Raw genomic sequence first — 237,015 nt, 5'->3', positions numbered from 1 at the left:
ACTTTATATGAGTGGAATCATAATTGTATTCTTTTGTGCCTACCTTCTTTCACTCAACTTTGTGTCTGGCAATTCATCCGTGTTGTTGCATATAACAGTGGCTAGCTCCTTTTCACAGTTTTGTAATATTCTACTGTGAAGGACATTTGGGTTTATTTAAGTCTTAGGTTATTATGAATAAAGCTACTGTGAACATTCTTGTATATCTTTGAGGTGGACATATTTCTCTTGGCAATATACCTAGACGTAGAATTGCTGACATATAGAGGCAGCTATGTTTATCTTTAGCTAATTGAAAAAAAGTGTTGCTAAGGGAGAGAAAAATGACCCTTTACTGGTATCTGTTTGTGTTACTTGACATTCTTAGAGAGAATTCTGTAGTTGCAATTGGTTGAATGAAACAGATGTGCTTTTACGTAAAAACTCAAGGAGTCAGTGTGTAAAGTCAGAGGGCACTTGAACTACTTCACTAATAGATTGTATATGGGCCAAATGAGAATTATTTATGTGATTTACTTGAGCCTTTCAGGAAATGACAAAGTTTCAAATATTCTAGTCATTAAAAATTCTTGGAAAGTTGAGAGTGCTGTAATTAGACTCAACTATAAGAGCACTGGTGCGATACGAAACTACCTCTGGACCCCAAGTAATCACTGAGGAATACTTTCCCGCAGGGAAGTGAATAATGCTCTCATCGCTTATCTTTTCCATTGGATACTGTGGGACTTGGAATTTCCACTTGGAAGTCATCTGTGAGAATAAAAACACTCCCATTTATTATTTCATCCACAGCACCCACCTTCAAATAAAACGTCTCCTCTTCTCTCTTAGGGTTTTTCCTAGGTCTGAGTTAATTGTTTGTGTGGGGAATAAATCTGGTGCCAAGTACAAGTTCATAATTATACTATGCTTATCCTCTGGGGAAGCTGAAACCTGATTGACTTCCTCCACATTGTAGAACAGTTTCTTCTTCCCCTTGAATGTTTCCTTGCCCTCCCCTCAACAATCCCTCCAACTACCACATACAAATGATTTGTGTTTACTTTTTCTGTGCTAGCCTCCTTTCCCAAGTCACTTTATTCTCTGTAAAACCCCTTTAATAATGCAGATCTCTGACTGTCTTCTCACATCCCATTGGCATTAGATCAATTGTACAAAGGTTATCTTGAGGTTTTGATTAGACTTAAAAAAAATTTTTTTTTAACATTCTGGGAATAGTTCCAGGCTTTTTGATTAACTGGGCAGTTCTGGAAATGGTCTGCTTTTGCCATTCCTCACTTGAATTACGGTACTCACCACTGGCCCTCTATGTCAGGGTGTGCTGCTGAGAGTTTCTGCTAATACAGGAAGTAACAGCTTGGATTCTTATGAAAGTGTTCATTTTGAAGTCATTTCACCTTCCTATATAAATCTTTACTTGGATTTCTTAATAAACGAGAGAGTCAATGTTAGACCTTTTCTAAAAAATTCTACCAAGTCCCTATCATGGACATAAGTGTGACCCTCAAATCTTTTCCTTCTGATAGCCTCAACCTCTTTTGGCTTAAATTTAACTTTGTTTCAGAGGAACTTGGATCAGAGCAGACTATTTTATGTACTATGTAGGCAACCACTCTTCATGATTATCAATTTGTTCCTGCATTGGAATCTACAAGTACCATTCAGAAAACTGTGGTAATACCAACAAATGGAGAATAGCCAACACATTGATTACAAAACCAGATCAGCTCTACCTTTATGAGACGGGGCCAAGAGTTGCTTCTTGCTAAGTGGTCTTTTGCATATCTTGCCACTAAAAGAAAGGCAGGGAAGGAACTAACATTCATTGAGTGCCACATGCCAAACACTCTGCAAACATTTCACACAGGTGAACTGGAAGTTTATGATCACAGGAGGGTGTGAACTCTTCATAACAACAAGAACGGGGAATTCCTTAACCTACGGGTGCTATGGACTTTACAGAGTCTTGTCCAGTCAGAGGGAAATTTCTTTAGGGATGACTGGAAGGGGTTGAGCAGCTAAGTTTAAAAGACTTTCCTGTCTTGAATAATTATTGGTCTAACTCACAAGTGTATCTTCTCAATTGCTGCTTCCTGCACTCTTAGCTTTGCCCTATCTCTGTCTTATTAAGTGTTTAAAACAGCTTGTTAATAATTCATTTGTCTGTCTCTGTAGTGCTGTTTAGCTGCTCCCTGGGGGTGAGATGTCTCCTGGGCTGCAGCTCAGTTCTTACGCTGGCCGTTGTCCTGCTTGGGCTGCCCGCCCTTCTCACTATTTCAAAGACCCCTGGCGATAGTCCTGGTTGGCTCCTGGTTTCATACCTGCCAACTCTTGCTGATTCCTCCCACACGTTTCAAATCCCGGCCAGTCCTGGACCTCCAACTAGTACCATCTTGTTTGGTTTCCCATTCTTGCCTAACCCCTCCCTAGATCCGATACCCAGGAATGTGATTGACAAAGGCACATATGGTGGTCCGTATCTATGGTTCTCTGTACAGTTAAACTGAATGGATCACATTGACCAAAAGTTATGACCAGGATGATTCCGGAAATTATTCTTTCCACTGGCCTGTAGATCTAGGCCTAAAAATGAAATCAAAGAGTATTCAGATGGTTGATCCTGAAAACCAACAAAGAGTTGCAGGAGAATCCAAATCTGCTTGGTCTATTTTCTTGAGGAATAGCGTCTAATGATTTGATAACAAAATAAGGAATTATGTGTCAAAATCATTTTTTGATGTTGGATAAGTTGTAATGTAGATAAAGTAAAATAATAAATAAAGTGATGTTATATAAGATACAAAATAATCAGAAATCTCTGATTTTCTGATGACAGAATGGACTTAATACAGTGCTAGTTACCGGCTATTTAGTTTCTTTTCTATTTCAATAAATTAATATTTTAAAAAACGGTTTTGTTTCTAAAAGGGTTGACAATTCCTGCATGAGAGGAAAATGATTACAAGCTGATTAAATGCTGATTAAATGTAGTTTATCTCCCAAATGGCTGTCATCAGTTCTTTCCCTCCTTCTATGTGTATGTCACACCTCCACATCTAAAGATAGAGCCTGTCCCTTCACCATCCGGAATCTGGGCTCTCCCCTGAGGGCTTCAACCAACAGAATGTGGTAGAAATGGCATTGTGTCAGTTTTGGGTTTGGACTTTGTGCAGACTTGAAGTTTCCATGTCCTGCCTCTTGGAGCCCTGAGCTGCCGTGACGGAAGTTCAAGCTACTTTGTTAGACAGAAAGACCACTTGGAGGAGCACAGAAATGCCAGACACGTGACAAAGAAGCCATCTTGGTCACCCAGCCCAGCTGCACCGTCACAGGTCCAACTCAGCAGCACTACGGCTGCAAATACACAAGGGACCCCAAGTGAAGTCTGCCCAGATGCACTCAGTCAACCGACAAGACTAGGAAAGATAATAATAAATTGCTGTCTTAAGCCACTAACTATGGACGTTTTTGATTGTATAGCTGTAGATAACTAAGACAAATGAGTCCCAGGGTGCAGGTTAAGGCGAGAATCCAAACCAAGTACTTCCCATTAAAAAAATGTATCTCTGAATTTCCCTCTCCACTTTCAACTCAGTTGGCCTTTCTCCAGTTGTTTCATCCATAAATTTAGTAATGAATGTGAATTATTGCTGTTAAACCTAAGTGTTATGTATGCATATATGTATATGTAAATCTTAAAATTTGTTTGTAAATTTACTGTATAAATACACACAATTCACAGAAGCTATTGGCACATCACAAAGTCGGGATGGTAGAATGAATGGTGGGGAATCCCAATGGAGATCACCAAATTTCACATATTTGGTGATTTATTGGGCAACAAGCATGCACCATCTGATCTATGCTCTTATTCTTTTTCCATAAAAGGATACTCATGGAAGGCATTCTATGGCCCACTAAAAATACCCAATATGATCATTTGCTCTCTGGCTTCCTACAGAAAATGTCCTGCCTGATAATTTGTTATCTGACTTCCAAAAGAAATTAATCCTCTGTCATATTTAAGAGACCTTTCCAGCCCCTGAAAAATAGAAATAAAAAGCTTCCTAGATCCACAGTTTGACTTCTGAACACCATATCAGTCTTTCTGTTGAAACTCTCTGGCTCTGTATCCCAATTTCAGTAACTGGACCTCAGATTTGCTTTTTTTGTCCAAAAATAGAGAGGAAGCGTTATGTGCAGGAAAAAAATAGCCAATATATCTTACATTTAAGCATACTGGGCATTTTTCTATGTGCTTCTAGGTCATCTCCAAGCCAAGGATAGAAGTACTTTTCTTCTCCTCAGTTCTCTGCATCTCAGCAGATGTTGCCCGTGTCCATCCAGTTGCTTATCCCTTAACCCAAGTGAAATTTCTGATGCCTCTCTTCCCTCTATACTTGGAATCGCCTCCATTATGGAGACCTGTCATACTGATCTGTAAAACCACTGAATTTTATACTTTAAATGTGCACAATTCAACAAAAGGCTATGGCATATGAATTATACCTCAATAAAACTATTACTTAAACATGAAAACTCCATCTAGACTCTTTCCACCTCTTCTTACCACCACTGCTGTCATCCTTATCCAAGCCTGCATCTTCTCTTGCCTGGATAGCTGTAGCAGCTTCCAGATCGGTCTCCCTGCTTCAAGTCTTGCCCTTTTATGGTCTGTTTTCATGTAGCAGGCAGAGCCATCCTCTAAAAACATAATCCCTGATATGTTGCTTTCTTGGTCCAAACCCATCCAACAGTTTCCCATCACACTGAAAAGAACAGCCTTCAAGGCCCCATGTGATATGGCCTCTCTTTCCAACTTCACATCCACTGCTCTCCACCTGCTCCTTTTACTCCTGCCCAGAACGTGCCCTTCCTAAAACATGTCAAGATCATTCTCGTCTCAAGAATGAATAGTCTTGGCATTGGCTGTTCACTCTGCATAGGATTTGCTTCCTCCAGATCTTTCAGGTGTTTGTTTTGGTGTTTTCTCATCAGAGACCTTCCAAGGCAGCTCTCTGTAAAATAGCAGTCCCCCCCAACACCCCCTCCTCCACCATTTATTCTTTGTCTCTTCAACCTGTTTCATTTTTCCTTTATAACACTCATCATTACATGACATTACACAAATATCGTTACTGGTTCACAGCGACATAGTCTCCGTGAGTGGAGACGCCAGCACTTAGAATAGGACCTGCCACAAGGCAGGTGCTCATTAACACTGTGGAATGTTGCATGAGTGTAGAAGATGAATGAAAGAACGAAGAAATAAATATTACAAATGTCCCTCTTTGCTAAGTTCACCAGTTCTTCCTGCCTGAGGACAGTCTTCTCACATCACAGACAGCAGCCCAGTGTAACGTGATTATGCTCTGGTTGGGTGTTATTCCCCCCAGAGCTTTGTGGGTTGCAAAAGTCCTAGTCGCCTTGGAGAAATACCGGCAATCTCAAACTGGTAGGAAGAAAAGGCTTCTAGCATGCCCTCATGAAAGGCCTCCAGTGCTCTTCACCCACTGAAAGGACACTTGGACCATTAGTGAGCTCCAGGCAACAAACACGTTTTCCCAAAATCATCCATCCTGCAGCCCAATAATATAGTCCCCACACCATTTATTGCATGTGAATATATGGCCCTTGGTGGACACTGAATATGTGAAAATAAATACAATATAGTCACATAGAAGATCTCTTCTCCTTCTCTTGGCTAGTTTTATATGCATGGTTTTAAAAACCCTGATTTTTCAATAGCACATAATTATTTTTAAATTTCAAAGAATGAACATTTCTTATCCTCTTCTCTGGCAAGAGCTACCTTGAACTCTCGCCTTCCCATTGACTGCATCCCCTCTTAGTACATAGTCTCCTCCTGCCCTCCACGCATGGAGAGTGTCCGTCTTCATTTCGGAGGCTCGCCCACTCACTGTACTCTTGATTCCACCCCTCTGACTACCTCTCCATCATTCAATATCTATGATTTTCATTAACAAATATCTCAAAAGGACATCCCTATTATTGACTGAAGTTGTTTCCTTACCCATCACCACTGATCTCTTCCACTAAGCCCGTGTCCCTTTCTACTTCCTCTTCCTCCTGGAGCTCTCTGAGATATTTGATCCTGTTGACCCCTCTCTCCTCCTCAGACCCTCATCTGCGTCAGCTTAGTGCTCTGATGCTACCCTGTCCTCTGCTCCTCCTGCAAGTGCTCCTCAGTCTTCCTCCCAGACTTATCTTCATCTTCACACACCCTGCAGGTGGGGGATCCCCCAAGGCTCTGCCTCTCAGCCATATTCCCCTTTGATAGTCTCACCTGCATCCATGGTTTCAACTCTCCCCTCTTTAGAGGGTCCCACATGTCTACATCTTCGATCACAACCACAGTCCTAAACTCTATTTCCACAGAGCCGTCTGCCTGCTAAACATTTCTATCTGAAATCCCTCAAACTCAGCGTAGCTAAAATAAAACTTATTATTTTCCCATTCCACAAGTCAGCTCTTTCTTATTTTTCTAATTCCATTAATGACACCACCACTATTTGATCATCTTCAACTCCTCTCTCTCTCTCTCTCTCTCCCCTCACACTTTGCTCCTCAAACTGGTCAGTTTTCAAGCTTTGTTGATTGTCTTTGCAAGTTGCCTATATATATTCTGTCCTGTTCATTATACTTGTCACTGCCCTGGTTCTCCTTTTAGTATCTCCTGCCTAAACACTTCAAGTTGTCTTATAACTGTCTTCAGCTTCTCTCCAACCCCTTCTTCTTCATTTAGCTTCCAAAACTGGCTGACCATTGCCTGCTGAATGGGCTCTAAATTCTTTAGTCTAGAGTTTAACACACTATTTCCCTTTATGTGGCATCTTACTCTCCACCGAAAGTGTGCTGTTCACTTTTTTCCTGAGTCCACCTTTTGTTTGAGCACCTTCATATGTTTCCTGATACTCTATTCACTGAGTCCAACTTTCCCCCATTTCCTTCTCAAAAAATCCTACTTTCAATGCCCAGTCTAAAGGGTACATCCTCTATTAAGCCTCCTACAACTAATCTCAGTCAACAGAAGTCTCTCCTTCCTCTTACATCTATAACATGTTGCTTACACTTCATTTTTTAAGTTGTAGTTGTGTCTAGCTTACTTCCTCAACTATATTTTAAGCTTCTTGAAAATAAGGATGACTTCTGTGTTAGGTTATATTATTATTCTCAAATATTCACTGTCTTCTTTGTGGGAGAATCATACTTGTCTGCCCTTCATGGGAGGTTTAGCTACATGACTGGCTTTGGCCAATTAAATTTGAGCAGAAGTGATACATGCCACTTCTGGTCCATCGTGTGCTTCTGCTGTCTCTTTTGTCCCCCTGCCACAAGATAGGCTGGTCCCAATTAGTAGCTGCTCCTCCTACCCAGATGGCAGAATGAGAAAGATAGGAAGTAGAGTTGTACCTAACTAACAATGGACGTTAACATAGATGTGAAATAAACCTTTGTGTTGTGAGCTACTGAATTCTAAGGGATGTTTGTTAAGGCAGCATAACTTAGCTTACACTAAATCAACTTCTTATTCAATTCAACAAATATTCAGTCATTCACTCCACAATCCCGAGAACATACCTTAGGCCAAGACAACTTTAAGTACCATGAAAATTACAGACATTAGTAAAGCATTATGTCTGCCTTCAATTTTCTTTGTTCTGAATAGTAGGATAAGACATGTTCTCAGTTTGCTATGATACAACGCAAATGTCATAAATCTATTTGGAGACACGCCAACAATAGCCACTAGGTTGCAGGAAAGGGAAATATAAACTTACACAGGAGGAATCAGAAAAAATTTCATGAAGGAAGTATTATTTGTGTCTTGCACCCTGCCTAGCTGACAGTAGGTTTTAAAGATGTGTCGAATAAAGCAATAAATGAATTAATAATAAAGCAGAAATGCATGGACCGCTAGTTGTAGTCAATAAAGGCTGACATTTCTGTGTTAATTAAATCACTTAATTTGCCACTTCAGGAAGAGTGAAATGTTTCAGGGTAAATGCTAACGGCACTTAAGAACCTGTGAGTGGGTGAATTTGCTTTAACTGGACCCTTTGATGGAAGAAATCTTACTCATCGACACTGGCATCTTTCGAGCTCCAATTATTTCTGGTTAGTCATGTGGCTTTTCACATGATCCGCTGCTTTTGCCAGGCTGCTTAGGCAAGTTTATCTCACAGTCAGCAACCAAAGGGTTCCTATTTTCAGTTTTATCCTTGATGGGAAGTACCCAGACCTTCGTGGCTGGTACTTCCGAGTTCATTAGGGCTGGGAGAACTCAGTCCAGGGGTCAGCAAGGCAAGTACCAGTTCCCACAGTGGGCAAGCAGGGTCGCCCTAAATAGCCCAGAACAGAGTTTCTAGAAGAACTCTTTCCCTCCCTAACTCTGACACATTCAAATGATAAATGCCGTTTTCCTGGGTTAATAAATTACAACTCCAGGCATCAGTTAAATGGCTTAATCACACACCCAGTGCCACAGACAGGAAAATGCTGAGTTCAGGAAAACACGAGGGCCATCAATGAACGCTTGCCCTAGCTTTCCTCTAACCTAGACTGGGCCATAGAGCCAAGTTCCATCTCTAAGATCTCTTCAGCTCTGAAATCCTGTGCCTCTATGAAATTATGCATATTCGAAAAGATTTGCCTCTGGGAAGTGGACTGCCTACTCTCACCGCCCAGTTTTCCAAATGACAGTGGGATTTAGGGTCCTTCCCCCACCCCCATCGTCTTCCCAACTAAGCAAGGTCGGCAGGTTTCATGAAATGCTAGCCCCAGCGGTGACCATGGGGTGACAATAGAACACTCACATGCCGCTGCCTGAATCCATGTGCCCCGCACTGGGATGACAGCTTTCGGTAGTGCTAACACTGTGACAGACGTTTGGAAGAGGGCTCCCCTTTCTAGGAGAGACCATTCTCTAACGACGAAGACAGTGTGCCAAGGGTGCTGAGGCCACGACAGTTTCTGAGAGAACAGTGTCACACGCTCCACAGTTGAAACCTGAGCTCAACAGCACAGTCATTCCTGACTTCAGACAAGTTGCTGACTCTCTGTACTTCACTTTTCACATCTGTATGTCAACCACCTTGCATGGCGATAACGAGGTTATTTTGTGGATGTGAGAGTTCCCGGGGCCCCGCAGGCATGCATGTGAACTTAATGCATGTTAGCTGTGTTCCTCTCCAGAGGCCCCCTCAGCTCATTTCAGTTCCTATCTTGAATATTATTTCATTAACTTTCTTTTTCTTTATCCTTTAGTTGAACATTGCTTTCACCTATGTTTAATATGCTTCACAATAAGCTGAGATACCACACACACACAGAAAATTGTCTAACCCAGGGTGAAAATCAGTGCCAAGTCATCTGGCGTAGAACCAACTTCTACTTTTAGGCTTATGGACAAAATTTGAGATCTCTCTTCATCCCACAAAAACTCCTTCGGCCCATTACAACCTAGTTTTAAAATTCCCTAAATACTAACCAGAGCTGTCTCCTGACTCGTTTCTGATACTTACCCTAGAAGCTCCCATTCTGGAAGCTGACAGTCTTATCTTGCCCCAGCTCCTTCCCGACTACCCAACACTCACTCAAATTCCTGGATCCACCCAGTGCTCACCTTGGCTTCCACCAACAAATTATTCTTTCCCCGGCCCACTCTGATAACTCTGAAGAATAGCAATCACCCCCTTGTCACAGATGAAATGAATGGAAGAGGATTTCATACCCTTCCTTTTTTCACTTTGTCTCTATCTTTCAGTATTTTCAGGCATCAGATTGGCTGTGTGTTTTGCAACTAAGCAACGTTCAGTTTACAGAGGCGGAAACTGAAGGACAGGGAGATGAATGATTTACTCAGTGCCAAGGAGTTACCAGCAAAGGTCAGTGTTAGAACTGAGCTCCCTGCCTTTTCTTGATAGCAGGGCACTCGGTGCAGGGAAGGCTGTTCATCATCATTTCTTCAATAAGTGTTTACATGAATGAAAGCTCCATTTCCTCCGCTGTGGACTGAGCGTGACACTAACTGTTCTCTGAAATAGGTGCAATCTATTGTCTTCAGGATCAAGTGCTGAGATATTATTAGGAGACCAGATGTCTGTGGTTAGCTCTGCTGCTTCAGTTTGAGACTTAGTAATGCTCACAAAATACACACACGCAAAGAAACAACTTTCAGATATTTCATGAGCTAAGACAGAAAACAAAAAAACGAAAGTGGTTATTAGAGTCTCATCTCATCCTATGATGAGACAGAGGAAGCAAAATGATCACGTCATAGATCAGAGCGCTAGTGTTATAATTTATTGCGTGCTTTCATAAGCCTTAGCTCATTTGAATCTTATATCAACTGCATGGCAGTGGTAACACAGACATTATCACCTCTGTTCAGCCTTCGGAAAGTTGAAAACTCAAAGAATATAAGTGAATTTTCCCAGGTTACAATCTTAATAAGTAGTGGGACCAAAACTTAATAAGTGGTGGAGCCAAAACCAATAAGGCCCAAGTCTTCTTCTTTTTCTAGATGAAAATGAGTCATTCTCGTGCTGTCAATCATCAGTCATAAAGCATTTAGCCCTTGATGCTGAGTATGGCTTTTTTTAAATAGGTATATTCTACCTTTCCGCGTAAGACCCCTGAGGGCAGGGCCGTGTCATATTCATATTTGATCCCTTATGTCTATGACGAGTTTCTTTCACAAAGTAAACCCCCAGTGACACTTGGTAACAATAATATTATTTTAATGGATAAAAATAACATTTTTAAGAAACAGCAGCTATATTTAGCAAGTTGGCTCTTCCAAGATATGAACTAGTTGGTCCCCAGGTCACACTACCCAAGCAAAATGGAAAAGTTTATTTCTTAGTGCTTGTCCCATCAACTTTGAGCAAACTTTCACATGAGGGAAGTCTGTTCCTTTTAAGAGAAGTTGTTTTAACTCTCTGACTGTGCCTTGTTCTGGTGTCCCCAAAAGACCCCTGATTTGCCAAATGATGAAAAAAGCATTCTCTCCTGAGCTCTAAGATTAGAAATATTATCTCCTCCCCTCAGATTTTTTCCTTATAACCTGTTGGAAAAGGTTTCCCTGTTACCATTTGGGAGCTGGTTTCAGCCAAAAAGCTGCTTTGTGTTTTCAGAATACAGGGTATGTTTGCATAACAATCTTCATCAGTAATGCAGGATAGTATTTATGGAATGCTCAGTGTGTGCCATAATTTTTATGCATTACTTCATTTAACTCAAATGTTTTAACTCAGTTAAGGTCTCATTTTTTCATAGGAAACCTTTGGCATAGAGAATATTACTATTCTACTGAGAATAACAATTTAATTAAGGAGACGGTCTTAACGATCACATAGCTAGTAAACAGCGAAAGTGAGACTCGATCTTAGGTCTCTCTGAATTTGGAATTTCACAACTATGCTGTAAGTTTCTGTTGCTATTGACGGTGGCAGATGGGCCTCACAACAGTGGGAGATAGCCTCAGTTTCCTTTTGAATATCTGATGGATCAGTTTATCAACTGAGATAGCAAAAAGCGTAATTCATACACACACCTAATCCTTTACGTAAAGGTTTTTTTACTTCAACGATCTCTGTAATAGTATACGAAACTGCAATAAGATACCACCTCACACTCATTAGGATAGCTATTATTTAAAAAAAAAAAAGAAAATAACAAATGTTGGTGAGTATGTAGAGTAATTGGAACCCTCATGCAGTGTTGATGGGAATGTTAATGGTAGACAATGTAGAAAACAGTATGATGGTTCCTCAAAAAGTAAAAATAGGAACTACCATAGATCCAGCAATTTCACTTCTGGGTATTATACCGAAAAGCACTGACAGCATCATCTCAAAGTGGCATTTGTACACCCCTGTTCACATCAGCATTATTCACAGCAGCTAAAATACAGAAGCAACCCAAGTGTCCATTGACAGATAAATGGTACATACGTGCAATGGAATATTATTCAACCATAAAAAGGAGGGAAATTCTGACACATGCTATAATGTGGATGAACACTGAAGACATTATGTTAAATAAGTCAGTCACGAAAAGAACAATACTGTGTGATTCCGCTTATGTGAGATACTTAGAGTAGACAAAATCATAGAGACAGAAAGTAGGATGGAGATTGCCAGAGGTTAGATGGTGGGGAAGAATGTGGAGTTATTGCTCACCGGGTAACTGAGCTTTAGTTGTACAAAATAAAAGAGTTCTGGAGAAGGATGGTAGTGATGGTTGCACATTAGGAACATATTTAATACCACTGAACTGTGCACTTAAAAATGGTTAAGATGGTCAATTTTATGTTATGCATATTTTACCACAATAAAAAAACTGAGAAAAAATTGAGGCTGATTGTCAATATATGGTCATTGTGAACAACCAATCCAAAGGTGTTAAGTTAAAAAATAGCATTATTTTCACACAATAAAAATTAAACAAGAAACAAGAGAGTTATATTCAGAAAGGGGCAGCTTGCTTTTCGTATACCTGCAACCGAGAACGTGGCCCGTGATTAAAAGGTAATCCAGATGCACAGGACCTCTGAGGAAGCAACTGCTGTGTGGGGAGGGAGGTCTGCAGTCCGGATGGCTCGGTCATCATGGTACGGAAGGCAGTCTCTCAAGAACATGTAAACGAGATGAAGAGCTCTCTCAGAAGGTTACAGCAAACACGCACCAGCCCTCTGTGTTCTCTGTCTAGGGTCATTTCACTTGTCATGATTCATCTTAATCTTTAAAATTCTGGGAAGCACACACTACATCAGGCCGGAAGTACCAGGTTTCTAAGCTTCCAGACTTTAATATAAGAAAGAAATCCTTTCTAGATGACCACATCTCAAGTCAGAAAACAGCAGGACAGAGTGCCGAGTTATGCATGGATTGTTTATTCAAAAAATCCCTAATAACTAACAGAGCGAAGACTGGATTTAGGAAGCTACATTGAAAACTTATTTTGATGATCTTCAGAAAGGACACTTCTGAGCAAAAATTTATCCTAAGTTTTACCATATTTGCTTTTTGAAACAAAATGCATTCACTTAACAGGTCTGGTTGTTTGGCCTTCACTTCTGCTAGTATCTCTGGGAGATATTCCCTGTCATTTCCACAGATTCTGGTCTTATTTCCAACAGAAAAGGAATTTGGTGGGTCATGTATCTCTAGAATTCTTTCTGTAGTTTGTTCCATGTTACTCGTGTCCGCTCTCCTTACTCTGTCACTCTGACCCACTTGCCCACCGTAATGAATGGAAATGCCTCGTCCTGATGCAGCTCAGTTTAAGCCATGAAGCTCCAGACCACAGCCAACTGGACCATTCAGGGGCCAAGCCTGTGACTCCCCTATTAGTAGCATCATATCCTTCTTCTTATAACGCGCGCTAAGTCCTACAGGTAATGGAGGTCTTTAAGAAACACGGCGTCACTGCAACAACTGTGTGCCAGCGACAAGCCCACAGAAGTGGGGATCCGCAAACACCTAGGAAGTTACTGCACAAACTAACTGAACAACAGATGAAAATTTTGCTCTACTGTTGGTTCTACCTTTCATTCATTCATTCATGTATGCATTCAGCAAATAACTGTTGAATGGCTGCTATGTGCTGGCCACTAGACGTATCAGAGTGAACAAGACAAATGTGTTTCCCGCAGTCACAGAATTTACAATCTAGTGAAAGGAAGGTACAGAGAAGTTGAGCGGAACCTCACAGTACCTCGTACTAATGCTATTAAAAGAGGAGACTTACAGAGCACTGTTGAGATCACAAAGGAGGGGCAACTAATGCAGTTGGGGTGTGTGGGTGTGTGTGTGTGTGTGTGTGTGTGTGGAGGCCAGTCCCCAAGGGCTCCCAGAATTAACTCATAGTTAATATTTAACATACGAGTTTTATGAGAGAGCGGTGTGGGGGTGGGAAGAGGAGGGACCAGCATGAACAAAGGCACAGAGGCTGGAAAGAACATACCATTAATTCCATCGTGTTTTGACAATCTTTGCATGTTTTCTTTTCTTCTCTGTGACAGAAGGCAGTGTCATGGCCAAATAATTGGGCAAGACCGTATCTGGACTTGCTGAAAGCTGCCAGCCCATAAAAGTTGTTTTCTCTGTTTATAATGGTTAACGGTTTGAATATGTCATTTACTGCATTCCCACTTAAAAATGTGACCAACTGGCAGACAGGGTCTGTAGATCATCGTATTTCCGAGAACCCAGGGCAGCATTCTGTACACATTGGAAGCTTAAGAAATCCTTGTGCTAAACAAATACATAAACAGCAAAGAAAGGTCAGCACCCAAGCTGGAACTCCCAGAATTTTCAAGGGAGTGGCAATGTTTATCCAACAAGGCTTTTTAGCCAGCATACTTGCTTCAGTTTCAACTTTAGGAGCTGAGTCACAAAGATCCTCGTTAAATTGTATCTCGGCAATCCGAATAGTCGCTGGCCCTTTGACTTGAGTTAGTTGACTCAGTTGGTCAAGGAGGCCAAAATCAGGAGCTTCATGTCCCGTGAACGGTTCGGAAGCCTCAGAGAGAGAAAGACCATGCTTTGGTCTCACGCATCAGCCACACCACATGGCATCTGGCCAGGCCGAGGGAAAGAGCATTGCGTTCGGCGTGGGCGGGGCCCATGTGATGGGCAGGCGCTGTACCAGGTGCTGCTGACATGAACATAAATAAGAAGTAGTTCTATAGCCAAATGCAAGTTCATGAGCCTGATGCACTGTGAGGCCCAGCAAACCGAAATGCAGAGTTTGGAGCAGAGAAAGGTTCACTGCAGGGCCGAGGACAGGGCGGCTCATGCCCAGGAAACCCCTGAACTCCCCAAAGGGTTTCAGCAAAGCATATTTAAAGGTCGGGTGAGGGAGGAGGGTCACAAGGTATGTGATCAGCTCGTGCACAATTCTCTGAGTGGTTGATGTTAAAGTAACAGGGTGATCAACACTGTCGACTGTTAGGAGCCATTAGGCCTGGGGGCTACGTGCTCTCAGTCATCAAGTAGTTAATTTCTTCCCTTTGGTGGTGGTTTTTAGCATCTTAAAAACTCAGGAAATGTGCATTAGATGATGCCATTTGGGTACTTCAGAGAGGAGCTACAGCAGAGGGTCTGAGGGAAGAGTCTGTCCCCTGGGAAGGCCCTGCGGGGTCCTGCTCTGCTGCTGCTCCTGCTCCTAAGGTGGACCTGGCACACAGTAATCTTTGTTTAGAAACTGAGTGAACACAATCCCACCTATTTAGATCAACTTTATTATAAAATATGTTGCAGTTTTGTGTTTTTTATGGGACTCTCACTTAGGCAGTGGAAACTTCTGTATCCTTTGAACTCTTCGTAATCTCTGCAAAAGGCAAATTCCTTCTCTGAGGTCGTAAAAGAACCCCTACCATTTTGCAGACAGTAAGAGCTGCAGCTGCGGAAGGGGACTGGGTCCCCCTCCCACGGAGACCTGCAGTGTCAGCCACGGTTCATCACTGGGCACGGTTGGACGGAAAGGGTTGCTCTGACAGTCACAGCGGGCAGCCGTCCGCGAACTGCTGGCATCCCGGGGGAGTGCTCCTCTACAGAGAACCCTCATTTGTCAGTAGCAGGACTCCACTCCAGCCCTGGGGCTGCCCGACCCCAGTGCTCACGGCCCCCAGGAAGGGAGTCCTGACGGGAGGGATCAGCAGGCATTATTTCCTGATGCAGAGGATGACACGGTCCCTTCCTCTGAAACCCGGAAAATCACGTTCATTATTGTCACAGTGATTCATAAGCATACTTAGAAGGTCTCTCTCTCTCCTCTGGTAAACATAGTCTCAGATTTCAAGGAGTCAAGTCCTGTTTATCAGCCTCAGTGACACTGATCAGAAGCTCTGACTGATCAGAAGCAGGTTCCTGAGTAGTGAGCAAGCCATTCTGCTTTCAGGGCATTTTCCTTGGGCCTCTTTGGCATGAATTGAGGCCAGGTCTTAGCTATTTCCTGGGTGAAGAAATCTGCTTGGTTTCTTCTATTTGTGGATGAATGTGGATGACTGGGTGTGTGAGAGAGATGAAGGGTGTTTCAACCCCTCTGTGAGTGTTAACCCCTGTAGCAATGGGGCAGCAGGATGGGCAGAGAAGGTTAACCAAATTGTACTGGGCAAGAACAAACCTGACTCCACATCAGGTCTGTGCCTTTGGCTCTAACCCTGGGCTCTGTTTCCTGGGCTTAGTCCTGCTGGTTCTGCGCCTGTTGTAACAGAACGCTGCCCAGAGCCCGAAATACACAGGAGAGCCCATCTGACCCACATGGGCAGCTGCAAGAACAAAAGATTCCGACACCAAGAAGTTTGCAACAACCAATCACACCCCCTGCCCTTTTCAGTATAAAAGGAGCCTGAATTCTGACTTGGATAAGATGGTTCTCCAGGACATTATTTCGCCGATCTTCTCAGTCTGTTGTCTTTCCAAATCAAGTCATTATTCCTTGCCCCAACACCTCGTCTCCCAATTTATCGGCCTGCCATGTGGCAAGCAGAACAAGTTTGGACTCAGTAACAGAACTGAATCTTGCAGGACATACAGAAGTTTTGGGGCAAGTAAGTGCAGGAAGAAGATCAGGTAGTCAAGACAGAACCCCAGGGAGAGGAAAAAACGTTAGCAGCAGCCAACACTTACTGATGTGTCAGGCACTGATGTGTTTACAGCGTGCTAAGCACCATTCTACATTCTTTACCTGCCTTGATCTTTTCAATCCTCCCAAAAACCATATGAGATAGTCTCTAGTATTATTTCTATTCCAGCAGTTGATACACAGAGAGATCGAGTAAGTCGGCCAAACCACACAGCTAGACAGTGACAAAGTCACAATGAGAAGCAGAGCCCGTTACATTACAGGACACCGTCAGAAAGATATATGCAAGGTTCAGAGATGAGAGAACAGAACAGGGCTTTCTGGGGGGACATCTTCAGATCTGAAGGGGACAGAGTCATCATGAGGGAACATCAGACGCAAATGAAAGCGAAGAGATAGGCAAGATGCTAAAGAGTCTGTGTACCCTGCTGACGTTTTCACTGAATCCTGAGAGCAATTTAAACCTCAGTCTTTATCCCAAGCTCAGATCTACATTTCATGAAAATGACTGACAGCAGAGGGGAGAGTGGATTGCAGAGGGGCCAGTGAGCAGGAGACCGGTAAAGACAGCAGTCTAACCGTACAGGCGATAAGTGATGGGGGACCCGACTAAGGGAATAGGAACAGAGAGGGAGGAAGGGAGAACCACAGGAGCTGCTCAAATGGTAGAATTTATAGAGCAAGGAGGGAAGCTGGCTGGATGTGGAGGTTGACCCAGAAGAAAAGGAAAGAAGGCTGACTTCTAGGTTGAGGAAAAGGTAGAAGCTATGACATTAACCAGAACATGGAATGTAAGAGGAGTGCCTGGTTTAGGAAGAAAACAGTTTGTTCAGTTTGGGAATATTACATTTGAGATGCCTGTTCCTGCCATCGATTGCCACATAACAAACCATCCTAAAACTCAGTAGTTTAGAGTAATAATTTGTGATTGTTGCTCATGATTCTATGAGTCAGCTGGGTTCAGCTGGGCAATTCTTGCTAGTGGGCTCTCAGACAGTTACTGTCAGATGTTGGCTGGACTGCAATCTTCTGAAGGCTCAGTTGGGCTGGTTGTCCAAGGTGGCTCACTCACATGGGTGGCAATCATGGCTGCCTCTTAGGTAGGAGTTCAGCTGGGCTTTTCCACCTACACTGTGCCTTCTCCACGTGGCTTCTTGCAGCAGGAGAGCTGGGTGACAAGAGATAGAATCCAAAGAGTAAGCATTTTAAGAGGCCTAGGCAGAAGCTGCAAGGTTTCTAATGGTGTAGCCTTGGAAATCCTATCATGGTCAAGAGTGAGTCACAGGGTCATCCCAGATTTGAGGAGTGGGGACTCCCCAGGGCCTGAAGATGGAGAAGCATATTTCATTGGAGCCCATCTTCGGAGTCTAACACAGTTCCTCTGAGACACTCAATGAAAGAAGTTTAATAGGTATTCGAGTTATGGTTCTCTAGTTCATGGAGAGACCTGGGCTGGGGATTTAGCTGAGAAGACAACCAATATGCAGGTGGTGATTGAAGCCATGGATGTAGACAAGATCTCCCAGGGAGAAGGTGCAGGGTGCAACAAAAATGAGGCCAGGGAAGACCTTGAAACACCAGCATCTGAAGAGTAAGCAATGGAACAGTGAGCCCCTAAAAGAGACCAAGAATGCGGGGCTACAGAAGCAGAGAAAACCATGAGAGGATATGCTCATACAAGTCAAACACAGCACGTAAAGGAGAGGAAATAGCCAACAGCGCCAGTGCTGCAGGGGCACGGTCCTGTGGGGCCTGCAGACTATTTTCACCAGATTTGACAACTAGGTGGTCTTGGTAGGAGTGGTTTCAGGGAATAGGAAAAGCAAAGAAAAAAATAAAACAGACCGAAGTGAACTAGACAGTAAATGGTAGCTGAGAGCGAAAAGGCAAGAAGCTATCACAAAACATGTAATTGAAGGAGGGTTTGTGTTTTAAGATGCTTAGGGCAAGGTTTCTGGGGTCAGATTGCCTGCCTTTGCATCGGTGTGCATTTTAGCTCCCCCCCCCCCCCGCTGTGTAATTTAACCTCTCTAATGCTCAGTTTTCTCTGAAAAGGTAACATTTAAGCTGACACTGGAAGGATGAGCAGGAATCAAGCAGGCAATGGGTTGGGAGAGTAAAGTTCTTGGTTGTGAGTCGGGAACGCACTTGGCTTGTGTGAGGAACAGACTGGAGCGACTGGAGAGAGACACCCTGGCCTGGGAGGTGGTGGTGGGGATGCGGTCAGGGGAGCAGCATGAGATTGAGCTGAGGAAGAAAGGAGTCTGATCTTTCTGGGCTTTTTATTTGGGGGGAATTTCATTCTAAAAGCACCAGAAGTCATTGGAAAACTGTAAACAGAGGAGTGACATTATTTGATGCATTTTTCAAAGATCCCTCTGTTTTAAAAATAAACATACACCCACCCAGCAATTCACCAAAATATTCACCCAAAACAAATGAAAATGTGTGTTTACCGAAAGGCTCATGCTACAAATATTCATAGAAGTTATATTCATAATAGCCAAAAACTGCAAATAGTCCACATATCTATGAATTTAAAAAAGTTTAAAAACATTGTAATATAGTTTTAAATGGTTTATTACTCAGCAATAAAAGGAAATGAATTACTGATCCTGCAACAGCATATTATATGGTTCCATTTATTGATATTCTAGAACAGGCAAAGCTAATCTACAGTGGGAAAAAAACTTAGAGCAGCATGGATTGCCTGGGAAGGGTATAAGGGAGCTTTCTGAAGGGATGGTTAGTTATGCTTGATAAGGGTTAGGGTTACACAGCTGTCAAACCTCAGCAAATGTAAATTTAGGAATAAAATTTTATATTAAGACAAACAAGACAAAAAAACTATACAAATATTGAAGTCCACTTAATGATATGTCAGCTGAAGTATTTAGAGGGAAGAATACTGGTATCTGCAGTTTCTTTGAAATGCACCCAAATTAAGATGGATTAATGGATGAACAGACAGATAGATGGATAGACGTGTAGTTAAGTATATGTGCTATGGGCTGAATTGTGCCACCTCAAAATTCTTGTGTTAAAGTCCTTACCTCTAGGACCTCAGAATGTGACCTTATTTGGAGACGGGACTTTTAAAGAGGCAATTAAGGCACTGTAAGGTCATTTAGGTGCGCCCTAATCCAATGTGAGTGGCATCCTTATAAAAAAAAGAGATTAGGAAACAGGCAACACTGACTGAGGGACAACCTTGTGAGGACAGACAGAAGGTGGCCATCTGCAAGCCAAGGGAGAGATCTCAAAACAAACCAAACCCACTCACATCTTGATTTTGGACTTCTGGCCTCCAAAACTGTGAGAAAATACATTTTTGTTGCCTAAGCCACCCAACTAAATAATTCGTTTGCTAGCCAGCCCTAGCAAACTAATACATGTAAGTTAAATGTTAATGGTAGAATCTAGGTGGTAGATGTGACAGTTCACTATGAAATTATTTCAATTTTGCTGCTTATTTCAAATTTTTCACAGTAAAATGTAGGGGGGAAAAGTCACTCTGATCTCTGTGCCTAGTGGATTTAGGGAACAGCTGTGAAAGTTATGAGGAGGCTATTCCAGTGGCCAAAGTCAAGAGTGATGGCAGCTTGTACTGAAATAGTGAGAGTGGGTTTGGAGAGAAACAGGCAGATTCTGTATTTATGTTGGAGATAGAAAGAGCAGGACTGTCTGAGAGACTGGAAAGAATATGAATGAAAATGATGAAATCAAAGGTGACTGCTATGTATTTCTACAACTGGTGGCCAGCAGTATTTATGAAGATGGAAGATATCAGTTACAGGAGTAATCATAAGTTTTGTTTTGTTCCTGTTGAGTTTGAAATGCCTAGGGGTTATCCAAGTGGCATTGTCAAGTAGTAAGTTAAATATAAAATTTGGAGCTCAGAGGACAAAAAATATGCCACCAGTCCCGACACATGGTAAGCATGATAAATGTCCAGTGTTATTTCCAATTATTTTAATTATTAGAGGACAGAGGTAGACCTATCAACATTGTATGTTAGTAGACTGGTGTGTTCTGCCTTAGAATGGAAATGAGATTAAAAATATGCAGTTAAATCTGAGCTGCTGCGTGAAATGGTTAATATAAAGCATATGAACGAGGCCCTGCTCGGTCAAATAGGGTCGGGCTGAGAGAGAGCGCGGTGTGTTGTTACCTCGTCCATCCCGCCGGCAACGTCATTTCCTCAGACCACCTCGGAGAAATAAGAGTTTACTCTCCATTGAGTAGCTCGTTCTAATGTTTAATAACTGCTGCAGTCACTTGGTTTTCTTCTTTCACTTTGAATTTGTCTAAATAGACAAATGAGAGCTCAAACTATTGGCCCCAGAATGCAGCTCTTTAAAATCCTAACCTATAGGATGACTGTATGTTTATGTTTACCTGACATGCCAGCGTCCCTGGATGAATTCGCAACACGGCATTCTTGAACGCAAAAAAATGTAATTCATTTTAGACATCTTTGTTAGAATTTCGTATTCTTCATCAGATACAGCACCCAGAGAGGGGCCCCTAGATTAACCATGTAGGCTGGAAAATTGGGGGGAAATGAAAACCTGTCATCCATGTCGTTATTTCAGCAGTGAGCCTTGGGGGAGTAGAAGACGCGTCACTCAGAGCATCTCTGTCGTTGCCTGAGCTGCGTCAGTATCACCAGCTGCCTGACACCACCGTTTGGCGCTTGCTGAAACTCTCGTGTTTTCTCCCCGATCTTTGCATCCCCTCCTCCTTAGTGGAGACAAGTGTTTGTTCAAACTCAGTGGATAATAGTAGCAGGCACAATCCTGATTTGGTTGTTCTTTTCACAGGAACAGCTAGTAAGTCACTTGAGGAAGTGACAAAGTGGACGGCGCCACGCTGTGTCATTTCATTCAGCCTTCGTGGCAACAGTCCCATGAGCTGGTATCTGCTGTTGTCTGCATTTTACAGATGAGGTGTCTGAGGTTCCAAGAGGCTAAGTCGTCTGCCCAACTTGTAAGTAAGGGAATTGGAATTCAAAATGAAGGCAGATGGTTGACAGAGAAAAATCTCCTAACTGCTGTGTCTTCAGCACCACTGATGGGAATGACTCAGGAGCCCAGAGGGTAGAGAGGGTTGACTGATCCTCCTGGATCCTCAGCTACAGCCCCGAAGCTACACAGCTTGTTCTGCCTGTGAGGGCGCCGCTGAGTGAGCAGCTCCTGCTCTGTACGAATTCCGAAGCTTCCCTGCCAAGTCCTCCAACACAGGCTCCTAAGCCTGCCCAACTCCCAGCTCCTGTCTGCAGTGCTTTTACCAGGGCACAAACCTTCAGATCTCCCCACGTAGCCCTGAAAAAGGAAAGGTGTCTTCCATTCACGCTAAGCTGGAGGTGACATGTGTTGATAGATTTAGCTATTGGAAATTGCAGAGAAAAGGAGAACGAACAGTGAACTACAGAGGGGCACGGAGGGACCAGGAAAATGTTCAGAAATAAGCATGTGGGCTCTGAATTCAAACTTCACCTACCAAGTTGCCGATTGCCAATCAACCCATTCCAAGAAAGAATTAAAGGTGATGTAACTGGCCCGCAACTTAACTCGTTCTACTCCGGAGCCCCACACATCCTGTGTCCAGGACTCCACACAGCTCCCACCTTGCCTCTTGTCCCCTCTTGCTACCTGTATGCAATTTACATAGAAAAGCTGGTTACTCGGAGGAATGAGTCCCTTTCCTGGCAAAATCAGCAGCTGATATAAATCATCGGTCCTCCAGGGCTTTGTTCCCAGCTGTGCCCGGAGGGGACAGCCTTCTCCACTAGACGAGGACGTGGGGCCTGGTGATCACGGTGGGCGGTTCCCTCCCCCTGGCCTCATTCAGACTTTGTCTAAGTCCCACGCGGCCATGAACTGTTTATTCCTTAAGGCACTTCAAGAAAGGGCTGAGATAAGTCACACAGAGAAAGACAGGTATCACACGATATCACATAACAGGTGGAATCTAAAAACGTGAGGCAAATGAACTTATTTATAAAACAGACATAGAATCACAGACACAGAAAAAAGACTTCTGATTACCAAAGGGGAAAGGGATTGGCAGATACAAACTACTATACATAAAATAGATAAACAACAAGATCCTCCTGTATAGCACAAAGAACTATATTCAGTGTCTTGACACAACCGATAATGAAGAAGAATATGTGCGTATACATATATACACACACACACATATATACACATATATATATATGACTGAATCACTATGCTGTACACCAGAAACTAACACAACATTGTAAATCAACTATACTTCAATTTTTTAAAATTTTAAAAGAACTTTCAAAAAGGGGGTTACTGGTAAAGAAATCTGCATGGGAGTGGTGGGGTGACCCTATAATGTAAGTCACAAAATCAAGTTAACTCCCATGAAGTGTTTACAAAGGTTTATTTATGTCCATGTTCCACATGAGACCGGAGCTGGATTGAGGGGCAACCCCAGCCTAAAACGGGAGCCGGAAAACGCCCTCTGCTGCCAATTCGCCAAGATGCAGTAGCGCGGAAGAAGGTGCGTTGACCTGACCACTCTTAGAATACTGATTATGAATGGAAGGAACAGTAAGTATCTCCCAGAAAGGAGTGAAAGAATCAGAGGGACAAGTTAAACCGCCTCATAAGGAGGTAGGAGAGGTTAGCCCCAGGGCTTTTGCTTTGCGGGATGAGATGTGCAAATTTGGGTCCAGAGCTGAATTGCCCCAGACCAGGGAGAAAAGGCAGAGCATGCCTACCGAATAGCACTTCGGTTCCTCTTTCTCAGTTTGAAGCCATCAGACTTGGTGTGGTCCTGGAGGGAGAGCCGTATGTGGACATGGGCTGTCCCTGTTTTGTTCAGGACTGTTCCCTCAGCATCCAGCTCAGTGGGTCGCCAGAGAACTCACCCTAGAGGCATGCCATTGCTTTGCTCCAGGGAGCGCTATACACAGAGTGCACAGCCATTGTATTCAGCCCCACAGATGGTGCACTGCCTTTAGGGCTGTACAGTGGCCTCTGAGAGTTGTTGGTTGAGCTACTGAATGAAAAAATGTAGAAGAAAGAGGGATTAACTTTTCTCCAACACTCCTTTCTCCCCACATCCACTTCATTGCCTTAATTTAGTCTTATGCTTTCTTAATGTGACTTGAGGAGGGCCAGCATGCTCTTTCTGCCTCTAGGCTCCCCGTGCTAATTCATTCTCCTCACTTAGTAGGAGTTGGCTCTCTATAGCAAGATCAGATCATGCCTTTCTTCCAGATCACTTCCTTTCTTAGAAGCCTCTGATATCTCTCCATTGCCAGTGGAAAGGACAGAATTCTTAGCATGGAAAACAAGACCCTTGTAAGTGGTCCCAAGTTGAGGAGTCCAGCATCATCCCTTACTCTCCTTTTTGGCTCCGTCTTCCAAGCATCGCCTGTGGTCACGTTCGCTACATGCCTTCTCACCTGGGGCCGCTGCACGTTCTAACCCTCTGCCATGGGTAACATTTTTCCCTTTTTCAATATTGGTATGGATTTTCCACGGTGAGTACATCTTCAAAAATAAATATTTTTGTCAAATTAGATTTTTTTCATAAATCTTTAATTTTTGAACAGTTTTAGATTTACAGAAAAGTTGCCAAGATAGTATAGACAGTCCCCATACACTGCACATTCTGTTTCCCCCATTGTTAACATCTTATGTGAGCATGATACATTTGTCACAACGAATTAACCAATATTGATACCTTATTATTAACTAAAGCCCATACTTTATTCTAATTTAGTTCTTACTCATGTCCTCTTCTGAGCCAAGATTCTATCCAGGATATCACATTACAATTAATTATGGTTAATTACCATGTCTCCTGTGACTCTTCTTGGTTATGACAGTTTCATAAACTTTCCTTGTTTTTGATGGCCTTGACTGTTTTGAGGACCACTGGTCAGGGATTTTGTGCGATGTCCCTCTACTAGAATTTGTCTGGTATTTGTGTGTGTGTGGTTACACTGGGGTCATGGGTTTTAGGGAAGAGCTCAGAGTGTCACTCTCACTATATGGATCAGGGATCAATGCTATCAATGTGTCAAACTGCTGTTAACCTGCACCGTGATCTCCTCGGCTTGGGTAGCGTTGACCAGGATTCTCTGTGTAAAGTTACCCTGCACCTTTTCCACACTGTGTTCTTCGGACAGAAACCACTCACTACATGCAGCTCAGACTCAAGGACCTGGGACATCATGCTCCGCCCCCTTGAGGAGGGAGCATCTACCTAAATTGTCAATTTAGATTTTAAAAACACTTTGTTCTCTTGAACACCTATTCTTACTCACAGGTTTCTAATAAGCAGTTTGGCTTATTCTCAGTGAATTGTTTTGACTTTGAGCAGTCACGGAATTAGGATAAAAGGGAGCTATATGGTTCAGTTTTCTAATTTCCTTTCTAAGACCTAGCCTCTAAACTAGAATTACTTGCTACATTTTAAATATATAATTTATAGTCTTTATTAAATCTTTACAGATAATAAGGAATACCATCTATTCTTTAGAAAGAGAAGAAACAAAAGACTTGATAATGATTCGGTTAACAGAAGTGAAAATTATTGATAAACCAAACGACAATTAGTTTACATATATCTGCCCAGGGAGAGGTGGTAGAGCAATTCTGAGCAGTTAAGAAATACCGTTTATTCTTAAAGTTGCACACACACTTTCTGGCCATCCAAGGACAATTCAGTGCACTTTCAAGAATTTTTTTTCCCCAAATGCCATTCCAGCTCTTGTTGTCACTTGTGTATCATGACCTAGAGCAGAAAAAAAGGCGACTTTCCTTCACGAGCGCCTGTACTGTATGTTCTTCAATGAACATACTTTACCAAAATAAAGTGTCTGCCACTGTCTGGTATCAGATTCAGACAGATTATTCTGTTCTTGAATTGGTATGTCTTTGGAGTGAACATCTCTTGGCAAAACATTCGTGTTTACAAAATCTTTGTGTCTGAAAAAACAAACAAACAAATCTACCACCGAAAAAGAATTTTCTCTTAGCCTCCCATAAAAATCAGCTTGGAAAAATGCAGCCAAGTGCATCTAGGTAGCATCTAGTTCATCGCTAGCTGTTTCACTGAATTCCACTATTTTTTTCCCAAAGCTAATTTAAGTACAGACAAGGCCTAAATCTAGATCCTTTTAGATTTACAGTAAAGTTTCTATCCCTAAATGTTTCCAATAACTAAACAGTTAAGTCATGGTCCAAATGGCCTGAGTTTGATCCCTGGAATCCCCCTAAAAGTGCTTTCCCAGGGGCAGAGTTTCCCAGAGGGAAATAAAGAACAAAAGAAATGAAGTCAAACTTTATTTTGGAATTTCTGCATTGGTAAAGAAAGGGAGCTATTAATCACAGAAACTGTGTTTTAAAGTTGCATTTTCAAAAGCAGAACTGCATGGTACTTATAAATTTAAAATACAGAGAGCGAGAGCAAGAAAACCATTGGCAGCAGAATGAATGATTTGGGAGCTTCACATTAGTCATTTTGATTTTGAAGTGGCCAACTCTAAGAGGCATATTATGTCCACCAATTATTTCCTCATATTCTGAACAGGTGACACTGGATATGCCTCAAGCGTGGAGCCAACTATATGATCCCACCTGAACTATGTGAATGACGCCTGACAGTTCTTCCCAGCAACAAGAGTCACCCTGGAAAGCTCTGTACATCTGTATGTGTTGACATAAAGGGAGAACCACAACTTCTACATTTACAAAACAGCATACAAAATAAGATCTAACTTTTGGTAACATATAGAGCTGTAGTATAAATGTCTATATATGCCCCAAAAAAGTCTAGAAAGATCTATACACTACAATGGTAACAGAACTGAATAGTAAGAGTGTGAATGACTTTGATTTTCCTCTGATACTTTATTACAGTTTCTGAATTTTTCTAATGGTACTTTTTAAAACTTTTTTTTAAAAAAGATGTACATATAAACATACTTTTTCTCTTTCCTACTGGAATTTCTTTTCTTTTTCACGGTCTTATTTCTCTTAACACAAGTGCAGTACTCACCACCATACCCTTCACTATTTGCAGCTAAGTGGAAGGAAGTTAAACTCTTTGAAAAAAAAAGCTATTGATGATATGGTATCTGATGGTAACTGGGATCGATTGTAGGCCACATTAAAAAAAAATTGTAATTCCATTTTTTTCCCTAAAAGAATTTTTAAAGGCCCTTTAAGGTTTATATAACAATTTGGCTATACATGAAATTGTATTTACAGTATCTGGTATCATTGGCGGTCATAAACATAACTTGATTTTTTTTTTCCAACAGAAAGAAAAGTATGCAGTGTTCTCTGGTAAATTCACATAACTAAACGTCTTGAAATCTCCTGGAGCTGATAAAGTTTATCAGAGTCCCTCTAGCAGGAATGAGGGGAAGTTTACGCTTTTAACAGGCATCAGTTCTCGTATTCAGAAGACTTTCCAGTGGTTTGGACATTTTTTTAAATTGTAAAATAGAGCGGTTTCTGGCAACAAAACTTTAATATGCATTGACTTTGATACTGCATGAGCCACGGGAAGAATACTGGTGGTCACAAGGGAAAAATGCTCTCTTCATGTGCCCTTAGCTGCTGCTTCTCTAGGCACAGGGCCTTCCCTGGGTCAGGCACACAGCTCAGGAAGGATGGGCATACACAAAGCAGTGGGGGCGAAGTGGTGCTGGGGGGGCAACCAGTCACATAACCAACCTCAGTCAACTGGGCAATGTTCCAGACCCTCTGAGAAATTCATCAGATGCAGAAAACCACAAATGTAGAAGTTGAGAACACAGGTTCCAGGACAGTGATTCAACATTTACTGCACATAGAAATCACCAAAGAGCTAGAGTGTGCCCAAGAAATTGTATCTTTAACAAGTCCTCAGGTATCGTTGGTGCTGCTGCTCTGTGGGTCACACTTGGAGGATAAACAGGGCGAGGGGCCCTGCTCTCAAGTACCGTCTCCACCGCATACTGACTGCAGCGCGGTACACAAGTGAGCAAGCTAGCCCCTACCTGGCTCAGTCAGCTCTGTGGATGGGTAACAGCAGTCCAGTGCCCCACAGTGCTGTTAGAAGGATTAAAGGAGAGATGTCCTCTGAGGCTCTTGGCAAAGCACTTGGCAAACATCGGCTATTATTCTAAATATTAATCGTGTTTTGACATTTTATCTAACCTCCTTGATTTAAAGTAGAGCAAACTGAGGCCCCAAGAGACTGAGTGACTGTCACGAGGTCCCAGAGCCAATGATCAGTGAAGCTGGGATGCAGACCCCAGGCTTCTGGGCTCTCTCATGACACCCAACCGAGTGTGCCCTGGGACCTCCTGCAGAAGCTGAACATTTTCAGTTGGTCTCGAACCCACGATCTTCATGCTGGAAATAAATACAAAAACCAGCCTCCAAAGGACATGAGCATCTAATAAAGCTGACAACAGCCTTGCACTGCTCCTGCCAAACTGAAAGAGAACATACTGTCCTGGGTTATCAAAACGGGAAACCAAGGTCGTCCTGAATGAGGAAACTGTTACAGCCCTAATAATACTGACAGGCTGGCATTGCCCCTAGTTCTGGAGAAGACGAAGAGTCTGGCTGGCATTAAACTCATCCCTTGACTCCTGGGAACATGTAAGGGGGACAATTCACAGTCACAACCTAAGCCTCCAACGGGACAACGGGACACTTGGGATAACAGAAAGTTATTGCTGGAGAACTGCCTGCCTTTGGGCTGCTGAGAAAGAAAGAATCCCTTAACTTTGGCTTTAATAAGTACACCATTATGCATTTTTTAGAAGAACAGAACAAACCTTCTTTTCCTAGCCGATAGAATGTGATGTGCTTTTCAATATAGCTGGCGAGAAGAGCAGTAAACCCTAGCTGGGCTGTAATACTATGTCTCATCTCTTCTCAAGCCTCCTATCAGCTCCCTGCTTTGGGAAATTGGGACATTAGGGAGAAACAGAGATCCTTAGAACATTTTCTTCAAGGCAGATCTGAAAGGAATACTTTAGATTAAGAATAACTTTGGAACATTCAGAAGATTCCAAGAATCTTTACGTAATATCGGAAAATTGCTTTGAATTTCACTGAATTGACAATTTACTTCATAGAATTATGATGATGATTAATTTGATTAATATATAAAGAGCTTAATACAGATCCTGGAACATAGAAAATGTTCTATGGGTGTCCACTATTTTAATCAGGAATCATTATGATGATTTGTTATTATTGTAAAGCCACATGGTTTACAGACTGGTTCAGATCCCTGTGATTTTCATGACTAAATATGGTAAAGAAATTTGCTCCCCCAGTGGGATAAAGTAGAGAAAGAAAGAGAATGATTGAGGGGAAAAGAAATATTTTGACAATAAAAGTTTTATTAAACATGGAAACAAACCTTTTTTACAAAGAACTGAATTTGACTTTTGTTTTGGGGGGGTTGTTTTATCTCGTTTTAATTGGTTAACATATTCTGTGGAGAAACCTTCAGGACTTTTCAAAACCACAGCTGACTGATTTTAGCCTGACATAATCAGAATATGCACACAAACACACAGTAGGAAGCATTCTATGTCTTTTTTTCCCTGACTTTCTAGTTCATTAAAATCAGATTCTTAAAAACCTGGTTATCTCACAGGATATTTGTCTACCACATTTATTTCACTAACTGTAGTTTTTTAATGTGTCCTGACATCTTACTGAGTTCTGAATGACCATTTGTATCATTTTTGAACCAAACAATTCCACCTATTCATAATACTAGGGCCCAAATGCATGCATTTTAAGATAATGTTGGAAATATAAAACTATGCAGCTAGTCATGAGTGTAAGCAGTGCAAACAGTAGTGTAGTATAAATATGATTCAGGGCAAGTCAAAAAGTATGCTGATGGAGTTTATATTCCACCTCAGCTGGCTCCTACTGACCCCAAAACCAACGCTCACCCATGGCCTGTACAGCCTGCTGACTTCCTACCAGGGGTGACTCTCAAACTGAAGCATTAGGTAGGATTGTGGTTCAATGGTTTGTTCAATCTGAATTTAGGTAACATAATTTCGTACAGTAAGAAGTAGAAGTCAAGAGAATACGGCTGAGAGAGGGCGAAGTTTTAATGCAAGCTACAAAGCCCCTGCAGAAGAGGTCCATGTCGCATAAACTTGCTCTGTGTTCCCCACCAGAATTCTTCCACAGCAAACGTGTGCCTTAGACCAACATGTGCTATTAGTGGGGGATGTCTAGACACCCTTCCCGTTTCACTCTGCTGTGGAGGTAAGCACCTTATGTTTTGAAGGTGCTGACTGGCTACATCAGGTACAAGGTGTTATTAAGTTAATCTAGCTCTTAATGCTACGTCCCCAGGAAGAAAAACTTTGAGGAAATCAAAGCAGCAGCAGGTTATCTAGGCAAATACTTATTTAGCTGTCATGAGCTCTCGGTCGGCGTCCTAATTCTACCGCTAAGGGCAAAAGAAGGCAGCTTGATTCCTCAACTTCATCTTTTGAATTCTTACTAAGGAACAAAAAGGACTTTTTTTGGTCTTTATTAAAGTTTAGAAGGAGATAGTGACACATCTTTGATTACTACAATGCTTTACTTCCAGAATACAATAAAGAATTTCTCAGTGGAATACAATGCGATCTTCATCTAAAAGCAGAATTGTGTCCTTCATAGCAGAATTCAGGCAGATCAGCTAGCTAATTCTGGGCCAAATTACAAGGATTCATTACATAAAAATTCACTAAGGGAACAAATTATCTTCCTCTAAAAGGCTTCCAGGCCATCTGTCTCAAAGCTCCACTAACAGCTTTGTATTCATCAAAACCTACTTAAAACCAAGGATGCCCTAGGCTCTGAAAGACCAGTGCTGGGCAGTAATGTAGTGCCACCTAGCTTCCCTCATGAGGGATGTCTGTCCCTCAGTGGATGTCCTTAAATGCCTGAAGAAACTAGACTGGGTTCAACAATGTGCTCAAGCTTTATGAAGCAGAAATAGAGAAAGGGGGAAATTTCCCCTTTCATCTTCATGCAAAAACAACTGAACATCAGAAGCGGACCCTGGACCTCGACAAGATCCTCTGCAATCTAGTCCCACCACCCTGTCTAGCCTTTTCCCTTCCCATCACCCCTCCACTCTGCAGGAGGAGAATATGTATTGCATATACCCGGTGTTTATGGTGATGACTTCCCACAGTGTGTATTCCTCAGCCGTCTCAACATATGCCGTCAACAGTCCCAACTCTGTTGTAAACGCCCTTCGCAGTCTGAAAGCTCCTCCCCATTTATTCTCCCTTTCAGATCCTTCAAGTCCCACTTCTTTCGTGCAGCCTTCCCTAACTACACCAATCTCTGGTAATCATTTCATCTCTGAACTGCATTGTGTTTTCAGTTCTTCACTGTATCTTCCGTTACTCTGCATGCAGCTACTTGCCCACTCCAGTTGTGTACAGGAGTCTCCTACTCATCCTGCAAGACGGCTCAGCCGTCTACTGGCTGTTCTCCGCCACACACTCCCTCCTGCAGACAAACTGAGACGCTGCCTCCTTGATGTACTTACCTCTATATCAGGGAATGCATTTTCTTCCTCACCCTATTAGACTTGAAGCAGGGACTGTGTTTTCTGCTTTAAAATAATCATTGATAAATTGTGTTGCATTAATAAATGACTGAAAAAATGAAATAAAGCCTTTTAATTATTTCTTGTGTTACTCATTGTTTCTCCAACCAGTCTACATTCCTTGGGGGCAAGGCTATAGCTTTCAGTCTTTCCATTGCCATAAGCCTGAACACAGTGATTGATCCCGGCCTAAACCCTTTGACTTTATCAAGAACAAAACCAAAAACCCCACATTTCCCCCGTGAGTTGACTCTCCCACTCTCTAAAACAAGCAGCTTCCTCTTACCTCTCTTTGATACTCCCATTCTCACTCCCAGCTAAAGACTTTGCTTCTTATTCACTGAAAAATAGAAGCAATTAGAGTTTCTGGCAGAGTAGTTGACCAGAAACTGTGAAACCTCCCTTCTACATAATAACTAAAAATGCTCAATAAAGAATTAAAAAAAAAACCAACTCTTTGCAAATAATTGGGTGAAATGGCAGGAAAATTAGGGAAATGAGCTGAGGCAACGAGTGAGGCATGGAAACACACAAGACATGCTGCAGATGGACCTTCGGCTTCATTGCTCAGGAGGGGCTGGAGATAGAGCCTAGGGTGAGCCCACGGCATGGGAGCCAGGTGGGAGTCTGTCCACACAAAGCCAGGATGCAGGCTATTCTCAATCTCAACACATTAGCCAGAGTGATCTTTGTTTTTTTCAAGTGTAGTCAGTTACAGTGTGTCAATTTCTGGTGTACAGCACAATGTCCCAGTCATGCACATACATACATATATTCGTTTTCATATTCTTTATCATTATAGGTTACTGCAAAACATTGAATATAGTTCCCTGAGTTATATACAGAAGAAATTTGGGTTTTTTTAATCTATGTTATATAGATTAGTTAGTATTCGCAGATCTTTTAAGTGTCACTCAACTGCTCACCATCTTCCAATGACTCCCTATTTCCTTGAGAGTAGAACTCCAAGCCCTTGAAGGCTCTCCGTGACCTGAGGCTCCTCCTCCCTCCTGAACCCCGCCCCTTGCTCCGCCCCTCTCACTCCTCTCCTGCGCCCTGCTCTTCCTCCTCTCCGTGACGTTAATGGCCATACTCTTTTCCACATCAGGTCCTTCACTCTTTCTACTTCCCTTTCCAGTTCCCCCGACTTCGTGTGACTCATCCCTCACTTCATTCAGCTCAGCCTCCGAAAGGCCTTTCCTGTTTGCTTTACAGAAATAGACCCCTTGTCCTTTATTCTCCATCCCTTGACCTAGCTTTCTCTCAATTTGCAGCACGATCATGGCCTAAAATTACCCTTCCAGTTTTTATTAAAGATTGATTACCTGTCTTCACCACCCGAATTTGAACTTTATGGGGGAAGAGACGTACTCATTTAGATCAACAAGCCAATCCTAGACTGGGCTTGAAGAGAGGTACTTTATATTCACACGTAACTTTGCCAGAGCGGCAGGGACTTTGGAAGAAAGGAGTCATTAAGGGAGATGTATTAGTCATTGTGAAATAACTCCTACAATAAATGACCCCCAAAATTCAGGGACTTAACACAGGGAAGGTTTATTCCTTGCTCAGACTAGTCCTCACGGCTGTCCCCAGTCACCACGGGTGAGCCAGCACCCTCTGTCTAGGGGCTCCGTATCACCCAGGACTTTGGAGTCCTCCACTGTATTCTTTGCATCTGACCGGACGCTGAGAAACTAACAAGAGCATAGAGGATTATCCAGGAGGTTTTAGGGGTCAAGTCTGGAAGTCACATTCACCCACATTCCTTTCATCAGAGTCCAGTCACAAGGTCCTGTCTAACTTTGAGGGAGTCTGGGAAAGCAGTCTCACTGATGCCAGAGGGACAAGAAAGTGGGATCTGATGAACACACAGCATCGTAGGGTCTGTCATGACATGTAACCAGCAGGCAATGCACAGCTGAAATGCAAAGGATGAGAAACTTACCCTGGAATGGTGTTCTAGGGGAAGGGAACAGCAGATGCAAAGGCAAAGAGGTGTGAAAAAATAATAGCACATTTTAGAAACTTTAGATCGTAGATATGGTTGTATCCATTGTGAATGTACAGTGTGAAATGGAAAGGCAAAGGGTTGGGGAAATAGGCAGAATTTAGACGATGAAGGACCCTGTGCACCAAGACAAAGGATTCAGACCTATCCTGAGGGTACCAGGAGCCACTGAAGGATTTTAAAGGCGAGAGTTGGAAAATAATATGATCAAATGTGTGTTATTGAAAGATCACTCTGATGGCTGTATGGAGGATGAATCTGAGAAAGAAAGAATGGAGACAAAATAATTAGATGGAAGCTGTTGCAGAAATATAACCAGAAGTGTTGAGGGATGGGAATCAAAACTAAGATAGGAGTTACATCATGCTTGATAAATTACATTTTCTTTCTGGAAAGTCTCATGAGCATGTTTATTGTCTTTGATGAGCTGAAGACTCTGATACTAGTCCTGGAGCTTAGAAAGCCATCTAATAGAGGTTAGCAAAGTCACATTTTAATTAAATCTCTAATTGGATTTTTCATGCCTATCATTAAAAAATAGAGGTCAGTCTAAATGGATGAAGTGATTTCCAATCGATGCTATGAGATTACCTGGGGGCTGGGGACAGTAAAAGGTGTGCGTGAACGAACGTTCACTTACCTTGACAGTTTGTGTAAGAATGGGGAATACTGATGCCCCCAATACTCATTGTGACAATACAAGTCTAATCCAAGAACAGATGGGCAGGATGGACTGTTCATCATAAACTGTATTCAATACCACCAGATAAATTAATATCACATCTCAGTGAAATTGAGCTTAAGCTGTTTCTACAACCACAACAACCAACATTTTTGTATTTTTCTCCTTATAATTAATTACACATTTTTCCATTTCCTTGAATAATTACTTATCCATAATACTAATTCTTTTTTCTTTGGGGGGAGGGGAATGGGAGGAAAATAATATTTTTTAATTTTTAAAATTCGTTTCAGTTTTATTGAAGTACAATTGACAAAAGTTGTATATATTTAAGGTACACAATGTGATAGTTTGATATATGTATTCATTGTGACATGATTACTAAAATCAAGTTAACTAACACATTTATCACCTCACATAGCTACCATTTCTATTTATTTGTTTACTGTGGTAGGGTGAGAATACTTAAGATCTATTCTATTAGCAACTGTCAAGTCAAAAATACAGTATTATTAACTAGTCACTATGCTGTACATTGGATCCTAAGAATTTATTCCTCTTAAAACTGAAAGTTTGTACCTTGTAACCAATATCTCCTCATTTTCCCCACCTTCCAGTCTCTGGTAATCAGCATTCTACTCTCTGGTTTTATGAGTTTGAGTTTTTTAGATTCTACATAAGTGAGATTATTCAGTATTTACCTTTCTTTGTCTTATTTTATTTAGTATAACGCCCTCCAGGTTTATCCATGTTGTCACAAATGGCAGGATTTCCTTCCTTTTTACTGCTGAATAATATCCTAGTATGTACAAATCCCACATTTTCCCATTAGGTTGTGGGTTGTTTCTGTATTATAGCTATTATGAATAATGATGTAGTGAGCACGGGAGCCCAATACCCTTTTGAGATCCCGATTTCAATTCTTTCAGCTATATGCCCAATAGTGGGATTGCTAGAGCATATGCTAGCTCTATTTTTTATTTTTTACAAACCTCCATGCCGCCTACCATAGTGACTTAACCAATTTATATCCTCATCAACAACGTACAAAGATTCTTTTTCTTTCCACACCTTCACCTACATGTATCTCCTGTCTTTTTCATAATAACCATCTTAATAGGTGAGAGGTTGTGGTTTTGATTTGCACTTCTCTGATACTTAGTGCTGCTGAGTACCTTTCCACATATCTGTTCAGGAAATCTTTGGGAAAATGTCTATTCATATCTTTTGCCTATTTTTTAATCAGTTTATTTGGTTTTTGTTATTGAAAAAGGCTTTTTCACTGAAAACTGTAAGACACTGATGAAAAAATTTGAAGAAGACACAAAGAAATGAAAAGACATTCCATATCCATGGATTGGAAGAATTCATACTATTAAAATGTCCATACTATCCCAAGTGATACAGAGAGTTAAGTGACCCTTATCAAAATTCCAATGGTACTTTCCACAAAAATAGAAGAAAAAAAAATTCTAAAACTCACATGGAACACAAAAGACAACAAATAACCAAAGTGATCTTGAGAAAGAAGAGGCATTACACTTCCTGAGCTCAAACTTATACTACAAAGCTATAGTAACCAAAACAGCATGGTACTGGAATAAAGACAGACTCATAGATCAGTGGAACAGAATAGAGAGCCCAGAAATAAACCTCCCCATATTCAGTCAACTAATCTATGACAAAGCACTAAGAATAAACAATGGGGAAAGCATAATCTCCTCAATAAACTGTGTTGGGAAAACTGGATATCCACATGCAAAAGAATAAAATCACATCTTTGTCTTACCCCATACACAAAAATCAATTAAAAATAGATTCAAGATTTGAACATAAGACCTGAAACCGTTAAAACTCCTAGAAGAAAACATAGGGGAAAATCTCCTGACATTGATCCTGGCAATTATTTTTGGACTTGACATCAAAAGCTCAAGAAACAAAAAGAAAAATAAGCAAGTAAGAGTACGTCAATCTACAAAGCTTCTGCATGGCAAAGAAAACAATCAACAAAATGAAAAGGCAACCCATGCAATGGAAAAAAAATTTTTGCAAACCGTATGTCTAAAAGGATTAATATTCAAAATAATTTTTATCTAGAATGAGTAGATGTGCAACCTAAATATTTTAATGCCACTGGAAGAAAAAGAGGAGGAAAACTAGTGGGGATTTTTTTCTACTCTGAAAGAAAAAATAGAAGCATTCTACAAAGGAGAAGGCAAATTAAAGCCTCAGCAACACATCTTAAAAGAAACTTTACAAATCTAAAATCACTTTGTATGATAATACCTATTATATTGAAATGATAGAATTATGGGTGAGTGACTTATTTTTCTGTACCAAACTCTCTGTGTAGGTACATTACTTGTATAATAAAAATCGAGTAAAGATAGACTCACTTTGACAAGTTAATTTGCTCGTAAAATTATCAGAGATTCCTGAGTTCAAATCTTTACCATTTATGTGACATTGAGCAAGTTAATATCATTCTTACCATTATTATTATTAACATTACCATTACCATTAGTATTATTAAACAGAATTCAACATGCATTATGTGCCAGTCATTCTGTTAAGCATTTTATATACATTACCTCATGTTAGTGCATCTTTCTTTGTTTTGTGTGTGTGTGTGTGTGTGTGTGTGTTTTGTAAGGGGTAGTAATTAGGTTTATTTACTTTTAGGGGAGGTACTGGGGGTTGAACCCAGGTCCTTGTGCATGATTAGCATGCACTCTGCTACTTGAGCTATACCTTCCCCCCGTGCATCTTTCAAAATACGCTTTCTCATCTATTCAAAAAACTGATAATAACACCTACTTTGTAGGACAAGTATGAAAGACTAGATGATATTATATATGAAAAGCACATTGTAAACTGTGTAACATTATGTGTGTGTTGGTTTTAATCTTCGTATATTCTGATTATAAAGAACGTTCCAATTATAAATACCAATTTACCAAAGCTTTGCTTTTCAAAAAACAGTGGTAGGAGCGTCCCACCATGGCATTTTAAGGCATTGCTCTCTTTTAACTATAACTAATTTCCGAGAAGCAGGTATAATATTAACAACTGAAGCAAAAACTGTTATTTGGGTTTTAGATTTTTCCGCAGTTCAAAAGATGCTAAAAGCACTTATTGCCAGAAAAGTGCTGGGGGGGAGGGGGAACGTTCCCAAAATCCTTGAACACAGAACAATGGGACTGTGTGCTGAGCTCTTCCTCACCAGTCACTGCAGTTTCTGGTGCTTTGCTTTCATGCTCTTCACAGACTTCCTAAAACGACTGTGTATTCACAGTGAGACAAGCTTCTTTTCTTTGCTAGTTTAATTTCCTTTATAAGACATGCAAATTTTTTTCAGACTGCAATAAGTGAAGGTAAGAATAAAAGTTGCCTGTGTCCAGAAAAGGCCTTACCACATGCTGCTGAAAAGACTGACTTAGCAGAATGCCGGACTGTATTTCTGGTTCGAATTTGGGGCCTATGTTCTCTGTTGCATCCCCTGAAAAACAGCACTTTTTTGTCATCAAATTCCTTAAGCCAAAAACTAAGAACTATACTTCAGCCGCCCTCTTCCTGATCTTTCACATCTGTCGATAGACCCCCGTGTTTCTATCCCAAAGGCATTTCCCATTTCTAACTCTGCCTCTTTTCTTTCGTCCCTGAGAGATTATATGTCTCTCACGTAGTGCTTAATTTTTCTCTCCCATTTTCATTCAGTTTTGGGATAATTCCTTCAATTCAATCTCTTAGATCTATGTTGTCCAATATGGTAACTGCTAGCCACAGGTGGCTACTGAGCACTGGAAACATGTTGTCTGGAAGGAGATGTGCTGTAAGTACAAAATACACACCAGGTATTCAAATACTTAGAAGGAGAGAAAAAAAAAGAATGCAACAATCTCATTAATAAATGTTTATATTGATTACATTCAAATTGATAATATTAGGGGTCAAATAAAATATATGTTATAGCTCATTTCACCTGTTTGTTAACTTCTGAAATGTGGCTACTAGAAAAATTTAAATTATATATATGGCTTGTTTGGTATTTCTGTTGGGTAGACCTGTTGTCCATTTCTAATTCCATTGTCAGCCGCTCCACTCAACTTTTAGCAGAGGAGCGTGCAGTATTTTGGAAACCAAGTTTTAAATTCCCTAAAGCTCTTTAGTGTGTTCAAGTTGCTTCTTTTTATAGCAACTATTCTTATTTTGTGAGTTTAAAAGCTTCTCAAATCTTCCTGGAGATAAATGGAATTTTATTAAATTCCTATATCCTGTACTGTTTCCTCAGGATTTAGTTTCTCCATTTTTCCCTCCCATTTTGAAGTCTCTTTCATGCGGCTGGTTTCTCCTCCATATCTAAATCAGTTATTGGTGGCTGCATGCTGTTTTCTCAGCCCAAGCGAGATGGCATTTCCCTTTGCAATGAACAAAGATACTGATCAATGCAATCCTACATATGAGGGGTGAGCAGGGACATGGGGCCTGGCTGGCTCTCTTAGGGCACATGAAGAACTTGCCTTTTTGGTTCAGAGAGTCCTTTTGATAACACCTGGGGCACTGCCCTAATTATCTTTCTGGACCCCAACATTTACCTTGAAGCTCCTCAAGGTATGTCATCTATTCCCTCTAAAGTTTTCAGGTTATTACAAGGAATCATTTTAACTTAAAAACTGGATTTCTAAAACTTGCTACAGACCATAGTCAACAGAAGAAAAAAAGAGAAGAAGAAAATATGAGATATTAACAAGGAAGAGATTTCGGACTTTCCCAGGCAGTTAGAGCTATGCCTTCTTCCCATCAGCCCAAACCTCGCAAGTAGGCAAGATAAGATACAGATGAGGGACATCAACTGTCCTGATCTCTGGTGACAGATGTCTAATCCCCAGACGTGTCCAAAAACGATTTGAGCTGTCTTGGCGTTCTCCTCAGTGGATAAGTTTGCACTGGGTAAATAGGAGAAGAAGTCAAAGTGTTAGCATGGTTAAAACTGATGATTTCTAAGGTCCAGTCTAGGGGCTGAATCAAGAACATCCTGGGGTTTTAAACACTGAACTGGGAACCTTGACATAAAGTCCCAGACTGCCTGGGTCCAGCAGACTTCCTTTTGGCTCAGTTGCCTCGTCTATAACAGGACTCAGTAAAAATTTTCTATAAAGGGCCAGATGGTAAATGCTTTAAGTTCTGCAGAGCCCAATAATTTCTTTGGCATTTTATTCACCTCTCTCTCTCTCTTTCTCTTTTTCATACAATGTTCTAAAAATGTAAAAACCATTCTTAGCTCTTGGGCCCTATGAAAACAGGCCACAGGCCATAGGTTGCCTGTTCCTGATCTGCAGAGATTGTAAGAGCGCTACCGAATAGCGTGTTGTGGCTGTTGAGAGAGTCAAACACGTAAAGCACTGGAACACTGTATGGGAGGCGCTCAATGACTGGCCCATGGAATGCCCACTGCCGTAATTGTTATCACATCCTCAGCATCCAGCTTAGCACTGGGAACACATCATGGCCTCAATAAATGGTTCTTAAAAAAATAAATGCATAAAGGAAGGGGTTTGGACTTAATAGTATCTACATTCTCTGCAACCTGCGCACTTCTAAAGCCTTCTTGTCTCATGATGCACATTGCCGCCAGGCACGCTGTGTCTTGGCCCAGTGCTTGAGGGAAAGTCTGGTGAGAGTCAGAGGTGAGGCTGAGAAAGGCTGGCAAAAACACTGACTCGCCCGAAAAAATGTTTCTATCTATGAGACTGAAATAAAAACTTGAGCAGCAACATGGAGAGACCTAGAGATTATCCCACTAAGTGAAGCAAGTGGAACAGAGAAAAACAATATCATGTGGATGTCACTCATATGTGGAATCTAAAAAAAATTACACAAATGAACTTATTTACAAAACAAAAACAGACTCACAGACATAGAAAACAAACTGATGGTTAACAAAGGGGAAAGGGGGAGAGAGATAAATTAGCAGTTTGGGATTAGCAGATACAAACTACTGTATATAAAATAGATAAACAAGGTCCTACTGTATAGCACAAGGAACTATATTCAATTTCTTGTAATCAGCCATAATAGAAAAAAATATGAAAAAGAACATATATGTATATATATAATATATGTATATATACATATTAGTGAATCACTATGCTGTACACCAGAAACCAACACAATATTGTAAATCAATTACACTTCAATTTTAAAAAAGACAAATAAAAAGTTGAAAGGCCAAAAGTCCTAGAAAAGTACTTTAAAAATCAGAGTATGATCTTGTTACATGTATACACGCAAAGTACATGTTGCCAATTGATATTAAAAAGCCTGTTTTTTCTAGTGAAGTGAACTACGCCATGGAGACTTTTGACATTATCTCATGAAAAATTTTATGAATTTACAGTAACCTAATTTGTATCCATAAGTGGCAGAAATTAATTAAACACTGAAGTTAGTGGGGAGAGGGGGAGTTAGATAAAAGTGGTCAAAAGATACAAATTTCCAGGTATAAGGTACATAAGTACCAGGAATACAATGTGCAACATGATGAATATAGTTAACACTGCTGTATGATACATGTGGAAATTGTTGAGTAGATCCTAAGAGTTCTCATCACAAGAAAAAAAATTTGTATCTATATAAGAAGATGACTGTTTACTGACTTTATTGTTATAATTTTTTCACAATATATGTAGGTCAAATCATTATGCCGTACACCCCAAACTTACTCACTGCTGGGTGTCAGTTATATCTCAATAAAACTGGGAGGGAAAAATGAAGGTGCACTTTCCCTTCCTCCATCAAAGGCTGTACCAACAATTTAAGATGACATAGCTCAATTATCAAACTATTAAATGTCAGTTAACATCTTTAGAAACTGAATGTAAAATGAACTAACATTGCCTTGTTATAACCCCATTGTGTAGAAAATTAAGTTTCAATGCTTAATGAATTTATGAAAACACAATTACCAAGTTACTACTCTTGGAGAGGTGATTAATAATCATATTACTGACTTTTTTTTTAAGAAAAGAAAAAAAAAAAAAAGACTGTCTTCTTTCTAAGCCAGTGATTCTCAAAGTGCAGACCTTGAAGGAGCAGCAACAGTAGCACCTAGAAATGTGTTAGAAACACAGGTTCTCCTCCCTTCTCCAGAGCAATCAAATCAGAAATTCCAGGAGTGGGGCCAGCAATGTGTGTGTTAACAAGCCGTCCAAGCAGGACCGAGTTTGGAATCACCATTTTAAGCCATCCCTTCCTCAATCATCTTTTCATTCTCATCATCTTAGTCCATTCAGGCTGCTGTGAAAAAACAAAACAAAACAAAACATAGACTGGGCGGCTTAAACAGCAGACATCTGGTTCCCGCAGCTCTGGAGGCTGGGAAGCCGAAGGTCAAGGTGCCAGCAGACTCGGTGTCTGGTGAGGGCTCACTTCCTGGTTCGTAGACGGCCGTCTTCTCCCTGTGTCCCCACATGGCTGAAGGGAGCAGGGAGAGCTGGGGTCTCTTTTACAAGGGCGCTGATCCCGTTCATGAAGGCTCCACTCTCATGACCTCATCACCTCCCAAAGGACCCACGTCCAAATACCTCCACGTTGGGGATTCGGTCTCAATGTATGAGCTTGGTGTGTGTGTTGGGGGTTAGTGGTGGACACAAATGGTTAGTCTTTAATATCACCAGATTCAGGATTTGGTGTCTCCTCTTCAATTAGCATAACCTCTGTAGAACCAGAACCAGCTGACTCCCTCACTTCCAACAGGTCTCCGATTAAAGACTCTTTCCCTGAGTCCATTCTACTCAAAATCGTAACCATTCTCCTGCGACTCTGGACCTCTGTGTACCCTTTTCTTCTCTTATTTTCTCCATGACACTTATCACCATCCAACATGAAGTTTATATACATTTTTGTACCCCCTCACTAGATTATAACCTCCATGAGGGCAAACTGTTGTCTACACACAGTGTATATTTGCCGATTAGATGAGCAAACGAATTAATGAAGTGTTACGGGAGTTCAGAGAAAGGGCAGCGTACTTCCTTACAAAGGAATCAAGAAAGGTTTAGGGTGGAGGCAACATGTGAGTTGGCCCTCCAAAAATGGGTGGAATTTAAACAATAAGAGATGGTGCATGGAGATTTATCTTTTTTTTAAATAAATAAGCTCTTATGATCTAATTATCCTCAGTATGGAGACTACATTGACAATCTTATATACTTGAAATTTATTGAGAATAAATCCTCAGCAGATCTACTTAAGCCCACATGGATACTTACATGTGGAGGCTTATCTTTTTACCAAACCTAGGAGAGCTCATTATCCCCAAATGTAGCTAAAACTCTGTACTATTACAGTATAAAATATATATAAGTTATATCCCTTCAATATTGATAATTGAATTAGATTAATGTTAATTATGAGTCAAGTCAAAAATGGTTTTAAATTGTTGTTGTGAAAAAGGGACTGAGTGCACAGGGGAGGAAGCAGTGAATGGAGACTTGGCTCTGGCCAGGACCTGGGTGGATGCCAAGGCGTTAGAGGTGAACGGGACTGGAGTTGTGAAGGCTCTGTCTTGTCTTTCTTGGAGGAGGTGTAGCCAATGATCCTTATGTGATGGGATTAAGGGTATTTGTTCTTCATAAATTGATAGAAGAGAGATTTTGCTAGGTGACAAGAGCAAAAAGCTTAATGTTAATGGTGTGTGTGTACCTAGGTGGGTGAGAGAGAGGGAGAGAGAGAGGGAGCTATGGAAACAAGGAAAAGGGAGAGGAGCTGCTTCCAGACAAACCACAGTAAGCTCTACTCCAGGGGATACATAATAATGAATAAATAATTGTCCAATGGATGAATTCCCACCAATTTAAAAATACCCCAAAGAGAATCTATCCAAGCACCCACTGATAATTCTTTGATTCTCCTAAAACTCAGCATGGGAGGTTGCTAAGAAGACGTGTCAATTTAGCTGAGTCTGAAGTAGTGGGAAAAGCCAGGCATTGGAAGAGACTCTAGGCAGAAGCAACAGCAAATACAAATCCTCTGAGGCAGCAAAAAGGGCAGCATGCCTGAGCATCTGAGAGAAGAGCTGGTGTCTGGATCACAGGGAGGGAGGGAGAGAGGGCGCTGAGATGAGGTCGGAGTGGAAGGCCGGGCCAGGCCACACCGGACGTGCAGGCCCTGGTCTGGAGCTTGACTTTTACACTAAGTACATGGGAAGCCACTGAAGGATTTTTAAGTAAGTGGCGACATGATTTTATTTACATATTAATAAGAGTTCTACTTCAAAAGTGAACATCTCAATCCTCTTAACTCTATAAGGTCGGTTCTATTATGCCCATCATTTTACAGCTGAAGCAACTGCAGCACAGAAAACAAATAAATGGCCTAAGTTCACGTAGCTAGTGAAGTGGCAGAGCCAGGAGTCAAATATCATTCCTGAGTATTCACTCTAACCACTACCAAAGCACTACTTTTGCTTTTATGTTGAGTAAGAATTCAGAGAGGTGGGGAAGGGGTCAAGAGTGGAAGCAGAGCTATCAGTTAGGGAGCTACCGTGGGGTCTAGGGGAGAGAGAGTGGTGCATAAGTCAGGATGTTGGCAGCGGAGACGGGTAGAAGCTAGTGGATTTCACATATATTTTGTTAATGAAACTGATAGGATTTGATGATGCAGTAGGCTTGGAAAAGAGAGGAATCAAAGATGGCTCTTAAATTTCCAGCAGAAGTAATGAATCAGGCTTTCAGTGGTCCCATTTATTTATGTAAGGAAGACTGATAAAGAGGTGGAACAGGTTTTAGAGGTCAAGAGGCCAGGGGTTTGAGTTAGCTGTCTTGAGTTGGACGTGCCGAGTAAATGTTTGGATGAGTCTAGAGCTCAGCGGGCTGGGTCTAAAAATGTATAAGCCACCTGCACGAAGGTGGCTTTTAAAAGCCATGAGAATGGAGAAGGCAACCAAGAGGCAGAGCGTGGAGAGAGAAAGCAGAGGCTCTGAGACTGGCTCTGAGGAGAGGCTGATTAGAGATGGACCCATCAAAGGACTCTGGGATGCTTTGGACAGTGAAATGGGGGAAGAAAAGCCAGGACAGGAGAGGGTTTTATTAAAAAGGGAGTCGTTAATACACCAGGTGTTGCTGAGAAGTCAAATAACAGGGTGAGCTGGGTCACCTAAGCCACTTCATTCCAGGAACTCCAGGAAGCCCCCATCAGTTAAGGCCCCCCCGCCCAGGTCCTACATGTATGAAAATCTGCATGTACGTCTTCAGTCCTTTTTTTTTTTATCACATTCAAAGTCCCATCAGTGAAATATCAAATCGAACTATGTCTACCCCTGAGAGGGAATATGTTTAGGATCATTTGAGGATACAGGAGATTTGATAAAGAAGAGGAGAAGAGAGAGGCGTGCATGAGGGGAGGAGAGGGGACTGTCGGAGTCGGGGAGAGGAAAGCAGAAATGATAGGAGACATCGAACAGCACACATTTGTCTGGGGCCTGCTCACTGCTCTGAGTCACTTCTGTTTCAAAATGGCATTCTGGCTGACATTTGATTTGATAAATGATCATAAAAGTCTCCCTTACATTTCCTCAAGGTGTAAGCAAAATGTTCTATTTATGTATGACACACCATTGATAATGGGGTTCTTAACATACTCTCTTTGCAGTCTTTACATCACCACCCCCCCCCACCCCGAGGATGTACTAGGGACGTAACTGAGAACGAAACTCTTATTAACATGTAAACACCACTTGAACACCATTTGACTAATGGAGCTGAGGGGGATGAGAAAGACACACCCAATGACTTGCATCTTCAAACCAACCCACAGCCCTCAGGAGTGTGCATTGCCTGAGCGAGGGCTGCCTTCCTAGTGGGCGCTGGACAGACTTGGCATCTCGCCGGCACTCGGCACACGTGAACATGACCCCGGTGGCTGTTCACTGCTCTACACCCTTAAATCTTCTTCTTTGATCGTTCACAGATCCTGAGGGGAGAGTGAAGCTGGAAAACTGGCTCACCTTCCATGCCAAACGTTTCCACAGTTAAATGTGTTCCAACCACTTGATAGGGAGTGAAAATGCCATTAGTCCAAGCGCTTAATTCTTTTGAAACTCTCCTTTCACAAGTCTCTAGAGGAACAAAACAAAGGAAGTCAGCTTCCTCTCCAGACTTGTGGTTAGAAAACAAAGATGTCATATAACAAATGTTTTTTTTAAACAGTAGAAAATTCTACTCAGATGAATGAATAAGTTATGAATGAACTAACAAATTAATGAATAAAAGAAAAAGGCACACTATAAACTGATTCCCTATAGAAAATTCCAGATACTGCTCCAGAGACTGATTCCTTCCGGACTCCAGATGGGGCATGAGATGGGGACGGATGGGATAGGACTGCAGGAAAAAGCTCCAGGGGGTATAAACAAGGAGACCTTGGCCCCTGGGTAATGGGGGTGACTGCCTTCTTGATGTTTGTCCTTGTGGAGTCTTTTAGGAAATCACAGCCAACTCCTCTCAAATCCGCTATCTGAGGATGAAATTTCCCTGACTGCACAAAAATGAGGCAGCTGATGGCCTCCCTAAGGAGGCATTTTTGAAAAGCAAGCATTTCCTCTGTTCAGAGCAACCCCCTTCGCAGAAGGTTAGCGTTCCTGGAGAGGCTCCAGACTGCCCAGAGAGGCTCTCTGTCCCTGGAGTCTAAACAGAGCAACAATATCAAGGAGAAAATTCAGTGTGACACCTTAAAAACAAAACGCACAAACAACAACCAAAGAAATCCTTCGCTTGGAGCCTGAAGGATCACAAAGAGGGAGTGGCCAAGACACAGGAGGACAATCATGGGAAGCCTCAGAGCCGCAGAAAGTCAATGGCAGAGCCAGAATTGCGATTTGGCTCTAGGGTGACCGTGCAGGGTAGAAGTGCCCTCATTTTTCTTTTCTGTTTTTAATTAATCAGTGGCATTTCCTATGCAAGCCGTAGATTGCTCCTAGATTGTGTCAGTGGTGTTATACATCCAGCTGTTTGGTGGGTCTCCCTCATGGAAATGGTGCCTTGATAAGATTCCACGACCAGAAGAGAGAATACATTGTCCTGTCCACTGACTTCCTCCACATTCTTCTTTCTCACCTGCCGGAGAGAGAACCCTCTACCACCTCTATCAACTCCACTGTGACAAATGGACACATTGTCTGGAGTGATCATCTGTCCCTAGTACGTTGAAGCAGTGTGGAGTGGAGAAAAGAGAGAACATATCAAGTAAAACTGGCTTCGTGTCTCAGCTCCACCGTGCACTCACTGCGTGCCCTCAGATCTTTCTTAACTTCTCAGAGCCTCAGTTTCCTAACCCATAAAGTAGATCTGTGAAGATGGACTGCACAGGCTTGTGAAGATGTCATCGATAACAGATACAAGCTCATATCATATCTCTGGTTCCGTTCTGTTCCAACACTGTGCTGGCTCCAACCAGAAACGACCCTGCTTTTCCTACACGCTCCAAGAGTGTTTACTATTTGCCCATTGACAGAATGCCCATCATGTCCTGCTTTATGGCCTCGACTGCACCAGAAGCTCCTTGAGGACCTCGAGTGTGCAGTGCGTGGTTTCATCATATTTCCCAACTGCAGAGTGTGCACTTTCACACAAAAAGCGCTCCGTGAACCTTAGTTAAATAAATGAATCTTTCTCTTTTACCAGAACAGATCAGTAGGTAAACTTTCCTCATGTCATCCTTATTTACAAGTCTTTACGAAGAGAAAGGATTCAAGAAGTTCGCTAAAACATATGAGATGGAGAGAAGAAGGCACTAACATTTAGTGGGTGCCTCCCACGTGCTGTAGGGTTTTCACTGTAAGATCTTGTTAATTTTTCACTTCAAAATTCCTTTGGCCCCAACTTACAAAAGGGAGCCGGACTCAGAAATGTAGTTTGCCCAGGATTTCACCAATTATAATAGGATTTCAATTATCCTAATTGAAATGTTTCTATGCAAAATTAAGTGATTGAGACAGACGGGGAGGGTATAGCTCAGTGGCAGAGCACATGCTTAGCTTGCACGAGATCCTAGGTTCAATCTCCAGTACCTCCATTAAATAAATAAACCTAATTACCTCTCCCCTTCACACCCCCCCTTAAAAAAAAAGAAATGATAAAAATGATTGAGAAAGAGACTATGGGTTGGGTCCAGATTCCCTGGCGATCATTAGATTTAATAGGCAATCTGTTTTGCCAGACACTATCCACAAGAGACAACAATAAAGAATCTGTTAACATCTTGGTCAATTTATAAAAACTGTCCATAGTTTTCTTTAAAAAAACTGAAAAAGCAACCTCTTGGAACCCACAAGCCCTCTCGGTTTACTAAAGTTCAAAATCTTATGGTTACCTTTTGCCTCATTCTAATACACAAGGCCCTTCACCCAGTTGAGAGATCCTTGTCCAGAGAGATGTTATTTTAAAGGCTGAACTCTGCACGCTCAGCAGGCTTGCCCTAGAGTCAGGAACAGTCCGTCCGACAGAAGTCCCTGGAGCTTCACCCTCCAAACAAACACCAGGCTCAAGATCACCTCCCTGACCTCAGGAAAGAGTGTCCAGAGAACCACAGAATTAAAGCAGGCCTACTGTCTTACTTCAGCACAGAATTTTCTCTCCAAAGTGCCTGCATTTCCAATCTCTGATTTACGTTAGGAGAAAAAGTCTTATTTAGGTTCTACTAGTCTTCAGCATTTTTTCCCTCCTCCTAAACTGCCACGAACACAGGTTCAACATGACCTGAGGCAGCGGAGATAGCCGGGCAGGGAAGGGGCGGGGTGAGAATGCAGGGGTGGTGCAGGAGGAGGAGCACGGCACCCAGGAGGAAGCACCAGGGATGATTTTGAAACACAAATCTAGAATCCAGCAACCTGGGAACTGAAGTTTCCTCAGGTTACACAGTCATGATGCCAAGATGCTTTACACGGAGTTCAAGCCCATGGTTGGTGTGGGAGCCATCCAGCTTTTAGAGCACTTGCCTTCCACTCTCTCCCACTCTGTCCTGTGACCTGGACGTGTGGTCTGGTCCCCTGAGCTCCAGGGCCCGGCAGTCTTGGCCTGCCTTCTTGGGACCACCAGACGTCTCTCTCCCCCTTTCCTCCCTTTTCCCTTTTGGTGACTTTATTCAAACCATCCTTATGTTTCTATTCCATGCCTGGCAGGGGGTCGAGGCAAGGGTGAGAAGAGGGCCCAGGGGCTGGTTCCTGCTTAACTTCACTATTTGACTCTACCTGTCAGCCACATAAAAGTTCCCTGCATTCTTATATTTTCATGGTTCTATATGCATATTTGAATTTCAAACAAACATACGATTTTACAAACACAATATTTCACACACTAGTTCCCAGTCCAGAGTAATACTGCCCATCATATCAATTATGTTTCTAGGGAGATAGGTCCTATTTCTACAGATCACCTTTGGGTTTAACCCTGGGACCAAAAGAAAGGTTTTAGGGATCAGAAATTCTCCCACAAGAAAATCCAAAATAGAAAGATGGTCCTAGTTTGGTACACTTGTGGAGGTAAACCAAGCTGATCAAAGTCCAGCAAAGGCCACCACATTCCCATCTGCATTGTTGAGATGTTTTATACTTGCACAATGGAAGCCACACAGTAATTAGGTTCATAAAGAGTGAACGTTAACTAATGGGTAATAAATCCATAAGAGGATGTTAAGAGAGACTCGGGAACATCCAGATTCATTCAGCTCAATGACCAAGGGCAATTTCTGTGAACTCACACAAAACATCCCTTGATGTTACTAGAAAAGACCTCTTTTTATAAAAGAATAGGAGGCTAAAAGGATAAGTGTGGTATTTTTCACATGAGATGAGAGGGTCTAAGGAAGAGAGACAAATCCACCTGTTTTCTCAGGAGTGACCAGAGTCATGAGGAAATGTTAGGGCTTCTTTTGAGAACCAGGGAAGAGGACACATTTTAAAGTACTTTTCTGTTTCTCATTGTAGAAGGTGAATGATATTTTTGACTGATGATTGGTTCCAGCAATTGGAGAGTTGGAGAGTTGCTCTTGGGAACAACCACAGCTAGAGTTATCTCGACATTCTGACCCAGTCCTCGGGAAGCATGTCCTGGGATTTTAAAAAAGGGGGAGACAGAGTCCAGCTTCAAAGGAACCCAATAGCTTTGTGATACCTGTGGGGGAAGAACCCTCTCGGACTTCCTGAGAGCACCTTCATCAACCCCTAGGGTGAGGTGGTTAATTATGATGGCCATGGGTGGCAGCCAGGCCAGCTCGCTGGGCACAAACAGTTGCCATATCAGTCAGTTAAGATCATGAGGAAAGAGGCACCACCATCAGCTAACTTGATCACTTCCACAAATACTCTATCTTCCTTCAGTAAGAATCATCTAGGCATACTTTCTCCAGATGGACAAAGTTCCCATCTGCAGTGAGGTTTTGAAAACCATACCCAAATCCGGTGTGTTTTGGTTTCTAAGAAAGTTCCAGAGCTAGTTAGCCACGAGGAGAAGCAAGCTGGGTTCATCTCCAAGTCATCTGCTTTTGCCCTCCCTACCTCTGATTCAATATTTTTTAATTAATACATTTTATTTTTTAGAGAAGTTTTAGGTTTGGAGAAAAATTGATCAAAATGTACAATTTCCCCTATTATTAGCCTCTTACATTAGTGTAGTAAATTTGTTATAATTGGTGAGCCAATATTGATACATTATTATTAACTAGAGCCCATAGTTTACATCAAGGTTCGTTTGGGGGTTGCACAGTTCAATGGGTTTTGACAAGTGTATAATGACACGTTTCCATCATTATGGTATCATATGGAATAATTGCACTGTTTGAGCTTTTTATTGTGCCCGTCTTTTTGCCTTTTCCAGAACATCGTGTGGTTGGACTCAACCTATTCAGACTTCCTTCTTTCATTTAGCAATATGCACTTACGTTTCCTCGATGTCTTTTCATGGCTTGACACCTTATTTCTGTTTACTGCTGGATAATATTCCATTGTATGGTTATAGCACAGTTTATCCATCCACCTACTCAGAGACATCTTAGTTGTTTCCAATTTTTGGCAGTTATGAATAAAGCTGCCATAAAAGCATTCATATGCAGACATCATTTTCCAACTCATCTGAGTAAAATACCAAAGAACATGATTGCTGGATCATATGGTAAGAGTATGCTTAGTTTCGTAAAAAAACAAAAAACAAACAAACAAACAAACAAAAAGCACCAAACTGTCTTCCAAAGTGGCTAGGCCATCTGGTTTTTCCTACCTGCAATGAATCAGAATTCCTATTGCCCCACATCCTTGTCAGTGTTTGGTGTTGTCAAGCGATTTGGATTCGGACCATTTTAATATGCGTGTTGTGGTATCTCGTTGTTTTAATGTGTAATTTCCTAATGGCATATGATGTTGAGTACCTTTTCATATGCTTACTTGTCATCTGTATATCTTCTTCGATGAGGTTTCTGTTAGGGTCATTGGCCTAGTTTTTAATTAAACTTTTTAGTTTCTTATTGTTGAGTTTTAAGAGTTGAGTTTAAGAGTTCTTTGTATATTTTGGATAATAGTCCTTTAACAGATATATAATTTGCAAATATTTTCTCTCATTTGTGACATGTCTTTTCATTCTCCTAACAGTGTCTTTCAGAGAGCAGAAGTTTTTAATTTTAATGAAGTCCAGGTTATTACTTTTTTCATGGATTGTTTTTTTTGGTGTTTCGTCTAAATACTCATCACTATACCCAAGGGGTATAGTTTTATGTTTTGCACTTAGGTCTATTATCCATTTTGAGTTAATTTTTGTGAAAGGCATAAGGCTTGTGTCTATATTAATTTTTTGCATGTGGATCTTATTATTTCAGCACCATTTGTTGAAAAGACCATCCTTTGTCCATTGAAGAGTTTTTGCTCCCTTGTCAAAGATCGACTGTATTTCCAGAGGTCTATTCCGAGACGCTCTATTCTGTTCTATTGATCTATTTGTCTATCCCTTTACCAATGCCAATTCTGTCTTGATTACTGTAGCCTTATAGGAAGTCTTGAAGTTACGTAGTACAGTCCTCTTTGTTCTTCTGCTTCAATATTGGGTCGGCTCTTCTGGGTCTTTTGCATTTCCATGTAAACTTGACAATCAGTTTGTCAGTATTCACAAAATAACTTGTGGGATTTTAATTGGGATTGTATTGAATCTATAGATCAAGTTGGGAAGAACTTACATGCTGACAATATTGAGTTTTCATACCCATGAGCATGGAATATCTTTCCACTTACTTAGATCTTTTTATTTCTTTCATCAGAGTTTTGCAGTTTTCCTCATATAGTTCTTGCACTTATTTTGTTAGACTTATATGTGAGAATTTCTCTTTTTTTGATACTAATATAAATGGTATTCTGTTTTTAATTTCAAGTTCCAATTGTTCATTTTTCCTACATAAAAAGGTTTTGTATATTAACCTTGTGTCCTGCAACCTTGCTTTTTTTTTTTTTTTTTTTTTTTTTTTTAGTTTCAGGAGGCTTTTATTTGGGGGGGAGGGATTGTCAATTCTACGAGATTTTCTACATAAACAATCATGTCACCTGCAAACAAAGACAGTTTTATTTCTTCTTTCCCAGTTTGTATATCTTTTATTTCCTTTTTCTTATATTATTACATGTCATGTTCATGTCATGCTTACTTCTTTCTGAGTATCTTTAATAACCATGTCTTCATTGTTGATTATTAGTTACTGTCTATGAACAATTTAATTTAATTCAATTTGATTTGATTTAATGTGTTTCACTGTGCTCAATATGTTTAGAAAGTTACTTTTATGCTTTAGTTACTCAGTTCCAATAACTATGGTAAACTAGCATCTCTGAGGCTGAGTGATGTGTCAGGGAAATTACAAGCTGAAATCCTCACATTCCTGCCAGATCTGATTGGTCCAAACAGTAGCTGGGGAGGCACATTTACAAGACAGATCCAATTCTGTGAGAAACACTTTACGCTTTATCTAGGTAAATAATTTCTTGTTTATTTATTCTAAATAGATATCTGATGATCATTTTAATGGATTCTGCATGTGAAAATCCCAAAACACAATGTCTCCTCTTTAAAAACAATTGAAAAATTTTGCTTTTACTTGTATGATAAAATTCAACAGAATTGTATTCATGTGAATGAAGTATCACGTGTCTACAGGCAACAATCAAAGGTCAACATTTCCATATTAGAGGAAATGAAAGTTCTTAAGGTCCAGCGAGATCTGATACAGGCAATTGCTTAATCTACTTTAACCTGGGACTGCCTGTGTGTGTGTGTGTGTGTGTTGTAGCCATCTTATAACCTTCACTATGAGGCTCTTCCTCTACACAGGGAACCTGACTAACCACCTGCATCCTCCAAAGCTACAAGCTAATGCCTATTTTTACACAGCAGTAAAATGCACAAATTTTCTCTTCCTAAAGTGTCAAGGTTAATAGAGGCACGTTACTGCTCAGGCAGTATATAAGACAGGACTTCTGATCAACAGCACAGTTGGAAAAAAAAAATCCATGTGATTGTTAAGGAGACTACAGCTACTCTTGAAATCAGAAAAAGGGAAGTGTTTCTTCCGCAGAGGGACAGATCTGGAGGACCTGCTACTATCTCAAAGAGTCCACTTGCAAATTGCAAAACAAAAGACACAAGGAAATTACAGGCTGTCACTTTTATTTACAACTTCCCTCCAACCAGAGCCTGTGCTTACACTGCTCCATCTGAAACCAATCTGTGTGGGGCGGTTTCAGAGGGATGGCCAGCCAGCCGGTCCCCTGCTGCCGGATCGGCCGATCCGCCGCCACCAACAGATATGCCGCCACCAACAGATACGTGACCCTGGTCGAGCAGACCACCGCGTCGACCTGGAGGAGCTGCCGTGCAGAAGCAGGAAAGCACTGAGGGGAGAGGAGGCAGGAGGAGGAGAAAATTATGGAAATACATGTTGAAAATCCAAAATGTAATTGAAATTCCAGTCTTAATCAAAAACAGTAACAGGCGCGGCTAAATACCCACAAAGCCCTGCTAAAAGCATGTGAAGTTCATCCAGAGTTCACGTCGCAGAATTATTTTTGTTTCCCAGCTTGGGCCTATCAAAACTGCCATGATGGCTTTAGATGTTTCAGTGAGAAAGCAGTCTGTCCCTGCAGACTAACCAACGTGTTCTTCCATCACACAATGAAGCCAGAAGTGAGAGAAACGACAAGTCTTCCCTTGCCGTTTTACGGAGGGTTAAGAGCACGGAGTCTGGAGTCAGCGACATGAATTTGAACTTACTAGAGTCCCGACAACCTCCCTGAGCATCGATTTCTTTACCATTTAACTGGATTACGTACAGGCCACCACTCCACTGCCTGGAATAGGAAACATTCAAAATCACTTTCTTTCCACTGTTACGTTGCTGATTTGGGTCACGTGTAAGTCCTCCCAATGGTCACACCTACACTGTGGCTGGACCACAGCTGCTTCCCACTGACCCACACCCCGTGAAAGATAAGACACTGAAGGAGAAGAAAATGGTTAATCTGGCAACCAAATGTCTTTGAGACATGTAATCCAGATGTAAAGTGAAATCACACTGTCCTCTGAAATGGATATGAAACTACATGGAGCCCTCCCCTCACTCGGTTGGGAAGATCACTGCTCTGCCTAAGATTTCTGCAGAAGCTCAGGGGCTTGTGTCTCGTGGTCATTTCTGTCTCCAAGTCCATGCTTCTGCCAAACATCGAAACTCACTTGAGTCTCACCTTCCCTCCTCCTCACCCCTCCCCGGTGACACTGCCCCCACCCCACTCCCCCATTCACAGAGTTCCTAAACAAAACCACTCATGTAAACAATGGAGGGGATGGCAAACTTTCCTGATGGTTTGAAGATGCAGAAAAATTTTACAATAACAAAAGCAACTGAATGTACCCTCTGAGGCGTTCTGTGCTTAAGAGCATCTTACCCTTCCCTTTCTCCAGAGGGTCCAGCCTCCCTCCCACAGTCCCGCACCGTACTTCCCTCACCTCCATCCTCTCCTGCGTGAAGAGCCCCTTCACCTGATTGGCAGATTTCTCTCTCTATGTGCTGCTTGTTGCTGGGCATTTTTGCTTCATCCAGAGACACACTGATGTGCTCTGCTAGGCAGAGAGCCGTCCGCTTGCAGCCCCCAAGCATCAAGCAGAGGCTGTGAGATTTTATTCTTTCCTCCCCTACACTGCCAATTCTGACGGTCTCTGTAAATTGAAATAAATAATATAGAGATTTATTTTGCCACTAATGTATGTGATTCTTCCCCAAACACCTAAAATAAAACTGACAGTTTAAGAGCTTTTTAAATGAGAATATACTTTGAGCAGTTTTAGGTCTATAGAAAAATTGATCAGGGTGTACAGAGAGCCTTCACACACACCCTTACCCTCTCCCCGTCCTGCACCCACATTTTCTTGTTAGTAGCATCTCACGTTAGTGTGGTAAACTTGTTACAATTGATGAACCAATATTGACACAGTCTTATTAACTGACATCTATAGTTTACATTAGGATTCTCTTTGTTTTATACATTCTGTGAGTTTTCACAAATGTACAATGACATGCGTCCATCATTACTGTATCAGCCTATCCTGTTTCACTGTCCTAAAAGTGTCCTGTGCTCTATCTATTCATCCCTCCCTTCCTCGCCCCCAAAGCCCCTGACAAACACTGATTTTTTTGTACTGTCTTATAGTTTTGTCTTTTTCAGAATGTCGTATTGTTGCAATCATACAATTTATGTAGCCTTTTCAGATTAGCTTCTTCCACTTAGAAATATGCTTTGAAGATTCCTCCTTCATGGCTTGATAGCTCATTTCCTTTTAGTGCTGAAAAATATTCCATTGTCTGGATGTACCGGTTTTTTTACCTACTGAAGGACACCTTAGTTGTTTCTGAGTTTTGGCAATTATGAATGAAGCTTCTGAAATATTCTTGTGCAGGTTTTTGTACAGACATAGATTTTTCAGCTCATTCAGATACGTATCAGAGCATGATCGCTGAATCATAGGGTTAGACTATGAATGCAAAACGACATGACAACTTGGGAGGGCAGCTTGGCAGTTTCCTACAAAACCAATCATACTCTTATCATACGATCCAGCATTTGCCCTCCTCAGTATTTACTCAAAGGAGAGGAAAACTTATGTTCACACAAAGACCTGCACACAAATGTTTATAAGAAGCTTTACTGATAATTGCCAAAACTTGGAAGCAATTAAGATGTCCTTCCATAGGTAAAACAAAGACAAAAAACAAATCAAAAAAGCCATGGTTTATCCAGGCAATAGAATATTATTCAGCACTAAAAAGAAATGTGCTATAAAGCCATGAAAATACATAGAAAAAGCTTCAATGCATATTTCTAAGTGAAAGAAGCCAGTATTAAAAGAATGCACATTGTATGATGCCAATTATATGACCTTCTGGAAAAGGCAAAACTGTGGAGACAGTAAAGAGATTAGTAAGGGGCACGGGGGTGGGGTGGGGGAATGAATAGGCAGAGCACAGAGGGTGTTTAGGTCAGTGAAAACACTCTCCATCACTGAAGTGATAAATACACATCAGTGTCTGTTTGTCCAAACTCACAAAATGTACACCAGGAGTGAACCCTAATATAAACAAGGGACTGTGGTGATTTTGTACCAATGTACAGCCCCGGAGGGGACCAGGGCATGTTGATAATGGGGGACATGGCGTACTTCGTCAGGGTGGGACATCTCTGTATCTTCCCCACAATTTTGCTGTGAATAAAATGAATTACCAGTTTAATTTTCTCAGACTATACTTTTCGCGAAATTGGACTAACTAACCTTCTGAGACTGAAAGGACTGCCAAGCCTCAGGCTAGGATGCACTGTTGAATTTTCCTTCACTACGTCATTCCATTTAGGTACAGTAAACGCCTTAAGATGTGCGCCCTAGAAATGTGTCTTTTGGGTTATAATAGCCACCATTTATTTCGTGCTTATGATATGTCAGGCACTGGGCAAAATTATTCTCAAAAAATTACTAAAATCCCATTAATTACTTACTTTACACATTAGAAAACTAGGCTCCGACACTCTAAGTAATTTGCCGAAGGTAACACAGCTATGAGATGGTAAAGTCAGTGACTGTTGGACTCAGAAACCAGTGCTCCTAACCATCGTCCCATCTGTCCTTTTTCTTTAGGCATCAACTCACAGAAGAAAGGAAAATGATTTTCTCAAATTAGATTTTAATTTGCACTTAACATGAAAGCATTCTGTGTTAATTATCTTTATTGTCAGAAATGGTGTATTTATGTGCCAAGGCAGGTTGTGCTGACCTGTGTCAAAAGGAATAAATGATGGCAGCTTTGTTCAATGAAGTATTATGTTCTGGTTACCAGTGCTCAGAAAGAACCCTCTGAGATGAGCAGCCAAATAAATGCACATAAGATGTTAAGCTTCAGAAGAGATTATGTTTGTAATTCAACCCACTGTCCGGAGGGTAGAAAGCATACAAGACTTTAACTCCAGGTTAATTCACACTGCAAATAGAGCGCATGCAATCAGAATGTCAAATTCAGGAATCAATATGAATGATAGGTAAATGAAAGGAAGTAACTGTAAATAAAGGCCCCCCGGTTTTGACTCCACTGTGTACCACTTACTTTGTGTCGCCAGATGCCTCCAATCATCTTCATCTCTAATTTTTGAGAGCAAATATATGCTGTACTGTAAATAATTGGCTGTAATGTTTGGCTGGCTTGATTACCCTTTTGGCATTTGTTCCCCCACTTCCCAGACATTATTTTGCAGAGATGATCTGGGAATGGTGCACCCAGTCACGTCTGGTCTCTGAGGATTGTGCTCAACACTGACCACGGAAACTCTGACAAGAGCAGGATCAGAAGAACAGCAGAGGCCAGACTGGAAAGGGTTAGGAGACGGAGAGGACTGAAAAACTCAATTCATGGAGTATGGACATTGTACCATTCAATACCAATGGTAAATAGAGGTTTAGAGATTTAAAGTTCAGGGGAGACGTCTGGGCAGGATCAGATGGTTTCTGAATCACTGAAGTGGATAATATCCCATCATGTGCACAGAGAATGGAAGAAAGCCAAGACGGGAAACCCTAGGAACACCAGGCTTTAAGGAGTGGGCAGAGAAAGAGGAGCCCACCTGCGGAGACGAGGAAGGAGCAGACAAAGTATTTCACCGTGTGAAATGCTGCAGACAAGCCAGTCAGAGACTCTGCATTTGGCAACAGCGATGTCACTGATAAGGTAGACAGTGCGGTAAAATGAGGGCTAGGAAGTGGGTTGGGTGAACAAAAGAAAGTGGAGACAGCAGAACACACGTCTTCCAAGACGCGTGGCTATAAAAGCAAGGAGAAAAGTGAAGCAGCGCTGGATGGAGCTGTCTGATCAAGGAAGGGCTTCTTTGCCGTGGAATCAGCTTTAACACACTGAAGTGCTGATGTGAAGGATCCAGGCTGAAGAAACAGGAGAGGGAGACAGAGAGAGGGAGAGAGAACTTAACATGTAAAATGGCTTCAGTGAAGAGATCAGTGTCCCAGTGTCAACTGGCTCTCACACTCTCAGCGTTTATCTGGTGTCTGTTATGTACCAGGAGATGTGTCGCTGAACAAGACACAGTCCTTGTCTTCAAGGAATTTTTGGTCTGGAGAGGAATATAGACCAATAAACACACACACACAAAAATTGCTGTATGCAAGATATGAGCTAGAGGTTAATCACAAGGTGCTACACGTGTAGGGAGGGTACCTAGTTCAGTTTGCGGAGGTCAAAGACACTTTCGCACAGCCAGAAAATGTAGAGAAGTGGGATGGAATCGCCCGATTTCTAAACAAAGGATACAGTTTATGAAGTTCAAGAGGCTACAGAGAGCACCCTAGAGCATTCCGGAAACCAGTTCAGTTCCTCCTTTTATAAATGTCGATAGCACTTAGCATTTTTGCTTTTTGTCACTTATCCCAACTGTAATGAAAGAACGTGTGTGATTATTCACTTTATGTTTCTCTTCCCTACAGGACCTAAGTCCCCGAAAGGCAGGGACCACAGTCGTACTGTTTGCATAGGTATATAGTGAATGATTGGAACCAAAAATGTGATAATATGCCTCCCCTTACCTCTGTGGGGAGAGTCAGAAGAAGGCATCACTGGAATGTGTTCCGGTCAGAAGCAAAGCACTTTAAAACCCACTGCTTCTGATTCTTGACTGCAGGCTCTGACATCGCCTCTTTGCAGACAAAGCCTGGGCCGTCTGCTAACAACCCATGTGATGCAAATGCATCAAGGTAGGGTCTATTTTTAGCTACAGCAAATTACCTTTCTTTTATGCTTTTAGATTTTCATCTCCGCAAATGAGTTCTCTTGTTCTTACATTTTTCAGCGTGACTACTGATTTGTTTCATGAAGAAAGAAGATAGTCTTTAAGACAAGGAGCATTTCTCCTTTAATCTCCACCCTAGCTTGGAGGTTCAAAGAGCCTTTTTTTGGGCTGCTTGTTGCTATTCCTGAGATGAGGGGTGGCCTCTCATTCTGTTTGTAATGACACTGCAGACTCAAACTTGGGTGGGGGAAATGTAATCCAAAGAGAACAATGATGAAAATTTGACTGTGAGTCTAGTCAGGGACACAGTGTTCCACACAATTCTATCCAATTGCTTCATAAGAAACTGACACTGTATAATTAAAGATTTTTTTAAACTACATTTGTAAATAAGTTCAGGTCACATGAAAATGAACTACAAGCTCTCAAGCAAACAAATGCAGTGTATATAATGGCTTGAAGATGGTGGTGTGCTTCAAGGTCAGGTAGCATCTGGGCTGACAAATGTTGTAGAAATGTGGTCAAAGTCATCAGCTGAGACATGGCGCCAGCACAGTGGCGGTGCCTCACAGACAGAATCCTGTTTCATGCTGGTGGGGAGTGGAAGACAGCAAGGGGGCCTTGCATAGCAGAAGTAGGGGGGGAGTGGGGTTTTTTAAATATATCTGAGGTACCATTTTATATTTCAAAAAAATTGTTTTGTAATACCAACACTAAAAATTAAAACTTGAACTACATTTCTTGATTAATAAGGATATAGAGGAAAAGTTTCAGAATCACCAGGGAGGCCTAAGATTTTTATGTTTAGTCATGGACAACATAGGCCTAAAAAACCCAGTCATAAAATTGGCCCAAAAGTAGGATAAGTATAAGAAATATTTGGTTTGGTTTGATACCATCTTACCTTCTTACTTTACCTTATCTCTTTTCCCCATTTTAACTTCTTCATTTGGTGTTAAAGACACCGTGCACACTCCTGCTTCGATATCTGTGGTAGGAAGAATAATGCTCCCCCAAAAGATGTCATGTCCTAACCCCCAGAACCTGTGACTGTGTTACTTTATGTGACAAAAACGACTTTGTATTCAGGTTGAAGTTAAGGACCTTGAGATTGGGAGATTATCCTAGATTATCTGGGCAGACCCAATCTAATCTCAAGTCCGTAAAGAGTGCACAAAAGGCTAAAAGATAGGTCGGAAGACGTGAGAAGGATTCAGTCCACCACTGATGGCTCTGAGGATGCAAGAAGGAGACCATGAGCCAGGGACAGCGGCCCCTCTAGGAGCTGGGAATCACCCTCTGTTCACAACCAGCAAGAAAACGTGGACCTCAGTCCTACACCCACAAGGAGCTGAATTCTACAGACAACCCAAATGAGCAGGAAATGACAAAGATTAAGGAAAGTCATATTCACGCCCAGTAAAACAAGAAGTCACCGGCATCGTTTCCAGATCCCCAAACCACGATATGTCAGTGCTGATAAATTGAGCAGTTTCAAAATTTTTGTTCAAATAAATTGGAAAGCACACAGTCTGAAGATTTTAGGTTTATTGGTCTGTTATTGGTCTCCAACAAATCCAAAAAAGCTATTTATTAAGCTTTTGTATTGGTAACATTTCATATTTCAATCTGTCTCTCACTGTGCCAAAACATTGGGAGGAACCAGACTGTCACTGTGCTGTGCCAATTCTGAACATACAAGTAAACTTTAGGTTAAAATCTGCTTTGGATTTTGTCATATGAGAAAAAAACCAGGAATTTTCAACCAATGCAGCCTTTTAGCCAGGAGCCAACGATAGCTTATTTCTCATTCAAATAGTCTTCTCTGAAATTTGTTCAGTTCCCAACAAAGTCTCCCAAAGTATGGTGTTTATCAAAGTGTGAATTAGGTAACACATAAGGCCCTAATATTTAGCCTGAGAAATTTTAAGCACGATGCACTTCTTTCAACCCATATTCCATAAAAAAAAAGTATTTGGGAATGAGGTGGGAACAAAAAGAAAACCAACAGAAAGCAGCAGAAATGAGGCAAAGTCTCCAAGAATGCAGAATATTTATGTCCCTGTGCCCAAGGAGAGACATCCCTGGTTGTCTCAGCTCGCTTCTCTATTGGCTGATGTGGGTATGGTTTTTGCCAAACACAGTCCTTCTGACTGATTATTTGAAATGCTGTAAGCCCAGGACAAGGAAGATCTTGTCACTTCCAAGCAGCAAAAGAAATATTATATAATCCTAGAAATTGGATTTCAAAGGCATCTCAGAGTTGATCTGACAAAACTTCCCACATAATAGACATTCTTTCCAGAGCTAGTCCTCCACACCCTACTTGAATTCCTCAAGTGTTAGGAGAGTCACAGTTTCCTGAGACAGCCCATTCTATTTTAAGCGCCTATTGAGATAAGTTCTTTCTCATATTAAGCTGAAATCTATCTCCCACCCACTGAGCCAAATTTTGCTTCCAGAGCCACACCCCTCACCCATTTTCTGCCTCCTCTGCAGTTGGGTGCTGTGTTTACAAGCTTGGGCTTTCGAGTTAGCTGGACTTGAGTTCAACTGTCAGCTCTTTCCCTTGCCAGCTGGGTAAAGTGTCTAACTCTCAAAGAATCAGCATTTGCAACTGCAAAAGCAGAGTCATCATACCTGCTTTATGGGATTGTGAAAGTCGGAGAAAATGACACATATAAAGTGCCTAGCAATGTCTGACACGCAGCATGTTGTCAGTAAATGGAAGCTGGCATTATTATTTTGCTTGACAGCTTTTCAGATATTTGGAAGCATCTTATTTGTCCATATCGTCTTCTCTTCTCCAAGCCAAGCATCTCCTTCCTCAGTGGTACTCCAGAATATGCAAAAAATTATTCTTTCCCAGATCTGAATACTGTACTTGTTTGCATCATAAGTTTGCATCTGGGGTCTAGTTTATGTGCTGCCTGGCTAACGCTCCCTGGCAGTTTACCTAGTCCCAGAAACTGGGAGGCACTTCCTCTAACACGTAAAACTGAAGAGAAGAGCAGGTCCGTGGCTCCTCCGAGCCACTCTACCCAAAGCTCGCCTGTCCCTCCTGACTACACCCTGGTTCACGGGTCTTCATCACAGGTCTGTACTTTTAGAGGAGAATGCCCTTTTCTCATTCAGCTGGTTTCCAGAGAAGGCAATTGTGTTTGTATTGCCCCACTTTTCAGTCTACTTCTTAGAGGTGAAGTGAGTTACCTGGTGAGTAGGCAGCAGATACTAGCCAAATTGCTCATGAGAGCAGAGCTGATTTCACAAGATCTTATTAAGCCCAAGAGATGTGGTGTGTTTCTCCTTCCTCTCCACCTGGACCCTGAGAGCTAGCTGGCCTGCTTCTTCCCAGGACTAGACTGGGAGGGAAGGCGTTAGCCAGCCCACTTCAGCCCTCACGTTAAGTTACATCCTCTAACCTAGCCTTTATCTGTTTAGAGGTGATATTGTGGTTCACCATTTGCACACTTTCTATTCTTATTTATCACATGGTCCAAAACTCAGCGAGTGAAGAGGGGTGCTATTTCCTGGCCACCTCCAGACCCCAGTATGTTCTGGAAACAGCCTTGCTGCCCGGGTGCTGATGTTTGAGGAAGCCAGAGGGCGGCTCTCACCTCTGCCAGCTCCGCCCCCACAGGAGGTCTCTTTCCACAGTCAGCTGGGGACAACTATGCGAGGGACAGAGACAGAAGGAGGCCTGGCAGGTTGCGGGCTTTCCCACGCTCCCTCTGTTCTCTGTAAACAGGCTCAGAGACGATCCTATCTCAGCGACAACAGACTTAACAATAAATGACTTCTGGATACTGGAAACTCCACTGCAAGGACCCACTCATTTTAACCTGCGGTCCAGCAGGTTCTGAAAAGTTCTGAAAAAGAGGTAAAATGCACCGGGTAGGTAGAGATCAGTACAAATGGCAAACCATAAATCATGCACATTGACAAGCACTGGATAGAGTTCTCACAATATATTTTTTTAATGCCAGATATTCCTTTAGGGGTAGCTGTGTAACCTGCTTCTGACCTATGAGATGGGAGAAGTCTTTGCGGGAGCTTCTCAGACTTTCTTCTCTCATGAAAAAGAGAGACAAGCAGGAGATCTTCTCTTGTGGGTGCTGTCATGTGGTCATAGCATCTTGGAACCATCACACAAGAACATTGAGGATGTTGGAGCAGAAGGATGCAAAGAACCTGGGCACTTGATGACATCAAGATGCTGCTGAACAAATTCTGGAAGCATTTACCTGCTGTTTTCCTGCAGACTTCTCGATTGTGTGATGATGAAATGTCATCATTGTTTAAGCCGTTTTTAGCTAGGTAGTCTATTACCGGTAGCTGAACATATCCTAATTGTTACAAGCCCTTGGCCCCTCTTTATAACATCTTTCTTCTGCTTACACTTTTTAAATATAGCGAGTGTGTATATACACACACACACACATAAACATATGTCCGTATACGTTTTCCGGCTGTCATTATGTACAATTTAATATACAGGGGAAAAGATTTTTAAAAGTAGATGAGTACAGTATTATGCTAAGAGTAGTAATGAGTGATATAATTTCTCCTATGCTTCTATATTTTATAAATTTTCCATGAAAACAGACATTAATCTTCAGATATAAAAACACACTTTAATTTCAAGAAATAACACTTTCCTAAGGCCAAGTTTTTTTTTGAAATTCAATATGCTGACATTTCATAGAATTTTCGTTTCGCTAAAAACAGAGTATCTACTACAGTATTACTATACAAAGGATGCCACACATTTATCTACTAGCTGAGAATAAAAAAATGGGAAATGGGCCTAATTTATGCCAGGAAAAGACTAAAAACTAAAGAACTTTCTGTCTAATAAAAATAGCAGGGGGTTGGGCTGAATGATCTCCAGGTCTGCTGTCCAGTAACCTGACAAGAAGCAGTAAAGACATTCCCACAGTTACTTCTCCCGGGATTTTAGCAAAATTGCATGGCCATCAATTAGCAATGTGTATGGCTTTTAGAAATTAAAAATATACAGCTTTACCACGCAAGGTCCTGAGAAAAAAGTGTGTGTGGAATTACTTAATATATGTTTAGTAATTTGACCTTGAATTTCAAGAAGTAATTAGGACTGAAACTTCTTTTTGTTGCTTTTGTCAATGTGAACAGAGCTTGAATAACAGGCATGTAATTTTCTCCCAAATGACAGCACTGACTGCATCTGATTTACACACAAAGCTCATAGTCCCATATATTATTACTCTGGCAAGATACGCGTTGGAGATAGGATTTATTCTTGGTTACTTCATTAAGAGAAAAATATACATGCAAGGAAAAGACTGAATCCGTTTTCTTTCAAAATTACTGTCTTCAGCTATAAACATATATTAAGTATTAAGTATATTTCAGGTTCAGGTAACTGGTTACTAAAAGATAAAAGGCAATATTTGCTCTAAAAAAAAAAGAAGACATGAAAAATAAACCAAAAAATCTTTCCTATCTAGTTTTGAAGATCTCACACACACAAGATAATAAGATAATAAGACGAAGATAATACAATGGAATGTGTGGTAAAGACAAAGCGGTGCAGGAGTTCTGTGGGGGGAGAGCTCATGGCTGGGGGAGCTCTGATGATGGGGGAGAAACTAGCGAGCCTTCCTGGGACGAAGGATGAGGGTTGGGTAAGTGACTAGATGGGAGGAGACTCCAGGAAGGTCCTTGAATGAACAAGACTCAGACACAGAACATGGGCCATGTTTAGAAGGCAGCGTAGAGACCAACTAGGCTATAGAGAAGGACGCAAGTAGGGGAGAGAAAGATGGGGGAGTTAGGGAGCGGTCACATCATGCAGGGAATTCCACACCTGACCAAAAACTCTGATCTTATCCTCCAGTACAGTGGTTACCATCCCACTCTGGAATCAGACAAAGAAGAAAGGTTCGAATCCCAGCTCCTCCCTTTAAGTTGCTACATGACCTTGGGCACATTAATTTTCTTTTTTCTAAAAACTTATGTATTTATCTATAGGGGGCAGTTATTAGGTTTATTTATTTGTTTCTTGATGGAGGTAGTGGGGATTGACCAGGACACTGCGCATGCTAAGCAGGCACTCTACCACTGAGCTACACCCTCCTCCCTGATTTTCTTTCTTTACTTTTTTTCCTTCCTTCTTTCCTTCTTCCTTCCTTCCTTCCGCCCTTCCTCCCTTCCTTTCCACAACCCCCTTCCCTCTCTTTTTTCTTTCTTCTTTCTTTCTTTTTTTCCTTCTTAATGAGTTTGGCTTCACTTTGTTTAAGCTTTTCATTATGAAAATTTCAAAGATACACACAAGTAAAGAGAACTGTGCAGCACACACACATACCCATCAGTCCCCTTCAATCCCCTTCAATAACCTTCGCCTTCTGACCTCCCTTGTTTCATCGACCCCCGTCCCACTCCCTCCCCACCATCCTCCTTACCTGCAGCATAGGGTCTGACGTGATTAAGCGTCTGGGGAACCCTGACGTGTGGCACCTGTTTAAGAAGTCCCTGCAGGTGGGAGGAGCTAGGGAAGGATACCTGAGGAGGACCCATGTGAAAGCAGTACTGCCCTCAGGCTCGAGATACCGGGTCTCGTGCTTGAAGGGGTCTGCTCCTACCCTCCTCTGGCCCCTCCCCTCCCCACATGGAAAGAAGTCCCAGGGAAACGTGCCCTCCGGGAGCCTGTGCCTCAGCTGGCCGTGGTGCCTGCACCTCAGCAACTGCACTGCTTAAATGCCTCAAGGTCACTTGTAGGACATGCTCTACCCCCTGTATGTGCACCCCTAGACCCTAGAGGTGGGCAAGGGGGCTGGTTGAGAGATGGATGTGTGCAGAGCTCCGATCTATGGGCTGAGTCGACGCCCCCATGCGGAGGCCCCTCAGCGAACTGACAGCGAGAGGAGAGGCAGCAGGAAAGAGTTCCTCTGCTCGTGTTCCTGCAGACCAAGAGCCCCCCTCTGAAGCCCCATGCTTGCCCCACACCCCACAGACATTAAGGGCAGGCTTCTGAAAGTGGGAGACACCACCATTCCTCTCAAGGTTCTTGAGTTTAAATTCATGCAACTGATGCCCTCCCTCGAGTCAGCGCCTAGGCCCGCCGGAGAGCTAAGTGAATCGTATCTGCGTCTTTGTGAGAATGGAATAAAGGTTACATGTGAAATAGTGAAGTTGGTCAAGACGGTTGTCATCAGAAGAACAGAGTTGCACTGAACCACGAGGCCAAAGCAGACCAACATTTCTCTGTGAGCAGCTCTTCTCAAGGGCTTTCTCAGTCAGAGAGTTAAAGCCCTGCAGTGGTTAAAACAAACACCGCCTGTGGATGCCTCAGTACAAAACAGAATTATTGTCCATGCACACACTTCATTTTGGAAGGAGAGAAGTGCTGGGAGGAATACTATCACAGCAGAGAATTTAGCCATTAAAGGGGCGAGGGCAGGGGTTGGGAGTGAGCTACGTGTCTTACCAGGCATATCCCTAAAGGAAAAAAGGAGAAAAGGCGAAGCAGGGCAGCCCACAACAGCAATTAGGATTTTTTTTATTCCTGAGTGGATAATACGCACTTTCATTTAAATAGGAACACAATCTTCATTACCTTAATTTGTAAAAGCGGTGACTCCCAACACTCCCAGCTTTCGCCCAAGTAAGGCATTTTTAGACACATCATTGCTACTTGGAAATTAAAAGTGAATCAGTCCTGTGGAGTTAATTACCAGTAAATACAACCTGAAGTAGGTCTCCCACATGGCACTGAGCCACCACGAGGAGGTTCTCAGTGTTAGCCAGAAGCACTGCGAGATACCAGGTATTTGAAAAGCTAAAGTTTACATGCTTGGCAAGTGTTTATAGGAACTGGGGGGAAAATTGTAGCATCCACAGTAAAGAACAAGGACAAAGGCTTAATTAAAAGAAGAGCTTTTTGATAGAGATTTAGACAAGTGTCCTCCAAAAATGGACGATCTTCTCCTCTCTGTTGTTACCGTGTATTTCCCAAATCAACTATACTTACAGAAAGGACATTATATCTATTTCTTTTTAATGCTGACATACTTATAAAAGGTAGAAATAATTTTAGAAACTAAAAGTAAAACTAAATAAAGACGGAACAAAGAAGACACTTTCATCCCCAGTGCTTTGGGATACAGTACCATCTGTCATCGTGTTCTCCAGGAGATATGCGAGAAGACCAGAGACAGAAGAAAAAAACTCAGAGGAATAGTTGTCTGAACTTTAATTAAGTATTTGAATCAAGAAAAATGGGAACAGATGAAACCTTAGTAAGAGAGAAATGGTGCATGCACAAAGGGGAGAGATTAATAAGATGACTGCTGATCTACTGGTGATGAACGTAATTGTTTTGTTTTGTTTTTCTACAAACACGTCAATGTTTCCTGCAAGTCTCGTAATTATTCAGATGCACAAATGTTCCCATGGTCTTGGCTTACAGGAGGGCAACAACGCAAGCTGTTCTCATTCCTGAATTACACAGGTAAACAAGGCTGTTCGGCCCCGGATTTGATGTCGTTAGCAGTCAGAATTGCTGATAGATGATTATTTCATTACTTTACTCCCACTTTCGTTTTAGAAAGTGATTTCACACAATTCTGCACTTCAAATAGTTCTAAGTAAATTTAGGAAACTAAAGAGGAAAAGGACACGCCTCAAATCATACATTTTAGAACAGACTCCTAATTGAACTGTTCGTTTTATGCAACTGAGTTTATAACACCTTGAAGAGATACGATATCCATGTTAAGTGTCATGGTCATACATAGGAACTACATTAAAAACAGAGCTACCTTCTAACGTGTGGCTTGTCTAAACCCTGAAAGAGTGCAGATGGCTCTGCAGAGCCAGACCATATCATTGATCCATCTTGACTGTGGTTCCATTTGCAAGATAAAGTCCCACCTGGGAGTTTTCTCATAAATTGGGTCAAGACAAGAAGAACTCTAGGTGGCCAGAGATGTCTCTGGGTCTCTTTTCAAATATTTGAAGGCCACTTCTCCTGGTGTCTGGAAGAAGTAAAAATGTCCTTGTCGAATGGGTATTGCTTTAGTATACCACATGCCCAGTAAGTTGTAGCATCTAAGAGCATGCAATGGAGGTTAATGTTAGCTATGCAGTCATGGTGTATTCGTGTTTGATTATATCATGTGCACTGAGATATTTTAAATGTTAAAGAGAAAACAGGACTTATTCTCCTTAGCAACCATTATAGTACAGAATGTTCACAGCTGCAATCACACTCATAAGGCAAGGGAAGTGATGACAAAATGAGGGTAGCAACAAGTGTGCATGCTACAGAAAACCTGAAACTGGTACCTAAAATAGATCAACCCCCTTTTATTTCTTCCACAATTCCACTGTTGGCTCAGACCATCGATCAGCACAATGGAAATTTGTCCCTTTAACCCTCGATGCCAATTTTCAGTCTCAAAAGTGCCAAAAAGGGGTGTAAAATAGTAAATCTGGATTTTATTTTTCTCACTGGCTAAGATTCAGTTTCACTCAGTAATGACTGTACTTTTATAAAATCCCCTTTTAAGAATAAAGGGCGTGAGGTCTTACTAGTAACATACTGGTGTGCACATCTGCGGCTCCATTCTTCAGGCGACAAGGCTAAACTTAGAAGCATCATCAAAGAGAGGTTAATTTCTAAAACGCTTCACAAATATTATTTCCTTCATCACTATTATTTCCTTTGGCTCATGCACACTCAAGGGCCTTCACATAGCTTATAAGACGATGAAAGTGGAAATGGTAATCGTGTTATCGAAGCTGTTTTTCCAAAACAGTGTTGAAATAAATTAACCGGTTCTTTCAAAATGTCAGTATGCAAGTTCTTGAAGTTTCCGGTGTTTTGACTTAAGGATTTCTCTAAAACACGGAAACAAAGGGCAAAAATCAGGTGGCGGCCGATAATGTCTTCGCGGACACCTTGTAGGGATAAAACCTTGGTTCGGGTCTCTCCCTGGGGTCGAGGCGAAATCTTCGCACAGATTTATTACTGGTCTTCGCCCAAAGGAGTCTCCTTTCAGGCAGGGGATACTTTACAAGGCCGGGAGGCGGTGGTGACCAAGGACGTTGGAAGCCGGGAAGCCGGGACGCTCCGCTTCCCGCGCGCCCTGGCCGGGTCACCAGTGCTGGCCGGCGGCGCGGGTGCCCAGCTGCGCCTGGGACACCGCGGGCACGGCCGTGGCGGCGGCGGCGGCCGCCGCCGCGTCGCCGACGCCGGGCAGGACGGAGCGCACGGAGCGGCGGAACTCCTCGTTCCTCCACGTGTAGAGCAGCGGGTTGAGCGCCGACAGGGCGCAGCACAGGAGCCAGCTGGCCGCCTGCACGCCCCAGGGCACGGGCAGCGAGAAGCCGCTGGCCAGGCTCACCCACACCAGCGGCTGCGTGGCCAGGAGGAAGACGCAGCAGAGCAGCAGCACCGACAGGCCGCTGAGCCGCCGCTGCGCCCGGCGCGGGTGCAGCGCGGGGGGCAGCGGCTGGGCCTGCGCCGGGTGCGCGGCGCCACCCGGGCCCGGCGCGTGCGGGGCGCCCGGGAAGGCGGCGGCGGCGGCGGCGCAGCCGGGCAGCTGGTGCAGCAGGTGGAAGTTGAGGACGCTGACCCGCTTGACGCTGACGCGCACGCGGCGCACGATGCCCAGGTAGCAGTGCAGCAGCAGCGCCGTCTGCGCCAGCAGCGCCGCGGCGGCCAGCAGCGCCGGGTAGTGGATGCGCGGGGGCGCGGCGCCGGGCCGCGGCGCCCAGGGCGGCAGCAGCAGCACGAGGCCCAGGGCGAGCGCCCAGGACAGCGCCAGCATGCCCGCCGTGTGGCGCCGCTGGTACAGCGCCTGGTAGGTGGCGGGCGCCCGGGTGATGAGCAGGTAGCGGTTCAGGGCCACCAGGCAGTGGGACAAGAGAGACACGGTGAGCCCAAGGCCCAGCAGCCCGCCCCGCAGCAGGCGGTAACTGCCCCCGGCGCCGTCCCAGTCCCCGGGGGGCTCCGCGGAGCCGGCCGGCAGGAGCCCGAGCACCGCCTCCTGCGGCATCCAGAGGGCGCAGACGCTGAGGTCCGCGGCGCAGCCGTTCACGATGAAGGCGTTGCTGGTCGTCTGCAGCTTCCGGAAGGACGACACGAGATAGATGACCATGCCGTTGGCCAGCGTGCCCCCGATGGCCAGGCCCGAGTACAGGAGGGACACGGGGATGCGCCGGCCCGCCCACGACTCCTCTTCCTCGCAGAGCAGCAGCAGCGACCCTCCGGTGGTGGAGGAAGTGGACGTGGAAGAGTTGGTCATTCTGGCCAACTCTTCACACTTCGCTGGCTAGCGTCGGCCTCTGGCAGCGCGGCCCATCCTGACACTCGCCTGCAGTGGGGACGAAGGCATCCTTTCAGCCCTCTGCCACTGACACAGAAGGCTGAAGCAGAATAATGGGCTGGGGGAGGGGGAGAGAGGGAGCTCGAGGAGAACGGGGGAGGCGAATGACAGGTGCCTGCCTCGGAAATGTCTCCAGTGCCAGGAGAAAGTCGTCTTTACATTCTTTGCATTCAGCAGGTACCAGGGAAACCCTAGGACAGCAATACAAAGAACAGCCTCCCCTTCTCCCTCTAAACACACACACACACACACACACACACACACACACACACACACACACACACACACACACACACACACACACACACACATTGCTAGACGAAGCCCCTAGTTTCCAGGAGAAAGCAGAGACAGCCCGTCTGGGGGAAATGCCAAGGCAAAGGGATTGAGGGTCTCTTACTTTTGATCTGGTCCTTAGCTGGTGGTAGCAGAGGGAAGGATGCCAGGAAATACCTCCTCAGCATCTGTGGTCCTGAAATCAACAGGAGAAACTCAGCTGGGATGAGAGCCAGGAGCAAGTGCCTCCTTCTCCAGTGCGGCATCTGCACACATGGCTCTAGGCAGAAACCAGGAGCTGCAGGGAGACTTCTCAGCTGGCAGCAGGGCTGGAGGAAGTCAAGTGGAGGGCTGCAAACCCTGCGGGTAGGCAGGTAGGCAGGCAGCAGCAGCAAGGATGCTTGGCTGCAAAAGCAGAAGCTGAGCTCAAGAGGAGAGCACCCTGTGCTCAGAAGCAGGAGTGGTGGCTGATGTGGTGAACCCACTCGAAGCTCCCTCCTGCTCAGTTATACATCACCCGGGGAAAAGGCAGCCTTTCCACGCTTGCCATGAATTATTCAATAGCTTCTAACTTATGAAAGGAAGAAAAATATCTTGCTCAGAAACTCCTGTAATTAACAAGTTTCTCTGTCTTTTCTCTGTCTCTCAATCACCCTATTTTTCACCCGGCTTCATTTTTCTTCCATTTTTTTCCCCTCCCATCAATGCTAGAATAAAATTTAATACACCCACAATATATTTCATCCCAGACTGATGCATTCTGGGGGCGAGATTTTTCTGAGAGATCAATATACTTCTAATATCCAGGACTGATCTCTTCCATCCCATATTTTCAGCAAGAATTACTTTATATTCTAACTGAAATTCATTTTTTCTTTGATAAGGTGAGACATAGATAATTATCCACAGAAAATCACCAAGTCTCAATTTAAATCATAATATCAACTTTTTTCTCCTCACCAAACTCCTTTCTAGAGTGTGGCTTCTGTTTCAGTAATGAATTAGTTAGAAGGTAAAAATGAAATGGTCTAAAGTCTACATACAAGTGGGTGTCTGGGGGAAAGCAGGGGGCCTGAATGATCCATCCACAGTGCAAATGACAAAGTTATTTCTTCCCTGCAGAACTTTTCATCTTGTGCTCTGTCTTAGGTAGAGATTTGCAGTCTGATGTTGGAATCTTCTACTTGGGAAATTTTTCATGAACATCATCATCCCCCGTAAATCATTTCTCACTGGGAAAATCATTTATTTGAAAATTGAACTCAATATGGAATATGGTAACGTGGCATAATGGAAGAAAAAAAAAAGCTAGGTGGGCTTTTCACGACACCTGGATTCTAAGCTGAGTGTCCACCAAGTAGCCTTGTGATGGATCGTTTTCATCTTGTTAAATAAGAAGTTTCACTCGGTGACTTCCGACGCCCTTTCTGTGGCAACTGTTTTTGAATCCCTGTGCATAAATTTGACATTCTCCGCCCTAGTCTGACACTTGAAACATACCTACTCTATCTAACATGGAATGTAGTCTCAGGTCACGAGGCAGGAGTCTTTTCCAATCTGTCCCTAGGGGACTTATTCAGGATAAAGCACAAAATGCACCTCCTCTGCTTCCCTCCATCTCTTTCAAAAACAGTGTCAGTGACTGTAACTCTGGTGGGGGCAGGGTGGTATCTAAATGGAAATTAGATGAGTTGGGGGATTGCCAGTGTTTTTTATCTGTTACTTGTCTTTGTTGAGGCTTTGAGTATATCAAACACCACAAGCCTGCAAGAGAGTTCTCTAATCATTTACAGTTAAAACTTGTCATGGAAATAAAAATTTCCTCTCACATGGCAGTGGAGGGGGGCGGTGGGTGTTCAGATTCCAGGTCCTGGGTCTCCGCTGCTGCCTTACTTGGGAATGAGTGAAGTCCTTGCTGGGGGACTCCTGTGCCTGGCAGTCACACACACTCCTGCCAAGACCCTGCCTGCTTTAGCCCTGGCCTGGCAGCAGCCAAATTTTTGTTTGGGGATTTGTTATTATTTTAAGCTACTGAACTTACATAATGTAAGATGGGGATTTTTTTTCCATCTTATTCCCAGCATCAGAACAGTACTCAGTTATAATTAATATACTTGTTATTGAGTCAACGAATGGATGAGTGTATAAATGATTTCATATTTTTCCATGGTGAAACACTAAATGATTTTGATCAGTATCTCTTTCCTCCTACCCCTGCAGGCACTTGCTCTGTGAACTCCCTCTTCTGATGCGTCTCCAGTCTCTCTCCTCTCCACTGCTTACTCTCTATTGGTTTTACAGAGGTGCCGACTCCACTACATCCAGTAACGTCTCCCTGCACTTCACCTCCTTCTCCAGGTGCCTGCACAGCTTGTTCCCTTTCCTGGCAAAAGTGCTTGCTCTCTGCTGCTACTTCCTTTACTCTCATGGAATGCCCAGCCCACCCAGCTTTTGGCTCTCACCACAGAGACAATTTCCAACTGGCCAAAAGTCTACTTGTATATGAAACTGCCTCCTGGGCATGTCCATGTCCATGTGCTATGGGCTTCTCAAACAGATCCCCTAATCTCCTTTCCAGATCAGTCCCTCCTTCTTCTGTGTTCTAGATCTCAGTGACCAGCATCACCAATATCCTGGTGCCTAAGTTAGAATCTGAGCTAGCATCCTTAACTCCTTCTTTTCTATCTTCCTCCCAATATCCACCAGTTACCAAGTGTCAGCATTCTCCCCACATTTCTATTTTAAAATCTTTTCACTGATCTTTATTTACCCTGCCACTATCTGGCATCAGACAACCACTGTCTTCTTCTCTAAGTTATCGCAACAGGCTCTTAACTCTTCTTGCAGTCTTACCTCCCACCAGCGAGATGATCTTTCTAAAACCAAAAGACATCCTTTGTCATACTAGATATTTTTATCTGTTTCCCATCCTCCACTCTAATATACATTCCTTGGAAACGCGAGCTTTACTGTGTCCACTACTATTGTTAGCAGCTCCCAAGAACGATGCCAGGCAGGCACATGGTAGACCCTCAATCAATATTTATAGGGAAAAATAGTAAGCAGATGTCACATTCTGCTTGAAACCTTTCATTAGGCCCCTTTTGCCGTCAGAAGAATCTTAAGTATATCATTGCTAATGCTGTACACATACCATGTGTACCAAGTATTGCTTTGAGTATTTTTCATCTCCTGTTTTATTTCGTCTTTATGCCAGATCTGCAAGGTAGCCTGGCTTGGGCCTAAATTTGCAGACCAAGGCAGGAGTCCCGATAGACATCCATATGCCATATGTCTAAATATTTTAAAATCATAAATCAAGCTATCAAACTGTTAAACATGTCCTATTCTCTTATCTTGACAAATAGACTGGAAAGCCAGGCTCAAATTTAGTATTTTCAGATTTATAGGTTGTTCCATGCCACTGGAATGTGACAACCTGGAGAGCTTGCCTCTCGCCCACAGTTCCCCTCCTCTTTTTTCCCCACTCTGTTCTGTCATCACGTGCTAGAGGGGCCTCATTTTAACATGGGACACTCCAGCCTCCCCACCCTAGTGTCATCCACAGCCTTGTCACACAGCCACTCCTTGGCTATATTTCAGACCTAGGATGGTACCTGGAAGGCACAGTCAGTTGTCAGAAGGGCAAAGCCAGAGAAGAGGTCCATGTAGCTCACGGAAGTGTGTTCATGGCCACCAGGCAGGGAGTTCTGGGCTCCTGGTAATGAACGTGGTCTAGAAAGGGGATATGAGGTCTAGGGGGCCTTGTACCCTTAAATTCATTTAATAGATGAGAAAACAGAGTCACCAAGAGGTTAAATAACTTAACCCAGGATCAGCTTGGAAGCGGCATAACTGAGAGTCAAACCCACTACCCCATACTTAACCACCACACCACACTGCCTCCCTTGGTTAAGTTTAATTTTCTGAACATGGATTAGCTGCTGGAGGTTAAGCTGATGGAACAAGGAGATCAAAGCTATAGAGGTATAAAAAAATAATAATTCACAGAGAACGGGCAGTCCAGATGGAAGACAGACCTACTCCACAGGGTAATCTAAAGACCCAGGCGTCGTCTTAGTGTGCCACCATCCCTTAGGGTGACAGTATTCAAAGTGTGGTCCCCGACCAGCGGCATCGGCATCACTCGGAAACTTGTTGGAGATGCTTCAGACCCACTGAGTCATAATTTCTGGTGATGGGACCCAGCCACCTACATTATCACGAGCCCCCCAGGTGACTCTGACGTGTGCTGCAGTTCACGAGCCACGGCCCTAGGATGCTATCCTTGTCTGCGTGGCTGATATATTTTTTTTTACCACTCCATGGCCACATTCCGGTTGGCAGGAATGGGATTAAAAAGAAAGAGGGACAACCATCTTCCTTTTCAAGGATGTGATATAAAAACTTCACACATCACTTCAGCACACACTCCCGTGACCAAAACTTTGGTCACATGGCTGCTCCTTGCTGCAAGAGAAGTAGGTCCACTCTAGCTGAGCACTCGTGTGCCCTGCTCAAACTCAGGATGGGTAGGAGAAAGGAGAGAATGGACACTGGGCAGTGGAGGGGGCAGTCGTCAGGTTTATGCAGGTTGAAACCTGCAAGTTTAAAACGAGGCATTATTATTAGGGCCTATTAACACAGTGCCTTGAACACACCAGCTTCTCAATACCCTTTGAAAAGATTTGTATCTGAAAAAAAAAAAAAAGATTGGCTGGCTCTGAAATACAAAAAGAAAACTTTGAGATAGAATTAACTTGCTATTATGTGGAATCTGAAAAAAGGAAAAAGTAAACACTGATGAACTCATCTACAAAACAGAAACAGACTCACAGACATAGTAAACAAACTTTTGGTCACTGGGGGGAAAGAGGGCGGGAAGGGATAAATTGGGAGTTGGAGATTTGCAGATACTAACTACTATGTGTGAAATAGATGAACAACAAATTTCTTCTGTATAGCACAGGGAACTCTACTCAATACCTTGTAGTAACCTAAAATGAAAAAGAATATGAAAACGAATATAAAGTATGTATATGTATGATTGAAACATTATGCAGTACACCAGAAACTGACACATTATAACTGACTATACTTCAATTGAAAAAACAATAGTCAACTGCAATTCAACTCGTTGTTTATAAATTAGTTTAAGTTGGAATCAGGATCCATTTCCATATTTGGTATGATTTGTAATGGGGCCTGCAAAAGTGTTGAGGTCTGCAGGAGTCTTCAGACAGTCCCGCCTAAGTCACTGTGCGACCTCTCACATCCTCACCGTTCCACCCTGTCTCTCCCTCCTACACCTCTGCTCCAGCCGTGCTGCTGGCTTGCCATCCCTGAGTGTGGAGTGTGCCCCAGCCTCCCCTCTCCTTCCCATCCAGGCGTCTCCATTTGTTCAGTGCATGTTATTCCCTTGCCTGTCTCTCCACAATCTGCCCTCACTTTTGTCCAGCGAAGACCTACTCAGCTTCCAGGCCTGAGCTCAGACCTCACCTTGTGCAAAGAGTCTTTCTTGATCTCCACGATGGACTGTCCACCCTACGTGCCCCGCCGCACACCCGAGCATATCTCTACCCCAGCCAGACTTCTCAGCTGTGGTTATTCCCTCTCCAAATGGGACGCTACTCAAGAACCAGACCCTGTTTCCGCTCAAAGGCCCTGACACGTTCTAAATACTTAAACATGTGTAGACTGAATAGGTCCCTTGGGCACCTCTGATTGATGCGATTTCAACCTCAATTTTTTTCTCAAGAGGTACAACCAGCATCAGTCATGCCTCAATGCACTGCAGTTTTTCTCAAATACTTTCAATGCTTCATGTACCACATCTTCATGCTCTATGCCCCCAGATTATTTTAAATAGAGCTTTTGTTCATAACAACACCCTCTTCCATATAAACCCACACCCACCCCAGAGGGGACCCAATGTGGACTTTCCTAGTACTCAATTTCATAATCCACCAAAGTAAGATCTCGCAACTGTCTCACATCCTTCGGGAAACCGGTGGGTAAGTGGCAGCTGTGACAAATTGCTCCCTCCTGTTGCCTTCCCTGACTCCTGTTAGCCAAGCCACAGAGCAAACTCCCTGAGCACCACACTGAGACCAAGCCCCACTGCAAATCCCAGCTGTATTTCCTCAGATCTTGGTCTCTCAGAAGGAACACCACTGGGAATCATGGTGGTATGGGTCAGTTTCGACTGTAGTAGAGGTTTTTCAAAGGAACAACAGCTTATGTTTTACAGCCAAATCTGGGAGCAATTCAACTATATGTGAGCGTTTTACCAAAAGCTCAATGGTATAGTTTGTAGAAATTATGAATTTAGAGACCCATGAAGCTGGAAATGTTTTCCATCCTGAAGCACTTTACCTGGGGTACATGCGATCTTGTAATGATGGTTCTCAACTCTTCTGCCCTCAGAGAGAGTCATTTTATTCTCAGTGACTGCAGCTCACTATGGGAATACAGCCGGGGGAGTGTACTGTGGGGCGTAGCTCCCACCTAGGGGCTGCCTGGCCCCCCAGGGTACCTTTGGCAATGTCTGCAGACATTTTTGGTTGTCACAACTCAGGTAGGGGAGTGTTATTGGCATCTAATGAGTAGAGGTCAAGGAAGCCGTTAAATATCTCACAAGGCACAGGGCAGACCCCTACAACAAAGAATTATCCAGCCAGAGAGGATCAGAGTTCAAGGTCAAATCCAGAGATTGTTTGTTATTCGCATGTGACTTCCAGCAAGTCATTTCACCTTTACAAACCTTAGTTTTCTCATTTGGAAATTGAAGATAATGTCACCTACCTCTGAGGGAGTCTTAAAGTGATTAAATTTAAGCAAACAGCTGGAGTGGCCATGAAGTGGCCAGGGTGTAAGTGTGCCACACCTATTTGTGACAAAGGTGACTCCCTGCATGAGGCGGGGGGTGGGGGATGGCCCTTGACAGAACAAGGAACAATCTGTGTGGGAGAAGGTGTGAAACATAGTTTAGATGAACCATTCTCCAACTCTGAGAGTCACTGCTACAGGAAGTCCCTGTAAGCATTTTAAAGGGACTGTGACCCTTCCTAAATTTGTGTGAAAAAATGTACGTGTATATTTGTGTATTCTTCTAGAGCAAAGATGAAAGAATTTTATTAGCTTCTCAAAGGAGATTGTAATCCCCCAAAGATTAAAAACCATTGATGTCATCCAGTCTCCTCTCTTTACAAAAAAGAAAATTGAAATCGAAAGACAGTGAATGACTTACCCAAAGTCATACACGTAGTGACAGACCTGTGCTTCAGACCAGGTTGGCCTGGGACACTAATACAGGTGGCCCCAACCGAGGCGGGCTAAGGGATAAATTGGGTTTACCTTGTGACAAAATGACATAGTAAACACAGACACAGTTCCTCATTCTAGTCCTGTCAACTTACAAATCTCTACATTTGTCTTTTCAGTTAAGTGAACTGTGATCTTCAAATCTTCGGTACCAACCCACCTGGGTCTGGGTCAGAGCTCCTGCTGGGGCCTGGAAATCTGCATTTGAACAAGCTCCCCAGGGCAGTCCTCCCTACACTCGGATTTGAGAATCACTACAGTGAAGGATGTATAGACTGAGCTTGTTAGTTTTTGAGTGTTGATTTATGAAGTTGCCAAGGCATTTCTTTTCTGAACTACATTTTCAGCTTTTCCAGGAAAACCAATTTGAACTAAAATTGCTTTGGCTTGGTCTCTGTCCAAAAATGACTTTTTTTCCAGTAAGGGTTGAATATAGTTTATTTTTTTAAATCTGCTTAAAAAATATTTCTGTCTGATAGAGATGGGAACTGGATGGAGAAAGTTTCATGTCGTCCAGTGTTTAGGAATTATTTTAAGTAATTTAAATGATGAGATCAAATTACTTTAAAAGGGTGCTGTCCATGTGCAGGATGTATTTGTGTGTGTGTGTGTGTGTGTGTGTGTGTTTTCACATGTCACTGATAAGAAAAAAGATCATATACTTTTGGGTGTATGATCACAATTATTGTCATCAGTAGTTAGAGTTAAGCAGGATGGACAGGATCATGAACAAAATAACAAGAAAAATCCAAGAAAGTTTCCTGTGATTTTCAAGTCTAAATTAGATTGATTAGGAAATTAACAAGACAACCAGGATCTACTACACTGCTTCTACCTCATCTAGGCGATCAGCAGTGGTTAGAAAACTAATATTTTCTACTTTCCTCATCTCAGGAAAACCTGACACGGAGACCCCTTTTCTCAGCATATTCTTTTATTTTCTAATCCTTGAAAACTTTCTCTGGACACTGGGCCAGCCCTGTGAGCCTTGGTGAAAGCAACTGCCAGCTATGTGTTAGAAGCCTCCGTTGTGGGATTTAAGAGTTGAAGCCACTGTCCCATTCTGACTGCTTCTTATACAGCCCCACATCGATGTCCCACAAACACTGGAGATAACACTAACCCTTCCTGTGCTTGCTGCCAACTGGGGTGTGGAGTCATCGCTGATTCTCTGCACGCCAAGTACCCTGTGCACCGCCTCGTATCTTCCCAGCCACCTCCACGCCCCCCCCACACACACAGTGGGAAATCTAAGTGTACACACAGACCCAGCCCTGCCAAGAGGCTGCTCCAAACGTCCAGCTTGTCTTCAGGCGGGGCCAGCAGTGTTCCGTACTGTTCCTCTGGCCGGTACTCCTGCACCATGCTGTTCTCCAGGGCTGCCTGTAGCATTTTCATCCTGCTATGCAAGTGGAGCGGACGCTTGTTTTGATGGCCCAGCAAACACCTCCCTCCACACACCTTTTTGGGACTAGAACTCCTGTTAAGGAAACAGCTCTCCTTCACTTGATTTAAAAGAGACCCCAATCCCAACCCAGTGATACGATTTCTAAGTCCAGGGGTGAACGTGAGTCCCTTCCCAGGGGTGTGGACTGGAGTCTGAGAGTTAGCCAGTGCCCCTCCAGGTTACTGAAGCTTAAGCTGCAACAAGCAGCAGCTGTCAGTAGCCCTGTCGTCCGCCGTGCAGAGAAAGAGAGAGGGCGTTCCTGCTGGTTTCCAGATCCTGGTTCCAGCTCTGCCGTAGGTCCAGCCACTTCCAAGCTCCTTGAGTCCTAAGCTGGTTTATGGCAGATATTTCTCAAAACCCTCACCCCCACACACAAAACAAACAAACAAAAAAACCCACACAAAAAAGACACAGACAAACAAAAACCAACCAATACGTGATTAGATAACTTCCCCAACTGGGTTGTGAACTCCTTGAAGACACAGATGAAGGCGTGGAGAAGATCCCTTCTCATCCCTGCCCCTCTTCTTTTTATTCCCTTATTCTCTTGGGTTCCCAGCACAATCCTTTGAGGAAGATATTAACTGGTAGTTAACAAATAGTTAACTATAAATAAATATAAATAGTCTCTTAATTCTCAATCTAAATCTTGATTTTGAAAGCCACCCTGAACAATTAAAAATCTTCTTTTAAAAGAACATTTTTTTTTTTTGATGTGGGGGAGGTAATTAGTGTTACTTATTTATTTATTTAATGGAGGTGCTGGGGATTGAACCCGGGACCTCATGCGTGCTAAGCACATTCTCTACCACTGAGCTATACCCTCCCCCCTTAAAAAGACAGTGTTAAATGGTTGGAAACCTTGTTTTCCACCCGTCAATTTCTTAACCCTACTGTGCACCAGTAATTAATGAAGAAGTTCTTAAAAACCTGTTAAAACCCTAAAAGAGCAATTTGAGGCCCCATGCCCCCACGTTCTGGTATAATTACTCTGAGGTAGGACTTTGGTGTCACTATTTTTAAAACAAACACCACCCCCCACCCCAGGTGACCCTCTTGCAGCCAGAATTAAGAATCATATTTCAGTATGAATCTCACGTTATAACTGTTTTAATGTTAAATTTATATACATCCTTTAAACCAGCCAGTTGAGGAAATTGCTGGGAAAGTTACGTTTTGATAAAGTTAAAGTGTCTTCAGGCCCCTGTTCTTGCAGTTTCTATATGACCCCTCCAACACAACCCCTGTCCCATTCCCTTAGTCAGTTTTGTCTGTTTGTGGGAAAGCGTTAAGCACGCAGTTCATTCATCCTGCAAACCATCTCTTCTCCTCTTGGGCCCATCTTAAAGTTTAGAAAGGATGGCCCCTGCTGGGGCAGAAAGCTGGTGGGAGCCAGAGCACCAGATGGCTCCACTGGCCTCAAGATGGTTGTTTCTTCATGCCGTGTGATAATGCAGGCAAAGATTTTGCGATGTGTCTACAAGCATGGGGATGCCAGAGATCGCAGCAACACCAGAAGCTAAGAGAAAGGCATGGAACAGACTCTCTCCTAAGCCTTTAGAGACAGCATGGTCCATCAGCACCTCAGTTTAGGGCATCTAGATTTCAGAACTGCAAAGAGAATATATTTCTATTGTTTTAAGCCACCCAGGTGAAAAAAAAAGATTGTTGTTCCTTGCCAGGTGAACAGATTCAGGTTTTTTATTAGGGGATAAATACCATTTACTCCTACACCTCTTCCTGTCTTCAAAAGCATCTCAGCAAATGCTTGCTACTCTGGGAAGCCTCCTGTGCCCACTCGCTCTCCTCCAGTTTTGTGCACGCTGCCTCCTCGGGACTGTCAGCATTTCCCAGGGAAAATGTGTCAGCGGACTGGAAGGGCATGGTGGAGGTGTCTGTGTTCCTCACAGGACTGTGAACTTGAGCACAGAGGTTTTTAGTTCACATCTGTAGGTCTTTAGCAGCTTCTCAATAAGCTTTGTTGAATGAATGAATGAAAGAAAGAAATATGAATCCACAGTCAATTTGCCAATCTCTGTGCATCAATATGAGTTATTTTCTTTGACTCCTTTCTCACTGTCTCCATTCTTTCCAGACCAGCAAAGACACCAGCAACAGCAGCCCATGGAACTTTCCCAAAACTTTTCTGATAAAGGCTCTTCACAGTTCTGCTCTCAGCAGGAAGCTGCCCTGAACCAGGTTTCACTCTGACTTCTAGATCAAATGATGAAAAGTCTACCCAAGAAAATGAAATCTACGGAGCACTTAACTTCTGAAGCACTTGGAGACAATATGGGAAAAAAAGAAAAGTGAAGTGAAATAAAAGGGTTCAACCCATACGTCTTCTGAGGCAGGTACCTGGGTGAGCAACAAAAGGCATATGATCTTAATTAAGGATGCCACAGCTCAGTGAGGGGGAAAAAATTATAGTTCACCGGAACCCAAGTAGGAAAAAGCTTTCTGAAGAAGGTGGAAAGTAAGCCGGTCACTAAAAGGACTGACGCTGCGTGGCACGTAAAAATAGGCAAGAAGAAGCCTTAATGCAGAACTCAGAAGGGACAGGATCTATTTTTATCCAGCACGTCGTTTGGAACACTGAGCCTATTTGTGCAGGAACAAGAAAACACATAACATTTCGGATGTTCAGATAGAGTCATTATTTAAGTACAGAACATGCTTTAGAAAAACTTCTGGAAGTCTAATCTCTTATCACAATTTCCTCAGGTTAGCAGATTTGAGGGAAAGGAGAGTTTGAATCTTTTACCTTATATAGTTCAGATTTTTTACAAGAATTATATTACTCTTTTAAATAAAAATAACATAGTGACTTAAAGCCCCAATGTATGCTTTCAATGAAATATTCGATTAAATGGGATTCTAATTATGATGTAAGTCAGGTATATTAATGCACAGTGTTGGAGCCCATTAAAACCAAGAGAACAGTACAATTTGGAAAAGAATTGCCCAGGGTTTATTATTAAGACAATGTTAAAATGTATATTAAATTCTTTAAATGGCCTGTTTATTGGATGTTGCTCATTGTTGTGTGAGTGCTAAAAAAAGAATGCCTTCATTCACTCAAGCATGTCAGAAAGGGGGAGGGAAGGATAGATTAGGAGTTTGTAATTTGCAGATACTACTATATATAAAGTTAGATAAACAACGAGTTCCTGCTGTAGAGCACAGGGAACTATATTCAATAACTTGCAATAGCCTATAATGAAAAAGAATATATATGTGTGTAACTGAATCACTGTGCTGTACACCAGAAATTAACACATTGTCAATCAACTATACTTCAATAAAAGTGCATGGGCAGGTGGCTATGGAAACTTCAAACCCGAACTCTCTTCTTTTGGGCCAGCTAATCTTTTTCAACACTGCATTAAACATTTGTTTTTTTAATTTCAAGAGTTTTTTTCCATCATGTCTCAATGTCTGAATTCTTGGCCTTTTTTGATTTTTCATGCCAGCTGATACTCAGCAAGAGATGATTAATTTATGTATACATCTCGGAGACTCCCTGCCTTGAAACATGCTCTACTTTCAAAGCAATAAAACCTGGCACGTCTGGTATTTTATTTTGATGCGCTCGTTCACAGCATTCAGGCCATATTTAAAAGAGACTGGCAATGTGTAATACGGTAAAAAGGTCAGGTGATGGGTTTTGGTGTTAATTAAGGCTGTGTTTAAATTTGGGCAGTTCTTGCTAGTTGTCATGACCTTGGACAAATCACTTCACTTCTGCATGTCTATTTCTTCTGCCTAAAATCTCTCAGGTTTTAACTATACTGTAAAACTTACTATAAAACCTTCATAGTAAGATAGCTTATAGATTGACTTATAGATTTATGGCACTTCGTACATCATCTGGCTTATAGTAATCACTCCAAAAAATGTATTCTTAACATCCCCCAAAGGCTTAACTGCTTTTGCAGGTCTGCACATGCCAGGCTGCAAATCTAACTGGGATCTTCTGAACTGACAAAATGTCTTGCTCGTAGGTCTTTGCTTTAGAATATTCTGCCTGGGGACTTTGATTCCCACCTGTGCAGGGTGGCTCTGCCCTGGGACCGGCTGAATGGGAGCCCCATGGGCATCTGTAACTTTCTCTGCACAAGCAGCCCTGTTGTTTCATTAAGAGTGGTTTAAAATTATCTTTATTTTTTATGTCTTAATTTTTTTTTAATCCATGTCTTTTTGTTTGATGTATTCTTAACTTATTTTCGACTATTCTACCTCATTCTTTTAAATCTTCAATTCCTTAGTGGTATTATTTCACTGCCTTTTTTATCCTTTAATTTGCCTCTCATTTTAAGCAGTTTATCCACTTATATAAATATTTTATCATTTTAATTCATATTTTGATTTTTTATTGAATTATATTTTATACTTATTTTTCCAATATTTTTTATTTTAATATTTTTGAAATTGCAATATTTTAAAAACTGTTAAATCTATATTTTTATTTCTCTTACCTATTAAATAATGGGTAAATATTCAGGGAAAAAAATTTAGACTAGTTCATTTCTGAAAGCAGATTCAGGGAATTTTTCCTACTCCAGTTAGCCATGAGAAGGATTAGCATATTGGAGACATTGGGTGGTGGCACGTCTACCATGACCAGGAAGGGATTGTCCAAATTTATCCATTTAAAAACAAAACAGAAGCCAGAACTCCGGTCCATCTGGAGCAGTGGAGACTCAAAAGGAGAGAGCGCCTGTCTCCTGGATCACAACTCCCCTCCACAAAGAAGTCTTCTGGAAACAGAGACTGGGTCAACTTCATAAGGTAAAACCGCACAGTACTTTAAACGGGCTTCAGTTACTACACAATTAGTTGGTTGAGATACAGGGGTACAAAAAAAAGGGTTCACATGGCCAGCCTGAGCCTGGTTTCCTTACATAAGCCCGCTTTCGCGCTTAGCCTTGGCTTGCGCCTGGGAACTTGACTGGTAAACAGATGCCTGTGCTACAGTCAGACTTGCCCTGATGGTAAGGGTGGTTCACTGTCCCCGGACCACGCAGACAGTAAGGTTTACACAGAACGCCTGCTTCCCTTCTGCAAGTCTGGAATCTTGGTTCGTGCTGGGTGCAGGGTGCTTATGCGACCAGCCCCCAGTAAAAAACCTTGGGTGCCCAGCTAGTGTCTAATGAGCTTGACTGGTAGACAACACTTCACATGTGTTGTCACCAGCGGTTGCTGAAGAGCTACGCACATCCTGCGTGGCTCCTGGGAGAGGGCTCTTGGACGCTTGCAGCTGGTTTCCTCCGGACCTCACTCTGTGCAACTCTCCCCTTTGCTGATTTTGATTTTCCTCCAATAGTAGTAAGTCTTAGCTGTGAATTCAACCACATGCTGACTCTTGTGAGTCACTGTAGCAAATCAGTAAACCTGGCGGTGATCCTGGGGACCCCAGCAAATGGGGTTTCTCCTGTCTCCAGACTGGCTGATAAGTAATTAGTTCCTGGCTTAGTAACAGACTTTCATCTCTCCTCCAGACCGGATGGTGGAACCTTCCTATTTTGGTTTACCTTAACAGTTAATGGTCCTAACCACCTGCCTCTTAAACAGGAAAATCAAGGATAATTTTTCCCCATCAATCTGACTGTCAAAGAGATCCAAGTATTCTCAAGTCTCAGTTTGTCAGCTTGTGGATGGTCAAGGTCCGTCTCAGCAGTCCCGCTTCTTGTCATGACAGCACAGCCATCTCGGGGCCAGCGCCCCTCACTCAGGCTCTGGTGTGGTATCTGAGAAAGAGCCTGGTGCTCTGTGCTGACGGGACAGAACCTCTGAGCCCAGGCATTCTGCCACCCACGTCTCTGCCCTGTTTTACGGTTTCTGCAGTGTCGCCCTTTGACGAGGCCCCTGGGCGCTTATTCCTTGGTCACCGAAGGCCTGTGATGTAAGTGGTAATGTTAGCCATGGGCCAGGCTTCAAGCAGCAGGGTGAGTCTGGAATCAGCTGCTATACTTGTGAAAGAAATTGGTCTGAAAAGTGGCCAAGGGAGAAAGAGGAAGTGAATTTTATGTTTCCTCAAATCAGGAGGAACCAGGCCTTTCCCACCCTGCTGGTCACTGTCAGCAGACACCGTGTAACGTCACAGCCCAAGTTACATGAGAAGCTAATTGGTTGCATCTTTCTGAACAGAAAAAAACTGCCTGGAACTTGCCTCTTGGAGTAGGAGGCCTGTCTCAGAATGTGCTGTATGGTGTTAAACGTCTCTCTGCCTGCAAGAAATCTAGATTTTTTTTTTAAATGGTTCCATTTCCTCCAGAGTTTTACTTTTTTTTTTCCAACAAAGATAAAATGGACTGGCTTCTTTAATCTCATGTTTCCGGGACCCCTATATCTTCCAATACAATACTTCTCAGTACAAAAAGCACATGTTATCCTTTGCAGCCTAGTCTCCATCAGCTCTCAGTAAAGGCCAGGTATATACTAGATTGATAGAGAGAAAGAGAGTAATAGACAGATACTCATATAGACTATTATTACACTATTCTGATCTCTGGTTTCAAACTGTCTTTTCAACTTTCTATTCCATGTACCTGACACAATCATTGCAGGGGATCTAGATGTCAAGATTGACAATCTCACTTGGAGAGAAGCTCTTTCTTTTTGAGAGCTCTTCTTTAAAAAAAAAATGTTTAAACTGCTTTACTGAGACATGAGTAATATACAGAACGCTGTGCATATTTAACGTATACAACCTGGTGAGTTTGGAGCTAAGTGTGCCTCCATGAAGACATCACCAGTCTGTGCCAGGAACATGTCCATCACCTCCAGAAGTTCCCTCCCATCCTCCTTATTATTATTATTGTTATTGTTTTGTGATAAGAAGACTTAAGATCTCTGTTAGCAAATTAGTCAAAGGGCACAAAGTTTCAGTTACACAGATGAGTAAGTTCTAGGGACCTACTGCACAGCATAGAGCTTACAGGTAAGCATCATGTATTATTCTTAACATTTTGAGGAAAGTAAACTCTAATCAGGCGTCCTGGAGCTGACCAAATGTGTGCACTTAGTGTAAATGTGCCCAAACTTAGATGAGAAAATCCACATCCTACGACATTTGAGAGGCTGTTCATCTCAGCTTTAAGTCCCAGCATCAGTTGCCTCAAAACTTGGCGTCCGAAGCCCCTTCTCACTCCTCTGCGATACGTCTGCTCCAATCTTTGAAGCCACCTAAAATCCTTCTGGGAGACAGCCATTACATAAACAAACAAAAAGCACTTGATAGATTGTTATCGCTGATCCTGAAGTGTAACGTCAATATAAACACTTGCAGCTGGAGTCATTGCCACAGTTGATTCGACTCATTTCTCACGTAACAGCCCAGCTTCTCAAAAAAACTCTGATCAACTTGACTCACAGCCAAAGAGAAAGAGCAAGTGGCGAGTCGCCTCCATTTTGGTGGCACACGGGTGAAAACAAGACATGGCGCGGGAAGAGGTCAATGAAGTTATGTTCGTCCGTTTAAAACCAGTTTCAAATAACTGAATTCTGCGTTAAAAGCCGTCTTTTCAGTATCAGTTTTTATTTGAACTCATCGAAAAAAGTTTTAAGTTTTCTAGAAAAGCTATTTTTCCCCTCCTTGAGATGATTATCATAATTCAATCCATAAAGAAGGAACTGGGTGGGAATATATTAACATTTCAATCCAGCTCAAAATAACTTAATGCAATGATTTTCTATGTACCTTTCTCTGCCATGGGTGCCACCATCTATGCAACCTACGTGTAAATAAAAGTTTTCTCTTATGTTGTAAATTATATCTCGCTGTAATTGGAAACCTCCCTGGTTACTCTTCTGAGCAGACATGCAGTGACCAAATTCTGGCTTGGTTGAGTGTTGCCAAGAGGACTGCAAGGCTTTCTCAGGCATCGTTAACTCTGCCTTTCGAGAGTACCTTGGGAAAGAGCTCAGTCAACACCACAGAGTACTGTTCAGCTTACACACTGACAGTGGGTTTAAGTAGAAACTTTCAACATAGTGATGGTTTAATACAGGTCACCAAGGAAAGCATACAAGTGAGAACAATTATGAAAATACATTTGTGGGGCTTATCGTTGGCAAACTCATGTTCTGCTGTTTTTTGAATCCCAGCTGAATATGTATATAGTGTAGCCTCCCCAGATGTGTGTTGAGATTTATAAGTCATTTGATGTCTAAGCGTAACAAAACCATGAGAACTCAATGACCAGTAGGTGAGATGCTTGTTAGAACTAGTTAACTGATTTTTTTCCTATTTCTTTTTTCATAAGAACTCAATCTGTAGAAAAAGATTTTCTGCCCTTGTAGGTAGGTTCATGAATTGGTAAGGAATCTCCTTCTTTAAGATATGGTCCCAACAACAACATTGGTACCCCAACTGTCTCCCGCAGTGTTGTGAGAACAGCTAACTGGCAGATTCCCAACTCAAGAAACGAAACTGTCTTCCCACCCACAAACTTTCCTATGTGTTCTGAAAATTTTTAAAAGACAAAAGAGAAGGAAAACCTCAGAAACATCACAACCCAAAGAGATCCAGCTTAATACATAAAATATCTCCAAGAAATAACGCGACTTTTTCCTCCCAAGCCAGCTATTCAGGGTGCATAGATAAAACAGGGGCGAGGTTTGTGCCATCTGATTTATTTCTATAATTTCTCCTTTAGGGAAGACAGCCATTCTTTCACAAAAGCAACCGATGACATATATCATACAACAGTCATAAACGATCATGCAGGACCCAAACACTGATCATAAACCATGTTTTATTAACAAGGAAAATTATATAGAGAGAAAGACAGCAAGAGCCTGACTTATCTGACTTTTGTGAAATTCAAAGTGTAAGATTTCTTTGTGCTCACTGTCACGTGCTTCAGGAAATGGCCATGATCTGGAAAGTCAATTAAAGATAAACTAAAAATCTGGAATGGAGAATCTGAGAAACTTGAAAGGCACCAAGCAGAGTGAATCATATATGAAGTTATAAAGGTACTTCAGTACATTGGTAACTCTAAATCCAAATTACAAAAGCCAGGGAAAACATAAATTGCATAAAACTTCTATTATTTATTAGCAGTGTATTCTTCTACACTTTAAAATAGGACAAAATATCTTTTTGAAGGTAAACTATTCATAACAAAATACATGTCAAACAATTTTTATTATTGGAGTAGAATCACTTTGCTATATACTTTCTATATTATATACATATACTTCTTGGTTTGTCTATGTATGCACATGTGTATAAATAATTTTAAGACATACCCATGTAGATACATATGACCAATATACACACATTCTTATGGAAAATTTACAGTAGTCGGTTTTACAATCATTTAATAGCTGCACACAGATTAGTGTTCACAGAACTAAAACTGTCAATATGGTTTCCTTTCCCCCACTTCTCAAATGTCATCTGAATTATTTTTCACTGATAATTTTTTTAAAATACTATCACCTTCCTATATAATTAACCAATCATGTTGTATAATAACTCAAATAAAATATTTTACTATTTCAGCCTTAGAAAAGGTATACAATTTAATTCCACTTACTTTAATTTTCAGTTCCTAAAACATACAATTAATTTGTTCATCCGTTTAGTGCAATTATTTGGTACTGCAGTTTTTGCAGGTTAAGTTGACGAACCTGAGTCAAACGTTCATTCAAATACCTTTTTTAAAATGTAAAACATAAAGAAGATGTTTTGCTGAAGCATGTGTAATAGTCTCAAGGTACCCCCTTCTAATAAATACATTATAAATAACTCAATGAGAGAAAAGCACTTCATATGAATCCATTTAACTGTCTCTGAGGAGTCCATTCTTAAGCAGCATGGAAGACGACCAGGATCTAAGACTCCCAAATCCCCATGGACAAGAAGCTTCCAGGCTTCTAGAGCCTAAGTATAAGGTTACACATACTTGCAAGGGCTGTGAAGTACCAGGAGTCGCCTCATTTTCGTTTTAGGTTTCAGATACATATTAGCGTGTGTGTCAGGAGGTTGCACTCCACTTTAAACGTATCTCCTTTAATACATGGAACTCCTTAGCAGCATCTTGTTCAGTTTTTTTTTTTTTTCTCTTCATTGATTTAAAACTGGTGCCAGACCATGTGAGATTACGGGCAAAAACCTCGTACCAAGATCAGAATATTCTAGTTGGGTTAAGAACTCTTTTGCGAGGAGGAAAGAAAGAAAGGCATTGGGACTGTTGAGTTACTTCATAGAGAAAAATCATGCTTTCAAGAGAAATAGTCAGTGAATTCTGATCTTCAACTGGATGTTAAATTTTCTTAAAGCCCCCAAAGATGCAAAACTAAATGGCTCAACAACAAAAACAAAGGGAAAGGAAACGGTCTAAACAAGCCACAGCAAACAACTGCGCACTTGCTAGAGATAAACAGGGGAAACCTGCTAAGTTAGACTGACTTTTCGAAAGAATGAACCGGCGCACCGTATTCGTAGGGGGGAGGGCATAAAAATCACTTTCTAAAAACTTTACCCCTCAATCTTTCTTAACAAAGAGGAATTATTTATTCATCGTAGATAAAACCATACTAAAATTCAAAATACAAATTTTTGGTAGCAAACAGCAAGAAAATCTACATCAAAATATAGTCTAGTTTTTACATAATTTTATATATTTATAAATTTATCAAAATAGCCTTTTAAAGTTCGTAATACATACATAATGTAACACTGTACATGTAAATGTAATAACAAACGTATTACCGAAACACATTAAAAATCACCTTTCAAAATACCAAATTCAGCATGAAAACTGTCTTAAAAAGGGCTGACATCTCCATAAACATGGTTTCAGTGCATTATATAGTAGTCATTAACCAGAGTTTTCTGGGTTCAAGTCTCACGAAGGTCTTATCTTAGTGCTCCCTTTAAGGTAAGAAGGCAGAGAGACGCCTCGGCAAGCAGTTGCTCTCTCTCTACGTTTGCTCGTGCCAGATGAAGAAACTGTCTAACAGTGGAACAGCTTTCAGCAGAGCAGCAAGGCCTTAGTAATGAACGTATTCAGACTGAAGGGACTGTGCGGGGGAGAGACATAAACTGAGGTTAAATTCCATCACACACACAATTCCTAGTACATCATAAAGCTGCTTCCTTCAACACAAGGCAGTGTGGGTCTCTTATATAAAAGATAAATGAAATAAACTAAGAAAAAAAAAATAGAACAAGACGAGGGAGACAAAGCATTTGTTAAGAATGAGATATTCAATTAGTAAAGTGACTGCAGGAAAACTTTATATGTTAAATGGCTTGCTAATTTAATACTAGTGATTAAAGATTAAGTACTATTTGGAAATTGGTAGATAGTACTAAACTCACTTCTAAGCTTTTGTGCAATACTGTTGAGTTTTACTCAAAAAAATTAAATGACATTTATAACTGAACTGAAGATTATTAGAGCATACTTTAAGAATATATATATACTTTTTAATTTAATTCAGTATATATGAAATGAATGTTAATTTTTCTAATGCAGTAGAATTAGAGGTCATTTAAATACATTCCTTAAGAATGTTTTAATTTAATAGATATCTTACAAATCCTTCCTACTTAGGGGTACACAAAGCACTTCTAGCTTTGAAATCTGATTGTAAGACCCAAAAAGCTTTTGTGCAGAAGAACCCTGCAGCTATAACATAATAAACAGTGGGCAACTTTCAAGAAAAATAAACGATGCAAGTTCCTCCCACATCATATTAGATAACAACGTCTAAAAGGCGTGTGCTTGGGACATGGAATCAGAATGTACTGATAATAGACAAACCAGGAAAGGACAAGGATGAGCAGAGAAAATCTGCCACAGTTATTTCTGAGCGGCAAACAGCAGTCAGAAAGAAGGAACATAAATCTGTCTAAGCGTTTACAATTTTTCTGCACAATTCTTCTCATCAAATACCTTGGAAAAACAAAGTTTACTTGAGCTGCTACCAAATTCCCTTTTCTCCTCCTCCAATAATTATTTTTCAAATTGACCTGCGGCATTTTATTGATAGGTCATCAATTCTGAGATTGGTCTATTTTGTTGACAGTGTAGGTGGCAGTAAAAAAAGAATCTGTCCATTTTGCAAATAATTTACAAAAGGATTCAAACTGTTCAGCTTCAAAATCCCACTGAATTTTATATCCTATCAACAGCCATTTACTAAGTAGACGTCTATCAACACCATGAATCAAAAGTTATGGTCCCTGCCCTCAAAGGGCAAAAGACCATATTCTCACATGTGCATCAAATGAAAAGACAAAGGTGCCAACATTTAATGATAATAAACATAGTATAAGAGTAACATTGTGCACAAGCAAAGGATTAGGCAAGGACTGGAGGGGAAGGTGGGGGTAAGGTGGTGCATTCTCCAGGCTGCAAGCTTCTAGGAAGAAGTGAAATGTCAAGAGTGGCTGGGAAGATAGGAAAAGGCTTGGCAAGTTGACTTTCTCACTACGAGATGTAGTTTATGTCAAGGCTTGAAAACAGGAGAGACGATCAAGACTGAGGGCATGTAAATATACCTGAAGTCACAGAGAGAATCAAAGAGGTAAGACTTTGAGAATGTCCAGTGAAACTGGTCCAAAGCCTTGAAGCCCATGTACATTTAACTCTTGGGATATCAGCTGCCATCTCAGGATTAGAGCTTAAAAGTGGACTATCATTTTTCTAGATGCTTTTTGCCAGTTTCTTCTGGAATCTGGCCAGTGGGCAGGGAGGGCAGAGCCAGGAGGTCTCCCCAGCTGCAAGGATGCCACACACGCAAGCTATATATTGGCCAAAGCTTTCTTGGGACTATTTACCTTTTGTTTTTGTTCTAATTAGAACAGTTACTCATATTATCACTAACAGAAATGATAAAGCTCCTCTGATTGCTTGTAAATTTAGAGCAAAGTTGTTTTTGCAAGCACCTCTAAAGTTCCATCAGTTCTCAGTTCTCAGATGCAGCAAATGAACAGATACTAGACAAGTGACCTTTGTTAAACTAACTTTCATCAGGGAAAAGGATTTTACAAATGCATCAATGTATAGGGGGTATATATGAATGTACACATATTTATTTATTTTATGGACTCATGACACCTACTGAACTGGAAAACAGAACTAGTCGAGAATATTAGGGATTTCTATCATTCACGTGAGGTATACATTCATTAGTCTCTGGCAGAAGCCTTTCCTAATATCCCAGAAAACACAACAGGCAATTATTAGCACTTTTAATTTTTATAGTAAAATGCAAATATATTTTGTACTCCATAAACAGTATCCTTATTGTTACTGATTTTATTATTCAAAAAATAGATCAACTAAAGTACAACTATCTGGAATTCTTGATAAACTAGATACATTACTTAACAGGTCAATTATTCTGCGAAAGCTACTTATGAGTAGTTTCTCTACACCAGGCACAGTTGTAAACATTTTATATGTATTAACTCATTAAATGCTCTGAACAACTCATTTTACAGATGGGGAAATTGAGGCACAAAGCAGGAAAGTAACGCTAGCCCAAGATCATGCCACTAGGAAGGAATCTGAGCTCCAGCATCTGGCTGTAAAAGCCCAGACTCTTAGCCACCATAATATAGTGCCTCAAGACATCTGTCCTGTGATCACTACGTGTTCGCTCAAACATCCTCTGTCACCTGACACAGACAAATAATGAGCAGGGTATGATTCTGAGTGAGCAAAGAAATATTAAAATATGCAAAAGAATGTAATATTTTTTACTGTAAAGGAGATACATGCATTTTTAATGATTTTTAATAGTACCGATTCCAGAAGAGTTTTCAGGAATATTCTATAAGGAAATTTTCTTTATAAGAATGCCCATGTTTAAATATTCTGATTAAAGTTTTAATTCTGCTTGGCCAATTTTTTTTTTATCATTACCACAAGAATTGATACCTAATGTATCTGCAATATCAAGGGAAAAAAACCCTCCACAATGACAGTATGGTTATGAAGGAAGGGAGACCTAAGGTGTAAATGCTATTTTACAAGGTAGCACTTATTTATGGAACCAAGAGATTTTAGTTTCTCAAAGAGAATATTCAAGTTCATGCAGCCATTAAGTTCAACAGGATTATAGTGAGTCAAGGCCAGATCAAGTTTATCATGATTATATGGTATTTTTATGGTATGAATACCATAAACGAGTAATACAGCCTGCCAAAGAAGGATAAAATTACCTTACACTTGCAACCCCCCCCCCAATTTTTATGTCAAAATATAAGCTTCCATCAAGAATTGTTGCTCTGAAAGCAGCTGGATTTGACACAAAACAAAGTGTTAGGTAAGGAGATCAAGACAATTTGTTCTGTTCTGGAAATGCGCTACTAATCTGTTTTGGCAGATGTAGGTAGTGACTTTAAAATTTTAGCTATTCTGGAGGTGTTTCTTTTTTAAACAGCCCAGTTACCTAATCATGGTAGAAAAATGTCTAATAATTACAGATACAAAATACTGCACAAATAGTTAAAAAAACAAAATTACAAATTGACTAGCAACCACAGCACATTGCAAAGAATAATGGAAATTAAGGTCTTGGCCAGCAAATTAATAAAATAATGTCTTATCGTTCAAACAGCTTGAAGCAAAGACACTGTGCATCTGGAACGTTAGTTTCCCAGGTCAAAATCCTCACTCAAAATCGCCATGTGTTTTGCCACACTGCCTTTACCTTTCCCGCATCTCCCAATTTCCCCAAGTCTCTTAAGGAAGAAAAAAAAAGTCCCCTAGTTACCCTGACTTGAGTTCTAACTACAGAGGCAAAAAGCACCTTAAAAAGTGACTTATTTTCCACTTTGCTGTATACCTGACACTAACACAATACTGTAAACCACTGTTTCAAAAAGTGATTTGTTTTAGTGGCATCATTGATTGAAAAAGACACGTTTGAAAATATGGTATCACATATAACTCCAGTTTTAATGAGCAAATAAGGAAAAAATAAACACTGGGGAAAAATAAGTTTACCTGTAACCGCCTCTATACTCCAGGTCTCTCATGGCTTTGCGATGGAGTTGCCAGTTGTCGTATTGCTTGCAAGCTAACAGCACACAAAATGTGTGCACTGATACATAGTTCCACAAATGTGGCTTCACAACACTACTGAAAGTGTCCGAAAGCGTTTGCCTCTGCTAACACGGCAATACTTCCCCGATAACACTAGAAGCAGCAAAGCTGGGTACGGTTTTATTGGCCTCACAGTAACACAAAAAGGCTAAGGTTTGTGATAAAATCAGCTTTGAAAGAGGAACAAAACATTTTTCTATAGTGTTCTCTAAGCATTTCAGAGATCTCAAGATTTAACAAGCCAATTCGGGTTAACTAAAATGCTGTATAAACTATTCTTTCACCTTCCTACATAACTTTTAATAGATTCTTTTTTCTGGGGGAACTTAATATGTGCTCTTCAACAATCACAAAGAGCTCAATTGTTAGGTGACAGATTGTTGACACCCAACTTGACTCAGCCAACCATTACGTGAGTGTTTTCAGTTCATCTGAACACCAAAATTATATTGATGCAAGCTTGGGTAAAATGTATTTTCTCTTATTTTAGTAAAGCCACATCTCTAGAAAAAAAAAAAAAAAACCTCTCAGGTTACTGTATATTCAAGCTGAAGTGGAAACGTTGTTTGCTCTGTTAGTGCTTCCTGCGCTTGCAATGGTGACAGGCTCCTAACTAGCCCTGCGCTTAATGCTCATGAACCTAGATATGTTATTCAACTTGTAGTTCAATAAATAAAATAAATATTTATTAGGCGCTTTCTACACTTTGGAACCTGAGAAAACAAAGATGCCTCCGAGAAGCTTGGAAGCCGGCCGAGGAGAGAGAGAGAGAACCAGGTACAGTGACTATAACACGAGAGCAACCACGGTCGGGGCGTGAGCCAAGACCCATGGGAGACGAGAAGGAAAAGGCATTCCTCGTGGACAGGTCACAAATGCCTCATCAGAAAGATAACTCGTGAGCCAGGCCAGGAAATACGAAACCAAGCAGAGATGGGGAAAAGCAGAGTAAACCGCAGGTGCGAGGGCTCGGCAGGAGGCAGGGTGTGGTGCTTTTGCAGGACCCCTGTCAGGATGCCCAGAGGAGCTGCTGGAGAGGATGGAGCTGGGAGGCATGTGGTCTGATGGGGAAGGGCCCCAAGTGGCAGGTCAGCGGATCCAGAAGGGATGCTGAGCACAAAGTGGAGACACTGAACGAGTCTGAACCCAGGAATGATTTCATCAGCTGTGTCTTCGAAATCTAGAGCTGACAGCAGCACGGAGGAAAGTTTTGAGGCAAGAGATACTGAAGGCAGAGAGGACATTTAAAGGGCTAGCCCAATAGTCCACAAAGAGCTTAAAGCAGCAGTGAGAAGAATGGAGGAACAACAACAAAAAAAGAAAAACAGACATTTCAAAGGGAGAACGGCTAGGGCTTAGTGGCTGGATGTGGCAGAGGGAAAGGCAGAAGTCGTGTCGAAGACGGTGCTCAATTTCTAGCTTGGATGATCGGATGTAGAAAGATGCAGTTAGAAGCCAGGAAACAAGGGAGGAGTGGACAATTGAAAGAGCGTGCACCCTCTCCCAGGAATGCCCACAGGAAGTTGGAAGTGTAAGTCCAACGCTCAGGAGATGACTACCCAGAGACAGGAGTGGACCAAGGTCAGAGCCTTGGGAAAAATCACTAAGGGGCAGATGGAAGAAGACAAGTAGGTAACTATTTAAGGCGGGGGCGGGGGGAGGTAGGGGAGAAGAAGTGGGAAAATAAATATTCCAAACCTCAAAAGAGACAAAACTAAAGGGGGAAAGGTGATCAATATTGTCAAGCGCTGCAGAAAGACAAAGAATGAGAACTAACAGGAGCTCGTCAGCTCTGCCTTAAGGGAGTCGGTGGCAGCCTGTGCAACAGACTTTCAGATGGGGGGCCACCTCCCTTGCCCACGTTTGGCCATAAAGGAGACACTGTGACAGGTGACGGAACTGAGGGAAATAACTGGCTAAGGCCATCCTGTACCTGTTTGCAGGTGAGGAGACAGGCAAATGGAGGGTAAGAGACTGAAGGGGTAAGAGAGCAAGGACGCGGATGGGACAACTCCCAAGAAGAGTTTGGAAAGAACATACAGGTGGAGTTGCCATTGGAAAATAGTAGGGTTTCTTTTTTAAAAAGGGAATAAAGGGACAAGTCTGATGCCGATAAACTTTGAGGCAGAGAAGAGGACAGTTAAGGGAAATTATTCCTGAAAAATTCTGTTCTCAGCAGAACTCAGGGCCAGGTTAATTGGCCCTGGAAGTTGGAGGAGCTGTGTTTTTTTCTGTTTGGTTTTTTTTTTTTAATTTAATTAATTAATTAGTTTTTTGTTTTTATTTTTGGTGGGAAGAGGTAATTAGGTTTATTTATTTGTTTGTTTGTTTAATGGAGGTACTGGGGATTGAACCCAGGACCTCATGCATGCTAAGCATGTGCTCTACCACTGAGCTATACCCTCCCCCCTTGGAGGAGCTGTGAAGAATGTAAAAAAGCTTTGGATCAGCCAATGTGGGGAAGAGAAAGGGAGCCAAAGTGGGATAAGCAAACTAGTCATGAGCACTGAAGGGTCAGGGTAAATCAGAAATTCATTTGAAATGGAGTCAACTAGCAAGGTCACGGGATTTTCTCCAACAGAGCTTAGACGAGAGAGACTAGAAATAGACACGAGATGGTTGAATTGATCTAATTTTGGAGGCTAGTGATAAAGTGGCTACAGAAAAAAGGTCCATGTGGAACAGAGGATGTTGGGAAAAGGAAGCAGAAATGACATGTGGGCCACAGAAGGAGGTAAACTGAGGGAGGTGGGAAGGTGTCATGGGGAAGAGTTAAGGAGAGGGGTAAATGTTTGACAGGAGCCTTAGAGAATCCAAGATATCAGAAGCAATGTTCTAAGTAGTAAGAACATCTATGAAGTGGACTTCCAAGTGAATAAAAATAAAGATCACTGGAGTCAAGGAAGTTTAGAATACAGTGGTTGTGAGACTTTGGGCAAGTCACTGCCTCTTTGAGTCTCAATTTCCTCATTTGTAAACTGTGGGTTAAATAAATACAATAGTGTGTAAGTATTGTACCTAAAACAATGTGTGGCACATAGGAGGTACTCGATAAATCACTGGTGATAATGATGATGATGATAATGATGACAATGATTAGAAAAATGTTACAGTTGTCACGAATGCTGGCAGTAGCGTGGTTGCTAAAAAGTAAAGCCAAAGTCTTCAATATGACGGCATTAGGAGGTCGAGCCTTTGGGAGGAAATTAGGTCATGAGAGTGGAGACCTTATGAATGGGATTAGTGTTCTTATAAAAGGGACCCAGAGAGCTCTCCTGGCCATGGGAGAGAGCCATGTGAGGATAGAAAGACAAGACGGCAGTCTGCAGCCCAGAAGACAGCCCTCATCTGAACTCAATCTTAATGGACCTGATCTCTGACTTCCAGCCTCCAGAGTTGTGAGAAATAAATTTGTTGTTTATAAGCTACCAGGGTATTTTGTTAGAGTGGCTGAGCTCATTAAGATACTACTTTCTTAATATCCTTTCTTCTCATTCTAATAACTTCCAATCAGAGACTGAACCTGACAATGCCGAAGCCCACAGACGATGATCTAATTAACATCACAGAAGGCTGAGAGGTTCACAATGCTCTGACCAAGAGACCGAAGTATCTGCTTCTATGGATAAAACAGTCCTCTCCCACACATATCAGCTATGTGAGTTTAGACATTCAACATCAAACAGAGCCTGCGTCATTTACCGAAGACTTCTTCCATTAAGGGCAAATCCAGTGACTTTACAAGTCATGTACATGGGGCATCTGCTTTGCACATGCATGCACACCCGCAAGTATGTGTGTCTGTGTCTGTGTGTAACAGGGCGTTGCAATAAAAACTTGCCCTTCTGAGTTAAACGGCGTACACATACATGCGCATACACACAGTAAATTTCAATTCTCTGGAAGAGATAAATGACCTACTCAATATTGGAAAAGATGACAGTATGGAATAAATAAATCAATAATCAAATAAGTAAGCAGAGTCCAATGCTAGCTGCATAGCCCATGAAGATAACAAAAATAAGATGGTGTGGTTTGTAACCTCAAGTTTACCAACCAGCTCGGTGGGGATTCAAGGCCTACATCCATGAGACAGGTGACTCTCAACACAAAACAGAAATGATGAAGGCCAAATGGCCAGAACAGATGGGACGACTCTAGAAAAAGTCATGACTGCTATAATTGGGCGAGGTCAAGGAAGGCTTCAGAAGAGGAGGTAGGATTTAGGCCAACTTCTGAGAAGAAGGGGTCTGACAAGCAAAGGTGAACCAGGTTGGGGGCACAGCATGTGAAAAACAGATGGAGGCATGTGGAGCAGGGCATGTTCAAGGACCTAAGAAGTTCCATAGCAGCAAAAGCAGGAAGTTCATGCTCAGAAGTAGAGGGAAATGAGTTTGAATTGAGGGTTGGGGGGACACTGAAAAAGGCCCTGAATGGTAAATCACCGAGACTGAACCAACTTCATGTCAAGTTGGAGCTGAAAGTTATGCTCCAAATGACCCTCTCTGTGTATAAATCAAATATTTTTAACATACAAGGAAGAAAAGGCACAACAGGGCACAAAAGTAAATTCAATATTTCACAGCCCAGAAACAAACTAAGACACAGTGGCAGGCCACTGGCTCCAGAGCTGGAAGCCCACAGAGGTAGGCAGGTGTCCCATTCCTGGGGGCACACAGGACAAAAGCTGCTGGCTTGAAACCTGGGCTGGAGTCAGGTTCTCCCATCTGAAACGGACTGAGTGAAGCCACAACCACTGCCTTGGGCCAGGGTTTGTGCAGAGCTGCGTCCCTGCCTGAGAAGCCAGCCTGCCGAGCTCACCATGGGAAGAGAGCCTGGGTCATTAGGATCTGTTTCTAGACTGGAAGACCTGGGGGTCAAGTGGAGACAAGAAGAAAGCCAGGAGATAGGGAGGAAAAACACAGAGAGGGGAGAGAAACCCAAAACTCCCAACCAGAGGGAGCCTACAGATGAAAATTCCAAAACACACAAGGAATATGAACACCAAGGGAACTGACAAAGCCTGCAACCAGGAGACGGGCTCTCACTGAAATCACAGACACATGGCAAAGCAATCTCCAAACAACTTATCGTCTGAGATCCTCAAGGACAGATGATGAAGAATACCCATAAAAAGAACGAGGATTTATGAAGCCAAAATAGGCAGGTCTAAGTGAGAACAGACCTATCATAAAGAATGAATTATAAATGCTGGACATGCAAGATACGGCCTTTGAAATCAAAAGGTCAACAGGTTAGAGATACGCTGCAGAATGGATAGGGCTAAAAGAGAATTAGTGAACTGGAAAATAATAGGAGGAATTCAATCAGAACACAGCTACAGCAAGAGGAATTTTAAAATATAACACAGAAGGTAAGAATACTGAGGACAGACTGAAAGGCTCTAACGTAAGGACTGCAAAAGGAAAGAGTAGGGGGAAGGCAGAAAAGCAATACCCAGAAAGATAATTTCTGATTGTCTGAGATAATAACTGAAAAAGCCATCAGCCCTGTGATTGAAAGCACACACCGAGGCCAGAAAAGGATAAACTATAATGAATCGACGTCTAGATTATATGGTGAAACTGTAGAACTTGAAGGAAAAAGAGAATGGCTCATGAACACTGGGACAGGGAATTGCACCGAAGCCAATTTCAACTGTGGCATAGGAGAATTTTAAAGCAAAGCAGTGCACAATATTTCATTTGAATCTTCCTTTCAACTTTAAACCAAATGAGTATTTTTCATTCCTTTCAGTGAAGAGGACTGCATTAGAAACCATAAAACATAAGAGAATTTTATAAAATGTATAAAGTTTAAAATTTGGAGACTGCATATTTAAAGTTGCACAGGTGAACAACGTGTAAACACATGCAGATGCATGTGTATGTAAAGCAACATTACATATTGATAAAGCACTAAATATTCAATGTGAATAGGAACAGAGGTTAAGAAGTAAAACACTGGGCGGGCTCAATTTCTTGACAAAGGCTTCAGAGAGTATACAGGAGATAATATGCTTTCTCATAATATGAGAAACTGGGAAGAAGGCAGGCGGATTCCAAGAAAGGGCTTTCCAAAGGCCAGGACACGGAGAGGGAACCACACTCAGGGACAAGCAGGGTAAATGAGGCACCAAGGTACGCTAAGGCGAGCAGAGAACAGAGGGCCTGAAAGCTCAGCGAAGGAATTCAGGATCAGTGTCCCAGCACTAGGGGATCACTGGCCACTTGTGAACAGGGGAGTAAGACGATGAGATCGGGACCTGCTACCTGGCAGAGCTCTCCAGCAGGGCTCAGCAAACTACAGCCTGCGGGCCCAATCCAGCCATCATCTGTTTTTGTAAATAAAGCTTCATGGGAACATTCATTGATATATATAGAGTAGTCAGGAAACAGAGACAAAACTTGACTATCTGGTCTTTTACAGAAAGAGTTTGCGACTCTACTTAAAAGTATGAATTAAGACTGAGTTAGGAAGATTGTCAGAGAGGCTAACACAACAAAGACGAGAAAGCAGCAGAATAGAGAAGAATGGGGAGATCCCGAGAGATGGTGGATGGCATCGCTGACGTAACCTGCCACCTCGCCAGGAGAGCATCCTTGAAAGTGTTTGAAGACCAACATATAAGAGTGAATAACAAAGCTTAATACAAGCTACCACTTAATAATACTTTTAAAAGTCACAAAAAAGATTTTAATAGGATTGCTTATCTTATTTATGTTTATATACCCTACAGTCAGTACAATAGAAGCTTTTTATAAAAGGCTGTTCCCATATAGCAAAGATTAATGTAACCCTCAACAACAGAAGTGACAAAAAATTCTTTGTAGCCAACCTGACTATATATATATATGTATTTTTTTTCTAACAAAGCACATTATTTTAGAACTCCTCATGTAAAAATGTTGTAAAAGAGATGTTTACTAAGGATCAGAATTTTTCTTCAGGTAGTTAAGTTTCCATTAACAAAAATAAATATATTACTTAAAAATTCATAATAAACATGTTAGAGCTACAGGTCATAAATTATTGTTTAGTGGTTTCTATATTATTATGTGCACTGAAACACAGAATAATTTTTTAGAAGCACAGAATTTCCCCAAGGACTCCTGCTGAGCCAGGGACCGAGGACAGCAGACAGGGCCCAATCTGGTCTCCTGCCTCCAGGGTTTCTACTGAGAGCTCCCAGCCTCATGACTGCCAGGGTTATCTTCATCGAATTAGATGTGATCAAGTCACTCCTGCTGAAAAGATTCCAGTAGCTCACACTGCACCTCCCAGTTTGGTTTCAGCTTAATTTTCCAGCCCTTGTCTTTAGGTAACCACCTCTGGCTTTAGCTACACTGGAATAGTCATTGCTCTTAAGACAGTAATAGCTAAAATTATTGAGCATTATCTAAATGTGCTGTGTAAACTACTTCATATGATTTATCTCAACTAATCATCACAATCACCCTATTACAGAGATATTATTATCATTACCACATAAGCTTCAAGGCCTCACAGTCCACACAAACCCCATTCAAAATACACATTCATATGTTTGCATAAAATTCACAAAAATAGTTTGTACTCTTTATAGGTCTCATCAAATTGTGTAAGTTTCAGGGTGCACAAAACCTATTATTATTATCCTCATTTACTGGGGCTCAGAGAAGTTAAATAACTTGCCAAAGTACTCACCACAAGGAAGTGTTAGAGATAGGATTTGAACCCTGGTCTCCTTGTCTTTAGAACCTAAGAACTTAACTACAGTACTAACACTGTACCTCCATTCTTGTGGTCCCCACTTCCTGAAATGTCCATTCTTCCTCTTCCTATTTTCTTCATTAGACTCCTAACAGGCTCCTATTCATCCTCCAAAGCCCAACTAAAATGTTACCCCTTCTTCACAGCTTTTCCTAACTCTTCCTGTGAAAAAATGAGATTACCTTTTAGATATCCCTCCATTTTAAACATCTACCACAGTATATATATATGACATAATGTAATCAAAAGAATGCGCTTTTTTGGAGTCAAACTGACCCAGGTGCAAATTATGGCTCTGCTTCATATTTGCAGTATAATCTAGGGCAAATATTTAAACTCTCAAACCCTCAAATTATTTATCTTTAAAATAGAAGCAATAACTCCTATCACATTCATTCATTTAAACACCCAATCATCCATAATATATACCCATTCAAGAAGTACTCAGTGAGTGCCTAGTATATATGCCAGGCACAGAGCACACACCTATGAAAAACAGAGGCACCGTTCCTGCCCTCACAGAGCTTACAGTCCAGTGGAGGATACAGATAAGCCAGTAGACGATGAAAATGCAGAGTGGGAATCTGAGTATCGCAGTGACCAAGGCAGAGTGTGCAAGAGCTCACAGGGAAAGCATCACGACCTCACGCGGACTTGCGGGGTCAGGTGAGGACAACGGAGATGAATAGCAAGTCAGTGGTAAGTCTCTTAAAAATAACACAGAGCAAATATTCAAGACAGCTACCTCAAGTAATTTCAATTTAATAAAATACTTCCACCCCACCCACACCATAATCACACGTCCCTCATTTCTTAAGCATTTGAAAACTCCTCTGAACGTCAGGGAGGGGAAACTGATTTTTCACAGTAAGTGGGTCAACCAAAACGAAAGCTGGTGCATTGCACTGGCCAGGAGAAAGCGCAAGACCAAGAGACCAGGCCAAACAAATAAAAATCAAGCCTGCTTCTCAGAATTCTGTCGCAGCCATAAGGAGTCCTTAACATTTGTTCTTGTCTCCTGGGTTAAACCATTTCATGACAGAATGAGGAAATCATTTTCACATTTTTCTGGGGGCTGAACTGCTGCATAAAGTGAGAGAGCAATTGCGGCTTTCAAGAGAGATGCTAATTGCAGCTTTTAAAATATTAGACTCCCTCTAAACGCCCGGCACCTTCACCCTCTGGGAGTTTCTGGGTCTTTCTTAAAGGTGCTGGAAGGATATTGCCATACAGACTTCATCGCCTACCCAAGGGTTTAAAAACGTTTTTGAGTAATTTATTCCTAGTTCTTCAAGGGTCGTATGTCTCACATCTTCAGAAGCACTGGAAAGATGGGCCATCTTATTTAGACAAGAAACCAGTAACCATTAGAAAAGCTGCACTGAACTAATAAAGGAAAAAAACTCTCAGCTTCCTACTTTATTCCACATTTAATGGGAATTTCCATCTTAATTCAGACTTTCTGCCAGTGAGCCAGCAGGGGTAGGACTTGGGGCCCTGCCTCTCACAGAAGTTGTCTAGGCAAAGATGAAGGAGGGAAAATCAGCTCTAAGACACCAGCTAGTCTCACTTCCTGGGAGGGTGAGAGGGAGGAAAGTGTTGTCCTGCTGGCAATTCTATTCATAAACACTTTGTGTTACAATAAGATGACCAATTTAAGAAGGAGAAGGGGGAAGAGGAGCAGCTGCAGACACAGAGTATTACTTTAAATTTAATTATTGGAAAAACCATTCTATTCAGGACAGGAGAGGGATGGGAAAGGGGAGGAGAGGTGAAGAAAAACAACAAATTATGGAATGAAACCAAAATTAAGTTCTGTAAACATGGCAGGCCAGAGGCTTCAACAATCATCTAAAGAAAGTTCAAAAAGGAAAACTGAGATCCAGAACCAGCAGAATGTTATTCTTGTCAAGCTACCAATGTTTCTGGGATCCAGTTATAAAACAAAACCATTAGCTGTGAAATCTGCAAGATATTCATAGAATTACCTATGCATCCGTATGTATAACACTTTTTCTGAAAACAGAATGATCTATACTCTGGTCTAAAAAAGAGGCTTACCCATAATCAGTATATGAAAATGTTGACTGAATTCAGTTCTTGCTGTGAAGTCCATGACTTCTAAAACCTAGTTGTGAAAATGTAAATACACTTCATTTTCCGTCTAATCCCAGTTACCGGGATTTAAGTTTTACGGATATATGTGTACCCATAACTTAGTGGGATTAGAATCGAATTCAGGGGTGGGGTGGGGTGGGCTGGGTCTGTAATCTACACAGGAAACTAAAATAATGTTGAAGAACATCCTTGGGAATACAATCACACGGGGAAAATCATGTGTGCCGGAAAGGACTTATGTGGCTAGAATGGAAAAAAAACTTTGAAAGAGCCCTGAGGTAGCAATGGGAGTAGCAATGAGTGCAACCAAGACACACACACACATGCACACATACACACGCACGCACACACACATGCTGCATCCTCACATTAGAAAAGTGCTTTCTAAACTGCCATCTAAGGAAAGTGGGGCCCCTTAGCTGTTACCTAGATTAACAAGGTTTTACCCTAATAGGGATTTTTACTTTAAAAGGGGGCTTAGTAACCAAAATAAAGAGCTCACGTGTTTGGAGATCTTCCATCCTGTCTCTAGAAGAGTGACAGCTAATTTTAAGCATCTTGTTACCCTACCTTCTCCCCCTCTACATCCTGGGTAGCTACTTACAAGCCTGCCTTATAAGCACCTTCTGTTTGCCATTTAATTAATTCTGGGTCAGTTCCCTGCAGGAGGTGACACAGTCAAGGGCCTGGTGCTTTTCTGAGAAGACACGATCCACTCAGCACCTTCCACATGTAAATGCTCCAAATTCATCCTCTGGCATATGATGTAGAAGAAGCCAGGGTACCACTCCAACCAAAGCAGAGGCCGGCTCTCCTATGCCTCAGCCCCTGACTTTGCACTCGATCCTCAGAGAGATTTGAAAATTTAACTGAAAAGTAGCTTAAGTCAATGGTGTCCATGAGGAAGGGAAATGACAGCTGTTTCCCTTCTCGGAGAAATCACTTTAAAAAGGAGCAGGAAGAGAAGAAAAAGAAGGAAGGAAGAAAACCGGGTTGAAACTTGGCATTTACTTGAAGAGGAGCCAGCAGAATGCACGTGCAGAGACAATTTCCCAGCACAGAGGGAAGGCATCGGTCAGAAGGCTTCCTTGGCGCTATTAAATTTCTTTGGTGGCAGCCTCGGCTGGGAAGGCAAAGCACCAAAGTTGCATTCAGGGTTCTCAGGGCCAAGAGGTGGTGTCTGCGAACTTACGGGGATGGAGCGGCTCAGGAATCTCGCTGAGGAAGAAGAGAGGCCGGTGTAGGAGGGCCGGAGGGCGGTGCTGGGCTCCTCCGTCTTGGCGCACTGGGGGCTCGGCTGACTGTTCAGGGGGTTCCCAGTGCTGCTGGTGCTTCTGCTGTACTGGTTGTTGTTGAGCTCAGGGTCATTCCTGGCAGGCGGCTGGGGGCTGCCATTCAGGAGGTTGGTGAACGGGTTGGCTATGAAACCCACCCTCGAGGGTGAGACGGCCTTTTTGTTCTCTGGGTCATCTGCTGCAGCGTTCAAGTTCCCGAGGGAACTGGCTAGCCGGGAGTTTATGGAAAAGCTGGATGAAAAACACAGATGAGGGGGGAAAACAGAGACGACCGTGTATACTCACGCCGAGGTCACAGTTCTAAAACACATCATTCAACGTTGGGGGAATGCGATGAAGACAGTTCTGACTGGTGCTGATGGTGACACAAGGGCTTCCTTACCGCTCTTGGTGATATTCTAATACGTGGCCTTTAGTTATACATGTTAACTCCCTCTGTCAAAAGGAGTCAGCTAAGACCCGAGAAGCTGGCTAAAACGCTTGGACCAGAGATCGTGAAACAGACCATGTGGGGGTCCTATTTGTCCTGAGGCAGGAAGGAAATGAAAAGGACTCTATAAAGGGAGAGTACAAAGCAGACTTAAGGACAAGATTTAACCTCTTTATAGTTGATCATATGACCACAGCAAGCGCCCCTACGCATTTCAGTTCTGCCCATTCACCTCGGGGGAGGAATGACAGTATCGCGTGTTACTACTACGTGCAACTGGACTCCGTTTTCTAGATCACGTTAGGCAAGCTGTGGAAAGGGACGTTACATGGCATCCACTCCGTGGCCGTGTCCCCGACAATTCAAGACAGGAACAGAAGACTGGAGGGCCACCAAGCCTTTCATGCTCTCTCCCCTTCCTCCCGGTCCCCTCCTCTCACAAACTTCACCGAACTCCTTGTCTGCTGCCACCTTCCCCCCTACCCACCACCGCCAGGGCCCCAGAAGGACAGAAAAATTACCTTCTTACACTGGCGCTGGAGGACGAGGAGCCTCTATTTATCCTCTTGGCCGTCACTGATGGGGACAAAGCCACTTTTGAGGTCTTCAAAGTAGATGCAGATCCTTGTGGAGAAGAACTCAATCTTTGTAGAGAAAAAACGGGCAGAGCATCACACAGAAGCTGTGTTATCTTAACACGCAGTCAGGTGACTAGGACAGGAGAAACTGATCAACACTGAAGAGATCATGGCAGGTCCCAGTAATGGTGACTCTGGCAGCAGCCAACACTGCTGCAGCCCTCGCTCTGCGCTGGGTGCTCCTCTAAGAACCTTGCAGATGTTAAAGCCGCTCATGCTCACAACAACCCAGTGCCTGGCGAAGACTGCAGTCCCCGCTTTGCAGGGGAGGAAGCGGAGGCACAGAGGAAAAGCTCCTCGTCCAAAGCACTGAGCCAGCAAGTGGCAGAGCCGGGTTTCAAACCCAGGATCCAAAGTCCTGCTGGTAACCACGATCCTGCCACCCTTGGTCACTTCCCTTCCCTTCCTTGCCACTGGCATTCATGCCTCCCAAGACCTAGATTCTATTTCTTTATATTTTAAATCTATCCTCTCCTTCCCACCCTGAGACTGCCCTAGGTAAGGCCATCACTGCTCCTCATCCTTGACTCCTAGAAGCACCTTTTAATCTTCTTTAAAATGCATATTCTGAGTAGCCTCCAGCAAAATCTAAAATATCTAATCATGTCACGTTACTGTTAAACCATTTCATCTATCCTCGGTGCCCAGAAAGACTAAACTTCTTCACTTGGCTTCTAAGGCCCTCCAAAATCTGGCATTTGCCTCTCTGAGCAGGCCCAGCTCACCACACTTTCCCATTGGACACTTCTACCCCAGCCACGCAAGATGACCTGAGTTCCCTGAGTGGACGGCACCCACACCTCTGTCCAGGATGCATCTGCTACCTTTCCTGCCAAGGCATCTTCCGTCCTTACTTCCCCCTCCTCCTTTCTCTTCCACCTTCATCTGACTCCCTCCAACTGCTTATCCTTTGATGGTCCAATCAGCGGCTACCTCTTAGGGCAAGCCTTCACTGAATCCCAGGCAGGGTGAGCATCCCATCATATATTCTTATAGTAAATCATAGCTCTTCCCCCACATGTCATTGTCTGATATTCGTCTTGATATAAGCTCCATCAGGAGCAAAGAATTGCCTCTCATTTCAATGCCCAGTGACTGGCACAGGCCAGACTCAGAGCAGGTATTCAATAAATGTTTGCTGAGTGAACAGGAAGGGAAAACTGACTCCAATCTGGACAGAGCCAGGGTCCAGGCCTGGTTTTAATATTGTATCTGCTTTGTTCTGGACAAATCGCTGAATGTAGCTGGACCTTGTTTTCCCTCCAAACAGCAGCTTGCAACATGGTTTGCCTCTAAAATAAGAATGGGAAAAGTTGGCCAAGGAAGCGGCTCAAAGCTTCTAGAGAAGTCTGGGCCCTCTCAGAACTGCCCCCACGAAACAACCCTAAAAGCTAGGGCTGCATAAGAGCAAAGGGGAGGGGTGAATCAGCTTCCTCCCCGCTCCACTGATGGCAGGTGTGGTCAGACACTCCTACTGCCCTCGCCGAGACCTGGGCCAGACATACCCTGAGACGCTGGCAGCCAGAGACCGCCAGGGAGCGTTCAGGGCACGTTTCTCCAGGGAAAAACACTAACGCTTCCTCCTCCAGTAGAGAAGAGGGAAGGAAACAAAACTAATGCAAAAGTAGGAGGAAAGAAGACTAACAGACATGTTAAAAAAATTCAAAGTGCAACCTGTCACTGGCTTGAGAGGCATGTTTTTTTGTTATTGTTTTTGTTAATATTTTATTCATTATTGTATTATTTTAATTGTTTTATTTTGGGGGGAGGAGGTAACTAGGAGCTATTGGGGGTTGAACCCAGGACCTCGTGCATGCTAAGCGTGCGCTCTACCACTGAGCTATACCCTCCCTCCTTGAAAGGCATGTTGCAGAGCAACTGTAGCTGATAAGAGACCCCACAACACTCTGGGCACACAGTGTACACTGGCATCACGCCCACCGCCACACAGCCCTGTGGGCACCTCAGGAAAACAAAACTTGTTCATGATGGGCATTCAAAATAAAGCATATTTTAACCATCTGAAACAGCAAGAAAGGAATTTTAAGAGTGAAAAGCTGTGTGCAGTTTATTCCCTTGGATTGCAGGGTTGGGAAATGCATCTAATAGGTAGCATTCGTTTATAAGCTAGAGGAAACTCAGCCTCGTCGACAGTACCTGGAAGGCTGGGACACTGCTCTTGGATGCCCTTTCATATCCTCCAACCTATGGAAATCAAAGACAAATGATCACACGTCACCAGGGTCACACGCTTAAGCAAAGACGTATCATCTGGAGACAGTGGGTAAAAGGGGAAAACCTTGCAAATGGGTATTAGTATTTATTCACTTTATGAAATAAATCCTAGAACCAGCAAGCAATCTATTTTAGTCATTTTGTTTCATCTTGAATTTCATTGACAGCAAATTGCTTTTTAAGCAGAGGGCGGCATTGCGTCTACTCAGGTAAAGCATGTTTGATGATAATGCCATGATGCTGTTAAGAAAAACTAAGGCCCCCAAAAATGAAAAAATTTCTGAGGATAAAAAGAAAAAGGAAAGAAAAACATGAGCCTTCTAAAGTTTGTATCACAAAGATTCTCTCGTTTCTTTTGCCTTTTTATTTGCCAAGTTATACTCCAAATTATCCCTTCCTCCCCCTTATGATTTCTTCAAAATCACAGATAAATCTGTCTGAAATTAATTTTAATCAATATAAAGCAATTTAGAGTTTCAAGGGAAAATGGTGAATAAAAAAGACTGGTAAAGTAAACCGATCTTGAAGAAGCTTCCACTGACTTAATACATACAGTGAAAAGAGCATGGACTTTGAACAGCACGGGCTTTGAGTATCAGCTAGGGAGTGAGTCAACCTCTCTAGCATCAAGCAACCAACTCAAACGTGGTTAATGGTGCTTACATTTGTGCAAACCCAGCTAAGCCTCACGTCTAAACCAGGCACCTAACACGGCTCCCGGCCCACCGCAGCTGCTCAGTCGATGGTACATTTCCTCTATCTCCTAGTGGTAGCTGGTGGTTATTACTAACTACCAGGCTTCCTATCCCATCTTCCCATCTTATTATAGACAATAATTACCTCAACTTTGAGCTGTATGAACCTTCATTTTTCAGGGCAAGAAACCAGTACTCAAAGCATAGGTAATGGTATGACCAGACCCAATCTGACTTCAGTGTTGTAATCCTCCCAGATAACACGTGAAAACTAAATTCCATGTGAGTATGTGTTTGATGTGTAACATACTAGCAAAACGTCCCTCTTGCTATGCATTTCCCTCGCTTAAAAGTCAAAGGAAAGTGGCCATTTCCCATTATATTCATTTGTGGACTTTCCACCGCTTATATTCCAATAGAGAATGTTGATGTTTATAGATTTTTGTACCTACATTGATTCTGAAGGCTTTTCTTTTAAACCTAAGCTGAATTATCAGAAGATTTCAAAGGCTGCAGTCAGAAGTTAAGTCCCATCAGTTGATTCTGATGAGTAATTTCAGACCTACAAACCAAGACGGTTCCCAGGCATGGGTAAGAACTGCTTATTTAATTCTCAAAAATAGGAAGTAAGGCTAAGGAGTTAGGGCATACCACAGGTTGGAATACAATACGTTTCCACATACTTTAAACACAAAAGCCTCGGCACATCTGCGAACATTCATCACAAGACAGGAAACCCACCCACAGGAGAAGAGCGGCATGCCACTCTCGGAATTCCAGTGGGAATGTGAACAACGTCCCAGAGACAACCAACTGCTCAGCTGTTTAAGGCGGAATCCCAGAGATTAAGATGCAGCATTTGTTTTCAATTCGCTTCTAAAATTTAGCTACTCCCCACGGCGATAAAATACTAAATAAATAACACAAAACAGTAATAAACCGTAAAATGAGAGGAGGACATGGTACTTACAGAATGATACTCAAGAGAGAGGCTTAAATATTGTAGTCACAAGTGGCAGTACAAAATAAATTGAAAAGTTTAAAACAGACCTACCTAAATGCACAGGATGGCGAGGAGCGTGGCTGTCTCTGACTTTTCAAGGCACGGAGTTTGTCTCCCTGGGTTATGTTATTTTTCATTTCCACATCTTCATCCTCTTCTAAATTATTCTGGAAAAAAATGCATGTTCCACAGAAAGGTTATTATGAATAATTCTGCTTTAGATAGAGTTCCTTAATAGCTTATGAATTATTATTATATATTTTATATAGATTATCTTAAATAGCTTTAATGCACCATGAATTCAGCATTGGCCACATACATACTAAAGAAAGCTGGACTAATCACCAATTAAATATACCGATCAAATTCCAAGTCAAAGCAGCCTGGGGGTGGGTGTGGTAGGACTTAAAAGGAGCTTTGTTCCAATGGCCCACAACCACAGGGACTCTCCCGCCGACAAAATCATGCTTTGGAATACAGCTTAAACACAGGCTGGCTCAAGAGATACAGCACAGATACATTTTCAGAAACGACCAGGATCCATCACTGCAACTTTCATAACTTGTTTACAAAAGTGAAAGACAGAAGGGTTTAGGATATCTGCACAGTAACTTATTATTGAACACTTGTTAATAAAGCACTCGAACTTTTTCCAAAAGGAGTTAAAGCTCAATAGATTGGGAAAGTGTGTTTCCTGCTGAAATAATTGTTACAGCTGAAAAAATATGTAAGTAGCAAGTTAGATCTTTTTGCATGCCAGCTCACAATTAATTCTCACAACCCAGGGAGTGGCAGGAGGGAGAGCACTGTTACCCTTAGTTTAAAGATGAAAAAAAGAGGTGTTTGTGGAAGTTAAGAATATTGCTAAGCTCCCCTAAACTCTTCACAACAGAGCTATGATTTTAAATCAGATTTCTTGTCCTCAGATCCAATGTTCTTTCTAAAATATACACCACAGCATACATTGCACCATAAAGATTGTATTTTGCCTGTTTCCTCACCTGAAAAAAAAAAATCAAAAGCTTTGAGTTTGCTAAGATCACTTCTAGCCGTAAGAGTCTCCTCTCCTCTTTAAAGCTAGAATTCTTCTTTGATGAAGAATGTACAAAAATATACTTCCCTCAGTCACATTCTAGTCATTTCTGACAGCCACTCCTGGATCAAAACGCCTTTTTTCCTCCTGCTTTTTCACCCATGTTGGGATCCATGGATACATCTGGGGCTCAGCAGGCATGTCCTGGGTAAAAAGACCACACCTCTCTACTACAGCTCTGAGTTTAAAAAAGAAAAACACACACACAAAGTATTCAGCCAGTGGGAAAGAAGAAGAAATGAAGATGAAAGCTTCCTAGGGGAGCCATCCCTTAGCTGAGTCTTAAAGAATGAGTACAAGTGATCAAGCCAAGCCAAGATCACAGGGCGCGTCATCCTGGCAAAGAACACCAGTTCAACAGTCACAGGATCACGGAACTTCAGAGTCAGAAGGCTCTCTTAGAGTCATCTAAAGGCGCCCATCCATAAAGTCCCAAGGAACCATCTGTATTATTCATCTTTGTTCATACAACCCAGTGGGGGTAAACCTATCACCACCCGAGGAAGTCTGCAGAAATAGAAGCCGGGTAGCCCTGAAGGCGAGGCTTGCAAGCAGGCTGGTACACCTGAGAAGCTGAGCTTAGCATCGCCTAGCGTGCAGCGTAGCGGGCTGTCACCAGTCACTTGTGCCTGATGGAAGGACCAGCACATCACCAGAGTCTCCAGAACATGAGGTGGGATCAAGAAGTGTATCAGCCTTCATAAGATAGGCAAGGAAAGCTTCTTGAAGGAACTGACGTGGTCCCCACCCCATCAGTTTCACTGTCTAATGGGGGCCTTAGTGGGAAAATCCAGGAGATCTTGTTTGTCCGTTCAACTAGAAGGATCTTTATGTTCCCTGCTCTGAAATGTCTTCAAAATTCTAAGGAAAATGATTCTCATCCTGAAATTCCAAAATTCAACCTATCAGTCAAGTGTAAAGGTAGAACAAAGGTACAAAAATTTACCACCCACACAATCTTCTTGAGAAAAGTACTATAGGGATGTGCTCCAGGAAAAGAAGACATGAGAGCCAGGAAAATTAGGGATCCAACTGAAAAGTGTAAAGAGAAGGTCCCAGGTCAGAACTCCACGTTTGGGCGCCTGGGTTGGAAGGCAGAAGTGTCTTCAGGAAAAAAATGGACTTGGTAAGATTTTTTTGCTGTGTTGAGCTTTTGGAAAAAAAAATGTAAATTGCGTGACACAATTTGCGGGACAGGGAGAGTAGCATTCTCTTCTCACAAGTATAAAGAAAACTACACAAATGAAAAAGGCAATTCACTATAGGAAAAATAAGAGAAGTTCAACAAAGAAAGCAGTCATAGTAGACTGCTAAGCTCAACAGTGAACAGTATTTACGTAGCAGTAACATACACATTATTGGGTTTAACCAAAAAATTATAATACAGCTACGCTGGGGAGCTAGGGGAAGTAGACAGCAAGGTAGGAGAACTAACCCTATCTACCATAACCAGGAGGCAACAGAAAAATGTCCAAAACTGATCAATTTTAAAAATAGCATTATAGGCAAGATATTTAGAAATATGACAGCGAAAGTATTAGTATAATTTGCGTAGAGGTTCCCCCTTTTGAAAGTGGGTCTGGGGGTACAGAGAGGTGGGATAGGAACCTGATTTTTTTTTATTAGAATTCAATACTTTTGATATTTCTCAAACCATGGTCATGTATTATTTGAAAAACTAAAAATTAATTTAAAAATAGACAGTTGAATGAAGTAACAGTGTATTTTATATTACACTTCACATGTGTTTATCTTTCTCATTTTATTGTAAATCTTAAAGGTGAAATTTTTTAATTATAACAGATTTCAAACATGTAGAAAAATAACAAAAATGATGTAACAGACAGCGATGAACCTAACTACCCAGAATTAATTTTTTTCTTAAGCTTCTTAAGGAGTTTCCTTAAGGACCTCAGTTCTCAAAGAAAACACGACATGTCCCAGGTCTCATCCCCTGGAGAAGAGAACTGTGTCTTTGCTAAACAAAAAATATATGCATTTTACCGTATAATACTTGTTTGTCCTGGGTAACAACAAACTACAGAAAAGAGATAAAAAATATTAAATCTATCTATATACTTACTATCATGAGCAAAACACATTGGCATTCTGTCACAGAATCTTCAGACTTTTCCCTGTGTGATACACACCCAAAGGACATATTTCTTTCTCACAAAAAGAGGCTGAATTATACGTGCTGCTTTGTAATTAACATTTTCCACTTAAATATATTGTGCACGTGTTTCAGAGTAAATTTAAAACCCCTTTGCATTATCATTCTTTATGGGTCCATAAAATTCATTGTCTAGATGTATCAAATTTTACTATTTTTCTCTAGGTGAGGCTGTTTTCTGTCTCTCATCACTATAAGCAGCGCCAACAAACATCCTTCTGTAAACACATGGTTTCTGAACACTGTCCTGTTATTACTGCCTTAAGATAAATGCACGGAAGGGGACTTGCTGACATGTCTCCTGCCACGTTATCAAACCACCCTCCAGAAAGGCAACACCACTTTCAACTCCAAACATCAATGTTTAAGAGCTTTTTTGGTCCCTAAACCCTTGCTAATAGCACATACATTTCTTTAATCTCATACAACTTGACAGATAAAACAGCATAAGCTTCTTTCATTTCTAGGCAAGTGGAGCATTATTTTATATTTACCAGACATAAGGGCTCCCATTTTGTTTTATTTGTGCATGTGGAGTTTTCACATTGGTTTTTTTAAGAGTTCTTTACATTAAAAAAAAAAAACCGCATTCAAATGTGTTGCAAATATTTCCTCCCAGCTGATTACTGTGAGGAGAATGAATTACAGAGATCAGGCCTGGGGCGGGAGGGCACAGCGGTGGTCTGGTGAGAGATGACGGGTTGGATTAGGGCATGAGAAACTGCCTGGAAGTCAGGACCTGGGCAAGGAGGAGGACGAGAAAAGGTCTGGACATGGAGTACAGGGCTGGAAAAATCTGCTCAAAGGTAAACCATGTTTTTTTTCTTTTAAATCTCAACCTATATTCCCTTTTATTTCTGAGGCTGCTGTAAGAAGTTTCAGCCATTTTTAGGGTGGAGAATATAAAACATATGAACTATAAAATTCTTCGTAAGTGATTAACAGCCTTCAAATGCTTGACAAAAATAGTTATATACAATGTTGTTCGTAACACATTGAAATTAAATTATAAAATCAAGAAACTGAAAAGCTACATAGGAGGGCACTCTGGCCTCCGGGAATCCTATACTGACACCCAGACAGGAATACAGCTAAGCCCTGCATTTATTAGGGCACCTGCAACACATACCAGGTCACAAGCACCTGTGTGGGGAAAAGTACATTAGAAAAAACAGTTCCATGTTTCATGAGGCATAAATCAGTCCCAGGAACTGATGGCCCTGGAGAAGTCTGAAGACGTTTCTCATCAGGTGCCGGTAGGCCTCATGCTTTTTACCAGAGTCATCCCTCACGATGACAAACGATGAACAAAGACACTAATGATAAATGCCGACAATCTAACTCGGCCTCCCTGTGCTCGCGGGCTCCAGCCCCTCTCCCCACAGTCCCAGTGCAGCCCCTCTCCTGCTCCGAGCTGCCCGGGTCGCAGCAGAGTCCCTGAGACAAAGCCACATGGTTGCTGTCAACAACGATGAAAACAAGTCCAGTCCAGGGAAGACCTTTGTATCTTGGCTCCCCAAGGAGAGGGTCTGCTCTCAGACTCCCTGTCGCCCTCTGGAGGCTCTGAGCATCGGTGCATTTGCTTTTGGATACCAGCCCGCTTCACATAAAGACAAGAAAATGAGAGCCAACTGAAGCCCATAGAGGAGCATTTTTAAAAGACAGATTTACAGGTGATGGTCTAGCTCAAGAACCAATAACAGCATAAAATTTGAAGATGTATTTTATTCCACCCATTGTCCTCTATATACAGACAAGATCAAAACCAAAATCAAGTAAGTTAAACTCTGCCCATCGATTTCAGTTGGATAAAGTAATTACTGACCAACACATTAATAAAATGGTGACTGAGTAAGCGACCAGGGGGGCAGCCGTGCACGCCATTAAGAAAGGATCTATTAGATGAAGTACAGCACACCAGGGAATAAAGAGGGGAGAGTTATAATGGAAAAATGACATAGGAGGAGAGTTTGAAATAGAAACAAGTAAAAATAGAAGTCTCAGGACTGAAAGAAAAAGTTGAAAATGGAATTTTTAGCAGATTTAAATGATTTGGCGAGGAAAAATGTCTGGGTCATCTCAAAAATTCTTTTCAGCTCTCAGATGTTAAACCTACGAGACGAAAAAGCTGGGGAAAGGCAAAGAGGTCATCCTCGTACTGAGCTGCTTCTGAACAATAAAAAGAAGCTGTCTTCTCTCCCTCCTCCCTGCCATTGGCTCAGACCTTTATCACCTGGACCACTGCCTCATCACCAGCTCCCTTGCACCACTGGCCACACACAGACACCAGCACCTCTTCCCCACCGCAGCTGGGGTGAGCTCCCCAAACTATGAATCTCCAGTCACACCCCCGACTAGCAGCCTCCGGGGGTGTCCAGCGGCATTCAGATTGGAACTAGAATGCCTTAGTCCTACGAGCGGAAAGCAGGGCCTTAGAGATTTCATTTTCACTTCACAGATTTTCTTCTAAGGTGCACCCCGCTCATGGGCCAAGGACTTCATAAATCACAGCACCTCAGTGGTGAACACCACATTCTGATTTACCTGACTGTCAGTTTATGTGAACTGATCTAAACAGCAGCACCCAGATCGACCTAATCAGCCTCGCTACGTCAAGAGCACATACTGACGGGTGTGTGGACACTGGGCTATCAGCCCAGAGCAGGAAAAGAAAAGGATAAAAACAACACAGTTACAGGAGAAATTTACCAGGACAGGCCGGCTAAGGTTATGCTCAAAATGACAGTATGTAATGTACCACAGCCCCACAGAGGACCCCATGGAGGGGAGGCAGGGTACAGGAGAGAGGCCTCCAGGCCAGGGGCTGAGGGCAGACTCTGGAGCCAGAGCTCCTGGGTTCAAATGACAGCTCCACTGTGTACTTTTGTGATCTTGGGCAGATGGCTTAACTTCCTCTGCCTCACTTACGTCATCTGTGAAATGGGCCTAGTAAAGGTGCCTATTTCATACAGCTGTTAATAAGGACTAAAAAGTAATCCATGTAAAGCGCTTAGAACAGTGCCAGGCATGTAGTAGGTGTTGGTTAGGTTGTTGCCTTATAAGCTCCTCATTTCACTCCTTAAATATTTGGCACTTTAAATAAAGTGCTTTAAATTCCATCTTCTTAAAGATATTTTTTATAACCCCAACATGGAATGGACCCTAAGATACCTGTATGTCAAAATGAGCACTTCTGGCTGGTACTGTTTTGCATTTGAGCACATGCTGCCCTTGAATGACTTGGATTATTACCAATTTCATGTCTGTTTTCCGTGAAAACAGAAGCATTCACTCAAGTAGTATTTACGAAGGCCTGTGGTCTAGGCATAGACTTACGACGAGGGCAGATGGACGCCTCCGTCCTTATAAAGCGTGTCACCAGCAGGGAAGGCAAGGTAAGGACCACGGAGGAAAAGAACAGGGCCAGGCAGGAGCAGGAAGCAGGGAGCCCAACCTGGTCCCACAAGACGGGCTGCGTGTAATTCACAGTTCCCGGCCCAGCACTGAATGAAGACCAGGTTCAATGAAGGTTAAGCCTCTACTGTTAAGATTTCTCATAACTCTAAGTGGGTGAAGGGAACCACTTCTTTAACGCCATAGCCTATTCCATGACTCTGACCTGAACCATTCTGGTTGACACTTCGGTTTAGTTTCCTTTCACCCACCTCGTAAGCGCTGGAAAACTGCATATTCAAGCTCTCCAAATCAGGTAGCCACAGGGCTTCCTCAGCTTCCTAATGACCAACCACAGGAAAATTCCTACAGGCCCAGGTGTCATAAAGTAATCTGCTACCTCCGCTTTCAATCCAATTTTACTTAAAAAACAGAACAAAACAAAAACCTCTAGAGGAACACTGCTTTTTTGCACTTTCTTTATGTATACACTAAATAAATCCAGCATTCCCACAGGCTTCTACCCTGAACGTTGGTATAGAGCTTGAAACACATGAAAACCCTTGCGGCATTCTCAACTGATTTTCCCGCTTGGAATTCACGAGAATGATCAGGAAATCGCTGACTCTGTTACATGCACTTGAGTAAACTAACTCCCCATATTCGTGTAATGTTCTGGAGACAGCACCAGATAAGCATGGCAATAAAAAGGCTCAGAATCAGAAGAGTTACTTGCACAAAGCATCACCAAACTATGAATTGGTCCAAACCCATGGATATGTCACTGTCTGTAATCTTAACCACACCATCATTCTCTGGTATTTCTGAACGCTTTCATCTCTGCCCTCTAATTTCAAAAATAATAGCACTTCTGAAAGAAAGCCAAAGTCATTAACTTGGAGGGTAAGGGAAATAGGAGGGAGGCAGGACAGCCAACATCTGAATATATGCTCATATTTGAAACAGACCTATTTAATTTACTTATTTACTTTGTTGAAGTGTAATTGATTTACAAGGTCAGTTTCAGGTGTACAGCAAGGTGATTCAGTTATACATATACATACGTATATTTTTTTTCTTTTCAGATTCTTCTCAATTATATGTTATTACAGGAAACTGAGTAAGTTCCCTGTGCTCTGCAGTAGGTTCTTTTGTTTATCTATTTTACATATAGTAATGTGTGTCTGTTAAGCCCCCAAAACTGACTAATTTTAAATTTCAATCATATTGCATTCTTCACCCTTTCAGTGATAAATAAATGTTAATTAGTCTCAAGTTCAACAAACTGAGATCTACAGAAAGTATGAGAAATGAAATGTTCTCACCACCAGATGTTAATTTAATACAGATTATGATATAAAAAACAAGTATGTCCCTGCAAAATAAGTATGCTTCTCAGATAGACAGATAGGTTTTACGTTTGCCTTTTCAGAGGTCATAATTCAAAAGCCCTATTCACTTGAACTCAACCTGGGGAGGAAATGCTGACCAGAACAAGAAAAGTCTTCTGGCTTAACTATATTATCACGATAAAATGTCAGTTCAGATCCTTTTGTTTGCTCTGAATGGGCCAAACTACAACACAGAGATGAGAAATGGTCAACAAAAGCTCTGGACATCAACACGACCTTGGCCAAGATTTACGTTTGGTCAGGACAGATGACTCAAACAAGTAAACTTGGCCCCTTTATCAGTGGCCATCCTGGAGAACATACCACAGGGCTGAAAACTCACTTCCTCCAGCAGTTCCCAGCCTTTCTCTGTAAGAAAACTCACTCTCCCTAACTCCAAGCACTCTGGTTATCTTTCCTGGTGAAAAAAAAGCCTGTTTGGGATGCCAGCTGCTGACCTACCAGAGCTATGACACGTCCTTTCCACTGTGGACTCCTTGAGGGCTAAGTCCATTCAAAGCTCTTGTCCATGTCCTATGAGTCACTGCCTAAGAGAATGCACATCTAAAAAACTTTTTAAAAAAAGAATATACATCTATACTTGCTGCTTAAATATTTCAATAGTTTTTTTGCCCCTTTAGGGAAATAAAAATATAAATATTAACCTGGTACTTAGCTTCCCCTCAGGCATATTATGGTAGAAAGAGCTAAACTAGGAGTTAGACTCCCAGCTCTCAGGGAGGTCCCACTACTTAAAAACTCTGCAAACTTGGGCAAGTAAACACTTTGTGGGACCCAGGTTTCCGATCCACACCAGAGGGGAAATTAGAACAAATTATTTCAAGGCTGCTTCTAGCTCCAAAAATGCCCATGGTCCTAATTCTCAGTAAATCACTATCTTGTATATTCAGAGGTAGCAGGTGTAATAGAAAAAACATGGATTTGAAATCAGATAGACATGGACTGAATCATGTTTCTAACACTGAGATTAGAACTTCTCTAATATTCAATGTCCTTATTATAAAAAAGATAATATTGCCTAACTCACCCAGTAGTTACAAAGGTTAAATCAGAAAATGTACCGTTTTAAAGTGATTTGTTTATAATAGAGTCTCAATAAAAAAAAGTTGCCCCTGATTATGTTTTCAACTCTAGACTTACTTTAGAAATCATGAATCTTTTTATTTTATTATTTAAAAAAATGTTTTAATGGTGGCACTGGGGCTTGAACCCAGGACCTCACACATGTAAGGCAAGCACTCTACCACTGGGCTATGCCCTCCCCTCCGGAAATCATGAGTTTACGGCGTCAGTGTACCACATGTGGTATGTACTATCTCTTTGATTGTCATGTTAAGATTTTTCTTCTTGATACCTATTTTCACTTTCAAATAGAAAGTTTGCTTTTTTATTTCTTTTTTGTAAATATTTTCCAACCCAGAGTGGCCTCCTTTATAATTGTACTCTTTAAATTACAGCTTTTTTTCTTCTTAAGGATAATTGCTTTCTTTGCTCTGATTCTTGCTTTACAGATGATGACTCCATGCCTAAAAATTTAGTACTCTGAGCCTTCAGAGAAGAGATATGACTATGTTATATGTGTTCAACTGGGAAACAAAGAAATGCAGAATGTTAGTCTTAAGGAGACACAAAAATCCTCCCAGGAAAAAAAAACTCACCTCTCCAAATCTCTCCACATTTTGTATTTTAGGTAAGTTTCCACCAATAGACATATCATCCAAGCTGGAAAGAATTTTATTAATACTTCCTTCACAGGATGGTCTATTTTTCAGTTTGGATCGGAAAATGTCTCCTTGGACCCATAACGATGCCTGTTTTCTGTAAAAAGGAGAAAAAACAAAGTAATCTTTAAAATAAATGACTATCACATCCTCAGAAGTACAAAGTCTTACAGTCAAAAAGATCAGCAGATATATATTTACAAATCAGACTAAAAAGATTATGACGTCTTAGAATAGAGGAAAATAAAGTCACTTTCTGAAAGCCAAAATAAATTCTATTGAAGTTCTATACTAAACACAAACACCCTTCTAATATATACCTGTATCGCTCTACATGGGTTGACTGTTAATGTTCTCAGATGCTTAGAACCAATTCCACAGCCATAAAGACTGTGAGCCAATTTGTCTTTTAAATATGAATTTGAAATCGCTAACATATTTCTCAAATAGCAGTTTGGTATGTCTGTTAAAATAGCTGGAGTGAAATGGACTCAAAGATGTGGGTGAAGGAACTTGAGTTAGATGGAGATAGTATCTTTAGAAAGTACTAAACACCTAATTGTCTGTGGTACCATGAAAAGCCCTGAACACATCACTTTACAGACCCACCCTTATAAGAATAAAGCTTATAGCCTCAATTAGATTATCCTTTGGGAAAAAGAAAATGTATTTGATGTTCATCTATAGGCTTTCCTTTACTTAAATGAGGAATACTTACAATTGTTTTCAAGGTTCTAAGAAAAAAAACTTAAAATATGTAAGCGAAATGACAAACTGGGGTTTCTATTTTTATTGATGGAGTCACTCTCATACATTAAGATAAATTATCCCATAGAATCTTTTTCGTTCTATACTATACCATACCGTAAGGAATAGAATTAAACTAAAACATTGTGGTTTATCATAAGGAATGCCAAGAGGCAATGAAACAAGAGAATTATCAAGTTTGCTTAGGATCCTAGGAGACGGTGCCCCTAAGTCAAAGTGAAAGAATCAGAAAGAAGTTGTCTGAGAGTCCAGAAGTATCTGGAAAGATGGGCAGGGCTTAGCCAGCAAGAGTATTCCCCGACAAGGAAAACAACGTGGGCTTGGAGAAATAGTGGTATCAAAGAACACGGCATGTATGAAAAACTGAGTCGGCTGTTGCCTGACTTGGCTGAAGCCCTTCTGCCTCACAAGAGAGGAGGAGGATGCGGGAACCAACTCCGGATGGGCTCCACACGCCATGCTGAGTCCTTTACATTTGATCTCAAAACTGAAGGGAAGACCAAATTTAAAAACAAAACAAAACAACACAACAAAACCATGAAGTGGGAACAGAAGCCAAAAACCTGGAAGAGCCAGAAGGCTAAACTGAAAAAAACTCCAGTTCCAAAATGTTGTAACATGAAGACTCGGATGCTGCTGCCAACCTAAAGATGAAAATGACAAAGTGACACCTTTTGCTTGCTCAGTTTAAAAGACTCAATCTGTCCCATTTCTGCAAAGACTTGATTTGAACCTGAAGATTACCAATGAATAAAGTGTCAAAGCTGATCTGCATGTTGCTAAGCGATGCTGTACGCAGGTGCTCCTTAAGAAAAAGCAGCACTTCACGCAAATACCTTTTTTATTGACAATGGAAACCACGCTAGCTTTTATTGTGATGTCTGTTACTCCTTAAAAGCCTCATCTTAAACAGAAGAAGTAAAACATGTGTTTTTAAGTATTCAGCATTTAAAAATCAAATCCAATGAAGCTAACCTAACAATTCAAAGGAAACCTTCCAGTAAAGTAGTGCATTTTCTAAGAGAGTGACTTTATTGACCCTCTGCCAAAAAAAATATCACGTGCTTCGAAGTGACAGGATGAAATGTGGCTTGATTTGGACAGAGGCTTGTTGAGGTAAGTAGCCAGTGTTGGGGTGACTGTTTTTGGCCACGTTCTGGCCCTGGGTTAGTCAGGTTTGGACTAGCCAAGCCTGGGACATTAAAAAAACTAAATAACTTGGCTTCATTACAGGCCAAATTATAATTAATTCTGATATAACGCTTTCATGAGTCTTTAAAAATATATACATGCTTTTAAAATTCCTCTAAGGAAAGGCGTCGGTTACGTTGTTACGGACATTTCTGGTCTTGCATTCAGCACACAGTGGTAGCTGCTGTGAGGCTGCTTCTGTTTCTGCTGACCCTTCCCCCTCATTTCCTTGACTGCACCCTAATCCCATCTCCACACCATCCTAACTCTTTATCACTTCTTCCATACTGGATGCCTATTTTTCCAGTACAACCCACCCTGACCCCAGTGTCCATCCAAAACCACCACTGGTCTTTTCACATAGAAACCCAGCTGACTTTCTAGCTCAACCCAGGCCTATTCTAGCTGGGACTTGAGCCCCAGCCGGTCCAGTGTGCCTGCTACCACCACCACCCTAAGGCTATTATGGGAACAGAGGTAGCTCCTGGTTTAAAAGATTGGGCTAATAAAACAGTCTACCTTGATGTCCAAGGAGGACAGACTAGAAAGTACACCCACGATTCAAGAGGTAGGAAGGAGACAGGTGCTCCAGGAGTTCTACTCCTACTATGGGACAAATGGAAGATCTCTCAGGAAGATGTTTAGAAAGAATTTATGAGGGTGTAGGGGAGGGTTCTTGATTCTGAAACTATAAGAAGAGACAAAAATGACTTAGGGAATCCCCAAAAAGATTCAACTAGATAATTCTCATTTAGGAATGCAACCCCACGATTAGAAGCTAGATCATTGGTAACACATCAAAATACAAACTTTGCAACTAAACCTAATGCTTTATGGCTTATATATTTTTTCAACTCTAACCCTTTTCACACAGACACAAAACAAACAAAAACCATTCAATCGTCTATCTTTAGTAATTGACATGAGTATTTCAAGCTAAATTTCTGATGCCACCATTGCCAAAAATTCTTATATATACCTTCGTTTTACTTAAACCCATGTTAGAATCATACTTTTTCTTAGCCAATAAATTCAGTGCCAACTGAGAGTCAATAATGGATTAAATGATGTAATAGTAAACATTGAAAAGCAACATAACTGAGTGTCATGCAAAACTGACTGTCAAATAAACAGTGCAAACTGCAATGTGCTTGCTATTTTAATAAATAAAACCACAATATTGTTTTTTATTGTTGTTTTAAATTCTTCTCTTTATAATATTTCAGGTTTTAATTTCTATATTTTAGGAAAGACAAGTTCTTAAGTCTTTAAAAAAGACTGCTAAAAAATTTCATCCACATTCCTTGACCTGGTACATGTATCCAAAAAAAAAAAAGTACTATAAATAAAAACAGTAGGAATCAATTATAATTGAAAACCCAAGCTATTATTGTTAGATATTTTTAGGCACTTTTCCCAGGAATTCCTGAACAGGTTTTCTCCATCCTGTTTTTAGTAATTTCCTGAACTAAAGAGCAATGGTTGAACCGTCAGTTTCTGATGTTGCTCAATCCACTTGTGAAACCGACCAAATGCCAGCAGCACCAAACTGAACGTGGCATAAACTGATATCTACAAGTAAAAATGGGCCACAGACCCCTGTTATACAAGGCGGCTGACGGACAGGCAGCATCACCTCCCCTGGGAGCTTGTTAGAAAGGCAGCACCCCAGGTCCCACCCCAGGCCTCCTGAACCAAGATCCCCAAGTGAACACTATGCATTTTAATATTTGAGAAGCACTGCAGACAACTGAAGGCTTACAACTAAATTACAACGCTGAAAAATATCTGACTTACTGGAAGTTGATGAAAATATCTATGATAATAAAGCAGAATGGGGGAATTTTTGGTTTATGGATTTGGGAATCAAAAAAGAGTTCAAACACAATGCCATTTCCTTAAATATAACTTGATTCAAAATAGAAGCACTACTTTGCAAAGACAGAACTTCCTGCACAGTCCAGATTTAAGCTTTACCGAAGTTTTCTCTGTCTCAGGAGGAAATTTAAAAATAAAAACAACAACAGCATCGTATCAGTCCCAATAAGTAAAAGATCTCTCTCTGTGAGCTGAAAGTCCCCATGGGAACTTAATGCCTGTGTCTCAAGGACCCTTCTCTAATGGATCGTGATCGAGAGGGCAGCACAGTAAGTACCACGCAGTGAACAGTCAATAAAACAAATCAAACGCATTTTATAATTTGTTTGATTTGCTTAAAAGCAGCCTGATCTCATCTTTGTAATCCTATAGGTTCTGTCTAAGAAGGATGAGTTTAGACTTGGCTCAGTAATAAAAGAGTTACGTTTGTGCAGCATTTTAAGAACTCTGAGGATATTTGGTAGAAGGCTTATTTTGGGTGCAGAATAGTATTTTTAGCTTATGAATATCAGGTTTAAGTAGAAGAAAACAACTTGATGGTTGTTTTGCAAACAGCTCTATTTATATCCTGGAAAAAAGTTTAAATATAAAATTTCAAACTGTAACAAAAGAGCGATCTCGATTTGCCAATACATAAATCCATCAGCTCACAAGGATGCTAATAAACATCTCTCGTACTGCTGGTGACATAAGAGGAAGGCTTCTTCAAGACAAAGAAATCAACACCTGGACATACTCTGCTGTTCAGGGACTAGCAGGATGTGACAAATCAGCTTTCCTAAAGTCACAGATTAAGAATTGACATTACCTCAAAAGCACTGATTGGATTTTTCACCTCTGAAAGAATACAATCCCTCTAACTTGTTCAGTCATTTTCAACAGATGAAAAGCTATCAGAAAACTTTTTAATCCTCTTACTTCTTTCCTAATGAACGTGTTACTTATTCATGCTTCTGCGTCATCACTGACATCACTCCCTTCGTTTCTCATATCATTAGTCAGACTTCAAAGCTCTTCATCTCTCATATCATTAGTCAGTTTTCAGAGCCTGAGATTTATTTGCCTGAAATGTCCCTGGTGCCCATCTCTAGCTCTTCAGTCTAACTTCTAGCCCCTCTGGCAAGTCCCCATCCCCTCAGACATTAGTAGGCTCCTTTTTAGCTTCTCTGCCTCGAGTCTCCCTCCACCTGATTGATCTTACACATTGCTGCAGCCCAGTCTTCTTTAAATAGCTTGTCTGCTGCAGGACTCTCCTATATCAGATACTCCAAAGTCAAAATGTGCTGAATGAGAGAAGTTCAGGACACACATGTTCACATTAGGGTCTGTATATCTTACTGTACATACTTACTGACTCTACACAAATGTACACTGTGTACACAGAAGTATTTGTTTCTTGTCTGCACAAAACAAAGCTTCTGTAACAACTACCACAAGCTTAGAAGAGCGCATATTCACTTTCTTATGGTTCTGGAGGCCAGGAGTTCACCATCAGTTTCACTGAGCTGAAGTCAAGATGTTGGCATGGCGGGTTCTTCCTAGAGACTCCGAAGCGAGAACCTGTTCCCTTGCCTCTTTCAGCCGCCAGTGGCTGCCCATATTCCTTGGTGTATGGCCCCTACCTCCAGCTTCAGTCCTATCTGTTTCCATTGTCACATTACCCCTTCCTCTGACTCCCTCTGTGCCTCTATGATTACACTGAGCCTCCAGAATAATCTCTCCACTTCAAGATCCTTCACTTGATCACATTTTCAAAATCCCCATTTATAACATACCAAGTGAGGTTTATTCCACAGGTGCAAAGCTCACTCAATATAAAAAAAAATCAATGTAATCCACTACATTAACAGGTTAAAGAAAAATCACATAATCACATCAATCAATGCAGAAAAAGCACTTGACAAAATTCAATACTTGCTCATGATAAGAACTCTCAGAAGACAGAAATAGAGAGGAACTTCCACAAACTGATAGACTTTCAATTAATACTTAATGATGAACGCCTGGATGTTTTCCCCACCAAGACTGAGAACAAAGGAAGGATGTCTGCTCTCCCAGTCTTAATCATCACAGTGCTGGAAGTTCTAGCCAGTGCACCAAGGGAAGAAAAGGAAGTGAAAGACATAGAGGTTGGAAAGGAAATACAGTTTGTCCCTATCTGTAGATGACATGATTGTCTAGATGGAAATTCCCAGGAATTCATACACACATATTCTTAAATTTCAGGATACAAAATAAATATAGATAGAAAATCAACTGTATCTCTACATATGAGCAACTAACACATGGACACTGAAATTTTAAATGCAATATCATTTACAGTCACTCGAAAGAAAACTAAATACTTGGGTGTAAATCTAACAAAATGGGACTTATATGATGAAAGCTACACAATGCTGATGAAAGGAATCAAGGAAGTCCTAAATAAATGAAGAGACATAGTGTGTTTATGGACTAGAAGATTCAGTAACAGGAAAGCTGTCAGTTCTCCCCAAACTGATATAGAGATTTAACACATTTGTACCAAAACCACAGCATGATTTTTTTGTAGCTATGGAAGATTATTCTAAAATTTATATGGAAAAGAAAAGGAACAGGCATTGCTAAGACAATTTTGTTAAAGACGGAAAAGTAGGAGGAATCATTCTTTTGAAGTGAAGGCTCACTATACAGGTACAGAATCAAGACAGCGTAGCATTGGAGGATGGAAAGACACCTACCTCGATGGAACAGAATAAAGAACAAAGAAATAGATCTATCCAAATATGCCATCTAATTTTTGACAGGGATGTAAAAGCAATTCAGTGAAGAGAAAAATAACCTTTTCAACAAACGGTACCAGAGTCACTGGACATCCAGCGGCAAAAAAATGATCCTTGACTTCAGTCTCATGCCTTACACAAAAATTAACTCAAAATGAATCACAGACTTAAATGTAAATACGTAACTCTAAACCTTTTAGGAAAATACATGATAAACTACGGGGATCTAGGGCTAAGCAAAGAGATTTTCAATTTGATCCTAAAAGCATGATCTAAAACAGAGAAAAAAGCTGACAAATTGGACTTCATCAAAATTTTAGAAATCCCATTAAGAGAATGAAAGACAAGTTACAGACTGAGAGAAAATATTTGCAAACCATTTATCAGACAAAGGACGAGTATCTAGAACATATTAAAAACTCTCAAACCTCAATAATAAGAAAACAAGCAAGGCAAAGAACAGACAAGAGATCTGAACAGGTGCCTCACCAAAAAGTTACAGGGATGGCAAATAAGTACATGAGAAGTTGTTCATTACTACTTACAGTTACAGTGTCAGTGCAAACTGAAACCACAATGATGGATGTATCATTACACATCTATCAGAATGCCTAAGAAACAAATGCTGGAAAACATGAAAAGAAACTCAGTCACTGAAACACTGCTGGCAAAAGTATAAAACAGCACGGCCACTCTGGAAAATAGTTTGACAGTTTCATATAAAACTAGCCATGCACCATACAGCCCAGCAATTGCACTCTTGGGCACTCATCCCAGAGAACTTATGTTATGTTCAAACGTATGTTTGAACAAACCTGTACATGAACATTTATGCAGCTTTATTCATAATAGCCCAAAACTGGAAACAGTTCAGCTGTCCTTCAACAGGTGGATGGTTAAAAGTAGCACATTCATACCTGGGAATGCTACGCAGCCATAAAAAGGAACAAATTATTGATACATGCAACAACCTGGAGGGGTCTCCAGAGAACTATACTGAGTAAAAAAGGCCGAGCCAGAAGGTTAAATGCTCTATGATTCCATAAATATAACCTTCTTGAAATGACAAAATATAAAAAGAGAGAAAAAAGGAGCAGCTGTTAGGAGTCAAGGAGGGGGTTTGAGCAGGAAGGGAGAGTACCTATAAAAAGGCAATCTGATGGATTCTTACAGTGATGGAAATGTTACCTGTAACTGTACTGAACTGTATCAGTGTCAATATCCTAATTGTTTCTTTTTTTTCATGGAGGTACTGGAGATTGAACCCAGGATTCTGTGCATGCTAAGCATGCGCCCTACCACTGAGCTGTACGCCTACCCCGACCCCGATATCCTGATTATGATATTATACAATAGTTTTGCAAGATGTTAATGTTAGGAGAGATGTTTACATTAAGAGAAAGTGGGTAAAAGGTACACAAGAGTTCTCTCTGTCATTTCTTACAACTGCATGTTAACTTACAATTAAGCTATTCCTGATGAATTATTGATCTAAATTCAATAGGAAAATCAATGGAGCTTCTGAAAGGTAACATAAAGGAATATATTCATACATTGGGGTTGCCAAAGATGTCTTAAATAGAATACAAAATAGATTACCTATTTAGGAAAAGATTAACAAAATTGGACTGCACTGAAATCAAGAAATTCTGTTCATCAAAAGGCACTACTAAGAGAGAGAAAGAGGAAACCACATGAGTAGGGGACTATATGCACATTACAGAGAACGGACACTGTACTTGCATCCAGAATATTTAGACTTCTATAAAAAAACAAGAAAAGATGCTCTGATAAAAAGATGGGGAAGAGACGTGAAAAGACATTTCATATAAGAGAATAAATGAATGGCCAATAACTACATGAAAAGATGGTCAGCCTCATTAGGCATCAGGAAAAAGCAAACTAAAACTACTAAGCAAATTACCACTGCAAACAAAATACAGTGGCTTGAATTTAAAAGACTGACACTACCAAGTATTAGTAAGTATGTGAGGAAACTGGAACTCCCACCCATGCTGATGGGAAGGTACAAGGGCATACCTACTTTGCAAAACTCTTCAGTAGCACCTGTTACAGCTGAAGGTTCCACTCACAGGTATACATCCAGCAGATAGGTGTACCAAAAGATATGAAACAGCCAAGAACTGGAAACAACCTAAATATCCACCACCAGAAAAGCTAAAATGTCATATATTCAAAACAACTTAAACAGCAATGAAAATGAACACACTATTGATACACATAATAAAAAAGATAATGTTGAGTGAAAGAAGTCAGACACACATAGTGTTTGGTTCCATTTATGTGAGGTTCAAGATTGGGCAAAACTCAGCAACGGATTTAGAAGTAAGAACCGTGGTTACTTGGGCAGAAGGACTGGGTGGCGAACGGTAGGACACAAGGCGTACTGCTGCTCATTTGCCGGTAAATGTTCTATTTCCCGATCTGGAGGGTGGTTACGTGAGTTCGCTCACTTCATGAAAATTTACTTAGCCTACCTCTCAAGCCACCCACTCCCAGCTCGTTATTTCCCCCCAACACTAGCTTTCTTTCTAGGCTTCAGAAATGGTACCCTTGTCCTCATCTCAGGACCTGTGTGTGCCGGCTGCTGGGAACACAATTCAGACTTCACTCACCCTCAGGGTCCCAGCCGCCTCTCCTTAAACTATGTCCTCTGCCAGGAGGCACATCAAGACAGGCTTGAAAAAGAAAGGTAGGAGAGGAGAGAACAAAAAAAGTGTACATGATCAAGTAAAGAGAAGACTACCTCTGGGCCACTTAGAGGCACAAAGCAGATTAAGCCACAGACCGACACCTGGACGGAGGCAACCCAAAAGCCTGGGAAAGCCCATGCGGGTATTTTCCACACTGGCTCCACAGGAAGTACTGCAAAACATGGAAGGTACAAGCCTCAGACAGAGAACCTGTCTTCAGGAAGGTTCTGACCTAAGCATTCGTAATAACTGACTTTACTATTTCAGTTGGACATGGAAGTCATCCCTGCACCTCAGTTTCACAGATAAATACTCCCACCTAAGTAAAGATCCTAAATTTTATGGCTTAAGTATCTATAAATGAAACACCCTTCTTCATCTTAGAGTGCCTTTGCCTCATAACCCTAACTCCTGCTGTTATTATTTTGAGACCCGGCAGAGAGAGGAGGCGGAGGAGGGAAGAGGGAGGAGGAGCTGCAGGCATAAAGTGGGAGGCTGGTGGCATTTCTCCGATGCCCTGAGAAATCTCGGTGAACCTGACCAGGGCAGTTCTCAGCTACATCTCCTCACCTTGTGAACCTCACGGAGCAGAGAGCCAGGGGCAAGGTGAGTATTCAGTAGGTACCTAATGAATGAACATTCTTCCAAGTGATTTTAAGAGATGGCTTAAAGATCCAAGCTTAGGAATGTTTCTTACTTTCTAACCTGAAGGCCATTTATTCAACTTACGCAGGTGACTAGTACAACAAGCACCTGGCAGAAACACAGCACAAAGCTCCATGCGTCAAGTCTGAGCGCAAAATGCAGAACAGTGGGAACCACTGGCAGAGAATGGGACACGGAAGGAAGCTCCAAGACAACACAGTAATTTCACTTGTATCTCACAGGCCAAAAACCTAGGAACTTACTATCTTAATGATCCTGATCTTGGGTATTTTTTTCTTGTGTGTTCATTACACTTCCGCCTCATTCTTCTAAAGTATAACTGCTCATGTTCCAGCCTTTGTTTCCCCCCCAGTTACTCCCTCTGGGGTTGGCACCTAAAGGAACTCCTGAGCAAGCTCACATCCTTTTAACCATTTCAAATGCTCACAGCTTTAGCTTACAGCCTCTCTCTATGAAATTCACAATCGTTTGTTTCTCACCTACGTGAAATGATTTAAATGGGAAAGGAATTAATTATCTGGAAAAGAATGCCATTCAAAATAGAGCCAGAATAAAAAGAAAAGTGAAAAGAATAAAAAGGGGAAAAAAATCCCAGATATAAAAAGAAAAAATTGAAATTTCAGTATATCACCAACTGATCGCAATTTAGAGCCAGACCTAAATCAGCTAGTGCTAATTTCATCTCATCATTTCATTAATGGGTAAATGGATGATAATTCCCGAAATTTTAAGGGGTTGGGCCCTTACAGGTTAAGTCTCTCCGCCTTGTGGACCGGGGTTTGACAAACAGTTAATGAATGAGTATGTGAATGAATAAAAGGAACTTAACACGGGTTCCTCTAAACAGCGGTCATAACGCTAGTTAGGGGCACAGCCAGGGCTAACACCCAGCTCTCTTTACTGCCTCCTTGGTAGCTCATAAGTTGCAGCTACACGAGCAGCACAATGAGTTGCCGGAGGAGCAGCAACGTCGCTGAAGTCACTGACTGACCTTAGCTGTGTGCTTTTTCTCATCCTGCTTTTAGACATGCAAACAAAAGGGAAAAATGAAAAGTGCCAAGTGGGATGACATAAGAAAATTATACTGTAGCCAGATCACACGTAGAAAATGACAGAAAAAAGGTAGGCAGAGATGGCTCTGTGATTTTCTGCTCACTCTCACCCGATCTAAGAGATATAAAAGGTTCCAAGTTAGAACGCATTAGCTGTCAGATCAACAACGTGCCGTCACAGGCACAGACGTCTCTAACAACGCAGCCCTCTCAGAACCACGGGCCTGACACAGTCCGCAGTCGGGGAACAAGAGGCAGAGACGGTCAGGCACACGGCGGCGGCACGACGAACTGGAGACGGTCGACTTACTCTTCCAGGAAGTGCTGCTGGGGTCCTATGATGGAGCCGGGCCGGCAGATTCTGATCCAAGCGATTATTTCCGCGTGTGTAAACCTGTAGTGCTTCATGACGTAACAGGCTATCAACGTCCCTGTTCTTCCGAGACCAGCTGTGAGAAAAGGAAATAGAACAAGCAATTCAAAATACAGCAAATGCACCCACAAAAACACTGAAGCCAAACTTTGTCCAGAAACGGCAACGGTTTCAAATGCAGTGCAAAATTTTTAAACCCTGACAAAAAATGTAATGCGTTTTACATGATTGGGGTGGAGGGGGGTGGTTAAAAGATAATTCTAACTCAAAAATTTGAATTTTTAAAAAAAATAGATCACATGGCTAAAATAAACACATGTAAAATAATATAAAAATCAGAGCAAAGGTTTTAAAAAGTTATGAAGTGTTCAATCCCTGAGGCCTTTGGGAATCACTGTTACAGTGAATACTGTGAAGGCCATGCTGGCTGCAGGACACGCACTTGCAAAATGTCGCCTGTCAGGTGTCTCCACGCTCCCGCTCCTCAGCCCCAGCCCGGCTTGAGCTGAACCTGCAGGTAACAGTTTGTACTTGTGACCCCTGCGTCACCAGTGTAACTGATCGTATTATCATGGCCATCTTTTAAGCCTTTTTAAATGGTGAAGGTTTTTTTTTTTTAACTTATTTTAGAAAAAGGAATTATAGAATCAGAATTAGAAGACATTGTAAGCATCACCAGGCCCCATCAGCTGCCTAACTCACAGCTGCTTCGATGCTGTGTCCGTCAGGTGGCCGCCCTAACCTCTGTGTAACTCCTTCAGAGACCAGGGTTTCACTGTTTCCTCAGCCAATAGGTGTTGATAGAGCAGCCACTACCGGATGATAGCCACTTGCTATCATCCCAGAGTTCTTTCCACTCCTGGCTCATCCAGTCAGTCACTCATTCTACAAATAGCAAGACCGGCTGATTACGAGGTGCTGTGATGGACACTGGGGCCAGAAGCATGATCAAGCGGGATGTCTGCCCCCGTGAGGTTTATAGTACTAAGCCACCAATGCTTAGTTATATGCATTTTCTAAATCTTTCCATATCCGGCTTTTTGGAACTAAATTCAGTGCTAAGTACCACCCATGAGCAAGAGCACTATGCTGAGTTATTCTTCCACTGCTTAATCTCGTCCTATCGTGCACAGCTTTTCTTATGGAAAGACAAAGTGGCTCTGTCTTTGTTTTTAAACATTAGATTCAAATGTTTATTCACCGCCTACCAGATCCCCAGGACAGGGCTCTGCTCATAGGATAACGATATAAACAAGTGGAGGATATAATTTTTGACCACAGTGAGTTACCAGAGCAGTTGTAGACACAAGAATATTAACCAAGAAGCAAAGAAATTAGGGGATCTCAGAGAAAGGAGGAGGGGACCGTGTGAGCAGCTGGTGTCTTCAAAGAATGTGTTAGTGATGACAAAGACTCCAGCAGACTCTAAGGAACAGGAAGGTCACAGAGCATTTTCCTCAATGAGTGGAAGCTGGGCTGGTCTGGAGAATGCATACACCGTGTGTTGAGTGGGAAACAAGGTTGGAGGGGTGTGGAGGGGCCAACCAAGAGCACCTCCGAGTCCAGTGGAGGAGCCGGTACTTAGGGCAAGCAGGCTATCAACTGTGGGCTGAAGACACCGCAGATTGCTGAGTTCTTCTGGAGTCCCCAGGTCCAGATGCACAGTGCTCTGCGCACTGAGCAGATCACATCTCCTGCCTGTATATGTTATTACTCCTCCAACATGTGGAGATGCTGCTCTGATTAACACAATTCAACTCATTTAAAAAGTACTATGAAATCCATGACACTTTCAACAACTAATAAACATACAACTCTTACCATGTAAAAATATGATTTTTCCTTTAGCCAGTGGAAAGAGCAAGAAAAAAAAAAAAAAGCTGCCATCAATTTGGGGACAAAAAAATGGGTGTGGCAGCAGCACAGCTCCAGGCTGGCAAAGACAGAGACGGGGACCAGACAGAGGTGCTGGAAGGCTGGGGCAGGAGAGCCAGGGTGGCTGGACGGGGCATGGACTGGGGTGGACAGAGGTAACAGAGGGGAAGAGCCGAACTGGAAAAACGTGTTGACTGGGTCCCAGGCAAGGTTAGCGATGACTGATACTTCTGGCCTGGAAAACTGGTACAATGTCAGTTTCATCCATGAAAACATTTAGTTAGAAAAGGAAATAGGAGAAAGTTGATGGCTGGGTTTTTTTGTTTTTTTTGGTTTTTTTTTTTTTTTTTTTGATGTGTTTGACACTTCCCCCTGGCCTCTGCAAAAAGAGGAGTCCTTTTGTCAGCTTCTCCTAGTGAAACATTAAAGACAGTCTTCTCTAGTCGCCTCGGGACTGGGAAATACACAGTTTCTCAGCAAATCTAAAATACCATCTTGTCATCTAATGGTGTAAAACACGCCATTGGCTTTTTTCCCCTCTTGTATGTATTTTATTCACACCCTTTCTTCCTGCTCCCATTGCATTGGGAAAACTGTTTTTGTGCTTTTCTGCTTGGCTGAGATGATAACTTGTGCTTTTTAAGATAATTTTTCCACATACCAGTGTTTAAATTCCACGAAGTAAGAAAAAAATCAAACTATGATATGCTATCAATTTCCCGAGCTACCCTAGTTTCATAAATGTGAATATGTGAAAAAAAAAAAAAGAAGTATGTCTCTAAATCAGTGTTTCTCAGCCTTTCTTCACTACTGCCCCCTCACCTCTCCCCAAACAACAGCCTCTCCAGGCTTTTTTTTTTTTTCCTAATTGCCCCCCATGATTTTGCCACCAGAGGTAGACTGCATGTCTCTTTATGTGTACTATGTGTAAATCTGCTCTTTATACAGAAAAAGGAAACTGTGTTTACCACCCAAAAATAGTTTTGCCCCCTTGGGGGCATTATTACCCGGAGGTTGCGAATCCATCAAAAATGTGGAAGAAATTACAACCAAGCTCATGTTTATAGAGGCCTGGCATTTCCCTTCCATTAACCCTTCCTTTTTCAAAATTACACTTAGACACTGTTTTCTTAGATGTGCGGGTGTATGTGTGCATGTGTGTGAGTGACCTGTTTTCATCTGAAGTACATTTTGCCCCAGATCAAGCATCCACATTCTTCAGAGAAGAATGAAGCTTAATCATGGTCTCAGGAGGACTTTCTTCCTATACTAGAAGAATCTACTTCATGTTTCTGCCCAGAGCAGATACTTTGTTTCCGCAGAGTTGTCAGTGCCCCAGACATCTGACAAGACTGCAGATAATTGTGTTGATAAAAACACAGCTGGACAGCCTGGGAGCAGGAAGCCCGGATGGCTGACAGGGTCCCCGCCTCAAACCACCGATTGGAGTCTCTGTCTGGTGAGAACACCTCCTTCTCCACCCAGACACCACCACCTCTCCGGCTCCCCTCCCCTCCCCTCCTGCAAGAGGCTGCCCGCTCCCTCGTCCCCTGGGTTAGGCACCTCATCACTCACACACACCAAAAAAATAAGGTGGTGCAGAAATTTTTCAAATTTCTCTGAAACTAAAGTTGCCTCCCCCTTTTTAAAAGTCTATAATTTATATCTATAAAAAGAACCTACTTAGCACTCAATACTTAGGCGCTCTTACCACAATTCAACAGAATAAGAACATTTCACTAAGTTTCTATAAAAACTTCAACAAATTTTTTGAAGTGTTCATAATTAAAGGGCTCCCTGGCATAGCGAGAGAAGACGCTGAAAAGTCTTCTGTTTATACCGGGTGGAACGCTGATGGCCTTCCAGTCCCAGGCATTTTCTGAAATGCCTACAGCACAATCAAAAATCACAGACTGGAACATCACAATGTTGCCGGCTTCTTAATGATTATTTGTGCCAGAAAGTTTCACGACATCAGAGCCATTCCTTTTATCAAGCAGAAGGCAAACTGCAGATACTGAATCGTTGTAAGATTTCACACATTCCCAGCAAATTAGTTTCTGGTTTGTCTCTATTTTTAGTACTTTATGTTGAGGCGTGAAGTAGTCGCTCTTCTCAGCACCACCAAAGTTCATTTGACACCGTGATAAGATCCTCTCTCCCTCCTCCTGCAGTTCAATTAAAATGCTTAGTGCTGCTTTAATTCCCAGAAAATTAAGCTCACCTAATTAGGGCAGATGTCAAAATAATTAACATGCCAATAGTAGCTAAGTATGCTATTAAAAGCAATACAGCTGTAATTAAATTGAAGGTGTAATCCTTATAGAACAATCCTACATGTGTGTACAAGTGGAGGCAAGTGGAATAACACTCTCAAATAAATGCCACCACATGTGAATGTGACCTTCCTATGTAAAAACTGACCTCAGTGCTAAAGATCCTGATTAAAATATAAAAATCTCTACAATATAACATATATATATTCCTTAACATTTCTTACAAGGTCACCATTCACAGGCCAAGGACGTAATAAAGAGGATGTCTGTAACAAGAATGCTTAACACCAGAGAGTTTTATTTTTCCCATGTTTGTTAGGTGAGGAGTGCTATCAAGAGAGAGCCTGAGTTTTAAGTGAAATAAGTCAGACAGAGAAAGACAAATATATCAGTTATAGGTGGAATCTAAAAAGTACAACAAACTAGTAAACGTAACAAAAAAAAGAAACAGACTCGTAGATATAGTGGGCAAATTAGGGGTTACCAGCAGGGAGAGGGAAGAGAGGAGGGGAAAATAGGGGGAGGGGATTAAGAGGCACAAACTATGAAGTATAAAATAAGCTACAAGGATATATTATACAACACGAGGAATATAGCCAATATTTTATAATAATTATAAATGGAGCATAACCTTTAAAAGTTGTGAATGACTATATTGTACACTTATAGCTTCTATATTATTGTATATCAACTATACCTCAATAAAAAAATTAAAAATTAAAAACTTAGGAAGAAAAAAGAGAGAGATCCTGAGTTTTAATGAAAACTTTGCATTTCTTCTCCCTTAAATTTGTCAATCCAAGACACGACACACAGAGAAATCATGTGAGTTGGTAAGCGTTAAACTAATTGACTAGGAAATAAGGCCAAATTAATCCCAGGAAAAAATACTGACTTTTATGACACAAAAATAAACTTTAAAAAGACCACATATCTCCTGTTAAACGTTAGTTGCTGCCATATTCCCATTAGCTCTCAAATTCCAGGGATAACTTGAAATACGGTCCTCTCTTGGTATCCGCGAGGGATTGGTTCCCGGACCCCGCGGATAACAAAATCCGCAGATGCTGGAGTCTCTGGCAGCCGAATTGGTGGAAGGGGGATCCCACGGATACAGAGGGCCGACCGCATGTGAAATGCAGGCTTTTCCTTGGGCCTGGGCAGTCTTTAGCAAAATGGGATGGAGAGGTAAAGTCAGGCTGGATCACATCAGGCGCAAGCCAGCTCACCGCCCCCCGACTGTGACCTGGCAGAAAGGAAAGCAGGCGTCTACAAGGAGTGAGCAAAAAGACACCTGCCCAACAGATGCACCACCCGACCCCGGAGAAAGGAGGTCCGGCAAGGCAGGGCCCCATCCCGCCGAGAAACTGGAGGAGCGGGAGGGGCCTTCGTCACCGAGGACGGAGCCTGGCAGACGGAGGCCTCAGCGAAGCCGGGGGCCACATGCAGCTCGTTTCCCTCGCCGGGGCTCCGGCAAAATGCAGCTTCTCGTTGCTGCTCACGTGCTCGGCAAAGTACCTCCACCTACTCAATTCTTAAACATAGAAACAAGGGCCTACAAAATGGTATTTTAATTTCTGTCAGAACCAAAGCCATGCTCATCTGAGTAAGTCAGTTACAGCAGCACCAGGCACAGGAAAAGAGCAGCACAATCCCCAACACCTACTAGACAATTAGCATAAAACGAGACAAACCGGCTCTCAGACTCGGAAACCGGAGAACAGCACCACCCAGCGGCAGAATGAAGAGCTGCATGTGCTCCGCGGCCAAAAGTGGTTCCTCCTCACGGAAATCAAGGACCCCAGTAAAATACCTTAACCGTGCTGGAAAATCTAGACTGTGAGCCTCCTCAGAGTCTAACAAGCAGGCTTAGACCAAATGTTATTTCATATTTTCTGAGGAGCTGACAGAAGGCTGCGAGGTAAAATGCAGAGTGTATGTTCGGTGCAAAGTTTGAGACACACTAAAAAAGATAAACGAGGTCGAAGTGCTCGAAGTCGGCGTCTGTGAACAGGAAACCTTTAGATAAACAGTTCATCTAAAATTCAGATTTAACTGGGTGTCCTGTATTCTTATTTGCTAAATCTGGCAACCCTACATCTCCTATAATCTGAACAACCTTTGCCCCAAGGTACTCACCCCTAGAGACCAGGGATGTATTTATATAACCAAGTCTTTCAGTCATTCAAAGAGGCAGTAACACATCCGTGGCAAGGACGCTGGCGATGACCCCGGTATGCTGCGGTCCCCAGGCAATGGGCTGGGGAGACACTCTGTTCCGTGATGCAAAAGACCAAGAGGGGAGGGGAGGGGTGCAGGGAGGGTGCAGCCGGGCTCCAGACAGCTGGGTCAAATAATGGGAGCGTTAATATCAGATGGGTGAAGGACGATGGGGGAAAGATGGGCAATTTTGCAAGAGAAGGAGAAAGGGTAACGAACAACCCTTGTTTGCGTTCTCGTTTTCTGAAACCAAACGTGACTTTTTCCCCCCTAAGACACTAACTGCTTTGTTTCACATGGCCTGCTGTCTCTCGGCCCACCCACTCTCAGAAGCCCCGACGCCCGAGGCCTCGCGGCTCGCCCGCACCTTTGCAGTGGACGGCGATCGCACCCTCCGCGTTCTCGCAGATGCTCAGGAACCTCCGCACGATGCTGTCGCTGGGCGTGCTGCCGTCGATGAAGAAGAGGTCGTAGTGCTCGAAGCCCGCGTCCGTGAAGCGCTTCGCCTCGTAAATCTTTTTGTTCAGCCTCACGATGGCAGTCACATTATGCTTTTTGAAATAAGGAAAGTAGGCTTCGGGAGCGTGAAGAGGATAACCTGGGAGGAAAAGAGGAGCTGTAAGCAGAAGGCACACGTTCCACCTTCCGGAACCTGGGAACGCGAAAACCCTTCACAGTGAAGATCTCATCAGGGCTTGGCAGGAAGGCGCATTTCATGAGAGTCGGGTCCCAGCAGCCTAAAGTCTAAATAACGAGCAAACACCATAGGAAGGGAAAAAATTTCTTCTAAGTACTGGAAATGGCTCATGAATGTTCAAAACCTCAACCTCTAGGACTCACATCCTGGGAACACACTTCTCCCAAGCCAAACCAAGGCCGCCCTGGGGCGCTCAAATGTGCAAAAAGCCTGGAACGACTCTCTGTGCTTTTTACTCCACGTGACAAATACTTTTGACTTACAGTTAAAGGCTTTTTTGCCAGATGGATGGTTTTACTCTCAGTGCAATCTCCCACAAAAAGAGATGGATTATTAAGCACCTACCATGTACAAGTCACAGTGGCATACAATTTCCTATACTTCTCTAAACAACCTATCAAGATAAAAATAGTAAACCCCATATAACAGGTTAGGAAACCAAAAGAGGTTGAGTAATCCTTCTTTGAGGACATCTTCTTTTTTTTTTTGACGAGAACAAGCAGTCAGCTCCTGACCTCTCTTCTGCTATGAGAGGGTCCGGCATCAACAGAGTACCCCTGGGGGCTGCTGTCAGCTGGTTACAGACACATGACCTAGACTCAGCCAGTCAAGCAGGGTGACCACTGGGGGCTTTGGCCACTGCAGGCCTTGCCCAGCCGCCCCAGGGGTTAAGGGGGCCCTGATCAGCACAGCTGGAACCCATTCAGTGCATATCAGGTGAGACTATCTTACTCAGAACTCATTCGTGACAGTGGGCTCCAGCAGGCCAGCAAAGTGAACCAGTAGTTTCTGCACTGTGTCCTTGGCTCTGTTTCCTGCTGCCTCAAACCTTGCATCTGCTGGTCATTTCCTATCTTCTCTTAGTTGCAAGCCAGCTCTCATATGCCAGGGCTGGGGTCCACATATGATATTTCCCCCTACCTTTCCCACTGGCTTCCTGTCATTTAGAAAGATGGGAGGCTCTAAAGCACGTCTGGAGCAGGTGGAGGCCAGAGGCGGGGCTGTTTTCCTGCCAGCATGGCTTCAGCCGCAGGAGGCACCCCCGGCACCAGCCTGCAGCCCAGCCTCACCGTCTCTACCCGTCAGCCCCCAAAACGCAAGCCCTGGCTGTGTGGCACGCCCTTCAGAGCTCCTGGCCCCAGCCAAGCTGTCCCCGCAGCCTTAAAGGCAGCCGCTATTTCCTCCTTAATATGCTGGGGTTTGTTGTTTTTTTTTTTTTTTTTCCAGAGTTGCTCTTTTACTTTTTAGCCTTCTCTCTAACAAATTCTTTATACTGCATTCACTCTGTTTGAAATAAAGTGGTTTCCATTCCTGCCTGGACCCTGCTGGTCAATGATCTCCCTTAGATCCTGTTCATGATCTAAGCCTCATTTTCCAGCCTTCCCTTGGAGGCTGTGAGCCCCGCAACATCATTCCAATATGCCTTTTTGGTTTAATTTACCAGAGTTGGTTCTGCTGCCTACAACCAAAGCCCTCACTAGTCCAAGGTCACACAATGGATGGAGGCAGAATTGGCAAACAGGCTAACTAATCCTCAGACCAGATTTTCACAAGCCATGCTGCTTTCGAGCAAACAAGTAATACATAGCTTATTTACAATCTTCTGTGTTGAAATCGTGACTTATACACACACATTAAGAAAATAAAATGGATGCTTTTCAATGTGGAAAAAAAATCAAATCTGTTTTCCTAGTTGCTTTATTTGCTCAAATCATTTTCCAGCCTAAAGGGAAAAAGAACTGTGGTTGGCACAAGGAAACAGCTTTTCTACCGTGAAGGAATGAGAAGGAGAGGGCTCATGAGCACACATGGGAAGCCATCCCCTGGTGTGACAGCTGGCGAGCGCTTCTGACTCTGGGTTCCTAGCATACCATGACACCTGTCATGAAGTGTGCTAATGGTTTGCTTGGTATCTGTCCCTTCTGCTCCTCACCAAGGCTGTAAGAACTTCTCTTTTCGTATAGGAACATCTAGCAGGAGTAAACAGCATTACAGATAATATACTTAAACCTACTATTCAACCATGTGTATCTTTTGAGAAAAGAACACTGGACAGTTATCCAAATGTGGCAACAGGTCACCAAAATAGTAACAATAATGGTAACAGCCACATCTAACATTTATTAAGTGCTTACTGTGTGCCAGGCCCTAAGCTAAGTGCTTCACGTGTATCATCTCATTAAACCTTACAATCAGCCACTGGTGCCTGAAAAAGCGAACTGGCCCTTGCACACGCTGCTAGGAAGACACAGAGGCAGCATCTGAGCCCTGGCAGTCAACTTCCAGGGCCTGTGCTGGGGATGGTTTCAGGTAAAATCTAACTTGATTCTAGTTGGTTAGATCTCAAAAAGGACATTACATGAAAATTAGGAGCTTTACTTCCTACAGTTGGTGAGCAAGTTTATTTAAAAATTCTCAAAAACGAGTTATAGCCAACAAACAGTGACAATATCCTCTGACTTCTGAACAACTGTTTGCGGGTGTTTTCAGTGTATTTGGGTGCTTCTGATGGCGGACTGGATTTAGAAAAGGGCACGGAGCTGAGGAAACATTCATCCGACCCTTACTCCATCTGGCCGCTAGATGGCGCCCTGGCATCGGTAAAGCACAGGCCGGGCCCTGGCGCTGACCCAACAGAAACAATTTCAAAGCTAAGAGAGATTGCAGAATTCGTCTCTTCCCAGCTCCTCATTTAAAGTTAGGGAACTGAAGAACAGTTGAGTTTAATGACTAGCCCACCCACTCGTTATTAAAAGTAAAAATTGCAAAATAGGCAGGCAAATGTGGAAAGCAAAAAAAATATGTAATAAAATGTTTTTAGGTTCATGATAAAAATGTGAATGATAAAAAATTCATAAAAATGATTAAAAAATGCAATCAGAATATCTGCTATCTAAAGAACACCTATTAATGTGCCTGATACTGTGCAAGGTACTTCCTATAATATTTCTACTCCTCACCAAATGCCTACCATGTGCATCTTATTTCCCCCATTTGACATATGAGGGAACTGATGCTGAGAAGCGCTGAGGGACTCGCGGAAGCTCACACAGCCAATTAGGGTCGGAAGCAGCCCAGGCTCGTCACACCTGGCTTCTCCTTCAGTGAGCGCGCTGACGCTTCTAACTGCTGGATTCCCATCTCAAACTGTCTTTCTCTGTGTTTTCTTTCTTCTTCCTATTCTCCCTCTTTTTTCTTTCTTTTTTTGGGGGGGTGGGGGGTAACTAGGTTTACTTACTTATTATTTTATTTTTATGTAACAGAGGTACTGGGGATGACAGCCATGACCTGACGCATGCTATGCGTGAGCTCAACCACAGCTACACCCTCTTCCCTCTTTCTTTTTTATCAGAGATGAGAAGGATATTGCCACCTGAGAATTTGGGGGTTTGGGGGGAAAACTTGAAATCCAAAATATGCTTTGTTCTACTGCTATATTATTCATTTATCAATTCAAACTTGTTTAACCAAAAAAGGTAGGGCTCCTGTCTTCCCCTGTGTCAAAACAATGCGAACAGAGACGGCTGCAAAATACCCCTGCTTGGTCTCTGCTGACGCAGCCCGCACTTAAGGCTGTTAGAATGCATTCTGCCCGATCCCGAGAAAGATTTTAGGGCTTCCTTTTGCTACATCCTAGCAACAGCTATTTGAGTGTTAAAAATAGCTTAAAAATCTAACTTTCCTACTAACAAATCCCTGAAATGACTTGTAGTTATCTCAGGAAACAAAGGGTTTTTCCAACTCAAAAGGAAAGAAGAACGCACCAGGATTTCACCGTCATTGGAGCAAGTTCATTAATTCCATCATAAAATTATTGTCTTAAGTCCAAAAGGATTTACAAAGTTAAAGCCCTTTACAAAAACTACGATGAAGCTTCCAGTGAGTATCAGATCTTAAAATGGGGATTCCAGTAAAATATCAGTATTTTACCAACAACAGCCTTAAATGGAATTGTGCTACACATCATAAAAACTGGCAGGTATTAGGTAAGCAGCATGTTCAGACCTTTTTTCCTCAGTGTGAGGGGGCAAAATACATGCATAGATAAAAAGATGCATATAGAGCAATATCTTAACAGTGGTGATTTCTAGATTATATAAGTGCAGGTGACTTTTTAGCTGGACTGCTTAAATTTTCTATGATGAACATGTACTTCCTCTGTAGTAAAATTAAAAAGAACACAGAATTTGGAATCAGAGACACGCTGCCACTTTCCAGCCCTGTGAACCTGGGCAAGTTAGGTTACCAAGCTTCCATCTTCTCTTCCACAGAACTACCACCACCTGCTCCAGAGGGTGGCTCTGATTAGTAAACAGGTGGGGTGCGCACGAAAAGCTCAGCACCACTCCTGGCACACGCAAGTGGTGGCTAATTACTCCCTGTATTGCCACGTGGGGCCTAAAAGAGTTTTTAAAGATTTGTGGCAATTAAGAATTGACACACAAAATATTCACTATCCTTTTATCTAGTGATTCTAGGAATTTAGAGAAGGAAGTAGAGCTGCAAAAAAAAATGTATAAAAAAAGAATGTAAAAAAAAATGTATAGACACTCGTGCCAACTACTGCGGTTTTTTAAAAGCGAAAAAGTGTAAATGACTTAGATCTCATTCAAAAATTAATTGATTTGTTAACAAAATCATGGCACAATCATTGAATGCAAACATTAAAAATTATAATGAAGATTCATAGCTACTGCCATGGAAAGAACTCTGTGATATATTAAATGAAAAAAGCTGCTGTAAGACAGTAATCGTATTATGACTCCATGCTGGTAAACAAGAAGAAAAGAAATATTTTTATAAGTGTGTGTGTGTATTCTCTGAGAAAAAAATACATACAAAAAGTATAAAGAAGCAGCTGGAAAGAAAATTAAAATCCCCAGTAATCCCACCACCAACTAGTAAACCTAGAAAACTTGGGTAGAATTATAGGTCACTTTTATGCTGGTTTTATTATTTCATCTGCATTTTCTTCTTTTCAAAAAGCATCTATTATTTCCATAAAAATATTTTAAATGGTTTTTTAAATTATATTTCTTACTTTCTCTTTAAGAAAATTTCATAAAACAGGTGAATCCTAAATGGCAAAATTCTTTCACTTTCGCCAAATGAATTCCCAACAACAAACCTACTCCGACTGAGGTTTTCTGTATCCAAGTCAGATCATTTTTCACAAAAGACCAGAGGGAGGTTTAATCAATCCTGGTTTGTAAGACCAAGAGAAAGTGGTTTCCCCAAGCCCTCAACAAATACAACCCAACAGGACAAAAGGTTAATCAATCAATGTCTGGGGCTAAAAAGATTCACAAGCAAACTGGTGAATGAGAAAATCTAATTCTGGCTTCGGGACAGAGACCTCCTATTTGTTAGGATAACTCGAAGGACCTGGACCACCCATCCCCAGAGGAAAACTGTGATTCAAGCAGAGCTCCCTGGAGAGATGTCCCAGGTGTGAAATGATGAGCACGTGCACAGAGACCCAAACAAATTATCAAATCAAAATGCACGAATAACCATATACAGCGAAACTAGATTTTAGAATAAGTGATGATGATGATGATGATTTTAGAATAAGTGATGATGATGATGGTGGTGGTGGTGATGGTGATGAAAAAAGAAGAAGTCTAGACTAGGAGTTTCAAATTACATTCCCTCAGAGGACGACTGTTCCAGCTCTGTGACCGGACAGAGAGCAAAAAGGGAGCTGATATGTTCATGGGTGTTTTGGTTTTTTTTTTTAATTTTATGTACTTCTCTCCTCCCATAAATTATTCTTAAACGTTTGGTGCCTATCATTACTTGTATTCTAGGGAATGTTAGGTTAAAAATAAATAAATAAGTAGAAATACATATGAATGGGAAACTCACACAGCTGATCATGTTTTATTCGAGGCTTATTATTTTCTTTTGCCTTTTCTTCTTCTATATGCCCCTAGTTATATATATACTGCAAATAAGTTATCCAATCACTCTCAGCTAGAAAATTATTCCTAGTTGCCATGACGGAACTGAATAGATGAGTGTAGCGGCAATGTTTAGGAGCCCAGCGCTGGGGTTGGAGTACCACTGGGGCTGCCGGGTACTTTGTGACCTGGGGCAAATTCCCTACTCATAAGCCTCAGTTTCCCCCTCTGTAAAATGGAGATAAGAGTACCTACACCTCACAGACTTGTGAGTGCACTGAATGAGGTGATGCTGTGATTAGACAGTAACTAGCACACAGTAAAAAAGTTCATAAATGACACCCATGGTCATCATCGTCATCACTATTCAACATGTGCCCCCAGAGAAGACCTTGATGCGTAGCACTCTACCAGCAAATCAGCCAGAGAACCACTGACGGATTTCAGCAATCGGCTCCTTGTTTTGAGCAGTTTGTTTCTCAGATTCTCCTTTGATCACTGGGCCAGGTAAAGCGAACACCCTATTTATAGCAACCTAAAAATGTGCTAGTTTTAAAACAGTGATTATAGTTCCACTTACTGAACGCTAACATTTAACACACTATTACTACTGTTCCATTTTTTTAATCAATAAATATTCCCTGGAAAATATTACCAAATGTAAAGATTATCTGAGGAAATTAAGAAATTAGAGAAGGTAAACTGAAATAAATTTTTGGAGGGTAAAATAAAGAAAAACCTACCATTTTCAATTTTGCTTTTTGGATGTGGTCCACTAAATGCTAAAAATTTTCCTGGAACAATCCAGTTGAAGTCACCATTTTCAACTCGCTGGGAGAATTTTGTAAGAAAAGAGAAGAAAAATATTTTATAATCCTTATACAATTTAGGAAATCCTTACAAATAAAACTGCTTTTCACCCTGTTAGTACTAGACTAATTGGACAGATATGAAGACAAAATAATATAGCTTAAGATAAAAACACGCATCTGATTCTCAAAATGATGTTTATGAATTCAACCCGCTTCAGGAAAAAATTTGTCTAGACTATATGAAAAGTTTAGAAAACTTTAAAGTGGATGCACTTTGCTTAAAGTAACTGTCTCCTGGCCACTCTGCAATGAAATGAAATGAACACAAACATTGCTTGTCCCAGTAATAAGGAAAATAAGAGAAGACAGAAAATATAAGCACTTTCCATGAACATGGTAAACATACTATAAACAAAGAAAAAAAAACCTATAAATATCAGAGTCATGATGAACACACCTTCATTTTCTGTTTGTGTCTATAGGTTGATATCTGTTGCCGGTGCTGATTTTCGGACTGGGAAACAGAAGGCAGGAGTGAGGGACAGAGGCTTATCGTACCCTCAAGGGGTACCACAAACTGGAGCCGGCCAAGGTCCACTGCGGGGGCTGCAAACCCAAACAGCTACAAGGGTCACGCAGGAGACATAAACAAAGGCAACCGTTCCTCAGCTCCGGCCAACTGCCCGTAGGAAAGTGACTAAATGCAGCCCACTTTCCAACTGGATTTCCATGTAAACTCTATGTTTGAAATGTTGACTGTTTTAAATTAAGTTTTTAAATACTAGGAAACCAAATGAAACACACCCATGGGCTGACTTTGACCACCAGCTGTTGGCCTCTGGTCTACACATCCCAGGATCCTCAGAAAAGGCCTGAAAGGCCAGGCAAGGGGCCGAGCACCCTCCCACTGCTCATTGTCTCCTTCACTGCCTTCCCTTCCAGGTCTGCCTCTGAACCCATGAAACACTGAGGCACAGCTGAGGGTTCCCAAGACTCTGCAGGCAACTGGGACACAGTTGTGCAATGCATTACAAATATATATGTCTCTTCTTCCCAGAAGCACTGTAGCCCACCCCCAACCCCAGTCCCACTCACACCCCCACCACCAGGCACAGCTTCTCGTCTCCAGGTCTCCACCATCCATAGCACTGCATAGACACCTCCCCGGGCAGGAAAGGAAGGCGGTCCTCTCTGCTGGGCCAAGGGCATCCACACGAAAGGCTCTCTCCTCCACTACGTGGCACAGACCTCAGCGGTAGGAATCTGTCCAATACGGAGTCTGCACTCCGCCGTAACAGCTCGTAAGTATTTGTTGAACTGGAGAGATGCCACCAAGGAAATCCGGGGCTCTACTTTCATTACTTATAACTACTCGTTGGATTTGATTTCCATGAAAATCAAAACTTCGCTGTACAATTTTCATGTTTAAAATGCGGATGTCTCTTTCCAGTTATAAAAAGTTATAAATGAAACTTTACATGACACCTTTTAATTGTCTGAACTGCATTAATCTAATTGTAATAAACATTGTAATAAAATCTCCACAATGCCCTAAATAAAATCTTAGAGATGCTATGAGTGTTGTGATTACACATGCCAAATTAAATCTCAAGCACAGCTATCTATTTAGAACAATTTTAATAAAGAATCTAATATACAACTCTTTACGGTAATTAAACATTTTCTGATTTAAATAAAGCAGTCTCAAATCAAACGGTCCAATATCCTTCTCAAGTAATTCTTAAGCTTAAAACATTATTTAGAAATTCAAAAATAAAGGTATGCTGTAATCATCAAAAGGCTAAAAGCAGTTATCTTACGAACAGTAGAAGAAAACAAGTTTCTGTGCTCACCATTCCTGTACCCTTGACCATGAAGTAGGCCTGGATAAACACATTGTGCTATGTCTGTTTCTTTGGGATTATAGACATCCGTTCCATTAAATAGTAACCTTTTATAATCAATCATATGGAGATAGGCAATGGACTCACAGAACCAAAAGAATATATTTACAAATCTGCCTACCCAAAAAGATAAACATTAGGTAATATTGGGCTATATTCAATAGCTTGGATAAGGTTGATGGAGTAAACAAAGAGATTTGTGTCTTAGATCTAAATCTGAAAAAAAATGAGTAAGGAAGTTACAATTTTAACTGACTAATATAACATTAACCTTACTTTGGTAAGCTTCCAAAATTAATGTCTGTGCCTTCCTTCACAGTGAAGTATACAAATGTCAGTATTTATCAATGATAGGATATTTAAGATGATATTCATTGGTTTTTCTAATTAAATGCACGTGCACGCGTGCGCACGCACACACACATGCACACACAGACTTCCAAGAAATCTAGATCAGACTGGAGCTTAAGGTACTTTCCAACACAACCACATTTTATAAACAAACATCTAAGCAAGAATGAGGTAAGAGAATGATGTTACCTCTTTTAGTCCAAAGCCTACAGCCTATTAAGCACCATGCAGAAAAACCACAGGGATCCTTCACTACAAGGAAACTCCTAAATTCAAATCTGAATTCTTGAAACTGATACATTTAGGTATTAATATTCACATTACTACGGAATCCTTCAGTCTACAAAAGATTCACCAGATTTCTTTGGAATGGCTAACTCTCTTCATGCATTTAAAATATAATTTGAAAAAAAAAAATCAAAGTTTCCTATGAAGTAAGTAACAGCATTAAAACTGAAAAAAAAAATAAAAAGTGAATAAAGTATAATTTGGCTTGAAAACATGAGTTTCTACAACTTCTAAGAAACACGTCTGTGCCAGTAAAGCATGCCTCTGTTGTAACAGTCACAGATATATTTTCTAGTCCAAAAACTGAAAAACATTTGGCCTTTTTACCACCAAAATAGACAGTAAGACAGAAAAGACAGACCTTCAGGTTGACAGTTATAGGACTGATTCCTTTTATCGATACATGTTTTTAAGACATGGATAAACAGCTTTTAAGCACAATTCAACATTCATTAAAACGTTTTCTAAGCCTTTATTACGTAGCAAAGACTGTAACTTGGTGTCACACATAAAATAATAAAAAGCAGTTCCTCTGTGCTCTGAAGGAGTCTGAAAACAAGGGACAACTAACACTAATAACAGCAGTGAACACACGTGTGCCACGGACTCTGTGCCAGGCGCTCCTCTGTTACACACAGCTCACTGCATCTTCAGAGCATCGCTCTGAGGCAGGTGTGGTATCATCTCCATTCAACCCACTGCTCTAGACTGAATGTTGGTGTCCCCACGAAACTCAGATGTTGAAACCGAATCTCCAATGTGACGGTATTAGGAAATGGGCCATCTGGGAGGTGATTAGGTCATGAAGATGGAGCCCTTATGAATGGGATTAGCAATCTTATAAAAGAGAGAGCTCCGTCTGTGAGGACGCGGAAGAATGTGGACACCTCTGAACCAGGAAGAGGGCCATCCATCACCAGACACCAAATCTGCCAGTGCCTTGATCTGGGACTTCCCAGCCTCCAAAACACTGAGAAATAAATGTCTGTTTAAGCCACACAGTCTATGGCATTTTGTTAGGGCAGCCAAACTAAGACACCCGTTAAAGAAAAAGTTGCATTAAACTTTAAGTGCTGTAATACAAGTACATAAGAGGTTAACCATGGCACAAAGACTATTTTAAAAATGACGATAGAGGGAACTATATTCAATATCCTGTAATAAACCATAATGGAAAAAATATGAAAAATAATACATAAAAATAAAAATAAAAAATAAATATCATTCCTCAGACCAAAAAAAATCATCAGAGAGATCATTTTTGCCATAAAATTAGCAAATTTTTAAAAAATTATTATTTCCAATGTGTCAAGAAACTTCAGAGCCTCACATAATGCTGGTAGGAGTGTAAATTTATAAACATTTCTGAAGGGCAATTTGTAAAGAAATAAAAACTCTTAAAAACCTATGTGCACTTCGTCAGAGTAATTCAATTTCTGGGAATTTTTCCTATGAGGAAATCAGAAACATGCAAGATGAATGTATAAGTATATTAACTTTTTAACATTAGCTGCATCTGCAAAAGAATTGGAGACAACTTATGTGATCACCAATTAAAGTGTGTCACACATTCTATGAAAAATAAATAAAAATAAAGACAGAACTACAAAGCCTTTTTTATTCATGAAGAAGCTGCCTTCTTTGTATTGCCTTACTTTAAAACAATAAAACAGTGTTGACAGTATAGCTGTATTACGTAAACCCAAATATGCTATAGTGACTGGCACTTTATGAGCTTAAAGCAAAGTCAATATTTGAGGTATCTGGTTTAAATTAAGTGTCCATGCCATTTGGCTTTAAATAATAACCTCTAGATTATAACTTTAGATTTGCTCTTGAGAGAGACAGTGTGGTAGAGGCAAAGAGGCGTGTTCCCTGTAGACGATGGCTTTACCTCTAAATGTAGAAAACATTTAGGGGACGCCTCCCACAGCCCAGCCCAGTGAACACCCCTGCTGACGCAATCACAGAGAGCAAGAATTCAGTGCATGTTCGCAGGCATCATTCCAGTATGCAAGACGTTAAGATTTGAGGCCATCAGCACATACGTGGTTGTTGAAACTTGGAGACTATCCCCTCATTCATGGAGAATGTGTCCCACCAGAAATCACAGGACCCTAGAGACCAGCAGCATTTCGGGTGGGCAAAGGACGAGAGAGGACTTGCAAGGGAGCCAGAGACACACGGCCAGAGATGGCAGGAGGAGAAAAGCAGGAGACAGAACTGAAGAAGTGAGGGGAAGAAAGTGAGTTTCTAGAATTCGAGAGCGGTCACGGAGCAAATCAAGCAGGAAGAAGACGGAGCACAGCCATGTGGTTTCTCTGACTCCTGTAAGAGCATCAGCAGCTTCACCTGAGTTGCAAAAGTAAAGACCAGATCATAACTGGCCTTTGGCTGGCTGAATTAAAACAGAGTCAAGATTGCTCTCTTAAGAAGTTTGGAGGTAAAAGAAGGGTCAGAGGCCAAACAAAAATTAAAGAGGAAGAAAAAAAAAAACATGCTAAGTATCTTAGACCTCAAAACATTTTATAGATGGAACCCACATAATCTATGAACCAGCAATGGGGGCAGCGCATCAGCAGACGTGGGAACACTGGGTCCCTCCACTTTGGCGGTGTCCAGGAAGGAATCCTGCTTCCTTAACCTCGTGTGCTTGGAGAGGTATAATCAACACTACAGGATGGCTCCAGGGAAATGCTTCTAATACTTCTCTGAATAGTCAAATCCCCGTGGGAGGCACACCTCCCTGGTTCCTCCAGGTGTGAGGACAAGCCCGCACACCTGCCTTCTGGAGCTTGCTTGACCCCGGCCCTCTGGCAGGAATTCACATTTTCCCAGTCCCATAATCCATGAACAAGTAGCAGGCAGATCAGGCAGCATCCAGAGTACACTCTGGTTTGCTGTACAAATTCTAATCCAAAGCAGAGCCTTGAAACATCACACCTCAGATGTTCCACAATCATTCCTGCTGCTGACCTGAGGTGACAAACTGAGAGATGAGAGGCCTGACAAACCTTACTAGTTCTCACGGTACGCACAAAAGGGCAACGTCGGCAGTCTGCACCACCAGATCGGTTCGACGATTTACTCATTAACTGCAATGAAGGATGACACAGTCAACCTGGGGACAGTCTCTGTTCATATACTCAACTAATCAACATCACGCGCAAGCCCTGGTTGAAGATTACAATCTCTAGCAATCTGTGTTGCAAATGACTGGTTTAAAAATTTTAAAAACCAACTCATTCTTGCAGCATAGATTGGCTGGTAATCAAAGAAAGAAACATCATCTCAAGAAGTTGTCCACCTTAGTCAATAAATTTCCCCCCGGGAGTGTTACTGCAAAATCAGAACGGATTCTTAATTAATATGTATGGTCGCTTTCCACTGAAAAGTAGTTACTTTTAACAAATTAGATAAATATCTTGAAACGTGCTCTGCTTCTGTTTTTAGAATTCATTCACTCTTTATTCATTAGTTCTTTCATTCTACAAACATTTAACGACTGCCCACTCTGAGTACACTGTGCTCCGGGGTTACTTACTGATACAGAGACGAGTAAGACAGGGTTTTGACCTCAGTGCCTGGGGTGCAGGGAAGACACAGGTGTGTAAACAGTGTCACACCCGCTGTGTGAGAAGAGCTCCCACTGAGCTAAGAATGAGTTAGCAGAGGAGAAAGGATCACAGGGAGGAGGCGGGGACAAGGGCAGTGCAATGGCACAAATGCAGAAGCACTGCCCCCTGGGAGCCTGCGGGGACGTGGGGAGGAGGAGGGAAGGGACAAGGACGGAGTATGGAAGGGGCGAGCCCATGTCCAGAGGGCCTTTCGTGCCACATTCAGGAGTCTGCATTTCCTCCACACTCTCAGGCAGGGCGGAGCCCATAAAGGACTTCACGCAGGGGAGTGATACAATCAGACTGAATTTCTAAAACACAGACTCTGAGAGTGATGTGAGGACTTGATGGAAGAGGCCCAAGGTTCAAGAAAGAGTCAGTCCCAAGCATCCAGAACCCACCAACACGTTCTCACAAATAGTTCCCGATGGGCTACAAGGCGATGTGGCCAAGATAATGCGAAATTAGCTCATAGAATAGCAGTGCTCTTTTCTCAGAAGAGCAGCCTTCAGGTGAAGACAGCAACAGTGATGATTTATGAGTTGCTAGGATGTCTCAGGAGCAAAAGTTTCCACATTCAGCCTGTTATAGATCAGCACGAAATTCCGTGTAGACGATGTCATAGCCTACAGACAGAAGCCAGTGGGAAGGGTCAGACGGGATAACGTCTGCAGAATGAGGCACAAGAACGCCGGGAATCTAGGACAGCAGGTGATAAGAACAAAGGCTTAAGAACCCCACATCTGAAGAGGGAAAATTACAGAAAGCCTCCTGAAAAAAAAAATTGGCCTACCAAATATACCAAGCAAACAAGAAGTACTTAATAAATGTTCAGTAAATTAACTGAATTGTAAATAAGTTCATTTGTGTCTTGACACAACAAACTATGGTTACTAGGGGAAAAGGAGGGTACGGAGGGATAAATTGGGAGTTAGGGATTTGCAGATACTAACTACTATATATAAAATAGACAAACAACAAAGTCCTATTGTATAGCACAGAGAACTATATTAGATACCTTATAGTCTATAATGAAAAAGAATATGAAAAGGAATAAATATATATGTGTATAACTGAATCACTGTACACCAGAAGTTAACACAACATTGTAAACAGAATATACTTCAATAAAAAAAGAAGTCCAAAAAAATAAAAACAAAAAAATAAATTAACTGAAAAGTTACAATCTTGAGGCCATAAAGAGTGTGAAGCCGCTTCTTGGCTCTCACAGAACATGAGTTTACCTGGACCCTGTTATTTCTGTAGAACAAAGTGTCCCAGTCGGTGTAAAAGAATGGAGTTCCCTGGGCAGGGACTGGGGCAGCCAGCGTGCCGGGGCAGTCGCCAAGAGCTGTGAGCTGTGAGCTGTGATCACAGGGTGCTGATCAAATATTATCACATTTTCCACGTGTGCCGTGACAGGAGGAACAAAAGGACGCCCTGTGCTGACTCTACTCTCAAACAGGCAGTAACCGGTCTGTCTGTCATCAGGCCTGCAGAAGCCAAGCACAGCTCCAACCATGTCCATCAAGTAACCTGCAGCACAGGAGGGCCCCAGGTTTGCCGGCGTGTAAAAGCACAGGGTCAAGTCAATAAGAACTCGATATTCCGGGAAATAGCCTCATACTGACAAAATTATTTCACAGAACGCTTTTTTTCTTAAAACAAAAAAAAAGGAGTGATTTATGGAGGAAAGAAAATAATGGTAGATATGAAATAGATCAAAGAAAGAAGTCAAAGTAATTTCTTAGCTTTTGAAGAAGATTTTACATGAACTTTAAGCTGCATCTGATCCCCAAAAGGGTATTTAAGACCACTCCTTGAAAATTGCACAGGCCAAATTCCAGATGGGGTAATACAGGCAAGTCTCACTGGCGAGGCTTCCCCAAACGCTGCCACGGAAGCTCTGGTTCTTCGCATTTCTCTCCCTCTCTCCTGCCCCCAGCTAGGAACAGGGCGCTGCTGTGAGCGCATCTGTGTACGGCCAACCTGCGGACATCGGCAAATGCGGAAGCCTTCCGGTAAACAGTAGTAAGTCCCTTTTTGTTCTGTTTGGGGGACAACCAAAATCAGGAACTCAAGGCCCAACTTCAAATTCTCTTTGATGAACAATGACTGCCCAACAGGAGCATCATTAATGATCGGTGGTGTTTAGACAAGGTCCTGCTTGGTCAGGATAGTTTCCTCAAAAAAGAATAGAAGTTGACTGACGGCAGACTCTGTGTACAGGCGCTACTTCAGGGTCTCACAGGCAGAACACTGTCCTGCAGTAGCGTGAACCGCGAAGCTTTACTACCAGAGAGGACACAGCTCCTCACACACCTACAGGTACGTAATTTGACTAAATACTCAGGCTGTTTCATCTTCATTGTTTCTCCCTAGGGGAAAAGGTCTGTTTTTATTTTTCAAATGAACTGATCGATGGTTAGATTTCAAAGGAGTGGCTGCTCTTAGTTCTCAAGCTCTTTGAGAACACTATAAAAAAAAACCTGTTGGGAAGGTCTGATTCTTAGCAGAAGCTTTTAGCCCATCTTGCAGTGACTTTACTGGACCTTCACAGCACAGCTCCCAGAAGTATCTGTTTGATCAGGGCAACGATGAAGAATGTACAGTTCCACAGCAGCTTGGCAAAAGATCTGATTTCATATTTGAGAAGATACTTTTGTTTATCAATAATTAATACAATGGACTACATATAAGTCACGTGAAAATAAAGCAAGACCCTGAGATACTGAAGCCTTCTAAATAGAACAGAGCCTTGAAGTTAACTCCTATGTGAACAATTAGATCACCTGAAGCAATGAGATGCAATCTGCTCTGCTCATCCTAGGCTTCATGTCCTTCTGAGGGGCTAGGATAGCTCATCGGCCAGCCTGATCTTGCAGAATCTGCCCTCTAGCTATGTATGACTACCAAACACCAGAAATGTGGCCAGGCCAACCTGAGATGTGCTGCAGTGTAAACTACACACTGGGTTTCAAAGGTTTAGTTCAAAATTAGACATATAAAATACCTCATTAATAATGTTTATATTGATAACATGTTGAAGGAATATTTTTGGTATACTGCATTAAATAAAATATATAATCAAAATTAATTTCATCATTTCTTTTTACTGTATCTAAATGTGGCTATTAGAATATTTTAAATATGTATTATATGTTATCTATATAAAATATAGATAATTTTATATATTTATAAAGTGTATATATATCTATATGATTCTTATTGTATTTCTATTGGACAGCACTGCTCTAGACCCCATGAATTGCAGGAAAAAGATGGATATACTCTTTTGCAGAGTTTTTCCTGTGTTCTGCCACCCTTGTCATTAACAGCATTTAAGCAGCATTCTTATCATGATTCCCTTTTAATCTCACATAGAGATGGAGCTTCATTAATTTAGGCTTTTTCTTGAGTCATATTATGTATTAAATGTGGTTAAGTCAAGAAGTGCCTTTGAAAAAGCTTAAACGTGACCATCGCCTTATCATCTAAGCCTTACATTACCCCAATCTGCTACCAATGATAACATTTTATTTGGAAACTACAAACTTCGTTGGAATACTGACTTTGTTGGAGCTAATGAAATATGTGAACTGAGCTACTCCACCAGTCCACCAAATGTCCAGACTCAGCAAAGCAGAGCAAAGTGGGAGAAGTTCTGACAAGACATGACAGATTGTTGGGAAGAGAACTCCGTTACTTAACCATTTATTCTCTCTAAGCAGCATTTAGGAAATGCCTGCTACATGCTGATCACACTTCTATTTGTGAGTTTCTATTTCATAGGCGTTGTGAGAGAATGGATGTATCATTCTCAAAAGGAAGTCATTCGACAGAAAGCTTTTCAAAGGTTCACCAACTGCCTCCTCTCCTCCCATGACCTGTCTTGTTGTTATTGTTGGTGTTTATGCAGGTTAAGGTGTGACCACATTTCTACTAGATTTTGGGTTGGCTGGTTGGTTCGCAAGAATAGAACTGTGCTATGTTTCAGATTTTTCAATAGCTTTTTCAACGAACTCTCAACATCACTATCAAAGTTTTTTGAAAGATGAAGGAGAAATAAGACAGCAATGGTTTTCTCTCTTTACTGAGGCTTACGATCCTTCTTCTCCCTCTCTGACCTCCAACCCAATCTCACCTTTAATTGAAATGGCTTTAGTGTTTTGTCATATATTTTTCTCTAGGACAGAGATTCAGGTTTTGGGGGGACCTAAAACTTATCTAATTTGGAGGCCCATTTTAAGAAAAGAATACAAAATGATGAACTGAAAAAAGGTTCCCATGGAAGTGGGGGAGGTCTCTAAAATTCACACTTCATTAGCTTTGCAGGAAATTGCCTTTGCACAGATAATACAGACACACGTATATACGCATGGGCAGAGAGGGAGCTTGTTATTGTTTGTTTAAATAAGGGGGCTTCTATTATAAACACTCTTCTGTATCACCTTTCTTCTCATCAATATATAATAGAAATCATTCCAAGACAAGTGGTATAGCTCAAATCAATTTTTTTAAATAAGTACATTGTATTCCATGCTATATATGTACTACAGGTTATTTATTCAAACTTCCCCCTTATAAGTACATCATCTTTTTGTTTCTAGCTTTTTTTAAGGGGGGTGGTGGCAGAATTTTTTTCTTTTGACACTACTAAAAATGCCACAATAGCTATGCTTTGATAGTTTAAAAGGAAGAAGGAGAAATTATGTTGAGTTTTTTTCAATAAATTATACTAAATGTATTCATTTTGGGAGAAGTGGCAGTTTTACGATGTGAAATCTTTCTATCCAAGAACACAGTACAGAGTTTCCATTTAGTCACGCCCCACTCACAAGGACTTTAAAATCTAAGACGGAAAATAAAGCTTGCACGCAAATGGCCAAGATGTAAGAAAAATGGAAGGCACAAATTGTGACACGTGGAACTGAGGAGGAGAGAATCCTGTGGAGAGTGAGAGGTGATCTGTGTAGGGTTTCACACACCCGAGTGGAGGAGGGCAATGTCAAAGGAGACAGGCACCTGGGAGAAAGAGCTCGGCCCGGGCACAGGGACACTCAAGCAACAGCAAGGCAGCGGCCGGGCGGGGCTGGAATGCAGAGCGCGAACAGGGAAGAAACAGGAGACAGGCTGGCAAGGTGCGCTGGGGCTCCTCCAAAGCTAAGAATGCCAGGACACAGGCGTTCATCCTCATTTCAGCCAATGGGGCAATAGCAGGGGCAGCCAGTCTGGAGCCAAGACGAGACCAGACACGAGTTCTGTTTTAAGATCACTCATTCAAGCGCATGAAAGACCAAGAGGAGAAGGGCCAGGGCTCGTTAGCGAGCGGTCGTAACAGTCCACGGGAGGGGATACGCGACCCGAGCTAAGGCAAGGAAGGGAGAACAGAAAGGAAGAGAGATGAAGCACACCCTGCAGACCAGCAACAGGAGCTCAAATCTCACTAGATTAGGGGGAAAAAGACACGTTTCTAGTCTTGAGCTAGGGTGATTGTAGAATGGTGATGACATTGACACAGACAAGCAAAGCAGAAGCCTTTGTCGTGATGAAAGATGATGAGTTCCTTCTCCGACGTGTTAAGTTTGACATGTCAGCAGGATATCCAAATAGACACATCCCGAACTTTGAGCCCAGAATATGAGGGCTACTCCCGTCTCGCTAAGGAGAGTGATAAATGTTACTGCTCCTCTGGAGAACCCCAACAGATGAGCCCACTTTCACAGAAGGGTCAGCGTCCTCAGAGTCCACAGGCATCTCATCTTTCAAGAAAAGTTAATGACTCCCAGGCTTCTCCTCCACGACTCCGGAAGTGCTCTGCAACACCTCCTTCTAGACAGTGTAACCTGGACAGCCTCTGCCCAAACTCTGCCTCGCTGAGCAGGCAAGACCTTGCTCGAAAGCTCTGGAACCACGCCGTGGGAAGAAATTCAGCCAACACTAAGAACTGAGTAAATTCAGCCATATTTCAAAGCAAAATATATGCAGTCAAAAATATTATAAGGCACAAACCTGACTTTATTTTAACCAAGACCTAAAATTTAAAATAGAAGTAACATGATTTCACTACCAACCTATACTTTTAAATCATTTTTTCTTATAAACTAAACATGCAAGGTAATTGTCAATAAAAGTTTGATGATATGGAGATATATGGCATTTTCCTAAACTAAAATTTTGATGACTCCGGGTTCAAAGGCAATAGCCAAAGCTAAAAGGATGAAACCGACAATTATAGAAAACTGCAGAATGTTTTATTTAGCATCCAATCAATTTCCAACACCTGAATGCTAGGGGGAAAAAGAACAATTTAATCAACATGAAATATATCTTGCAAAGAATTAAAATGTACAAACCTCATAATGTTCATATTCATCCACATCAAATGTCTCAAAGTCAAAAAATCCATGCTGTAATCCCTGAAAGCAGAATTTGAATTAGTTTTTCCATGTGGCATTGATAAAGGCGTCTAGCTGTTCCTGGAATTCCTGCTCCCAAATGATTCTGACTGATCTGAAGGTGAAACCTTGGATTTGTAATATATCTAGAAGTCATCTAACAGTTGCAATTTTGCTTTGAGACTGTGTTACAAGTGGGACTAAACACTTAGAAAAATATGCAAGTATGTCCCACAAAATATCCCTCTTGAGTTCTAATATATATTTGTTTTTGTATGTAAAATTATTTAGGTATATAAAATGGAACACACTAGCAGATGCATTGATAAAACTTACTGGGAACTATGCAATTAAGTCATACCTAACTATGGCAGAATATGTAATAGCGATTAACTTTTCAAATAAGAGAAGAAAAATCAATTATTCTTAGGTTTTATCCTCCTTTTATCATTAATGAGATATTTAGTAAAAAGGGCATTTTTACTTAATAGGCCCTTATTTGTTCCTAAAACTCTTATGCTGAGAGAACTTGTTTTATGGTGATAATTCCTGACAAAGTAAAAATGTACTTGACTACTTTTACAATTTAGAAGGAAGAACTGATCTTGTTAACAACACAAAGAAAAATTTCATACTCCTTTCTTTTTTATAACCAGTGACTTAGAACTTTAAAAAAAAAATCTGGCTTGCTCAGATAAAATATCTTGAAGAGGACAGAGTCTTTTTTATTAAGTCATGAAGCGATACAGATTCCATTAGAATTCAAAACCACAGTTACTTTTAAAAGTTATATAATCAAGTCATTAAAAATAGAAGAAACTATTAAGCCAAGTTTAGTACATCTGTCTCTGAAAATACTTTAGAGACTAATGTTTTCAAAATACAGGACACGGACCACCTGCACCGAAGGTAATTCATATTTAAAATACAGTTCCCTCGGCCCTACCCCAGAACTAGGAAACCAGATTCTTTGCGGGTAGGATCATCATTTTTAACATGTCTTCCTACTGTGATTCTTAGAAATACTAAATTCTGACAACACTGGTTTAGACAGGATAAGCAGAACAGTCTATTTAAATTATTTCACCTTTAAACAAAGCAACTTACTTCACCCATATGCATCATTCTAGAGAAAACAATGAAAAAATATACCCTGAACTACCACTTTCCTGCCTCTTTCTTTAAAGTGTGTTGTTTGTGTATGCCTCTGTGTGTAGTTCACACATATATAACCTTCCTTCTTAGGACGTATGGTACTTGTGTTCACAAAATCAGCCCAGCACACAGTGCTTTATGTAAGAGTGTACAGAGGGGCAATGTGTCCCAGCTGCTTAAAGACATGTTCAACAGTCTGTCAGATCCTCTAAAATCCCATCTACATTTGGGTAAGATAAACCCCAACGTTTGATGACACAAGAAATTTACAGAAAACCGTATTCATGAACAAAGTCACACCTTTCCAGTGCAACAGGAAGGATTTCATAAATGTCTACATCAAGTTACCAGTTGCCATAATAACAGGCAGGGATATTGCAATGCAAACTCCTTCTGAATCTCATAAGTGTTATAAAAGGAACAGCCTGTTCCAGATGGCAGCACAGGCAAAATAACACTAACAGTAACAATAAACAAATAACTCTTCCCACCTCGGTCGTATTTTTAAATGCTATAATTGTGGATTATATACTGTCATATTTCCATAAAGATTCTTAACTGATGCTACTGGACGTGTGGGCTGGTGATATTATTTGCAAGAGGGGATGGGCTAGATTATCTTGATAGTTTTTAAGCAAAAACAAAAACATGTGATAGTGATTTTAAAGTTTTACAGAGCTTTAGTTCATTTTAAAATGAAATATCAAAGTCAAAAACATACACATAAAACAAGTAGCATGTTTATCCTACCAATTTTCTCAACTTAAAAAAAACAGGAAAAAGTCAATTTTATATTACATCAGAGAAAAGAAACCGGAACAAGTCTCACTGCTGATACTACGTTTACAGTCCAGGATGACCCCTGCCCGTGGGTTATGTGCACTTACATCCCCGACTGATAAATCATGGCTATATGCTCGAGACCGAATGATGTACTTTGAACCTTCATGAGAATTCACAGTACAGCATGCATGACTTCTCCAAATGTAAATCAATGTTTCTAACACATGTTCCAAAGTTCTCAAAAATCTTTAAGGTTAACTTCTCCATAGTACCTATAAATAACTAAATAACTATGACTCTAAACCTTACAGTGCATCAAATCACCTGGAGGGACTGTGCCAACACAGACTGCAGGGCACCACTCCCAGCATTTATGGTTCAGTCTGTCTCAGATAAGGTCTGAGAATTTGCACCTGCCACAGCTTCCCACACTTTGACAACCACTGACTTACGACATACCCAGACATGATATTAGAAAGAACTCCAGCTTAATATGGAAATCCCAGTTGGAATGAGCCCTCCCAGTAACTCCCTGCGGCCCTGAGAGTGACTTAATCTCTCCAGGGCTGTTTCCTCATCTGTAAAAATGAGATAGTAACATCTGGCCTACTCACTACTTCATGGGCAAGTAATACTAGCCAATTAGAAAAACAGATGGAAATGTTCTCCACGCTAACAGAGAAGCTGTGGCTTAGATAACTTCCTGTCTCTCCCACACCGAGATCTAGCTTGATAATGAAGCTGAGCAGGTGACAAAGCAAGGTCACGGGCACGCAGCAGACAGAAGCGTAACACAGATAGTGTATGTGAGAAAGAGACCCCTCCGCTTCTCTAAGAAGGGTAACCCCCCCAAAAAAATCCCCCCTGATTTGCCCTGTGGTCTGTATTTCACAGATCAATCATTGGTCAAGAAGTGGAAAGCTGCCTTCTTACTGCCTCCGCTCTCTTCTCTCCAACAACAAACAGCGATACTGACATCATTCCTCTCTCACATTGTCAAACTACCGTGTCAGCTACAGCAAGGAGGCTGTTATTACCTTTCTGATTCCCTGCAAGCAGTCGAGGATGGTGAGATTGTAAGTGCAGTTTCCAAAGGAAGCATCCCTACAAACACACAAAACAACATCACATTAACAACATGCATTTATTACATTCAAGTGATAAAACACCAGAGTCCCGTGGAGACAGGCTTGCTTGGCTTCACAGACGTCAACGTGGTTACCTTATGTTACGCATCAGGTCCTATTGGTTAACTGCTCCTACGGTTTAACGGAAGCACTTCTGAAATTGCACTAATCCAACAGGCTGAGTTCATGAGAAAGGAGATTTAAGAGCCTGAGCTCCGGCGTCGGGCTGCCTTCAGATTCCAACTCTGCCACGTACTGGCTGAGACTCCGGCAAGAGTTGTTTTACCTCTTGGTCTCAGTCTTGGTTTCCTAATCTGTGAAGTGAAGTTCCTGACAGTAGCTGCCATTCATAGTGTTGTTGTCAAATTACATTAAAAACTATGAAGTCCTTCATACAGTGCCTAGCATAAAGGAAGTGCTGGATAAATATTATGACTGTTCTTCTTATTATTAATAGTGGCTGTTTCATTAAGTGAAATGTACATGAAAATGAGAGGAATTCAGACAGAGGAACAATCACCTGTCAGGAACACAGCAAATACAAGTGTAAAAATTTAAGGGGGACAATGTATGCAGGTCAGCAGAACCTGGCAATTATTTTCATGGATTAAATGCTACAACTGCCATTTCCCACTCCTTCCCCCCCCCCAAAAAAATGCTATGGAAAATGTGGTCATGCTTCCAGACAATCTCCTCTCAGGATCCAGGAGAGTTTCTAATGCACCATGAAGTGTTCTATCAAAGGAGAGGAGACCTACTACACCAAAAATTGAGTGCTTCATCCTTTATTTAAGGTTTTAGAGCAACTTAGCAGGCCTGCTTTAGGCAACATAAAACTCAAGTATCAAGTTCAGGTCAGTTAGCAAGAACTGGCACTGGAGCTTTAACACTAGCGATGTTCTGAGGTGTCCAAGGCAAGAAACTTGACCTCAAGGTTTTCAGTCGCTCTGCCCAGCCCCCACTGCTGACCTGAAGGAACTGTCAGGCACCTGCCAATCACAAAGTCAAATGCACTACACAAAGTCGGTCCAAGGTCGGGGGAGGGGCGGGTGGTGCACAAAAAATGGCCCATAGGGAGAAAATTACCCTTAAGGGCTTAAATACATAATTAACATAAAACCGAGTCTTGTATCACAACCATCCGAGGTAACTTCAACCTAGGGCTGCTGAGCCTCAAACTGAAATGCAACATCAACATCACTGGGTTTTAGCATCCTGATGACCTAGTTTAAAAATAGTAAGTTAGCAAAGCCACTTAACAGAAATGTTTAAGTTCTGAAACTTCAGCTAACCTCTGTTAAGGAAGGGTTATTCTAGATATTAAAGCCTGATTTCAAGAGTCCTTTTTTTAAAATATCATCTGAACTCATGGGTCAGTGAAAAATAGTCTCCTTTTCAAATATCTTGCAAAAATATAAACCATATATCAAGAAGCAAATTTTAATGGACTAAACCAGAGAAAAGAGTAGCTGGGGATCTAAGACAAAATACCAGTTTATATAAATAACCACACATTCCTTTTTAGGAACTTGTCTCCTTGGGACAAGGGTTCAGAATCTTCAGTGTGCCGTGGACCCCTTCAGCAATCTGATGAAGGCTGTGAACCCCTTTTCTCAGAATAATGTTTTTAAATGCATCAAATGAAACACATAGAAATAATAGAAGGCTAATGCAATTAAATGCAAAGTTATCAAAATATAAAAAACAAATTTATAATACCATAAATGCACTTTTTATTTATATATAATAAGACCTGGTAGCAGGTCTGATAACAACTACAATTTTAAAGAAGGAATGAATATAAAAATCTTAAGATATATGCAACCACTATAATGGTACATAAAAATGTCTGTAATTTCTATTGTGAAAAAGTCATTTCCATCCTAATACAACTATAGTTTCTTTCCAATGTTTATAATTGAATGTAAATTTATAAGTTATAAGGTGAGTGAAAATAAAGACATATTTTCTCATCATCTAAATTCACTGATTCTCTGAGTTCGCTCCACAGACTCAAGCTTAAAAACTATAGTTTTGATAAACAAAAGAAAAATTTAGGGAAAAAAAGCTTCTCTGTATTTAAAAAGAGTAAAGGAAATGATAATAATTGGAAGCGTTCCTTATTTCCTCACGTGTGTCTTCCTACCAAGGCTCAGCTAAACGAATTCACACAGACAAGTTACGAGAAAAGCTCCAGACCCAGTCTTTGCTGCTGTCTGCAAAGCAGGTGAGATGAGCACAGCCACAATTTTTACAAACTGAGTGCTTCAGCCTGTAAGTTTTTAGAGCAACTTAGTTTTAGAGAGCTCTGGTGACCTGGTGGTCAAATGCGCAGGCCTGAGGGTAAAGGGAGACTTAACACACCGTCTGACACAATCAGGACACAAAGCAGTCACAGCAAGCTAAAAAGACAGGTGGAAGTTCACAGACTGAGGTACAATAAGGGGTAAAATAAAATTAAGTCACCTCCTCCAGACTGGGGAAAGTCGATGACATAGCTTTTCTGAACACCTACTATGCTGGGTAATTTAGATGCCTTCATACATGTAATCCTTGTGACAGCCACGTGAAGCCAAATAGGTTCCCCAAACCTGCTCCCATAACTGAGCAAGAGAGAAATGGTTTATTGGTGGCACCTGGCTCCTACACAGTCCAAGGAGAGTAACCATACAAGTGAAGGGACACAAAAACATGTTACATATTCTCTTGAGATAGAAGAGAAAGAGATAAAGGTGGCAGATTGAACTCATGGATCTATCAAAACCCCACTAAAAAGATTTTTAAGTTTTTTTTTTTTCATGAACTCCAACAAGGTCAGGGAGAATAAGGGAACAAACAATAGCAATAAAATTCTGAAAGCTGAAAATCAGATACATAACGATAATAAATTAGAGGACCGAGAAAACTGAATACTAAGGCGACAGTGGAAAAATCAGAGAATCGAGCCCACCAACACCAGAGAATTCTCCAAAGGCTCAGGAAGTGGCAGCACTGGCTTCTTCTAGAAGTGAGAATGAAGGAAATGACTATAGTAAGATTGAAAGTACATTTAAGAACCCGAGAGATCTTCCTCTAGAAAAGCAGTATTATCTCCCATTTTATAAATCAATCCTCCCTGTTGATTTTTCTCAACCACCCAATGGAGTTAGAACCATCAGAAAGCAAACGGTTAGGCCAGGAAGGCAGCAAGACACCAGCAAGACACCAAACGTTCAAGTTTGATTTGGGGAGATTGCTTCTGAGAGTATGTTTCACCTACATCGTTATATGAAATGGAGGGGAAGGTTAGGAAAACACCAGACTCTATTAATTCAAAAAATCCCGTCCTACTGTGAAATTACATCATCATTCAACACAATTGATGATTTCTTTCCTCTGCAAATCTCTCTCCCAGATCCTTCCCAATAGAACTGAAAATTTTCAGGTCCCTGCCATCTTTAAAAGAAAAAACATCCAAAACTTTCTTAACTCTACATCTCCCTTCCACCACCATCTTCACTTTGGCCTTCTCTTAAAACAAGACTAAAAAAATCATTCAATTTCCTGCCTCCGTTTTCTCTCCTCTCACCTCTTACTCTCCTCCTTTCTGTTTCCTCCCTCATCCATGCCATGAACATTTCTCACTAAGGTCACCAATGATCTCTATATTGCTAAGCCCAAGGGACTTTTTTTTTTTTTTTGAGATAAAATTCACTTTAGCCTTTCCAAAGCAAACAATTCAGTGCCTTTTTTAGTATATTCATAATGTGGTTTTTTAGTATAGTCACAATTCATACCACTAATTCCAAACCATTCTTACCACCCCAGAAACTCTGAACCCCATTTGTAATAATTTCTCATTCTCTCCCCTGACCCTCTCCACCCCTGGCGATCACTAATGTACTTTCTGTCTCTCTGGATTTGCTTACTCTAAGCCCAGGGAACATTCTGCATGCATCGTTTTATTTAATATGTCAGCAAGAAGTTAATTCCCTCCTTTGAATATTCTCTTCATTGCTCCTGGATTTTGTTTCTACTTCTCTAAAGACCACTCCTTCCTAATTTCCTAAAGTCACCCTTCACCTCCTAATTTTTAAAAGTGAGAGTTCCCCAAGGTTCAATTCCAGATTCTTGACTCTTCCCCCTCCATCTTCTCTCCCTAGAGCAAGGTTCTCAGACTTCAGTGTGCATCAGCATTGCCAGGACAGTCCCTTAAAACACAGAACACCGGGCCCCACCTGAGTTTCTGATTAAGTAGGTCTGGGGCAGGGCCTGAGAACCTGCATTTCTAACAAGTTTCCAGGTGGTATCAATGTTCTGCTAGGAGGGACATTTTGAGAACCACTGCCCTATGCAATCTCATCTACGTAAATCACCATCTATCTGCCCATGGCCCTCAAATTTCTCTCTCCAGCACAAACTCCTTAGAACTCCAAAGCCGTACAGCCAACCACATACGTGACATTTCCAACTGGGTGTCTTAAGGCCTCTCAAACTCACTGTGTCAGAAGAAACTCTTAAATCTGCCACCCACCCCAAAACAACAACAATAATAATCTGGTCCTCTCGCCCTTCCTAACTCAGTAGAAGACACAGCTTCCACAATCACTCAAGCTAGAATCCCGGAAGTCCCTGTCTCTCTCATTCTCCTTATCTGATCTGTCACTACGCCCCACTGCTTACCCTCGTAAACGTCTTGATTATATGTGGAATCTAAAAAAAAGGACACAAATGAACTTATTCACAAAACAGAAACAGACTCACAGACATAAAGAACAAAGTTATGGTTTCCAGGGAGTAAAAGGGGTGGGAAGGGGTAAACTGAGAATCTGGCATTCGCATCCCTTGGGGAGTGATGGACACGTTAGCTATCTCGATTGCCGTGGTAGTTTCATTGGTGTATATCTATCAAAATCCATCAAACTGTACATTTGAAATATGTGTGGTTTACTGTACAGGAACCACACCACAATAAAGGTGTTAAAAAAAAAAAGCCCCTCGGAGAAGTGACTTCTCCCCAGGTCCTCTGCCTCCCAGGTGGTACCTCTCTCACAGACTACAAGAGCCTTCCCACATCCGCATTCCCACATCCCACATCTAGCCTTTCTAATCAGTTTTCTTCACTGCAGCCAGAGCGCTGCCTTTAAAAGGCAAGTCTGATCCAGGCACCCTTACACTGTAACCTTTCACTGACTTCCCACAGCTCTCTCAAGGGAAGGCCCAAATCCTATCAGGGATACAAGGCCTGTGGTATCCGGCCCTGCCCGCCCCTCTAGCCTCCTCCTCCCTCCCTGCTCCCTCACCCTCTGTGCCCATCACATGCCCCTCCCTGAGCTCCTCAGGGGGGCACTCTGCTCACACCACAGAACCTCTGTTCCTCTATCACAATTTCTCGGATCACCTGGGCCTGGGTCAACCTACCCGCTCTTCCGCTCCCAGCTCAAAGACCACTTGTCTTGGGGGACAAACTGCCAACCCCACCCTGGCTAGACAGGTCCCCACCTTTTTTTCTCCACTGGACTCAACTACAGTTTGACATTGTATCCTGATGTGCTTATTTGACTCTCTGCCTCTCTCTCTAAAGTCATCCTGAAGGAGACAGATTCTCTATGTCGTTTACTCCCCATTGTCTCCTTAGTACCTAATATAGGGCCCAGCATGAAGTAGGTAGTCAATAAATGCCTGCGAATAAATGTTTACATTAAGTAAAGGAACTTAGCAGATCATCCCAAGAAAATGTTCAATAGCATCCTATGGCCACCTCTGTTAGCTCAACAGCCTAACACCTCGGTCCTCAGCAGCAAGAAAAGCTTTCTTGCACTAACCCCAAATCCCTTCTCTCCATTTAAGGTCGTCTCCTTCTGTTCTCTTTGCCAAAGAGTAGTAATTGAATAAAGCTAAAGGCAGTAACATTCGAAAGTGGTTTTCCTTTGTCAAGTGGTATTAAACACACTTTTATTTTAACCCAGACACTTTAGAGAGGCTGCACAGAGCTTTTAGGAGTTAAAACACTATCCCAATGTGCTACAAAGTTTTATACTCTCACAGTTTTTATTGCAGTTATGGTTCCTAATTGTTTACTTAACTCCTGCTTTGCTCTTTCATTCATCCATGCATTCATTTATATTTATTGAGTCAAATAGTTACTGAGTTGAATAAGAGGACATGCATTTTTCCACCTGCCTCACAAAGGACCACTGAAATCCCACAGACATCAACTGAGGGCAAAGTCTGCCCCTCCTGTGCTGCCTGGGAAAACTAGAGCTCTCGTCCTGATCTATCGTGATAGTTTTATCATGTACTGCATTACTCTCTCAAACAGGTGAACACAAGGCTGCTCTTCGTTCAGGACATAAGGTAATACCCCCAAAGACCCAGGGGTTTCTAATCATTCACCTCCGCTAAAGAATAAATCATGTGTCTCTAACCACCAATACAGGCAGAAGACTAATGTTACAGCCAACCGCTGTCTAGAGACATCCAAATGCAGATTTAGCTCAACCGCACTGCTTGACCATCTAAATTCTATCCATCGCGGCAACTTGGTCCTTCTAAATGTGACTTCTGGCATAACAGTCAACTGAACCATAAAGCTGTTATCAAGTAGTTATAAAAACCACTGGCAGCCAGTAAATATTTGTTGAATAAAAACCTAAATGTATGAATATTTTAATAGATGAAGCAATTGGGATTTTTTTATTTTTATACTTTTGCACTTATTTTACAGAGAAGCAGTAGAAGAAAGATTAAAGAAAACTAGAATCACCATCCACAAACTGATTTATATTGTCCTAGTCTTTGTAGAAAGACTCTCAAGAGTCAATTGTTAGACATTCAAAAGTTTTGAGATCCCAAATCAGCATGGGTGGGAATATTTACATCACAGAAATCAGCAAGTGCTCTTTATTTACAGAGCCAGCTTACAACACACCACTCCTGGCAACCTACAAATCTAAGAAATCACTCAGAATGAAGCAACCTTGTAAATGCTAATAACAAGGAGATGAAAACAGAGATGAAAGAACATATTCACACAAAACAGCAAGAAAGCATTTCCGGTAATGACATTGTTTGAAATGAAGAAAAAATGAAGTTACAGTGTTTACAATGCACGGACTACATTAGAGAATAAAAAAGATCTATATCAGGTGGACGAGCAAATAATCCACACATCTTGATTCCAGGATGCTTTGTAAATTCTCCAGATGGCACGGAGTTAGGAGTATGCAAATATCTGCAGAGCAATGGGTTAGAAAGGATGTCAAAGGTCATCTAAGCACCCTTCCAAGCACTGAACTGAATCCCATCTATACAACCAGCACAAAATCGTGAACCTCCTAAGGTCAGGGAATGTGTCCTTTGTGTTGTATGCCCAGAGTCTAGCACAGTGTTGGGCTCATTACTGTGCTGTGGCTATAGAATGAATGAGTGAATGAATAAATGATCATTGCCAGGAGACCACTCAACATATGCCTGAACAACTCTAGTAGCTGGGAACTACTGCAATTTCAAAGTAAGAATTATATAAAACAGTCTTTAATCATTAACTCCATACAATAACAAAAGTGCAATCTAGACCATTGCTTTCTAATGGGAAATAAAACACAAGTCACAAAAGAGAGCCACATATGTAATTTTAATTTTTTATAATCATATTAAAATAAAGTAAAAAGAAATAAATGATATTAAATTTTAATATTTTGTTTAATCTAATAAATCTGAAATACTATATTATCATTTTCACATATAACCAACACAATTACAAACAAGATAGTTTTTTTCAAAATAAATCTTTGAAATCCAATGTGTATTTCAATCTCATAGTATACTTCAGTTTGGACTAAACAAATTTCAAGTGTTCAACAGCACATGGAGCTAGTAGTTACTGTACTAGACAGTTCAGCCTTGGACTAATTTGTACAGATACCTGGGAATTAGACAATATCCCACAATACTTTACACAATTATCCAAAGTACACCTGGCTTCCAGTCTCTGAACTCATCGACAAAATATACACTCAAGCTCCAGGGAAAAGAAAGAGTCAATTGTTTATATTACCTAGACCTCCAAAAATACATTTGATAAGAATCAGTGGGAAGAACAAAATTATCTCCCATTCATGAAAGAGCAAAATCGAACGGCTTCACAGGGAAGAGCCAAAAACTCAGCACGACCAGTATCTAACAAAAAACGGGACGCAGAATCTCCTGCTTTTCAGATTTAACATAAAGCTATTCACTAATCATTTTGCTCATCAAAAGAAACAGAGATATGTGAAAATTCGTTTCTAAGTCATAGCTGAAAAGGTCACATATAAAGCAGCAGAATAGCATCTGTCTAGAACTAGCAAGAACAGGCACCAGAAAAGCAGACCAGGGGCTGTTCTCTGGGCTCTGTATCAACCCCTGAGTGCTCCCCATGCTAATTTTGCTTTAAAGATAAAAATAATAGTAAACTGTCTTTGACTCCAGTATTGAAAATAAGAGCTTCATATATGAGGCATTCAAGAAAATAATTATGTTTGTTAATGTAAATGACTGCAAACTTACTCCAAAGCACATTTATTAACTAAGGCTGGCTACTGGAAAAGTACTATGTAGAGTACAAAAAAATTTGGCACTTACTCTTCTACAGAAAGTTTAGTACACTGATCTGAAACTATAAAAACAGGAATAACCAAAAAAAAAGGAGTCTGAGCCAGTTTTCACAACTCAAACCACTGAAGCACTGCCATATTCTTAAAAAAAGGAAAAAAAAAGATACAACTCACTTCCTTGTCTTAGCAGAGTGGCTCAGCAGAAGTGTGCTGGGCCCATAACTTACTTTCTCATGTGTATTTAGTGGGTCATAGAGAACTTGACAGTTGTTTCTGTCCTTAGATTCTGTATAGTGGTGCTTATTTACCACTTTAACAAGAAAACTTGATAGAGTCTGCTTTTCAGGGTGGTCCAAGTTACTCAGTATACCCCAGCTGTTGAGAATAGATCCAAGAGTTTGGACTGGATAAACCATCTATCTCCTTTATTTTCAAGACTCAGGAAATTGGCCCATCCTCACTATTCAAAACCAATGCAGATTCTTTCCCATTGTATCAAGCATCAAAAGCAAAGGTTTATTAAATATCCATGGAGGTAGAAATGACCCTAAAGATCAACACTGAGAAGCAGAGGTAGTCATCATAAAGAAAAGTTGAGAATGAAAGGAAAGCCTTAACAGAGAGTAAAATAAATTTTGTTTTCTATATTTTTGACACTCAGGATAAAAACATGGTAAAGATAATCTTCCCTTTGAAGTATGACGTTAATTGCTAAATAAACTTTGACAAAAATCACAGTTTCATATTTAAGTTTGGTAACAAACATATGGCTTAACATTTATGTAAAGAGATATATTTTATAACTGCATCTAACATCTACCAGCACATGTTTACATTGCTTTAGAAGAAGGCAGGCAGCCTAATGCCAAGTTCTAAGTGGTTGACCCTTCTGAGCCTTTGTTAAGAGACCTGCAAGTTCTGGCATGCCCAGATGAGATTTCCCATAAAGACTCAGCCACATTAAGACTCAGCAACAGGGCTATCACTAGGGGTCATCCCCCACACAAAACAAACCCATCCCTGAACACAAACAGTACGGGTTCCTTTAAATGGCAAATGACATTAAAGGATTGCCAGTGGGAGGTTTGTGGTCCTCTGTTAAGGAAGGTTTCTGGACTCGAGCCTGCTTGAAGAGAAAACTTGCTACTTCTGGTCCTATTAGATAAAACACCATTATTTGATAAGCCATCTCTTTCCAAGACTCTCAGGAAACAGCACAAAAACAGTTCCACAAATGGCAGTGTGTTATTCTAATCCCAAGAGATCTGTTTTATTCCATACAGGTGTGGATCAGGAAATGTGCCTTAAAAGTGTTTCGGAAAGCTAGTTCTGCTCCATGTCAGTAGAAACTGGGGGGGAATGGGGAGGCATTCAGGATGAAGTATTGCAGAAAATTCTGAGTTAAAGTTAAACAGATTAGTTTACTACTTAGAATCATTCAGAATCTTTAACATGGAAATGTGTTTTGTAAATCTAAATTTACTTGACCATTAAATCTTTTTTTTTTTTTTTTTGCCAGGGTAGTAGACCTCAGTAGTTCACAACCTTGGCAGCATATCAGAATCATGTAGGTAGTTTTTTAAAATCCCAAGACCCAGACTTCACCCCAAGCCAATTATATCAGAATTTCTTGGTGTAGAACCCAGGCATCAATATTTTTTAAAGCTTCCCAGACTTCTTTAAACCAAGTATGAGAATCAACATAACTTTGGGAAAAACTGACCTATAGGTCTCTTCTCCAAGCTAAAATAAAATAGCCACATTAGAACATGTTCCTGGATCTATCCAGGAAGAGAACTACCCAAAAAAGGAAAAGAAAAAAAACCCCACTAAACTAACAACTGGTGATAGGACATGCAACATTCAACCAGCTTTATTCCATTGGATGTCAGCTCAGGACCCTACCTCAACTTCACCTAAGCACCGAGTCATCATTTTTCATGTCATGCTCTCTATATTTGTCTTTGAAACTGGACCCTGGGATATTATTTATTGTCCATATAGTTTTATTCCTCATTTAATTTTATATATCATAGAAAAATTGGGTTTTAGCAGATTTATGAATCATCAATACTAAAAACAACTTACCAAAGTAATACATATGGACCAATAAACAAAGAAGTAAATGTACACTGAATTTAAAAGCACAAAATAGATTTAAAAGAAGAGTTGTACAGTTTAGATGGGTTACTTCTTCTGTGAGATGTAAGGAATTTTTCACACTGTTTTATAAACACCCAAAAATCCAGATTTGAAAACCACTGCCATTGACTGCCAAGAAAATAATCTAGAAATTCCACCAAGGGATGGTGGTCTTGTGGGACATTAAACAGGCTGCCATTAATATGACTTTGCAGAATGACTGGCCAACAGTATAGACTATAAATTTGGTGGTACACTGAAAGGAAGAAAACCTGAGAAGAATCACACCAGGCTGGCCAGTTCCAGCTCTGTGACTCTGACCCCTTGCTTGCTCCCTTGAAGGCACACTGCCACGCCAACACTAAAGATGGGTGGACTCGAAGAATTAAGATAGGTGAAAAGTACCATTTTCCTCTAGTTTTCGGCTGAAGTCACTCCTGATAAACACACTGGCTATCCTTAGTACAAATGAAAAGTACAGTTTCCAACACAACAACTTTATAATTGAATGGAACACCCTAAAACTGACCTGCAAACAGTAACATCACAACAAACACTCCTTGAGTGTCACCAAGCCAGGAATTCAACTGTCTCCAAGGTCTATTACATTTAGTGTAACCAAGGATAGGCAGTAAATGGGAGTGGGAGGTGGGGGGGTTGGGGGAAAGGAGTTAAAAGGTACAAAACTCCAGCTATAAGGTAAGTTAAGTACTGGGGATGTAAGGTACATGATGATTACAGTTAACACTACTGTATGGCATGTTTTAAGTTGCTAAGGAAATAGATCCTGGAAGTTTTCATTATAAGAAAAAAATTTTGTAACTAGATGAGGTGATAGATGTTAACTAACCTTATTGTGGTGATAATTTCACAACATATAAATGTCAAGTTATTATGCTGTACACCTTAAATTTATACAGTGTTGTATGTCAATTATATCTCATTAAAATTGAAAGAAAAAAGATAAGTAGTAAAGCTACCCAAATCTTTTTTCTTCAATTTGCTTTATATTTAGATAATTTTTAACCAGGTTAATAGAAAACTATAATTTAAAAGTTTTAAGATAGAATATGAAAATGAATATATGTATGTATACACAAGACTGGGACATTGTGCTGTACACCAGACATTGACACATTGTAACTGACTGTACTTCAATAAAGTAAATAAATAAATAATTTTTAAAAATAAAATTTTTAAGATAAATCCAAACAGAAAAACTCAATCATATAATCCTTTTGGTTATAATGATATACTTACCCTGCAAACATATCATATAGTATCCTCCCTAACCTATCATTACAAAAGACAACCTATGCCATACAAATAAAAAATTAAAGCACCTAAACCCAGCACCTGGATTGCTGTTCTCCATTCTTCACCCTAACGTGAAAGGCATTCATGGGACCTACCCCTAACATCTCCCATCCCCAGTTTAAGCGTTAAGCTTCCTTCCTCATACCACCTATCTCTTAACTCTAATGAGACACTGTAATTGTTTTACACACCTACACAGTTACAAACTATACACAGAGCTCCCTGGAGCATGGTTGTCCTAATCATCTTTAGATCCATAAGACTATCACAGTGGCTGGCACAGAAAAAGCAATAAATGGATTAACGCATGTATTCCCTGGCACACTGGTAAGAAAAGAGCCCAATCCCCGCCTTCAGGAGGAGAGTCAGCCATATTTAGTGGGGAGTCAGCCATGCAAACAATTAACTACAATACATGACACTTGTTTTCACGGTGTGTGTAGCAAATGTAATGGGGCAAGAACAAAATGTAATACACAAAACGTAACAGAATATTATCAGCACAGGACCTGCCAAGTATCTCTAGAAAAATGAGTTGAGGCATTACAGAAGAGACTGCTCAGATAAACATTTGTTAAATCAACAAATCTTGAAGAACAGCATTATTTAAAACCTTAAAACCCCTTTTATTAGCCACTAAAACAATACAGCACAAATGGGAACATGAGCATTTCAGTAAAGAGGGAATATAAAGGTACCAACCACACTTGGTACCAACAAGCCTTCAAAATTGTCTTCATTTTTTTAAATTTTTTTAAACAATAAAACAATTACAGTTAAATGGAAGTTTCTTGGAGACTTCCTATTTTTTAAATAAACATGTTAATACAGAAGTGGAATTTTTTTTTTTAAGCTAGACAATGAAGATAAAAGTGTAATTTAACAACAAATGGGGTGGAAAACTTAGTGGACGATAGTCTCCAGGTTCCAAAGGAAGGCTAAGGTGATGATGGCCGATAGATGATGAAAAGCAAGAAGATGCTTCTTGATGATACTGCGTTGGCCTTGGTCGGCCTGGGCTGTACACTAAAATCACTCATGTCTCATCTCAGCATTAGGAAAAAAATTAAGTTTATTTAGTCAAATTCCAGAAAACTAGTAGTATTTTTTTCAATTAAACTTTTCACTAAATTTTAAATGTACACTTTGTGGTATTTTCTGTTTCAAATGTATGATTTATGGAGAGTTTGGATTTAGAAATGCAGTTTAATGTAAACACAACTCTTGGTATCTGAGTTATCAGACAGATACAACTTAGAGCTGCATTCAAGGGCAAACTGTAGTAGGAAATAGGTGCCTAAGCTAAAGGGGAAAATTCCTGATGTTTGTGTTAAGCACTTTTTTTCAGGTAAATTACCAAAACTCTTTATGTCTAACAAGAATATTATAATTTTCTCCAGAATATTGTCTCAGTTTCTTTCTTCTAAAATACATTCGAGATCATGTGAATTAAAAAGGTAGAAAATGACTTAAATGTCTACCTATAAGAGAGTGGCTAAATGCATTCCTGTGTACACTATACAGCAATCAGGCAGAACAAGGAAGGAAGCTCTCTATGTACTGATGTGAAAAGATACATCCAAAATGAACTAAGTGGAGAAAAGTCAAGATGCAGAACAGTACATGCAGTATGTTATATTTTGTGATAAAAAAAAGGACCAATAAGTATGCATATCTTTATTTGCTTATATGTGCATAAAAAAAACTCTAAGAAGGATACAGAATAAACCAGTACCAGTAGTTACCTGGAAAGGACCAGACAGATAAGAATCAAGGGTGGGAGAGAGTTTTCACTGTAAACCTTCTCATATATTTTAAAAATATTGGAACCATGTTAATCTATTTATATTTCCAAATATTTAAAATTTAAAAATTTGGAAAAACTGGCTACAATTATGAAAATTATAATTTAATTCTATGTTACATTTTAATAATTTTCTTACTGTCTTTTCTTCCATTCTGATCTTATTAATTACTCAAAAATTCTAGTTCTCAGGTAACAAATTAATTACCTACCACAGACAAGCTCCTCAATCTTTCCTGCTCCTCTCTTTCATTATTGTTGGTAATTATGACACTAGTAACAGTAACAAGCAATCTGTATGCTTGTAGACTTGGACACACAAATAAGCAAAAGGGCAGAAATATCAGAATCATTCACAATTCTCAGAGATGACTGTCGTGGGAACTTTGATGTATGCTCTCTTCTACTTTTTAAACAATCTCAAGTTTACTTGAAATTTTTAAAACACCTTCTTCAGGTGATACTTACAAAATATTCTTTTCCAACACTGTAATGAGAGACAGCCTTCCTTAGGATGGAAGCTACATTTGTCTGCTAAACGGAGAATGTAGGGTCCCCACTAAATATATACTTCTGGGAAGGTACTCTGAGGGTCTTATTCTATATTTCCAGCCCCCAACATTTGGTGAGAGCTCAATCAATGCTCACAAAATGAAAGAATGAATGGATGAATCAACAATGTAGAGTACTGAGATCTAGCAAACCTCCACATGGTTATTAGGTCGTACATCAGGCACTCTTTGTACTTCAACTGTCAAGATATAGAAAGGATTCAAGGAAAAAATTAATTTCTAAAAAGGAAAAGCTATTTTATTCTTACTATATGGGTGAGGGCAGGAGGGGTTGTCTCTATAAAAATGAATAATAAAAATTACCATCTCATTTCATTCCATAAAACACCATGGTCACAGTCTAAGGACAATTAAAAAACACAATAATCCAACTCTAAAGGAGCGAGCTGTGTGGCCCAGTGCGATGGCCCATGTCTCACAAGCGGTTATACCTGAATGGAAGATAGGGGGCGTCTGAGCCGGACAGGAGTGCTCTGTAGGCTTCTTCTGGAGTCTTCTTTAAATAGATCACCTAAGACAAATAAATAGCAACACTTAGAACACCACCAAAGAATGACACAAAACTAATATAATTACTCACCAAATCTGCATTTCACTTCTTGCACTTTGAAAGTGACAGCTGTCATGGTGATAATGTTGATCTTCAGACAGCAAGCAAGCTGCCAAAATTTCCTTTTCAGCTTGAAGCTAAACGGTAACCTTTGGCTTTTAAGGATGAGCAGAAGCTTTAAGACAGAGGGCAGATCCATAAAGGGGCCGTCTGGGGCTGTTTACAAAGCACATTGAACACATACAATGGCAGGGTTTTCCCTTCTGGGAGCAGAACAATTGTACCTCCATTACTGAACTGTGTGTTCACCAAAGACCAACACAGGCCTGCCTGTCCTTCACAGAAGACCCACTGTGAGGTAATTCAGTTCCTGATAAATTCTGAGACATCTCAGAGCACAAGACCCCTTGGGAGGTCTACCGAGTTCTCCGTCTGCTCTGAGGACAGCTCACGTTGCTTTCTTAAACAATCAATAAAATCACAACGAAATGGAGGGAAATGCATACAGATAAGAGCATTAGAAAACATGTTGGCTTGGCTCTTAACATCAAGAATAGTTACATCTCTCTGGTGCAGCACAGTAAACTACTCTTCAACCAAGAACAAACAAAAAAGAGCTCTTAAAACCAGTAAACGACTTCTGTTTAGTCATTCTGACTAAATAATCCACGCCAGGAGCTATATCAGGTACTGGCACCTCTCTCAGTAGAATTCACATTCTTGTCGGGCAAAAAAATAATTAACAAAAATAAATCCAATCTGAGATAAGTGCTGAAAAGGAAATAAACAGAGTCCTGGAAAGAGAATAGACTTACTCAATACCCTGAAGTAAAGTCGTCAGGGAGGGGTCTCTGGGAGCCACGGAGGGTGAGGTGTGCAGGAGGAGAGCACAGGAATGGCTAAGGAAAAGGGGGAACAAGAGGGGCCGGGGTCCCTGCTGGGGGCGAGAGCGTGGCGAGTCCCGCAGAGGAAGACAGTGTGGCCGGGGCAGGGCAGGAAGGGCAGGGCAGGAAGGGCAGGGCGGGAAGGGAAAGCCAGGCCGTGGTCCGACTGCGAAGAGCAAGGCAACCAGGAGGAGAGTTTGGTTTTATCCTAAGTGCAGTTGAATGTTTTAATTCTCAAACAAGAGCACTGATCCTTTTCCTTTACAGTATGATTCAAATTCAATCCCTAAAATCCTTTCTACCTAGAATTAATGACATTATATGTCATTAATATGTCCCAACATTTCAACAAGAATGGCCGAGTCCACTTCTTAAAAAGTAGGGTTTTCCTCTTCTGCTTACAAAGTTTCTGTAAGCTGTTCCACTGGCAATATTACATGGATTTAATTATTAATAATTTCAGGACTAGAAAACATCTCAACCCTCTAAAGAAAGAAAACTAATATAAATACAGAAAAAATACTTCTAACTTTAAGAAGAAAGCTCCATATTCTTTTGACAAGTAAACATGAAGGTCTGATAAAGCACACATCAAACAAAGTGAATTGAATATGAAACAAAAACAGCCCAGAAAATGAAACCACAGCAAAAGAAAGATCGAGACATGAGACACAGATTCCACAGAGAACCACATCTCGAGTTGCAGCTCAAATAATTGCAAAAATCCATTTAAACCAACCCGAGCTTTAAAGACCATTTTCAGTCACCAATATTAAAACAGGACTTCGTTGTTCCCTAGTGGGTAGGTTACATAATACACTGAACAGAGTTGGTTATAATACAGTGAGTTTTCAAGCCTAAGGATGCAGCAATATTTGAAAATTGACTACTCCTGTTAAAAGCGAAAGCTGCTTGCAGCAAGCTCCTGTGTTTGGATTAGATAATTAAAGCTTATACAACCCTCTTTGGAAAGCAAAAATACATTTCCCTCCTCCGGAGCAATTACATTAATTCCCTTTAATTCTGAGGCAGTCATTCTGCAGGAGGGAGGCAACAGCCCACAGGAAAGACTTCTCTAGACTGGTTACCCCACTGGGTTTTGCTACTCATCTTACCCGCATGACTTAGCACACATGACCCATGTTCTCACACTGTAAGATGAGAGTCTTTGTTTTTATTTTTATCCCAGTGCTAAATTATTAATAAGTGCAAAGTGAAACCCAACAGAGGCCATCTAAATTCCAGCAAGATGCCAGGGGCAGGTAAATGCAATGTCCTTTTACAACCTGACAATAGGTACTCGGGAGAGAGATGAAGTGTTCTAATAAGTGAGTGCATTACTGAATGCGTGCATGCTGGTCATGAAAATAACCCAATTCCAGCTTTCCAGGAGAAGAAATGTCATGGATTCTTATACCCGATCTTCTCAGATATGTCTCCTATTCAAAAAAGAGAAAGACAGACAGAGAGACAAACTAGGTCTGATTAGAGCTCAAAGAAAACAACTTTTAAGCCCGTGCTGTTGAGGGACCTAAAGCTCAGAAAGATCAGGAGCTTCCCAAACTCGCATTGCTGCTCTGTGACAAAGTTAGAATGTGAACACAGATCTGACTGCAAAGCCCACAGTAATTCCATACAGCACATCTGCTTGAAAGCAGAGATGCAGACAACGGAAGCAGAACTGGGGTGGGGGGGGGGGGAGATTCCTACTCTCCCAATTCCTAAGTGCCGTTACCCTTGACTTTTTGGAGGGGAGGGGAGATTTCTTTGCTTTTTTTAAAAAATTTTTATTGAAGTGCAGTTGATTTACAATGTTGGTTTCAGGTGTCCAGCAAAGTGATTCAGTTATACGTATACATATATTTTTTTTTTCTTTTCAGATTCTTTTCTATTATATGTTATTACAAGAAATTGAATATAGTTCCTTGGGCTATACAGTAGGTCCTTGTTAATTTATTTTGTATATAGTAATGTTACATTTGACTTTCAAAATTAAGTGACTTTAAACCGTTAACAGTAGTTGTGTCTGAGGAATAGGGCTGGGGGAGGATCAGAAGGAGGAAGGAGGACTTTCTACTTTATATTTTATACTATCTCCATGTTTCTTGTGTTTTGTACTAACATGCATTAATTTGTTTTTTTAATGTGTATTAATTTGTTTTTAATGGATTTCATAACTAAATCAGTTATAAAATATTAGATGTGTATTCATCTTAAAAATAAAATCTACATTTAATTAATACTCATAAATTTGCCACCAGATATACTAATACTTCTAAAAATATTTTCTGAATAAAATTAATTTAAAAGCACCATTTAAATACCCTGATTTTCCTTTTCTGCTTCTCAGGAAAAAAATAACACGCTGCCTACTCTTCTCACTAGATATTAGCACATATAAACCCAAACCGGAAGAATCGTCTCCAACTTTTGATTGATAAAACTTAACAAAAGTTTTCTGTATAGTGCTTGGTTTATCACGCCAGTTTATCCCTGAAATAGTGGGTATCTGTACTGCTCTTATAAAACTGTCCTACTCTTTGCCAGGAAACCCTATAAATCTTCTCAATAGAATAGCATTTGACATATATGTTCTCACTTTTAACTAACTAGGAGTCAGTCAATTAAAGTGATTTTTTTCCTGCTTAATTAACTTTGATGCCAGGTACCAAGCACCAAAATAACTCTTAACTTTTAATAAAAGACTCTTAAAGAGCCAACATTCTAATATATATATTACCAATAGCTATGAGTTTTATTTAACAATAATTAAAATTACAGTACTACAAACTAGTATAGTATCTATTATTTACCAATAAGCCAATGTCTCCCAAACTTCAATTAGTCATCATCAACTTGCTCAACTTCTGCCACTACATGCAGCACCATGTGTTACTATTCTCTTTAAACAGACATACTCTCTTAACTTCCATCAATTCATTCTAAAGTGTTTTATATCATTGCTATAAATGGAAAACCAGTATCACTTGCCATTGAGTCCACACATAAAAGAATTTTAAAATACATAACTCTTAAAATTTTTAAATGTTTGTGCAGAGTAATTGCCATATAAGTGTGGGTTCATTTCTGGACTCTATGCTGTTCTGTGGATCATGTATGTGTCTGTTTTTGTGCCAGTGCCGTGCTGTTTTAATGACTGTAGCTCTGTAATATAGTTTGAAATCAGGGAGCATGATTCCTCTAACTTTGTTCTTTCTCAAGATCGTTTTGGCTATGTGAGGTCTTTGTGTTTCCATACATATTTTATAATTATTTGTTCTAGTTCTGTGAAAAATGCCATTGGGCAATTAATCTTTGACAAAGCAGGCAAGGATATACAACATGGGGAAGTTATCCTCTTCAATAAACTGTGTTGGGAAAACTGAACAGTTACGTGCAAAAGAATCCAACTGGACTACTCTCTCACACCATGCACAACAATAAATTCAAATTGGATTAAAGACTTAAATGTAAGACCTGAAACCACAAAACTTCTAGAAGAAAACATAGGCAGTATTCTCTTTTACATCAGTCTTAATAGTAGTTTTTAGGATATGCACCCTCAGGCAAGGAAAGCAAAAGCAAAAATAAATGGGACTACTTCAAACTAAAAAGCTTTTGCACAGCAAAGAAAACTATCAGCAAAACAAAAGGGCCACCTACTGAATGGGAGAAGATATTTGCAAATGACATGTCTGATAAGGAGTTAATGTTAAAATAGACAAAGAACTCACACAACTCAGTATCAAGAAAACAAACAACCCAATTAAAAAATGGGCCAAAGATCTGTAAAGACATTTTTCCAAAGAAGACATACAGATACCCAACAGGCACATAAAAAGATGCTCCACATCACTAATCATCAGGGAATGCAAACTCCAGAGGTAAGGGGGGTGAGGGGGAGAAAGAAATACGTGAGGGAAATAAAGAGACACAAACTTCCAGTTGCAGAATAAATGAGTCATGGGTATGAAATGTACAGTGTGGGGAATAGAGTCAATAAATATGTAGTATCTTTGCATGGTGACACATCATAACTAGGTTTATCATGGTGATAATTTTGAAATGTACACAAATACTAAATATTATGTAACAAGAACTAACATAGTGTTGTAGGCCATCTTCAAAACAAACAAACAAATTCATATTAAAAGAGATCAGATCTGTGGTCACCAGAGGTGGGGGTTCAGGGGAGGGGAAACCAGATGAAGGAGTCAAAAGATACAAACTTCCACTTAGAAGATAAACAAGGACTAAGGATGTCATGTACAATGATAAATATAATTAGCACCATTCTATGTTACATATGAAGTTGTTAAGAGCGTAAATCCCAAGAATTCTTCTCACAAAAAAATTCCTTCTATTTCTTGAATTTTGTATCTATATGAGATGATGGATGTTCACTAAACTTATAGTGATAATCATTTCGTGATGCATGTAAGTCAAATCATTATGTTGTACACCTTAAACTTATACAGCGCTGTATTTCAATTATACCTCAATAAAATTGGAAGAAAAAGTAAGATAAAACAAAAAACATGCACACCACACACTGAGAAACAATGCAACAAATATCGAGTTTGGACTAATTTTATAGAAGAGCAGACCAAACTGGTATGGTAAATAAAAGCTTCCTAGAATTAATCTGCAAATACTTCCAAACCATTTCTTTAAAGTAAATCTGATGGTCATTCAATCCTGAAAGCCTGTCAAAAAATAATACATGTGAATTTCAGAAGCAGTGTGGAATTTGCCGCTCTATTTCTCTACTCAGATCATTTAATCTCTCTGCTACACAACGGATGACTCTTTAAACAACAAATGGCTTAATATAGAAGTCTAAACCAGACTCTGAGTCATGAATTTGCCAATGGTCTTTCCCTGGGGACATTTCCCTCAGATTTGACCATGTTTTTAGCTTTGTTTTCAGGTGTTATTTCCTCAAAAAAAGCCTGATGCCAAAGCACGACTCACACAAACACACACACGCGCGCGTAATGTATTTTAAAACAAAGCCTGAACCCTCGGGTTAATTATATTTATATTTTGTGATCTGGAAAGTGAAAATACTCTTGAAGATTCGATTTGGCCATCTGAGAGAGTATTCTTCAATTCTGGCATTTGATTTCCTGTTATTTAGTATTTTACTTGTTTATGAAAGAGGAAACAAATGCTGAGAACAGCCTTTCCTAGTCAGGTACTGCCACAGGAACACTGATAGAGAGCTGTGAAGTCAGCACTCCCACCACTTCTGGGGAGAAAAGCAAAGGATACAAATATCTTCTCAAATTTTACAAAACCACCACTGGATCCCTCCAAAGACCTTGAGGGAGGGACCTGAGCCGGTGAGGGGTCCTGAGTTTTAAGTTTAAGGTACAACGAGTGCATCCACCCCAGAGGGTTAACTCAGTTTATTTAACAATTAGTAAGTGAGTCTTCTGAAATGTGTCACTACTTTAGTGGTAATGCCCAGCGGAGCCAGTGAAATTAATTTTCTGAGCCCAGTTACAGGAAAGCATCAGACTAGGCACGTAGAGACAATTCTTCTATAATGTGCTAAAAGAGAAAGAAAGAAAGAGACTGATTTCAAACAGAAGAGCTCTGGATCAAACGATTTGTATTAGATTATAGAAAGTGTTTCAAGCGTCAAGGCATCCTACCTGACCCAGACACTCACTCTCCCACTTCCCCGTATCTATTCTGAGGCTACACTCAGCCACTCTGGACACGTGATAAAAGGCAGGAAGCAGGAGGTGGAACAGAACACAGTCACCAAAGATCAACTTGGATTTACTTAACGCTCACAACCTGCATAGGCACCTGCACACATACAAGGTCACGAGGAAAGTCTGCAATGTCGTCCTCAAGGTACTTAAAAATATGGATGACAAGAGCTCTAAAGCAGGCTGGGGAATGGTCCACACAGGGACCGGACTCCACCGGAGCCTCCCCTGCATCACAGTGGCACTGATGGCCGCCTCCTCCCCTTTCTTGGCACCACAGCGCTAAGTCACTTTGGCCAGGCAGCCTTCTTTGGCTCCTGCCTTATATTCTCAAAGCCGCTGCCTTTCTCCACCTCTAAGCTGTATCACATTAACTCTCTGTGCCTCCATCTCCTTACCTGTGAAGAGGGGATAATACTGTAATTGCCTCGTCAGGCCGTTGATGGAGAAGATTAAGTCAATTAATAATACACGTAAACTGCTCAGAATTGTATCTGGCACATTGCTCTTTTGTTAAGGGACCACAGGAAAAAGATAAACTTTGGTCCCAAACTTTGACTGGACCCACAACTGCTGTTATTTCTGACAGCTTAGCCCTAAGGCCTATCTATGCATACAAACATCAAATCATGAGGTTGTAGACGTCCCTCATGATTGCTATATACCAAAACTAGCCCATACACACCATCGTTCAGTCCAACCCTCTCATTTTAATATACAGATCTTGGTCCTGCTCTCAGTTCTGCCTGTTCAAACGGCTTCCTGAGTCTCCTGGTACCTCAGTATCAACAACCATAAAATAAATGCACTGGTTCCTGTCTTAACAATCTGTTGTTAAATTATCAGAAGATGGCTGAGGTGACCCATGGCTCTCTCCAACAAAGTACATGTGACCAGAAGAGTTGACACTGTGGTCATTTTTCCTTATGTGAACTTCTCACGAACAGAAGAATAAGATTACCAGGCTGGGTTTGTTTTTAGGGGAGGAAAGGGATTATCAGTTACCTACAAAAAAGAAATCACAGAAGTCCATGGAATGGACTATAAAAACACACTATCAGGTGAGAAACCCTGCAAAGAACTGAAACATAAACCTTTTAAAGTCTCTTCCTTGGCTCCCAAGACTTTGATTCTTAGACTTCTTAAGTGTCAGGGCACTTAATTTATGAACTGTTTTTTCCTGAAGACAACACTAACTCTTATTTGTCACACACAAGCACAAACAAAATGCTTAATTTTTTTTTTTATTTTTAGCAACATTTTTCTTCCTAATCATTTCCTCCCATTATAACCAGTGACTGAGAAAACAATATCTGCATTCAACTTTAAAATAAAATTTAAAAATAGGAAAAAGGCATTTATCAAATGCACCACTGATTCCACTTCCGTTCTAATTGCTTACGGAAATAAAAATATTCAGTGTTAAACATTCACAAGCTAGAAAGGCAAGTCTAATTACAAAGCAGAAATGTAACTGTATATTTAAAACAACTTGCATTATTGAGTCTATTTTAAGTTTATTCTCCTGATCTAATTAAAGCAGAACAAGAATGAATGCATCTTGCCTCCTGCAGTCTTTTAACACGTTGTAAAAGAAGGTAAGTCATTCTTCCTGTTCTTCAAGTTCTGAGTCTATTGTAAACCACAGATTACAAGGCCTGCAGAGGACAAGACAATGCATCTGCATAACAAATATGGAGACAACGCTAATTACAGAAGTAAGGCAGAGCCTGATGTCAGGTCTCTATCTCCATTGCTTATTTCTGCCCTAAAAATACCTAACAATCATCTGGCATCCTCATGAGAACGAGGTCGAGAAGTGACTGTGTCTTTTGGTTAAGGCGATGTCTGCTCTGTTATACTCTCATGTGTCATCTCTTCACATTTTAATTTGAATTTGAGATTTTCTACACAGTGACTAAGCAGTGGACTTTATTCTATCTATGTGAGAATTAGTTTAAAATAGAAATACTCTCTCCACCACTCTCATGGGGGTAAATTAGAGTAAAACCCGTGGGAGCTCTTTGATGGGCAATTTAGGAAAATTGCAGACAACAGCAGCCATGTGTATCTTCCCATCTAATTTGATGGAAACTAGGATTTTCATAATCAGCCTGAAAAGATGTCCTTCCAGAACTGACAGCTACAGCCAGGACAAATACACATCTCTTGCAAGCAATGTCTCAGTAGCACAGCCTTCTCCTGCCCGAGGAGAGCTCATGCTCCAAAACAGATACTGCTGAGCTGGCTGGCTCTCATTGAACTAGCCCAGCCCTTACTAAGCAAGCCAAGGAAGCACTGAGATAGTATTCTCAGCACACAGAAGTCTAAAGGGACCCTTTAAAGCAGAAAAGGAGAAAATATTTGGTCCGAAGAAAACCTGAGCCCCTAGTCTCACACCAGCTGTGTATAAGTCTATGTTACAACACACAGGTAAACGTGACCCTGTACAGCATCTATCATTCATCATCAGAAGGCAGTCTCTGCAGAAAACACAGAAAATAGACTCGCTCCAGATTATCACTTGGATAATACATGCTCTCAAGTGGAATGGTTTCACATTAAAAACTCCTCATGCTGAGTTTCACTGCTTACTTCTGGATATGGTATGAGTTTTATTTCATAAAGCCTTTCAAATTAAGAAAGAAAAGTTAAAAGAAGTGAGAAGAGTGTGTTCTTCAAACCAAGGACTGAATTGATCAAGCAAGAACCATAACTTCATTTATGGTGAAGATGCAGATGACAGATCCACTATCACAGACCAAGAATCACTGTTTAAATCCTGTTAACACCTGTGACCAATTATAGACAGTCCTCAACTTGCAAATGAATTCTATTCCAAAAGCTTATTTGTAAAAGCTAATATTTAGATTTCTGGAAATCATTTCCCAAAGATAAACCCTTATGGTTGTTAGTTTCATAGGCTAGACCAAAAATGATAATACGTTCCCTCTTATCATTAAAATTAGATATCTAAAATAAAAAGTAGTAGAAAACACTATTTCAAAAACTGAAAACTAAAACAAAATAATTAAATACACGAGCCTGCTTTTAAAATTATCTTCCTTCAGTGCTAACTAGTTGAGAAAAAGCCAGATTGGGAAAACACGAGGACAGCAGTCACCATGTTTACACTGACTCTAAGGTGAGCCCTGAATTATTTCAACTGTTTGACTGGCACTTTATTATATCTAATTCCACTTCAAAATGCATAGCTTTCCTCAGTATTGGGCATTATGATTATGACTGGTCTCAGATCTTGAGGCAATGGAAGGCAAGGCAAATACAAGAGGAAAAAGATTTTCTTGATGTAATTTAGAGTGAAGTAACTGAAATGAAAAGTAAACGAGACAGGTCAGAAACTTTCTGGACATACACAAGAGAAAGATGGCCAAACTTGCCAGGGATGGAACCCCCCCACCTCAGGTGGGAGAGCAAGTATCAAAGCGTGGCTCCCTTCCCATGATTACAGGCAACTACAGCAACCTAAGATCTCCTAGAAGGAGGGAAGGAGGTAGACCAGACAATCCATTGTATTCATTTTTCGTAACTAACTAGAGCATGCACCTGAGGGACCGAAAACAAAAAGGCTTTTTCCTTTTTGAATATAGTCATCTTACTCTTTTTCAAGCTGAAGATGTTTGTAGGTTAGATGTTATCCAAATTTCTAAGATAGAAGCCATACAACATGTGAACTAAATCTCAGCTCTAGAATCTCATAGTAACTCGTAAGCCTCTCTTCCTTGAATTGACTCAAGAATAGAAAACCAACAATGAACACAAACAAGGAACTGGTTGTTCTCTTCCAGTATTTACAAAGAGTTGTTGCTTAGAGAAAGCAGGAGAAACAAGAGCTTTGCCCACCAGTCAGGTGTTTGCAGAGAGGATTCTGTGGCAATTTTACTGTGCGTTAGCCCAAACTGTTCAAATATATGCCACATGACAGATGTATCTTCAAGAAATAATAGGATTTATAGTTCTTAAATGTATATACATTTTTAAGAAGTAGCCACATTCCCTAAATACTTTCGTTTACAAAGTTCACAAATAGTACAACTGAAACTCTCAAGAGAAGGAAACTTTAACTGAAATAAAAGTAACTTAAATCCAACCCACAGAGCTATTGCACACATATCCAAACTGTAATACACAGGAAGCGCATCCACCTTCCCTGCAGCTACTGGAAATTTCCCTCCTCTTCTGGCTCACTACTATAGGCAGACCTCACTACTTCCAGAAAACACCTCTTTTCACCCCAGCAATTTCTCACCCCCATCCTTTGATCAGCAGCAAGACTTTCAAAGAAAATGAAGAAGAGGGAGAAGAAAGAAAAAGGAGATGAGCAGAGAATTCTTCACAGTTCTACACACAGGTGATTCATTTCTTCACTCTGCAGTTACTGGTACCAGGCACCATGGATAATACCAAGAACAAGGCAAATACACCCCTGACCTGATGAAGCACTCTTGTATGTTACTTCAGATCTTCCTAGCCCAGGGATCCCAACTTCAATAACTTCAGATATTCCTCAGAAAAGCCTTTAAAGCTGTTTAAACTATAGACATCTTGATTTCTCCCCCTGAGATTCTGATTAGCCAGATATGCCAGGTCTGGCCCATGGGTATTTCTGATACCTAGTTATATTTGAAAATCAGTATTAGAAATGTTATCCTTTTAGAAGTCAGAAGGCTCAGTGCCTAAATTATGTCGCAGAACTACAAATATATATTATTCCCTTAGCTTTAAGTGGTAGTTAGTGCAAGAAAGGAAGTCTCCATTCTCAATGAAATTCCAAGGGCACAACAGGCTTTGCGAATGCCCATGACACTATGTGACAAGTCCACCTCTTCATTCATGCGTCCACATGTAGACACTGAGCTGTATTCTAGGGATATAAAATGAAGACAGTAGGGAAGGCAGACATGTAAATAATCAGACCGTTATGGCCCAGTAGCATGAGAGAAACACGAAACAGAGAGAACTCTAGCATGGAGAGCTTTGGGCAGAGTTCTAGAAGATGGGTTTTAAAAGTCTTTTTAAGAACAAATCAGATCATTTCAACTCTCTAACAGCTTCCCATGTTATGGAGAATAAAATCCAAACTCTCCCCACCACATACAAGCCCTGGCAGAGACCTCACACCTCATCTGCTGCATCAGCCTCTTCACCTCTGTGCTCCGGCCACGTCGGCTTTCCTTGGGGCCTCAGTCATACCCAAGCTCATTCCCACCTTACAGCCTCTGTACTTGCGATTGCCTCTGCCTAGAATGTTCTTAGTCTTTATCAGCTTAACTGTCATCACCTCAAAGATGGCTTCTTTGAACTTCCAATGTGCAGCAGCCAGCCCAACGCTAGCACATCACCACATAGCCAGCACTGCTGCCTCGCCCAGCAGAATATATGCTCTACAGGGACAGGGATTTTTTTTCTCTTGTTTATCGTTATATCCTTAGCGCCTAGAAGAGCATCCAGCACAGCTGCTCGATAATTATTTGTTCAATGACAGAATGAACAAATGAAGCAGACGGGTGGTAAAGACTATTTCCTATGAAAATGAATGCAGAGTTTTATTTAACAGTGAAGGCTCCTGAAGACCTCCACATCCTCCTTTTGACTAAACTACCAGGAAATTCACTCTGAAGTTTTGAGCTTGAGCAAGTCAGAGCCAGTTTCCGCTACATGTAACCAAAAACCCCCAGTTATTACAATATTACTATTCTATATACTAGCCAATTGAGAAAAAAAGGAGGAGGGAGGCGGAAGGGAGGAAGGAAACAAAGCAACAGGAAAGACATGATCAGAACAGCGGAAGGAGAAAGAAGTGAAAATTGTAGGGGAAAAACAAAGATGAAGATGGAGAGTCGTACAGGGATAACGAGGAGTGTGTATGAGTAACAGGCGTGAAGGAAAGCCAAGAGCAAAGTGTGAGAAAAGAGGGAACATGGTGTTAACTGGGAATGTAAGTGTCTACATAAGAGGGGGACTGGAAGAACCGGAATGCCAGTGATACAGGGGGGTTCTCGTCCCCTCTGTTCTGCCTCTTGTGACGAGTTACGTAATCTCTCTGGGTCTCTTAGTACAATGAGGCAGAGGAGAAGGGAAAGGTAGGGGTGGGCAGGCAGGGCAAGGAGAGATCCTATCTAAGGTCTTTCTGTTTCTGTAACTTAGTGGAGAATCACTGTATTCAGCTCCACCATAGCAATTCTTCAGAGAAATTACTCTCCAGATTGCTAGAGTAGACATCGTAAAAGCCAGAGACACTCCTCCCTCCATCTCTTCCTGCAGTCTTTGTATTAAACCCAAGGTCTAGGTCAACTACTGTTCCTTAAAAAAAAAAGAAAAGTCAAATAGAGCTTATCAAGGAAATCCAGTTGCCCACATTCTGGGTAAATCCCCCAAATTTTAATTGTAATAGAAGGATCTTAATCATCAACTACTATCTGACTTCCTCTTCCATGAATTCAGAAGTAAAATAGTGTCATCAGGCAATATACAAATATAAAATTTAATATCTAGTAGATTTTTTTAAACTTTGTGGTAATAATATCATAGGATATCCTAAAAGTTGTTGTTTTGAATTCATACACCTGACTTAGAGACAAGAAAACAAAATGATTTTAGAAACTATTTTAAAATGTTAACCACATATTGTCACTATTTCCATTATTTCACAGATATGTTTCCAGGAAAACAATAAAACTTAAAATTTGGCTCCTGGCAAAACATGCAGCTTGCAGCCTAACCTACAGCTCACTTGCAAATACTGAGAATTTTCTCAAAATTTCAGACATTTCTGAAGGGAACATAAATACTTGACTACATTCAAACTAATGGGATTCAAGGCTTTCCCAACTCCAAGGCAGGCAAGACCCTGCAATGCTATTAGGAGATTTAACGCTTAACCCTGAATTCTTTGTACAGGATGGGTCCATTCCCATTGGTTTTAAGAAGCAATGAAAAGCCCTGCAGCCGAGACCTGGGTTACAGAAGTCAAGGGCAGGACCTGGGGTGGTGGGAGCGACGTGATGAAGACCTTGAGCTTGGAGTCTGTCTGTCTGCATCATTTCTTACACACCGGTAACACAAGATCAGTCCCCACTGGGGGTCCGAACTCCCTCCAGGGCTGTTTCCTGTCTCGCTCGTTCCTTATTCCTTTGAACAGCACAGTCAGGCACTATGTGAGGTGCTGAGAATGCAAACGTGAGTAACAGTCATTCCTTTCCTCAAGGAGCTCATTCTAGTAGATTACACTGCACATCATCAATTGCAAGACAAGGTGAGGAAAGCTATAACTGAGCCAGGTTCTGGGTCAGATAATAAGAAATGATAAAATAGACAGTTGGAGAGTAAGGAGAGGGACGGACCAATTATGGAAAAAACAGCAGGAAAAGTTTCTCTGAGAAAGGAATTATAGGGGTTTTTTTTTCAATTAACTTACAAATTTCCCAAAGTAGGCCTCACTAAACGACTCACACACCCACTCACCAAAGAACTGTAAAGTCTGATCATCCTACAGTCGTACCTTCACATGGAAAGGCTTGTCTGTCTGCTCATTAATTTGAAACAAAGAACCACAAATGTTACTCCCCTATTAAATAATTCTCTGAGGTACTACAGCAACTCTAGGTTTTTCTTTTAGGCTGAAGTGACTTTCCTAGCCCAACTATTTACTTTAACCGGGAATTGGCTGACTAACCACATCCCTGGCTTCAGGTCCTCGTCATAGGTCCTGGTTTTCCATAAAGAAAACTCAGAAACCCTTATGGGCATTTATTATGGAAAGTGAGAGCGGGTGGGCACCAGGGAGACAAGGCTGAGGCAAAGGCACAGGGAGGGCGAGAACTAAGACAGAGGCAGGGGCAGAGTGGCGACAACGCGGGGACCCGGTAGCCGCCATGGGCGTGGTCTAAGTTCACTGTCGAAGTGACTATATTCTGGGCACTAAGAGTCTCAGGAATAACTCAACACACAGCAACCTCGACAGGCATTGCATTAGCTCCTCCTTTGTCTACAATTTCAGAAAGCACATATGGGAGGGCTTTTCATGTATTAAATCACTGTCCATAATATATCAAATAGAAAAAAAAAGTCTTGAAATAAAATATTCATAGATTAAAAGTATGCATTCAAAAGCCCCTTATAAACGGAGGGTCTAAGATTAGATGTTGTCAGGTCAAGAGGACATTACGTACCATCAGCATATATACCCATACTAGTAACTATCTGCACTGGGGATGTGTCTAAGTGTGAAGCTCTTCTGCCCAGATATTTATACAAAGCTGAACAGAGATGACTCCCACTCACATCAATGTCAGGTGAGGCCCAAGCAGACATGTACAGACATGTCAACTGTAGACTAACCCAGATGGGCCAGTCACCTGCTGTCACATCAGGCATTGCAAATACATTTCAAGTAACATGATAAAGGCGAATGTCTTCAGGGCTTTGGCTGCCTCTTTTCTAATTATTTTCCATAAAAAATGCATAGTTAAATTTTTAATGTGATTGAAAATTTTTTCTAGTATTTTTTTTTTGAGCTTTTGAGCTTTTAGTTCTTTGCTGAAAGATATCCTGAGAGTACAAGGACAACTGTTAAAAAAATGATTGACAAGTTTTAACTACTACTTTTATGCATAAATAAGAATTTTCCCTTACTGAGAAAAACGGAAATAATTCTGGGGCTAAAATGCAGACTATCAACCATAATACTAATTTCAAATGTTTGTAGCTATTAACAAAGCTACAGTTCTAAAATTTTATAGAGCTATATAAAAACATCTTGTATTACTCAGTAACTTGTAAAAAAAATAATGCTTCAAAACATTGTGATTCGTGCTGTTATCTCTATAATTAGTACTGACTTCATAAAGCACTCCAGTTTTTCAGTTACTCCACATTAAACTTTCAAGACTTGTGGAAGATAACTTTATCAAAGTGTTTCTCGACATTACTAATGTTTATCAATTAAACATTCAGTCATTCATGCAAATATTTATTGAGCACTTAGGATGTGTCAGACACTGTTCTAGAAGCTGGGGCTGTCGTGGGGAACAAAACAAAGTTTCTTCCCTTAAAGGGAAAGATAATAAATAAGAAAATAAATGATTCCAAGCACTAAAAAAGCACCTGCCCCTAATTCAGTATATAAATGAAACAAACGGACAAAAGCGTATGTCTTTTCAAGACTACTAATAAGATTCAAAAATGTGTAAGCCGCTGTGAGCAGACACAGTATCACCCCTGAAATTTATAGTCCTAAATACAGTCTGTGTGTGTGTGTGTGTGTAGCTCTGAGGGCTTATTTTCAGCACAGAGGAAACTTGTTAACGGGATAATAAAAAAATAGAAAAAAAAATACTGAAAAGACTTACTCAGTTAAAGTTAAGAAACAAACCTTCCACAAATGAAAAGCAAACAGCTGATTTTTCTAGACCACAGCTAAAGGAAACATGCAAGGAGAGTTGAATAAAAGATAATATTGCTCTACCCATATGCAGAAGACTAACAGAATTTCCAAATTCAAAGAGTTTGAAATTGAAAATGCTGTATGATTTTAGGGAGCCTGACCTGCTTAAAGACACCAAAAATACAAGCCTGTGAGGATAAAACCCGTCTGGCCCATTTACAGGCAATATCACAATAGCGTTCTTGCCCATCAAGCTGTAAAAGGAAGGAACTGCAAACAGGAAGTTGCCCTGCCCCAGCCCTGGGCCACTCCTCCCTTCCTCTCCACAATTTCTATAAGCAGAAGCAAATGCTACTTGTTAGGTTTACCGAGAAGCCACAGAGGTTGACAGAACACGGGTAGCTGATATCTGTTTTATTACTATTTTAATAAATATTTAAGGTAAGCACCTTTCATATTTTGAACCAACATTTTTCTTAATAATTTTACCTACATTTTAAGCAATATCGGTTTAACCTATAGTTTTTTTCATGACAATTTAAAGCAGTTCTGAAATTGCAATTTACGGATGAATTGTGAGTTAGAGACTAAGGAAACGAACGTGCTTGGTGCAAACAATGAGGACAAAACAAATTCAGAATCAGCTGCCTCAGTTACTATTTTCCAATGGTCTAAACACACACACATTAACCACTTTTAAATAACACTGTTCCAAATATAATTTTCTGTATATTCAGTAGACCACTCAGTGTTAAATAATCAATAGATCAATTACCAGCAGTTCCAATTAACCATCTTTGTATTCAGTTAGAAGTACTTACTAACACAGCACTTGGTAAGTAACAGAATTTAAGGTGCATGGACTCCCTAATTTTTTACAGAAACTTGGACTGGTGGGTGTGATTTCTAGGGGTCTGCACCTACTGATACAAATCAGACACAGGGAACTGGCTTCTTTTTTTAAATAAAGGAAAAAGACTGATAGTCGCTTTTCAACTTCTAATGGTCCAGATACAGTAAACAAATTTTAAAAACACAAACTATTCAAAAAGTTAATAAACCTACAAATAAATCTACAGGAATAATCAACCTGGGTAATAATTTTTAAAACGATATGTAAAACAATAAAATATCATTTTCATCAGTTAAATTTCCAAATCTTTAGTGTTTATACTCATTATGCAAAGGTATGTGACTCTGAAGTTTTCAGGTGATACCAAATTTAGTGGAAACTGGCTTAAATATGGTAATATACTCCAAGGGCTAAAGTAATGCTGACTTTTTTATAATCTATTTATCACTTTTTTGGCAATCTGAAGACAAAAACCCACAAAAAGAAACAATTATAATGTAGAAAGCTGTTTGTCACATTATTAAAAAATTTGAAAGGAATCTAAAATGGTAAACAATAGTATGCTCTCTAAATGGAATGGTATTTGATCATGTACGTAGCGAAAAAGCAAAACATACATAGGCCAAGTGAAAATAGGTTCACAGAACTACACTGCAATTATACCTAAGTAAGTAATTCAAGTTTAGAGTGATGTAATTGTAAGACAATGTTCCTACTTTTCTCCCATAATACAGTTATGCCAATTTTTAAATTTTAAAAATGTATTAATTTTTAAAAATTAAATTCATTAAAGTATCCTCTTTTCAAGCTATATGTTTAAAATACATTTAATCATTTCCCAACCCCTCCTATTGCCCACAAAAGAGCATCCTGCAGTCCATGCCATGTTCCCTATCTGATATTCCTTTCCCAACTAGGCCTGTGGGGGTTACTCATCCTTGATTCCTCACAAATCTCTCGAGGTTCCACCTTGGTCCCCCAATAGCCACACCAGAAGAAAGGGAGCTATTTACCTTGGTATCCTCAACTCCAGAACAAGGCCTCATGTATGTAAAGGCTAGAAGAACATTGTTGACATAATTAATCTTAATCCAAATTTGGCACCCATTGCACACTTTTCCCAAACTATTTATTGCTCATCTGTTTCCCCATTTTAAACTAGGCATTCATTTTTCCTTTCTTTCTTTTTTTAATTTTTATTTTTTTTTTATTTCCCAGAGCTTACCACTATGCTGGGTAGAGCTCCTCTGAGCTAAATAAATATTTGCTGAACTAATGAATGCCTGAACACACATCTCAAAAACGAGAAACTCATTTGGTTTAGATAGGTTCTTCCTTTAGAATCCAAATAACATCCTAGGAGGGGGGAAAACTCCTATTCACCCTTTACAGTTTGCAGTGAATTACCCTAAGCAATCAAAAGATTAGCAACCACCTGAGTGTCACTGAGCCAAGGGAGGATCTAAGTGTAAAATGGGGTGGAAAGGAGGGAAGACAAGCCAACAAAAAGAGGGCAGCAGCCTTCAGCTCTTCAGGGGAGGTAAGACAATGGCTCAGAAAACTGTATGGAAGGCCACACAACTTGCTGCCTAGAGCAGCCGTTCCTAAATGCTTCAAATGCCGGGCACTGCCCTGACACCTTCATGAACACGACCTCCTTCAGTCCTCACCACAGCTACGCTAGGCGGGATGGTATTATCTCTGCTTCAAAGATGGAAAAAACAGGAGTTTGGGTGAGTTAAATAACTTGCTCAAAACATATGAATAACAAGTGAGTCAAGGCCAAGGCTGTGGCTCTGCTCAAGTCTTTGCTCTCAACCACGACACCAGATGGAGAGTGGCTTCTCTGCAATTAGCAGTGGACTGAGAGGTAGAACATCATTGCTAAGGCCTAAGTATAGTCTACAGAACAAACAGCAGACACAGACATGGTCAGAAAGTCTGCAGACCTCAGCCTTGTCATCCCTGATTCAGACATGACATCTGGTTCAGGCCAGTCCCAGATCATCCATAATTAGGCTCCTTATTTAGCAACAGGAGGACTTAACAAGTGGTTTAAGGAACATGCAATGTGGTTACCATTTTTGTTTAAGAATCCTCCACGTCACTGAAAAAAATTCTTAATTCTTTACCTCTGAATTACTTTCCTATCCCTCCATCATCATGGCCTGCTCCAAATTCTCCTTGACCTCTTTACCATAGTTCTACGAACTGAAAACAATACAGAAACCATGAGGATCTGGTCTTTCAGCATCTGGCAAGAAACTAATTAATTCATGCTTGTAGTTTTTTAAAGGCCATCTTCCTCAAACTCATATGAGAGTATTTTGGATGCTAAGATGATCCCAGCATCCTAACTCCAAAACAGCACAGTGTATTGTCCTGGAAGGGAAATGCCTTTCCAGCAAAGCTGATCTGACCTCAAAATCTGAGCCCTCCATCTCAAGGAGCTCAACAGCCCAGCTTAGGGACAAAGAGATGCTTCACGAACGGGGACTTCCCTGAAATGAGTGCCTATCATCTGTTAAGTGTCACTGTGATCTCCAGTGGCCAGTCATTCTAAAACTCTGGCTTTTGGATCACCCACAGAGAAGGGTTTGTGGATTTCCTACTGAACATGATGTTCTGTAAATTTTATCTCCTTTTTGATACTCGTGACAGCTCTGGGAGATAAAATATAAAAATGCTCTCCCTCACTTACAGATAAGGAAATAGAAATACAAAAAGCTTCTGTGACATAAAGTCATGATCTAACAGGGAAACCGCAGGCAAAGCCCTGACTCTGTAGGTTCCTAATATCTGCATAAGACTCAAAAGCAAGGTAGGACAGCTGTATAACAATATGAATGTAACTGATACCACTGAACAAGCCACTTAAAAATGCTTCATAAGAAAAAAAACTTATGGCATCTACGTATGGTGATGGATGTTAACTCGACTTATGGTGGTGATCATTTTGCAATATATACAAATGTTAAATCATTGTGTTGCACATCCGAAACTACTATAATGTTATGTCAAATATACCTCAATAAAAAATAATAAAAAGAAAGAAAAATGATTAAGGTAACAAATTTTACGCTATGTGTATTTCACCACAATAAAAAGAATTGGAAAAAAAGTTTATCAAAAAAAAAAAAAGAAGAAGTAAGGTAGTGACGTTACTTGAATAAGAGGTACTGCCCTTGGTCTATGATATCTGCTCTGATTTTTGGTTTTAGTTTTTTATTGAAGTATAGTTGATTTACAATGTTGTGTTAGTTTCAGGTATGCAGCAAAGTGATTCAGTTATACATATATATATTCTTTTTCATATTCTTTTCCATTATAGTTTATTACAAGATATTGAATATAGTTCCCTGTGCTGTACTTTGATTCTGCACCTTTAAAGAGCATAGTTGGCTCAGTCATACTACAAATATTCTAGTAAAAAGGAAGAAATGACTTTAAATTTTATGTCCAATTTGATCATTTTCAGTCACCCTCTGAAATTACCTGAAGGACATTACCTTCCTTCTTTCTTTCATATTTTATCATTCCATCATTCATTCACTCAGTAGATATTAAGAGAGCATCTACCATGAGCCGGGCACTGTTCTAAGCTGATGCTCAGTGTTCAGATACTGAGATAGTTCCACACCAACCGGTAAATAGCCGCTGCCTGGAGCAGCACCCCAGCCCCCTCCGAGCTGGCCACCTCATCTCTTCCCTGGGACACCCCCACCCAGACTTCCCCATGATTCAGCACAGCAGGAAGGCTGCACTGTGGCCAGCTTCCAGTTCAGCTGACGAATGCCTGGACCTAACCTCTGGTTAAATGTTTTATCACCTCCTAGACACAGCAGTGAACAAAATTGACAAGGTCCCTAACCCTCTAGTCTAGTAAAGAGATAATAAGCAAGTAAATAGACAAATGAAACATGTAATCTCAAATAGCCGAGTGTTATAAAATAAATAAATAAAACAGCAAAGGGTTCGAGGCTGATGAAGGTGGGGGGAGCTAGGTAAAGCTTGAGAGCAAGTCTCTCTGAGGAGAGAAGAATAATGGAAGAAGAAAGGCAAAAGTCTGAGGTAAAAGCAGTCCAGACAGAGAGAACAGAAATATCACGGCCTTCCGGTGGGGACAGGCTTGGTCTTCCCATGGTTAGAAGGCCAGCCTGATGGGAACGTCTTGAGCAAGGAGATCACAGAGGCAGATAGGGACGGATCACGGAGGATCTTAATGGCGTTGGTAAGGAGGCTGAATGTTCTGCCAAGAACAGTGAGCAATCATTGGGCAGATTTGAAACGGGGCAATGGCATGATCTAAGTTATAGTTTTAGAAGATTACTCTGACAACTGTGTGGCAACTGGGTTAAAGGGAAGCAAGAGTGTGAACGGAGACAATGTATGAAGCTGTGGCGGTCATCCAGGTGAACGAGGACAGTGACTCGGACTAGGTGACAGCAATAGAGATGGAAAAAAGCATTCTGAGTCAACCTATATTTTAGTTAGAACTTAGTGATGAGTATAGTGTGGGAAGAGAAAAGAAGAACCAAAATGACTACTATCCTTTGATTCAGCAAGTTGCTGACGGCAGTTCATTTACTAAGAAGGCAATGAGTGGGGGAATAAATAGGTTTGTGCAGAGGGGATAAAAAGTTCTGTTCTGCCACAATAAATGTGAGTTATCATTTAGATATATAATGTGGAGCTATCAAACAGGCAGTTGGATATTGGATCTTGGTAATTATCCTGTGAGGTAGACCAGAAAACCTCAGCACTAAACAAATTTTACAAACAAAAAAATTATGGACTAGAGACAAAGAGCTGTCCTAGTACAAAATGTTTTTTAGTAGTCAGAGCCCCGTGATAAAGGGCTGATACCACATTTTAAAAAAGAGGAAGACCTTCACTGCAACAGACCCTGAAAAATACACACGTACACAGCTTGCCCCACACAGGTTATGCAGCTGCTCCAAAGGCAGAAGTCTTTTATGTCCAAGAAGACTCCCCCAGGAGATTATGATTCATCCAAATAGCAATATGGGTAAATGTTTTATCACCCCCGAGACACAGCAGTGAACAAAACTGACGGTCCCTACCCTCTAGCCTAGGAAAGCGATAATAAGCAAGTATTCATATATTATACGTGGAACTTAGCGGAGATGTGTGTATAATGCCTTTACTGACTGCTCAAAATACTTGAATCAGCAGTTAAATGCATACACGTAACAAGAAGTAAGGCACAAACTTCTCTTTAAGGAACGATTATAACTTTTGATTTTCATTTTTATTAAGTGCTGCATCAAAAAGCTCTCTGGGTAACACATTTCTAAAATTAGAAAAGAAAATCAATTGGGAAATGACCAATACAAGAATAAATGCTTTACACGGCTTCTCAGGACTGTAACCAGCACACAAGACAAGCTCGTGCTGCCCTCAGCACCTCTTCAGACAGCTGTTCCTTCATTTGGCTGCTGGAAAGTGGTGGGAACTTCTGCATTAGAAGACGTGTTTTATCCCCAAGTTCAGCACATCTGTTATAACTAAATCTGCGTCCAGAATCCCAAAGGTGCCACGCGGAAATTAAGGACAACACTAAAAACAGGAAAGGCAGGCATTAAGAAGAAAAGGAGAGAAAGAAGGGGTGAGGGAGGGGAGGAGGGGGAAGAAAAGGAGAGGACAGCACAGGACCTCTTCCTGATGGAATCCCTTATGACAAAGGACACTCAGGAATTAACACCCTCAACAGCATCACAAAACCCCTCAGGAAGACACGCTTATTTACCTGGCTGGGATCCAGGGGTTATTACAGACTCTCCATATTTTATACATAGTGTCAATTATCAGCTTCAGGTGAATGGTATTCATCAAAGTAAAGTGAAAAATAAGCATGTCTGCCTAATTCAGCTTACCAGCACTTCACTGAACCTTCATGCCAACAGCCAGCTTTTTGTGTGGGCTCTTAAAAAATAAAAGCAAGAGCCTGGCTGTCGCTACAAATAATCCTAGCACCCTCAGAACTGGAAGGAAGTTTAGAGGTCATTATATCCAACCCTCTCATTTTACAGATTAGGAAACTAAGTAAAGCTAAGAAAGGCAGAGTGGCTTACCCATCCTCCCAGAGCCACTTCAGGATGAAGAAAAGGTGTTTCTGATTCTTAGTCACGATTCCAAGTACTACAGCACGCTGTCCATGGAGCCAGAAAGGAAAGCACCACAAGGGCAGCCCAAGGCTTCACCAGAGCCACATCGTGAGCAAAGGTAGGCAGAAGTGCACCTCTCCGTCCCGGAAACGAAGCCCTGGGCCGCAGTCCGGCTGTCAGCCTGCCATTGTGCTCAGCCTACGCCCTGCAGCTGATGCTCTTTCCAACAACAGAGCTGGGCTTTCTCCCCGAGAGCTTTCGGTTTGATGTGGCAGAGTCTGATGTTGGTACCTCCTTCCATCAAGGTCTTCAGAAGGAGGCCCACGAAAGATCACACAGCAGTGTGCTTCCAGGCTTCAGAGAAGCGCAGACCCTCCCGGGGGGTGAGAGGGAAAAGGAAAAAGGGAAGACCTCTCCCCCACCTGCCCAACCCCAGGATATGTAGAAAATTCTAGAAATATTCTCACCAAAATTGTGTCACACACTCATGCAGAACTCACATGTACATTTTAGTGCTTACAGGGAACCAAATTTCTAATCAAAATTACTTTTGAAAAGTCATGTCTAGTAATTAGGAAAGTTGTAATACATGCAGGACTTACGTTCAGTTTGCTTACTGCAAACACATGTATAGAGAATAGGTGGATTGATGGTAATAATAATCCTCCCCAATCAAGGATTTCCTCTTATCCAAGAAAAGGAAACCTTTAACAGCCTTTAATAATCTTCCATTATATATATTTTTTTCCTGTAAATATCCTTCCTTTTTTATTAAAACAGCTACACAACAAGAATCCAAGCCACACACTGCAGTTCCAAGATTCTCTCATCAGCCACTGGAAAATAAAATCCTAGCACAAACAGTCCATCGGTACTGGTCCACACTTTCCATCCCGGATCAATTCCTAAGCTGCTAATAATCTTCACCATCTCCCAGTTCCACTGGGAAGGTAGTCTGGATTGTACTTGACAGCGTCAGCATACCGTTGGCCCGACTGTAGAAAATAATCATGAAAAAGGTACTTACTGCATAGGCACCTATCAAAAACGCTGCATTGGCTCTTTTCCGTTGGTCAAAACAGGTGTAGTGAACTATTTTCTTTCTTGATAAACTGTATGACTAAAAAGAGGGGATGAAAAGAGTTAGTGGAACCAGAGAGACAATGTTGCAATATGCAGAAAATCTTCTCTTTAATTTTCAAAGATGTGCTGCAATCAGTGAAATGTAACAACTTTCAACTTTAATTTCTACGGTATTTGCACAAAAGTATCACAAGATAGAGGCTTACTTAGTTCAGACTGTTTACAGCCCAATCATGATACAAGAATTAACAAGAGAACAAATATGTTTTTCTCCAAGAAAGGAGACTGATACAGTGGGAAATAATTAAATTACTGGCATCTTTATTAGCAAGAACCATTTCTGAATCTTTATTCTTGATCTTATATCTAAAGTCTATTCGTTCTTTTTCATTCCCTACATACCATACCCACTCCCAGAAAAGTTATCTATACTTTGCGTATTATGCCATTTTTTTAAATGTGTCAACCAATCTGTTTTCCTCTCCAAAATTTTTAAATGTCTATATTAACTAGAGTAGCAATATTAATATTTTCTTTCTATAATGTTCTATAAAAATTCCCTTTTAATTATCTGAAAATAAATGGTTAATGGGAAAAGATGGATTACATCACCAAAGATTATATCACAAAGATTATATCAGCAAACATCTTAACACATAGCCATATATTCAAACAAACAGTTCTTAAGCACGAGCTGCTATATGCCAGGCAACACTCTGCATGCTTGAGTATTCAACTGAATTCAAAATAAGCAACATGGTAGTTTGTATACATGCTAAACAGGACAAGAAGGTACAAATAAAAAGATCTGTCAAAATGAAATCCAATTATTAATCAAAACCCAAATAAACATAGAACAATGGGAATGTGATGCATTTCAAAATCTGTTCAATTTCCTCATATTTTGAAACTGTTACAGTACTTCGACAAATAAGTACATTTTAGTACTTATCAATAAATTCACACTGACTATAAAAACAGCTTTTTATACCTTACACATTGACCACAACCCACAGAATATCTACTTTTAGAGCCCCTTTAAAAATGTAAGAACTCAACTGCATGTCTTCATTTACCCTGCCACTTTGTGCAAGAAAAAGAAACTCTTCCAAAACTCTGAAGTCTAGTCTAAGACGAAACTGCAACATTCTGGCTTTAACATGTAACCACAGAAAACGTAGCTATATGTATCTCGGCTGTGAGCCTGGAAACCCTTACTACCCGAAGTCAGGCATTTCTTTGATAACCAAGAATCACGTTCTGAAAATAACATTGCTCTTTTAAATTAAACTTCAAAAAATAAGTGTTTACCTCAAAGTGGGTCTCTTATTTACCAAAGTCCTTATTTCCAGGCAAGCTTACTAAAATACCTCTATGAAATAAAGTTTAAGAGTCCGTTTTATTTAATTCAGTTCAGTCAATGCACAGAAGTTATCTAAAGACCTCAAGGCTGCTGTCAGTGGTGCTGACACTTGGCTACTTGCTTTCTCAACGTAGTGCTGGACATTTCTTGTTTGTTTGTCTCTGCCAGTGACTGATCTCCATCAATAAGTTAGGTCTGATTTATTAGAAGGACAATCAAGGCTCTTAAGAACTAAGCATCTTTTACTGTCTCTAAATCCAAAACCACCTGAAGAATGCCTTCCAGTGGCCAGGCCCCCCACTAACGTAAGTCAGACGGAACACAAGGACTCGGCTCTTCTGGCTCCCAGACGCTCGACTCGTTCTATTTCCTGGCTCCCGAAAACATCTGTTGGGAAGAAAATACCAACAGTCTACCTTGAAGTTCGGATTATATGTTTGGATGCTCTTTTTCTACTAAGAGTTTAGGTTTCATAACAAACTATTTAATAATGTGGAATTAAATTTATTTCACAATCACTCACCAACAGAGTGACAAACTCGTATTGCTGTTCTTTTATCACCGATGGTCTTTATTGTTGGTTTGTTATTGAACTTTTTGTGTCTGCTTGTTTTTTGTTTTTCTCTCTAATTCTAAAGTACATGGAATGCAGAAAACCATCCGGCAACGGGAACCATGAAGCTGGAGGACTGAATTCTGAAGGAAACTTTCTTTTCACTGTATACCTGTACATTTTCTAAAGGAAATGTAATACAAATTAAAAATTTAAGGACTTTAGTTATTTTTTTACCTTCATAAGCTTTCAGAAATCACATAACATTTGTGAAGAATATTCCTCACAAAATCTACCTAGAAATTTTAACTATTTTAAAATATCTCCTATTGGAAGCTGCCTACAGGCTGGAAACAGAATTGACTTTTTAAAAAAATTTCTCACCACACGTAGCCACAAAAATCTTTTCCTTGTGATGAGAACTTTTAGAATTCACTCTCTTAGCAACTTTCATAAACATACAATACAGTGCTGTTAACTATAGTCACTGTACTGTATGTTACAACAATTGACTTTTTTAAATGAGAGTTTTCTACGTGACTTTTTGGAAAATTTTCAAAGCTCCTAGCATTTTCCTTGCCTAGATGTTTTGGCACTCAAGTATTTTTCTCAGTAAAGTCCCAAAAGCACTACAGTCAAGAAATGATCTTCTGCTCAGTGAAGCTTGGCCAGTCTCTCCTAAGTCAGATCACAGAGAGTTGAGTTCTCACTCCAGGAATCAAAACCAATTCAAAGTGAATGATAACAGAGAAAAACCTTAGATATTACAAGCCTTGTCCTAAATTCCCTGCTTGCCACAGCCAGGCCTCCCTCTCAGGGGTCAGCTTGCCCCAGACCTACAGCAGCAACACTGCTCTGCTCGACAGAGGAAATATTCTGCTATTGGAATGAAAAATTTCAAGGATAACAAAACATTTCTGCCAGTTGTTTAGCTGCTGCTTTATATGATTGGGCTGATATGCACAAACGCTTTCTCCTGTTTTTTTCCTTCAGGGTATTTAACCCTTCCCTCTCTTAAAAACAAAACAAACAAAAAACTACCTGGTACACAAGTGCACGCTAGAAGAAACAACAGTATCCACGGGAGACACTGATGGCTAAAGCGGTGCATCCTTCCAGAGCTTTTCATGGAAGAACTTTCTATGCAAAAAAAAAGAAGGTACAGTCTGCAGACAATAGGACTCTGTTTCATAAATGAGCCCAGGAGGCATGTTCTCAAGTTCTGCCCAGTGTCAGGAGAACTTCATGCCTCCCAGTTGGACAGCTGCCTCTTCCTCGGCTGGCCTGTCTCCTCCACGGGCTGGTGTGCCGGCCAAGCCCTTCGTGGAGACGACCTACAAAGTCAGACCACTGCTTCTGGCTTTCCGTATGCTCCCTGCTCTAGCACAGATTCTTTTTGCTTTACCTGAAAAGCTAAGCTCAGAGATTACAAAAACACTATGTACGATCGTAAACTATTGCAAAGTAAAGTTAGAAATTGGTGAAACAAATGAATATAGTCCTAAGTGTAAAGGGGGGTGGGGTGGCACGGAAGGAATACTGCGAAGGCCCCTGGAATATCCGCCTGCTCTGCAGCAAGGCCGCCCCTGACTCATGACGAATTTTAACATGCAGCCAGTATCCACACTATACTTTAGATTTCTATCTGGAAACTGGAGTATATAGGCTTCTGAGTCTTCTTAACGTAAGTGGACACAGCCAGCCCTCTGTAATAATAACAACAGTATGTTTATTGGTCACTTGCTACATTGCATCATTTCTCAAAGCAGTGGAACCGTACCAGAGGGGTCCAGTTGGACCAGACGCAGAGTGACTCCCAATCCAGAGGTCCCGGGCAAGGCTGCAATATAACCAGCATGCTGTGTCTCTCTTTTAGCAAGAGAACATAAGCCTGGAGCCAGGGAGGGCCTTGCTTACCACACTTGGTCAATGTCTCCCAGGTCAGATCACAGAGAGCTGAGTGCTCTCAGCAAGTGTGGCAGACGGGAGAAATCCAGAACTCTCTCACTGAGCTTGCGTAAACCTCAGTTCTCAATTATAAGGCCATCACAAGTTTCATGGCTCAAAATTTAAATAATTCTTAGGTTGAATTGGTCAAAAATATGAAAACTTTTCAGAAATGAAAGACAAACTAAATACCAACCTAAATTGTATTATTATATTATCGTATTATATTTCATCCTCTTAACAGATTGGTTCAGAGTCACCTGGAGGGCTTATTAGAATGCCAGTTGCTGGGTCTCACCCCTAGAGTTTCTGACTGAGCAGGAAAGGATCCAAGGATTTGCATCTCTTAACAAGTTCTGGGTAATTAATGCTGATGCTGCCGGTTCAAGGGCCACGTGCTAAAATGCACTATGCTAAGATCCTGCTAAATTTCAGAGAGGGACTGCATGAAACTATGACCGGTCCCACCCTGCAAATGTTCTATACGGATCCTAAAACACTGCCCATCTGCTCAAGTAGTCCCAAAAGACATTTAAATTCTTTTAGGAACTCCAAATCATGCCATATGACTTTTTAAAGGATGATATAAAAACACATTTCCCCAGATTCCTCTGAAAACTTTATTATAGTTTGTAAATTCTTGCACTGCAGGTGGTAACACCTACAGGTAAAGTTCCTATAATGATTTAGTAACTCAGCTGCCTTAAATGACATTATTCCAGAGGTTCCAAATTCAGATGCTCTTAGGGGCATTTGAGAATTTGTAATGGGTCAGTGGGTAAGCCAGAAAAGCATGCCCCATCCAAAGCAAACCTAGCTCCAACCTGCTGTTCCCGAGCAGAAATCTGGGCCCATAATCAGATACTGCAATATTTAAAAGAAGCCAGAAATCCATAATTTAATCAACATTTTCATAAATTGCAGTGTTGACCATGAATTCAGAATTTTTAAACAGGATTCATGCTCAAAAAAAAAAAAAAAAAAAAAAACCACGTCTGTGGACTGAATGCAGCCCAAGGGAATCAGTTTGCTGAGGCTGAGTGGGGATACTGCGGCTGAAGAAAGCTCTGTTGATTCTACCAGCATGAATTCATGCTGTAGCTGTTGTGTGTCAAGCACAGTCCTCACAGTCCTGAGCAACACGGTAACAGGGGGAGCGGAACCCTAGTCTCCAGACCCATAAGCACTCACTGCTGAATATTTGATGCCAAACAAGGGGAAAATATTGGCCAGGGCTTATTACAAATGGAAGAGCATAACTAGCTAGGGATGCACTCACAGCACAGCAAGGACCCATGGAGTGATCTTAATTACAGGTGCAGCAACTCCTTCATTTAACAAAAAAATTATAGCTAAAAGATGAGAGTTAGTATTGAATAGCTATCAATTAACACAATCAAACCTATGGAAATTTCCAGACCTGTATTGCTTCCCTGAGTGAGAGTCAAAGTTCTACCACTCTTTTATAAATCATGACAAATACATGACATAGCATATCAATAAATGTTTGATGGTACTTGTAAACCAAAGTACAATGACCACTATGATACAAAAACACAAATTAAGATGAGGATACTGACCCCAGACGGACACCTTCTATCTCAGAAAGGAAAGCTTTGTGAAAGGTTGCATTCTAGTGGGGCAGGGTCAACTCCTAATGAAAAACAAGCCACAGCAACTCAGAGAGAGAGAGAGAATGATGACATGCTACTCGCAAATCACAAACAGCCCAGGCTATGCTTGGATTACAGTGACATACACAGATCATGCACTTGATCAGTTTAGGTCAGGAGACTTCAAACTACTTAATCATTCAAAAACAAAAGGTGATGCAATTTAGCTCAAAGCCAAGACACAAAAACAGAAGAGTTAATGGCCAATTTAAAGAAATTGATCTTTTGGGTAGCCTTTCAGCAAAGTTGCCATGCTTAAAAGTAAAATCTTCGAACCATTTGGTTAGAACGTGGTGTTGTATTAAGCTGTGGGCATCAGCCTGACTGAGCTAAGAAAGACATTAGTGCAGCCTGGATAATATGCTCTTTCGTGGAAAAAAAAAAAAAAAAAAGCGCATGCACTTTCCTAAACAAGCCAGCTCTGCCAGTGATGGTAGTCAGACTAAGTAGATTACAGCACAGGGACCATGGTGACCAGGGCATCATTCTCTTACAGGTGACTAGGCTAGCCCAGTAATGGCCGCAGCAATCAGCGTCTCCATAGCAATCAGTGGTCATCTCATTGCAAAAGCGATACAATGAACAGGTCTTCCTGTGAGCAGCCATGACCTCTACATGTTTTACCTCCAACTTTCCCAGGAAAGGGATACTCTTGAAAATTTTCTTGGGCTGCACAAAACAAAATATGGTTTATGTTTTTATTCAGAGCTAAAATAAAACAGGTTGAACAGTTTCCTTAAAAAGAAAAAGGTTTCTCTTTACTGTCCATTTTGTTTCAAACCCAGTATGTTTCATGAATGAAATGGCACCTTTGGTTAAAATAGAAGTCGAAATGTCAGAGAAAAGTTGCTCATAAAGATTATTCAATCATGCTGATAATACAGTTGAAGGCATTTGGGGATTCTCTATAAAAGGGAGTTTTCTTGCCCGAGGATTCTGAACAAGCATAAGAGTTTTAGGACTTGCAAACTCTATGTACACTCATTCCCATGGAAATTAATGCTATTTTCACACCCCTGATAGCTCTTTAAATTACATGAACTATCCCCAGAACACAGCTTGCTTTTCTTCCCCCCAGAGCCCATGAACCTGAGACAGAAGATAACCTCATGAAGAAATCTTCAACATGTTTATAAGAGGGTGGTCTGATCCTTGTATAAAATGAGTTCTTGTGTATAAGCACCTGATCCCATGGCAGGTGCTGGGTTACCAGACAGGATTACTGCACTGATTCACTCAGCAACAAGGACATTCCCTGAGCCCCCACCATCTGCCAGGTACTTTCAGTGCTTTAATACAATTGTCCATTTCACAATGCCCACCCCCACCTTCTCCTTTCAACCTGAAAGGGCCACGTGGGATGTTTTGTACATTTAAAATTACATTTCTGTCAATATTCTTTTAAGCCTTTTAAAAATAGTCCCCAAGATTACTGTAATTGTCCTGTTGAGTCATAAGAGCAGGTATTAAAAAAAAAAAAAAATCACTGCCCTAGAAAACGTCCCCTTTTTTCAGTGATGCTCTTAGATCTTTTTTTCCCCCAGGCTGGAGTTTAATTCTTCTCTCAGGAAAAGTGAAATCGACAGTTAAAATTGCATTGATTATTTTAGGAATATTATTTCAGTTCAATTACATTATGTTCATAAAACTTTCAAATTATTGAATCAGTAATTGAAAGATTTTCCTTAACTGATTAACCTTGAAGAAGGCATTCTGCTTTTCAAAATACCACTGCTTTGTCTTTTATTAATACAGTCTTCTCTTTTAGACACTCTTATATTCTGGTCCAGGAGCACTGCCTGTGCCAAAAATCCCTTTCAGAACCTATTAAAAAGTTATGAATCCTCTCAGAAGAAAAATGTAAATACACACAAAATTTTATATACAATTTCAGGAGTTTGTGGATTCCTTGAAATACCAGATTAACAATTCTTGGCCTAGGCTATCAATCATTGATGACATTTTCAACTTAAATAACATACACAATATTACAAATTGTTCTCACTTCAATAACTCTTCCTTCTTTGACTGATTCCCTTATGATGGTAACTATTGACCAGAAATAGCAAACTACAACCCATGACTGTATAACTCTTAATACTTACACTTTTTAAAGTATAGTTTAAAATAAGAAAAAAGGTTGTTGACAGTGGTTTTTGTTTTTGGTTTTTTAATCTACACAGGTGTTTGATGGATAATTTTCCTTTTTAATTCACATAATTAAAATGAAGGCCATTGGGAACAGAATACTGACACACACAGGAAAAACAGCAATAAATCACCACCTCAAATAGTCAACTTGAATAAAAAACCTTTTCACATATAAAAAAACTCAAAATTTGGGGTTGAAATAGAATGTACTGCAAAATAATACCTATCTACATAAGGTATTAAATAAAGGAGAAAAAAATCATGAAAGCTTAATTGGAGGACATAAAAATTTCTAAAGTAGAAAATAAAATGAACCTAAAAGTGTTACGAAATCATATAGAAGAATCCTAAGAAGTTTTATTTGTGAAAATAGTGCTGATTATTCAGAGAAGTAAAGAAGTCTGAGGAGCAAGTAAGTGCCACCAGATTTGGTGTTTACAATGTCACTAGAGCAGTTTCAGTAGAGTAAGGAAGGCAAAGGTGGGGTAGCAAATGATGAAGAAGTCGGTGCGTTGTCAGGATGTCCACAAGCCGAAGGCAGGCTATTCTGAAACCTTAGAGGCAAAAGGATAAAAGAGGATCTGAAAGTCATGGGGATCATGACAAGGTCAACAGAAATTTCTGTGTGCTTAGTGGCCCTGTGCTGGACACCTGGAAACACAAAAATATAAAGCATGCCTCCATCCTCTGGGGCTCATAGTCCAGTGAAAAAGATAGATGCAACTGAAAACTGCAAATCATAATTGAAATTATAATTTCAAATAAAATTAAACTTATAACCCATCAATAATAGGTATCTGCACAGAGAATTATGGGAAAACAAAGGAGGCACCTCCAACCTTCCAGCGCTGTCCAGAAGCACAAAGAGATTCTTCCTAGAAGTGGTGGTGCCTGAACAAGGTCTTAAAGGATGAAGTGTTATCAAGTCAGAGGGGAAGGGCGTTCCAGTCAGACTGGGTGTCACACGCCATTGTGTAGAGCAGCGACATGGTTCAGGGTAAAGTGCAAGGTTGGGAGTGGCAGGGACCCTGCAATCTTCAGTCAGTCGGTAAGTTAGTGAGTGAAATCACCCACTGGGAAGGCGCCAAGGGTGGGAGTTGTCAAGGTGAGCAAGACAAAAGGCATGGTAGTAAGGTGCCCAAAGGTCTTAACCAAATGAGTGACTGTGGGCTGCAGACAAGAGACATCAGAAGGGAGCTGATAGCCTAAAAAAATAGGGAGACTGAAGGTCAGAGGATTACACAAGAGAGACAATGTTGGGGATGCGTAACAAGGCGGGTACATCCAAAATCGGAAAGCCTGGAGTTCCTGGAAGCAAAGCAGTGGGAGTGGCAGGAATAGTCACTGGAGTGAAAAAAAAAAAAGAGGCAGAGAGGCTTTGAGACCACCATGGACTGCAAGGTGAGGTTAGGGCAGTGCTGTGGGGAGCACAGAAGGATGAGAAACCAGAGGCTGCAGCTCCCGGAGGAGGTGGAGAGAAGAGCATGAACAATGCAGCCAAGGCCTTGAAATCTGGCCCCACATTTACCTTGCAGCCATGGGCAAGTCACATGCCTCTTCTGGACCTCCCTTTCTGCACCTATGAAATCAGGAGGCTGGACTAAATGGTCATTTAGATTCCTGAAATTATACAGGACCGCTTTCTCGTATGGAAATGAGAGCTGTGAGGCAGAGAAGGTGTTCATAAACTTGTTGAAGAACTGTCTTCATTGTATTTCCTATCAGAATTCACAAAGGTTACCTGAGTAACTTTCTCTTGTATAGGACTTCGAAATTTACAAAGCCCTCTTACATATATTTTACATATATTTTCTAACTTCTATACATACAATCCTAGTCCACCTCTCTGTGAGAGCTCTATGATCCCTATTTCAGAGCTGAAGGAACTGAGAGTCCACAAGGCTGAAGTGACTGCAGCCTTGAATTGGTGAAGTCAGTCCTTGTCTCTTAATAAAGACATTCTACTTGGTATACTTAACTGAGATAACCTATGACCGGTTAACACTTAAAATTCATTCCCTCAGCAAGTAACAAGGGGCCCACTAACTGTACTAAAGCTAAAACTGTCGTTCATTCCAGGCATCCATCTGATCACCTGATCACTGAAATGAACTGAGGGGACTGTCTGAACTGTAATAAATTTTGATAATGTTGAAAGAAAGTTTTGCAAATGAAAACAAGTCAAAACACGTCCTTGTATACCCTTACTCATTCTGTTCAATATAGAATGTGGTAGAAAAATAGTCTTACTTCAATCCATCGACTCAGGTAATTGTTGTAAGTAGAACACTGAGTCAGACCAGAAACTTTGTTTTCCAAAAAATGCTTCCTTTCTCTTCGGTCGCTCCTAGAGAGCAGACGGGTCTCACACTGTTGATTATAATACCCAGTTCATACCAACTACACACTAACAGGACTAATTAAGAAAGGGAAGAAAGTCCCAGGTCCTCAAAAGGAAGAAATAGATTTTAATTATTTATGAATCCTTCAAATTCCTTGTTAATTCATCCATTTAAAGTCCATTTAATATTTTTTATTAAATCCTTTTGAGGATATTATTTGCTTCCTTGGCGATTACAAAAATTTCAACTTATTTTCTGAATGATAGTACCTTCTTTTCTGAAAGATGTAAATTGGTTTATTTAAAGGAATATACATACTACATCCTTCCAAGTCAGACAATACTTTGGAAATTAATTCCTTAAAAAGTTGATTGCAACAGATCTTATATGATTTTTTACTAAAAAAAAACTCTCTTTGGGATTATTCCATGTCCATCTAGCATTTTGAGATCAATGGCAAAAAAATGGTGCATTTGTATTTTACAAGAAATTCTCCATGACAGACTGTCTTTTATACCTAAGTACAATAAAAATCAAATCAAAAAATTATTACTAAGAAGGCAATATGTACAAGGTACTGTACTATGTCACACCAGTAACATTCTACCCAGCAGAAAGATTAAACTACTTGAGCAATATAATTTAGTGTCTATTCTTAAGAGGTAGATTTCACATTCCAAACTGAAACATTATATTTAAGATCCCCATTTAGAAATTTGAGAGAAAAAGAAAATTGTCTTTCTATGTGATGAAATAAGTTTACCAGAACTAGGAGTACAGGTGTCACTTTTCCTCATATATTCTTGGAATTTAAGAAGGAAAAAACAGCCACATGTAAAATCAAAAATATGAATGAATAGTGACTATATGACCCAAATTCTGTCATAACAGATGAAGTCCATGCTCTGTCGCCGCTAGTTGATCCATCTCACTTGGATGTTAACTCTATAGAGATGATAGTCAAGAACCAGGCAAAAATTTCAATCTCGATCAGACAGAGAAAGCTTATGTTCCAGAGCTCCTGCCGTGCAATGACGAGCCAGCCCCCTGCAATGCCTGGTAACAGTGTCCAGAAGCTGACCTGAAGGGTTCAGAAAAATCATCCTAGGAGGGAATTTGATAGACTCATGAACAGCAACCTGAAAGGATTTGTGCTTTCTTTCTTAGATCACTATTCCAGTGACTTCGTTCAGCTCATATTTCCATTGATCCTGAAAAATGAAAGAGGTTAACATGTCCTCTGTGGGGTAATCAGGGAGATCAATTTCAGCTTCTAGGTGAACTCCTCACATAAATGTCCGAAGATCAAGATTACCTGACTAAACGGTGTGTGCACAGCAATCCCATTGGTTAGCGTTCACAGGTTAAATTTTTAATACCAAAATATAAACATCACCACAATACTCACTTTTAGTTTCTTGTTTAGTTTACAGCAGTATCTGTACACCATTGCCAAGTTCAGAGGTCCAAAATCTGCATAGAAACTGAGATTTTTTTAAGTAGTATTTAGTAAAATATATAATTTTCAGTAACATCAATGATCTTTTTTTATTTTCATTAAAGCTGTACTCAGGTTGTAATTATCTTCGGGAATAAGGGTCAGTATATAATTGATACATAGCAATCCAAATAACAAATGGTTTCGCCCTGCCAGTGCCCTCCAGTTACTATAACCAGTCTCTTAATGGGGAACTATTTGGACAGTTTTAAGTTCTACCTCCTTTTATCTCCCTGCCAGGACATGAAGTAAAAGGACTGAAAAGCAGGCAATGAAAGAACCAACATAAACAAAACACATAGGTGGCCTACACGCCCTGGTTTTAGTTGTCACTTCCTTAGTTATAAAGCTCCTGTCCTCTTAAGTTCCAATTCCAACTATTCCACTCACACCTTGCTCTCAGTTCTTAAGTATTTTAGAGCCAGTGGTCTTTTTTTCTGTTTCATTTTCCTTGAACTTTCTGTTTCATGCGACACACTGACTCGTCTCCCTCTCTCCATCCCTTCACATCTCCAGGATACAGACATCAGCCTGCAGATCATCTGTGGCCATGAATTAAACGATAAGACTATAGAAAACATACAGCTCCTAACCTGAGACCCAGTGTCAGTCTTTTCCATCTTCAACTGTCTGCTGGATCTCCCATCTACTTCACATCTGCTCCCTTCCATCACCTGGAACTCAGAATGTCTAAAACTCAGTCCGTTTTTCCTCCAGACTGGAAACAGTTTGCTTCTCCCAGTCACTCAGACACAAAAGCTACTACTCTAAGTCACCTCCTCCTTTTCTGTTTCTGCTTTAGCATCAGAAGTCCAGATCTTCATCTCACATCTTTAGTGCTTCAATTCTGTCTCTCTCTCTCTCCTGCCCAATTGATCTGTATTCCACTCTAGAAATTAATCTTCATAAAATCTCACTTCTCACATATCCTCCCACTGTTCAAAAATGTTTAATGGCTCTTTACTCCCTTCAGGACAATTCCTTGGCTCAGAAATCAAAGCTCTACCCACCACACCTCAAGTTTCCAGGCTGATCTTCTCTTCTAATAGGCCCCATGTGGAATCTTCATTCCAGCAAATATGTCCATGCCTCGTCCCCAAATACTCCATGCATATTCTTAATCCCAGCCTCTCATATTGGTCTCCTTGCCTGGAGTGCCCTCCTTATCTCTTTCTACCACTCTCTGGCTTTCTCAAAACCCAGTTCAAGTCCTACCTTCTCCATAAAGCGTTTCCAATCACCCTCAGGGAACACTGACCACCCTTGCCTCAAAGTTCCCAAAACTTCCCATCTGAGCCACTCTTTTGGCCTATGACACGTACTAGCATATACTGTGAATCAGAACCTACCTGATCAATGATAGTGTAAGCTCCTCACTCAGGGCCTGTATCTCATACCTAATATGCTTAGGAGAATGTCCTCCACATAATATCAGACTTCAATAAATGAGTCTTCATTATAAATATTTTGCTCATTGATGCCCAAATTCAATTTAGCCTAGGCTATAAGTTTACTAAATATCAACACGTTTCAAAAAAAAAAAAAAAGCATCCCCAAAAGAACGTTATTTTGAAGGATTCATCTGATCTTTTTCAGCTACCCAAATTAACACTATCACAGACATGCCACTACACTACATCAAATCTGCCAATACCCACTTGCCTTACTTAAGGAAAGAATACTAAACGTATGTATTTTATCCATGTTAAACCAGCTGATAATATTTTGGACCTTATATTCAAGGTAACACCAAAGTTAGCTGTCCCTGCACAGTGGCTTCATGAGAGTAAGAACAGAGTTGCCAAAAAAGGAAAGCTGTAGCAATTTGAAGTTAAAAGTGCTTGGCTTACTTCTAAAGCCCCCAGTGTGATGCTGTGTTCTAAGTATAAACAAAATACTCGTGAATCCAAAATGAACTATGCCTGTAACACCTGATGACTTAACAGTTCAAGACTTGACAATAATCCATGCACAAGAACCAAAATGAGAAGACTGCACAAAGAAGCACCTACCAGCACTGATTAAGGCCGCCCTATTTCTCCCACAGAAATTTCCTTGTCCTCGGGTTATTGGAAGCAACTCTTGACTAATATACTTTGTTTTTTTCCTTCTTGAACATGAATATTGACACATTAAATTTTAAGGTAAATCTGGAATTTTTAGTTATAATTATTTCAGCTTGTTTAAATCACTTTGTAAAAAAATTCAGGAAAGCATAAAGAATCCAGGTTATCTAATTCCAGTTTCTTACTAACCATTATAGCCAACTTCAGTTTCTAACTCAAAGCTGTACAGTTTCTAACAATATAGCTAGCTTAGCTATGTGTACTTTTGGAAGCAACATGGTTAACAAACACACCTATTTCACCAAACACCATGAATATACATCAGTATAATCCAACAATATAGGAAAAAGTCAATCAAATACAGACTTTGTCCTTAAGTTGATCTGCACTCTCCAACATGGTAGCCACGGGGCACATGTGGCTATTTAAATTTAAAATTAAGTAAATTAAAATTTTAGCTCTCCCATCATATTACCCATCTCAAGAGTTAAAAAGCCACATGATAAAAAGTCAATGGCTAACAAACTGGAGAATGAAGACACTGAACATTTCCATCATTTTGGCTCAAAGATAGCACTGATCAAGATAAATAAATAAATAAATGAATAAATGAATAAATAAATAAATAAATAAATAAATAAAACAAACTATTAAACAGCTAAAGGAATATAAATAAATAGAAAAACTATTTAAAATAACTGGAGAAATTACCAAGCACCACGAGTAAGATGAAATGTTTAATGACAATGTCCTTTGCTTTCAGGGGCCCACATGTTTCCCAACAGTGAGATTAGGCCCTGGTAGTTCTTGCCCCCCGTTATTCAAGGGGGTCATATTTCCAAAAAGCCAGTTTGGGACCTGGAACAGTAGAGAATGGAAAAATGGAAGAGGACCTAGTCCCCACGCCCCTTTACTGTCCCACAAAGAGACAAGTTGCTATGAGAGCATCAAATAGCTACAATGAAAGAGGTTGACCCCTCTGTATCTGGGCCACAGTCCCAGGTTAAGGGTAGAAGAAAAACAAGCAATCTAAACCCACAGGGTTTCTCACCTCACAATATCTTGAAGCTCAGTGGGCCAGTTTTTATAGCCTACCAAAGGAGGCATGGCTTTTAAGTCACACCAAGAAATACAGTCAAAAATTTTGCACAGTCTTAAAAAGTCGTATTGTCACAGACAAATATAAACCCAACAGACTGTATCTTAAGGTCATTTTATATATCCTTTCCTCATAGTGCTTACAGTTCTAAGAATATATATGTACGTATAATCATATAGTTTTATATATTTTATATATAGATATAGTTTTCTAACAAGCTAAATACATTTCTGAAAATGTCAACAGCACTGAAAAAAATGGTCACAGTTGCTCACACCATGCTAGGTTATCACTGACTCAGGTATAACAAAGAACCACGAATACAGAAAACGCCTTCCGGCAACATGCTTCTTTGTAAGAATCTTCCTCACCGAGGTGGGGAAAATGGAAACATATTTACAAGCCAGATCATTAGCCAGAGGGAAATATTGAAATACAAAAATCAATTGAAATAAGTCAAATATGCTAGAAAGTATAAAATAAATACTTGGGCAGCTTGGAACCAAGGCAGGAGAGCAGAAGACTTGGACTCAGAGTAGAAGAGGAGAAAGGGAAGGTCATCAACCTGGGGACAGTGAAAAGGGAGAGGACAAGGGGCAGAGATAAGCCCTGCTGAGTCACAATAAAGAAACCTGAGGGCTGAGTGGGCTCCAAGTTAGCGACACACGCTAGTGTCTTCTCCATTCTGGCAATTCCCAGGAAGAGGCCTCCAGAGCCACAGTCAAACAAGGGCCCCCAGTTTTTCTAGGATGGGGGAGGAAGCGTGAAACTCACCTCATTTGGGCAAGGAAAACCATGGATATATTATTTTATTATTTCAGGGTAACCTGAGCTTCCCCTCCAAATGAATACATGAATGAACAAATGAATAAATCTCCCTTACCTATTTGTAAATTTCCCCTTGTAAGGTTGGCAAATGCTGGGTCAATAGCTAGAATGAAACTAATAAATTAATAAGGGAAAATCAGTCAATCTGTCTCTTTATTCAGTAAGTGTAAACAGCTAAAAGCAAAGTCTTCCCTGTTTTGAAAGGAAAGAGGGAAGGGAATGGAGGAGAGGGTCATCTTCTGGAAAGGACCAAGAAATGGGAGCCCAAGGATCAGAGCCAATGTTGAGCAGGGTTGCCCACTACCCACAGCTCCTAAAGGAAAAAGAAGTTGGGCCTAGAAGCTCTTCCGTTATATCCAATATGTCTAGCTCCTCTCACAAGATTTATGAAGTTTATGACATACCATTATTTTGTTTGGTTTTTCTAACAAACTCTAATTTAAGGAGGTCCATTCCCAGAGGAATCATTGTTTAAAGCACCATTGTACCTTATTCTACGGATCAGAAGTTTCATCTGAAAATTTTCAGCTCCTCAGCAAAAAGAAACTATAGTGTGAGCAATACTCATTCAACAAAATTTATGACGACCTACTCTGAGCAAGGCACTGTAAGCTGTCATATTAATCAGTGTTAACAATACAAAAAAATTAGATGAAAAAGTTCCGCAAGATCACTATAAGGCATGCCAACACTTCAATTTTTTTTTACAAGCACTGCTGACATGTTTCATCTACTCACTCATTCACTCAAATATTACTGAAAGCCTGCTGACCACCAGTCCCTACCCACAAGGAGCTTACCACCCAGGGACAGACAAGCAAACATAATTACCATTGATAAATGCTAAGACAGACGTATCCTCCAAGGCACAGTGAGATGTGTGTGTGTGTGTCTGTGTGTGTGCATACGTGCAAAATCTTGGTGAAATTAACCAGCACAGCCCTCTAGGCTACACACTCTGCTTAATATTCTCCTTATCACTGGAATATTATCAGCACCCCTCCAGTCTGATGATAAAGATCCTGTGCCTGGCTGAAACTCACAACGATCAAATTTTAAAAAGGCCTCAAATGCTCAGCAAACACTAATCTAAGATCAAAATACACGTCCGAGTTTTTGCTCAAGTATAACAAACCGAAGTCACGTTGAGGTCAATTTCCTAGGGAAGAGAGGCCGCACATCTAAGGAGCGTCCCAGCTCCACGTGAGTCACACAGAATCTGACAGAAAACTAAAGACCACTGCGAAGCAATGGGTTCTAGTCCCAGCTTGATCACTCAGTGTCCCTGGGCTGATGTCTTAGCCTCTCTAAGACCCCACATCCTCATCTATCAAATGAAACTTCTGAATTAGATGGCTTCTAAGGTTCTTTCCAGTTATCATATTACATTATCTTGAATTATGTTGTATTATTTTATATTATCCTATCATACCACATTCCTAGCCATTATATATAATAGACTATTATTATACACAAAATAGAATCTAGGTTGCCGATGACTCTAGCGATCCATATTGGATAAACCCATTCAGCAGTACGAACGTTCCTCAAGGGCTGCTCGCCCTGTTTGATGCGCTCTGCCCTCTCAGTGCGTTGGGGTCTCGGTACAAAAGGTATTTCCCTCAGAGCGTCTCCTCAGAGAAGGGGAAGAATCGCCCAGCTTTCTCCCTGAAATTCACTATGCTTTCTCCACAGCTGGAGAACAAACTCACTGTCTGGAAAGAGGCTTCACAAGGTAGGAACCTCAGCACCCCTACTGTTTACTTCCCGGCATAAAGTTTGACATTTGTTGAGACCACAAAGGAAGGAGAGACCCCCAGTATCAACTCTCACTCCTGTCCCTTGGTACATTATCCACATTTTTAGGGAAGTCCAGATACACAATGCTGGAAATAGGAGGAACCCTCCTCCACTTATTAACTTTCTTTCTTTCTTTTCTTTCTTTCTTTCTTTACCTTATTAACCTGGGGCAAGCAGCAGGCCCACCTAAGGCTTCAGCTGCCACTTCCATAAAATGGGTTAGTGTTGTCACTTTGCCTTAAAGCCAAAAAACAAACCAGATGATACCAAGGAACCTTCAGCATCAGGGTCTGTAATTCCGTGACTTCCCTCTTTGGAGCAAGTCAATTAATAAAACATCCCCTTGAGTCTCAGATTAATGAAAACAAAAGAAGACTTCTTCAGGAATGCACTGGCAAGATTAAAATTCACTCCCACAGAAACATTCTCAAGCAGTGTAAATTAACCCCTCTATTTAATGGCAGGTATTGAAGGCAAGAGGGCTATGCAGACAGTATGCATGTGACTTCAGTAGAAAACAGAATGGTGACTGATCCTTTGTACATAAAAGACTAACCCTCCTCACATGTCATATAACAAGTGAGGCCCTGAAAAGGAAAATAATTACTCTAAAACCCAGCAATGATCACATTACCTTTCTAAGCTTTTGGAATTAAAACCAAAACCTTAGACTTACCTGTGAGGCCCAGGGTGGCACAGCCACTACCTCTCTCTCTCTGGGGCATCATTTTGCACATTTCCCCATTTTAGTACTAGCAAGCTCCAACCAGCAAGCTCCAACCAAGCTATTTTTTCACTCCTGCCTCAGGCCTTTGGCACATTACCCTCCCTGGCCTAATTAACACCCACTTAACCTTCAGGTCTCAGCTCCTGTCACACTTCCTCATGGAATTCTTTCCCATCTCTCCCCTGCCACCACACACACACACACACACACACACACACACACGCGCGCGCGCCTATACCCTATCTCCACCCTGCAGGCCAGGTTCCAACCCTACGTGCTTCCAGAGAATGGTAGGTCTTTCCTTCAAAGAATTTACAGATAGTCTTATGTCTGAATACTTGATTAACAGCTTCCCTAAGGACCACTGGACTATAAGCTCCATGAGAACAGGGCTGGGTTAAAATCTGCTCACTAGTGTATCCTTAACACCTGGCACAGAGCTGACTGAGTAAATGAATGAAAGACTAAGACGCGGTTGGTTCATCTGCAAAAATACTACCTTCTTCCATTTAATCCTTCTAAACGATACACCAGATTAAATGTGGGGCGAGATGCCAGACGTCACATTTCACTAGCTTTGGGTACAGAATTGGACTAAATAGACAAAATTGACAAAAACAACCTAAGAAGGAAATGACAATGAGGGGGATGTCAAATGGCGAGATGGCCCACCTCTCTGGTGAAGGGAGAGGCTGGGAGTGCCCATCCCCAGTCTCCTCTACCACCTGCATCTTTATTATGAGCTTGCTCCAAATGTGACCTGCTCCAGAAGTAACCCTCAATCTAAAAAGACTCACACCAACTACGCATCACCGCAACTCCTTTTTGCTTAGGGGCCCCTTCAGTTCTGTCTGACAGTTTTACCAAGTTAACATCATCCTAAACCTTTCCTTCCGGGCTTTCTAGAGCTGCAGGCAATCTGCTTTAGGGCACATGGAATAAAGCACAACATCTGACACTAGTGAAAGGGTCCAGCAGAACAGGAAAGGCGGAAAGGCACTATTTTACAAGCTCACCATTCAAAGAGTCCTAGAGGAGAACTTTTTAACCCAAAAAGGGTTAACAGAAAACTTTATCTCACAGTTAGAAAAAAGGTAAAATGTTTCTAGCATTTCAGATCAATTCAGCTGCAGAGGATCAATAATTTGATTACCAGGACTAATATAAATGCTATATCAACTCCACATTCTCTTAAAAGGAAAAGAAACGTGTAGAATAAGAAATTAGTTACACAAGGATCCCCGATTCGGAAACCTCAAGCTGGAACATAAGTGAAAATTACAAGTATACCAAAAAACAAAGTCACATTGCCTCTTCTAAAGTCTGCCACAAACCCACGCCCTTTAGCGATGTTTATGACAGTCTCAGTCTCACTCAGTCTATATGGTTTTATTCTGTACCAAAGGCTAATTAATAAAATGTGATATCTGGTTTCTATGTCCATAGTATATTAGACTCATCAGACAGACCATAGGCAGGAGGCAGCTATTACTGGCTGGTACATTAATAGTAATGTCAAAAGCTAACCTAACAATAAGAAAGGAGCACCTAGAAAGGACTCAACTCATAAAAGTCATTTATCAACAACACTGACTGAATAAATTAAAACCACTAAAAGACAAAAGATGTTTAGCAAACAGGCACCTTCTGCTACATAAGCAGACAGCCCTTCATTTCTCAGGGGCTCCTAAAACTATCCTTGAATTACAGTGAAACTGTGCAACCAACGTATTCATAATACTAGAGCCTGAGTATTACAGGAAAAAAAGCAAATCATAATCGGTAAATTCTTTAAGAAGGCAGAAGCATGGATTCATTTTAGAAGGTTTACAGAAATCACAAACTGCTTTGATATTCTAAGATGGAATTTTCCAACTCTGTAGAAACTGTCTCACTGAAATGCCATATTCCCAGACAAAACTGGAAAAATGCATGATTAGAGTAATATCCATCAAGAAGAGCAAATGTGAAATACACCATCTTCTCTGGTTCTCAAAAGAAAATTAAATTTTATAACAAAAGGAGTCCAAACTAACAAATCCTTCATCAATGGTTTGTGAACATCTTGAAGATCAAAATATTAAATTAATAAATGAAACACTTTATTCAAAAACTACAGTTCACATAAACTATTGTCCATAAAGGAATTTACTGTCACTTACAAATAACTGTGATCCTTTACCAGGTTTTTCCAAGTTGTCGAGGACTGGGACTATTACGTGCTTTAATAAATACAGCAATATTTTTTTGATGGTTCTCATTCAACATCTGACTCTTTGGTGGTCCTGAAAGTATTTAGTTGATTAATAAAACCAACTTTTGTAATATAAATTGAAACTAAACCTTAAAAAGAAATTTTAAAGAAATAATGAATTCCACACTTAAGCCCAAGTCAGTGAGCCAGAAAGGAACTTGAGATCAGCTGCCTCACCCACCTCCCCAGATTTTAAACAAGTAAATATCTAAACATCCAGCGCAGGCATTGTCTATTTTCCGCTTAAGATCACAGAAGACAAAAACTCTTTTTTTATTTTCATTATAGATCTCCCCTTTTTACTTTGCCTCCCCATCTCCAAAATAAAACAGAGCAAGAAAAAGGCAACTCCTCCTTCTAACTTAGACACATGGTCTACTTTAAGGTGTCACTTTCTCCCAATCATCCAAGCCAGAAACCTTGAATTTACTTTCAATTCCCAAACCCCTCATCTGGTCAGTCCCAAATACAGTCAGTACATCCTTTCTAGCCTCTCCTCCACCTGGACTTTCTGTTCCCATTGCTACAACCATAATCCAATCTTGCCATAGCCTAACAGACCACTCCCTCCCTCCGCCCACCTCCCAGCCATGGGAGTACTAGTCCTAAAGCAGGGCTCTGCTCAGTCTCCCTGTCATTCATAAACCAGCAGAACTGAGATCCAAATGGCTTTCCATAATCCAGTCCCCAACCACGTGTCCAGCCTCACCTGTGACCTCTCTGCAGTTCAAGTGTTTTGCCTCACCAAACAGAATCTCGCTATTCCCAAACATGGAAATCATCCTTTCCTTCTTTCCTTCTTCACTCATTCATTCAGCTGAAATTTCCTGAACACCATCTCTATGCCAGGCACTGTGCTGGGTGCAGGGATACAGTGGTAAGCAAAAACAGGTAATACTTGTCCTCACAGAGATCATAAAATACACCCTTTGCTCTTACACACCCTTCAAAAGTCAGTTTAAACATCACTCTATGAAGTCTTTATCACTCTGGGCAGTAATCTGTCTTCCTTTCTTGGATTTTTAGTATGTACACTTACAGGTTTTGTCGTATATTTCCTTGTACTGTTGTTTGTTTCCACTTCCTTCTTTACATATCTGTCTTCCTAAAGCAGTAGCACAGTGCTCTGCACCAAAATCCATCCCACCTAAAGGTCAAGTTTCTCCTATAGTGATTTTCAACCACTTACAACTTCTAAGTTATGCTTTTTTTTCACTTCCCATAAAAATGTGTCAAGAGTCTTTTTTCTTTTTCTTTTTTTATGCACAAAGGTGTGTTAAGCCGTGCCTAAATAAAAGTCATTTACTTCTGGCTTTGGAATGTGTTTGTGAACTTACAAATGAGCACATCTGATGTCTCAGGGATCTACTTCAAACAAAATAATGAAGCCGCCCTGTGGTGCCTTGGCGAACAAAGAACTTGGACAGCAAGCAGCTACTCACTGGACTCTCACAGCCCAGTGGATCCCTCTCTTAGGCTGCCTGGGTAGGACTAGCCCGGTTAGTGCTGAGTCCTCAGCACCTCAGTTAAATCTTGCATTTTCACTGGGCTTATCTCAAGTACAAAGAACTAAGTGACTATTTGTCCTTATGAAGAGCAGAGATTGACTACCCACTGCAAATGCCTATGAGGTCAAACCAGCAAGTATTTAATAAGTCAATATCCTGAAAGTAAAAGTTGACCCTAGTGGGTCACAGAATTAAGAATCAACTGGTGAGTGTATACAGACATGTCTATTTCCCCATCACGTATACTGTGTAGCACGCCTGGTTATGTACACAGGTGTACACACACACACAAGCAGACACCTAAAGCTGTGTTCAAAACAGAGAATAGAAAAAGTGGCCCTGAACAATCCTAGGTTATTTCTGCAAGGTGAGGATGGAAGGAAGGAGAAAGGAGGAAGAAAGTAGAAACCTATACCATCTTTGAAAAGCTAAAGAGTATTCTAAGTTTTTAGGAGAATTCTATGCAGAAATCATTACATCTTACGTTATAACAGCTAAGCAGCGAGAACATTTCACCAGACAGCCTGCAAAAACAGTTTTCACAGGCTTACGAACACTGGGCTTCTTTTGTTTTCATTTCTCCTATTAATATATAATGATAATTAACTCAATTTATTTTCTCTCTCTTTTTTCAGGGGGTGTGGGGGGGCAGTTCACCAAAAGAAAAAAAGGCAAAATTACACCCACAAAAGTGGAATTGTGGAGAAACATCTTAATTCCCAACACACATTCCCAGATACAGCCTGGACAAAAAGTTTGTGCACACGCTGTCAACAGCACGTTTCTTGCCAAAGTCATGACCACCCAAGTCAGAAGGGCCACACGAACCAGGGAAGGGCAAAGCTGTCTGCGCTCTCCCCACTAGCCTCATACCCAGGACCACTGGGAACGTGATGGACGCATAAGAGCACGGACTTCAGGGCCAATTTACTGGCTCTACATAACCCTCTCTGGACCTCAGTTTCCTCCTCTATAAAGTGGTGACAATAATAGCACCTAATTTCCTAGGGTTGTTCTGAAGATTGAGTTAATGTGTGTAAAGGATATCAAATACTGTCCATCATGGGACTATAAATGTTAGCTGTTGTTATAATTTCATTTTTATTTTCGTGGTGAAATTTGTCTCTGAATTCACCTCTGTCTCCTCTTCTGTCTATATCATAGCAATTTATAAAGAGAGCTGAGGTACCAAATGATGGCTCTAAGGCTGTATACAAGATCACATGTCCCTGGCTGAGATAGTATTCACCTTTCTGGTAAATTAACCTACTTGTTACACATTAAGTTTAAAATAAAAATTGAAAAACCAAAAGGGTTTCTTCTCACTTCTATCTAACTTAAATACTCCATTCCCACAAATATTTGCAGGCAAGAGAAGTTTTTCTGTATTTCTCTCAAGGGCTAGGCTCACATTTCAACTCAAACCTATGCTACCATCTACATAAAAGAAATCATTCTTCTATAAATTATTTATCCAAAATTCCTAGTTGCATTCACATCAGGCGGCTTTAATAAAGTTTAAATGAAAATTGAACGTTTTAAATTATTCAAATCTTCAAGTTAGCTAATTAGCCCTCATTAGAGGCTGTTCATTCTTCCATGCTAAAACATTTGGTGAAACCCTTTGAATCATTTCAGAAACTGCTTAATATTCAGTCCCCAGAGTATGCCCATAGAGAGTTCTCTCCTGCATTTTCAATACCTTTCCTTTGCAAACACAAGGAGAGAAGAAATGCACACGGGCAGGCTGAAATGAAGACTGTCTGCACCGCCCTTTACAGCCAACTGACTTTTGTGCATTAACACCCAATCCTCCGCCCGCCACCGCTAGGAGCGGCACACAAAGGTTACAATAATTAACATCATTGATTTTGCTAACTTTTGAGCCAAAACAATTTGAGTTAAGTTATAAAAAGTAAGCCTCTATTCGGAGGACAAGGCCCAACTCCAAAACCAAAGAACTAGCCCTTCTGGAGAGCTGTGGGTTGTTCGTAGCTTAATCAAACACAGACAAATCTTTAAAAGGCTCTCTTTTTATGGGGCTATTTTTTTTCCTACAAGTACGTTAGGCTATACTCTGATTTTAATTCTGATCTGTGAAATCATAACCCAAGGACAAATGTGTACTTTACTACCAACCACATTTCACTAGAGCCACTCAGGCCTTTATATTAATGTGATAAGTTCTGTTTAAAAACCAAGCAGAAAATTTAGACTTTCTTTCCTAATAGGCAGCCTGACCTCCTAATGCTACTTTGTTCAGTTTTCTCCACTGGCTTCTCAGAAGGTTGCCATCTCAATCATGGAGTGCTATCATCCTTCTAAAACTAAACAAACACCTACACACAACACAGTTGTGTCCAGAGTACACACAGACTAATATTTAAAGAGTCTACCTCCCAATTCAAAAATAATAGTTGCATTTCCAAGGTGATCAGTTCGCCAGAAAGGCAGTATTTCATTTATACATTCAGCAAATAAGTAGACAGGTACAGGACTTTAAAAGACCCTATGTGGTTATGTATACTAATAGTCTCCTTTCCTTAGAGACGTGGACATTACGATATGACAGTCAGGAATTTTCTCGCCATAAGCCATCTGCCACGAAGAACCCCGATTTCTGCGCATCCTTCCAGGGACTTTGCAGTCTCCCTCATCCAGCGGCCCCAGAAGCGGAGCCCGCAGGACGGATCCAGCTGCTTCTCTCCCTCTCCCAGCTCTTCTCTCCCCTTCACTGTCTGTCCACATCTCTAGCTGCTTATTGCCACCTCTTTCCCTTGCTTCTCTCATCCTGATCAAGCCTCCGAAATACAGACCTTAATATCTTCTCTTTCTCCCCAGAAATCGTATCACTCTCATAGCTTTCTCATTTCTTAAAACTCCCAAATTTAAGAACTTAAGATCTCTGTGATATCCAACGCTGACATGCACACCCCATAAATTCCTTAAATTCAACCTGACCAACATGGAATGCCTGAGCCTCCCACTAAAGCCAATTCTTCTGCCCTACTTACTGTTTTGGTTAATGCCCCCCTCCTCCAGGAGGCTCACCGTGACGTTCTAAAGACTTTTTTGACTCCTTTTATGCCTCCGCACCCCCGCCAACCCATCCACCTGATCTGTTGCTGAGTCACATGGATTCAGAGCCCTTCTTTCTACCACCATTGCCTACAATCCTAATCTCCGCCTTTATTTCTTCCCCTGGAACGTTTCAGAACTCTTCTAAGTGGGCTTCTACTTCCTCTCTAATTCACCTTAAGTGATGCTATCATATTAGTTTTTTAAGCGAGGATATATGTACTCGAGAACCAGAGGGTCTGGTTTCCAATTCCACCTCTGCTACTTCTTACTTCTGTGAACTTGAGCAAGTTACCTGACCACTCTGTCCCTTGCTATCATTTGCACACTAAGGATGACAACAGTATCTGCCTCAAAACTGTTGTGAAAATAAAATTAATAGCCACGGAGCGCCTAGAAAAGCACCTGGCATGCATTTAAATGCCCACTAAGTGTCTGCCATTATCTGCAATTAGCACAGCCCCAGTCGTGCCATGGACCACCTCCAAACCCTCAAGAGTCCCACAGCGTATAAAGGAAATTGCAGCTCCTCACCCTGCCATTCAGTCTGCCCCAACTGACCTTTCAGCTTCATATTACACATCCTCACTTGACCTGTATGCACACCAGGCAAACTGGAGGACCTACTATCCCCTGCACACACTCCAGAGCCTCCCTCCTCATCTCTGCCTGAAAAACCTCTGTGCATCCTGTAAGCCAATCTGAACTCCTCCATGAAGCCTTTTCTGAACCCCTCAACCAGATGAGCTCCCACCCGCCTGGGAATTCATGCTGCCACAGGGGGGTTATGTTCCTCTGTGGTAGGTATCTTTTCTCTATCTCTAACTGCAGTCCTGTCTTTCTATCTAAAGGTTTGGAGTCCTCGAAGGTAACACGTGCATCCATCATCATTGTACACTTTGCCGAGACTGAAGTCCTCATCACAGTTTCAAGTGATATCAAACCCTACAATGTAAACTGGATGGCCTTTCCAGGAAGTTTTTCTTTCCAGGACACCAGAAATACAGTAGAATCAATATAAGAAGAATGTGATTTGTAGCCCTAACCTAAAATACTGACATTAAAATCCCACAAAAAAATTTTCCTCATATATCAATATTAGAATAAAAAAAATTTAAAAAAAAACTTAAGCACTGTGTTTAGGTAACGAACATAATTTCCTGCTAGGTCTACCATCTAGCAACCCCAAGAGAAGCAACTTAAACCTCAAGGCCGGGAGCTTGTTCAATGCCATATTAACCTCTGGCACATCACTGAAGAATTAAACATAATGGCATATACACAGTCCCTTCCCTCGGACTCACAAAAGGTCCCCGAACCCTACACTCAGAAGAAAGCCACAGCAATACACGTTCCCAACAACAGAATGAACACTCCATCGACACTGCTGGCAGTGACATCCCCAGGTGCACGAGGTCAGGGAGCAGGCAGTGCAGTGCTCCGTTCCGTCTAGGAGCAGAGCTGTAATCCGACACCAGGGAGTTAGACCTCTTTGCTGCAGCGACTCTGGGCATTCATGAGCCGCAGCAAAGAGCTCTTTCATTCCCCCCTTTCACTTCAACCATTCAAGAAGCATCCTGCTCCCAGCACCACTGAGGGAACGCCCTGAAGACATCGGTTTCAAGAATCTCTGTGATGAAATGACAGTTGAAGATTGTCTTCCCTCAAATAGAAGATCTGCTCTTGAAGGTGGAGAATACTCTCACTATTCCAAAGCCTGGTGGTACCCTGAAATCCTTAGTCAGAACTGCCAACATCCCTCTTAACAGGACAGGTCCTAGGAAGCTTACTAGAGTGACTGTGGGTCATGTAACTATGTCCACATAATTGCATGTTTGGTTAAGACAACAAGAAAGTAAAATTAAATGTTTGTTAGAATATATTGGACTATCCTGAAACACCAGCTCTTTTAATAAGAGGACATAATAAATCAATTCCACCTTCTTACTCCTTATTTATACATTGCTTTTATTGAACAGAGGCTTATCTCTTTTTTAATTAAATTTTTACTATACTATACAACATCTTTTTCCTGTAGATCAATGGTCTTTCACAGAAAACAGTTCCCTACTTGGATCTTACATTCTCAAATCCTAACCCAATAAGGGCAAAGTTACCAAAGAAAGTAAACTAACACTTCCATACCACTTCCTCGAAGGCAAAAAATAATAAAATTATTACACAGGGAAAATCTTACTCATAGATATGACTTGGATACAGTGACCTCCAGCTGGTACGTGTGTCCCACTTTCCAAGTATGAGCCACACAAATGAAAACATCCTGAGATACAATAGAAGCCCTGTGAACTGCAAAGCTGAAGCACCTGTAATACACACACTGCCCTGTACTCTGTAGGTGCTCCATAAATACTCAGTGACTGATTCACGGGCCAGTTACAGAATCTGGCAAGGACAGAGTCTGCGTCTCCCTGGTCCTGCTCTGGGGAGTGTTAGGAATCTACACTTGCAGTTTGCTGTGGTGGTAGGAAGAACTAATACAGACAGAGGTCTAAAAGGAACAACGTGATGACAGGTTCAAGTTATGTTAACTTTCCCCGCACCTCTCCCCAACTATCTGAGCCTCAAGAAATCAGTACTGTTACTTGCACCACTGGGGGAAAGTGAATTAAACTTCCATAAAGGTGCACAGTGTTTCCTCACAAAAGAGCCAACACACTAAATGGCTGAGAAAAAAAAATAGAAACTTACTTTTCATAGACCAGCTCCTCATCGATGGAGAAATAGTGGGTATTTACTGTGCTTTTTGGTCTGTTCCTTAAAGTAGCAAAATATAAGCGATCTGAAAGACAAGTTTAAAAGACGGGAGAAAACATATGAGAAGTAGGGAAGCTGGAGGTGGAGGGTGGTGCTAATACACCAGGATCAAAATAACAACTGCTACCCATTATTTAAAGACCCCGTTAACACGTGGAATTCTTGCAGAAACCTGATCTCTCCCAGAAAGCGAGAGACCCAAGAGCATACCAGTTAGAGAAGAGAGAAAAGGACTCGACTGAGGGACTCAGCGCGGGGGCAAAGCTCCCAAATTTCTCTCGTTTCAGGCCAGCGGGAGCAGGTAGAAGCTGAGGGTACCCGTAGAACTGGAGATGCAAGTTTGGTTCAGAAATCTCCAGACCTCAGCAGCTGCAGAAGGGGAAGAGAGAGGCGAGCCTCTCCCCTGCAGCTCCAGAGCCTTCAAGAGGAAGCGAGGAGACAGGGGGGTGTGGTTGGAGGTGTCCCGAAAACCGAGCCCAGCAATAGTGGGATAAAGGCAACCGAAAGGATCACCCGGAGCAGGATCCTCACGAGCCGCTGCACGCAGGAGCCCGGCAGAGGCCGGCGCTGTCCCACCACCGGGCGGGAAGGCCTCCCGAGGGTGCTGCAGAGGGAACGAGGGAGGCAAGAAAGAGAAGCCGGAAGCAGGGGGTCCTCAAGGAGAGGACAGTACCTAGAGGGACGAGAATGCGCGCAGCGGCTGCAGTACACTGAGGGCCCCAGGAGATGCCGGGGACAGTGGTTGGGACGTAGAGGCGAGAAGTGAAGAGTTGGGGGCGGGGGAGGGTTGGAGGATGCGGGGCGGCTGCTCCTCACCTTTCATGAACTCGCAAGCCCCGATTAGTTCCCCTGACTCCGCTGCCATCTTAAGCGAGATACACACGGGTGAGGGCTGGGTCGTGGCCAGCTGAGGTCACCCGCCCCCGGGGGCTTCCCCACTGCCCAGGAGCCGGGAAGCTTGCAGTCCCAAACACCAAGCCTGCCGGAGAGAGGTAGCAGGCGCCGAAGGCGGAGGCGGCTGGGGGGTCAGCGCGCCGGGCGTCCCGGGGACATTCCGTGGGGAACCCGAGCACGCTCCGCTCGGGGCGCACACGCCCGGGGCTGCGGCCACTCGGATTCCGACCCGGCTGCTGCCGCTGCTGCTCCGCCGCCGCCGCCGCCGCCGCCCCGCCTGGGAAATGCAGACCAGCTCTCACGGCCAGGCAAAATCTTCCCCCGGCTCCCAAAGTGATCATGGAGGAGGAGACGTCTGGCCCCGATCACGCCCGTGGCTACTCGTGCGGCAGCGGGCAGGACTCCGGTGCCCGCCGGCTGGCAGCAGCTGCTCCGGCTCCTCCTTCGCCACCTCCTTTCAGCAGCAACTCTTCCTCCTCCTCCTCCCCCTGGGTCCGCCCCCAGACCTTCCTCCCCGCCCTCCCTCAGTCCCCTCCACTTTCACGGCTCCGCGGCCATCCCTTAAAGGGACAGCCCCGCTCCTTTCTCCGCCTGCCCCCGCGCCCCAGTTACCAGGCGCCGCGAGGGTCACTAAGAGCTGGTTGCTAAGGCTTTGTTGCCGTCCACCAATTGCTGTACAGGAAAGGGGGCCCTGGGCCCAGAGGAACCGGGCGAGTCTCCAGACCAGAAACTTATGAATGAAACCGCGGAGCTGAGTGGTCCCGGAGGGCGCCGCTGCAGCTTCGCATGCAAGGATGCGCCCGCGCCCCTTAGTTTTTTCTTCACCCACAAAGTCTTCTTCCCACTCCAGGTTTTTCTTCTCTCTCTTTCTCCACCTCTCTCGCCCCACTCACCCCTGTTCTTCTAAACTCTTGCAGGCACACATGCATACAAATACAAACACACACACACACACACACACACACACACACACACACACACACACACACACACACTTAAAGATCTCAGATCTCCGATCTCGGCCTTACCTATAGCTAATCTTTCAACCAACCCCCATCCCCGCCCCTGAAGGATCTCTACCTTTATGGAAAAAAATAATAATATTAAAAAAAGAACCCTACCTCCTAGCTCAGAAGAACATCTACTGGTGTCCTCTACACATACTGGACTCTGAATTAACTTGTGCTTTGTTCTCACGGGGTAAAACGTTCCCATCCGGTTCCCCACGTCCTCTCATTTGGGTCGCCACTGTGGGCGCAAAATCATCACAAATGCCTAACCTGTATATTGCGGTGGCCCCGAAGGGGGGCGGGGCGGAGGAGCGAGACCAGCGCGGGGTGGGGGGAACCGGGGTGGAAGGAGAGGGCCGCTCGTCCACGGGGGAAACTAACACAAAAGAATTCTTCACGCAGTCTTAGCTGGAGCGCGGCAGGGAGCGGCTCATCTCAGAGGAGCCCCTGACTTGCTTCTGTGAAGCTCCTCGAACAGCTCGAACAACTTTAACGCTCGGAGTCCTACGGGCGTACCTAATTAGAGGGCAGTCCCCGCGATATGAAAATGGCGCTACAGACCCAGCGTCAGAGGGAGCATGCGCGCTGAGTGGTTTCTTCAGAAACCGAAGGGATCTGCGGCAGCCTGCCGACTCGCAGGCGCTCGATTGCCCCTTGGAGAAAGGGGGCGCGCAAGGAAAGGGTCGACCGACCGAAGGAGCGCCGAGGCCAGCGAGTAAAGCTCAACTCTCTGGTCTCAGCCTGTTAGCTTTGCTGGGCTATCCGAAAAGCTAAAAAGTCACAGAAAATGATAAGCGAATATTACTTAGATATTCAGAAAAAAATATTTGGATCATCTCAGTAATTCTAATCGAACATGCCTTTGTAAGATAGTTAAAAGAAAAACCTATCCTAACGTTCAAATCTTTAAACTGTAAGGCAAGAACTATATAAATTCAAAGCTGGAAGAAGCACTAAAAACGACCTTCTCCCATCACCTAATCATTCCCACGAGGAAAAAATCTCTCAAAAGAGTTTCTAAAACCGGAGAAGTCCTGAAAAGACGAGTTGTGATGAGCGTTCCACTCTGTTGAGATGCAGTTCGTGTTTTATGTGGGCTCCCAGCCACGTCTATCAAATTCTAAAGAAGGAAGCAGCTCTAAACGTGTTGTCCGCACTCAACAGTTGAATTTTGCCTGGTATTTATTTCCCCAAATTGTGTGTCAACAATCATGTTGACCAATTCATATTATTTTGTTGAAAAGTTCTAATTGAGATTTTGTATAAGAAAGTTATGGAAAAACAAAGGATATGAATGTCTTAATAAACTTAACCACTTTGTTTATAAAGCTAAATTAATTCAATGATGGCAATCTATTTCCAAAAGTAATGATTTAAAATTCGTGTAGAATCTAAATCCGCTTAATAAATTTCCGAACAAATTTTTATCTGTGGTGTATCAGAAAAATTGCATTCAGAAAAAGAAACCCAAGTTCTCACTCAATGTGTAAACTTCTAATTTTACAAAGTACACAGTCTAATGAAAAGAACTCTACATCTGCACTTTCAGAGAAGATAGATTTAATTGAACACCCTCTTCTTATTTTCTAAAATGAATTTACAAAAACATTTCCTTTCATATAATTCTGCTTAGAAATTTAGGTCATGAGGAGTGAATTATTACCCAAGCAAATAAAAGTCCTTAAAATTAAAAAGTCAGAACCAAAAAAGTTTTTCCCTAGCATACTTATAATATGAGCATTAGAATGAAATTTTTGAAGTTAAGAAATCCCTATGTTTTTTTCTGAAGTCGCATGAAAGGAAAATAAGCAATTGTCAATAATACTAATCAATAATCAAATCTCTCTAAAACCAAAATCTGCACAATCTAAACGGTATTTTAAAAACCTACAAGAAAAATTGTGAACAAGATAGTGTACACCACACACATACATGTCAAAGTTCTAATGAGATCATAAAACACTTTATTCTCTCAATTATCATGAGGTCAAAGTTCTATTGGTTGTAGTTTCACAATAAGGGCATGACTTCAGTCTATAGAGGAAGATAATGGAAGTAACTTCTTTTCTCTCACTCAATATAAATGTTAGGAACTTTTACCTTAAACAGCAGTAAAGAATAGTGTTTCACACATAAAGGAAATACTAAGAGAATTAAGATTTCACTCAACTGCAGAAAGGGGAGGTAATGTTATACGTAGAAATTTAGCCAAGTATAGAAGTGTCTCAAGTTGGAAAGTGACAATATTTATTCTAACTCTGCAAACATAGCTTGAAACCTGCCTGTGACGCCCTGAGAGGCAGTCTGCAGCCTATGCTTCTGCGCCTGCAGAGCTAGAGAACTCACTGCTGGAGGCAGCTCTGAAATACCTTGTCAACCTCTGGCCCTCTGGTTCTAATTCTGTCTCTTGAGGCTGTGCTGAACACCCTTACTTACTCTTGCACGAGACAACTCTTCAAAAATGCAAAGGTAGCTCTCTTGGACCACTTCTTCCCCTAGTCTTTCCCAGATTAAAATTCCTATTTTCTTCAACCTTTTCTGAAATGACCAGGTTTCAAGCCCCCTTGCTGTCCAGTCACTCTCTTTTCCAATATGTCTACATCCAAAAAGTGTGTCCCAGAACTGAATGCAGGCCAGTAGTGACCTGGCGTGACCAGTTCTGAAATCAGAAAAAAAGCATTGATGGAAAATTCAGATGGGAAAAAAAGCAATAAAAAATGTAGTAGAACTAAGTTTTATTATTTAGCTGTAAAAAAAAGGAGAATATTCTCTCTTGTTGGAAAAGGGAAAAGAAAAAGTTGCTCAGGATAGTCAAAGACCTGGCAGCTGTTATATTTACATATTCTATTCTTTTAAAATTATCATCATTTCCCAGAATATCTGATTTGAACATGCTCTTTTAGTTGCTTGTTCAATCATGATGATGTTATCTAAGCAAGTAAAAGAAAACATAGAATACATGTTTTGAATTCTTTCTAAAAATCAATTTTCAGTTTAACTGTGAACCAAGAAACAGTAGAAACCTACACTTCTGAGTAATTTGAAATTCAAAGTAATTTGAATTGTTTAAATATTTTGATAAATGGCTTACCTAATGCCAAAAATAATATAAAGCAGCTTTTATTTAAATATATACCAAAAAAGTTATTACAGTACAACCAGAATACCAAAAACGTGTAGACAATGTGGCCCATGTAATAGCTACCCATACATATACCCAGAGGAAACTCTAATTCAAAAAGATACATGAACCCCAATGTTCACAGCAGCACTATTTACAATAGCCAAGACATGGAAGCAACCTAAATGTCCATTAACAGATGATTGGATAAAGAAGTTGTGGTATATTTCTACAATGGAATACTACTCAGCCATAAAAAAGAATTAAATAATGCCATTTGCAGCAACTTGGATGGACCTGGCGATTGTTATATTAAGTGAAGTAAGCCAGAAAGAGAAAGGAAAATATCGTATGATATTTTTTAGATTCACTTATATGTGGAATCTAAAAAAAGACAGAAATGAACTTATTTACAAAGCAGAAACAGACTCACAGACATAGAAAACAAACTTTTGGTTACCAGGGGGAAAAGAGAGATGGAGGGATAAATTGGGAGTTAGGGATTTGCAGATATGAACTACTATGTATAAAACAGATAAAACAACAAGGTCCTACTATATAGCACAGGGAACTATATCCAATACCTTGTAATAGCCTATAATGGAAATAATATGAAAAGGAATATATATATGTGTGTGTGTAACTGAATCAGAATGCTGTACACCAGAAATTAACACAACATTGTAAACCAACTGTACTTCAATTTAAAAAAAAAACTGCCCACAGATGCTAAGATCTTGTCCTGACCCAGCCATTTTCTGCATCATTACTAATTCTGCCTAAGATCTCAAATCAGAAACAAAGACAGTAAAAACCAAAAGAGACCTGGAAGATCAGCTAGATCCAGTTTTCGAACAGACTCCATGGAGCCTGAGGTAGCAGAGGTCCCACCTGGGGATAAGGATGGAGTGGGAAGGATGAGCAGGCAGGGCTTCTACAAAATATTTCATTTATAAAAGATTATGTGGCAGAATAGAGGAAAGAAAAGAGAAGAAGAAACCGAGGTCCACCGTAGGTAATCAATTTTCCAAAGTCATATAGCTGATTGGTGGCAAAAACAAGACCAGTATTCACTATTTGCTCTAATACCAACAATCTTTTCTCATTTTTCTCTTAACTTAGCTCATCTTACATTGTTTAACTCATAGGTTCTGAAACTTTTGAGATGATAAAATATCAAGCAATAATAACATATATTATTAACTTTTTTTTCAAAATTTTAGAGAAAATAATTGAAACTCAAAATCAAAAAAACAAAGGTGTTTCATTATCTGCCATTGCTATTCTTGACATATGGCTTCTATAAAAATGTGAATTGTTTTTCCACCCCTGTGATTTATTAATAGTATACCAGCATTCTACAGAACATAGTTTAAGAAATACAGGTTGGTGGGAAGGAGATAGCTCAAGTGGTAAAGCACATGCTTAGCATTGAACCCAGGACCTCCTCCAAGAATAAATAACACAAAAGGCCAAAGAGTGGGCAGTGGCCCAATTCCTGGGAATCCCAGCCCCTTCCCCAGGGTAGTTGGAATGGTCCCACCTGTAGGTGTGTAAAGCTACTGAGCTCATAAAAACTGGCAACACCACGCCTAGCCGCCCTTTCTCGCTCCCTCCCCTTCGGAGACGGCCCGCACTCTATCTATAGAGTGTGTACCTACTTCTACTTTAACCTGAGCACCCAGTTCCCACATCTCTTTCCTTGCCTTTCTCTTGCCTTACACTCTATGCAGTATGTATCTCTCAGATTAAATCTGCCTTTACTCAAAAAAAAAAAAAAGAATAAATAAGTAAATAAACCTAATTACTTGCCCCCACAAAAAAATTTTAAAAAAAATACTAGTTTAGTGAATATCAAATAAAACAATTCAGTAATCATCTTATCCTTGACTTTTGCGGCCAGTAAAGAGATGTAGTTTTAGAAAGTAAAGAAAGTTCCATGACCAGGTCAATATACATAAGATTGCTCAATTTATTGACCACTTAGCCAAATTTTTCAAATAGGCTAATAATGCAGTTTTTAAATTTACATAATTAATCCACCTACATTTATTTGTCATTCCTACTCTTTTCGGAAAAGAAATAAAGAAGTGAACTTTTTTCTCCAAAAACATAAAATAATATTCCTCTCACCACTCCTCACGCCCATCACCACTGCCCTAACTTAGTACCACCTCCTCTCGTCACTGTGCTGGGAAACATCATTAGTGAGCTACATATTTCAGCCTCAGGTTTCCAGTGTTCACTCCCACATGCACACTTAATACATGTCCCTGCTATACTCTGTACATGTTACTATCAGGAAAACAATAACGAGTTTTATCAAAAACCAAGCACAGCAATTTATGTCAGGTCTCACATCAGTTGCCTATGGGGTAGGTATTATTATTATTCCCATTTTACAGATGAGGCCACTGCCACGACACAGACGCTCAACGAATATCTGGAGTATAAATAAATAAATGAGTAATTAAAATGTCGGGAGATGAACTTATGCGAATCACTTGGATATGGAAATCAGTTCCTCTGTAGCCTAGCATAGTGGAAAAAATACCAGATTTATAATCAGAAGCCTGAGTTTCAGCATCACTCTATCATCAATTGTATGCATTATCTTAGACTGTTAAAAGGGGATTTAATAGTGTTAAATCTGGTGTTAAATGGGGATTATAGTTATTTCTTTGCTCACAGGAATAATAACAAAGTTAAACAAGACTGTTATGCTGCAATGCTATGGTATACAAATATTTGTTATTAGAGCTAAAGTTTATATTAGACACTAAACTATTTCCAAAGTCTGATTTTCACAAGTCTCAAATAATATCTATTTGAATCTAAGTAATTGTTACTTAATTTGCTCCTAGATAATAACATAAGCAAAATATACACTCACAGAGAAGCTCTTCTGATCAGCTGAAGAAAAGTTTACATTGTCTTTCCTTTCTGATTGCCTGAGGCCATGGTACTGTCCCTAGAATGTACTGGGGCCAGCGACCCCATTCACACATCCTCTGTGGATTCCTAAATTCCCCACTCTGGCTTGTGTTCTCTCAATCATTCTGTTCCAGAAGCCTGGAACACAGATGTTGTTCCCCGTGGTTCCCATGGTGACCCTTGATACTCCTTTGGAATCCCAGCTTTTCTGGTGCCTACTCCTGTGCTGAAACTCCAGGAGAAAACACTATTTCAGCAAACTAACGAGAGACGCTTGGTTTCCATTTTTCCAATCACAGGATGCTATACAAGTATTGAGCAGATTTCTGATGGTTGTTCTTGCTATGGTGGTGGTAGGTTATTAACACTTATGATTGTACTGATCCCCATGGGAAACACCACATTTTATGTCCTCTATGCACCAAGCCTTCCTGCATGAGGAGTCTATGCCATTCTTCAGATTGTATCTAAAGTATAATTTGGACTTATTAGTGTAGGATAATAGAGATATGAATTGTCTAATATGCACCCAGATAAAAACAATTTCTGCTTATCCTAAAATATATTATACTAATTTTAGGTAAAATATTTGTCTTCATAACCATGTTTTGTTTCCCATAACATCAAATACACATTTGCTTTTTATATTTAGCATTCATTCATTCAGCAAATATGTACTGTCTACTGTTTGCCTGGCACTGTGCTCGGTGCTAGGATTGCAATCAAGAATGAGGCGATTCTTTTCTTAAGGAATTTGCATTCTAGGCAAGGATACATACAAGCAGGCAGGCTCCATAAGCAAGATACAGGATAGGTCGGAGTAAGTACAGAGCATTAGGAAGCTTTTGTGATGAGCATCAGTGCTGGGAAGTGAGGAAAGAGTCCCCTGCAGGATCCTAGACTTGAGGTTGAATAGCAGTCAGCCAGGTGGAGGTAGCCAGATTGTGGAAGGTGGCAGGGGAGGTGGCAGGGAGGAAGATGCAAGGAGAAAGTCCCAGGCTGAGAAAACAGTCTGTCTATAGGCTGGGAACCAATCACTGAGAAAGGCTCAGGGATCTGAAGCAGTTCCATTTGGCTCCAGTGTAGAGTATGAAGTGGGAGGAGATGGGAAAGGATCTTGGTAAGAAAGGTTAAAAAAAATCTGGACTTTATCCAGAGGGCAATGGGGCACCAAAGTGAAATATATTAAATGGGAAAAGCCTAGTCAGGTGGGGATTTTTAAATTGCTGGAAATAGTCTGCAAAGTAGTTAAACTAATTGTAAATAGATTGCCGCTTACTCCATTAATCCCCAAAGAAGCAGAATTATAACAAGAATATAGACAAAGGCCCACTTAACAGGATCTTTCATTCTTCCTTTTTGCTCTTACTATTAAAAAGACAAAGTTGAATTTGCCCAGTTTTTGCTGAGCATAAATTAAGTACATAGAGGGAAGAGTTATCTGAGATTCCTGAAATGTAATTTGCATATATTGAGGATGAATGTGGTAAGGCAGTGTATATTTCTTCTAAATTGTGGGTATTTTTAGTAAAGGACCCTAAGCAAATGTAAAAAGTAGAATATACAAGAATTACATTTTATTAAAATATTTTAATGAACTGAAAGAAGGTGCAATGTATAAGAAGCTGATTTCTAAAAAACTTTTTAAAATTTTTAGAAGTAAGTTAAAATGAATGATTCGATTACTTGATTTCTTAAGAGGACAAGTTGATTATGCCTAACAATTTTAAAAAATAAATCAGAGAGGCTACAAGGCTTCATACGTGCCCCGGAGCCCCCAAGGGTCCAGCAGGCCCA

The 237,015-nt window shown here is 41.1% G+C and overlaps 2 protein-coding genes and 1 non-coding gene across 7 annotated transcripts; all 3 read right to left on the bottom strand.

Moving 5' to 3' along the window:
- Positions 1 to 66,514: 66,514 nt before the first annotated feature.
- On the bottom strand, positions 66,515 to 69,650 carry GPR88 (G protein-coupled receptor 88). The gene has a single exon (XM_032487200.1). The coding sequence runs from the start codon at positions 69,585 to 69,587 to the stop codon at positions 68,436 to 68,438; it is 1,152 nt and encodes a 383-aa protein (XP_032343091.1). The 5' UTR covers positions 69,588 to 69,650; the 3' UTR covers positions 66,515 to 68,435.
- Positions 69,651 to 87,456: 17,806 nt separating this feature from the next.
- Positions 87,457 to 229,649, bottom strand: CDC14A (cell division cycle 14A). 5 transcript variants are annotated; one of them, XM_032487199.1, is made up of 17 exons: positions 229,434 to 229,649; positions 227,194 to 227,284; positions 211,035 to 211,110; positions 205,758 to 205,802; positions 199,542 to 199,634; positions 175,402 to 175,481; positions 160,470 to 160,536; positions 157,453 to 157,515; positions 144,868 to 144,955; positions 137,892 to 138,122; positions 131,091 to 131,229; positions 119,687 to 119,846; positions 110,009 to 110,124; positions 108,182 to 108,229; positions 105,908 to 106,030; positions 104,266 to 105,187; positions 87,457 to 89,751 (listed from the first exon to the last, which is right to left on the bottom strand). In XM_032487199.1, exons 3-16 carry the CDS (start codon positions 211,074 to 211,076, stop codon positions 104,737 to 104,739), a joined length of 1,746 nt encoding a protein of 581 aa, XP_032343090.1. In that variant the 5' UTR covers positions 211,077 to 211,110; positions 227,194 to 227,284; positions 229,434 to 229,649; the 3' UTR covers positions 87,457 to 89,751; positions 104,266 to 104,736. The 5 variants fall into 5 exon arrangements, with proteins under 5 accessions (XP_032343090.1, XP_032343089.1, XP_032343088.1 ...); XM_032487198.1 differs by lacking the exon at positions 229,434 to 229,649 and adding an exon at positions 229,275 to 229,406 and having other exon boundaries at positions 104,854 to 105,187; XM_032487197.1 differs by lacking the exon at positions 229,434 to 229,649 and adding an exon at positions 228,076 to 228,634.
- TRNAA-AGC lies at positions 96,125 to 96,196 on the bottom strand. Its single transcript has one exon. It is a non-coding gene; the product is annotated as a tRNA-Ala (tRNA).
- Positions 229,650 to 237,015: the final 7,366 nt, after the last annotated feature.

The sequence above is a fragment of the Camelus ferus genome, chromosome 9 (assembly GCF_009834535.1).
Source record: "Camelus ferus isolate YT-003-E chromosome 9, BCGSAC_Cfer_1.0, whole genome shotgun sequence".
Lineage (NCBI taxonomy): Eukaryota > Metazoa > Chordata > Mammalia > Artiodactyla > Camelidae > Camelus > Camelus ferus.
The sequence above is the reverse complement of the archived record's forward strand: the minus strand, read 5'-3'. Positions and strand labels throughout refer to the sequence as shown.

What these genes read in the sequence shown, in the direction of transcription:
- CDC14A (XM_032487196.1), bottom strand. Translation starts at nt 229,368, where the DNA reads ATGGGAACGTTTTACCCCGTGAGAACAAAGCACAAGTTAATTCAGAGT. An exon ending in ATGAATATGAACATTATGAG is followed by an intron (nt 144,956 to 157,452) that starts GTTTGTACATTT and finishes AAATTCTCCCAG; the next exon opens with CGAGTTGAAAATGGTGACTT. An exon ending in TCCAGCGCCAGTGTAAGAAG is followed by an intron (nt 105,188 to 105,907) that starts GTAATTTTTCTG and finishes TTTTTCATCCAG; the next exon opens with CTTTTCCATAAACTCCCGGC.
- GPR88 (XM_032487200.1), bottom strand. Translation starts at nt 69,587, where the DNA reads ATGACCAACTCTTCCACGTCCACTTCCTCCACCACCGGAGGGTCGCTG.